Source organism: Pagrus major, chromosome 19, assembly GCF_040436345.1.
Source record: "Pagrus major chromosome 19, Pma_NU_1.0".
In the NCBI taxonomy this organism is placed as follows: domain Eukaryota; kingdom Metazoa; phylum Chordata; class Actinopteri; order Spariformes; family Sparidae; genus Pagrus; species Pagrus major.
The window spans coordinates 17,801,744-18,045,536 of record NC_133233.1 but is presented as its reverse complement, the minus strand read 5'-3'; the positions used below and the strand labels follow the sequence as shown (position 1 = coordinate 18,045,536).

At 41.8% G+C, this 243,793-nt stretch overlaps 13 protein-coding genes and 2 non-coding genes across 19 annotated transcripts; 9 read left to right on the top strand and 6 right to left on the bottom strand.

Moving 5' to 3' along the window:
- The first annotated feature begins 4,609 nt into the window (after nucleotides 1-4,609).
- LOC141014641 (C-C chemokine receptor type 9-like) lies at nucleotides 4,610-7,148 on the top strand. Its single transcript, XM_073488520.1, has 3 exons — nucleotides 4,610-4,656; nucleotides 4,816-4,874; nucleotides 5,658-7,148. The coding sequence occupies exons 2-3, from the start codon at nucleotides 4,821-4,823 to the stop codon at nucleotides 6,705-6,707; spliced, it is 1,104 nt and encodes a 367-aa protein (XP_073344621.1). The 5' UTR covers nucleotides 4,610-4,656; nucleotides 4,816-4,820; the 3' UTR covers nucleotides 6,708-7,148.
- Nucleotides 7,149-15,091: 7,943 nt separating this feature from the next.
- On the bottom strand, nucleotides 15,092-55,451 carry map3k22 (mitogen-activated protein kinase kinase kinase 22). The gene is made up of 18 exons (XM_073488364.1): nucleotides 55,044-55,451; nucleotides 44,639-44,722; nucleotides 43,889-43,933; nucleotides 38,870-38,979; nucleotides 36,847-36,884; nucleotides 32,579-32,678; nucleotides 31,809-31,925; nucleotides 31,011-31,125; nucleotides 29,140-29,273; nucleotides 28,301-28,374; nucleotides 27,207-27,268; nucleotides 25,356-25,427; nucleotides 24,658-24,822; nucleotides 22,871-23,019; nucleotides 22,621-22,752; nucleotides 21,075-21,204; nucleotides 19,762-19,939; nucleotides 15,092-17,581 (listed from the first exon to the last, which is right to left on the bottom strand). Exons 2-18 carry the CDS (start codon nucleotides 44,655-44,657, stop codon nucleotides 17,353-17,355), a joined length of 1,869 nt encoding a protein of 622 aa, XP_073344465.1. The 5' UTR covers nucleotides 44,658-44,722; nucleotides 55,044-55,451; the 3' UTR covers nucleotides 15,092-17,352.
- A 6,630-nt stretch (nucleotides 55,452-62,081) lies between these two features.
- On the bottom strand, nucleotides 62,082-75,401 carry dlec1 (DLEC1 cilia and flagella associated protein). Its single transcript, XM_073487817.1, has 38 exons — nucleotides 74,850-75,401; nucleotides 74,601-74,741; nucleotides 74,359-74,515; nucleotides 74,118-74,231; nucleotides 73,847-74,031; nucleotides 73,424-73,647; nucleotides 72,379-72,463; nucleotides 72,191-72,278; nucleotides 71,747-71,917; nucleotides 71,531-71,667; nucleotides 71,341-71,433; nucleotides 71,006-71,096; nucleotides 70,729-70,891; nucleotides 69,590-69,782; nucleotides 69,354-69,430; nucleotides 69,028-69,190; nucleotides 68,833-68,929; nucleotides 68,558-68,688; nucleotides 68,328-68,477; nucleotides 68,089-68,219; nucleotides 67,585-67,735; nucleotides 67,289-67,405; nucleotides 66,926-67,047; nucleotides 66,651-66,836; nucleotides 66,491-66,558; nucleotides 66,258-66,409; nucleotides 66,022-66,137; nucleotides 65,839-65,909; nucleotides 64,920-65,134; nucleotides 64,612-64,770; nucleotides 64,387-64,509; nucleotides 64,201-64,295; nucleotides 63,968-64,055; nucleotides 63,660-63,857; nucleotides 63,132-63,293; nucleotides 62,884-63,034; nucleotides 62,388-62,505; nucleotides 62,082-62,281 (listed from the first exon to the last, which is right to left on the bottom strand). The coding sequence occupies exons 1-38, from the start codon at nucleotides 74,931-74,933 to the stop codon at nucleotides 62,155-62,157; spliced, it is 5,094 nt and encodes a 1,697-aa protein (XP_073343918.1). The 5' UTR covers nucleotides 74,934-75,401; the 3' UTR covers nucleotides 62,082-62,154.
- A 1,728-nt stretch (nucleotides 75,402-77,129) lies between these two features.
- plcd1a (phospholipase C, delta 1a) lies at nucleotides 77,130-95,474 on the top strand. 2 transcript variants are annotated; one of them, XM_073488200.1, is made up of 15 exons: nucleotides 77,130-77,308; nucleotides 82,021-82,179; nucleotides 87,372-87,600; nucleotides 87,731-87,860; nucleotides 87,963-88,191; nucleotides 88,344-88,545; nucleotides 89,098-89,242; nucleotides 89,328-89,480; nucleotides 91,157-91,306; nucleotides 91,710-91,866; nucleotides 91,959-92,075; nucleotides 92,179-92,357; nucleotides 92,756-92,891; nucleotides 93,038-93,187; nucleotides 93,959-95,474. In XM_073488200.1, exons 1-15 carry the CDS (start codon nucleotides 77,278-77,280, stop codon nucleotides 94,048-94,050), a joined length of 2,259 nt encoding a protein of 752 aa, XP_073344301.1. In that variant the 5' UTR covers nucleotides 77,130-77,277; the 3' UTR covers nucleotides 94,051-95,474. The 2 variants fall into 2 exon arrangements, with proteins under 2 accessions (XP_073344301.1, XP_073344300.1); XM_073488199.1 differs by lacking the exon at nucleotides 77,130-77,308 and adding an exon at nucleotides 78,756-78,960.
- A 21-nt stretch (nucleotides 95,475-95,495) lies between these two features.
- Nucleotides 95,496-109,632, bottom strand: vill (villin-like). 2 transcript variants are annotated; one of them, XM_073488198.1, is made up of 21 exons: nucleotides 109,621-109,632; nucleotides 108,126-108,164; nucleotides 104,264-104,347; nucleotides 104,097-104,171; nucleotides 103,774-103,973; nucleotides 103,304-103,412; nucleotides 102,865-102,975; nucleotides 101,583-101,788; nucleotides 101,411-101,489; nucleotides 101,213-101,311; nucleotides 100,924-101,077; nucleotides 100,204-100,304; nucleotides 99,921-100,058; nucleotides 99,666-99,824; nucleotides 99,247-99,426; nucleotides 98,955-99,100; nucleotides 98,404-98,548; nucleotides 97,626-97,814; nucleotides 97,311-97,379; nucleotides 96,854-97,171; nucleotides 95,496-95,992 (listed from the first exon to the last, which is right to left on the bottom strand). In XM_073488198.1, exons 3-21 carry the CDS (start codon nucleotides 104,336-104,338, stop codon nucleotides 95,879-95,881), a joined length of 2,667 nt encoding a protein of 888 aa, XP_073344299.1. In that variant the 5' UTR covers nucleotides 104,339-104,347; nucleotides 108,126-108,164; nucleotides 109,621-109,632; the 3' UTR covers nucleotides 95,496-95,878. The 2 variants fall into 2 exon arrangements, with proteins under 2 accessions (XP_073344299.1, XP_073344298.1); XM_073488197.1 differs by lacking the exons at nucleotides 97,311-97,379; nucleotides 108,126-108,164; nucleotides 109,621-109,632 and having other exon boundaries at nucleotides 96,854-96,969; nucleotides 97,042-97,171; nucleotides 104,264-104,335.
- A 1,471-nt stretch (nucleotides 109,633-111,103) lies between these two features.
- Nucleotides 111,104-145,262, bottom strand: ctdspla (CTD (carboxy-terminal domain, RNA polymerase II, polypeptide A) small phosphatase-like a). Of its 2 annotated transcripts, XM_073488767.1 has the most exons (8): nucleotides 144,702-145,262; nucleotides 125,152-125,318; nucleotides 123,845-123,877; nucleotides 119,651-119,752; nucleotides 114,437-114,493; nucleotides 113,455-113,547; nucleotides 113,178-113,363; nucleotides 111,104-112,286 (listed from the first exon to the last, which is right to left on the bottom strand). In XM_073488767.1, the coding sequence occupies exons 1-8, from the start codon at nucleotides 144,775-144,777 to the stop codon at nucleotides 112,161-112,163; spliced, it is 840 nt and encodes a 279-aa protein (XP_073344868.1). In that variant the 5' UTR covers nucleotides 144,778-145,262; the 3' UTR covers nucleotides 111,104-112,160. The 2 variants fall into 2 exon arrangements, with proteins under 2 accessions (XP_073344868.1, XP_073344869.1); XM_073488768.1 differs by lacking the exon at nucleotides 123,845-123,877.
- Nucleotides 145,263-151,170: 5,908 nt separating this feature from the next.
- LOC141014773 (glycine--tRNA ligase-like) lies at nucleotides 151,171-159,919 on the top strand. Its single transcript, XM_073488684.1, has 17 exons — nucleotides 151,171-151,445; nucleotides 151,882-151,983; nucleotides 152,533-152,635; nucleotides 152,999-153,140; nucleotides 153,495-153,583; nucleotides 155,708-155,784; nucleotides 155,871-156,016; nucleotides 156,109-156,258; nucleotides 156,346-156,508; nucleotides 156,814-156,978; nucleotides 157,066-157,173; nucleotides 157,291-157,436; nucleotides 157,525-157,610; nucleotides 157,859-157,968; nucleotides 158,466-158,559; nucleotides 158,674-158,864; nucleotides 159,411-159,919. Exons 1-17 carry the CDS (start codon nucleotides 151,197-151,199, stop codon nucleotides 159,534-159,536), a joined length of 2,247 nt encoding a protein of 748 aa, XP_073344785.1. The 5' UTR covers nucleotides 151,171-151,196; the 3' UTR covers nucleotides 159,537-159,919.
- LOC141014981 (small nucleolar RNA SNORA84) lies at nucleotides 153,273-153,407 on the top strand. Its single transcript, XR_012180532.1, has one exon. It is a non-coding gene; the product is annotated as a small nucleolar RNA SNORA84 (small nucleolar RNA).
- LOC141014975 (small nucleolar RNA SNORA84) lies at nucleotides 154,779-154,913 on the top strand. Its single transcript, XR_012180527.1, has one exon. It is a non-coding gene; the product is annotated as a small nucleolar RNA SNORA84 (small nucleolar RNA).
- A 1,618-nt stretch (nucleotides 159,920-161,537) lies between the features above and the next one.
- On the top strand, nucleotides 161,538-169,370 carry LOC141014564 (glycine--tRNA ligase). The gene is made up of 17 exons (XM_073488409.1): nucleotides 161,538-161,712; nucleotides 162,832-162,933; nucleotides 163,062-163,164; nucleotides 163,255-163,396; nucleotides 163,761-163,849; nucleotides 165,094-165,170; nucleotides 165,262-165,407; nucleotides 165,500-165,649; nucleotides 165,734-165,896; nucleotides 166,085-166,249; nucleotides 166,341-166,448; nucleotides 167,297-167,442; nucleotides 167,529-167,614; nucleotides 167,705-167,814; nucleotides 167,899-167,992; nucleotides 168,651-168,841; nucleotides 168,923-169,370. The coding sequence occupies exons 1-17, from the start codon at nucleotides 161,668-161,670 to the stop codon at nucleotides 169,034-169,036; spliced, it is 2,031 nt and encodes a 676-aa protein (XP_073344510.1). The 5' UTR covers nucleotides 161,538-161,667; the 3' UTR covers nucleotides 169,037-169,370.
- Nucleotides 169,371-173,861: 4,491 nt separating this feature from the next.
- On the top strand, nucleotides 173,862-179,405 carry hhatlb (hedgehog acyltransferase like, b). The gene is made up of 11 exons (XM_073488735.1): nucleotides 173,862-173,993; nucleotides 175,017-175,084; nucleotides 175,173-175,286; nucleotides 176,788-176,982; nucleotides 177,074-177,283; nucleotides 177,546-177,717; nucleotides 177,858-178,002; nucleotides 178,086-178,121; nucleotides 178,206-178,407; nucleotides 178,693-178,834; nucleotides 178,917-179,405. Exons 1-11 carry the CDS (start codon nucleotides 173,888-173,890, stop codon nucleotides 179,117-179,119), a joined length of 1,593 nt encoding a protein of 530 aa, XP_073344836.1. The 5' UTR covers nucleotides 173,862-173,887; the 3' UTR covers nucleotides 179,120-179,405.
- A 1,936-nt stretch (nucleotides 179,406-181,341) lies between these two features.
- klhl40b (kelch-like family member 40b) lies at nucleotides 181,342-185,688 on the top strand. Its single transcript, XM_073488131.1, has 6 exons — nucleotides 181,342-182,753; nucleotides 183,708-183,868; nucleotides 183,966-184,073; nucleotides 184,166-184,351; nucleotides 185,089-185,238; nucleotides 185,329-185,688. Exons 1-6 carry the CDS (start codon nucleotides 181,620-181,622, stop codon nucleotides 185,438-185,440), a joined length of 1,851 nt encoding a protein of 616 aa, XP_073344232.1. The 5' UTR covers nucleotides 181,342-181,619; the 3' UTR covers nucleotides 185,441-185,688.
- Nucleotides 185,689-185,869: 181 nt separating this feature from the next.
- On the bottom strand, nucleotides 185,870-213,138 carry zbtb47b (zinc finger and BTB domain containing 47b). The gene is made up of 6 exons (XM_073488129.1): nucleotides 213,000-213,138; nucleotides 195,436-196,818; nucleotides 194,505-194,652; nucleotides 193,878-193,993; nucleotides 192,573-192,717; nucleotides 185,870-192,398 (listed from the first exon to the last, which is right to left on the bottom strand). The coding sequence occupies exons 1-6, from the start codon at nucleotides 213,000-213,002 to the stop codon at nucleotides 191,953-191,955; spliced, it is 2,241 nt and encodes a 746-aa protein (XP_073344230.1). The 5' UTR covers nucleotides 213,003-213,138; the 3' UTR covers nucleotides 185,870-191,952.
- Nucleotides 213,139-217,293: 4,155 nt separating this feature from the next.
- nktr (natural killer cell triggering receptor) lies at nucleotides 217,294-233,111 on the bottom strand. 2 transcript variants are annotated; one of them, XM_073488792.1, is made up of 17 exons: nucleotides 233,026-233,111; nucleotides 230,556-230,634; nucleotides 229,495-229,569; nucleotides 228,256-228,363; nucleotides 227,552-227,596; nucleotides 226,333-226,420; nucleotides 225,439-225,468; nucleotides 224,759-224,904; nucleotides 223,746-223,962; nucleotides 223,378-223,545; nucleotides 223,172-223,259; nucleotides 222,503-222,651; nucleotides 219,744-222,419; nucleotides 219,490-219,573; nucleotides 219,244-219,303; nucleotides 218,112-218,213; nucleotides 217,294-217,975 (listed from the first exon to the last, which is right to left on the bottom strand). In XM_073488792.1, the coding sequence occupies exons 2-17, from the start codon at nucleotides 230,611-230,613 to the stop codon at nucleotides 217,906-217,908; spliced, it is 4,164 nt and encodes a 1,387-aa protein (XP_073344893.1). In that variant the 5' UTR covers nucleotides 230,614-230,634; nucleotides 233,026-233,111; the 3' UTR covers nucleotides 217,294-217,905. The 2 variants fall into 2 exon arrangements, with proteins under 2 accessions (XP_073344893.1, XP_073344895.1); XM_073488794.1 differs by lacking the exons at nucleotides 227,552-227,596; nucleotides 228,256-228,363; nucleotides 229,495-229,569; nucleotides 230,556-230,634; nucleotides 233,026-233,111 and adding an exon at nucleotides 226,023-226,048 and having other exon boundaries at nucleotides 226,333-226,750.
- Nucleotides 233,112-233,165: 54 nt separating this feature from the next.
- Nucleotides 233,166-240,094, top strand: sec22c (SEC22 homolog C, vesicle trafficking protein). The gene is made up of 7 exons (XM_073488909.1): nucleotides 233,166-233,427; nucleotides 234,661-234,872; nucleotides 235,017-235,180; nucleotides 235,475-235,651; nucleotides 235,822-235,940; nucleotides 236,915-236,980; nucleotides 237,059-240,094. The coding sequence occupies exons 2-7, from the start codon at nucleotides 234,691-234,693 to the stop codon at nucleotides 237,257-237,259; spliced, it is 909 nt and encodes a 302-aa protein (XP_073345010.1). The 5' UTR covers nucleotides 233,166-233,427; nucleotides 234,661-234,690; the 3' UTR covers nucleotides 237,260-240,094.
- Nucleotides 240,095-243,793: the final 3,699 nt, after the last annotated feature.

Genomic DNA, 243,793 nt, shown 5'->3' with positions numbered 1-243,793 from the left:
AACCTTCTTCTCCTTGCAAATGTTTTCGTTTAAATTGATGAGCAATGAAACATTCCCTTCCTCAATTCACTACACTCAATAATTTTGCTGCTACTGTTCAGCTTTACCTGGTCTGGTATGACCAGTAGCTAGCTCACGGCAGATACATTAAGCTGGACTTGATGACTCCTCTTTGCCTGTGCCATGGTTACACAGTCGACTGAGCCCACCGTGGCTGCTGTTCATCAAGGCTAAGTTTATTAGGCTAATATAGGCCAATATCACATGCATGTCTCAAAGGCTTAGGAGGCTCACATTCACAATGGTTCTCCCACCTCAACCCAAAACTCCCCAAAATCTTAATGATGGTAAAGCACAAATGGATAAATTATCTGTGGCGTACTTACTTATATTATATCTGTGACACGCCGTTTGACTCCTCAGCTTTACCTCCTGCTCTTGATCAGTAGGCCTTGGCTGTGTCAGTGTGGGTTGTGACACACCCATGCCAGTCTTGAGATAGTCATCAAGGTCATAAAAGGTTACGTGCCTTAGCTGATCTCACCTGTCAGGGGCCGTTCAATATCAGTGTACACAATCTACCAAGGTGTCACAGATCAAGATTAACAGGCATCTGATTCATACTGTACCTCACTTCAGGGAATGATTGCTCAGTGTGTTAGTTTTCGTCTTGTTGATACTGTTTCCTGTGAAATAACATCTGTTGAACGTACACTATGTGATTACAGCAAATGATGCAACACTCAAGCTGGCATCTTTGTCCTCTCAGCATTTCTGGCTATGATGCAGAACAAGTGTATGATTTTCATTTGAAATCCGATTAAGCGCTGCAGTCTGTTGTTTTGACGTGGCCGTGACGGGTAGATTAGTCTAGAACGACGTCATTATTATCAAAATTATTAGTCACGTTATTGTATGAGCTATATCTCAAGTGAGCAGCGTACAATGTGAACATTTCAGAGTGTCATTCTCATCAGTTTCAGCTTTGAGTCAGCATATTCGGTGCTCAGTAAACCTCACACGTACTATCCAATGTGTTACTATTTAAGGCCAAAGTTAAAACCACTGTATTTTCTATCTCACGCCTGAGCACTGCATCTCATTTGATGTGTTTTCTCAAGGTCAAAAGATGTAACAGTTGAGGTCACTGCAGCTGCATTATTTGATCACACTGAAGGTTATTATTAGTGAATCTCACTGATGGCCCTTTCAGTGAGATCACGCCATCGCTGAAAATATAAATATGTGGTATGCTGTACTAGTTAGATCGACACAGTTTTTCCCCTTTTGTCATCACACGCTACAGTTGTCATGTAGCCTGCCTCATCCTATACTGATGACTAATTCATGGCTTCTCCATCCATGTTTCACCTGCTAACCCATTTCAGGCCTCAAACGTTTCACTTCTTAGCAGTTAGAGAGCGTTCAGGTCATTTGTCGGGTGAATTTGACTATTCTCATGTCAGCGTGGAGGAAGCTCAATGTTTACTGAAATGATCGTATGTTTCACGATCACAGTATGTTTCAAAATTAAAGTTACATATAGTGAAGACTATAAACCATAACATATTAGTGGTAGACTAAAGGAAAAGAAAGGGACAAGCTAATGAAGGTTTGGCATCGTTTTCTGTCATGTGTGTTGTTTTTTGACCACGTCATTGTGCCTCTCTGTTGCAGAGGACTGTAACAAAGGTCTCTGTATCTTTCATACGTGACTGTCAGATCACAAGTGTGATAAAACAGAGGTGTCTTAACACAGTGACTTGATTTGCAGGAGAGATTGAAAAATGTGTTTTTTGGGGGGCAAAGTTTTTCTGGTATCCCTGCCCACTTTATCCAATCAGGACAGAGAACTCAATAAAGAGGCGGTCCTGTCTGCTTGTGAACACGTAGAGAGCTGGCTCCTCGAGGTGATTTCCGCTGCACTTTCATGTGGTGGTGTAGAGAGGAAGGAGGGGGTTGCGAACAGCAAAACAGACAGGAAGTTAGCTAAAATGACGACAACGCTTACAGCAGCTTTAAGCTCACCTAGGTTCTTAACTGAGTGAAAGAACACGGAAGTGGCGGCCATTAGAGCTGGTCGAAGTTAGCGCTTCGGTGCTTCTTCTCTCGTCTCCTTTAGCATAGGGTAGGAGCATCCTTTACGAAAGGAAAGGAGATAATGCTGCCACAAAACAGTAGATGCGGCCCTAGTGTTGGTGCAGTCAGATTCGATACCTTATTGTTCATTCGTTCAGACTCCGTACTTGTCACATCCCCTAAACAAGATGGTGACAAAAGCAACAATGACCAACAACATACAATGTCTATATACTGTACAAGTGTTTCTGTGAAGTGTAACCAATACAAATAGTGTAAAGAAATAAATACTGAATGGATATACGTACATGAAGTGGGGGATAATGTATGAAGGAGCAAACGTACCAAAGTCAAAAATAAATTAATAAATGATAAATAACTCACAAAAAATACTAATATGTATGCATTGCAAAGCATTACTGAATCAACTGTGGGCATGACACAATATACACAATATACAATGTCTCAGTTGGAACAGGTTTTCATATTGGCACAACCCAGTTAAAACCAGTAGTTCCCCTCAACAAACACTGTCTCTTCATGTTCCTCATTTTGTTTATTGATAATTTTAGGACCAGTTGTGACATTATTGTCTAATTTTGTCTACATATGAATTTCATTTCAACTTGCTGCAGGACGTCATGCTCTCTTCTCTGCACACAAAGTGTTTCATATGCCCACAGATAAAAAATAATACAGTCAATTCACCGAACTTCGATGCTTCGTGATGCCGTGGGAGTGAAACCTCTCGGTTCACCACTTTCTTCAACAGCTTGTTCCCAGAAGGAAATCACCGGCCGACACTGACACGGCCGTTTCACTGTGCCTCACTGTGATCAAAACCGAGAAATGCAACTAGCATATTCTGACAAGCCTGGTGGCCCCAAACGCTCTATGTTGAACAAGTCTTCACTACATTTTAGGACGGAAAAGGTTACATCAGTCCGGAAGGTGAAACTGTGAGAAGATAGCACCTCACTTTGTCTTGCAGGGAGCCTTCACAGTGGCCAAACATTCACACAAGAGTCAGACACACAGACAGCAGAATGAGAAAACACATTAAAACACTTCAGCTTTTAGTTTCAGTAATAAAGATGTTTAATCATGTCATCATTGATTTTGAATCACTTCCAGTCAAGTGGTATTATATAGTGTCAGCTTTCTTTTGGCTTGAGGTGAAGTACTTGGTATGACAGGGACTTTCTTCTTTGCAGTGACTTGAATCACTGTGGTAAACCCTGTGACTATTTGTCATTTTATTCATTTCCCTTTAATCTTGACAATACCAGTGAACTCATCCCCATCTTTAGATTCATGTGATGTTTTCTGAAAAAATATCACATGCCTTTTAACCTGACAACAATTGACAAATCCAGTTAAAGGCAGAGCTTGACAGTGAGGGAAATATGCATATTCACTTTCTTGGTGAGAGTTAGACGAGAAGATTGATACCTCACTTACTGTATATTTGTATGCTAAAGCTAAGCCAGTAGCCAGTTATCTTAGTTTAGCTTAGCATAAATACTGAAAACGGGTAAACAACGAGCCCCTTCCAACAGCTGTAGAGCTGATTCATCACCTCATCATATCTTGTTTGTTTAATCTTTATAACAACCAAAGGTAACTTCATAGAGTCGTCTGTCATTATGCTAAGCTAAGCTAACCGCCCCTTTGTAAGCGAATTGTAACATGACGTGAAAAATGAGACCCTCCCCATTTCTCTGGGTTTCCTACACAAGCCTGGAGATGATTTGTTTTATGCTTTATGTACGTTTGAGTGCCTCCTCGCTGTGCCTCTCTTTGCTCCACTAACAGAGAGCAACATTAGCGCAGGTTAGCTTTGAAATGGAGTCCGCCAACATAAACTAACGGCCGGCTCCTAGCACAACACAGAAGTTCCACAGAGCCCCTTTAAATAAACTTTTACATTAACATAACTTAATCATAAAAATGGGAAGTTGTTTTTATCCAAGAAGTCACCTCTTACTTGAAAGTGAAATTCCCCCCAAAATTGAGACCTCACACAGATTTCTTTCACGCTCATTTATTCAGCACGCTGTCTGAGCTACGAAACAATGAGGCACTCAACATCAAACAAAAACTCCCACCTCCAGTTTTGCTCTTTAATCGCACCTCACGGTTCTCAGTTTCATGCATCACTCATCTGTGGTGTTAAGTGCTCCACCTGTGTACACAAAGTGCCTCAAAAATGGGCTTCAGCGTGATCAAACTTGGTCAACTGTGGAAGGAACGTGGGTGTTTTGTTTTGGTTCCAGCCTGATGACCACGGGTGGGTTACGTCTAAAAGTTGTAGCTTCCCTGTGAAACTACAGTGTTGTCAATCTCATGATTGTTTTTTTTAAAATAGCTGTAGTTAAGGAAAGAAATATGTAGCCTACAGCACCATGGATCGTGTGCTCTGCTTTGTCTTCAGACAGAGACAAAGTGATATACATCAGCACGTGATCCTGTGGTTAAAGGGAAACCATATAAGCAAGCGAAGATGAGTGTGTTTGTTCCAAGTTACCAGACAAACACAACAGAACTGTCACTGAGAGGCTTATCATCACTGAGCAGGTGAGGGATTTGTTACACTGCTATAAATTTGTACAGAGCATTTTCTTAACCTTTAAATTTGATTTTCCACATCAGTTTTATTTTTCGTTTTTCTGTTTTTGACAAAGTTACTAGAATATGGCATGTTTTCTTACATTAATATCCTCTTGTTCTTTGTAGATATCATGGATGAGACATTTCCAACGTTAATGACCACAGAAAGTGACTATTATCCAACTGTAAGTATCAATTTTGTCTTATTTGTCTAATTTTATCTGAAGCAATGACAATAGTGAAAAATTAACAGGTAATGTAGAAAATACTGATTATTGAGTAGATTAGAAATGCTGGAGTAGCAAAACAGTCTACACACTTTTTAGTGCATGTGTGTAATGTTGCAGTATTTTAAGTATGATTTTAAAGAATACACATGATAAAACTTAAAACTCTGTGTGCTGTGTGAACAAAACCATGTCAGTGCTCTTTATTAAATATATTTTGTGCACTTGCACTATGAGTATGCTTTTGATGTCATGCTCCGGGTACAGTAGATTTATCTGAAACAGACATCTGTCGCCAACTCAAATGTGACATTTGTGTCAGCATCAAATTTTCCATTGTTTATCTTTGCTCTAAATCTAAACTCAGTGCTTCTGGGGTACTGGGTTCTGTTGCGGGCCCCCTCTCTGTAGCCCCTAAGGATCATTTTACCCCCTCAGGGCTTGGATTGCAGCAGGAAGTTGTGCAGTGGTGTGGTTTTCTCCTTCGCAGACACAACACCTGCACCTGACAGCAGTTTTTTGCGCGCTCTGGTTAGTTTGTACGTCACAGACAGCGTTTGATGTAATGTAGCTGTTCTCCCCACTAGAACCAAGCTATACTATGAAACCCTGACAGCAGTTAGAGAGTTGGGTAACAAGGACAGAAAGAAAAAAAAACTGACAGGAAATGAAAAGAGAGACAAAAAAGGACAGTGCATGTTACACGTTAACCTCATCAGATGATCTGTGTTTTGATTGCAGGACAGTACCGACTTCACAGAAGACTATGACATAGGGCCAACTGATGGCCTGTGCAGCAGAAGCTGGGTGAGGGAGTTTCGCGGGCAGTACGAACCCCCTCTCTTCTGGATCATCTTCATCCTTGGCGCCATGGGCAACCTGCTGGTGGTTTGGATCTACACCACTGTGCGGAACCGCCTGAAAACAATGACCGATGTGTACCTTCTAAACCTGGCTGTGGCTGACCTCCTCTTCCTGTGCATGTTGCCCTTCTGGGCCGTCGATGCTATTAAAGGCTGGAACTTCGGCACTGGTCTCTGCAAAGTGGTGTCCGCTATCTATAAAATCAACTTCTTCAGCAGCATGTTTCTGCTCACTTGCATCAGCGTGGACCGCTACATTGCTATTGTACAAGTCACCAAAGCCCAGAACCTGAAGAAAAAGCGGCTGTTCTATAGCAAACTTGCCTGCCTGGGTGTCTGGTTGCTCTCCACTCTCCTGGCCCTCCCTGAGTTCATCTTCGCCCAAGTGAAGACAGTCGACAAAGGGCCATCTTTCTGCACTCTGGTCTACTGGAACAACATAAACAACCGGACTAAGATCCTGGTGCTGTCCCTGCAGATCTGCATGGGCTTCTGCCTTCCTCTAATAGTCATGTTCTTCTGCTACTCTGTCATCATCCGCACACTTCTGCAGGCCAGGAGCTTCGAAAAGCACAAGGCCCTACGTGTCATCTTCGCTGTGGTGTTTGTGTTTGTTGTCTCTCAGCTGCCTTTTAATAGTCTGCTCATAGTGGAGGCCACGCAGGCGGCTAATACCACCATCACCGACTGTAAAACTGTGACTGGTTTTGACATAGCTGGACAGGTTGCCAAGAGCCTGGCATTCACTCACGCCTGCCTGAACCCGCTCCTGTACGTCTTCATTGGTGTCCGGTTCAGACAAGACCTACTGAAGATTGTGAGGTGTGCTGGTGGTCTGGGCAAAGCAGGGCTCATTAAAACACAGTCAGTTCCCAAACGTCCCTCTGTCATGTCAGACACTGAGACGACCCCTGCCCTTTCCATATAAACGTATGTTTCCTTAAAGGTCCACTTTGAAAGAAAGTTGATTTTTTGAGTCGAACTTCGGAAACCCAAAGCGTCACATCAACTTTCTTCAAAAGTGGACCTTTAAAATCCTGAACCTGAGAACTGAGCCTCGATCACCATGATCATATCTTACATATGGTTCTCCAAGCATTACCTGCTACTAGCATAGCAACAAATCACATTTTCAACTTGCAAGCAAAAAAGTCTTTACAGTCTATATTCATTACATTCATATTATGACAGTAAAAAACACAGTTTTTCTGGAATAACTATACACTGTACATTACTGTAAATACTGTTTTTTTTTAGTGTTTTTACATTTGTTCCATCATGTAGTTCTCGTGTGCTGCTGTAACTAGAAAGAAAAACTGTAATTTTGATTTTTCTGATACAAAAAATAAAAAATGGGAAAAAACCTAAAGCATTCTGCAGGCTTCTTTACTGCTATTCTGTCCCCATAGCAGACAAACATGAGGGAAGGGAGGGAAGTGCAACAGTAATTGCAAGTACATATACTTTAAATGATGATAAAAGTGCTGAGATCAACAGTTTTATATCTTGGGGAAAGTATTTGTGTGTTTTCACTGGTCTAACGTACGACGTGTGGTGGGAAATCCGCTTAAATGTGGCCAACTCAATCTCGATCTGACGAGACATCCCCCTGTCTGTGCCATCGTCTCTTGACTGTTGAACCAGGTCTACGTTTGGCTATGACTTGGCAGTTTCACAGTGGATGCCAACGGATATTTGTTTAAAATGGCAAGTTTCTCACACTGGTCTCACAGCGGCTGCAGCTCAGACAGGTGGCAGACAGACAGATAAGTGTCACAGCCTCGATAACTTTCGATGGGCAGCCACAACTTTCAAAGCACAAGCTTTCAGTTGTATTGCAAAAAGCAACACATCGAATCCACTTCTGATTGCAACGTAGTCTGCACGAAATCCAATGCAAGCTCCTGCAGGAGAGTTGTCTTCACTTGTGTGGCCCGTGAACTTAAAAGCTGAGAACATCAAAGCCATGCTAGTCTAAATGGCGCCCTCGTCTGCTTTCCATTCCTCTCATATGGGTGAGCTGTGGGCGATGAATCTGTGTCGAATAATCGCAGCATCATAACACCTCTGCACAGAAACAACTTCAATCAATCTGACATAAATCTGAAATAAGGAAATTCAAAGATTCAAAGCTGAGGTTTGAGGTTGGCATCATGAGTTGTTCTGTCTGTGTTATCTCCACAAAGCAAAATCAACTCCATGTTTACACATTAAAAGGTCAAAAAGAACCAAATGTGTTGGGTTTAGATGTTCAGTTAGGCTGTGAAGTTGGTTTAGAGCGTGACAACTACAAGATGTTATCAAATGTTATTGCATATCTACTGACACATCGAAGGACAAGGGGGAAGAAACAGATGGAGGAAGAAAACAAGAGAAACGAAGTACATGTTAGCTACAGCCTGGCACATTTACTGTACAAAAAACACAACCTGGGATGTTATTGTGGCCACTGAGGTTGGCACCAGACATCTGCAGTGTACCTGCTGAGCTCAGGTGAGACCACATTGTATTTTTCTCTCGCACAACAGGAAACCGTCAACCAGGTGAAAAGAACAACATGAGCAACAGAGCTGAGGCCTCGTGATGGATGTCCTTGGGGACCCAGACAAATCTGACTTTGTCTTAACTGGAGAGCACTAATGGCAATATTATCACTCAGTACATCTTTATCATACATAGGTTATAATATAATCTAGCTTTATGAATCTTTGTGAATGTACCGTGCGGCCTACATAGGGAAGATCCCTCAGTTAACCCTCTAGGCGCCAGAGTTTATTTAGGAAAATATTCCGTTTGGATTGTAAGATTTCAAAAGGCTGTAGCTTGGAAGTGATGAGAGATAAATTCATAGTGTAAATGAGAAAAATATTCATAATGACCTAAAGTTTGTGATGGGAGTAAATTTAATCATCTAATTTGCATATTGTGACGTCACCAGGTGACTGAAAGTAACTTTCAGTAAAACTGATTTTTGAACATATTTACACAGAAAAAACATATTTATATTGTCATCTCATCCTCAAAATAAAGGAACAGGAGTTTGATTGGAGTAAATTTACTAATCTAATTTGTATGTCACCAGGTAAAATTCAGTAAAACGGAATTCTGAACATATTTACACAGTAGATTTTTTTTTTTTCATCCTCTCATCCTCAGAGTAAATGAACAGGAATCTGATAGGAGTAAATGTCCTAATCTAACTTGTAAAAAGAAAAGAAAACTCTCGCCGTGATCAGCGTGTGTTGCTTGTGTGACAGTGTGCGCAGCTGCAGCATCGTCAGTCACTCGTCTCTGACGAGCGATCGTCATCAGAGGGCAAATCGTCCCCTTCTGAATCGAGATCAGCAAAGATCTGTGCAAGCACCTCATCCGCACTGTAAAGTCTTTTGGGCATTTTGTTTTTTATTACAAAAATCGCTATCTGTCTCTCGATCTGTCCAGCACACTTCCACCACCGCTCCGCGGCTCTCTCCTCTCCACTCTGCCCGCTTAGCCGCTGCTGCTCCGACAGCCGGTGTCGGGTTTCAAACTTTTTTTTCTCAGGTATTTTGCATAGAAACACACCCCCAAATGACGTCAGGATTGAAGCTGAATCTATTGGCTATCTAGTGGTAGCAAGCAGTAACAGCACAAGGCAGTAGATTTAAAGATACGGGCTGTTTTAATGAGCAATGTTGCCTGTCGCAATAATGCGACTTTGGCGCCTAGAGGGTTAATGCGCTGCGGAGATGTGCTCCTCATGCTCCTTTAAAAAGGAGGAACTGCAAAGAAATGAGTCATATTCTATTGCAAAATGCAAATCATCTTCTTGTTTTTTTAACTGATGTAAGTAAAAAGATTATTTGCGGTCTGTATTGGGTGAGAATTTGGTGTGTGAGAAAACCTGACCGAAACTAAACTAGTTTGACACCTAAATAAAATCAGTATAAAAACAAGGTTGACAAAATAACATTGACACCTTACAATATGATACAATTAAGAAAAAAAATTCAAAAGCTATAGCCTCACTTTGTTCTCATCAGAAATTCAACATTAAAGCTTCACCAAGGCAGTGATGTTTCCTGAAAGACTGACATATACATGGCTTGGAAAAATAATGTGTGTCTAATGTGTTTTTTGTGCAAAAAAAAGTATATTCACCAAATTAAAATCCTGAAGAAGGCTTTTCTACTTCTTTAAAATTCCATAATCTATGAATATACATTTTCTATTACATATTTGTTCATTTCTAAAGTCCTGTCTTAGTCTGCGTTCACTGGAGGCCTTCGGTTTCCATACCACACTTGTGTATGCTGAATACTCTACCATGCTCGTAGGCCCACCTCTGAAAATTAGATTTCAGTGAGAATGACAATGATTTCTGTACAACAACAACAACAAAACAGCTTCTTGTGTAAAACTGTGCATTTACGTCAGTCTACACAGTGAAGTTCAAACATTCATCTGTAGGAACAACAAGAAAAAACACATTTTTGACAGGAGGGGGATTTATATCATTAGATTTCCTTCTATCTTTTTAGTTTGATGTATCTCACCAGTCCTATCAGATGGACATGAGAACCTCTTGTTTTAATCTAATCTGGCTATATTGAATAGGCCTAGACTTGATTCTACAGTTTATAAGACATAGATTGTGTTGATGTTTAAGCTTGGTGTCCTTTTTCTTTTTCTTTACAAGACTCCCCTTATACTAGCACCATTTTGAGTGAAAACAACCGGATGACTTGAACATTTATCTTTTACTTTTGAGGGTTTTGGTACTGGCACACTCAATCGTAACTCTCCATTAGTGGAGTTAGTTAAAAGTGAGGTGTGTTGGTGGTTGGGTACTGTAAAAATAAACCTACGAAACGTGGGAAACATTGCCATAAAGTCCCAATGCCACAAAAAAAAAACCCCAAAAAACAAAAACCAAAACTGTGAACTGTAAAACAACAACAACAACAAAAAAAACCCTTCCCTACAAGTAAAATAACAGAAGTATCATCAGCAAAAGTAATAGCTGTGAAGTAAAATGTCCCCAGTGACTGATAAACAACTCTCCATGTTGTCATTATTTTGTTGATAACTACATCTGGATTTTTAGAGAAAATGCCGACACGATCACCGTTATCTTCCCCGATTGAGATCACAGAAACTCCTTCATGGCACACACAGTTCACATCTGTGCCGCTCTTGTCAACACAGGAAGCTGAGATCAGTGTCAGATGGATAAAAAGGACTTTTTCTTTACAAGAGTGAATATCTCTCAAAAATTGAAGAGACAAACTTTTGAGCAAACTAAATAAGGGATCATTTGCTCAAAAATGAGAGTTGTAGAAAATCTTGGTGTGGCTGTGCCTCAGGGGTAGAGCCAGCGTCTTGTTATCGGAAGGTCGCTGGTTCAATTCCCGTGGTCTGCATGTCAAAGTGTCCTTGGGCAAGATACTGAACCCCAAACTGCTCCAGATGTGTTGGTTGGCACCTTGCATGGCAGCCACCGCCATCAGTGTATGAATTTATGAATTACTGTAAGTTGCTTTGGACAAAAGCGTCTGCTAAAATGTCTTCACTTTCAATGTAAATCATTGGAAGTGAAGACTGCCCCATGATACACATTTTCTTTACAAGTGTATGTACAGTGGTGCTTGAACGTTTGTGAACCCTTTTGAATTTTCTATATTTCTGCATAAATATGACCTAAAACATCATCAGATTTTCACACAAGTCCTAAAAGTAGATAAAGAGAACCCAATTAAACAAGTGAGACAAAAATATTATACTTGGCCATTTATGTATTGAGGAAAATGATCCAATATTACATATATGTGAGTGGCAAAAGTATGTGAACCTCTAGGATCGGCAGTTCATTTGAATCGCGTGAAAATCTGATGTTGTTTTAGGACATATTTATGCAGAAATATAGAAAATTCAAAAGGGTTCACAAACTTTCAAGCACCACTGTAAATACTTGACCACGACTGTACTTGCTTACATCTGTCAACAGAGATTTAATACCTTCTGTGTGGCAGATGATTTCGCCCAGAACGACATTTTATCTGCCCTCCAACTTCCGCCATGTAAACTTAAGCTTTGAAATCCCAGGGAAAGAAGAAAATGTTTCTAGTCCAACAGTGTTTTACTACTCCAACTCTGTGTGCGGTGGAGGAGAGGCTGCCGGAGAAGGCAGTCGACCAGCCAATTTACAGGTGTAATACCTCCATCTACTGGACTACAACGATGGTGGTGAAATAAAATGGAATAAAACTGATCACACCTGTAAAGATTTCTAGCAATACTATATTTTGATCTATCATGATGCTGCTTGTTTCTCCATGGCCATTATTATATACAGTGAATGTCAACCATCTTGCCCCTAAAGAGTTATTCCACTCGAAGCAAAATCTAATTTACCTCCAATGGTATCTAGCCTTTTACTCAACTATTCCACTTCACTGTTGGAGGGGACAATAAACTGTTATACTATATGTATACTGAGGAAAAACTGATTACCAGGCCTACAATTAAACAGTTTAACGAAAGATAAGTAACTTCAGGGCTGTATCAGCATGTTAAAAGTATCAATAATTTGGCTTGGATTCAACTGTAAGTTAACAGGCAGAACAAAATGCAGTCATGGTCTTAATGTCAGACACATCTTTCAGTCCAGTCGCCAGGATAACATTTTAGCAATTATATTTTCTGCACGTCATACACAACATTTGTAAACGTGACACCTGTGAATATCTTTAATATTGACTATATAATATATATATTGACGATATAATATATATAATATAATATAATAATAAAAAATTCTATCTTTAAGAAAGAATTTAAACAATGTAAACACAGTGTTTCTTTTGATAATAATAAACGTGAAGTCAATATATATACATATATATGTACACATCACCTTTCTTTCAATACAATATACACACAGATCACCACAATACTCTAGTACTGAACCAGGCTAAGGAGTACACAGTGACACCTGTTGGCTTTAAACAGGCACCACAGATAAGCACCGACCATGCAGGCCTTAATAACACTACTACAGACTGAACATGAGCTGAACGCATGACATAATGTGTTTAGCCACTTTTAAATGGTGGACGGTGCCATAACTCACATATAACAACATGCTATATTCAATCTAATGTCAGTGCACACAAACAAAGGTTAGGGGGGAAGTAATATCAGTCAAACAGCTTGGATGGGAAGACCTTGACAGTTTTTACATAGAAACCAAAGAACAACAAGAACTACTTCCTGTTGGTCGTGATCAGGGCCGTAGCCAGGATTTTAGAAATTCTGAGGTCCTGCCCCCCACCCATACATCCAGAGGACTATAGTGTAAATCTGGGTATTTCTCTGCATTTTGCCAGGACCAATAATCACTTAGGAAATAATATCAGTGCCAGCACATAGATGAAAATTGGACTCACATTCTGACAGAAGAAGAAGGTTAGTGACACATTTTGACTTAAATACATACATACACCTACCATACTGCAGGATTAAAAAAGGACAAATAGGATAAATAGAATAAAATTTGAATATTAATCTAAAATGTACCAAATAGTCATTTATAAAGCATTTCACTGCTTGTTAATGGTGAAATAACTATTAAAGTTTAATTAACTATAAATTAGCCGTTTTTGATTATATATAATTGTTTATTTTAATGATATGATAAATATTATAAAGTTTTACTATTTAAATGCTCACACTATGTATTAAGAATCAAAGACCCAGAGGAAAATACAGAGGACATGACTTCTGTGGCCTCAATGGCAGCTGCGGGCCTGGTCATGAACGCACGACACCACCTGGATGAGCTCCCCAACACCCCCAGCCACACAGCTGCTGAGCCTCAGCCAGCCAGTAGGTGGCGCATTGACCCTGCACTAAATACACATCGAGCAGTGGGAATCAGGTAATACAACTAAAATACAGTGAGAACTACTATACAGCAATAAACTCTGAAACTTCCCACTATCAAAGTCCCATTACAGTCAAGGCCTTTCTAACAGTATGTATTAAATACATTAAAAAATGTGTTCAGTGAATTACTTTTAAACTTGGATAACTGAAGATGAAGTATGAAGTCTGCAAACCTCAGTTTGTTCCCAAGCCTTTCAAAATTGTTTTAAAAGATAAAAATAGAAATCTGCAGTTAAAAGTCTTGTAATCATCACATGAAATTTACTCGTCTCAGTTCTTGATGAAACACCATCATGGAAAGAAAGCTTCACACATTAATCCTCCATTTATGCAGTTTCTCAGCTCTCTCGTGTAAAACGTTGCACATACATCAGTCTACACAGTGAAATTCAAACAACTGTATGAACAAGAAAAAGAAACACACTTTTGACTTTATATTATTAGATTCTAGATCTATCAGTGGTTCCAAATCTTTTTAGTTTGATGTATCTCACCAGTCCCACTGTAAAAAGTCACTACAGAATTTAGAGGAATCAGCTTACCTTTTCTAATTAACTGACCATACATATACAAGTTTTATTTGTTTCAGGTTGATCAAACTAGTTTTTTATTTTCAGACCACTTTTCACTTATATTATAGGAGTTCTTTTAATTTGAAGTGTTTTGACTTTAAATGATGAGTTGGATGAATGTAATGTAAAGAGTTTATTGGTAAGATTAAAGTTTTTAAAGGCTATGGCGGCTATGTGTTCGGTTAAAATGAGCTTGATCTTACAAAACGACCCCACTGACAGACAAGTTGGTATTAGCCTACTGTTTAATGCATATTGAGGCGTTTTACAAGTTTCCATTCCAAACCAACTTGACGTTCAGAGACACGTACTACGGTGCTGAAGTTAGTGGGCTATGCTACGTCCTTTAGAGTCTGTAAGCCTCTGTATTTAAATGAGGCTATGTATGAATATATCCAAAAAATGTAAAGATCTTATTGACAAATTCTGCAGGATTGTCTAAATGGCCCTAAAGTCACATTTCTTTTTCACATTCATTCCTGTAAATGTAACAACAAAAATATACTAATAATTGTAATAATAAATTGTGGTTCTGCATTAAATGTTGTATGTTGTAGATCTATATTGAGTACCTCTGTAGTCTGATCATGCTTCTTCAGTACATACAGAGACAAACAACCATTCACACTCACATTCGCACCCATGGGCAATTTAGAGTGACCGATTTTCTTAACCTGCATGTCGTTGGACGGTGGAAGGAAGGGGAGAACATGCAAACTCAAAACAACTATAGAAGAAAGAATTAGACAAGTGGACAACCTAACTCTAGAGGCAATGTCGTCACATAACAACACAATAAAATCACACAGGAAAATAGTCTTAGACCTTGGATTTATTAAGTTAAATGTACAAAAGATCAATGACTCGATACATTTCATGTTTCAAGGCTTTGTCATTAAGACAAAACGAACTCTGTCCCAATCGAAAGCCTCCCAGCCTTTTCATACTGCCTGCCAGCTCTCAGAGACAATCATACATACTGCTGTCTAAATCACAGTACAGTCTACTGTATAACGTAGCTATTTCATCAAATAGATTTGTATATAATGTAAAGAAATTTCATACAAAAGTGCGGAACAATATGTATTTACAGTATAATCTTTTATTTTTCCGTATAAAAGAACTTCAGCAAATCCTGTTGTGTGCTCTCTACTGAACAGCTGCTCACCTTTATTAAGAAGCTTTTCCGCTTTGGCAGTGAACATTTGTGTTTACAAGCAGATTCAGATAAGGCACTGACAAGGGTCAAAAAGAAGATTTGATCATTCCTTAAGTGCCACTGTATCACAGCTAGCCACTACACCTCCGAACATCAATCTCCCCAGTTTAAGTTTCATCTCATCACTTTAAAGAATACAGCATTCAGCTCAGTCTTTTTCCAACTTGACCCTTTTTTTGGCGACTTGTAATATTTTCTCTCATGACGCGTGCCGTCAAGTGGTCATTAAATGGGAACTCCAGTCATTTTAAACCTGTGCCCCTATATTTACATGTGTTGGTGTGTAAATAATTCATACTTGACAAAAGTTTTGGAATCGGTCCAGTAGATCGCCTCAGCTGCATTGTAGTCCTTTGCGGCAGCTCAGACCGTCAAAGTTACATCCGAAGTTACGAAGAAACCTCAAACAAACTCTTTTAATGGACGTGACTTGAAGGTCGCAGTTGCTCCAAGGCATTACATTGCAGTTGTGTTGCGGCTGCCAGCTAAGGCGATCTACTGGACCGAATCTAACTTAAGCTAAGTATGAATCATTTACACACCAAAACGTAGATATAAGGCCCGGGTTTCAAAATAAATACCAGAATCTCCCTTTAAGTGACCCATTCATATAGTAGTGTGGGAAGCAAAGTAAAGGCAAGAGGGGACTAGATTCATACAACAAAAATGTAGATGAGACTTCAATCTAATTTCATAATGCTTTTCATAATAACACAATGAAACGTCAATGCATCTGATTTGGTCTGTGCCGTCTACCGTGCACGAAGCTGCCATAACATAGAAAAAGGCTATAAGGGCTCTGAGGTGACACAACAATCCAACATGACTAATACTGCACATTAACTTTAGCCTTACGTCGTTGAAAGATTCAACTTTTTTCTTTGGCCACGTGTTTTTTTCTGTGGACCCAAGGCTCGCTGCATGGGACGCTGGAATGGATGTCACAGACTCCAACAGTAGTGTTGGTATTGCTTTATCGACATTGCACACTAATGCAAAAAAGTTTGGTTCTTTTCCTTTACATCGGAAACAAACAAACACAATTCTCCGTATGAAATTATATAAAAAGATGCTTCAAATAGAAAAATATCTCCTCAGTTGATAACCTGCATGTTGGAAAACGTTTCAATGCATGATATCAAAAGTGCAACGTTGACAATCCTTCTAAATGGGCTTCTGAGTGCTATGAAAGTAGGGTAACGCAACCCTCCAAGATGTTTTTTAAAAAAGACATTCTTACTTACAAATTCTTATTGTAAGGCGTTGATGAAAATACATTTACATTTTCTAGGTGACAATAGAAAACTCATTTGCTAAGATGACTTTGTACGTTGTATAAAAATATTCTACCATCTTAATATCCCCTCACGGCTAACTTAGGCCGATGAGTGACTTACAGTACTGCCACATTTGGTCAACGTCACCAGTCGGTCATGATTACGTAGCATCCGGACATACCAAGACTATGTTCTGCGGCAGTAAATGACAGATAGACCCAGAAGGCGCTCTAACTTGGGTCACTTGTCCTGCTCTTGTTAAAAGGACAGCAGTCTGTAGCTTGTGAGACTGCTAAGTGCTTTTCTCATCAGTTCCATCCCGGGGGAACAACACTGCGACGCCTCGGAGGACTCTGGAGGTCTGACGCCATCAGCCTGGCCTCTCCGTGAGAAATCCCAGTTGAGCTACTTGTTGGGATATGCAGGGGTCCTGACAAGGCAGAGACTGGTGATAGATGACAGGGCAGGAAGTTGGAGTGATGCTGGGCCCTGGGGACGGGGCTGGGCTGGAGAGGAGGGGGGGCGCCGGGGCCTGTTGAGGCCTCGCAGGCAGGGGAAGGGAGATGGGGTCTGCCGGCCTCAGAAGCTGCCCTGGACGAACGGGTGGCTGAGAAGACCGTCTGCGGTGGGTCGCCACTTCTCCTCCACGAACACCTGCCGCAGGAAGTCCCTGCACGCGTCGGACACGCCTTCAGGGAGCATGGGCTTCGTAGGCTGGGTGGCAATCTTAAAAATGGCTGCCATGGCCTCGTACTCGGCCCACGGAGGTTTCTGGGTCAACATTTCCACAACGGTGCAGGCGACACTCCTGAGGACAAACAAGAACCAGGAGATTAATGGGTTGATATGTTTCTATGTATTTATGTTTATATTATCAGTGATGGAATGCAACTAAGTACATTTACTCAAGTACTGTCCTAAAGTAGAGTTTTTAGGTACTTGTACTTAAGCATTTCCATTTTCTGCTACTTTACACTTTTTGTAGACAAATATTTAACTTTAGTTACTAGTTACTTTGCAGATTACATGCTACATCAGGTCCAAAGTACAGCAGCACATTTTTTAAATGATTTTATTTGCAATCCAATCGTATAATCAGTTGACCCATAGTATACAGTATATAGATGCATGTAAATATATGTGTAATATACTTTTTCTTGTACTTCTGATACTTAAGTATATTTAATATCAGATACTACAAGTACTATTTGTATGGGTGACTTTAACTTTTTCCAAAGTAATATTTTAATACTCAAGTATAACTCATGGATACTTAATACAACACTGTATATCATACTTAAAGGGGCATTATGCAGCTTTTTTTTTACAGTCCTACAAACAGACAGAGCTCTTGATACAAGAAGTAACAGTTCGCAAGAGCTAACATGAGCTTTAGATATGATGTTTAAATCCATATATTTACATTTTGTTGATAAACATTAGAGCAAAACAGGCTTGTATTTTGAGTTATGGTGGGGTGAGAAGAAAAAGTCCTACAGTTCAGGAATTTGGGGCAATATAACCAAAACTGTTACAAGAAAGAGTTACATAGTGCACCTTTAATGTACAAACTATGTTGGACACATCAACATTAAAACCTTAAAACAAATATTGCAATCCAGTGCACCAACTTTGGTCTCAAAAATAAGAGTTCACATTCTAAATCAGAATAATTTGACTCTTTTTTTCTTTCTAAATTCATTACGTTGTTAGACTGCTACAGTGCTTCCAATGTAGGGAGCCGTCAAGACACCATTTTTTTTCTGTTTCAGATGTAAACTCTGTCCTATATTACCTAATAGTACCCAATTTATCTAATACCTAAAACAGCAGCAGTGGTCTGTTATGATTTAACATGGAGTAGCATCCCACAGGTGGAACAGTTAGTGGCAGGAAGTCAAACACTGCTTTAAGCCTTAAGTTAAGATTACTTTTCCATCATTCCCAAGGTCAGGTAAGAACTTTACTGCTCTTTTTCATGTTCTTTGACACGGTCCAATCTCACCAAGCTTCCAGTGAAAACCATGTTTGTCTCAGCACTGTGTCAAAGAACTTGAGCATGAAAGTAATTTGGGAATTCTTCAGGTCTTCAGATGAACTAAAGGATTTTATGCTCCTTAGTGGGTTTAAACAAATCTGCCGTGTCTTAGGCTAAAATAAATCCCTAAAAAATAATTAAATTGGGTAAAAAAAAGAGGTTTTTTCTCTCTCTTTTTCATGAAAAGGTGACGGCTTTTTTTTTTAATCGGACTGCAGCAAAATGTAATATTTACTGCAGGGCTATTGCTGTGGATTGCATATATTTTACAGGTGTGCATGCTGATTTATTCTCCCCAGCATTTGTATTACATGTCAGTATTTCTGCTTTGTAATCCAAACTTAAAATACAATTTATGTCCTGGTGGCTGGTATGTATTTGACAGCTTCAACTGGTTTCATTTCGTAGTAATACCGTTGACTTGTTGAATTAAACATTGTTGCTGGCAGCGTTTTCACATCAGGGACACATGAACTGACACAAATAAGACCCAGATGAATTTGGTCCAGGGGTCGCCCACCTGATACAAAATTTTGCTTTTGGATGTTTCAGGACAGAAGGTGTATGAAAGCCCTGACCGAAGTAATCATACATTCTGTCACTGTGTTGCTTAAGGACCCCACGACAGCACAACGGAAATTGAATCTCACTGAAATGTAAAGTAAAGTCAATATTTCTGAGTTTGTTGAGTTTAAATGTCTTCTCCAAAACTACATACAGTAGTACCCCTTTAATATTCATTATGTTTTGTTAGCCTTTATGTCTTGGTGACAGTTTAAAGTGTCACAAACAAAACTGTTTCAAGAATGTGTTGCTTTACCACCCATTTATTGAGCTACCTTCATTGCTTTCACTGTGAAAGTGCCTGTAATATTTTTTTTTATGTGCTGCATCAGTCTGTTATCCCCTTTGGGCCTCATTACAGTTCCATCTGATCTTATTCTTCTTACCACACATCAGCTTTGCGGCCGTAGCCCTCCCCGTTGATGACCTCCGGGCTCATCCAGTAGGGGGTGCCAGTGACGGACTTGATTCCAGTACCAGACATGCAGATGGTCTGGATACGTTTGCTGGCTCCAAAGTCTCCCAGCTTCACGTTCCCTGATGAGTCTCTCAGGATGTTCGCACCTGGTGGAACGAAAACAAAATGAGCTCAGAGTTATTCAAGAGTCTCCCGAGGACTGTCGACATCCTTGAAGGGATATACTTTTGATAGTGTGGCGGTGCGGTTAATGCACTCGGCTGTTGCAAAGAGCGCGCGCCAGAACTTAAACTGACCGAACAACCTGAGGGGGAAGGTAAAACTTTTCCAATGAGATGATGGAACACTGGCAGACATATTTATAAAATGTCAAAGCATACTTTTTACTCTAAAATGAAACACTGAATCAACCATCTCCTCCACGTGGATCAAACACCCTTCTTTCCTCCTCCTCCTCCTCCTTTAGTAATTTTCCGACTTGTAGCTGTGTCTATCCCATTTCCTCCAGGCGCTCCTCTTGTTTGATCAGTGACTAATGTACACCACTCGCCACTCACTCTCCACACCCACTGGAGGATGGAGGCCTCGCAGAGAGGAGACTAAAACTGCGACCTTTACTCTCAACTTCTCACTTCTTTAATTGGTTTCCACTGCCTGTATGTGTGTTGTGAGACCTCTCCAATAAATCAGCTCCATGTATTTGACTCCTTAAATTCACCAGAAACTTTACAGGCTGTGATGCCAAGCTCGATCCAAAAACCACACGTGCTGACAGCTCGTTTCACTACATATAGAGGAGCTCTTGTGTAGTGGGATGAGCACATACCGTATATTACACACAAAGAGCATTTTCTAAGTGGAAAATCCCACCCACACACACTCTCCTGTGAAACCTACTATCTTTTTTCCCCCAGCAGACGGTACATTTTCCTCTTCTTGGCTGCCACTGGACGAAGCAGTGACTCCCAAAGCTGCGGGCAGCCAAACTAAAAGCCTTTCCATCCGGTGTTGAACATTTTTAGCCTGGCCGATTTCACCAGCACGGAGCCTAATATATCTCACAGGGGAGTTCAAAATAGCGAATTTTTTCCAGGCTCCTTTCTGTAGACAGTGAATAACCAAATGAGGAAATGTCAACTAGAATAAAATGAATGGATCTGTCATATTCTCAGTCTGTAACAGTTGCCGCATGATGAACCACAAAGATGAAGGAGTGTTCACTGGACATAAATCCAATTAAAAATCCTATCCTGACCTTTGCCAGCTTGCTGTTTCTCTTACCTTTGATGTCTCTGTGTACAATCATGTTGCTGTGCAGGTAGGAGACTCCTTGGAGGATCTGCCTGGTGTATCTCCTCGTCACCTTCTCTGTCAGGGCGCCATAGGCTTTCAGCTGGTCCTTTATTGAGCCCTGGTGAGAAGAAAATGAGAAAGTGAGTGAGAGAAGTAGAGGAACAGCTTGAGAAATACATTTATGATCTTCATATTGGCTGCAGTGTGAACTAATATTATTGCCACAGCTGTTGAATATGAAACAACACAGTTTTAAAGGTGCGGTATGTATGAATTGTACAAACAAAAAATAAAAAATTGGGGTTGTCACTTGAAATAATATTAAAGTAGATCTGCTTTGGAAGTATGTGTAGAGTAGATATAGAATGGTTCAGCGTCTGATATAACAAGGATTTGTAAATAAATCACTAATGAACGAAATGAAGGATCTACATTTCCAGCTGAAAAAATGATTTATTTTCACTTTTTTTGTGAAAGCAGCCTCTGAGCCAATCTTCAAGCGCAAAAATCAAATATTACCCATACAACGTGTTAAAAGAAACTTGCTGGATTTGGAGTCCAAACGCCTTCAATGTCCTGCATTTCCTTTCATTTCCTGTTTTCAGTTCCTCAAGAGGAAAACCACAGGAGTATAGACTTGATCCAGAAACACCTGTGACGCAGTTTTGGGCTCGACCAGTTAAAACAAACTCTCCCTCTTCGCTTTCAGCTGTCAACAAGACACCTCAACAGCTCTCTGGCTCTCAGAGGGACACTTGCCCCCCCCTCACCGTGGGCGACTTTAAGTGTTATCGGTCAGCCGCAGCGGTGCCGAGCAGTCACACACACACAAACTTGGCTTCTTGTCACCTCCTCCCTTGCCTCTGCCAACGAACTCCAGCGAAACATAAACATTTCCAAGTTCCAGACAATATGTGACTAAGACGCTCAATGCCATTCACGGAAAAAAATAGCCCAGGAAATATTAAAAACAGGCGCAGGGACAAGGTCCACAGGCGACAGCAGCTCATTAAGACGCTCATTTAGTGAGAAAATGATCTCATAAACTGAGCAGTTCTGCTGACATCAACCACTGAGGACATGTTTGTTGACAGCTGGTGACATTTCAAAATTGGTTTCTAGCAGATGTGGCCGGTATGGGTTTGATTTGATGTTAAAATGTCTGCGTACCTATCGCTACAGCCAAAACGACTCAAAATATGACATTCATTCTTTATTGTGTCTCAGTCAAACTTTAAGGGTTGTGGCGTCTCTGATATGCTACTTGTGACTTATTAAAGGCATATTTGGCAGGATTTGTCCTTTGCCTTTTTGTTGACAAGTTGGGTTGGTGGCCTGCCAACCCAAAACGTCGGTATTTGACGACCTGGGAACGTGACTCAACAATGCTATGTGTCTCCAGAATCACTGTCGCCCAGAAACATCATGAACACCATGAAATATTAAGAAAATATTTTGTTTTAGTCTGCACGTTATACCATTTTTAGAAAAGTCCTGTATGTCCTGAAATTAAAATGCCCTGCAGAATACGCACCCCGGGCATAAACTCGACAAAAATGGTGAGTTTCTTCTGTTCGAGGTCCCGCAGGCAGCCGTAGTACTGAACAATCCTCTCGTGACGCAGATTCTTCAGCAGCTGAATCTCACACTCCAAAGCGTTCACCTCCTACAGAAAAAAGAAAAGCACATTCAAATATTAAGCATCTGTAGTCTTGAATTATGAAATCACTCAGTCTTGCGTCCTAAAATACATGCAGCCAGTGACTTATTTTGTTCTCTCTCACCTTGCTGGTTTCCTGACAGTCTGGGTCAAAGGGCACCTGCTTGGCGGCCAGCTCGCGGCCTGTGTCGGCGTCATAGCAGAGGTAGACCTCCCCGAACGCCCCGCGCCCCAGGAGCTTTCCCTGTCGCCAGTTGACTGGCGCCCGTGGCGCTGCAGAAACACAACACCAGATGATGAAAACCCGCCAGTAATTCATTCTGTTACTAAGCCCCCAGAGGCAGACAGAGCCACTGTGATATACTGATTGGCGCACTAGCGCTAACACTGAAGCATGCATCCAAATCCACCGCAAAACTCGACTGCAACTCACACACTAATTTCACCGAGACCAGACGTCAAAACCCACCACAGGGTTTTTTAATGGCTCCCACCGCAGACCCTCAGACGGGGGAAACCCGCTGATATCTGAGTCAAACCACGTTCAGCCGTCGACAGAAAGTCGTCGAAACCTAGTGAGAGCATCTATACAACTCTCATCTTCACAGACCCAGACTCCGAGACTTTGTTTTGGTATTAACAAGCTTCTTTGTGGCTGAGTTAGACAGCGTGGTCGTGTGTGGGTGAGGAGGACACCAGAGGCTGACACGTCGACCACAGACTGCTGAGCTGAAATTTCGCTTCATGACAAAGACAATTTCTGGGCAACGTGTACCGTGAATTGAATGAGGACAGATGTGAGCCTGACATGGATGATGGAGGGGAATTACAGTATCACTGTACATTAGCTCTATTCCCTCTTACTAGGATTCAAACATGTTTGACAGCCATAGAATATTTACTAGAAAATATCCTCCATAAATGCAGAAAACATTTAAAATTCTTGTCACTCCTCAATGTTTGACTTTTTCTGCTTGAACGATCGAGACACACTGTTAACGTATCCATTCCATTGTTTTCTATGTGTCATTTTTTATTTTGTGATGCACCAAGGATACCTACTGACAAGGGCTGGGTGTCTATTAAAGGTTGCATATTATAGAAAGTGAGATTTTTATGTCTTTTGATTATAAAGCAGGTCTGTCTACGTGCTATATATGTACTGTAAAGTATCACAACGATCAATCTAAGAGGAAATGCATGCAGCCCGTATTCAGGAACTGTGCCTTTAAACAAGCTGTCATGGCTTCCGTATGTTTGTGATGAATAGAGGTCCTGCAGTAACAGATGGTATAAGTCAAATAATGTGGTTTTGCACTTTGTAGTTTTGGGGAAGGAATTTTAATCAGAAGACAAAGATCTTTATCGACTGATATTTGTATGCCTAAACAAACTAAACAAAAAAAACGTCTTTGCATTTTTTTTGTGCCCGACTTCTCTGCATGTTGCTTTATTTTCAGAGTGATCATATCATTTAATCAAAAAACAAAGCGTCTGTACAAAAACTTTACCTTAATAAAATACTAACATTTGTATTTCAAATCTGAAATTATCTAATGAAAGTATAAGCAAAATGTCATGTTTCATGTCAAAAACAAACAGATGCACGCAGTGAATACTTTTGTGCATACGCCTGTGTGTTCTGCGGTTCAAAGTACTGAGATTTGAAACCAGACCTGCTCTTGACAAACAGAAGAAAACAAATCTGAACTTTAATTCATTAATTTCTGGGTTATCAGTGAGGCTTTATTTCTCTCATTATCCACAGGAAACAGACCGATACAACACCAATCAACAACAAAAGCCAAGAATTCTGTTTATCTAAGACTGTATGTTTGGGGTCAAATACTCATTTGGGGCTTCCCAGTCCCTTCATTTTGAAAAGTTTTAAGATTTAAGGACTCTACTTACACTTGGCTGTACCACGCTGGCAGCTCTTGTCAGCGGTGCGGCCCAGCGAGCGCAGGTCGCTGTACTGCAGCGTGCTGTCTCCATTATAACTGCGTGTGCGACTGGAGGGAACCAGCTGAAACAGGTTCTCCTGCGGCATGAAGCTGCGCGGAAGTGTCCTGCGACCTGAAAACACACATTTTGAAAAAACATAAATAGGCACATTAAAAGACACTAGATCGTTTGTTTACGCTGTGAATGATTTTCACACAGTTACTTTACAGGTGTTGTGCAAAAAGTGAGCTCTCGGCCAAGACTTTAGGGCCAGCCGGAGCAGAGTGCCTCTCGCCACTCCGTCCCGCTTCCCCTCAGACAGGAAGCAGGGCGCTGTGTTTTTATACAAGTTCGGGTTCACCGCAGGGAAACGTAAATCATTGCTAGCCAAGGTTAGCCTCTGAGTAAGCAATTACTAGCAGCTGCCTGGAAGAGCAAGCCAGCATTTCATGTACCAAATCCAACCAGAGAGCGAAAAAATGCAGAGGCAGTCTACAATATTTAGAAATATATCTATTTGTCTGGAAATGTGGCAGAAATGTTAAGAGGAGGCGATGTCTGGTGTCGGTGTGTGAATGTGTCTATTGTCTTGTACACATAGCAGCATTTAATCCGTGCAATAATAGTGGGTGTTGTTAGTGCTCCAGAAAAGATGGTTTTCTTACGGTCTCCGTAATCCTTGCTGCGATTGGGCAACTGGAACTGGCGAGGGAAAGTCCCCCCTTTCCCGTGGCGACCTGAGGAGAGAGCAGTGAGGCAGAGCTGTCAGTTAGGAAGTCAGTGAAGCCTCAGCAACCATCACAACTGACTCTTTTACAGTACCAGTTTTGTGTTTTTGTTGTTCACAAGTGTAGGTTTAATTGCACGGAGCTGATCAGAAACACATATTAGAGCCTAATAAAGAAGACGGCACTTTAAAGGGGCACTATGTAGTTTTGCAGAAGAATTTCAAACTCAGAATTTTAATATTTACAACACTTATTTTTTCCAAAACTGAATAAACAAGCTGTTCTCAGAGAAAAAATAAGGTCCCCAGAAGACCGGTTGCAGCTAGAAATTGTACAAAGTACAACAGTATAAACTTGTGTTGTCCTTTAAGGTGAGTTTGTTTGTTCAGTTTATTTAGTCATGAGAACGAAGAGAGTTTGTTTATTTAGTTTGTTCAGGCATAAAAAAAATCAGTCAATGACGATCTTTCTCGTCTTCCTGGAAACTACATAGTGCCCCTTTAACATTTCAACAGATCACATCTGACAGACACTACACTGCTGTTGCCTGTATCAGCGTGTCAAATCAAAGCCTTTTTTTTCTTCACACCGAACAGAGCCGTGGTGTCGCCTCGCTGCAGCCAAGAGAGAAACTGAAAACAGCTCATGTGTGCTAGCTTAGCCTTAGCTCTGAACCCAGCGGAGCAGTAACTGAAGGCAGGTGGGGAGCACTGCTGACGCAGGCGAGCACTGACACTCTCTCTCTCTCTCTCACACACACACACACACACGTGCGCGCTGAAGGGAGAGCAGCGGAGCCACTTGCAATTGAAAGCAGCTGTTCTGTCAGATGACTGCCTCCCCTCGCGCTGTTTTTGTGGCCGTATCCCATGGAGACGGGAGTTATTTTTTGTGTTTGGCAGCGCGGGATGGAGAGGAAAAATCTACTCACAGGGAATGGTAAACAAATACTGTAGCCCTCAGCAGGAAGGGCCACACAGCCTCACATCTGGGAGGGGGGGGGAGGGGGTCGGGGCGTGCACGTGCATGCAATGCGTGCCCCAAGTCTTCAAGTGCTGCTGCAGCTATATGAAGCTCCCACTCTCCCGGTCTGTGTACACAGCACTCCCCTTTTCTTAATTTACAGCACAGGGGGTGGTGGTGCTGGAGAAAGAGAAAATGACCAGATTGGGAGAGCTGCTGCGGCTCTTCTGTTCGTGAGGATTAGTGAGGCGTTATCTGTCATCCTGCTCCATTTGATCTGAGTTCTGAAGGAAGAGGGGACAGACAGGGAGCCGAGGGACGAGGACTAGACGAGTTAAAGGGGGGTGGGAGGGCGTCGAGGGGCGAGGGGACAGAGAGGGGAAGTGATCATGAAAAGACAGGAAGGCAGCGATGTCTAGCAAAAAAAAAAAAAAGGCAGACGAGGAGAAAAGGCGATGGACACAGAGGAGAGCGTGTGGAAGATGAAGCAGGAAGAGTTACGATGCTATCACGCTCTTCATCTCCTCCTGAGACACAAGAAATACAACCAAGATATTAAATATCTTCCCAATAAGCCATTCCTCATTTTAAGTATTTACTCCACATAAAACCATCAAATAACATCATCCCCATCCTCATTAGTAGTCTCAAGAGGGTGTTTTCAAGGGGGGGAATTTTTAGGTAATCAGGAGCTGCACGAACAGAGCTTCAGCTCTCTTTATGTGTGCCACAGAAACCAAAAAACTTTCTAATAACGAACAGCGCTCTTTATCTTTCTGTAGCGTTTGAGCTGAGAGCAAAGAAGCCCTTTTCTCCTCTCCTTACCTTTGTATTCATAGTTGAGGTTCAGGTAATTATTGTCACGGTTGTTCTGTGAGAAAGGAGGACTGAAATGACAAGAGAACAGGAGGGGGGAAAAGTTGAAAAAAGGTTTTGCTATTTCAGTCAGTAATTTCCCCTTATCTTCAAACAGAGTCTGCTCTGCTCTACAGCTGCTGGTCTGAAACAGCCCCCGATTCTAAAGCAGCGCAAAATGCCTCAAAATGACTTCTGCGTTCAAACTACTTTGATCCACAATTGATTTTTAAACAACAATGTGCTGAATTAGAAAAGATAAGCATGCATGTTCTCTGCATTAACAATAAGAAAGCGAAAGTGAAGTTTGTGCTGAGCTTTTCTATCGTTTAAAGTGTCGATCTGCACCCCCTACCCTCCCTGGCCCGTCTGTAACCAGCCCCGACGACCCTGCAGAGAGTGACGTCTCTGCTGACCGCAGGGCGGCGCGGGGCCACGAGACCCTGGATAAGGGGCACGCATGCCCGCTCGCAGGGAAAAGTTCCATGCACTCGTTTCCTGCCATTGTTCTGCAGCCTGGAGCCCAGATAAGCCTCGTGCAGGTAGAGCTGTTTCCGTCCTACGCTCGCTCGCTCTCCCTCTTGCTCACTTTTCTTTCCCCTTTGATTCACAGTCAGCCTTCTCGCTCCTCTCTCTCTCTCTCTCTCTTCCACTTCACTCTCAGTCTTTCACCACTTTTCATTTTCTGGCTCAGATTTTCCTCTCATCCAGCATGTTCTTGCTTTACACTTTTCTACGTCTCCCACTCAGTCTCTCTGTTGCTCTCCCTCTCTGTCATGATAACGCAGGAATGCAGGCGTCCAGATAAGAGTTTTGTCGCCATGGCAACAGCAAAGTGACCCGATTCCTCTTAATTTTCTTTCCACGGAGGCAGCTCCGGCAGGGTCAGGGAGCTCTGCTGGCCCTCGACGCCTTTTACAAACTTTCCTCTGTGTTAACATTTCTTGAACACCGTGATGCAAACCACATCTCATTATCTCTGTTAATAACGCTGGTCTGCAACATCATAAACATAAATCCACACAGACGAGGGGTCACAGATCACACGGTGCATCATGACTCACCTGTCCAGTGCTTGATCTATTGATTGGCAGCTGCTCGACAGTGAGTTGTCCGCGCTCCCAAAGGGATCCAGCATCTGACAGATATAATAACACAGGGGAATGGAGGGTCAGAGGGCAAGCAATCATGTGGGAGAGACTATAAAGCACGGAGGTAGAGTATCACCGCAGAGCAACATAAGAATGTGGAGGGGCCACGAGTAATCGACAGAAGTTGATGTTATTGAAGGTTATGAAGTCATGACATTCACATTAACTAGGACTTCTTAAGTTATAGCATGTTCATACAGCCACCCGCTGTGGGTAGTTTATCGTGTTTCCGCTCAGTATATGAAGTTATAACACTGATTACATGAAAATTTGACATAGAATTAGACAATAACCCAGACTACCTATGGAGGACCGAAACAGCCAAAATAAAAATTTAAAAAATGACTCAATAAACCAAAAACCAAAAAGTTGACCTCATGACACACCTTGGATGACAGCCGAGAAATACAAAAATTAATGTGAAAAGAATAAAGTCAATACAGAAATAAATAAGTCTGTGGAAATAAATACAAGACAAAATGCAAAGGGAATGAATACCAAAGTACTTGGATAAACAAATACGTACGTAATACGTATTTTATAAATTAAATAATGCCAACATTAATTATCAATATTGTTTTTTGGTGCATTTTGCATTTTAATCTATCGAGTCATTTATTTTATTTCTTTATTTGTATTTGATTTAGGCAGTTTTAGTCCTCCATATCTCCAGCTTATCATAATGCACTGTTTAATCCAGAACCAAAAGCTTTTTAATCATCCTCGTCTTTTCCGTCTAGACATGCTCTTACATTCTGGTCGTGGGTCTCTGGGATGAACTCCCCTTCACTGTGGATGCTGGTGTAGGAGCCCTGGCGGGCGATCTGCTGCTGCTCCTCGGGGACGCTGCCAGGAGGCGGGGACGTCCGACCGGTGTGCAGGGAACCTGTGCACAGTTTGAAAGGGTGGAGCAAGGAGAAAGAGAAGGGAGGATGGAAGAATTAAGAGCAAAGAATGAGGAGAAATGTAAAATCAGATAATAAGAGGAGAAATTAAGCGGTGACAAGGAGAAGGAAAGGCGGGAAGGATGATGAAGAGATGAAAGCGAGGGGGCAGAGGGGAGAAAACGGCGTCATGGTGTTATTCATGGGTACAAGTTCAACAGTGCCACGACTACGAGAAATGATTTACTAAACCACATTGCTGCCACCTCTAACCTCAATTACTGTGACAAACGCTCCCCTGGATGAGCTGCAGCGGAGACTCAGCACTCGTCCTTGACACAGTAAGAAGACCTACTGGAACTGTCGCCGGCTGAGCTGACAGGAATACTGAAAGAGCCGCTGAGATGTGCCAAGATGTTTAGGAACGGTCAAAATAAACTGACTGACAAACTAAAATCACAGCTCCCTTTTCTCCACAGTTTAGTTTCTTTCTGCTTCTTTGCCTCAGTCTCCGTCCTCTCCTCTCCCCCCTGCTGCTATACGTCATCGAGGTATCCGGGCTCTCATCACATCTTCACTCAACCATCCACTGTGACCGCTCTCCTGTCACCTCTCATCTGCCACCACTCCCTCCACTCCCATCCCTCAGCCGCTCTGACTTGTGGCCAACTGAGAGAGAGCGGGTAATTCTATACACTTTATATGACTCGGGATGGTGACAGCGCTGATGTTATTGGCGCTACGTGAGAAAGATTGGCGCTGACAGCGATCATAAAGGTTTTTTTTGTTTTTTCAGCTCCTCTGCTGCAAAAATGCAAATGTGACGCAGAAGTGCACGCTGGTCGTTTGTGCATGCGTCTGAGCACTGAGATATGACTCTAACGCTGACCTTTCTGGATAGACCTGATATAAGGGAGGTGAAAGGATTCAGACGTGGGAGACGGGGGAGAAAGTATTTCACGGAGCAAAATAAACCTTCACGCTGTGTTAGCAAACAAGCCAGGAGGGACAACAGAACCGGAGTGTTGCACCGTGTTATCTGGAGTGTGACGTGACAAGAAAAAGACCTTTGTCTGTCTTAAAGGAATAGTTTGACTGATTTTTGGCTCATTTACTTTGCCAGGAGTTAGATGGGAAGATAGATACGACTTTAACATCTTTTAAATAGAAGTAGGCCTTTCCCAGATAATTATGTTGATGTTGATGTTGATGTTTATCCAAGTAATGATAACTTTGGATATGCCAACAATAACTGGCACAAACTGGATTAGCAGTATGTACCCCGTTAATGTCTGATTATTAAGAATTAAAGGTTCATGGCTCTTTCAAAGGGTGTACTTGCATTATTATGCAATTAAGTCATTATATCAGTAGCATAAAACGGTCTTAAAATGACAATAATGTGGTTTATTATTATGACTTGCCCTTCCTTTGACCTGACATCAGCTGTCACGTTCACCTCCGATTTGCATTTTCCCCTCTGACAAAGCACGTCCCTCATCTCGCCATTAACATTCCTATGACTATGGCATCACTCTGTGTTGTAAATTGACACTGACAAGCCACCCTTGAGGCCCCTTAGCAGGTGGACCAGAAATCTTGGCAGCGGCAGGATTTGGCTGCTCACTCTTGAGAAATTAGGTCTTAACAACTCCTGATAGAGCCGTAATGCCATTTCTCGTCGGTCCGATTTGCCAGTGACTTTGCATTTCTGTGTGAGTTTCTACGTTGCGGCTCACCTGTCGAATGTTTGCGCACCCTCTCCGAGCCCTTGAGCAGGGAGCCTTTCAGATCTCCCAGTGACCGCGATGACCTCATCTCGCTCTGTTTGTCCCTGCTGTTCACTTGTAGGTACTACAAAGAGAAAATGGACAGGAAGCAAGACTTGGAGTGAGTGGAAGAGGAGTGCAAGATCAGGAAAGGAAGTGAGGACTGCATTACATCATTGCCAGTTACATCATCATATCAGGGGGGGAAGTTCCTCCGAATTCAGCTAACAGTAGCTCTCATTTAAACGTCATGTGGTTTTAAAAAGAAAGAATGACTTCACTTAGATAAATTCCCAATTACTGTCAGCAAGTGACAAACCTGCAGCTGTTCCCAACACCGTTACTATGGCTACTATCAACACATTGAGACATCTCTGCACAACAGCATGATATGATCATTGTGAAGAAATGCTGCTGTGCAAATTACAGACTGCAGAGATCTCTGAGAAGCTTTTATGCCTTAAAGGTGCACTATTTAAGAATTGTAGTTGACAATATAAAAAAATTCAATTAACAGCTAACGAACTACCTCAAACCCGTCACAGTCAAAAGCTACTTTACAAGCCTCGTAAGTACCAACAGTCCCCCACTGCTCCGAGCCTAGTCTGTAGCTGCACAGCTAGAAGCAGTTAGCGGTTGCTCTTGTGATATGCTGCCCCCTGTTTGTTTGGAGCACGAATTCAGCATGTAGCCAATTCGTACATATTGCACCTTTAAAGTCGCTCCAATGATAAGCTTCACGTCTTCAAGACCTCGTTATGAACTCACATGGTTGTTTTTAGGGGTCTTGAGCAGTATCCTGAGCAGCCCGTTGGACCCCGTGCTGCAGCCCAACGTCAGCACCGCCTGATCCAGGTCCTCCTGGGTCTTCAGGGGCAGCAGCAACTGAAAGGACAAGAAAACAGGCAGCACATGACCTTTCATTCACCATTGTTCCATAATGGCCGCATGTAAAAGCATCAGTACATGCATGACGTACTGTAGATGTTGTCATGTTAAAGCCTTGATATCTGCGTTGATTTTCAAGGGGAATATAAAAAAGAATACAAAAATGCTGCAAAGGAAACCGGATGAAGTTGCTTTCTGACATTCTCGATCTGATTCATAACAGCAGCCAAGGTTCTTAAAGGGGACATTTCTAAAAGTGCTTGTTTTTCTAAGTGTCTGGCAACGTTATGGAAATGTTTCCTACGGAGATAGACCTTTTTGTTAAATAATAAGATCCTTTTAGTAACCACAAACACAAGTCTCGTTCAAGGAGAAGTCGCACTCTTACAGTTTTTGCCTCATCTCGATTCAAAATCAGTTATATAGCCTTTGGAAATAAATTCTTCTAGGCTAACTCCAAACTCCTCTCTCCGACCCCGACCAACGTTTCCACCATCGTCTTCCTGTAACATCTCAGATCTCGCGAGATTTCAGAGCGGACCTACTGGACCAATTCCAAAGCTTTTGCTAAGTATGAATCATTTACACACCGACACATGTAAATATAGAGCCCAGATTTAAAGAAATATGTCCGAATTTTCCCTTTGTACCTCTTTCTCCATGAAGAACATGTCCATCTGCTGGCCGAAGGCCTCTGTCACTTTCTGCAGCAGCTCCTTGATCTTCAGCGGCCTCTGGAACGGGATGATCCTGGGAAGCAGAGAACGACAGCAGGGTCAGAGGTCTGAGGTAGGTTCTAGTGTTGTGTCTAGCCCCACGAGCCCAGACGCTGAATATACCTGCTCATAGTTCACAAGTTCGTGCCAGGTTTTTCAAGACAATACGACACAGAAAAGAAAAATGGAAGGGTGTAAAGAAGGGGAAATTTAGCTTAAGTTGCAAAGAAGTCATGTATTTCCTATTCTTTGTAGCTTTACTAGTTTTTATACATATGTGTGGACTGGATGACCGTTTCTCAGCCATTTTATGACCATGTGAGAGGAAAAAGAGGCAGGTCAGCTGGGTCAAGGAGAGGAGCGAGCAGATGCTAAAGGGGCATTAATCAATGCAATGAAAACAGACAGTGCCAGAGCACCACCACCCCCACCCCCCGACATATATGAATGTTTTATCTGCTGTATGCCTACGTGTATGACCGAGTGTGCACACTATCTGTCTGCCCGAGTGGGAGCTTATCAGCCAGTGTTTGCAGCGAGTGTATATATGGATGCGTGCGTGTTTGTAAAACTCTACATGCATGAGTGTGCTTCCCAATCAGTGTGTGCATCGGCCACTGTTTCAACACCACTGGGCCTCTCTACTAAGCCAGCACAAAGGCAGATGGGAAACTTCCTGAGAGGAAAGGGGGGGGGGGGGATCTGGAGCAGCAGCAAAAGCAGCAGGATGTTTCCCTCCTCTTTTAAAGAGTGACAGAGTGAAAGATACAGAGTTGTGGAGATATTTACAGACTGCGAGAGGGAAAATAAAGGAGACAGCCTGACAAAGTAAAAGCAGGAGGAAGACATTCTCTCTGGTATTTCTTCTCCTCTCTCTGCCCTCAGCCTCTGCTTTTGAAGAATCCGCAGCCCACTATCTCTTTATAGTATCCTGATAAAAGGACTTGTTTTCATCCCATCATTTCCTCATCAGAGGCCAAAGCTCTGCCTATCTTAATGACTGCTCATTGGTTCCCTCATTTGCGGAGAGGATTCTGGGAATAGGGAGGCTTGCAGATCAGAGGCGAGCAGCAGCACAGCTAAACGCTCCCCATCTCTGTTTATACTCGTCGATGATGTGTCTGATAAAGAGCTGGAGGGATGTGGAGGAGGAGGGGGGGGGGGAGTCGGGGGTATGAGGATGCTGCTCCGAAAGATATGGCTTTCCTTCCTCTGTGCGAGCATGTGGACACACAGATTTGCTGAATGCTTTCACACATCCCAGCACACTCTCTCTTTCTCTTTCCCTTTCTCTCACGGACACAATCACAATCACATACACACAGAGAAAAAAAAAATAAAGGTCTGGCTCTGTTCCTTCACTCTCTGGCAGGAGACCCTGAGGCAGAGCCAGGGGGAAGAGAGACACAGCTCCTATTTCCTGCCCCAAAACCTTCAGCGCTTGCCAATGAAAAGAGAGACTGTCCAATTAGATTCCATTGTGGACGGACAACACGGTTATCCTGACTCAGGGACTCCTTGGACCACAAGTGCTGTGGACGCTGCTCAGATGTAACATGTAATTCACCCCCAGTGCCCAACTTGGATTGTAATTGTACAGTTTTTTTGTGTTTTCAACAGGAACTAATGATTATTTTAACTGCTGATTAGTCAATGAGTTGTTTGGGCTATAAGATATAAGAAAATGGTGGAAAAAATGGAAAATATTCACATTTTCGGAGCTGAATTAGAGAATTTTGACTTATTTATCTTAAAAATGACTCAAACTGATTAATCAATTACCATAAAAGTTAGCAGCTAATTTAATAATTGACAACTGTAATGCCATCATACAGTAATCAGGTTCAAGAGGTTCCTGCTCAGTAACTAAAGGTGTACCCTTTTTTTACGAGGGGTCAGAAATGTGGCTCAGTTGTTTTTCATTAGGTTTTTAATGGCTTTTTGTTGCATGACTGCTGGGTTTTTGTTTTCTGTACCTGTTTTCTGTGGGCATTTGCATGAAGGCCCGACTAAAAACAGGAAGTTGCTAACCAGCTTAAAATAGAAATGCTCTGCCATGCTGCTCTGGTCAGTGCTATGTTTTTGTCGTTATAAACATTAAACCTGCATGAGCTACATTTTTGGCTACTTTATGGCAGTAAACACAACACTGTCAGATTTCAGATGATATGGCTAAATTAAAGGTTTGTTGGTGTTTACATTGCTAGTTTATGAGTTTTGGACCCTGATGGACCAGGGCTAGCTAGTTAGCATGCTATCTTTGATAGATAATCACTGCAAGATTATATAGATATCAGAACATCAAAAAATATTACTTCTTCAAGTTCTTTTGATCATTTTAATTAACTTTTGAATGTTTTCGACAAAAATCCTTACATATTGCACCTTTAGCTAGCAAACAGTTGCCTATTTAGACATCAGGGAAATGCAAAGCAACATTAGCATTGATCTGGAGTCATGTTTCTCAATATTCACTCTCCTTTTAGCTGTTTTTGTTGTCCACCAACTGCTAAATGCTCCACTATGCTATCCGGCCAAATGCTAACTTTTTTTGTCGGCCGTTTGGTGCTGGGAAGGTGGTGTACGGTGGATTTTTAATGCTTTTGTTTGCTGAAAACAGCTGCTTGCTGGTAAGTAATGTAAGGTTAGCGATGAGTGAAAAAAAACAGTAAAGTTGCGGCGCAGAGAACCAAAGTGAGCTGAAAGACGCTAAAACACTCTGTAGAGCTGTAAAGTCCAGTGACAAGTCTTTGTGGGTCCGTCACTATGAGCAAGCCCTTTAACATAAACAGACTAATAACGTGACCCATTGTTAATATTACAATGTTGATTAGAGCAGCGTTAAATAAATAAGTATGTTAGTCATGCTAATGCTACAATGTGATATTATTATCTTACTCCTTGAGGTAACAAACCCAGGATATCCTATCCTTTCCAACACAGTCCCAGAACAGAAAACGGTCAGAGCTCGGAGAAGCATGTCACAGAAATAGCTAAATAACAACATGACAAAAAGAAAAAGTGTGAATTTAAAAAAAGCATGAAAGAGAGCTGCTTTTGAAATCAGTGAATGGTGTCTCCCAGAGGTGTTGTTCTGGGAGAGAGGAGCGATGTGAGACGGGAGCTTGTGAGAAAGAGACTGCGAGACCGAGAAACAGAGGGAGGCAAAGACGCGAAGAGACAGGAACATGAAAAACTCGTCTCTTCCTCAGCAGCAGCCAATTAGGGCTGTGAAAAAGCGAGCGAGGCCCAATGTGAAGCCGTATTCTGCTGGAGGAGCGTGCCGTTTCCCTTCTCTTTCCCACTCCTCCGAGCCTGTGGCTTTCTAATCAAAGCCTCGCTCAACCAGTTCCTGCTCTGCTGGTCTATATTCTGATGAATCAAAGCGATTATTCTAGGAGGTTCTGGTCAGTCTCAGTATGATGTTTTTTTTCCGCTGTAACAGTACACTCTGTGTTTGTCATTTCCCCCCCCTTGAGGAGTGTTTTGGACAACTTCCGACTCTGCGGGTTGTTGAATAAAGGTTTCATGGGGACAAAGTATGTCTGCGAACTTGGACCTCATACAATGCTTTGACGAGGACCTGAGACTCGCATAGCATCCATACATGGAAGGAACGAGCTGCGTAGCCTAAAATGAAGCTCCAAATAAAGCCTTTCCCGTCCATTTATAATGGGGCGCCTTAGCTTTCAAAGTGCTCCGATGCCGTAAACATACTGTAAGTCACCTGGGTGGAAAAACTGCTCGTCTCCAGACAGAATGAGTGAAACCATGCTTTGCCTCTTGAGAAAGGCTGGTGGTGTGAGGGAGGACAGATGGCTGCAGGGTGAAGGATGTCGAGGACGGAGGGAAACGCACAAGAAGCACAGAAGATGAAGTATTAATTTGGGGTGTGCCTGGAAGACTGGACACTGAACTGACACTCTTGGCACTCTTGTCTTTCTGCTCGCTACCTCTCTCGGGCCCTTTCTCTGTGTTTTTCTCTCTCTCAAGCGGCCCCGTCTGAGTCTGAAACACAAGGCCGCGGCTAAATGTCAAAGCAGGAATTTTTTCCCCTCTCTTTATGCTACTCTGGCATGTAACTGTGATTTCCCCTAGACACAAAATCCCAGGCATGGCAAAGCATAACAAAAAAGATCCGCAGCGAAGAGTTAAGGCTTGGACAGAGGAGTAGAAAAAACAATACGGAGGTTCCAACATACCGTTTTTCTCTCTCATGCTCCAGCTTGACTCTTAAATCCTGTTGAGAGGAAAAATAACAACAGAGGGGAGTTATGGAAGTGGAAAGTTAAAATGATTCATGGTTGTATGTGGGATTCGAGGCTGTTGAATAAATGAAAGCGATAAGCAGGACAAGGAATTTAAAGAGGCACTATATAGTTCGGGGAAGAAATTTTAATCAGAAGAGAAAGGATTTTTTTTTTACGCCTGAACAAACTATATAAACAAACTGGCCTTAAAGGACAAATGCAATAATTTGGCGGACCCTGCCACCTTTCTAGCTTCAAACAGTGTTCAGGGGACCTTAACTTCCTCTGAAAACAGCTTGTTCATTCAGTTATGGAAAAAAATCATATTTATGAGTTTGTATTATTACCTCGTTAATATTGTAAATATTACAATTCTGACTTTGAATTTCTTCTCTAAAACTACACAGTGCCCTTTAAGTGACAAAAAGCATTATAACGATACTGCATTTTTGTGCCCCAATACAAAGACAACATTATCCTTTCACTCGAGTCAAAAAGATGGCATGACACAAGCTATTTATAAAAACAACAACAAAAAAAAAAAGCAGGAATCCGGAGGAGCCTGCAAGTCTGCATGAGGTCATGGTGATAAACGAACACTGACATCATAATCAGTGCTAGCGATTGGCTGAAAAAGTAGGGATTTACCCCGACTCGGAGCGGAAACTCTCTGCCGCTCTCTGTTTGTTTATGTCTCATCATAAACATTGGTGCTTCAAGAGGATTTGCCAATTATCATTCCACAGAGGGAACGAGGAAACGGCTTCAGAAAGAGGCACAAGGTGATGGAGAGAAATTAAATCCTGCGGGCAGCGAAGGTTTTCAGTGTACAAAACCCATGAAGGAGAATGATGAGCTGGCTGAAATGTGAGCATTTATTGTTTAAAATGATTTCTAAAGTGATCTACTGTGGCTATAAACAGGTGACAGGCTATAACCCCTATCATAATCTTCGCTAGTGATGTGGCACTTTTCTAAATGGCACATTTTGTTTTGTTCCGACGCTCCTAATTTGCTTTGTTTGTGAGCACCTGCAGCAAGCAGCGACACACATACAAGCTGTCAAACCTGCTTTCCTTGAGTTTACAACTCCCATGCCAATACATGTTTTGTGACTGCAGCTCACTTTCACGTTCGCGTCTGCACACTGTGTTAGCGCTAGACTGAGAATAAGCTCCTTTCAGTCGCAGCACAACCTTCACCTGACTTTGGCAGCCAGCAGCTGTCAGTCCAGCAAAAAATCAAAAAAGAATAAGTGGTGCTGGTGGAGGTTTTTTTATGCGTGTAAACCCAGACTGACAGTAAAGGTTAAAGCTGGCACTGCTGTGGTGTGTGTGTGTGTGTGTGTGTGTGTTTATGGTTAATAAACTGTAATTGAGCAGAAAGTGTGACAGCTTTGATGCGATATTCAAACCAGAAATCTACACCCCTGTAGGCATTAAAAGGTGGCTGTCAGAAGTTTATAGTTTATACTCTGTCATGAGTAATAGCAGCTGTGATCAGACTTAATTCATGTCCTTAGGTTAGGGTTAGGCTTTACTGGCACTACATTTTATTTACGTTGCCAAATCTCGATGGTATAAAGGCTTTACAGCAGGTTTTAAAATGAGACTACTCATGCAACATAATCTATACTCAGCTTTCTATACTTTAAGGGTCGGGCTTTTTTGGCATTACATTTTATAGGTATTTAATTTGGTATGAAGGTTTTAAAAGAGTATTACAAGAGTATACGCCGACATAATCTATATTCGGCTTTTCCCAATCAAAATATAGCTAAAATCAATTCCTTACATGCTTCAAAGACTCCACTGCTGCTCATGAGAATCTAAACAGTCATCAGAATCCAATTTTACTGACATGATTTGACCTCAGCTGCACTACAAATCTTTTACAGCCACCATTACAGCCTACAGGAGGTGGTCAGAGGTTGATATTGGTACTCAGGAGAAAGATTTCGATTCGTGATGTGTACCTGTTTGTAGAGTAAGGTTCTGTTCTTGGGCTTGTGGCTGTTGTGCTGGGTGTAGCAGCGACCCAAGGCTGCTAGGTCCTTCATGATGGAGTTGAGCGCCTCCTCGTCGTCTAGACAGAAAATAACTCACAGTTATTGGCAATCCCACTTCTGTACAGTTAAGTAAAGGAACTGAATCTTTACATGGTGAGACAAGCTACCCACGCGACCATTCTTTGACATTCAGCGTGTCACGGAAGAGTGATGAAAGCCAAAGAAGGTAACGCTAGTCTGGTTTCGAACATTTGTCATGTCATCATTTCGGCTTGTGTTGGCTCAGACCAGGCAATGATTCAACACCTGGTGTACCGCTTCCTCTTCTGATAACACCTCTGGACTTTCCATTGATGGAAAGATAAGAATGTTGACATGAGATATTTTCTCTGTGCCACACTGGTATGAGAGAAATCTTTGTCTGCCCTGATTTAGGTGCAAGTAACTTGAGGAATTTTGATGCTGAGGATAATCCTTACAGTGCTGATCGCTCTCAAAAAATGTGGTCGCAAGTGTGTAGCCTGGAGCTTATCAAGAACGTCTCTGTAATCAGACAAAGATTTGATGTTTTTCTTTTGTCAAGCGCTGATTGAGAATCAGAGTAGCTGCAGGCTTAAACATAACTGACTTTGATGGAGAAATTGGAGGCGAAACAAGAGCAAGTCAAGTGTGTTTAAAATTCATAATTCGCTCGTCACAGGGGACAGGCCTATAGTGTTCATTAAACCCTCGAAATTCATTGAGCAAACCTGCGAGTGCAAGAGGCCGACGCTCAGCATCTCGCCTGTTTTCCATTTCCCACTTCACGCTTTCTCCCGTACACACCGGCAACACACTCTCATGTGTAAAGGGGGCAATCATGCAGATGAGCATGTCAGACATTAACATATCAAGAGACTTTAATAGAACCAATTATCTGAGTGCTGTGATTACAATATAAGGGAGAGGTCGTTGACCTCGGCTCCTGCCTGCCTCTCAGATAGGTCCTGGGCGCATTCATTATAGACACACACACACACACACACATACATACATACACATACGCACACACACGACTCGCTCACAGGGAAACCAGGACAGGTGCGTGCTATGCAACACAACCAGCACCTGCAGGATGGACCGCATTCTTCAAACTAGAAGGGATCTGTGTAGTGTGATAGTAGCACACCGGGCAGATGGGGTCTGAGGCGACATTTGATCTTGTTCCCACTGTACGGCGGTTGTGGCCAGCTGTTCTCCGACAGTAGGCCAGTCCGTTGGGTTCACCCAGGGGACATAGCACACTTACTCACAAACACTGGAGTTACACACCCAGATTAGGGATGCAGCGCTCTGAATTGGGCCTTAGCTACCTCAGGATAAAGGACGAAATTCATCCTACTGAGGAAAACAAGGATCCAGCGGTGGGAAATTAAAGCACGCTATTCATTCGACTATGGTGGTAACTTACAGTAGCAGCCCACTGGATTACCGACTGGCACAACGTTCACCTTTGACTGGCCTCATCGGCGAGCTAACATAACCCGAGGTCGAACCACACCAGCAGCTCACCGCAGAGGTGGACGTCTTGTTTGATGATCCTAATATAGCAGCAGGAGTGGAAGTGAGGGACAGCTCTCTTCCCGGCTGACTGACCGGCACACTCCCTCCACATGCAGAGGAATAAGCGATAAGAAAAGTTACACCCACAAAATCTCAGCCCACTGTGCAAACAGGCTAAACAAAGAGAGCACATGGGGAAGGACTTCTATTCTTGATATTAATACTGATAACATATTGGTGCGCTTTATTATGCCAAAGCACCAAATAAAGGATTAGGATTCAGTATATTTAGAGACAGCAGAGTAAGCACTGTTCTTATCAAATGGCATGCGCTGATTGTGCCTCATTAGCACATTCCTCTCTGTGGTTTATGACAACATGAGTGGGTTGTTAGGTTGTGATAAGACAAGGTAATTGCACAGACAGGTGAGCTACTTCCGGTGTCCTCCTCTCTTGGACATTATATGAGATAAGACAGAGGGAAGAAGAGAGAAAAGAATGAACTCACGCCTAGGTATGTTAACAAGCCACATACCAGCACAGGCCTATTTCTTCATCGCACATACTGTATCGACCCGAGGCACCATGTTGGGTCTCACGCAGAGGAGGACGGCTGGTTAAAATATAAGCTGTCAGGAGTGGTGGTGGATGACTAACAGCTCGACCAGGCATGTCCTCCCCGAACAGGAAGGAACTGAGTCACCGTCTCTGTTCGGAGTACGGAGCTGGGTTAACCGCGTTATTCCACATCAGGAAATTAATGGACTTGTGATTGAATCAGTCAGAGATGGACACGAGGGTAAAGAGCGTTTGTCCAAGGCCAATCTGTGACCACATATAAATCAATCAACACGGTGCAAGTGTGCTTTAATGTGCAGTATATGCACAAGAGGAAAGGTGAGCAGGACTGTGTGTTTGGTTTTGTACAGACGGGAGTAGGACAGCAATGAATGATTGTATGTTTGTTTTAATAAATCTTTCTAATTCTTTGATTATTTCTTAATTTTGACACAAAGATTCTCATGTCTCTTGATTACCAATAATCAGTATCGGTTGATCGCTATCAAAAGTAGTTAATACTTCACCAAAATTCCCCGGAGCGAAGGGTAACATCTTATCCTTGCTTCATTTATCCAAAAAACAAAGATATTCAATTTCCAATTATGTAAAAATAAAGAAAAACAAATGTGCATTTTTACATTCACTCAATTAAATGATTCCCACGTTTCTCCTGCACCACTTGAGAGAAAATAAAATCTTTTCTCCTACATTAAAATCTTACAATCAAACCAAACACTACCTCCATCTTTATTTTCCTCATTATTGCTGCCTCTCTCTGTACAAGTGTTTCATCCCAGAGCTCCAGACCAGCCTGTGCACCGGCAGTCAAGGATACAAAACAAACAACAGTGGCCTGAGTGTGTGTATCTATGTGTTTCTCTTCGTGTGTGTGTGGGGCCTGTGCCGTGACCTGTGGATAATAGTGGAGAGGGAAGAGTTGGAGGGTCAGTTGGCTTCGGGTGGCGGTGAGAGTGTGAGAACTGCGTGGTGGTGCCATACAGATCCGGCTGTGACAGCCATCTATAAATGAAGTTATTACATCACTGAGGCCTGGTCCGCGACCGCTGCCAGGCCGAGGCCAGCCAAGGCTAACCACCAACACAGTGGAAAGCAACCAGCACACACATCAGTGCCAGGAGCGGCCTCATAACCAGGGAACTTGAGGAACCTCGTGTGGCCGAGGAATGGTTGAGTTCTGGTGGATGTGGATGGTTTGGGATACCTGCAGTTCATTTCCTGAGCTTCTTCTTGTGTCTCGGGTAAAATGTGACCAGCATGAGAAAAAGGGGGGAATTCCAGGAAGCTGAGCAGAGCGAGCAGCATTACACAATGGTGGCTGATTGCTGCGCATTGCATCATCACTCTGCCTCTTTCTTTTTTTCTCCGGCTAAAAGCTGAGAGCTGTGAAAGTGGCAGCGGCTGAAATGAAGTTGGAATTCCAGTCCGAGAGAGTTTACATAAAAAGGAGTTACTGCTCGGGCGGATAGTCGCGACTTCTCCGAAGCCAGAACAGCAAAGAGAGTTCTGAGCTTAAGAGTGTTTAAAGAACGACTTTAAGAGGCCAGCGCTGCGACTTGCAAAGCTAACAAAGTGTGTGCAGCGACTGTGAGTGTGAGGCAGGCTGCCTGAATGAAGACATTGAGGGGATTTCCTGGTGCCGAGAGACACATCATGGCAAAGGCATCCGGCTGGATTAGCAGCTGGAGCCAAATGTGTCCTCACTCACTGCAGCAAGCAGCAAGCAGCACGGGCCGAGCTCTGACGCACAACACAAAACACACACACACACACACACTGAGATACACACGCCAGCTATTACAGGCAACGCACACTCTAAACTTTCTACACACCTTTCTGTTTGTCGAAACTGCGATACAGCTAATTGAGCAGCTAATGGGTGTAACATTTAAACCCCTGAAGTTAATCTTTCACTCAGAATAATGACTCTGACGTAATGTGGGGTATTGTGGGTGTGTGAATAGTTGCACAATTAATGTTTGTACAAGGTCTATGCTGAAAGTCTTTTCATTGGTGAATGTCTGCAAACACTATCTACAGGCTGAGACGTTCCCTCTCTCGGCCTGTGTACGCTGGCATTTCCACTATAGTGTAATGGAAATGTAACGAGCTCTTAAAGAGGGCTTTGTGTATGCTGAATTACATTAAAGAAAGTAACACATTTTGCGTAATATGTCATCCCCCCCCCCCCCCCCCCAATTGTTATTTACACTGCTGTAATGTTTGAGCATGAAGCATGGAGCTAGAGCCAGGAGGCAATTAGCTTAGCTTAGCCAAAAGACTGGAGGCTAGAGAAAAACAGCCTGTCTGGGTTTCTCCACAGCCTACAGCTCACTGACAGACCGAGTCCCACCAGAAGAAGGAAACACACACATGTTTTTCTAACCTGCCTCCACAAAATAGACAGCACTCGAGGCTTGGTGACGTAGATACCGCTGTCTTAACAAGCAAGCAAAACACGAACATGCTCGCGCTAGTCAGTCACAAAAGCTCCCGAGCTTCTTTCTTTTTTCCTCCATAAGCCTTTTGCTCATTTTGCTCTCAGCACTGTACATCATTTCACTGAATAAAGAGCCACTGAAGAGGGAAGAAAGCTAGCTACACTGCTAATTGTCATATAGTGTGATGCTAGGCTACGGTCAGCTGTTGGTATTTATGCTGAGCGTTGCTAAGCTAGCTTAATAATGTACAGACCGTGGACGTATGACCTATGATATCTATGAAAGCGTGCGCTCCAGACTTCTGCCAGCCGAGCCGCTAATTTCCTGTTGACCCTTGGCTAACTTGAATATCAGGATAAAATGCTTTAAAATTCCTACAATGCTTATTTTTTTTTAATATGAGACAATTATTATTATGGTTTACCTTGTGAGTTTCTGTGCTGTCCCGGTCCATTTTGGAGACCGTCATCTGTGGACACAAAAGCAGCACGCACAGTGCAAACAGGTCAATAAGGGGTGAACAGCTGCACTGTCGCTACGATGCATTGTGTTTAGTTTTGAATGAATAGACAACAGTTATCGATTCAGTATTTTGAGCTCTGTTTACAGAGGTCAGTAAGCAACAGGCAGAGACTACAGCTACTCTCGGCCGACATGTCCTGTCATGTGCACATGCAAATATGCTACGAGAGAGTCTATTGTTTGAGTCGTAGTGCATGGAGGAACTAATGTCTGTGTGTGTGTGTGTGTGTGTGTGTGTGTGTGTGTGGGTGACTGGTTTTGCATAGAGGTAGGAGTGCATATGTGTGTTCACTGGCTTGGTAGGTGTGAATATAAATATATGTGCATCACTGGAATCTTGTATACTTGGAGAATTGTTTGCACCCAGAACCTTCCTATGTGCAAAAACAAAAAGAGTCCCTATAAAATTGGAAAAAAAAACATTTTTACTAACAACAATGTAAAAAAATGAGCAAGTGTGTATAAAACAAGCCATCTGGGGCTGTTAACAGCCTCCTCGCACCTTTCCGCTCTCGTACATGTGTTATTTTTCTCCGCACTGTTCCTGCCAGAGGATGTGTGAGAGGTGTGCGAGTTTATGTGTTTCCCTGTAACCGTGCGGGTTTCTGTATGTATGTACTGTACAGCAACCCACTTTCGTAATACTACTCACCCATGTTTACTGTCATCATCAGGAAGTGGCACTGTTGAACTCGAGCACGGAGCTCAAATTCTCTCTGCAAGCGAAGATTTCATCCTGAGAACAAAAAACAAAAACAACGCCATTTCAACATCCAAGAACTGTGCCACTTTCCTTCAGCGCGGTGCACATAATATTTCTGTAATTGCACAAAAACAATGACAAAACAGGACGCAGGTGCTAGTTTCAACACAAAGCGTTTTTTTTCCCCCAGTAATGTCACCGCTTCTGTTATTTATTTAATCTTTATTTAACCAGGATGGTCTCCTGAGATTGACGTATCCTTTTCGTGAAAAACTCCTGGCAGACAAATAACAACATGACAGCCAAGAGCTGCATTTGATGATGGTAACTCAAGCCATTTACAACCCGTCAATGCCCCGATGTCTCTTTATTGCCACTCTGAGGAACGCAGGCCACCAGCAGCGGAGGAATTCCTTAGTGTTTGATGATGGAGGAGCCTCGAGCCCTTGAGATCCCATGGTGCAGCAGCAAGGCAGGCGTGGGTGTTTGCTTAACCGCCTGCCTCAGGTGAGGACCATGAGCACTTCAAAGACAAAGCCTTCTTCATGCATTAGGGTGGTGAGTGCCGAGCAGAAAAGCAGTTGTCACATCCCATAATGAGGTAACACAGAAGACTCTCTTACCTCTGACAGCTGTGGTTTTTTTGTTCCACTGGTGATAGTAAGTAAAGAAAAGAGGAGAAAATGCAGCTGATTTATTGAGTAAACAGCTTCCCAAAAATCCTTCTCACAAACCATAATTTCATACCGCATGCCGGTTGTTTTTGTCTTTGAATGCATTCACTGCGAAAAGGAGAAGAGGAACTCGAGAAACAGCTGCAGTACGATATGTTGTCATGTTAAAATGTGATCTCACAGCATTGATCGCAAAGCCATGTAAGGCTAAAGCAGGTTTCAGAAAGCCAAAAAAGGATTTTCATTTTCAACCTATATTTTGCAGAACAGCAACTGAGACTACTGTCACTATTAGCTCAAATGTATTATAAACAGGAACAGAAAAGTCAACACTTCAGGATTACGTCTTGTTTACTTCTTGCTAACTTTAGCTAACATTAGCCACCCTATGGAACATACAGAAATAGGCCTATCTATCCAAAATTTGATAACTTTAGCTACAATTAGCCACCATAAGCTACGTAACATACACAAATATCTATCATTTAGTTAATATTCTTCTTTACTCTACATCATTGTAAATGAGGGCCAGCCATCAATGATTTTCAGGTTTAAATAAAGACAAATTAGCCAACATAAGCTATAGGATATACAGAAATATGTATCCAAAATGTGCTAACTTTAGCTAATATTACACACCATAAGCTACTGGTCATACCAGACCAGTAGGCCTAAGGTTGCATCAGAAAAACTGAATTTAGTAAGATTGCTGGTACAATGAATTGAACTATATCTGTAGGAGGAACAATGACTTTTCATAGGGTTACCTTAAGATGCAGAATAAAGAAACAAAACCTGTAAAAAAAACTATTTGTATCTGAACATAGCTCCCAAAAGAGGAAGTTTGAGAAAACCAAAAACAGGAAACAAGTCAAATTAAGTATTTCAATAAGCTTTTTCTGCATGAATGAAGACACACAACACTGAGAAACAACCCAACACAACACTAAAATCTATAGTGAGGGTTATACGGTTATGGTTATACGTTCTCAATCCCTATGTTCTGATTAAGAACAGGCATTTTAAAAGGTATCATGTGACCATTATTAAAAAGGGTTAACAGGTTGTCATGGCTGGGTGATCTGAGAACTAGCTGCTGATGACTGCTTGTTGCTACACACAGATAACACAGACTCACAGCTACTGTTGTCAGTGGCTACAGTCTCACAGCCTCGCTGAATGAGCCAACATTTGGTATGAGGATTGCAGTTTGACTACAGTGCTCCAGCTCTGTCGTTGGATTCAATTGTGCAGTAAACTAAACACTCCATCACATGATTAATTGCATCGATTTTAATGTCAGTGAGTATTAATGTCACATATTAGTGTTAAGGAGAGATAATATGCTGGGGAAGCAATATGCATCCACATAAGGCTTGCGTGGAAAAATGTAATAAAGAGAAAAAATTGTTGCACTGTATTAATAAAAGGGGTATATGAAGTTGTGCAGCCCAAAAATCAACACAAAAATCTTTGGAACAAGACAAGAGGCTCCAGAGAGATTGACAACAGCAACACTCCCAAGGTCTTTTATTCTTAAAGCATCACTGCCTTCTTGTTTCACTATCTCTCGTGTCCATGCTGCATGTCTTCTTGTGCTTTTGAAGCCTGCACCACTGTGTGCACATGTGTCCCAACCATTCAGCCCAGACAAACGCTCCAGCCTGTCTGCAGAGAGACCAAGGCTTTCTTTTTGTGTCAGCCAGAAAACTTTTCATAAAGGCAATAAAGACGGCCACTAGAGCAATTTACAGCCTGAGGGGCAGAGTCACAGGGTGCCAGTTTCTAACATGGGGAACAGGCAGTACACTGCTGTCAGTTGTACCAAGTGTAACAGCTGATGGATCGGAGAGCTAAAACGTTTCAAGGGTGAGCGCTACCTGACAAAAGTTTGTCCAAATTCATCGCAATAAGAGCACAAAAGGTAGGTGAACTTATAATAATCACCAAAACACGCTGTCTTTTTAGTACAGCTGACATACCTTTGATATAAAGCAGCAAAGAGTGCATTTACGAGGGGTATGATATGTCCAAGCAAAGCTCTGTGTCAGGCTGTGCTGACCATACATGAAAGAGATGAAGAGCGGCGACGAGACAGGTGGTCTCCTAAAACCACGTGGCCCAGTCTGTTGATGCTACACACACACACACACACACACACACACACACACACGTACGCCCAGGAACAGAACAGCCCCGGTCTTGTGCCAGCGAGTCACCAGATGGCCCATCTGCTTCGCCCCTCAGCCCAGCGGGATGCCAGGCTAGTGGTGCCCACAGATCGCCAGCCCAATTCTCCACACGCTCCTTGGCAGGCGGGCGCTGTGACAGCCCCGCTTGTTGAAGATCAAATGCTAATCGCCGCTCGCTCTCGCTGCTCTGCCGCCACACATCCTCCAAGAAAAGACTGTCTGTCTCTGCACTCGATCATGATACGAACCTACAAACTCACATCCAGAAGTGCTTTGAACACTGTGACGCACTTCGGTGTCAAAATATGGATAACATCACCGCGCAGGCCAATGTTTCACTGGCAGAGGCCTCTCCTTTGTCACAGCGTGAGGACTGTGCTGAAATGACGGAGAAAGTTAATTAAAAAAAGGACAGCAGAGGATGGGATTTCAGACGAGGGTTGTGGGGAATTGTCTGCGCCAGACAAAGCAGAACTGTGCTCCTCAAACTTCACAGTGCAATTTTATTTTTATTGGACTGATTGAGCAGGAATCGCAGCCAAGGCCATCCAGGCAAGCATGTATATGCGCACATAACCTCTTTCAGCTCTGTTACATCACTCTCTAACCAAGTAAACAATGTGATGTTGGCTGTAGGTCTCGAAGGGGAACTCCCCCCTCTTTGCAGTAGAGAAGTGGAGGGTCGCCTCTCCAGCTGCCTGGTGGCCTGAGCAGCAGTATGACCTCATGTCTGACATCACTCCAGCGGAGTCCCAAGGAAATCGCCATTTCAGAGGTCAACTTCTAAACTTTGAAAACATGCCTGCTGGGCTCAGTGGGTTTCCATTCTCCAGCACAGCCTGTCTGTAACAGCCTTCACATGCCAAAAAAGACAGTCCATGAAGAGAATCACAGAGATCAGTAGGTGGAGAGGACAAGACATCTGGGAGAGTTTGATCACTGAGGACAAGCACTGAGGTCAAAGCACAATACCGATGGATGATAGAAAGGATCAGAGCACCTTGAGTCTCATGCACATCAAAAAGGTGCCTGTGAAACTCACTGGTTTTGACAGTTAGCTTTTTATCTGATTTGTCAGAAGGAAAACCTGCATATTCATGGGCATCAGAGATGGCACGACATGGTTGCTTAAACTCCTGGGGACTGGCTGCAAGTTTTAAAGGAGCGTAGCAGTGAGTTTGCACATTTTAGCCCCATAAAAGAGTGGTTAGACAATTTGAGAATACTCCCTTTATTGCTGAGAGTTAGATGATACGATTTATGCCCCCCTTGTATATTGGCAGTAGATGTAAAGCTACAGCCATTAACAAACAGTGGGAAATAGGTAGCCTGGCTTTGCCTGCTTCAACAAATCTGCCCTGCAATACCTCCAAAGCTCACCAATTAACACATTATATCTTGTTCGTTTAATCCATACAAATGTTAAAAGGACCACTGCATTATTTCCCGACAAATTGTAGTTTTTAATTCTCTGGTATTACACGTGTCAAAAAAAGGAAATATAACATGTTAGTTTGTGAATTTAGGAGGTACTGGTGGGTAGATTTTGTTACCTTTGGACAAAGCTAGGCCAGCCATTTCCCCATTTCCAGTCTTTATGCTAAGCTAAGCTATGCTAACTGGCTGTTAGATTAACTGGCCGCTTCAAATGACCCATACAGACATTTGAGTGTTAATCTTCTAGTCTAACTAACAAAGAAACTGACTGTGCTTCCAAAAAAGTCCAACTTTTCCTCTAACTATGAATCATGTTTATGTAGAATTTTTAAAACCACTGATACGGTCCTTTAACAATTACAAGTCATGTCCCGTTGACTGGACAACACTGGCTTTTAAATGCTGTATCCAAAATAAAAACAAACAAACGCAGACACACATAATGCATCACCGGCCTGATATCATGAGGAGACGGTGAGCTTGTCACAATGCCCGGCCGGCCGTCTGAATTGCACCATGGGCAGGAAGTGAAGGGTGATTAGTGAGCCGTGGATATTTAGGTGACTTACTCTTTTTAAAAAGGTCAGTGGCGGGGGTGTCCTGTCCGCTGAACTCTTGCCAAGACTGTGCTGTGGCCAAATGAGTCAGAACCATTATTCAGGCTGATTCTGGGAAGTTAGACAATACAGCATGTCCTAGTGCATACTGAGCGAGTCCAGGGTTTTTCTACGCAGGGACGCACTTGAGGACTTCTGGGTGGTGTTAGGAGAGTGCGTAGGCGGGAGAACGTCACTCCGTGTGGGGCCTCATTTATCATAACCTTGGCTCTTCTTGCCTTGTCTCACAGGAGTTATTACCGAGATGAGATCCAAGATTTTCAAATGGGACACAAGGCTTAACGACTCTTTCCTACAACACAACAAGGGGATTCTTCCCGTCATCTGGCACTAAATCTATGTTTTATTTCAAATAAAGGAATTTCCGTTTTGATTTGACACCATTATTTTGGCATTTGTATCTCTTGTTTCGACTGTAAATGCAGGCTCAATCAAAGGAACTGCACTTGAGTGCCAATGTTTCCAGGCAGCTCTACCTCTTTGTTCTGTAGGGTACCACTGAGTTCCTTTTAGGGTTGCGATTTAGAGTTAGGGTTGCTCCGATACCAATATCAGTGCAGGGTTAGGGTTAGGGTCATGCTGGAATCATATTGGTGAGTACGTGGATCCGATACCACGTAGTTATTTTTTTAGAAACAGGACACTGCTACTCCCCCAGCAGTGTATCTGATTGTTACTCGGTATTGGCCAATAGACAAAGTTCAGGTATCCTTTACAATCCATTAAGTCTCTAAAGAATCACCTCAGTTTTGAAGCAATGAAATTCAAAGGCGATAATAGTAGTCACTGGAGAAAGTCGTCGGTAGGGGTGGACGATCTGATGCGAGATACCGACCCAAAACGTCAGTATTTGACAACCAGGGAATGAGACTTAACAATCAACTAACTTTCTCCAGAACCGCTTTTCATACCGTTAATGTTCTCTTACTTCTTTTTCCAAACTTCACATAAGCTCATTGACTACTAAATGTTCGCTACGTGAACAAACGTAGTAGCCATGTAATGTAGCCAACTAAATGGCTATGCTGATTGGACAAATAACTTGACGTGGCTATTCCTTGGGTGAGTTACGGTACAGCTAACACCCAAGAGGATCTTGTATCCAAAAAAAGACCTTTCTTTAATGCAATATTGGGTTTTAATGGTGCAAATGTAGAAATTCATGGCTATTTCAAAACTGAGAAAAAAAAAAGATCGCAATTTCGTGATATAGTTTTTTGCCCAGATTGTCCAAATCCTACTGATCCGTATAATCAAAGCCCAAAGGGGTACATAAATAGTGGAGCTGGATGTACTATGTTAACTTAATCCACTGATACCAATCGGACTCCGGTGAAAGAAGATCCTCCTCAGTGAAAGTGATGGCTCTATTAGCTCAGAGATAAGTAGATCTGTCCGCCATTATCATCAACCACACAACACTGGCTAAAAATAGCCGAATGAAGGAGTGATTCTCCTGCCATCCACAATATATCCACTCCCTGGATCACTACTAGAACCGTACTCTTCCCCCTCCTCCCGAGAGGAATCTAAGCACAATCTGTAAAGTAAGCTGTCTTTTCCATTATGCGGTGACATGCTATTACAAGCACATTCATTCATTGTGTTTCTCCACCCAAATGCAGCCATGCAGAGACAGCTCATAGACTTAAACCCATTTCACGAGACAGAATGTCAAACAGCTGTGGTTCAGGAACAGGCACGAAAGTATTTCTGCCTCGCCACCAAATCCATGAAGCGTCTCGGTTCTGGTCTTTTGATACTCAGGAGGCTGAGTGAGTGTGACGAGGAAAAATCCAAAAGCAATTTCATGATTTAATTTGGAGAACATGCCTCGTCAATTTCATTTAACATCTATGCAACAAACTACAAACAGGCCTCGCTTCTTTAATTATACACTCATATTGGAATGCAATCGAAAGCAAGTAACGGCATTTTGCACAACACTTTACACAAACTTATCCCCAGTGTTGTTGCATGAGTCCGGTCTGGCAGTGTGTTGCCGTCTTTCCGGCTGTCCCTGCAGGCTCAGGCTCTGCTGCTGCTGATGGCATTGTCCTTACGGTCAGACAAGCCGTGCAGACAAAGCTCAATCAGGACAACTTCCTCTCGGTTTCTGGAGAGGAGGGGGTGGACTTTACTGCACTCTCAAAGATAAAGAAAGGCGACCCAGACTGACTTCGGAAAGCAGTCAGATGCCTTTGCTTTCTCTACATTTTGTTGTGCTGTGGGCTTCATTTGAAAATGATAAAAGTTGTATTTTCTTCAATTAGCCTAACTCACAATGAATGAAAGTTCCCCCTAAAATTCTACATGCAACAACACTCTTCAGTCAGTGTTACCATACAGAAGCACCGCTGTCAGCAGTTAGTGATTTACGTCATCTTGGGTGTGCCGCAACCAGCTTTGCACACCTGTATTTGTGCAGTGTCAGTCTTCCTTCATTGCACATGAGCTCAAGCTTGGTCACATCGTTGAGATTGTTGAAAAAGTGTTTGAACAATGAAATCTTTTTGTAGGGTTACAGATCGCTTTCCTTGTCGATTTATGTCTCGATTTTTTTCTCTCGATTAATCGATCAGCTGTTTGGTCTATAAAAAGTCAGAAAATGGGGAAAAATGATGATCAGTGATTCCCAAAGCCCAAGATGTTGTTTTTAATTGTCTTGTTTTGTCCATAACTTCAAGGTGTTACGTTTACTTGTCCAAGCTTGTACTTCTCTCTGTCTCTCAGTCTCTGCAGCTGAGAAGAACGATGCTGCTACAACTACCTTGCTTCACCGTAGGGATGGGATAATCCAGGTGGCTGGTATTTGGCTTGTGCCAGACACAGTGCTTGGCAATCAGGCCAAAGAGCTCAATTTCTTGTCTTGTCAGACTAGACAATCTTTTTCCTCTCATGCTCAGAGTCCTGTGTGCCATCTGGCGAGGTATGAGAGGGCTTTCATTGGTGTTTTACTAAAGAGTGGCTTCGTTCTAGCGTTCGATCTACCCACAAAGCTGTGATTGATGTGATGAGTGCTACAGAGATGGCTGCCCCTTCTGCCTGGTTCTCCCGTCTCTGCACAGGATTGAAGCGCTCTTACAATGGTTAGTTGTTTTTCTTCTTACCTCTGGGCCTTTCTTCACCAGTTCTTGAGATTGGTCAGACTGAGATTGGCCCAGTGATTAAACTTTAAATGGTTTTTGTCCCGGACGCTGGTTCTATGCCTCAACACCAATGCTATCTAATAGGTCTAGAGAGAATTCCTTGGACTTTATAGCTTGGTTTTGACAGGTGGTGGGCCTTTATTTATTAGGTCCAATGAACTGAATCTGGTCCACATGGTGGGGAAGTTAAGTTCTACAGATTTAGCAATAAAGAAATAAGGAAACCAGGACGGTCCAAGCTCACTTTGGAGCATTAGAGCAATGGCTTTGATTAGGGTTAGGGTTAGCGGGAATTTCTACATTTACGGTTCAACTGATTTCAAACCTTTGAAAACGTGTTTTCTCTGTCATTATGGAAAAAAATCAACTAACTTTAAAAGGGTAGTCCAGCAATTTAGTCTTGCTCTTACACAAATGTACTGGACTCACAGCAGACAGATGGGGATATAAAGATGTACACTTTACTGTCAGAGTAAAGAAACCAGAAAATATTCACATTTAAGAAGGTGGAATTAGAGAATTTAAGCCAATTTATTGATTGTCAAGATAGTTGAAATCTACGTGATTAATCAGTTGTTCGATGCAAGGCCAAGATATCCTGACTTTTAGTCCTGTGAGTGGGTCAAGCTTTACAAATGCTGACTCCCACATTTCAGGCTTTCTGTCAACTGCAAGACAACAAAACCTGTACAAAGTGAAAATTTTGAATAGTTTCTAAAGCAGCTGTTCATTGAGCACAACTTCTCTGCTGACTGCACAGTTTTCTACTGTCTAATAATCCTGCGTCATGCTACTCAAGAAGGCATGACACTTTCTCACACCTAATGACAAACTTGTTTTGCTCTCTAGCGTAGCCAGGCAACGTCCAAAACGGGCCATCCAGGGAAGATAATAAGCCTTCTTCTGTGAGTCACAGTGACCTCTGACCTCCAGCCCCTCTGGTCAGTGGGCGTCTGGCAGAAGTGGTCAGGCTTCTGTGAGTTTGGCGAATGATAGCATGACTTCACAGTCCTCAGTGGAAGGACAACGTGAGGGAGGAGAGGCTCACTCTGATTAAGACACTCAGCTAATGACTCGCGGAGAGGAGCCGGCGTGAAATTGTCCTGAGAGTTGACAGCAGGATGCTAAATAGGGTTAACAGATGAGCACAGTCTTCTCATATGCGGGCTGTTGAGAAATAGAACCCGCATGAGGGTGACATACTTTATAACGCCCCTTTCAACAATAACAGCAAAGGCCTGAATGCTTTCTCTAAACCTTGAAACTCTCCTAAACAACATCTACCTTGCGATGGGCTCTGTTTCAGACCCTTTCTTCATTAATGCCATCAAAACACAATTAGTAACCCACCACTTAGGTCTCTGGCTGGCACTTCTTACTGTGGGATCCATTCCCCTTATCAGCCAAATGGATTGTTTTGCTTGCGGGCACACCAACCGTATCTGTGGGCGGTTTCCACTTGACAGTTTGACTCTCACTTTAAGGCTATTTCGGAGCCTCCGGGGCACGCCAATGTGCTGATAAACTCATCCGTCAGTTTGCTTGCTCCTCACACTCCTGCGAGTGCAGCTCATATGGATCTGATTTGATGAACGCGGTGGCCTCATTAAAATCTAATTTGGCGGATCGTCTCAGAGGTCTCTGCCAATCGCAGGAGGACGTGGCGAGCTGTGGACGGTGCTCATCAGCGTCCTCATCACTTCTGACGCCGCAGCGGCCTCGGCGCGGACGCGAGGCACTGTGAAATGCTCGGACAGGAAGCAGGAAGACTGTGAGAGACTTTTCAGGACAAGAGCTGAGGATTTCAAGGAAAACATGAGTTTGACTGACCACTGAGGATACAGGACGGGGTGACAAAGACTTTCCAGAAATCACTCGCACCTCCAGACATGCAATATGCCCTTTACTAAAAGTGAACACAGCACAAGCAATCGCTTAAAAACATGTGAAAAGAGTGTTTGGCGCTGGAATTAAGCACTGATAATGAAGAAAACCTTTACTCTTGCACCAACATGCACATTTATCTTAGAAAAGCAAACATTTGGCTGATTTTAATTTAAATTTACTGAAGAAAGTCTCCAAGAAACAGCTTCCACTTGCAAGGAGGGCTACCCAGTGTCAGTAAACAACTACTGCACATGCTTATATCTGATGATAAAAGCCATTTAAACTACAGATTAGCACATTAATCACAGCTGCAAGTCTTTTTTTCAAAGTCCTGGCGTTTCATTTGGAGTAAACAGAGAATAACAGTGTTGAAGGAATAAACAAGACTGGACTCTCACCTTGTTATCTAAATGTCTCCATGTTCTCGTTGTGGCTGCAGGATTTTTGAAGATGAGTTCAAGTTCTGAGAGATAATCGGCAGGAAGAAGAAAAAAAAAAAAAATCCCAACAGATGCAGAGCAAAAAAATCTTCCAACAACACTGAGCTTGATATCCGGAAACTGCGCTCTGTGCTGAAGCGCAGAAATCACAAACACGAGAAGCTGTGTTCAGGCAGGAAGGTCTCCTCTTCTCCCGAGTGCATAATCCAAGAGAAGCGCTTCTACAACACGGGGACGAGCCGCGGCGGTCGGTGTGCCTCAGAGAAAAGTTTTTCCAGCCTGCTCTCCGCTTGTCTCCACACACACTACAGCGAGGGGGAGCTGACTTTCTCCCCGGAGCTGCGCCTCTGATGTCAGCAGCAACGTGAGCTCCAGGAAGTGGTGACGCTCTCTCCGGCGGTGCGTTTCCAAGGCAGCGGCAGGGCAAAGTGGAGGCAGTACCGCCCCCACGTGGACACCTGGAGCAAGTACAACATGTGCTGCAAAGGCAAAACTCCTTATTCTGTGCTGTTAAAACCAGATTGCTGTGAGGTAGCAGCGTGCTGTCCTACAGTCACATCATGAACTGTACATTTACACTAAAATGATGCCATAAACACAACTTACATTTTTATTTTATTCAGTGGTGGAATGTAGCTAAGTAGGCTATATTTACTCAGGTGCTGTACTTAAAGGTGCAATATGTAAGAATTATTGTTAAATTAAAAAAAATGAAAAATAACTATAATTAACAACAGATTGCGAAGAAGAGTCTTTACGTCATGTCAAAGACGTCCATGCACTGTGTTGCGGACGTGTCCCCTGAAGTTAGCATGCTAACCAGTTATTCTGGACTCTAGCTGCACGGCTAACTAGGCTAACTACCGAATGGCCACCAAAGTTAGCAGCAGTTAGCAGTTACTCACAAGCCCCCAGGAAGAGCGCCATGCTTTGAAGTCAACTTTCGTAGTGGTCCAACTGTGTAATTACACCGTCATGTGACGCACCGGGGCCCAAAAATACTTTTTCCATAAGATAACATTGTGAAAAAAGTGGCTGCAAAACGGTGGATGATTTTTTTTTTGGGCGTCACAACCCCTGTGAAATGACTCGTTTGACTATCATAAGTCAAAGCAAATTCTTCGTTTGGGTAAAAGTTTTTGTTAGTAATTTGATCATGTAACCAATCTGCAACCACATGTTGCCAAGTATCCTTGAGGTTTCTTGGACAAATTTCAACCCAATCCCATGAAAAATAAATTATTCAAAAGCCCTCTTGGATTAGCTGGAAAATACATTGTCACAAAGCTGAAAACAGGCTGTTTTTGAGCTCATGAGAAGTTGACTTTTTAGAGATTTGTGGTTCCCGCAGGATGATGCTCCAAGCATATGATGATATATACTGCATATAATGCACTGCTGTAGATTATATTACACAACAGTGTATAAAGTGGTTCAAATTAGCTCAGCTTAAACATCTGAAGCAGTAAAATGCAACATACACATGTTAAATAAATCCAAAACATCGTATATAATAAAACACTGACAGGGAACATGTTACTGTATAATGAGTACATACATTTAAATGAGCCCAAGCTAAAATACTGCACCTTTTAAATTTAGAAAATGTACATATATAATTTTTTTTAAGTTGAAACATACATGCAACTCCTCCGGATGCAGGGACACACGTACTGCGGCTGACAGGTGTCACTTCCTGTCTTTCTTGTCTGTTTGTTTAAATGCAGTCAATCTGCATCATGTGTTCACCCACAGTATGTGTAGGTGACAGAGTAGCAGAATGTAGTCATTATATTTTAAATGCTTCACACAGTGATGTCATCCTCATTAGTGCAGCCACAGTGTTTCTCGCTGCTCTGTCTCGATCCCAGTAGGTTTCCGCTAACTGTGGCTGTCTACTGTAAACAGACAGAGAATCTCTTGGCTCAGATTAATCTGGTATAAAAAAACATTCACCAAAATGTCCTCCCTTATTATTCCATTCCATTAGGAACTTGGACTGTGTTGTGACAGCTGCAAACATCTGTAATCTGTATCTACAAATCATAAATAATATATTCTGTTTGTTTAAATGTTTTTTTTAACCTGTAGGCCCACACACTGTCTCTTTACCCTTGCACGATTGTATTCATGTGTATAATCTACAGTACAGTATATATGCATTCATCTTTCCACCTGCTTTGTACAGTCCAAAATACATCTGTCTCTATTCTGGCCTGTCTTTGTTCAGCTGTCTTGTCCTCATTTGTAGCTGTCTTTTTCTATTTTCCTGTTCTTGGAGCTGTGTATCACATCAAGAGCAGGCGCGGAGTCCAATTTCTTGACACAAACTTGGCCAATAAAGCAGATTCTGCCTCTGAAACATCTGTCACATTTGGACACAATTGAGACCCCGGTCGTGTTGAACATGTTGTGTTCAGTCAGCGAGGGCTCCGGACTAATGGACAGTGACAGTGAAACAGACCAGACAAATGCAGCAGCGTGTTGTCACGGTTGGGCCAGATTGCGTTGAACTGTGGTCAGTTTCTGTCACTGAATATAAATTACATGGAAATTCTTGTAATTAGTATGTAATCAATTGGATTAGTAAAGAAATGTAATCTAATCTCAATACTTTTGGATCACTTTAAAAACAAACATTGAAAATATTGCACATTATACAAATAAATGGATGCAGCTACAAAAGTTCTTTAAATATTCTGTGTTGTCTTTAAACATCTGAAAACATTTTTAATGCAAATAAAGTGCATTTTAAATCTTCAGCATTTACAGTTGATCAAATCAACCTTTCAATCAACCCTTATAAAAACAGTGCCGACACAAACCCTATCTCTGTCTGATACAAACTTCCTATCTCACAATGTAAAAGAAAGGGAGAAAAAAATCCTGGATCCGTCCCTTTATCCAGATCAGCACAAACAATTAATGGGGTCTATTCTGGGCCGGGGCCCATCCTCCATCTGAGTTTTGAGGAAATCAGTTGAGTAGTTTTTGTGTAATCCTTTTTACAAACCAACAAAAACACGGACACAGGTGAAAACATAACCTTGTTGGCAGAGGTAATAAACATTTGTCAAGTCAACGTTCACAAAATTAACAGTAGTATACAGTGATTATTTTACAATAATCACAGTAATGTATTGTGTTTCTACACTAACCAGACACAATTATACTGTGAAAACGCAGTATTTTGATGGAAAAATACAGTATGATATTGAAACAGTCATCTTTAAATATTCAAAATTCATACTGTCTTGTAAATACAGTAATATTACAGCCATTAACGTGTTTTCACAGTAACCCAACCACATTATTGTAAAACTACAATATTTTATTGTTATATTACTGTATGGTGCTGTACTCTTATCACAGTATTTTCTTATAATTTACCCTTTTTACTGTATTATCAATAGTAAAGTCCTGTAAATCAGGATGTATACTACTTGTACTGTGAAAATACAATATTTTGATGTAAAAATATGATATTGTAACAACCATCTTTGATTATTATAACTTCACAACAATTTACAGTAATGTTACAGCAATTTGCAGAGTTTTCACAGTAACCCAACCACAACATTACTGTAGAACTACAATATTTTATTGCTATATTACTGCATGGTGCTGTACCCTTATCACAGTATTTACTTGTGATTTATCATATTTAACTGTACTCTTACTGCAACTCATTAGCCAGTAAATTCCAGGATCATACCATATTTAAGTGCTGTGATTTTACAGCTACATTTCTGTACATTTAAAGAATAATGTGAATATTGTTAAGTAATCATCTATATTGTCAATTCACAATAAATTCAATACATTTGAAGATAATATCCTCGGCACTGACTGAACACATCTTAACAGTACATTGTTCTCCTGTCAGACTGTTGAAGAGGCTACCTGTTTACCAAAATTATTTATAATGAGCACAAAAATGTAACCGCGGGCAGTCCTGTCTCCTCTTCTTGGCATATTAGACAACAACTACTGGTCGACTGACCTTGGCTCCGGCATCGCTCTCTTCACATTAGTTCCACACAGCTCCTGTTTTATTGTGATCAGACATGCCCTTGCTCTGTGTAAGACTGCTCGAGTGCAATGAATAACAATTGGACATTTGCATCTCTCTGTGGATTTGTACCGCTGAACTGTGCTGTAGATGAACACCACAGGCAGCTGTTATGAACAATAACAGGCTGTGTGTGTGTGTGTGTGTGTGTGTGTGTGTGTGTGTGTGTGTGTGTGTGTGTGTGTTTCTTGTGGTTTTTGCAGCATCACTTCAGAGAGTGTTTCAGAGGAGATCTGGGGTCTCTGGAGAACATGAGGATGTCTTTGCAGTCGGCTTTATGAAAAGTAATCAAACTGCTTTTTCACATTGTGTGAATGGGTGTTTAGACCACAGAGTAAATGCTAATGGGTATTTTTTTTTATTTAACATCCGTCTGTTTGGCTGTGAATCAACCTGTTACTGACAACAATGTAACAGGAGAACAATTCATCATGTAAATTTCATGCTAACAACAAAGCGTCTTGTCACATCAATCTGTATGCAGAAATCCTAATTAGTTTTTTGGAGCTGCATGAATTTGCACATTTACAGGGAAGAGCATGGCGCCCCGAAGCTCAAAACACAATGAAATTCAAGGAATGAAATGTTTTTTGTAAAATGTTGTGCTTCTGAAATGTTGTGTTTTCTGCAATGTTGTGTTTTCTAAAATGTGTTTTCTGAAATGTTGTGTTTGGACCTTCAGGGCCACCGTATAAGCAGCTTTAGTCGAAAAAAATCCTTCAAACTCCTTTAAATAATGGAGTTTTTATTTATTCCAAACATATTCATGTTAATTCAAGAATGCTGAAGTCATCATCATCATCATCATGAAAATTTCCAGTGTTGTACAAAGTACCCAAAATGAATAACTTGAATAAAAATAAAGATATCATGGTTAAATATTAAAAGTGAGTCACCCGTATGAAAAGTGCTTGAGCAAAAGTCTTAAACTATCTGATATCAAATGTTGTACAAATAATTAATAAAGTACAAGTCAAAGTATTTACATGTATATTTATACTATGTGCTACGGGTCGATCGATTATCAGATTCAATATTCAGCGGAATCAGTGAGGTCTTTAATCTGATTGCTGATCAAATAAAATAGTTTTAAAATACCTTACATTGGTTCTGATGCAGCATGTAATCTACAAACTCTAACACACTCACACACACACACGTACACACACACACACACACACACACACACCCCTTCTGTCACAGTGATGGAGCAGCACCTGTGGCGGCTGCTCGTGGCTCAGAGCTTTTGTTCTCTCGTGTTCTGTCTATTGAAGCAGTCTTTACCTTCCCTGCAGCACCGGAACAAGCTCGTAAGATGTGTGTGTGTGGACGCACTACCAGTGTTTATCCTTGTGGCGGTCTGTTTTTGATCTTCATGCTTTGCTAAAAGGGTCTGAGAGAAAAATCCATTTTCCCCTCAGGGTGAACCGTGGCTCGTATCGACTTGTTGGAAATCAATGAGGCCTTTGGCAGTCGGGTTCAAACCTAAAAATAGCAAGAAGTGATTTCTTTTTACAGATCAAACTTTAGAGTAAGTGAAGGATTTCCTGTGGGCAGAGCTGAGGTTTCCCAGAGGTCATTCCATACTCTGGGTCAACAAGCACAAACACAGAAGTACTGATAGAATGTAACTAAGTACATTTATTCAAGTACTGTACTTAAGTGCAATTTTGAGATACTTTAACTCAAGTTTTTCAATTATCTGCTACTTTATTCCTCCACTCCACTACATTTTGGAGGCAAATGTTGCACTTTGTACTCTACTACTTTTATCTGATAACTGCAGTCACTAGTTATTTTGCAGATTGCATGCTGCTTCAGAACCACAGTAGCGCAATTCTAATTTTTAAAACAAAAAACAGCAATAGGAAAAAAAAACCCCATTGATTCTGATAATCAGAAAAATACTGCACATTGGATCTGATAATCAACCAGGCCAATAATTGGCTTAAACTTGGTATATAGTTTTTACATACTTTTACATTACTTTTACTTGTACTTTTGATACTTAAGTACATTTATTGCCAAAAAAATATTATAAGTACATTCAACATCACATACCTTAAGACATTTAGTCAAGTACTGTTCGTATGGGTGACTTATAATATTTTAACACAATATCTTTTACCTTTACTCAAGTATTACTTTTGGTTTCTTTTTCTAACACTGCACAGCAGAGGCAGGAAGCTTTTCCTCACAGCTACAGAACTGCCGTTCACTTGTCTTTGAAATACAGAAGTCTCATCTGATGCAAACACACAACAAAAATGCATCCAGGATCAAAGATCAAACAGGCTTTCCTTTGAAAATGATGCATTGCACATTGTTCATTGGGACTAGTAATATAGTGTCATATCAACAGTTATATTTAAACTGGGAACAGACAACTTTCCCTCCCGAGCACTTCCAAGTAGTATTAATGTTGGTGCCTCTGTCTAAAAGACAACCATCTGTTTTCCTCAGAGTAGCAACTAACAACAACAGGACCAAACACGAGTTCATTCATTTAGTTTATAATCGAGACATGAAAGCTGATAGAAATGGTGCCAGCCCGCCAGCCTGGCCCGATGGCTGGCCAGCTTTCATTAGAGATATTGTGCCTGGTGGCGGACAAAACTGCATACTAAAAGTGAGGTTTATAGGGAACCAATCTGCACGCTGATGGTGTCGTTATTCTTTTACATTGTGTAGTCAACATTACTTCATAATGGTAAGTTAAAGCCAAAAAATTGTGTGTTTACAGTTTAAGTAAGCTGCATAAACTATTAATTAATTCCCAACATATCTTTAGGTCATATCTTTACATTATTAACTGTCTTGCCAGAAAACCAGTAACAAGTTTATAATTTACTGATCATTAAATAAGCTTTGGTACTGTTATATGTAATACAATGACAGAGACCTGACATGTTGTTTCTTTATATCAAAAAAGACAATAAATAAGTTGTTTTAAGGAGAGCAGGTTAAATAGCAGGTGGTGACTGTGTGACTGTGATGTTATGAAGACATCAAGTCGGACCTGTACGTTTCATCAAAGGATCCTGTTCCCTTTAACTGAAGAGTGAGGGGGGTCTTCACCAGGGGAGACCGGATCACCAGAGTGGCCTTGAACTCTCTGTCCTCACTACAACACATAAAACATATGAACATTAAGCATTTTAATATTAATTTAACCGTTATAAGATTAACATAATCACTGTGTCACATTGTCACAGTGTTTTCTTTTGTACCTGGGAGTGAAGCTGATCTGAAGACACTGGCTGCATCTGGTGACGTGGAGCTCCTTGGACCTGAGAAGCCCAAAGTCTGGAGTCACTCTGAACACAGGAGAGTCTCCTTCATCCGACTCTACACACACACACACACACACGCACAACACACATACACGCACACGCGCACACACACGTAGGTTAATTATAGGAAACATTAATCATAATTGACACTATGGTCATAGAGATAATTCTTGGCAGTATAATTCTTACCACCTAACACAAGGCAATTATTTGATGTTAAACTCTCTCATTATATTTAACAGACTTTGTAAATGCTCCAAACTGGTTATAATAAGGAGGAAGAGTCAGACATCTTCCTACTGCTGCAGAAGATAATGGGATAGACCAGATATATATATAATAACTGCCATTCCAGAGTGCTGTATGTGTAAAAACATTCATAAGAGACCAAAACAAATCCCACAGAGAATGTATACAGAAGACGGCTCAGTACCTAGAAGTGATGTCCAGTGTGTGTGGGCTCCATGGCTGTAGAGGTTGACTTCTTTTCTGTGTGTCTGGCCCACGTAGCAGAACCCAAAGTTGACGCTGTCGGTTGACAGGCGCATTGTAGCGAGATGCAAATGAGCGCAGAGAGGCACCGTCTGCACCGAGCAGAGAGGAAATTAAATTGATCAAATGATCATACTGTATTATTCATTTTTCTGCTTTCTCCCTTTATTTCAGACTCCAGTCTCTGACCTGCAGGCTGTTGTTGCTGTAGTGAATCAGGAGGTTTTGCTGGAACCTCAGCTTCCTCTGACCAGCTGCACTGTGGATCAGCGTCACCCCAGGAGGGACCTCCTCATCCGACTGGTCTGCATGGTCCAGAAGGGACAGGGAGCAGTGGAAGGCCACGGTCACCTGGTAGTGAAAGGAAAGAGTCAACAAGAGAACAGATAGATGTGCACTGATCAACTTTTTGTCAGTTCTGATCTGTTTACCTTTATTTGGGTATGTGCTGATACCGATGCTTTTCTGTGTTTCAGGACTTAAGGTGGTTTATGGTTGTGTCAATCATGTTTACATACTCACTCCATAACTTGTGTTTTGGTGTGCATGTGTGTGCATGTGTGTGAATGTCCCTACCTACACACTGCCAGCTGCAGTTCAGGATCAACTGGTTTCTTTTTAATATCTAAATGGAACATCCTTTCGATTGAAAATCTTTCTGCTGCAGTGAATATCACGTAGAACATGGCATAACGTGGCCGCCTCTCCTCGTCTCACCTGCATGCTGTGTTGAGGCTGCAGCACCAGAGGCTGACTGTCACCAGTCGGCGGGTTGCTGGAGTTACTGGTCCGGGCTCGAGGCTGTGGCTTGAACACTAAAAACGGAGGCTGAGTCCCCAGGGTGAAGTGTAGGAGCATCTCTGAGTTGTTTTTCAGTTGAAGGGTCTGCGTGATGTCAAATTCACGTAGTACTGGCTACAGAGCAAAAAAACAAACAAACAGAAAAACATTCAAAGACGAATTGGGATCAATACCACAGAATGTCAGAGCACTGTTGATTAGTGTTGTAGATTTCTCAGACCGACCTCCTTAGCTGATTCTCCCCCCAGTAAATCACCGGCTGAGGCACGAAACTCCAGCACTCCCTCGTCCTCCTCCATCTGCACCAACAGCCTGCAGGGAGAAGAAGATTTGCAACTTAATCAGACCACCTCTGAGCTGCTTTTGCCTAACCTCAGCTAATTTTAACTCAGGAAACATAAATTGGGTTGGATGCATTGGATTTAGAGACATAAATAGTATGATTGTAATTGCTTACACTCCAGGCTTTACGACTGCAAGTAGATCCATTCTGACAGGCTCCAAATCCAAACCCTGAGCTCTGCCAACTTTACCCCGGACACAGGCAGCCATCTGTAAACACACAAGACAAGTCATTTAATGTTTGCCTGTTTTCAGAATTTAAAAATGTAAAATCCACTGTCTAGGGTATTGAGTATGTTACCTCGCAGTCTAGACTCATGAAGCCCAAAGCCAACCCAACACATCTGGACTCACAAACTGACCCGGAAAGAGTCAAAGGAGTGAAAGACACGTGGATTGTGCTGCTTCCTTTTGCTGGAATCACCTTGAGGTAAACGCCAGTAAGAAAGAACATCATTATTCACTTGGCTAAGGCAGCGTTTAAGTGATAAAATGGTTGTATCTGGCTAAAATCTAATCAACATACTATCTGCTGAGGTGTGATGCAGTATGGGTAATCCGAAGGGTTGCCCACATGAGGTCTGATGTGGACAGAGAAGAGTTTTTTCTTTGCAGGAAAGGGGTAAAGACGGGTTTCCTCTTCCTCACAGACATCCTCAGATATATTTTCCTCCCCTTCCTCATCCTGGAATCAATATATTTTAAGCTTTGTGCCAATAAAAGAGCAAAATAACTTACTGGCATCGTAACCGTAAGAATTTCCCAGAGGCAACGCTGTAAAAGTCGTTACAGTTTATGTTTGTTTATCTGTTGAAAATTAAAAGTCGCACTCACACTTTGGAGGGAGGAGCTCGTGCCCTCAGAGACCAGGCTCTCATTTCTCTCCCAGACTGTTTGACTGCTCCCATCAGGAATCCTTAACGCTCCGCTCAACACCTCGTTGCCATCGGCATCTTTAAGTGGAAAGGCGTCTCCGTATGCGACCACAAGATCCACCAGTTTAGGGTCGTTCGGATCTACGTTATATGTTTCCCAGTCCATGCGAATATCTGGCAGCATACAAAGATTTAGATTACATATCTTTATTGGCCCTCAGAGGGTAAACTAGTCTTCTTTCTGTCTTTTTTTGTTCTTTTTGGTTTGTTTTTTTTTGTTGAAAATCTTCCTGGGGTCTTTATAACAAAAACTCCTATTAACATCTCAGTGTCAGTGTCTTCTTTGTCTCATGCACAGTGACAAATAAGAAAAAAAGACATGAATCAGATACATGCTGCTATCACAATAACACTGTTTTGATAACCTCTGTACATGCATTGTTTAAGTTATCTGATATTTTATGTACTGACTTTTAATGATGAAATTTCTTGCTACTTAGACGGCTGTCACTCGATGTTTTAGGTGTTTGTAATATCATGTGGACTGTATTACAGCAGTGGTGGTTCAATGGTAATTTTGAAAAATATATCCCCTCTATAGTGTATTTTAGCTGTTTTGTCAATATCTGGAGATTAAAAGGAATTATTGAACATTTTTTGTCAATGTTTGTAATCCCTCTTTTTAGACATTAAATTATTCAAAGTTTCAACAAGTTTTTGGGAGAGCATTCTGAAAACCACCACAGACTGGCAACCATTCACAGCATCATTCATTTTTGGATGCCGTGACAACGTCTCTAATGAAATCTTGGGTCCAAATATCTGTGAAATCAGCCTTTTTAATAAGGTTCAACCTATTTTCTCATGATTATACTCACCAAACATGGTGGGATTGTTGATGCGGAGAGAACGAGACACTGTGTCACCTCCAGATACACAGGTGCCAAACCTAATGATGCAAACAGGAAATGTCAAACCAACAGACATAATCATCATTTTTTAAAAAGAAAATACACCAGTGACGATGGATTCAAATTGAAGAAATGGACAGTGGAACAGACTGTATGGACGGTCCCTGGTTCTGGCCATCTGGACGTGGGCCTGTCATTTGGAAGTAGAGCGGGCAGCCTCTTACTGTCATCTGCATGGGAATGAGCGTGGGCTCAAGGTCCCCAACCTGCCGGAGGAAAATTACATATTAACATTATTCAGGAGTCGCTGACAAAATGAAGTGAATACATGTTATTTTCTGAAATAACCTGAAATATCTGTTACATCCTATTGTATGGCATCATACTTTGCATACGAGGTGATCTCTGTATTCCCCCCACATGTCAGTGTAGGCAGTGACATCCACAGTCTGCGTCTCAAAAGGTCCCAGCATCCCAGTGTCTGGTGAAACAAAGAAAGCGGCTCCTTTTCCATGAGCCAGCAGGCTGCTAACAAAATCTGCACACAGACACAGAGATACAGTCAGAATCTGCAGTTTGTGTACTCAATCTGCTTACTTTTATAAGAGTGTACACTAACCCTTGTGTGCTTTTTCTTCTACTTTCTTGGCTTGAAACGAGTGAAGCGGCTTCTTTATGTATGTGATTCTGCGAGTTTAAAATGCAGCCTGTGTCACATCTGCAGAACAGTAAAGTCATTCTTTGATCCATTATTCATGTCAGTGAGTGAGCTGCCTTACCTTTTCACAGATGGGATGTTTGGCATTGAGGCATGGCAGATGAAGTACTCCGCCTCTATGGTGAAAGGAGCAGGGATAGCAGTCTGATTTGTTATCGATAACTGCTTCGTAACAGCTCTCTTTAAAATGACATCATCTCCAAAGTCAAGTAACAGTGTTGAGGGGCCCTCATCATCTGGCGCAGATCTAAAAACAAAGAACGAGTGGTAATACGTCCGTCTTATGCGTCACAGTAGCTCCAATGCAGTTACAAGATTTTAATCCAAGGTTACTACCTGACACTGGGCAGGGAGTAGGACACGCTGAGTTTCTTGGTTTTGGAGGCCACGATGCTGAGAACAAGAGGAGAGCTCATTCCCTGGACCTCACAGAGAGCAGCCACCTCAGTCAGCTCCAGCTGGATAAAAGACAAACAACATTTAAACACAATTATCATAAAAGGAGTCATATTTAACCTTAATTTTTTCCCTTTCCTTCAGTGTGTTATATAGATCCTCGAGCATGTAAAAGATCTTGAAAGTAAAAAAGCCCAAAGTTCGCGTCAATGCGAGCTCCTCTCTCCCACAGAAAACACTGCTCCTGAAAAGACTCGTCAGTAGTCGTGTAGTAGTTGTGGTGTGTTAATAACTGGTACTTACATCTGCGTGAGAGACAAAGTTAACTGTGATATCCACGCTGGTGTTAGGCCCCAGTCTACCAGAGGAGGGGTCAAAACTGGCTGCACACAGTTCAGCGTGTTTCCCCTGAAGCCGAGCCTGGCAGGGGAAATGTATTAATTTAGACTTTTTATCTCTCTAAAGGACAAAAACTAAGAACCATTCTCTTATTAATAATATATAATAGATTATGGACTGCAATACATGTTTTTAGTGCAATATTCATTACAGTAAATTAAGTGGTGATAAAATGTAAAACAGTTGTGATGCCAACGTACCATCCAGCTGAAGTGTGACGGCAGCAGGGTCTGATTGTAGAGAGTGACAGTTGATATGGCAGGAACTCCGATGTAGAGTTCAGACAGGAGCAGCTCGCAGCTCAGCAGACACACCTGAGGAGACTGCACATCTGCTCGCACCGACAGGTGACTGCAACCGACACACAGCTGGTGTTACTTGTTATCAGCAGGGCGCTGTCATCGAGGAACATCGTTTTTGTTGCCCTTACAAAGCTCCAGCTGCTCCTAAATGCCATGCTTGTTTAAGGTGAGGTTTACACCTTAAAGGGACAGCTCAGCCCAAAATCAAACATAGATTTTTTTCCTCTAACATGTAGGGCTATTACTCTATCTCTATTGTTTTGGTGTGAGTTGCCAAGTTTTGGAGAAGAGAGATGTCTGCCTTCTCTTGATCATAATGTAAATTATAATTGATTTTTTTGTGAACTGTCCCTTTAAGGTAAAGCTTAAAGAGAGGAACAGTGAAGTTTTATGCATCTTTACCATCCCGTTCCATCCTCAACTGTCAACTCCAGCTCTGTTTCATATTGCTGGCAGAAACATGGCATAAACAGCACATCCACACTGCAAGACGCCAACGGGGGCAGCACACCTCTGTGTGGCTCGATTAAGATCTGAGCAACAGAGATCCACAAAGATATTTAAAAAAGAAATGTATAAACATATATCTTCTGTGTTATTCTATCACAGATGTGTTGCTATGTTGTTGTACTGTATAGTACCTGTGTGTCTTGATGGTCTGGCCTCTCTGTCAGCATCCAGGAGGCCTCCAGTGGGGAGATGTTGGTGAGGAGCAGCGTGGTCTGTGTCTGCTCCCCAAGCTTCATGAGCCCAAAGTCCACATCGGGGACACCGAGGGTCACTATGGGACCCTATATACAAAATCACATGATGAGCATAGAGGTAACAGACTGCACTCAAAGAATGTCACAGCAACACCTTTCTTTCTTACTTTAAAGGAGACTTCCACAGCCAAAGTGACCGGCTCATGATGGTGCTCTACATGGCAGACCAGATTGGTCACTACCCTCTCAGGTTTCCCTCCGGTCACAACGAGGTTGAAATCAAAACACTCGTTCTCCTCTAGAATCAAACCCACAAAGGACAAAACAATTACTAATGAGCCAATAAATTACCTCTAGTTACAATCTATAACGTACAAATTCAAGTGAATCTACTTGAAGGAGGATTTTCCTGTATTATCCTACATCATACTGTGTGACGCACCTATTCTACCAGAAGGGGGCTCCACTTCCATTATGTGTCTGCTGCTGTTCATTCTCTCCCATTGGAAAAAGATGTAGGTTTTGCTGTAGTTCCACATCTGATACACACAAGACAGAAGAATAACCATGAACGACTGTATTTGTAGTAATTGTAATAGAAGTGAGCTTAGCATAAAGAAAAGATGGCTTAAATAACCTTGAATTGTCTGCGGGTGGTGGTGCAGATAAAGATCTCTCCAGGGATCACAACAGCATAGGGCTCCAGTAGGACCTGGTACGGCTCGGTTGACCCCTTGACCTCTATCTCCATGACGATGACATCGCTCACTCTGGAGCCAGTGCGCACAGGCTGAAGGACACTTGATTTACAAACAAGCCGAGACACGAACCAGCACTTTGTTAGATGAAAGGAGCTTCTGTTTCGTAAACTTGATGCAAATTCCATGTATGTGATGATATTTTTACAGATTAATATTTACAGAACACACTTGAACTGTTCATACAAAGTAACAGGGACTTTACCCATCATCACTGGGCTCTGGTGGCAGGTAGGGGACGTCCCTCAAGACTAGGTGACAGACACTGTGGTAATCCTTCAACTTCAGAAATGAATAGGCGATGAGATAAGTATCAGTAAGAGATGCTTCTTTCTGGTACGTGCTGTATTATAAATACAGCTTTTAAACAGAAGACTCAAAATGTAAGAAATGCAACATTCTTAAAGGATGACTAGTGCTATAATAGTGTTTTCAGTCTACCTCTTTAGGACAGAAGGTGAACAGAAACTCCTCTTCCTGGCAGGGTGCCAGAACCCCCGTTGGTGGGCTGACATGGAAAACATTATCTGTGGCCAGGTGAAACTGGATATGAGAGGGCTCTGGGGTTTCCCCTGGAAGCAGAGGGTGCAGGTTGGGCTTCATGATCTGCCAGTGGAAAGGCAGCTCCAAGTGTCTTCAGCCCCAGAGAGGGAGAGAGAATGACAGAGTTATGTAATGTGATATTTAATGATCCCTGAAGGGAAAATCTTTTTCTACGTGTGCACAGCATGGGGTCAGCGACAGAGCAGCAGCCCTCGGTGCTGGAGTTAATCAGTGTTTAGATTCTCACTCAAGGACACTTGGGCTCGAATCCCTGTGCACTGGTTTAGAGGGAAAGTAGTGCTACTTATCCATCTAGATTGTACTGGTGCGAGTTGCTGAGTGATGGAGATATCGGCTGTAGAGATGTGTGCATACTCTCAAATATAATGGAACTAGATGGCACTCGGCTTGTGATGCTCAAAGTGCCACGAAAATAAAATACACTTGAAAAACTCAGAAGCTAAGTGTCTTTCCATAACTCATGACCCAGTCACTTAAGATAATCCACAGAACTTGTTGAGAGCAGTTTCATGTGGGAACTGTTTTCTTTCTAACGAACTACTACCCACCAACTATACCCCGGCGCAGAAGGAAGCCTGCATCTACTAATAGACAAGAAGCTTGTGCTTGTGTCAGTATGGGATGTAAACACTGATGGTTTCCTCCTCTGCTGAGTTGTAACCTTAGTTAGTTTAGTTAGCTAGGTTCTTGTCCATGAGTAAAAGCATGTTTCCCTTCACACAGTGATACTGTAGAAAGTATACAGTAACTACAGTACAGCAAACTGCAAGCCGAGTGCCATTTAGTTCCATTATATTGAAGAGTAGGCAGACATCTCTATGCCCCCCCTCCTTAAAGGGGGGTGTCCCTTTAAGAGGGGTCTCCCTAGTCACTATGCTATCTTCTGCTACACAGAGCACAGATGATGTGTTGGATGACTTAGTAGAGAGGGACTTGATTATAAAAATGTAAAAAACATGATACTATTCTGTCGTTTTGTGCCTCATAGTGATGATATATGAAGGTGTGATGCTTACATGTTGTTTCTAATGAGGATTTTCTTCTGTTGCACAGCGTGAGGGTTACACGGGCTGAAACGGACAAAGTGCTCTGCAGTGAGGTCGTGCGCCTCTCCCACCACAGGAGGCTCCTTCTCCCCAGACACAGACACAAGCTCGAGCGCAATCAGCTGACCCTCACCTGGAAAACACACGTCATGCAGGAGACATCAAACATCAAAAGAAGTTTATTAAAGCATCATTTTTCTTAAGAGACTACGCTTTTAGGAAGTTATCTGATCACTGAGAGATTCACCTTCAATGGAAATGTGTTTCACCTGGCAGTTGTCGCACACAACAGTGAAAACCTGACAGCTCTTCCCAGCAGTGGTGGGAAAGAAAACCACCTGAAAACACACACATACTTGAAAACACAGAGAATTTATAGGATTGAATTGCTACACATGCACACACACACTAATTTAAATGCATGGAAGTGAAACCTAAAAACGTGGGAAGTATGCCCAGTAGCCTTTAAATCATTTTAACAGGTCACACTGTAGTTTACGTTTAAGTCTTACTTAACTACGGTTTAAATACAGTTCCAGCTACATATTTCTGTTCCCACTTCATGTTCCATATCAGACTCACCTCTACTACAGTGGCCTCTCCTGGCTGTAGCACAAAAAGAGATGGGCTCACTGCAAAGGGTGGCTGCTCAGAAAAGTAGGTTCTTGCCACAGACTATATAAAAAGAAGAAAAGCAGAGGACCTGTCAAGCACATGAAGGATAACTATATGTCTTATCTATCTTATGAGTCACATATATATATATTTTTACCCTGAGGTTCGAGGCTGGCCACTGATTCTTGGGGATGATGCAGAAGGTCCCAGCGCTGAGACCAACATTCTGGCACAGGAACTCAACAAACTTTACTCCTCCGATCAGACAACAACCACAGTCCAGAACTCTTGGTACTGCACAATAATTAGAGGGAAACATATCAACAATGAGCATAACAACAACATAAGGTTGGTAGATTGCGGTGACACTCACATGTGAGTACTGGAGGGGGTCGTGTGGCCGCGATGGGCACCAGCATGTGGTCAGCCTGGGTCTCCACCACGAGGAAGTCCTCGAAGTCTCCCAGAGAGTCTGGAGCAAAGTGGACTGTGTACTTACAGCTCATCCCTGGGGCGACAACACCACCCTCACCTGGGAATCTCCCTGCCAAAACATATAAGATCAATCCCTTCCTTTTGAAATTCTCTACATTCTTTTGTGCGCAATTTAACTTCCAGTAGGTGGTGCTGGTGTTCACACACTGGATTGCAGCAGCACCACAAGGAACGCCAGAAACCACCAAATGCATTCCAGAGACGTACGACTTTATTTTGGCATTCCTTTTTGATAAGGTCACTGACTATTGACATACTCAATTTCCTCACTATCAACAGGCGGAGGCTATACAAGCCAATCAGAACAAAGGGAAGAGCTCACCCAGGCCAATAGAGAAGTAGGGAGTGGTAGGAGGGATGACACGGACATGGCGGCTTGCAGATGTCAAGTTTTTCAGCTCAAGTGTAGTCTAGAACAGGATGAACATGTTGCTATCCTTTCATTGACAAACAGTTAGCAGTTTTGGATGATGTAAAGTTTCCGTGTATTATGAAACTTTTGGAGCATACCTCATAAAGATGTCCCACACTGTAGTCAGTGAAAACCACCACTGAAGGTTTTGCTAGGAAGACTGGGACAAGTTCATCGGTAGAGCTTTAAGGGAGAAAGAGCACAAACACAACACCTGACTGTTCTGTCTGTTCCGAGTAAGGACAGTTTCACAGGAAGTGGTGAGCCGCGTAGCGTGCTGACACTGCAGGCATTAAGCTCTACATCTACAAAACCACAAAACAAACATTTTTGATTTCACTTTCTACATCTGCTGAAAGAGAAATGGTATTTTGCCACCTGGTTGGATCAGAACTTGAGCTGCACTGATGTGAGTGAAGGAGGAATGGGTTCTTTAAACAAAAAACAAGCTAACTGTAATGAAAATGGATTCATGCATATATACACAAACGTACTTCTGCCCTGAGAGGTCAACACACTGCAACCTTTTTCACTTTGATAATGTTTTCTTAATTTGCTTGTCTGTTTCCTTAAGCTGCAGTGCTTTGAGCTCTGACAGCCACCGTACAAACATGCACCTAATATCCCATGTCTTTAAACATACAGAAAAACAAAATGTTAAAAACACATATCATGCATATCAACATATTCGATGCTATCTTATTTCAAATCATTTATACTCATAATAATGTGGTGATCATGACAATTTTAAAGGCTTTTAGGTTTTCTTTTTTGTAATAACTTCACAGCTGGTGTAATTATTACACCATTATAATTGAAACACTGTTAATACAATCAAGACACACAGCCTGACAGATGTCCTATATAAGGTATTACATAATGCCAGGAGTATCAAGTTACAGGTTGCTTTGGCACAAAAGCTGCACTGCTTTTGGCACCGAGGTAAAGAGTACTCATGTTTGCATTAACAATAAAAGAGAGATTGTCTGACCTGAGCCTATTGTATTTCATCAACTATAACCCATTGAAGACTTTCCCATGTGACCATCTATGTCAATATCCTGCCATTTTAAATTTGCTGCCCTTTAAGCATTGGAAGTAAAATGATGAAAGGAACCCTCACACTCAACAGATTCCAGTTACCTGTTCTCCTCCATCCCTTTCCTCACATGCTCCGTCTTCCCTACTTTTCCCCTGGGCCGGATGAGGGATGTGCCACCCTGCTGTGCGTTTGGAGGATGGAAGCGAGGGTTGTGTAGGAAGCTGTGTCGATCTTTCAGCTTCTGGAGTTTTTCCCATCCCTCCGCCCGGTCCTGTGCGCTCGGCTCATCCTTCCACTTTGGTCTGGGTTTGGTCTGTTTCCGCTTCTGAAACACATGGACAGGTTTTAAAACACAGAAGAATGCCTTTTCAAAATGCTCTTTTAGTAATGTTCTCTCTATCTCCTGTTTTATCCCTGTTGTCTCCTCTCTTTTTCAATTAGTCGTTTGTTTCGGTTTACTATCTAGTAGTGATTGCTATTTTAGATTCTATTTGGAAAAGCGACGTATAAACTGGACTCCTCACCTCCTTAGGAGTTTTCGTCTTCTTTGAGATGACTGCGCTGGATTCAAAGGTCAGACTGAGATCTGACTCATTCATTTCTCGCACTGTCCTCTCGGGACTGGGAATTAGAGTGTAACCATCATCCTGGGGCTCCCTGGACACATGCATGGTGTAGGCGATGGTGGGTTTGGCGGGATTTGAATTTACTGACGGGAAAAGGATGAGTGAGATATAGAGCAAAAGCACAACGGTCATTAATAATTTAAGATGAGTCCCAAAGAGGATTACGTACTCGGTGCTGGTGGTTGCACCTGTGGTTTTTGTGTTGGCAAGTAGTCCTTGGGGGAAATCAGGTTGTTCATTTTGAGAAGATCATTGTCCACACACCAGGAAAAGGCTGATTTGACTGCAAATAGACATAAGAGATAAGAACATAATAAAATCCCTGGTGTATTCAAAGTAGATATACCTGTACTATAGTAAGACAGCAGTATAACACATTATATGAATTCATGGCAATGTTTCCATCTCACCTGTGGGGAGGCCCTGGTGATCGTTAACATCTCCCATCTGCTCTTTCATATTCTCATATGCCTGTTTTTCTGTGGCAGCAGCCCGAGCTCTGGCCTGAATAATATGAGTCTCCAGCATGTCGGCCTCTTTCATACACCGGCTGTATTCAGAGTGAGCCTGCATGATTAAAAAAGAAATCACATCAGAATGATACAGATTTATGAGTGTCATATTTGAATGATGTACAGTGTTTTTAGGTCACCTGTTGAAGCTCTTCAACATATCTGTCATGGTAGCTGCTTCGTCCACTCTTTGTCTTGATGAGGTTGGACACAGTGTCTTTCCCTATGATGTCTTTAGTGTAAAGGTCCTTGAAAACGCTTGCTAACACATGAGAAATGTCCTAATGTACAAAGGAGAGAATGTTTTAAAGTGTGAAGTCATTTTGCTTGACATTAAGAGGGAATTTAATGAGTTATAGTAATGTGTTTCACGCCCAGGTGTTTATTACCTGTGACTTTCCTGATGCTGGTCTGTGACTGTCCACACACGGCTCACACCGCCGTGTTTCCCTCGTTTCCGGTTCGTCCAGCATTGCACACAAACATGAAGCTAACACGAGCTAACGTTACATGTTTCACCTGCTAAACAGCTAAGCTAAGGTTAGCAGGGTAAATTTACAGGAACTCCACGTCAACGTCAAAACAATAGACAACAAACAAACAAAAGACTTGAAGCGAGACGAGTTTCACGAATCATTTAGAGACATACGTGTAATTTATCTGAAGCTGTGGTGGCTTAAAAGTTTTCACTCATTTTGTTGACGTCCCTCAGCGCCATATTTGTGTAGTGCGGTTGCCATAGCGACAGCCTAACAGTACATTTCCGGTCTTCTACTCCAGGAAGGAAATTATCAAGAACATGCAGGGTGTCCCCCCAAACAAGCAACAAACAAACACATTTATCTCCATTAAACAGCCTTTATTTTTGTACATTTTGACTCTGTGTAGTGTTGTTGGTTAAGCAATTGACCTTCTATTGTAAATTTGAGTTGTCTCCACTTCTAACTGGTGAAAGTAACTGCCTGAAGGTAGCCTACACCACACACATGGCTTACTAAAAACAATATAATAGGCTAATAATAATAATAATAATAATAATAATAATGATACTATACATACGTTTATATATAATTGGGTTATACACAGATAAAAAAAAATCAACTAAAGAACACAAGTTTTCTTGCTGTCTTAAAGGGTAACTCCACCAATTTTGCATATTAAAGTGTGTTAACAGGTCTTGGTGAGTACTACTGCACATGTGGAAAAGTAGAAGCATCAAAAAGCCTCTTGTGGCTCCAAAAGAGGAGGCATGTCGTTTGATAAATCGCCTCCTGTGATAGAGAGTCGAGTCAGGCCCCTTCCGGTTTGCCCCATGGGACCTTATTTCAGAAAAACTTTGTATGGTCGTGAACGGAGTCGAAACTGACGAAGATGAATTCCACCACAAAATGAGGATCATCTTCATTTATTAAGGATTCCCTGATTTTGTGCAGCATTTTCTAACTCTCACCTGACACACTGAACCATTCGAACCTTCCCACCTCCTGAAACCAGATTCAGCGCGTTTATCAAACAGTCACACCCGCATACAGTGCCGTCACATGAGGTGTGGCATCGTCTATGTTGTGATTCCTTTTCCATGAAGCTACCTAGAAAGTGCAGCTGGATGTCCTTGAACCACGCACAAATACAAATAAACACTGTGGCATGCAAAGTGTGGTAGAGAGACTCATGCAAAAACGCTGGTTTCTGCTTTTGAAACACACACTGAATGTGAATGTTTTTGTTCAGGAGGCCAAAATTCCTAAAATCTAGACACCCAAAACAACATCATTCACTGTGCTGCTGATCAGCTCATGCGTCGCTCAAGTGGGCTTCTCAAAGAGGCGATTGTTGAGCTCACTTTGTAGCGCCTCGTGGTTTGCCAGACAGAGCCCTTTTTTTTTTCCACAAGACTTGCCCCAGCAGAGTGAGAGTTCATAGGACAGAACAAGCTGGCAGACACTGATAATAGAGAGGCACAAAGAGGGATCTGTCTAAGCCTTCATATATTAATACATTCTAACAATGAACAGGAGCTTGTGCGTCCAATACTCAAACTACCTCAAAGTTTCCTGCCATATTAGTGACACTGACGACGACAAAATAAATCCCAAGACTCCTTTAAAAAATCCACCAGTGGCGAGAAAAAGCATGTTTGTGTTCACAAGATATGGACTAGGCATGCATGACAACCAACGCCTGCTCAATTAGCTTGGAATTGTTGCTTTAGCACATATTTCTGCCCACGATTGACGCCTGTAGCTGCCGTCGGTAGGCCCAGATAGAGTAAAGACCTCAGGTATTACAATAATGATAGTGCACATTAAGTGTGCGGTGTTAAAAGGAAGAGGGGAGAGGCGCGAACACACCTCAGACTATAAATGGCAGGTCTGTACTGAGACTGGGCCAACACCCTGAATAAATCAAATCACTCTCAAAGTGCAAGAATGCTTCAAAAACTTTTAACTAAGGTAAAGCCTCTACAGAAAAGGCTCCATAAGACATTATCTTATCAGGGTTTACATTGGACCTTGTGCAAGTGTTTATTTATCAGTCTATGTTGGTGGAATTTCCTCTGACAGGGAGCTGAATGGAGCGAACACAGTGTTGTACTTGTCAGACCGGTGTTGCAGTGGGTGTGGACTGACTGAGGGCGCATAAGAGGCTGATGTGCTGGCATTGAAGCGCACTGCGTGTGTCGGCTCAGAGGGGGACACAGATTGGATTTTTCCCTACACGGGACACGCAGATAAGTTTTAATGGTTGTGTATAGACTCTGGGGGAGAGAGAGGACTTTAACCTGGCACGTGGGGATTTATTTTGACTGAACTCACAATGGCGCTAAACGGTACAGCTGGGAATCACGGTGAGTGACGCACAGATTTATTATTCTGTTCTGCTGCTGTATCCAAAAGCTCACCTTGAAGTGAAGTGTTTGCTATCTAGGGAGGTCCGGGGAATATTCAGTAATAAGTGAATATTAAGCAGTAGTATTAGAGAAAACTATTTTTTTTACTCAATCACATTTATCTGGTACCTATAGTTACTAATTACTTTACAGATTGAATGCTGCATCAGAGCAAAAGTAGCACATTTTAAAGGGGGCACTATGTAGTTTTGGAGAAGAAACTTATTTTTTCTATAAGTGAATAAACAAGCTGTTCTCAGAGGAAAATAAGGTCCCCAGAGCACTGTTTGAAGCTAGAAAGGTGGCAGGGTCCGCCAAATATAAACAAAGTAAAACAGGATGAAATTGTGTTGTCCTTTAAGGTCAGTTTGTTTATTCAGTCGTGAGAACAAAGAGAGTTTGTTTATTTGGTTTGTTTGGACATAAAAAATCAGTCAATGAAGATCTTTGTCTTCTGAGTAAAATGTCTACAGAGTGCACCTTTAAAATGAATTAAAGCAACAGTACGCACTTTGAAACTGTGGGGGGCGCCAAATCACACAAAATGCCGATTTCTACATAATGTTGCTTTAATGTTTACCTCAACACCGGTACGCTTTTTGTGACATTATTTTATAGGTCTGTATCAAGTAGCAGAGTAGTTCAATTGTTTTGTTTATATTTGTGAGTGAGCATCATATAAATCCGTCCCAGCATGCTCCCTGTTGGCTGCTGTTGACACAACACCGGGTTGCTTGGTTTCTTTGCTTTACATCCTGCACACACTCAGGGTGGGGGCAGTGTTTGGTTTGGTGACATGTCTCTGTTTCCAGGACGATATCACATTTCACACAGGGCACGCAGGTGTGTCATGTCTAACCACCGACCACAGCTTATTTTGTTTGGCGGTGACACAACTGATTTTTAAAGGGTGACGTTTAGTCATCAACCTCTGAAAACATTTTAATAAAACTCCAGGTGTCTGGAGAACTGACAACCAAGAAGTTTCAAACAGGGCCAATGAAATTTCATTTTCATACACATTCACCATGAGGGGGCGCTATTTCACAGCTCATTGACTCAACAGCAGGAAAAAAGTCCACACTCAAAAAAAACCTGCTTTTTAATACAATGCAATGTACATTTAAAGTAAAAAATACAGCTTATGATGTCATTTTATTTTCTTAAAGCATTGGGAAGTCATCCAAGGACTCCTTATAGCTACAAACAACTAAGATTGACATGATTTATCTAAAATCAAGTGTCCCAACCTTCTGGTATAAAGCTGAGGCTAAATCACCATACAGACCTTGTCCCCTAAAGTGTTTGAAGTCCTCTCCATACAGCTGTGGACTGTGACCGCTGCAGGGAATCTAACAGAGCGGTAGATGAGTTTAGACCCGCCCCATGAGGAGTGGGGGAGACTACGTGGTGCCTGCTCCTCCTGCGCACCGAGCAGCACTCACAAAACAGCGACTGGATTTATTGTTTTTTAAAAAAAACTTTAAAAAAAAGAAAAGTTACTCCAGAAATGTCTTGTTTACATAAACGTCCGAAAAGGACAAAATCCCAGGAGCTGGCTTTCCAGGAGCAGGTGAGAAGAGTTGCGCAGGAGAATGGAAAACGCCTAGGTGAGTCCCCCCCGCGCCAAAGAGGTGCCTGATGAGCGGAATGCGCGCGCATGGGTTATTTTGGCAACACACACACACACACACACACACACATCACACAGAGCTAATGTTTTGATAACCCGGATTTAGGAAAGATGTTAATCTCTCCAACATAAATCACTGATCATATGTGACCTTGTCTGCGCTGCTGGGAGGAAACATATGTGCAGCGCATTAAAGAGGCTTCCTCATCGCCTGGAGCGGTGGATTCTTTCTTTTCTGCCACGATGACAACCCAGAGGAGACAGCTGAGAGTGACATGTCCTGCTGTGTGACTTTTAAAAAAGACAAGGGGCAAAGACAGGGAGGCGTTCATGGGCAGAGGGAAAGTCTTCTGTGGTGTATCTCCATGTCATTCTGTGCCAGTGCCACCCTGTCTCTCATTTTGGCTCATTTAACTCAATTTAAAATGGTTTCATGAGTCATTTTGAGAGAGAGGACAGCACAGCAACACAAAGGACACTCTGTGAAAGCTCTACAGAGAAGGGCTGGGCAATGCATCGGTGTTTTGTATTGTGATATGAGACTTTATATCGTCTTAGATGTTGGATGTTGTTGGTTTGGGAATCACAGAGTAACCTACGATACGCTGCCCATGATAATGATAGTATCACGATACAGCGATACTGCGTTAACCGATATATCGCAGGTTGTCTAATGATACATCAAAATATCTGTCTTTTAAAACAGTACAGGGATCATGTATTTATTCACTGTATTTTGGTGCCAGTTCTAGGTTTATTTTTGAATGTTTGAGATTAGCAGAATGTCTCGGCACAGACATTATTTACAGTAACAACCTGTTGCACATCTTGATTGTCTTGGTCAAACTTTTTCATTTAACGTTCATGGACGGGACATCTGGAGCGTCTGTCTCTGTGGAAAGTGTCCTCAAATCTCAAATCACCACAGTTATTTCAGGTTTTATTTAACACATCGTGGTACAAACATAAAACAAAGCAGAAGTGCAATGGTAAACAACCACACTAGATTTTTAGCACAAGCTGAATCATTTAATCATCCGTCTGCGACTATAGTATGAGTTTATACATAGACGGATGGTTTACCAAGTATTTTGGTCAGTTTGGTTGGTGTTTGTGTTTTTACATTCAAACAAAACATGACATTCATCCCTCAGGCAGTCATCATTACATAGATTAAAGGTGCACTATGTAAGAATGTTGGTTGAAATATCAAATATTGTGAATAATAGCAGGTTTGACATTATGATGTCTGTTTTCTTTGTTGCAGTAATGCTAAACACTAACTTATTTTTAAAAGTCCTCTTTTAATTTAGAATATTAAATAAAATCACACGATGACATATTCTGGGGCTCATAATGCCATTTCTGCATTAAACTGATCTTTGACCTCATTTCCATTGGAAAACATTTTGAACATTTTGTTCTGCACCCTGAAACATGCCACCGACTCCCACTCAGACTGTGTGAACCTTTGTCATTACCTACTGCCCTGGAGCTATCGCTCCCTGTCATTTCACCTTAATTCTTGCCATCATCTTGCCCTAGCTTGCCTCGCAGGGTGTAGGCAGTGTTACTGTGGGTCCAAGATCATTTCTTATCCAGCCTCGCATCTGAAACTTATTACTCTGCAAAAAAAAACAGGGAAAAGAAAACTCTCATAAAATGCACAGTATGACTCAATCCCATGACTTGTGGAAGGTTTATATGAATCAGAGACGCGTTTGTGGCTGTTCTCTTTACAAAACACAAAGCCGGCACCTCTTTTCCACGGTAAAGTAAATTACATGAAAAAGGGGGTGACAAACAAGCAGAAGCTGAAGGAGTTGAGGCTGACGGAGCAGAGGCGGTGTTGAAGCTGTCGAGCTGCTTCCCTCCCTGCAGAGAGGCCAGAAGCTCATAAACAGCCTCTGTGAGTCTGTGGTGCGATCTGGGGAAAAAATGTCTGTAATGTTGTGTTCCTGCCCACGACCCTGACACACAACATAGTTAGCCTCAGATGCCCCTGTTCACTGCTCAGAGGACGTGAGTTGATACACATTTTTACACGACTCTTCTGTTTGACATTTAAGAACAGTTTTAGTCCTGTGTGATGCAGAAAGCTGCAATCAAAGTTCAGCCCCACCCTCGTACACTGGCAAACACCAGTATTGCCTCACATCTGCACAGATGGAAAACAAATAAACTGAATATTGGCCTGTGAGCTTGTTGCAGATCAGTGTCGTACATGAATCATTCGGCAGATGTCACACACCCTTCCGACAAAGCCATAATCAGCAAATTACCTCACCTGGATGATAAGTCACTGATCTTCAGAATCAGGTTATTGTCAAGTAGACTTTCACATACGTGGAAATTGCAATATGGCCAAGTGCCATCTCCAAAATGCTGGAGCTGTAATTTTTTCCTAAAAGTAAAATGTGTTACAACATAAAGGTTAAAAAATGAAGCATGGCATCATGGGTTGGGTTTTTTGGTTTGTTGATTTCCTGTTTTATTTTGTATTTATATCCTCTTGTCACTTTCTACTTCCTGCTCACCTGTGTTCCCAGTGTTCTCTTACCCTCCTGTGTTTCCTGTGCTCCTCCCCGACCTGATTTCCTCTCACATCAGCATCCATAGCACTGCCCTGTTCCCAGTGTCCCCACCTGCACCAATGTAATACAATGTATTTAAGCCTGTGTTGTTCCCTTACTCTTTGTTGGTTTGTCTGTTTTCGTCCTCGTTACAGTCTTGTGTCTCTTGCCTCTCCTGTGCTCCTGTGCTTGTTCCCCGGTTCCCTGTGTTTTTCTTGGTGCTCCTATCTGGATCTCTGGAGGAGATCTTGCTTTGATTTTGATTGTTCTTTATTTAATCTGTTTCTTGTCAGTCACCCAACTTTATGGAAGTGCAATACTAACTCAGTGGAGAATCCCTTAAAGGAAAATAGAAACCTGTGTAACAATGTCATAAAATCCATTCCTCCTGCATCTAAAATTACGGGTTATCTAAATGTATAAGATTCCTGTGTGACCTCTCTCCACCCTTGCCACTCCTGCAGGTTTGGAGGGAGATGCAGATCTACAGTTCCTGCTGATCGGCGGCGAGCTGGTCAAGATCCGCTCGAGCTCCTGGAAGAAGAGCCGCTTCTTCAAACTGCAGGAAGACTGCAAAACCTTTTGGCATGAGTCCCAAAAAGTATTCAAGCGGAACCAGACCTGTGAGTGTTATCTTTTACTGGGTTACATGTGTGTTTGCAAACTTATTTTTTTTATGTGTGAGCGGGGAATTCATTCACATAACGCACAGAAGGGGAGAAACCTCGACAAAACTTCCCTTCCGTTTTAAGTTCCTGAGTTATTTTGCTTGGGCTGCTTCATCCCACTGTCTTTCTGACCCTGACATCCTTCTGCTGTTATTCTGTCAGCTCAACAATAACTTGTTGCTTAACTGTGCACACACAAACACACCCTCAAATCCCCAAAGTGCTCCAGAATGTGTTAGAAGTGTTGGTGAGATGGAAACAACCCACACAGATACTGCAGCCAAAGACAGTCTGGAAAATACTAGTGTGAATCCTGACTGTATGTTAGTCCGTGTGTGTGTCAGAGAGATTATCTTCCTCTGATTTCTTGCTCAGCGGCCCACTGTCAAGGGTGTGAATGAGCTTCTGCTAGCTCTGATATATCTCCCATGCTGTTGTGGCTGCTGCTACCAGGCCTGATAACCTCTGTCCTGAGCCTGAGCCTTGAACAAACACTGAGAGACAGAGCAGTGTGACTTATATCCCCCATACAGACACAGCAGACACACACACAGAGCTGATATCGAAAGACACGGTCGTGTGAACGGTCATGAGTCAAAGCTGTCTTTTAACATGACCGAACTCGCTTAAATATGGTCCTTTCGTTCAAAGGCATTTCCTTGTTTACGGAACTAAGCATGCATGTTTTATTGCTTTCCTGTGGGCTTTAGAAAGCCACAATTACCAATCAAGCTCCAAAATGCTTTGGCATGAGGTAAAGGAGAGTGGGAGGATGGCACGTATTGTTTTAAACTACTTTGTGTGTGCGATTCATTAGGTGCTATAGGTTTAACTTTTAGTCGGTAGTCCTCTTACTGTATAAATGGTCATTGTGTTTCTGCAGATCTGTTGCTCTTGCTGAGCATTCTTCCTTTCTTTCCTGTATGTATAAAAAAAAGGCTGTTCAGTTATTCATGTTTTAAAGACTCTAAGACAAATGTACAGTGTAATTATTATAAATAAAATTAGCTTGTCTTGACATGATTTTTAGACATGCATGTAATGCTAGCCACAGTCTGATCACCTGGCTGCCATCTGGCAAGAGATACAGAAGTATCCACTTTAAAGGCTGCATTGCAGGTGATGTAATTTTGTGTTCATATTTTGTGAAAGTAGTGATGCCATCACTACAATATTGTACTTACATCGAGGTATTTGGTACAAAATTCCGTGATATTGATTTTGTTGCCCAGTCCTAGTCGCCATATAGCCTGAAGAGCTACTTCAGAGCTTGATATTTATCTCAGCAGCTGGTGGAGAACAAAAACAGAGCTAAAAGAAGAATAAATACTGGACTTACATTCACCAGGAAGTCAGAAACACGACTCCAAATAAATACTAATAATTATTTCTGTCATACTGTCAACAGGAAATCTGAAAAGAATATCATTTGTCAGTGTTGCATTTGCTTCTTGTAGTTAATGCCAGCCAGCAAATATTAACGTTATGCTGGCCGCATACTGTAGAGCTCAATACCAAGACTGTTGATCGCTGATGAAACACAGATCTCACGTGTTACCAACGGCATTATGATAATATCTGTCAAATCTTGTTAGGAGCTGGAACTGAGCATCATAAAATGTCTACATAAAAACGTTATCAATATGACCGTTAACTGCTCAGTGTGTACTTGTTTAATATAAAGCTTTATAATTAGAATAAACTACTGTATTGTCTAAAAATAGAAGCTTCCTGATTTGGGTCAGGAAACATCGAATTTGAATATTTGATGCCAACTTTTTAAAAGTCGACGCTATTCAATGCTACAGACACATTTTGGGTGACACTCCAACAGTAGCAGCTAACAGTAGTCCCTGTAAATCATCAACAAAAATGTCCCTTCCCAATCTTCTCATCAGTCCCTATAGACAGCTCTGTTTTATCGCTCTGTCTTTTTCCCACGCTCTGTCGCTGTCATTTGCCTCGATAACATTCACAGAGACACATGCAGATACACATGCAGATACACACTGTCAGGGTCGTTTGAGGTAGATATTGGAAGCTTTACATTCCTCTATAAAGGTGAAGCACATATTTCATGAGCCACTTCTCTCATGTTACTGTCAGTCTGCTATTTGTCACAGAGATAAAGATGACGATTACTGACGAATCTGATCCAGGAGTAGTGATAATATTTGCAGCCTTATCAAATCAGAATTTGACTAAACGATATTTAGGTCTAACAGATAGGGTAAGTAGGCGGTTATTGTTTTGCATGCCGTTCCACGTAATTTATTTTGCCTATCCTTTCCGTTCCCATCTCAACCCCAAGCTGAATAGTAACCTTAAGGTCCGGTTTATTAATAGCTAACATGGTTAACTAACACTCCACCTCCTAACGATGGGTGAAGTGTTAGTAGTTGAGTTTTAGAAACAGCTTCATGAACTTTGTCTGTGCCGCCACAATAATCTCATTGTGCCAAATTTCCTCTGGTATTTAAGCAATGCCAGCTTGACACGGATGACATGACTTGGACATTGTGGCTCGGCTCTCCAGATGGGATTCTCTGAAAACGGTCCAAATTCGCAACCCTACAGACGTCTGTTTTGCTGGGGATAACGTGCATACGCAGATTAAACAAACACTCCTCTTCTGGTGAGTGACTCCAAGGTATTCGGTTGATCCAGCAGTCAGCTGAGTGTACACCACCAAGCCTTGGGTGTGTTTCACCATACCACCCCCTCACTATTGTGTTCTTCTCTTCAAGTAGCCTGACCTTTATATCCATCCCGCCAGTAGATAGTCTCTTATTCTCAGAGAAACAATGGCTGCTCTTCATTACTCCCCAACCCCAGGGTTGTAAAGGGTAGAAACACTGCGACTGTAGCTACAACATATGGCCTCTTAGCTAAGCCTGTGGTCTTTGCTGTTTTGTTACAAGAGGCGGTTGTTGCCATTTAGCGTGATTACATCATGCAAGCTCTTCCGTACATTAAGCTCCTCGACAACAGAGCTGGCCCCAAAATGTATGGTCGCTGTGTGTGCCCAGAGACTTTCAGTATATGTGGCCGAACATAATTTTAGTCCTAGAAACGTCGAGTCTTGCATTTAATGTGAGGCGAGGAGATCAAGGGAGGCCAGATTGCATCAAGCTGCTGTTAAGCGCAGTAATCAAATCTCATCGGAATGTGTTTTGGGTTGTTCAGCAGACACCAACAACATCTCTGAGAGTCTCAGAGGGACTTAAACTAAAACTGTTTAGTTGAAGTTGCTCAAGGCAGTTTTTTGGTAAACAAGATTCAGGATCCATCAGCTGTTGTTATGTAACGTGTTTGGTATCTGTGTGGTGGATATTCAGTGAGACAGAAATCTGCTGTACAAGTTCATATCTCACCAGACAACAGTTCTCGAGAAGGGAATTTTTAGTGTCTTCTTTCGGATCGTCTCTGTCATCCTTAATCTGGAAGAGAAATAGACTGTATAAAGCCTTTATACTATTAAAGCTGCACTGATCAATAGTTCTATATTAATAATGGATCAAATGACTACATGTAACGGTAACATGTCAGTCACACTTTATATTAAGGTAGACATATTATCCATTAACATCTTGTTCATAAGCATCCATATTAGTAGCATACAGATTCTGTATTAGTTGTTATCAATAAAGCACTTAGTAGTACCAATAACCTTTTTCTGAGTTAGAAAGACTTAATTTAGTTATTTTGACACAATCAACACGTACATTTTTTATGCATACATTTAGTAGGGACGATGCAGTTTAACATAGTTACAATACAGATCCGCAGCAGTTTGAAGTTGTTTATTGCAACTCTTGTCCCTATTTGGGCTTTTACACGTACAGCATAATTAAAATATCATATATCATAAAAACACAGTACACAATAGATATACATATGCCACAACACACATACCACACTACATCAATACACATAAAACCTAGTTATCTTTATTTAGTGTTATTAAGGAGGAATGAATACTCTTGTGGTACTGCCACCGGATAAAGCGCATACTGAGCACAGCAGAGGGATCAAAAGATGGTAATCTATGTACAACAACTTCCTCACTTACTATCAATAAGCAGTTATTAGGAGGTTATTGAGAGCAAAACTCTTAGCTAATGGAAAAGTAGTTGTAGAATATGGTCGTGCAGATTAAGGCATTATAATGAATAATACATGCTACAAATATGTATGCTAATAAGCAACTAGTTAATGGTTAACATGTGTATCCTGATGTAAAAGGTTACCAAGGGATTGCGACTTGCTAGCAGTGGCAAACACCCAATCTGCTGTTCCCCTCATCTCTACTGAGAGTTTAGTGTCTTTGAGCTCTTTGTTTTGGTTTTACAGCCAACAGCTTTACTGTTTTGGTTTACTCTCCTCGCTCTTATGTACTTTATTTTCAGCAGAAGGTAGCGAATGTAGTGGTGCATTTAGAAGCTAAAGACTCAGATATTTCCCTAACGACCTGTTGTAGACAAAAACAAAGCAAGAAGGACTGCGAATATTGGGCTCACAGACATCAGGTGGCCAAAAACAGCAATTCAAATGAATTATTTGAGGTCATACGCCAAGCTTAGACTGTACCATCCTCCAAACATTCAGTGTGCTTGAAGGCCGTGGCTGAAGAGTTATATGTTTTTATCTGTCGTCTGGTGCCTCGTGAGTGAAGGCCACAGAAGGGAGCCACCACACAGAAACAAAATCCTTCCTGTAGATAAGATGTAGAAACACTTTCTGACAGTCAGCGTTGTCGTGCCTATCAGGAAAAAAAAGTCTGCAGCCCCAAGATACTGACTTGTCTACGGGATTATCAAGTTTCAAGGGGCCAACTGTGACAGTAAACTACATAGTTGTGCCCAAATATCACACTCTATATAACTATATATGGAACGGATATCAGCGTAGAATTTTATGCTGTAGCTTTTGTTTTGCATTAAAAACTTTAAGAGAGACTTAACTCCAAACCCTAAGGGGATGTTACGTGTAAAGCTCAGTTCAGCTTGACATTTAAATGATCTGCTTGTCTTGTACTGTTTAGACTTGTTCACGCTTCTTTCTGAGTACATATTAATGTTTTGAGGGCTTACACCTGCACACCAACCCTTAGAGTCTCTAACCAACACCTTCCTCTCTCTGAACAGTCTCCATCGATGACATTGACTCAGTGCGCAAGGGCCGCCAGTCCGAGGGGCTCAATAAACACACCGACTCCAGAGTTGAAGAGCAGTGCTTCTCCATCATCTTCAAGGGCCGCAAGAAAAATCTCGACCTGATGGCGGCCAGCGGGGGGGAAGCAAAACAATGGGTCAACGGCATCGAGAAGATCATCACCAATATGAGCAATCTCAGCCGCCAGCAGAAGAGCGAGCAGTATCCTTGACAAAGTCTTGCAAAAAGTGTTTACATCCATGTTTCTCAAAGGTTTTTCTATTGAGAGAAGACACAGCTATGTGCTTTTAGCAGTCCCAGATGTCTTGTTTTTCTTACATCTAAATGTCAGCTGGATCATCAACTGCATGCGAAAAGCAGACAAGAATGAGGACAACCAGATGACCCTGAAGGAGCTGAAGCACTTCCTGCGACAGATCAACGTAGAAGTGGACGACACCTACGCAGAGGAAATTTTCAAGGTGAGTCTGTCAGATGACCGTTGTGTCCCACACATCTACTGTATGTTTTAATATCAGTGCATTCACATCCGTTAAATTGTTTCATGTTTCTTTGGTGCATAGAAATGCGACAAGTCCAATTCAGGTGCCTTGGAGGGCTCGGAGATCAAGCACTTCTACGACCTGCTGACACATCGGGAGGAGATAGATGTCATTTATGGGAAGTATGCTGAAACCGAGGGTCAGATGAGCGCCACAGATCTGCTGAACTTCCTGTTGAATGAGCAGAGGGAGCAGGTGTCCACGGAGTATGCTGAACAGCTGATTGAAAAATACGAAGTGGATGGGACAGGTAGGGTTGGAAACAGAATCATTAGCCTTCTTGTCTTTAATACAACACCACACACAGTATTGAGAGACACACGGTTTGCTAGAAGGTGCTCTCAACAATCAAGTGAAAACTTTGTATCACATTCGTGGTGTTGTTTGTCTTCCGTCCACCAGCGAAGCAGAAGAAGCGCATGACCAAAGATGGCTTCCTGATGTACCTGCACCAGGAGGAGGGCTCCATTTTCAACCCGGCTCACAAACACGTGTATCAGGACATGCACCAGCCCCTCAACCATTACTACATCTCCTCCTCACACAACACATACCTGATGGAGGACCAACTCAAGGGACCCAGCAGCATAGAAGCCTACATCAAGTAACTACTTTTACCAACGTATAACATGATGGCACATGGTTTATGGTTCTTGAGGCAGGTAACAAGTTAATTTGAAAAACTCAACATCAATGTCTCTTTCCAGAAATCATGACCTGGTTACCATTAAGATAATCCACAGACCTTGTTGTAATTGATTTTCTTTCAACTTTATCGCTGTGCACAAGGAAATGTGCATCTACTCATGGATGAGTGGCTACTGTAGCTAACGAGAGACTCGTGCTCGCGACAAGGTGGATGCCATCCTCTTCAGCTCAGCCATAATATTAAGTAGCCTAGTTAGCTTGGTTAGCTAGCCTCTCATCCATGAGTAGATGCACTCTTCCTTCAGCGCAGTGATATAGAAAGAAAATAGTTCCTACATGAAACTGCTCACAACAAGGTCTGTGGATGTCTGGAAAAAGACATTGCAGTTGAGTTTTGAGCACCTCAAGTCGAGTGCCATGTAATTCCATTATATTCAGGAGAAGACACATTGCTGCTGAGTGATCCCAGTGGTGTGCAGGTGTCGATGAAGGTTTTCTTACCTTGCAGAGCACTGATGAAGAGCTGTCGCTGTGTGGAACTGGACTGTTGGGACGGGGCTAACGGCGAGCCTGTCATTTACCACGGCTACACGCTTACATCAAGAGTTCTCTTCAGAGACGTCATCAAAGCCATCAAAGACTACGCCTTCAGAGTATGTCTACGTTTTAGTTTAACACTTAATCAAAACATTCTGCACCTTCACCTTGACTGAATGATTGTTCCCTTTGTTTTTTCAGACGTCAGAGTACCCAGTGGTCCTGTCCCTGGAGAACCACTGCAGCGTGGACCAACAGAAGCTCATGGCCCATCACTTGATCGCCATCCTGGGTGAAGCTTTGGTCACAAAGCCTCTGGGCGACACAATGCCCGCTAACTTCCCGTCACCTGAGGTGTGTGGCCTCAAACCTCAGCTGACTTATTCATATTACGTAACATTGAGTGTTTAAAGCAGGAGTGCCAAAACTTTTCCATTGGCGGGCCAAAACTGAAACGTAATGGTGGGCCACGGACCAAATTAAATATACAGAAGCCGGTAAAAGAAAAGAAATTGATGAAAAATTGATGCTTAGTCCTAATTATGAGTTAATGTTGACTTTTTTTATCTTATACACATTATTTCTATCTCAATTTTGACTTTTTATTATCTCATAATTATGACTTTATGTGTAACAATTTATTTTTAATGTCATAATTTTGACTTTGTCTCCTTATTTTAAGTTTTTATCACATAATTAGGACTTTTTATCTTATAAATATGACTTTTATCTCCATATTGAATTTTTATTACCTCATAATTATAACTTTAAATGTAACAATTGATTTTTAATCTCATAATTCTGATTTAAAAATATGACTTATATCTCAATTTTGGCTTTTTTTATTTAATAATTATGATATTATCATGGGATTATTTTACTTTTACAGAATTTTTTTCATCAAGCTTAGTTTTCATCTTTTTCTTATGTTTAAATGGGCTTCTATACAACATACTTATTGTGTTATAAGATACAAAATGATCCTAGGATCCAAAGTTCCCTTAAATTATGAAAAAATTATTAATAATTAGGGGTCCTTCATATTTAAAGAGCATTTTAACTCATACAAAGCATAATCACGATTATAATTTTTGTATTATATATTTTTTTTTTCGCTCAAAACATCTGGTGGTAGAACTGGCAAATACAACCTTGTGTCGGCCCTGCTTCAATGCCTTGCTGTGCATACCCTCCGAAAATACATACCAAAGGAAGATCACACCTTAAAATTCCAAGTTTAACCTCTCCGCTAGATCTTTTCTCTTTCCTGTTGACTTTAACCTGACAATTAGATTTGTCTGGGAAAGGAAAGGAAGCTGATGAGATTAAAGTAACACCCTTCTCATTATATGAGCACTTAATAAACCACATAATCACATTCAAGCCTCTGCTCCTCCTCCACGTGTTGATAATGCTGGTACACAAGAGTTTCGCATTTTATTAGCTCGTCTTAGTGAGTGCTTAGAGAGCAGCTGTTTATTAACTAATAAGTCAAACAACATGTGAGTGTGAGGTCAGGCGGTGCGAGAGAACACCTAGTTTGATAAGTGAGGTTGTTGCCGGGTGGAATTTTATTTGTTTGTGAGCAGAGGTTTTCCCACATCTTTCCTCTTTTAAAACCTAAAATATATTTGAAAGTAAGGACTCCCATAGGAAGTGAAAAATGTTCTCATTGTGTCTCAGGAGAGACACACAAAGAGGGGAAATACGAGCATGTCAAATCATCTTTCAGTGACATTCCCGAGCCCTTGTGGGCAACCCTGTTCCGATGTAGCACCCATGGGATGAATGCCTGTGGTGCTGTCAGCCTCAAATGAAATTATAATTATGCATTACACAACATTTTCCTTTCTGTCATTGGCTGTTGAGAGGGCGTGATGAGCAGTCACCATCAACACATGCTTCCCTCTATTTAGCAATTACAGCATGTATCTCGAGTTTTATGTTTATGAATCACATAACGGTACATCATAACACATTTTAATTCATTTTAGAAATTCATTAGATGATAAACCCGTGTTTCTGTGCAGGATCTGAAAGGCAAGTTCCTCATCAAGGGGAAGAGATTGAACAAACTGGACGCTGCCTTCAACAACAACAACACCGTAGAGGACGAGACGGTGTCTGAGGAGGATGAGGCTGCAGACTGTAAGGAGAACGGCCAAAAACCCAAACCAAAGGTGTGTCAAGTGCTTATTACTCATTCGAAATAGATTTTAAAAAAATGTTTATGTATTAGAGATGCACAGATCGACTGGCCAGGGTCCGCAATTGGGTGGTTTTAGGAGGGTTAGCGTCAGAGCAGCGATCTTTTAACTGCAGCACTTTAAAGACAGACTCCTTCGAGCTTTACATTTCACAATCATAGATCTGACACGGTTCACAATAAGAGTCCAGGATACCGGTATACACTGCGTAACTGTTGATGCCCTGAATCATAGTTCTTAGAAAGAAAATCTGAATCGGCATGTCAGACTCAAAAAATTGGAAATTTTATTGACCAAGAAAATAGCAATCGCTGCATCTTTAGTATATTTATATTCTTCAAATGTCATCTTGACCCATTATCCCGTCTCCTTTCAGAAATCAAAAATCAAACTTGCCAAACAGCTCTCAGACATCGTCATCTACTGCAAGAGTGTCCATTTTAACGGCTTCGAACACGCCAAGGACAACCAGGCCTTCTATGAGATGTCGTCTTTCAAGGAGAGCAAAGCTTTCACCCTGGCCGATACTTCAGGTAAACATCCTACTAACCATACTGACGGACAATATTATGAGCAGAGTATGAAGGGTGTGTTGAAGCATTGGTGTATTAATGTGTTCTCGTAGGTACCGCCTACATCCATCACAACATGGACAAACTCAGTCGAATCTACCCAGCCGGCTCCAGAACCGACTCCTCCAACTACAACCCAGTGCCCATGTGGAACGTCGGCTGCCAGATAGGTCCGTTAGTGCACACAGGAATCCAGCCATCGTTATATGTGTGGTGGTATTGTTATGTCAAGACTAATGGTTTCATTCTCTTCTCTTTCTGATTTGCTTTTAGTGGCGTTAAACTTCCAGACTCCCTCCAAGGAGATGCACCTAAACCAGGGACGGTTTCTGCCAAACGGTGTCAGTGGCTACATCCTGAAACCGGAATTTCTGAGGAGCCTGTCCTCTCAGTTTGATCCCACCACACTAACCAAAGGGCCCTGGCTACAGAGGAAAACCTTTCATGTCATGGTGAGATTTGTTTGAGGTTTAACTAAGGACTCAAATGTAAAGGTGCCCCATAGAGCTTCAACTTCTAAAATCCCCGAGGCCTCACAAACATTTTGAATCGCAAAGCCAATTCTTTGAAAAAATATCACCTACATTCTTTACATCCATGTTTTCGAGCCAGCATTCTCCTTGTCTGCATTCTGAGGTATTAAATCAAATGAGAAGTAGGGTAATTTTCTCATAGGCTTGCATACAATTGGACTTCAATTGGAATTGGCTTCACTTCTCAGACCTCAGCTCCAGCTACATTTACTGATAACTAATATTTTCATGCTATGGTTCTAATTTGTTTATTTTTTCATACTTTACATACGTATTTACATTTTCGTGTGTTTGTGTTTCGTATCACAATTCAAAAGGTGATCTCAGCTCAGCAGTTGCCTAAAATCAACAAGGACAAACACAGATCCATCGTCGACCCTCTGGTGAGAGTGGAGCTTTACGGTGTCCCGGCAGACAACGCCAGCAAGGAGACGCACTACATTGACAACAATGGTGAGCACAACACACACACACACACACTGAATTTTTTCCATACATTCATTTTCAGTTTTCCTCAGAGCAACTGTCAAACACACAGAGATTATATATACGGTGCATTGGTGAGTAGTATGAGCTGAACAATAAGTCTAACCCTGCAGGATTCAACCCAATGTGGAACGAGAGATTCCAGTTTAACATCCAAGTCCCCGAGCTGGCCATGGTGCGATTTGTGGTGGAGGACTATGACTCAACATCCCAGAATGATCTCATTGGGCAGTACTGTCTACCACTCACCAGTGTGCAGAACGGTAAGAACGCCAAGCTCAAACAACATGAAGCACGAAACGTCTAAAATTCCAGATGTTAGCCAGAATTTCTATCCTAAAGTGTCAGGAACACTGAGCTAAAGGGTAACTCCACCAATTTTACACATTAAAGGGTGTTTACAGGTCTTGGGGAGAACTACTGCATATGTGAAAAAGTAGTATAAAGCCTTTTGTGATCCCAGAGGAAGTAATCTGATAGACTGCCTCCAGTGATGTCACTCCGTAGCTAAGTGGGTTGCATTGTGGGTAATGTAGGCCAGATTTTGAAACACTGTTGGACTCAGTATGAACAGTTTACAAACAAATGATCAAAATCGATACAGCAGAACCAGAAATATCACCTTTTTTATTCCACACATTCTTCTTTCTTTCAAAACCTGACGCCTACATCGCCCACAATGCACCTTAGCCAGTGAGTGACTTCATTGGAGGTAATTTATCAGATTACATGCAGCTTTCTCGGGAGCCACAAAAGGCTTTATACTACTTTTTTCATATATTCAGTTGAACTCCCCAAGACCAGTAAACACACCTTAATGTGTAAAATTGGTGGCCCTACCCTTTAAATATCAAGGTGTTTGGTAGATGATAATACGCAGTTGGAACAGAATAACAAGCACTCTCTGGTTTTAATATCCACTCACAAAAATCATATGACTTCAGTTGTTGTGGTCCATCTGTTACCATGTAATATATGAAATCATTTTGACCCTAATTTGCTGACAAAGCTAAACCCACTTCCCCTTTTTCCAGGATACCGCCACGTCCCGCTGCTCACCAAGAGAGGAGACGTCATCTGCTCAGCCGGACTGTTTGTGCATCTCATGCTCATCGACGCCCCGTAGTTTTGAAAACCTTCGCGCCAGCAGCAGCATTTTAAAAACAAAAACAAACTCTAAAGGATTTTGTCCAGTTTTAAAGCTCAGTAACACAACTCTGATCAAGTATTTTTAACGGAAAAAAACCCCATTTGTCATCTACAGTGCTGCTGTCGCTGACTCACCGTTGTCTGTGTAACACTTTCCTGTCATTGTTTTTTTAAAAGCAGTTCGGTGGAAAGCTCCTGTGTGGCAACAAAGCAAGAGTGAATGAAAATGTGAATGAAAGAGCAGTGTGGTCATTAAACTGTATGTGCCATACTGGGGAGAAGTACTGTACTTGGAAGAGTAAGGTGTGAATTCTTGCAGAAGATAACTTCTGAATAGTATTTTTATATATTTCTTGAGGCTTTATGTTTCCCTTCAGGTTTCCTACAAATCATGCCTTTACTCATGGAAACAATGTATTTATCAAACAACACAAGCACTTAACTGTTTTAGTGTCTTATGACTCGTCTGACTAGAACAAGCCTTGTTTTTTTCTTTATTTTTTCACAGTTTTTTATGATGTTGGTCACTGGAGTCTTTAGCAACAGTATGATATCAAAAGGCAAATATTTTGCCACGTGTGTCTGTGTGCTTGCATATAGGTGTCCATCCGTTTTGAACGCAGACTGTCCTACAGAGATGATTCCTTCACCGTGTTATTCAAAGGCGGCCATTTTCCTCCAACTTCACTCTCAGGGTGGGAAACTTGAATGCTGGGATAATGTTAAACTGCTGTGTTTCAGTCATTTAAACATTGGTAATCTGACAAATTGTTGACATTTTGTTTTCCCGATTGAATGGTACCTGATGGATAGTGAAAGTCTGGAGGCACATTCAGCCATATTTTAAGATTAAACAACATATTTGATATCCTGTTAGCTGATGTTAGCAACTTCCTAGCTAATATTACCATTTGATTACACCCTGTGTAATGCTAGCATGTTGTTTTACCTTGAAATATGGTCTGATGTCCCTCCCATTAAACTATCTGTTGGCTTTACAGCTGCTAATCAATCAGGAAACTGGAAAATGTGTCATCAGATTACCTACGTTTATATGACTTGCACACCATATCACAGCAGTATGACATTTGGGCTTCCCACCCCGAATGTGATGTCAGAGGAAAATGGCCGCCATGTGACTATATTCTATGTTTTTTCATGTTTTTAAAGACTTAAAATGCTTTTTGACTTCCTTTTGACTATTGATTTGATGAACATATCAATAAATTAACTGTATGATATGAATCTGCTCTAAAAATACTGAACCATAACTCATTTAGCAAGTATTTAATTCATTCAGTGTACTTTCATGACATACTTATGACTGTCAGTGCTCTGAGTACGACATGTCATTTACCTGCATTTGCACTAGCTCGTAAATAAAACCAGCAGAGTCCCTGATTGACGGTTTTGTCTGTTTATTCATAGTATAAGTGATTCAGTCGTGGTGAATGACAATAATTTCCTGAGAAAACTCGATCATCAGCATAACACATTGACAAATAAAGATAAATATAAAGCATAACCATCGGAAATAATATTAGTTTAAAATGCCCTTGAATTTTTTTGTCTTTTTTATCACAATCATGTTAATAAGCCAAATTTAGTCAACATATTTAATCACTTAAACTTTGTTGATGGTTGAAAATATTCCAGTGAAATGATTAAGGCCTCTTCCACTCCTGTCTTTCTCAAAAACAGCTAAAATGTCGCAGCTGCCTTAACATGTTTTACAAATAAGATTTTCTGCATTACAGTGAGACAGGTTTGACAACATTTCTGCGTAATCCAACAGTGAATGTTCCTCAGAAAAGTCCTGCCTTTTTCTTCAAGTCAGTCTGCCTCCACATCGGCAGGCGCAGGAAGTCTGAGCGACTCGAGCCGAGCAGGTTCTGAAAATCCACATCTGACAAGTGGGCCTGAAATCAGAGCACAGAACACAGTTAGGCTGACCTCTACTGTCCACTTTATGTTATTAGCTCAGGATACACATAATAATTACAAGATGTTTAGCACGTCCCACTGAGTCACAGTCATCCTTGAAGCCAAGGAGGGATAATGAGTCAGGCACAGTCATGTGAAAAAAAACCCAAATACAACAGCAGAGGGAAACCATGTCTCTTTGCACCTGTTTTTTTGGATGTGTTGATTATTTTGCATCTCTTTGTAGTTTTTTTGTCTCACTTTATAGTAATTTTGTGTGTGTTTTGTGTAGTTGTTTTTTGTCTCTTTGTGGCCATTTAGCATCTCTTTGTAGTGATTTTGTGTCTTAGTAGTTACTTGTGTCTCTCTGTAGTTGTTTTGTTTCCCCTTGTTGTTGTTTTTGGTCTGTCCTTTTGTAGTTATTTTGTGCCTGTGTCTTTGTAGTCATTTTGTGTGTCTTTGTAGTCATTTTTTGTCTCTTTGTAGTTGTTTTGCATCTGTCCTTTTGAAGTTGTTTTGCATCTCTTTTTAGTCATTTTTAAAAAAAATGTTTGTTCAAAGCTTCCTGCTGCAGCAAATCCACAATGACACTCCACAGCACAGATAATACACTAAATACTAAACAAAAGCTTTCTCTGCTGTCAATGTTAAAGTAGTTTTAGCTTACATCTATAATACTAATGGAGACTAATCAGGATCAGTAGCAGAAAACACGAGGTCTACAGTATGACTTTCCAACAAGGCGGTCAGTTCACTTATTCATCCATGCTTGCAGCATTCACACAATTATTAACATCTTGCGCATAATGACTTCCATGTTTTTGTGCGGTGCACCAGATCCATAATACTGCACCCACCTCTCTCTGGCTGGGGTCCACTCCCTGCGGCAGCTCACTAGGAGACTTGTTGATGAGCAGCTCTGGGTCCAGAAACTTCCCAGAGTGTCCAGCAGAGGGGGACTTAGTGCCACCATCTGTGACTGTTTGATTGAAGCGATAGGAGGGGGACAGGTTCATGAGCGTAGGGGACTGGGCTCTCAGGGTGGACGGGCTGGTGGGAGTAGCGGATCTAGGGGAGAATTCACCTCCGTGGGTCCTGTAGACTGGAGGGGAGGTCATGGGGCTTCCTGGAGCCTGGTAACTACCCCCAGGGCTCTTATTGAGATTAGAGAAATCCTGATGACACAGGACATGGGTGAGTGAAATCATATCTTTTGAGGATTTGTACATCAAAATTGTAAACACATTAGCGACATTTGTGATGTTAGTAGAGTTAGTCAATTAATGTTAGGATTAGTGTCAGTCAATCACTTACTACAGTGATCTGTGAGAGAGATGTTGCATCACTCAGCTTTTTTTTCATCTCCTCATAGGAGTTCTCTCCCTGTTGAGAAGATCAAGTGAGCGGGGATTGAAAATTAGTGAGCATGCAGGGTCGTCTTCATCTTCAAACAGTCCATGAAATCACCCACATCGCACAAAATTATTCATAGTGTTCATGTGATATTTGCGTCTCCTCTACAGTTATAGAATACCATACTGATTTGTGAGGCCTTAATCATGCTGCATTCTTGTGTTAAACACACTCGAGTGCCTCGCACTGAGATCAAAGAGGCTGTAACAAACTCACACTCCACTTATGAGGATCCCAGGCATTGAACCAGCCGGTGAAGGTGGGCGGTTCGTAGCCCTCTTTGACAAAGACGATGGGTGTGTCGAGGTCGCGGCTTGCTGGATGGGTCCTCAGGTATTCCTGCGCACTGTTCCACGCCTCCTTGGTCTCGTACTGGTTGGCTAAGTTTCCAACCCATAAGAAAATCTGAGGTGAAAGAAAAAGAAAGAAATCTGTTTCAGAGCTTTATGAAGTTATTGTTGACATGACGACTGACATTCCAGTCACAGCCAAGGACGGTACTTAAATACACTTTTGAGGTACTTTTTTCTGAAAGTGAGTCCATAAGCATTTATTGTCTTAGAAAAGGTGAAATAATAAATCTGCCAGTGTAGCAGGAATATTTCAACCAGTTTTTAATAATTGTAGTGTCACAACCTGACATTTTCTTTCTGGTTTCAACATAGCGTGGATCTTCATTTCCGGACAACATGTTGGTTTATATTAAAAACAAGATGAAATATTATCACTGCACTAGAAATTACTCAATTATTGACAGAAATATCTTATAAAGATTGAGGTTTTTGCAGATTAAACAGCCCAACACTTTGTGGGAGGCTGTTAGCGTAGCTTAGCTTAGTATACAGAATGAGAACGTGGGAAAACAGCAAGCCTGGCTCAGGCCAACGGTTAAATATAACGTCATCAAGCAGCTTCTGGCAAGTGGAGTAATATTTGCATCTTTCCACGCATCAACCTAAAGCTCGGCTGATTTCCCCCGCCTTTGACCTCTCACCTCCTCCCAGGTGTCCAGCAGCATGACATCCTCCTCGTCCAGGTCGCTCTGGGTGAAGTCGTCCACCTCCGTCATCTTAAACTGGCCCGTCTGATTGGAGCATTCAAACAGCCGGGGACTGTGAAGAGGCTCCTCCCTCTGCATTCTGCAAACAACACAGAGCTCGCTGACATTAAAGCTGTGTAATCTGCTCGGTGTGTGTGTGTGCGTGTGTGTGTGTGTGTGTGTGTGTGTTGGTGGGTGGGGATGTGCAGACCATATTTCATTGGCTCCAGACAACATTGGGCATATTCCACTGACCTCGATATAAAAATAATCCTTGCAGATTTAAATGTAAGCTTATTAATGTTTCAAAATATGATTAAACAGCTTTTTGGACGACTTTTGGAGAAAAGTCTGTGTTTATAGGTTATTTTAATTGTTTGATTTTTTTCTTTTTTGAACTATAATAGTCAGTAAAAACAAAATATGTCGAGAACAACAAGACCTGGGTTGAATATGAGTCAAAAAGCCTGATTCAAAGGCATGGTGTTGCTGCTTTCTGTGTTTACCTCTTGTCGCTGGCATAGGGAGCCTTTCCTCCCAGAGCTACCCAGAATTCAGCTGGCTCCTGGCCCTCCATCACCACCTGCTTGTCCTGCTTGGACAGCACATCAGACATCGCTCTCCCCATCACCCTCTCATCCCCGCTGCAGCCCTGGAGACGGATCGAGGAGGAGGAGGACATCAAACAAATGCGGATTTGTGTGAGAACAACACACGTTCTTACATTTCTATTCCTCAAAAGGGAGTTCATGTCCGGCTTGTGCAACGTTTCATAGTGTTCCATAACGACGCACGTACCTTTCCGTACCACAGGTAGCTTACGTGGTCCGTCTTCAGCAGGAAAACATCATTGGAGTTCAGAGACGCGGACCTCGCCTGCACCTCAGTGGCCTTAGTGTTCAGCTCATCGGTTCCTCTCACCTGGAAGAGCCTGGCACCTTTGTCCGGGTTCACCACACCAGGTCGGCCTGTACCACCCTAAAGACGCACACAAACACAAACACATATATTACATGCATGCAGAGATTTGTACACATACACAAATATGCAAAATATAGAGTGTTTTGTACATTTTTGGAGAGAATTAATGGAGGAGTGCTTTCCCCCTGAGAAGTAAAACATTTTTCTTATTGTATTGCAGGAGTAATTTCTCCAGCCTTCTGAATTTGAGCATTTGTAATTCAGCAAAAAGTAGACCTTAGTGTGAAAAGTCGCACCTCGAAAATGATGAGTTTGCCTTTGAAAATAGACAGGAAGTGGCGAGGCTCCTTTCCCATGACCACCCTGACCTGGACCGGGGCTCCATTGTACTTGTTATCAATGTTGACAGCCTGGTAGGCGCAAGCTGTTATCTCATCTGTAGTGGCATGACGGCCCTGGTGTGAGACAAACAAAAAGTCAAGTTAATACAGAGCTGTAACTGTTCTTTTTTAATTCATCAGAACAAAATAGAGTTAAAAATATCCACTGACCTGCCACATGTAGAGGATGTACTGCTGCTTGCCTGCTCTTTGATATGTGTACAGCACCAAATAGCAGTCTCCTCCATAAAACTGTCCATATGTACGTGGATTTACTTCAGCCAGCTCCAAGTTCTCAATACGCCACACCTGAAAAAAACACATGAAAAAAAAATGAAAATAAGAAATCTTTCAGCATTTTCCTCTCACGATACAGATATTACAAGATGAAGCCTGTCTACTCTTTGTGTGTATTTTGGCGTAAGACAATTGTTCTGCATTTTTTCCTCCTCACCGTCACATCTCCAGAGCCGTCATCCACCATGCGGTGCTGTGCTGCCAGTTCAGGACGTGCGTGGAGCTGCAGCACATCAAACTTTGTTTGGTCTACCTTTGCTGCATGGACAAAGTGTTCAGAATTAGAAATGAAAAACCATTTGATTATTTTTAATGGGCACTGGGGCAACAAAACCGACAGCTGCCAAGTGAGAAACCAGCGTTCATGACCATGTTTCACATGTGTAAGCTCGAAACCACCAGATGTTTTGGACGGGAAGTTGGGACATTATCCAGCCGTGTTTGTGTCGACAGAACCATGTTGCCAAAACATGATCTTTTCCGAACTGTAACCTTGTGGTTTTTATGCCTAAACCTAACCAGACCATAAGCGTTGGTTGGCAGAAACGGACCTTGCTGAAACGTATTCGGTTGATGCGGTTGGATAAAACCTGCTGAAACTAAATAAAAAGGATCTTCAATGAGCTCTTTTATTGTGAAAAGAAGAAAACACTTTCACTGTATTATTTCACAATTTCATGGTCACGTTATACCTTTTTTCCAGCATACAGTCATGATTATTGATTTCCCAGCGTATTTAATCTTGTACTCTTAGGTCTCCATATATCTGGAGCAACCATGATAATATCCATAAATAAGTGTCAGAAGGTCTTCAGTGTGTTTCTTTTCCAGCTTTCTGACTCAGATGTGAATAAATTAAAGGTCGTGTAGAGGTTACCTATCTTTCCGACGTTGTAGGTGGTACCGAGACCCTGAGTTTGCCCTTTATCTCTCCAGGACTTGAACAAGTGCTTGAACATCGCAGACTCCCCCCCCTCGCTCATCACCTTCACACTGGTGCTGGATGGGTAGTTCTTGGCTTTGATATAGCCCTGGTAGGAAAGAGGAGAGGAGTATTTTTCATGCCTTTGATATATAATGACTATTTAACTTGGTGACCCTGGCCAAAGACAGCCATAATATTGAATAATTAGAGAGTATAAAGAAGATTTATTTCGTGAACTCACCACTGCCCTGTTGAGAGCTTCTCGCCGCTCCACCTTGGAGGCCAGCTTGCCTTTCCACACCATCACACTGGAGCCTCTCTGGTCCGCAATGTAACAGTCCTGAGAGTGAGAGAAGAAGATATAATAAACAATGAGACCCATCTTCTAAGGGTAATAACAGTATCTGAGAAATATGTTTGAAGGTTAAAAGACAGTTACAGAGGAGCGCAGCAGGTCTTGCGTTAGAGGCTCTGTGGCCACTTCCTGAACCACCAGATTTCCGCCGTTTTCAAACACACTGAGGAGAAACAGTGTTGGATTTTATTAAATCAGTCAAAATATTCCCAAGATGTTGCACAAATGATGAAGCAGATGAAGAAAAAGTCCTTACTGGTAGAGTCTGACGTTGGTGTTCTGCACCTTGTCTGATTTGTCATCAGGAGTGGCCTCCCTCAGAGGCCCATTTCTCTGGCCGAGCACAGCCGTCATGATCTTCATCAGCTCCGGGGAGTCCTTCTCGTCTCCTCCCTCCACGACACCAATCTGAGCTCGACCTCCTCTCTCCCTGTCCCGGATGTCCTGAGCCAACAAGACTGCCTGCAAACAAGGGAGGAGAGGAGCTGAAGATCTAGTGTAATGTTTTCTACCGTGAAGGAAATACAGAATATGGTACCAAATTATTTTTGTTTTGTTTTTTGCATTTGAGAACAGATACTAAAGGTCGCCACAGAATATTTGATTGAAGTTATTAAAGACATCCACAACGTACAAAAAAACCTGATTTATTGCCATCACTGAGAAATAATCTGTAACAGGAGCTCCACAGCTTTTTCCTTTGGATAGCTGAAACTGAAACTTACTGCTGAGCATGTAGATTATAGATAATTACATAATGTCATCAGTCTAATTACCAAACTTATTTCCTTTTAGCTGTTAAGCTTCACCACTTATTGACAATAATAACATTACTATCTTCGAGCTACATTATTATTCATTTAAATTCAATGCAGCTTTATTTAGACCTGAGAGGGAAATTACAGCATATTTCTCTTTCTGCTTTTTAACGACTGTAATGTGAATGTGACGTTGCCCAGCATCAATGTTCTGCTTTTGTTTTGTTTTCAAGTTTTCCCTGATTTAATTTGAAAGGAATTGTTCTTTGAATTAGTTACTTAGTTGGTTAGTTAGTTAGTTAGTAGAAATATCTTAAAATTAAAATACCAAAAAAGGAAAGAACTGCACAATATCTTTTATGTTCATGCAAAGTCTCCAGACCTCCTGGTGGAAATGTAATTGTCATTTTTGAACTGTGGCTTTTCCTGTAAAATAAAAGTAAGATCAAGTACTGTGCCTGCACCGTTTTTAAGGTACTTCCACTTTTCTTTTTCATGGTACTTCACTACATTCACAATATTTCACTTTTTACAATAATAATCTGACAATTATTAGTCCTAGCTACCTCAGATTGTACATGCAAATCATGATTAGGTTCTAAAATATGATGATTTTTGCCAGATAATGATATATTCTCCTTCTTCAACCAGCTTTGACTGTTAAACCCTGGATACTTTTGTATCTTTAAGTTTTTTTTTATTGGTGATTATTTTTCCCTTTACTTATTTGTAATAGAATATTTTTACAGTGCTTTACTACCAATCAGAGGGGAGGATTACCTTGAGCTTCTCTCTCCTGTTGCTCTGGGGGCCGTTCCACTGCACGATGGCTTTCCCAATATCCAGCAGGAATATATCTCCATTGTTAAAGCTGTTCCATGACACCTCCACCTGCGCGTGGAGTGATGGAGACTTATCAGACAGTTTCTCTTTATTCAAATGAACAGTACAAGCTATCATAAGACATAAAACGTTCTGAGAAACAAACAGTTTTTAACATAGGGAAGTACTACCTAATCACCACACAGTCATAGCACTCCTCGGGGCAATTAACACCTACTTTGACAGCTATGACAACAAGCACGCTGTAATTTGTCTAAGAGGGAGTGCCAGCACCCCTTGTAGCGTAGCTGTGTGAAGCCTGTGATAGCTCCAGTGGGAGGCACTGGGCAGCCAGCATTAATCCCCGACACAGCCCTTTATATTCCACTCTACATACCTCGGTCGCTGTGACGTGTTTCCTCCCTTTGACGTGCAGCAGTCGCAGGATGTTGTAGACATTCGTGTCCACGTGGTGAAAACCTGAGGCCACCCCGCCCTTCTTGTAGCTGAGGAGAGATCGGTGTACAATACCAAAGGTCAAGTGTAATAAAAACAGCACAGTGGAGGCAGGATGAATGGAGGAGCAGACGAGAGTGTTTATAGTTTTGCTCATTTACCTCAATGTTACATAAAACACAATGAAAAGTCAGAGGTTAATGAACTGGGCGAGAGAAAACTGTGTTTTTCTTTTCTAAGCCTCAACAAAACAACTGTAATTTGTGTCATAATGATTTCACGCAGAGGGATTACTGTTGTAAGCCATGTCTCAGGAAGATTACAGCATAAGAGTGTGTGTGTGAGTGTGTGACTCTTTATTCAGTCACCACCCCCTTCTAGTTCACACAGCAGGCCCTTTCTTTGACTCACATGAGGCCGTGTTTGAAGTAGCCCCTGAAGCGTGGAGACTCATAGCCCTGCACCTCCCTGTGCTGCACCGGACTCCCGCCCAGGTACTCGTCCAGCTGGGTGACGTAGATGGCAGCTGCACCTTGTTCATCCTGGGAGGAGGTGTTCCCTATCCAGTAGTGGATGTCGATGGATTGGCGCGAGCCCCTGTTGTCACAGATCTTGCAAAAAAAAAAAAAAAACACAGATCGAAGACTCACATTTGCACAGATACTATCGAGGCATGCTGTAATCATATCATTAATGTTGTGGTCTGTTGGGAAGTCAGCCAGTGTTGAACTCACATAAAGAACAATGTAACAGTCTCCCTCGAAGAAGTTACCAAAACCTCTGGCTGAGACAGGCGCCATCTTCATGTTCTGAATGAGAAAACAACAAAGTCAGTAAGAAAAAAAAAAGCAAGATTTCAGTTTGTCACACATAAAATCTGTTTAAGTAAGTCTTGACTTACATTGATGGTCCATATCTGCAGGCCTGGCTTTCGACTGACATTTCTGAATGCGTCGAGACTTTCATCGGTCATCATCTTGCTGAACTGAAACAAACACACACATGTAAGTTGTCAGTGATTTAAACACACAAATGTAATTTCTGCCTCTAGGCTACTCTAAATCAAAAATGAGAGTAGTATGGGATCATGGGAGTTGTTGTCTTCATTGTCAAACAACCACGATTGCTGATGAATATCTATATGGTGTGACCCGTTTAGTCATGTTCATCAACTTGCTTCCTCTCTGTGAACACAACAAAAAAGTATTATAACTTTTTGGTTGAAATGGCTTAACAGACAACTGAACAAATGTCTTGTTTGCACATTAGCATTTATTTGGTTTCATATTTCTGGTCACCAGATAAATCTAATGCCAATATTCACTAACTTTTAGCTCTGTTTTTGGTCTCCACCAACTCTGCGGGTCTTTAGCTGCTGAGTGCTCCACTATAACTTCGTAACACAACTTTGCCTGTTGTTTGGTGGTGGGCGCATAGTTGGTTTTTAGCCAGTGCTGGGAAAAAATTGCCATGAGAGCAGTAAGCGTGAACCAAAACAATAAAGTTTGGAACGAGGAAAACCCAAAAATTAGCTGGAAAGCACTGAATGTTTCAATAGAGCTGAGAGGAACTGCAGAGTTGAGGACTTCTCCCACTACTGCTCATAGTCTAACAATATAAAGTATATGTTAGAACCTTTAAATCCCACATAAGAAAACACATCCTCATTTGTAACGTCTCCAAAGTACTTCAACAGAGAAACACTGCATTCCTGAAGCCTCCTCCTCATCATCATCCCTGTCTTTTCACTTGAAACAGATGTCTCCAACATGACAAGTGAACCATTTCAAAAGATTGGATCTCTGACAGCGAAACACCTCTAATCCCCCCTAATGAGTGTCAGCTTGGCGCCATAGCAACATACAAGTTCTGCAATCAGCGGTGCTTAAACTGCCTCTTGACTCAGATATCAGAAACAACAGCACTGATAAGCAAACACAGTGTAGCACCAGCTGAGCCAAGAATATAGGCTTATGGTGACACGCTGTATGAAAACAGGCTCTGTGGGATGTCACGCTGCAGGCAACATATCATGAATGCAAATACAGGATCTATGCTTACAAGTTATGATTGACAAATAGCTGGAGTAACTGTGGTTGCAGCTATTCTCCAGAGAAATAAGTCAGCTATAATTTATGGCTCATGTGCTGCACTTTGCCTCAGAGTCCAATCTTTCCTCTGTGGATAATATCTTACTGGTCAGTGATTGATGGAGTGGGTGGTGTAAGGTGAGGTCAGGTCACCTTTACTCTACCAGGATCTTAACCACACCTTTTTATTAATATTAACAGCTCTGGTATTCAGGGGATCAGATAAAGAGGTGACACATGCAGAACAAACAGGGCTGGGATTCAAGTAACATGATAGGACTTAGGCTGAAGTTGCAAAATTAATTTGACTTCAGTGTTTGGAGCTGAGGAGGAGTGAGAGACAAAGACTTTGTTATACTGGGATAATTTCACAATATACTAAATATAGTACATAAAAACATTCCAGCTCTATCAGTAGCTTTGCAGGGAGATTTTGTGACTTTAAATGAAAAGCAGCCACTTTGGTCAAAAATATCAAAAAATCCTGGATTCAGACCAAAAGTTAATGGGGTCTATTCTGGGCTGAGACCCATCCTCCATCCAAGTTTTGTGGAAACCCCTTCAGTAGTTTTTGTGCAATCGTGGTCACAAACCAACAAACCAACCAGCAACCAATAAATGGACATGAGTCCATAACCTTCTTAGTGAAGTTAATTATGGGATAAAGTAAACATATTCGATAAGTAGAGAAGAGTCATAAACACAGCCTACTAATTCAACTGACAGTAGTATCTATCAGTTTGATAACATTAGCCACCATAAGCTAATGGTCATACAGACCAGGTGTGGCTTAGCAGCTTAATTACTGACTGCATTTATGTTATCTTTACACAAATGGCCAAGGCTGGACAGCTACATTGTTGCCAAATCGCTGTTGGAAGCTAAGGCTAGTTGAACTTTGATTTGTAGCGTGTCCCGTCCGTCAATCAGGCGTCAGTTTGTAGCTTCAAATCGCTGTTGGAAACTAAGGCTAGGCTAATCGCTGGCTGTAAAATTGGCATACATTGAACAATGGAGGGTTTTATTGCTTATGAATTTTAATTTGTAAAAGGAAAGTTATATGGTCAGTCGCCACTTTATCATTGCTATCAAATGCTCCTACATCAGATAAGATAACACAATCCTTTATTGATTCCAAGAGGGTGAATCAAGGACAGAATAAAGATAAACAGAGAATCCTAAAGCAGCATTATGCAACTTTATAATCTTAAAATAACAGCTTCAAAATCATGTTGATGGTACAGTGGCTTGTGTCAGTGTCTTCAATGGTGTCTCTGTCTCAGCCACTCCGCCCAAATCACACAAAATGCCAATTTCTACATAATGTTGCTTTAAAGACAGCGTAAATACATGCACTGTTATAAAAATATATTATGTATAGATGTGTATTACGTAGGCTGTCTTGTTTGTTTAGTGTTGTTTATTCACTAAGCTAGCTCTGCATTCATCTTTAATAATGTACAGGGTCCCATTGAAATGAATAAAATACATATTCCAATAATAACAGCAACCACAGACAAGATGTTACATTTAAAAATAAAAAAATATGTATTTGCAACAAGAAATGTTGATGTTGATGAAACGTTTAAAAATGTTTTTTTCATCTGAGCCTTTACAGTATGTGACATCCTCGAGTATTGGGCTTGGTTACAGCATATGCGAAGATCTATATGAACCAATGGCCCATAATTTTAAATCAGTTTGCCTTGAAAAGTGCTTGAAAGTCCTTGAATTGTATAATTTCCAACTTTGCTTATATCAAGACATAACTTGTGACACGTTTTCTATACTGTAGGCTGTCAGTGACATTACCTAAACCCTTATGACCCCAGCACAAAGTGACGCCCTTCTATTTGACAATCTGTATTGTTATCTGGTCAAAGGACGGCCACACCCATGTTTAATCCACATATCAAACTATAGTTAAAATGACGGCTTCCCTCGACTGTGCAGGATAGACTATGTATGAAAGACTAGGCGGCTGATCAATCTGTGAAACAAACCAAAAAAATCAGAGCATACGTATATATATAAATTTAAAGAGCAGGGTCACATTCTCAACTGATGTATGTGTAATTAAACCACTTAAAGGAGTTTATTTTGTAAATCAATTTCCTGCATGAACTTTGAAAAATCTGGGTGAAAAGGGGAATGCGTACCTCTCTCCTCCACTTAACTTCAATTGATTAGCTGCATTTAACTGATTATTAAGTCACCAGTTACAGAAGACTTCCGACTTCACCTCCCTGTCGTGATTGAGAAACAACTACTGCACTTTGCAACCTGATCCCGATGTAAATGAATGAAAAACTAAAACAAACAATATTTGAAAAGATGAATTGAAAATGACCAGCGTTGCTTCCATTACTGTGACAGGAAAGACTGGTTCCACTTCAATTAACCTGCGCTGTCCATTGACTCAGCGCACACAATGAGCTTTGTTAATGCTCTCATTGCATCCTAATGTGGTCATCTCTTTAACACGATATGATAAAGGCTCAAAACACCACATAAAGTCTGTTTTAAGAATCTTTTTCAGCATGTATGACAATGAAGATGTTGTTTTGAGCAAACCACAGTGATTTAGTAAGAAGGAAAGGACAGAGGGATGTTCAAAAGGCTGAAAATGATAAAGTGAAATACTTTAAATAAAGTTTGTAGAATGGATCTCACCTTGTCTTGTGTCTCGCGGAGTGAAGGCCACGGTGTCTCCTACAAGATGTGGAGGCAGATTAGTGATGTGATGTCTTTAAGCGATAAAAAGGATCGCTTGGCTTTTCCTCCTGTGTGCAAGCTAGAGTGAGTGTGGCAGCAGCGAGGGCTGGCTGTATTTGTCTCCACGCCCAGGCTTGAGCACACCTGCAATTTCCTGTCTTGATATTTACAGTACAACAACCTTAAAGGGGCACTATGTAGTTTTGGAGAAGAAATTCAAAACCAGAATTTTAACATTAACAATATTCAGAAACAGAATTCAGAAATACGTATTTTTTCCATAACTGAATAAACAAGCTGTTCTCAGAGGAAAAAAAGGTCCCCAGGACACAGTTTGAAGCTAGAAAGGTGGCAGGGTCCGCCACATATAAACAAAGTAAAACAGTATGAAATTGTGTTGTCCTTTAAGGTCAGTTTGTTTATTCAGTTTATTCAGTAATTAAAACAAAGAGTTTATTTAGTTTATTAAGTTAATTAAGATCTTTCTGGTAAAGATTTCTACCCCAAAACTACATAGCGCACCTTTAAATACGCCTCTTCTTGCATTGTTTCCAGTTCCCCCTCACAACAAAAAAGTGTTTCCATGTGGAGATTCTGCCTTGAATGAACGGAGCCAGACTTGCAGAACGCACCGGAAAGTCAGGATCCTTGAGAAAATCATCTACAGTACCTGGAAAGAGATGGACTCAAGCCTCACTTGAGCTCCTGATTGTACTTTAAGTAGCCAGCCTGAGTCGTGTTTATGTTCGCCCGAGCCCTCAGCAGCACAGCGGGCATTACAGGGGCCACTTGACACCAATTATTCATTTCACAACTGTTACAACTAGCAGATGGGGGAATTGGACTCAAGGAGCTCCGAGTGGTTATTGGAAAGGAATCAGAGGCTTTCTGTGGCTAAATCTCTCATTCTGTGCCTACTCACACAGCAGACACTCGAGGAGGAACGCTTGACGTTACTGGAGGTTTACAGCTCCGGGCTTTGATCTCCCTGCAGAGACGGCACTGGCAGCTTGTGTTTACATTTGTTTGCTAAATGTGGGGATGTATTAACACGCTGCATCCTAAGTGATTTTGAGACAAAAGAGAAAGGACGAGGCTTTTGTTGATCCTTAGTCAAACACTGACTTGTATGTTAAGATACACGAGGAATGAATTGTGGCTGAGGATAACCTTGAGATTTAGAAAAAAAGCATGAAACTGCTCTCCTGTCACGCCAATCATTCCCAAACTGTGTGAAAAATCTGCAAACTTCTTCTGTTGCACGGCGCAGTTGGCGCATGAATCATGGATGAGGCTCCCCGCTGATGTTTTCTGCTCAGGGATACATTTATTACACTTGTCTTTGTCTTATATAGTTCACACAATCCCTGCCAGGGAATCTGGGAAACAGATTGTTACGTAACTAACCTGGTTTTCTTAATGAGTCAACACACTTATAGCAAGTTTCTCTTACCTTTGACCACAGCTTTCCATTTTTAGAATCCATCATGAAAATATGATCATGTCAACAGCGTGCTGGACTTCAGTCCTCACATATCTGAGGGACAAGTGGAAAAAAAAAATCCACAAGAGTTCTTCGGGCTTGAACAAAAGGCTCTGTAATGCCTAATCCACAGCTGCAGTTAAAGTGGCTGCTACGTAAGCGGAAGCCAGAAGTTCACATCAAGATATCACATGAAGCTAAGCACTCCTCGGTTGCACATTAACCAGTTTATATCCATGTAATTAATGCACCCGCAGATCACTTAACCCTGCAGACAATACAAGCACGAGCCTCTGTCGAAGAAGTCAGTGGTGTCCTCTTATAATAAAGCATGTTGTAGGTGTAGATTCATTTTAGGAAGACACTTAGGACTTTTCTGAGCACTTTAAGGACTGTTGTCACACGACACACAAATCCACGTAAAGTGTTGAAACTCCATCTGCTGATGGAGATCATGTGTAATGATTGAAAGCTCCAGAACAACTGCTTCCAGTATAAGAGGGAAAAAAAACAAAACATTCTGGCTTTTAATATCTCTTTAAACAAATCATAATTGTCTTGGGCGGCACTAAACCCAGAATGCAGCGAGGGTGCCCCTTCAAAATAGTGGTCGGGTGTTGTTTTGGTGGAACATTTGCATAAGAGGAAGCAGCCCGGGCATTACAATTGCTAAATCCTTGCAAAACAAAAGGGTAATAGCTACTGCAGCTTGTTAAGGTTTATAACGTTAGCAACCAGGTTAAGCTAAGGGTAACTTGCCATTTTCAGCGTTTATGTTGCTAGCGTTGTTGTTTTTGTTTCCCGTAAAGAAAGGGCTTTTACAAACGCTAACACGCAGATATCGGAAGGAGGGAGAATGCTGACTGAAACAGTCGGCCAGTCTACATCCAGTGAGTCAGACTAGCTTCAAAATGGACCTCATGAGCGAGACTGTTTTCTCAAGGTCAGGAACAGCATGCATCTGATGTTCTAGCCACTAGGGGCAGCAGAAACATGCTGTGAATACCAATTTGGCATATCATTTCCTTTAAAGGAGACCTATTATGCTTTTTTCAGTTATTTCCTCTCCCTCAGTGTTTTATATAGACTGTGGTGCATGTAAAAGATCTTGAAAGTTAACAAGGTCAAAGTCCACACCTACAGAAGCTCCTCTCTCCCACAGAAAACTCCGCTCCTAAAACGCCTCGTCAGTAGTCCCGCCTTTAATTCTGTGACGAGCAGCTAGTTTGGAGCGTAAGAATTGATTTAGCACAGCTGCTCCGTTGTTGTAAGCGGTGCTGGCTCAGGCGTGTGTGAGCTGACCAATCAGAGGAGACTGGGTATTCAGGAGGGGGGCCTTTAAGTGAGTGGTGAGAGCTGGGTGGTAATTGTCTGTGGGACCTCTTTCACAGTAGACGTAGTCATTTGATTCAATGGTAACATGTTGTTAAAGTCAGTAAACCATGAAACAATCTGACAGTGTGCAAACCTGCAACTTTAATAATGTTGTACAGTACGATTTCAACAGCAGTCTTTACAATGCACCCAAACCCCTTTTCCCCAATAAATAGAATTTCATATAATCTAAGCTAATTATTATATTTTCCTCAAAAGTTTTACATTTATTGGTGGACGGTGATGTCATCACAACGGTTTCTTCTTCATCTTTTTTTTTTTTTCAATAATAAAGCGGGGTTTCAATGTCTTCAAGGATTATCAATTTACAGTCAAGGATCAAATGTCGTCATTCAGCCACAAATCACATTGAATTGTAAAAATCTTTGGTAAATTTAACAATTCAATGTTGCTCAACTCAAAAGTAAAGAATCATTCAGGTCTAATATTCTAGCTGGATACATTTCTAGAAATCATTCTTTTGTTTTCGCAGATTAAACAACAATTACCAAAGACTCATTTCCAACTTCGGATTTAAGGATTTAGTTAATACTCTTTGTTTTTTTTTGTGGGAGATTTGAGTAAATATGCAGCATAAAAATGTGCACCCCATAAACCCGACACAACAAAATCAGCACAGTAATGAAGGCACTTCATTCTGTAAGAGAAGATAAATCACAGTTGTTTGAACGAAAAGGTCAGACGACAACAGCCTGCATAGCACAGCTCAACACAAAAGAAAAAAAGAACAAAAGGTCACTCATTTCTCGAAAAAGAAACAAAAAAACTCTTCGTTCTGTCTATTTTGATTATTTTTGGTAACTAAAATATTACTTGATAGAATAGTAAAACCTCCTCTCTCTGATAGAAAAATTACTTTATGTATGTGTTGCTCTTAGAAACATATAGTATGTACATACAGTAATATAATCATTTGTCAGTAGGAGTCCTGTACAAAGGGTCCAAGAGAATCCATACAGTTGTTGTCTCTAGATGTGATTATGTCCGGAGCGATTGCCTGAAGTCCTCACGCCGGGAGTCACGCCGGGACTTCCAGCGCCGGTTGGAGGACGGGAGCTGCAGCGAGGTGAGGCCTCTGTGCAGAGACAGGAAGAGCCAGGTGAAGCCGCCGCCTGCTACCTGTTCCTCAGGCTCTGTAACAGACTGTAAACGTCCTCCTCCTTACTGAGGCCCTCGAACAGAGGAATCAGGTCCAGCAGCTCCGTGTCCGTCATGTCGTCAAACCAGGACTGCACCGGGACCTGTGGAGAGATGAGACACAGTGTTGAGCGGGAGAGGACAGGTTGAATTTATTTGATCAATTGAGAAAACTCAGCTGGCAGTTCATGCTAAAGTGTTGCATTATAGGTGAGGAGATGGTGCCAGTCTTGTGTAAATAATTAATGGGGGAAATGCATCAAAGGCATGAAGAGTGGCAGCAGCTCCACTGAGTACCTTCTGCACAGAGGAGAGAAATCTCATAAAATTGGGAACACTGCCTCTGGGCTCGACGCCGTATCTCAAACGACAGCGCAGATTAAAACTGACAATGTCGTGCAGATATCATCATTTACCCTCATTATTGTTTTCATTACCAACTTGTTCCTGTTGTACCGCTGTATTTGATCCTATTTTTAGTCGGGAGTTTGTGGGATGTAAAACCACACCGCAATATGTTAACTTTCATTGTAGCGAACATTTATATACACAGACTTACCTTTTTGTATGTAGCCTACATGCTGTTATAAATGTTATTATTACTGGCTGGCTACTCAGCACAACATATATTATGTGCATATATTCCCCCCCCCCCCATGATAATGCTGCATTATGAACTACAGATCTGTGTTGAAATTGGCAGAAGAAGAGTTAGTTAGCTGTTAGCTTTTAGCAGCCAGCGTGCAGCTGAAGTCCTGCTTGGCTAACAGAGCTAACAGCTAATGGAGCTAACAGCTAGCAGAACTAATAGCTAATGGAGCTAACAGCTAGTTAGTTTAAAGTCCTGGGTCAAACACTTTTTTTTTTTGAATAACATCAGGCAAAAGGAGCTCACCATTTGCTAATTTCTGCCAACAGCTAACAAGGTTTTATCCAGTACCTAAACACAACATGCCACTAGTCCAGGATAATGGTGGACTGACTGACTGACTTACTGCATTCTCGGGGTGGAAGATGTAGGAGGCAGGTGAGTTGTCTATGATGATGACTTTACTGAGCTCTCGGCCCAGCCGGCTGAGGTCTTTGACGTAGTTTCCTCTGTGGAAAACACAGGATTCCCTGAAGAGCCGGGTACGAAACACCCCCCACTGGTCCAGCAGGTCTGCCACAGGGTCAGCATACTGAACAGACCAACAAAAAGCACATCGGGTTAGCAAAGTCTGTGCGAAGCGGCTTTACTTGCTGTTTTAGTGCTACAATGCGTGAACAAACCTTGGCTAAGCTCGCTGTGAAGAGGACGCACTCGAAGAGCTCCCCCATCTTCTGGAGGAACTCGTCTACGTGAGGCCTCTTCAGCACGTACACCTGAAACAAACATCACAAAAATAAACACACCTTTAAAGTGAGCTTTTCACACCGACGCACGAGTGAGGCGCTTTTTTCTAAAAGAACCTCAAGTCTATGTTTACATTATTCAACATAAATCTTGAAAAATCAATCAACCAATCGGCTTTTTGCTGAGGGAACCAGGGCGATGCTAACGTCCAGCTTAGCCTACAAAAACACGTCATCTCTGCAGCACACTATTTTTTTTGGCAATGTTCTCCTGCCACTTTTGTTTAGACAATATTTAACTTAGGCTTCCTTTGTTAAATCAACCTTTGGACCCAGCCAGTCGCAACAACAGACATTACCCTGTGATCATATTTTCCATGTCTGCTTGTCTTCGTTCTCTTCAGTCGGTCCCCGAGGGTTAGCTGCTGCCCCCAAGTGCAAGTAATCAAGCATAGGCCAAAACAGATAGAGAAAGCCTATCCTGGATTACTTGAACCCGGTTGCAGCTACAGTGCGGCTGCTTCTGCTTCAAACAGGACAAACCTTTAACATCGATGCACCGTACGAACAAAGGCACGACATGTTTCATCCTCTCTGTTGCCGTTTCTCTCTCTCACACATATTTCTTATCAGTGAAGCATCTCTCCGACGCGCTTTGTGACATTTGTTTACCTGGTGACACGGCCGCGTCACGGCCCATCTATCTTTAGAGCGAGCAAAGACACGGGGAATAAAAGAGAAAGCACCAAATTCGGGGAGGAGTGTGTGTGCTGTCCCACTTTGACGTAGCTGTGTGAGATCACAGAGAATAATAAAATACTGAAAGAAAAGAAAATGGAGCCACGGCTTCCGAGGGAAACCTTATAATTAATACATATTATTTCACTTCGGGAAGGCCTCGGTGTCAGTGCAACAGTACCTGATGAACAGTCCCATCGATCTCCACTGGAACAATGAAGTCTGCATTGCTGATGGGCTGCAAGAAGACAAGAAAACAGAGAAAACATTCAAAACTTGAGGTGATTTTTGCTCAAAACAGCACAATCTCACGGGGTTGCTGCTAAACCACATACCCATATTTTGGGTTTAAAAAATAAAGGGGTGGTAAAATATTCCGATAAGGTGCCCCGGGCAAACTAGGAAGGCTTTAAGCATTATGTGGTTCCCTCTGCTCCAGCGCGGTGTATCTCAGTGTTAAATAAAAACCAGAAGTGAGACTCCGAGGAGAAACCTGGGAGCTGAACTAGATGATAGACGTGAACGCGGACAGGAAGGGCGCCGCCGGTTTTTCGCAGCGTGACTTGTGTCATCTTTAAAAGCAAGCGGAGGAGAGAGGAGAGGTGCAGGAGGAAGAGGAAGATAGATGCCGGAGGGGTGTGGGCGGAAGACAAGTGGAGGGCGTAAAGACGAGGATGAAAGGATTAGGTGGGAGGCACGGCGGTGTCATTTCAGACAGGGAGAGAAAGAAACGCAGGTGACAGAGAAAGATGATTTTAAAATCAGAGGGAAAAGCTTTTCCTGTGTGAGCTCGGCTGTCGCCTGCATGGATATTTGTTGTAGGGACGAGAAAGAAGAGTGAATTATTTGGAAGTACGATTTCATTTTCAAGTTTACTTGACTGTACGTAGGCAGGTAAATCTGCAACAGCACCAGGCTGCTGTGTGGTTTAATGCGTCAGATGACTATCGATCCAAGACTGCACTTTTTTTAATCATCTATAATTAATTTAAATGTCTGCGGTACAAAGTCACACGGCAGTAGGCTATCGACAGAAACAGTGGACTCAGAGAAACCTAAAGACCTTAACTTTATGTCTATTTATCATGATCTTCTCCGAAAAGAATAAAGGAACTTGTTAAATAAAATCATTAGATATCCTAAATGTTTAAAGCGTTCAAATCTAGGCTACAAACCTTTAGCAGGACTCGTGTTAGGCCTACTTTTTCCTCAGCTAAATGCCTGAAATAAAATCTGAGGGCAACACAAGTTAAAGAGATTTCCCCTTTTTGTTCTACGACATAAAATACGGCAGTAAATACCCAACGTTTGAATTTTACAGCGTTTATTTGTCTTAAAAAGGCAGTTGCTAACAAGTGGCTAAATTAGATGCTAACTTCTGGGCTAGCCTACAAAAATAGGCCTACATCATCCCTGCAGCACTGTATTGTGTTTACTTTAAGCTATTGCATTTTTTATGTGGTATAACAAACAATATTTAGGAAACAGGTTGGAAAAAATCTGCTTTAAACTAAAGCTAGCTGTGACTTCACGCTAGCTAGCTGCTAGCCTTAACTAGCTAGAGTCTATTTAAGCTACAGATTTATTTTTTACACGTGTTTTTTTTTATTAACACATTTCTATGGTATAATAATTTTATAAAACATTCAAAAATGCTGGTCACTTGTCACCAAATAGGATATGTTGCTAGCTAGACTATTGAATTTTGGCCACACTTTACTTTCAATCCTCCTGTTTTGCATTTATATTCAGTATTGGCTGCTTCAAACAGATTGGTTAATAGTAGACACAGTTGTAGACTAATAGAAATATGTGGTGAAGTTATAACTGTTGCAAATTACTGCACGTTAAAGAACTTGAGAATGTATTTAGCTGTGTTTAACTCCTGTTTCTATAATGAAACCTTTTTGACGTGTTTCTAATAAACTCTGAACCTTGAATATAAACCTTCCCACATCCCTAAATATTGAACTGTATGTGTGAATTCATTGCTGCTGGCCTTCAGGCATAAAGCTACAGTGAGCAGGCACAGTTCAGTGCCATCCAACAGAGGGAGTGATTGCTGTAGGAATACTAAACACGGCACTTTGACCTTCCACTTGTCACCTGTGTAATCTGTCTAATACAACCATTATAGTGGCAACAGTGGAACAATAGAGCCTCTGTTCTGGAGATGTTTGGTTTCTCTATGTGATGTAAGACTGAGTCAATGCAACAATCAAAGCCTCCAGATCCCCCCCCCCCCCAAAAGACAGATGTGAGGGCTTATATATGGATCCGATTTGTTATATATTCAGCTCTGGTTAATGTTTACACCAGTAAAAAGTCTGTAGCCTTGACTGTCTAAAAACAGAACCAGCAACGAGCCAAACCAGTGACATGCAGCAAGGAGAACAAACAGGCAGCATTTGGTCCACAAAGAGGAGAGAAAGAGGAGAGAGAGTCGCAGATGGAGGAAGAGATGCAGAGACAGACTTGGCCGCTGCCTATTGCTCTTCTGCTGAATCACTCCATCATCTGAAGAGTGAACACACAACAGCTGCTCGTCGCTCTGCTCTGTGATGGGCCAGGATCCGAGACGGCCAGAGATATGGAGCAGGAGGAGGAGGAGGAGGAGGGCGGGAGGGGAGGGGGATGTATGTTAGAGAGAAATGGAGGGAGAGGGATGAAGGAGAAGGAGACTGGTTTGTAGATTGGTGCTGAACGGACGTCACAGAGGGAACTTCTTCTGGGTTGTTTCAACAGACTGGCTGTGGTCCAGGGTTTCTTTTACACTCATATATATTGCAACACTTCACATCATTTGGTATTACTGTCCGAACCTGCCTCTGATAACACTCCCACGTCTCATTACAGACGGTTCGTCCATATGCATGCACACTAAATGTTCTGCATGAGGAGCTCATTCTTACTAGATCATCCGATGCTCTTGCGGCTGAACGGGATCGACTCTCTGCAGCCTCTGCAGAAAAGTGGAGGCTGTTTGCAACAGATTAAAGCCCATGATTCTGACATGAGATGCGCAGCGATCCCATATGTCCACATACTTTTGGCCATGTGAGTTTTGAGTTAATTTTTCAATCTTGTTTCTGTTTCAAGCGTCGGTTTTCTGTGAGGCACTTTGTTGGTTTTACAGAAATAAACTTGACTATTATTATTATTGTTGTTGCTGTTGTTATAAACAGTTTATCCTCTAAGCCACTTTTACACATCCACCACGCACTGGATCTAATCTTAGAGCCGTCAGAGGAATTATCTTCTCATCCGTAACATACAGGATAGAGCATACAGTATGTGATGTGTTACGCAACGCTTCTTTTTTAGTCTATGTCCATCTGTGCTCTATGCGAAATGTCCACCGTCCGTTCCGTTCGTCTTCTGCACTAATTGTTCGACGGTTACTTGCACATTCGGATCCAAAATTACCTCCTAACCTCGACTCCAGACAAAAAAATGATCCACAGGAAATCCTGCAGGCTTCTGGATGGAACTGAAAATGCTGCTCGTGTGTCACTTTCTGTTTCACTCTCCCGGCGGAGTCTCATTTATTGCACTGCCTGAATTCATTTCGTACTGCATACTGATCTCTGAACTAAATGCATTTTGATGGACTGAATATACGCTGCGTAACTGGAGTTTAATCAGAGGGACCAAAAAAAAAAAAAAAAAAAAAAAGAGTTCCTGTGGGAGTTTTCGTCAGGAGAGAAAATAAAACCCATCAGACTATTAGAACAGATCCAGGATTTCTGCGAAATTCATCCCGCAGTTATTCAAGGCAACAGTACACTGTATTGGACACACCCTTGTGTGTGGGTGAGCATGGACGTGTGTGTGGCCCCGTACTGCTGGCATGTGACTCCTATGGGTGGGTCCGCTACAAGTGTGCGCTTTTTCTAAACCCTTTGACTTTCCACAGAGGATTAATTCCTCGTGAAATGAAATGATAAATGCGCCGAAAGTGTTTCATTTCGCCGCTGAATGAAGCTCGAGCAAACACAAAGGAGTCTCCGGCTTCACCTTGAGCTATTTTGTTGGACACCTCTCTGGCTTTGAGCTGCACTCACGCTCAGGACAAAAGGCACAGATACTGTACACACACACACACACACACACACACACACACACACACACACACACACACACACACACACACACACACAGACAGATAACCAGATCAGCTGGGGCCAAGCCAGAGCTGTGCTGAAGTGGGTGTGCCAGGTATGTCAGTGAATAACCTTTGATGGTGACATACACTATATATGGTGTCATTTAACGCCATCAGATTCTACCATCTTGGTTTTTATAGTTTTCACTTCATTTTAGATATTTACCAAACATAAAACACAATCATGCTCAGTCAGATGGGAGTTATGGTGCATTGTGTGAGAAATAATGCAAATTACAACACAGCAAAATGTATTTTTAGAACCAATCTCAGTGTTTGTTTATAATAACTTCTGGGAAAAAACCTGCAGCACTTGCATACAATTAAATGGCGCAGAGCAAATGTTAGCAAGGAAGAGCTGAGATTAAAGCTCAATCCTATTTCCAATACTTACCCCTAACCCTCATTTTCGAGTGCCCGCTTGCCCCTCAGAATGGAGTTATAAGGGGTAGGGGTTGAAATCTCCCTCTATGAAATGGGACGACCCTTCAAGACCCTAATTCGTCTCAGTTGTCGTCACTGGCGTTGTAAACAGACGCAACCGGACATTTCCGTGTGGCTCTTCAGAAAAGGAATTGGTCCACTAATTAATAAAACCATTTAACTCTTCAGAGTCTCACCTTTTAGGTTACTGTGGTCAGAAGTAAACAATGCGACTTATTATTTAGGCAGCTTTAGACTCTTAGATGGGGAGCTGGTGTTCAAGGGTTTAAGGCTGAGCTCATTACAAGCTGACATTTTGGAGATCCGGCACACAGTTTTCACAGGACGGAGATGATACTCTGAGGACCTCCTGTCAAAAATAACTGCGTTGGCTGAAGATAAATCCCGGACGTGCTGATGAATACGATGCACAGCTACCAAATAAGTATCAGTTGCCATGCAAACACCTTTTTTTTTTTTAATCACAGCAGTTAGGCCTCCTTTTTGCCTTTTCCTGTTCTAACTGGTGTATAAAAACCATAATACCCTCAGGGACACACTTTCCTGTGATTATGTGTACTTCACTGACGCTGACTGAGCTCAGCGGCACCTCATGCTATTTGTCATTATACCATCATACCCGTATTCACAGCAAAGAAAGGCATCTTCAGGATTTATTTCTGTATAATCCTATTATCCCTCTAAGGCTGCGGAGTAAAAGCGGGACACAACTGAAACGATAAAAAAAGGGAACACGAGTGTCTGTTTGATGCAGAGTGTGCAGAGAGAGGCGGCGTGGTGAAGTACCTTGAAGGAGCTGTGTACGAGGGTTTCGTCCAGGTCGATCACCACGCAGTTCTTGCCGTAGTCTTCTATACTGACCTCTGGCAGGAGGAACTTGGCTGGTGGCTGCAGAGACAACACACATCCTTTATAAAAGAGGTTCAGTGGAGGGAACACACACGCACACACACTCATACTGAGGGTGTGATGATGAGTGTGTGGGACGATCACTTGGCTGCTTTGGATGACACTAAAGACACATTTAACAGCATGAACGACCTGAAGGAGGGTGTCACATAGCTTCTGTGGAGACTTGACTGAAAGATACGATATCAATACACTGGTGAGGTGATGTGATGTGATACGATACTTGTCCTGGATGTTTGTCATTGAAAATATAAAGTATAGCAGGCCAATTAATCACTAGAGTGCAAAAAACCCCAAAATAATTGAGCATCATTGCACTTCTGGTTCCCTTGCGTTGAAGTCGATGGGTTTTTGAACAGGTTTTTTCTGTTAAATGCCTGAAATAAGGTCTGTGGTCAACAAAAGCTTAAGAGAAATTCACATATTGTTCTACGTCATCAAGTACATCAGTAAATACTCTAGTAGTGTAGCAAGGAGCTTAGTGGTGGTGACGTTTAAGTCATGCAACTTCAATGTAGTTCATTAGCCTAACGTTAGCTTTTTACTTCTGGCGATTTAATTTACACTTAAGAAATCAGTGGCGTTTATCTGTTAGTGTGTCATAAACGTGTTTTCCACAGGGCTTATTTTCTGCAATAATCCAAATCCGATGAACGAGGGAACCAGGGCGATGCTAACTTCTGGGTTAGCCTCCAAAAAGACGTCATCCCTTCAGCACTCTATGGGTCAACTGACAGAAAACGAAATGGCATCAATGAATCAGTTATGTTATTTTTACAATCAAAAGGGCTGAAGCATGTCTACTAAAAGCTACAATTAGCTAAAAGTGAACTGTTTTCCATTGTTGCGCATTACATGTGATATTCAACGTGTTTCATTACAATTAGCTTGGAATTATCAACAGAAATTTGCAAAAGCGTAGCATGACGTCATCATATTGTTACAAAATGATTCCAATGAATTATTAAGTTATTGCTGTCAACAACGTCTGTCTACTAGCAAAAGCATTATAAATGACATCATGAAGACAGAAAACAGCAGCATCTCATCTAATGCCAGGTCACTGTGCCATCACATCTCAACACTACCTCTTCCAGCTGGTGATAAATAATTTGCCTGTTGTTGTGGTTGTGTGTGCGGTTGGACTGTATGAGTCCCTGCTGATATTTCCTGTTATGACCTCATGTTGACTGAGCTCTGTGACTGTGCTGCCTTCAGGGTCAGGGGGGAAAAAGGAGAAACACTTGTGTCCTCTGCCAAGCAGGCCTGGGGCTACAGACAGGCACGGGGCAGATGGCAGGGGCCATAGGGGGCACGCACACACACACACACTCATACGCGTACATCCATGCATCCATGCACACACACATATATATATAAACACACAAATCTACATAGAGGAGAGGAGCAAGGACTCCATCAATCTTATACACACACACATTTGTGCTGCTGCTCAGTATGCCAGCCATTTCCTGCATGAATCTGTGTGTTTTAGTGTGTTTTCCGGCCCGGCTCACTGTATTTATCATGTGTTATCGCAGGACTGCATGCTGGTGTATCACAGGAAGGATTCCCTGGGAGCAAGGACACCGAATGACATCCTGTCAGGCCATGATGAATGTGATTTACACATGCAGGTTGAGCAAATAAAGAAGGACTGAGGGAGACCTTGACATTTTTCACCAGGGAGCAGCACCGCGACAATAAAACTCTTCACCTGAAGCCACAGCCAGGGGGCGCCGGCCCAAAGTGACAGCTCTAAACCACAGTGGATCATGCTTATGGAGAGGAAATCATTTTACTTGCTCACCGTGAGGCAGAGAAAAAAGCTAACAAACAGATGGTGAGAAACATGTTTGTCTGTTGGAAAGAAACATGATAAATTCTGTAACAACGGCTGACGGAATATTTCTACATAATTAAAACATTACTTTGTTTGAAGAATCCAGCTTTTTCGTTTCTTTTCCTTTCTTAAGTGTTTTATATATGTTCTTGTGCATGTAAAAGGGCTTGAAACGTTAAAAAGCCTGAAGTCTGCACCAACAGGAGCTCCTCTTTCCCACATAAAACACTGGTCCTGAAGCGTAGTCACGCCTCGTCAGTAGTCCTGGATCAGGCGTTAGCGTGATGTTTGGCTAACGTGGCTTCTCCCAGTCCGGGACAATGTTGGACTAATGTTGATATATCGAGAGAAACAGTGCGAACGTTAACTAAATAATGAGTGGTAGGTTTGATGCTGGTAACTGTTTTTTGTGTTGCTTTTTTATGTTTGTATCATTACTGTAGCGCCACCTCAGTTAGCATTAGCTTTGTTTTTTATAGGAAATTTTGCTCTGGTGTGTGTGTGTTGCTGCTGTGTGTAAATGTACTCGACAGAGATGCCCTGAAGATAACGATATAGCTACGTATGTGTCAAAAAGTCACGGTCAATCTGCAGGAATTTATTTGCTTGGAAACTGTGTATGAATTTGTTTAGCACCCAGCAGCTAGCTTGCTAACATACAGCAGTACAGACTGTTACAAAGCAACGTTGCTAGGGCTATCATATTCTTCCTCTAACATGTGCGGTTGTTAAGTTTTTGTTAAATAGTTATTCTTGTTGTGATATTAAGGGAAGTGTAGCTAATTGGGAGTGTGTGTTAACTGACCAATCAGAGCAGACTGGGTTTTTTTTTTTTGGGGGGGGGGGGGGGGGGGGGGGGGGGGGGGGGGGCTTAAAGAGACAGGAGCTACAATCGAGTGTCATAGGACAGTATGAGAAAACTGATGTGTTGAGCATGTAAACCTATTCTAGTAGTAACCCAAAATAAAACCATGAACATAATATGTCTCCTTTAATATTAATATTTTTACTTTTTTTTCGAGAACAATGAAGGCAATAAGTGCATTTCGATGCCAGTTTGTGTTTCATGATTTTTTTAGGGCTCAAAATTGGAATTAAAGGAATTAATTAGAGCCCTCTTTAAATATCTGCTGGGGATTATATGGGCAGAATAATAGGAATATGGAGTAATCAAAAGCATAATCAAGGGCTTAATGGCTGTAACACTTTATGCTTAATATATTTCATTTATAACAAAACACTTACCATAACTATATTCATTAATAATGTATTCATGTATCAGTACATGCTTCTTATTCAATCTCATGACAGGCGACCACACGCCATCCACTGATAACTCAATGTTATGTAGTACTGGTGTATCTTTATATGTTTGTGATGAGCTTTTGGTTCCTTTGACGTGGTGTTGTGACGGTCATACAGTCAAGAGTGACGCAGACGTCACCTGCCCAGGTCAGCTCGAGTTATTTAAGTTATCCTCGCCCCAGTCCTGGCCAACATTACAACATGCAAGAGCAGACCTCATCGCCACATGCACTTCCTGCCATTGAAGGGAGGTGTCTGCTGCGTGGTGTAGTTTAAAGCTTGGCTGCGATTGTGGGAAGCTGTGAGTGTGAATATCCTAAATTACAGAGAACCACAGGACCACATAGATTCCAAAATAGCTAAATGAAATGCAGTTTCAGCACAAACAAAGAAGGGATCAGATAAATTCCCCTGTCTGGTGAACGTCTGAGGACTACAGATCATTGAAACCGAGCCCCCCTCCTAATGGACTAACAGAAGTCCATTGAACACTGAGTGCAGAATCACAATGTAATCTTTCTCAATACAGACAAATACCTAATTTAATCGAGTGTTTAAAGGGCGGATTGTCCGTTTGTTGATCCAGACTGCAGCTGTAAAGGTCTAAGATTCAATACATTTGATCTAATAAGAAAATCAATCTCATGTTCTGTTCCAGTGATTAGAAAAACACATGAGAGATGGACAACAGGACGAATAAATCATATGATAATAAGTGGAGGGTAGGCAGCACAAAACAAGGCACTGAGAGCTCGACGATCAAAATTGGAGACTGCAAAAAAAAATTTCATCTGAGAGCAAAGAAAAATCAACCTTTGTGTCAACATCCACATGCAGCCAGAGTGATGAAGCACAGCAAGCGGAGGGGGGGAGGTGACGGTGACGGAGCGAGATGAAGAAAAATGAAAGATAATAATACATACACTGGGGATGGGGATGACCTGGACCTGGTCACACTGGAGAAAACAAACAGAGAGAGAAGAAGAGAGAGAGATTTAAAGAGAGACAGGGTGGATAAAAACAAGAAGAAGAAGCAGAAAGCAAAAGAAAAAAAACTCTTTGGCGAGAGAGAAATCGACAGCGTCAATAATCTAATCAACGAATGCAGAGGGAGAGGGACAGAGAAAGAGAAAGAGAAAGAGAAAGAGAAAGAGGGACGTATAGTACACACACCGTGATAGAAAGTGAGAACAACTCGCTGAAAAACAAACAGAGCTGCCATAGTAACAAATACAACTGGCCAGAAATCCAGCAACAGTACACTGCTGGGAGGGACTGTGGCGCGGACCCAGCTTCGAAAAAATCAGCCCCGCACTATAACAAGGCTTTTTATGGCAAGGTTCGCCAGGTTCACTCGAAATTAATGGGAACTCGTTTGTTGAAGAAGGGGGTCCGGAGCGGGTCAGCGCTGACCACATGTATGGTGTCTGTAACGGGCCACACATTCCTCCCCTGAACGAGAGACATTTACAGGTAAACAGGAGTGGAAATGTGATACGGTCCTGCTCCATTTATAGCGCCCGTGTACCTGCCTTGGCAGCCGAGCGCCGTGTTTGCGGAGGAGCTCGGGGGTTTTGGCGCCTTTTTCCGGGGCCAGAACGTTCGCTTCACACATCCTCACTACACTGGTCAGAGTGTGTGTGAGGAGAGGGGGAGGCGTGGGTGCCAGGCAATCCATCACACCGGACACACACAAGGCCCACTTTATGAGGATTAAAGAAGCAGCGAGTACGTGCGCGCGTGTGCGTGTGTGCGCACATGGGTTGCCATGGACTTGTGCAAGCTTGTGCGAGCATGCGCCAGAAAGAGCGTGTGTGTGTGTGTGTGTGTGCCTTTTGAGCCTCTCAGCGCGCCCTGTGTGTTATTTTGTGCGTGCGGTTGTGTGCGTAGGCAGCTATCGAAGAATGCAAGATGGGAAGCGAGCCCGTATTTTCAAGCAGTGGATGGTAAACAACCTCTGGGTTCAGCGGGTTTGAAGCAGCTGGAAAAATTTGTGGAGGGAGCTCAGCGAGGCTGCACAGCGCCTCGGCCTCAGCTCTCTGCAGGAAAAGGCAAACCCTAACAAGCTCTCCGTAGCAAAAACCAAACAAATGTTACTCGTTACTGCGTCTCTCGAGTCAAACCAGGATTTCTGTCTCGTATTAACTCATTCCCAGCGGGTCATGTGGATGCAAATGGTATGTAATTTGGACTCTGGCCAAGTATGATGTGGGAGAAAAATAAGCTTCACCTTGGGAGGACTGCCATTCTCCTCTGGCGGCGGGGGCAGAGAAAGTGTCTTGTTGTTGGCAGGTGGTGTCTCCACGTGGTAGTCATTGTAGTTGCGGAAGCAGCAGAAGAAGGGGCTGAAAATGCTCCGGCTCCGGTGCTTCTTTAGGCTGCTGTTGGACTGGGAGACTGGAAGAGATAATGAAAGAAAGAAAACGAGGTTAGACTGCATGTGTCAGCCAGCGGTGGAGGAAGTAGCCGATTGAGATATTTTACTGAAGTAGCAAAACCACACTGTCTAAAAAGTCCTGCACTGACAATGCTACGGATCGTTGAAATTTTAGGAATTGTGCTTTTTTTTTTTGCTTCTCGTGCGTGTGAAGTATTTTAAGAAGATCAATACCATTCTCGTTTTTGTGTTAAAAAAGTACAGCTACGGGGCGACCAGCAGCTCAGTTGGTAGAGCGTGCGTCCCCTGTACAGAGGCCTTGTCCTCGCTGCAGCAGCCCAGGGTTCGAGTTTGACCTGTGTCCACCCTGTTTCCTGTCATCTCCTCAGCTGTCCTATCAATAAAGCCAAGAAAGGCCCCAAAAAATATGGGAAAAAAATAAAAGTACAGCTAGTAGACAGTTAGACAGGAGCTTAGACTGGAAACGGGGGAAACAGCTAGCTCGGATCTGTCCTAATTATCTAAATCTCAGTTTTCGTAAGTTATGTACTGTTTTATGTACTGTCACCTGTTGAGAGTTGGTATAATATGTAAAGCATCCTCTGGAAGAAAAAAGGCAGAAGTTGATGCTCAGAGTTGCAGACAGACTGTGTCCCACATGAATCATCGCATTATCGTGACAAAAGTCGCTGAGATGTATGTTGTACAACACAGTGAGGCATCGGTTCATGCAATAGGGAGCACGGGGACAAAAATAGCCATCATCGGAGTGCCCTCTGGGAAGGTAGTCCACTTAATTAACATCAAGAAATAAAGAGAGCACGAGATAGACGTATTCATATCAAATATGAGATATGTGGCAGAAACAGAAGGAAAATCTAAGCATTTCACATTAAAAAGACCCTGAAAACCACCGTCTACGTAAAGTAGAGTCTATATTTTAAACAGCCATCTTAAACCATTTCTATTATTTGACTTTATTTGACAGTAATGAAAACTAGATTCATATGCTTGGCGAGATGGGCTGATCAGTGGCCGAGTGCTGCAGAGCTCCAGGGAGAAAACAACATACACATATAGGTCCCTGGTTACATCATCCCTCCTTCACTGTCTCTGAAGCCAATGGCCTACTTTCACACTGACAGAGGAGAAACGAGCAGACTCCAGTGGTCTGTAGGCCTCGATTAATGCTCCATCGCGGATTATGATTTTTATATTTTCTGTCTGTGAGGACGAGTGGATAAAAATAGAAATTTGGGCAGGACCGGCACAAAGGCTGAAATCTGACATTGCAATTATCCCGAGGTCCTCCGAAGGTAGAAATTCTGCCAGCTTAATTGCTTTAAAGGTAATTTTCAGGCATGGAAAATCCGAAATCTGTGCAGGACTTTGAAGTGTCCACGGGCTGACTTCAGAATCATCATTTTGGTGCCTCGGAGCAGCCATCACATAGTGTCCCTGTTTGCTGCTGTCTTGTTAACGTGTTCATACAGCCGTGTGACACAGGCAGCCCAGTTAGCCATGCATGCTGAGGCTGTTTGCAGCCCGCTCCTGCGCTGAGAGGCTTCAGATTGATGCCTGGAACTATCCTCGGGTTGCTCCGACTGGATCTGACAGGCTGCGGGCAGTTCGTCTTCTTTGTTCTCTCCGCCTTTGTAGTCCGAAGCTCGCTGTGGATCTTCCTCTTCCCTGATAGAAGTTCCCGAGCAGCAACACTTCGGTAAACAAACACGGCTATACGGTGGGAACAGGAAGGCAACATGCTGTGTTACTATAACCTGCGTGGTGATGGAAGGATATGTTCTGCCCACGTAGACTTGATGTACTCAGCGCTGGTATGAAAAACTGATAACAGTGCTCTGACTAGTATATTTCTCTCCGTCTGCGGACATGCTGAGCAAACCTGAATGTTTACTGTTAATTGTTGAAGCATGATAGGAATTCATCTAATTAGAAAAAAAGAAAAGCACCACAGGCTGAAAGCATTAACCCCATGTCACCTATTACACAGACACACACACTCACAGTTGAGAAAGTCTTTATATCGAGGCGATATCGTTTGTGGTGCTCACAGCTTTGGATGCATAAATGGCACCATTTTCTTTTGTGAGGGTTTATAATCCGAGGCGTGTGGCTTTATTAATGGTTAATAAATAATTTACAAATGCTTTGTAGATTAATTATGAGCCTTCATCCTCCTGCAGCAGGAGGAGCTGTAAAAAAATCAATCCCTTTAACCACCGACAGAAAATCAATCAGCTATAATTCTGATAGTAAATTAATCGCCAGTCATCGAGCAAATTAAAGATTTGCAGCTTTTCTTTCTGTAAAGTAAATATCTTTATATCAAAACGTAAACTGTGATACCCCTTTACAGCGCTTGCATCGGCTGTGATGGGCACAATAATTTTCGCCCCTTGTCAGGCGCGATGTTATGACCTGGGTTGAAGTTAAGGCAGCTGGCTCGATAAAACTTTTGTCTCTGTTCAAGCAGCGTGCAAACATCGTACAGTCAGCGCTGAGTTTGAAAAAGAGATTGCAGTAAAAGATATTTAAAGTAGCCACTGCCACACTGTCAGCGACCTGCGTGTCCCTACACGAACCTTAGCTCGTTAGCTACCTTTTATGTCTCACTCCTTCGTAACTTCCACCGTTAGCTCCAGAAAAAACGATGTGTCTATTTCAGAATTTTATTGATTGATTTGTAAATGATTTATAAATAATCATGACATTAAAAATTTAACTGCAAAACTGTCCAGAAACAATGTCACATTGCTGCAGCTCATTTCTAAAATGTCATTTTAACTCTTTGAACTCCACAAACAAACTTCATCCACTTCACTGGGAGTGGCAGCAATCTCGCGAAACATGAAGTCAAAACCAAAGAAAAGTGTTGTAATGTAAACGGCTGGACCCTTGAACACAGTAAGTTTCCAGTTCGGAGGGACCCGGAGGCCTCGCTCACTCTCCCCGAAGTTGGCCTCAAACACTTTGATGTCATTCTTCCTCCATTTTGAGGCCTGTCTACATTTTCCCGCCCTGGTCGGCTGCCCCGAACGACCGCCCCCGAAAAAAAGCAGGTGGGAGCGCACGAGAGGGGGAGAGAGAGAGAGAGAGAAAGGAGAGGGAGCTTGGACGGGGGAGAGAAGGGCGTAGAATGGGTGGGGAGAGTTACTGTGGCGAGACAGCCTATACTTGGGTCTGATTCTTACTCCACCCCCTCCTGCACCACCACCCTACACAAACAGAGCTTTCCTTTCTCCCTTTGACACAAACAACATAGCTGAGAGTTGACTGCTGCCGGATACCGAGCACACACACACACACACACACAGACACACACACACACCCACGCACCCACGCACACGGCATATGTTCACATGTTTAGGCAAAGGGCCACGTGTACTGTAATCAACAAACGGACCGACACAGAAACTTTTTAGCTTTCAGTGTCCTTGCTCAGGTATGCGACTGGAGTCAGCTCGCCCTGCATAGTAACGCCACTGTCGTCAGGCCTGAGAATAACAGCAGAAGGTCAAAGTGCAACATTAGTCATCGGGAGCACGGGAGACGTCATGTGAAGTAACCACAAACTGAACAACAAGAAGGTAAAATCAGTCAAATGAGACACAAAAGCACCCAGAGAAGAAGGGATACGCCTCGGTTTAATCTAGGTAAAGGGTGGTGCACCCAGGTGGTTTTATCTAACAAAAGCAGGGCGAGATATACTGTATGAGCCTCCTCAGAGCAGGTGCACATTATTTACCCACTGAATACACTTCATTCGATCAGCATATTCCCTTGATGTGAGAGCAGCCCTTTAAGGCAGCGCCTGTGTCAATGCTTCTGCTGAACGTTAGGTAACAGATACTGTAGAAGGCTCAGTAGTCAATCAGAGCCAGCCAGGCTCTCTGTCACATGTTCAGGCGCAACCACTAACAAGGCCGGAAGAGGGAGAAAACGCAGGAAATTCTCAGCATTCCTGACAGGAAGAGATAATCACCCCGTGACCCACAGCGTGGAATAATGCCAAGCTCTGAGAGGGAATATGATCCCCGGCTTAGCTCGATACTTTCGAGGTGGCCTCCTTCACTGTAGCTTTAAAAGCACATAAAGTCTGCGAGCAGCCAAAACAAAAACATGCCACATTTTTAAAATATGACTGGAGGTTTAAGTTTAGCTGCTGGTTCTCTCTTTACAGGGGATGAAGTCTCAAAGGTTTATGTCAGGACATTCATCACTCTTGAGCCAAACGCTCCCCAGCGAAAAAGGCAATTAAAGGTTAATTCAGGTTTATTACAACTTGGGTCTAATTTTTATTCTTTTGGCCGTTATTTCTATTAGTTATGAACATTGTGCTCACCACTTTAATTGCTGAGATCTGGGAAGATAACAACATAGCTACAATGAAGTCGGATAAATGGGCAATAAACACAAAATGTTCACACTGGTTTTAAACACGGCAACGGTTTAGACAGATTAACTAAACCAGAAGTTCCAAACCCCCAGGCCATGAACCTCATAACATTCACTACCAAATCATATGATTTGGCAGAAAAAGCCGATTAATAATCGTATAACTTTACAGGCTATCGTAGGGTGTTTCTGCAATAAATAACTTGAACTTTGTGCTGCAGTTCTCCTCATCACTCACGCCAGGTTGGCTGGTCTGAAACTAAATCGTCAGTATAAAAATGGTCTGCTGTGCAAAAATGGTGGGAAACTTTTGACCTAAACCACTTTATTTGGTCAGAGTTTAATAATCTCTTTATGCACGCACAAATACAGAAAGTACATGAGGCAAACTACCACAAATCTCCACAAAATTATCCTTCAATTCATCTCTTGCCCGGTCAAACTTCTTTTCAGCAATGTCTGAGCGTTTCCAAAGCTCAGCAGACTCATTGAAAAAAAATAATTACTGAATACCAAACAGAAAAAGCCATTTGTTTCTTTACGTTTGCCAAAAAAGCCTTTAAACAACTTAAGATCCTCCACAGCCTCACAGCAATTCTTCAGTATCAAACACGTAGAACAAGAAAATGAGACAATGTTGTTTCACAAGAACCTTTAAGGAAGTATTTACTGCTACCATCAACAGCTAACGTTAGCTTAGCGTGAACTTAAAAAAATACTTTAACATTATAACGTGTGCAGGGTAGTGGCAAGATTCAAAAATAAACAGAAGTCAAGCACTCTGTTGTGTTTCAGCTCAAAGCCATCACGTCACGTCAACGTTAGCTTAGCCTGGCTGACTGAAAGTAACTGACGCAGCGCTCCAGAGAAGCTAACGGCAGCTAGCTAGCACTGTGTGTATTAAGACAACTTTTAACTTTTAAAAGTAACTTTTACTGGGAGTCCTCTTTCTTCTCTTTTGGGAGAGGCTAACTGGTCGGACTGTTCGCTAACATCTCCCTCAGTCCTCCGAACACGCTCTCAAAAGAGTCTTTAAACAACTTTGAATCCTCGACATCATCCACGTGTCAATTCTTCTGCATTGAACACATGAAGAACAAGAAAATGAGACAATGTTGTTTCACAAGAACCCAGTCGACGATAAGGAAGTATTTACTGACCGACAACAGCTAACGCTAGCATAGGGACAATGAAAAAATAGCAGCTCGCACATAATCACCATCTATTTTGATAGTTTTTTGATAGTCTTTCAAGTAAATTGTCAAATATTTGCTGGTTCAACAAAGGCTGTTTGCGATAGTACAGTAGGAGTTTGGGGGTTTTGGGCTGTTAAAGAGCATTTAAGCATTTAAAGACATCACTTTAGGCTTTAAGAAACAGTGATGACCTTTTTTCCTCATTCCGGCCGTTTGCTCATTTGTTAGTAGGCTAATTAGCCCATTCATTAGTTATGTCCGTCAATAAGCACAAAAATATGGAAGCCCTATACGGTCATGGGTCAAACATATAATTTCCACCATTTTCCTGTGACAACGAGTTAAGTTTTATTTGTTGTTCTAAAAAGTAGCTGAATAGGCCCGTTCTAAACTAAAGGATTGATCGAATTATTAGTGAAAATAATCATCAGCCCTACTTAACTGCAAAAAACTACAAACATAAGACAGGAGGTGTATGAAACTGAAATCATCCTGGTATATATTAGTAGTGCCTGTGTGACAGACCTTGAACTCCTCTCCGGCAGCAGTTAGTTGCCCAGCCAGGCAGGTAAAGTGTACAGTACCTGGGGGGCATGAAGGTAAAATGTGAGAACGGCCCTTGTGAAGGAGTAGCTTAAATAATTCAGATGGAAAACAGGCTGGTTTTAAATGGCGCAGCCGGGTACTTAACATACACTAAAATAAAACAGCCAGGAGCCAGAGGGATTTCCACGCTATCTCTGCTGCACAAAGCTACTGTATAACTAAAAAACATGACACAGTGAGAACTTGACATCATGGCAAGGAGACACCAACGGCCAAAAATGACATGCTAAAACTCTCATGGCCTCAGGCAGTGGGCATGATATCACAGATTATTCTTCCTCCTCCTTGCACGGAGAGTTTGAGTGCGGGGCGTTTGCATTAAAAGTTGGACCAGCTGTCCAGGGCTTATATAACACCATGTGAGATAAAATACTTATTCGCCTGCAGCCAGACAGAAGAACGGGACTCTACACACACACATAGACCAACAGGTTATCCGCTGTTAGCCTGCAGCCTGGGATCCATAACGTCTTGAGTTGACAACACATGGAGGCAGAGTGAGCACCTGAAGAAGAAGCCGTTATAACTATATGACTATAACTAAAAGCAACAGACAGCAGTGAGAGGGAAGTCCTTGCTGTGCACTGTGTCAGCAAAATAACGGTGTGGAAGGAGTCCCTGCAGAAACACACTATATCTCTGAATGGGATGACGCTAAGAAAGAAAACACTTTCATCTTATTTACACTAAAGCTAAGACAAGATTAATAATTCCATTTTTAAATGAGCCATCCTTCTTAAAATGTCTTGTCCTGGTTGATTTACAGTCTAAAACAAAAACAAGATATTCAAATTACAACTACAGACAGTGAAATAAAGAGCAGCAGTAAATTCTCACCTAGCTGAAAGCTAACGGCACGTCTTTGGGGGATAGAAATGCCCGTCTGTAGGTCCACCACTGTTGAATGGTCGGCCATTGAACCTGGACTTTCATGTTGCCCTCAGGATGAAGTTAAAAAACACCGGTGGTCCCTACTTTTCATCTAGCATTTTCATCAGCTTCATTGTTCTCTTTGTTCAGTGCTGAGTAGCAAAATTAGCATGCTGACATGCTTAACTAAGATGGTGAACATGGTCCACCTGCAATGTGAAAGGTGAGTGTGGAGCCCTGCATTTAAATTCCTACCAAATGTTGTAATGTTTCACAGATGCTTTTGTCCAAAGTGACTTCCGCTGTTTCATTCACACACATCAGGAGCCAGTTCAGCCATTCGGTATCTAACTCGAGCGCACAACTAGGAAGCCAGCCCTTTACACCGACTGCGCTACAGTGAGTCACTCTATTGTCACTCTGTCCGTCAACTCATCGATTAGTCAAGTAATTGTTAAAGCACCGAGTTTTAAATACGCTGAGTTCTGTCCTCGTTCATCAAAAACAGATTATTGATCGTTTCCACAGAGAGAGAGAGAGAGAGAAAATCCAACCAAGAGAGGTGATGATAATTACAACAGATCGGCTTCCAAAACAATATTTACACCAAAGAGCATCTGCTTTGCGAAACACTTGAACATGTGTCTGCTTAAACACACACACACACACACATACACAAAGTAAATCCAAACAGCTGAGTGGAGTTAGGTAGCGCTCGCTGAGCTGAGCCTGACAGTTCAGCCTGTGTGTGTTCACTGTGTCCAGGCCCTTGGTGGGTTATGTGTGAGGCCATTAAGGCAATAATAGCACAGTATGATAAAATAAACTCCCACTAAGCCTCCTTACTTCCCAGCACAGACAGCTGAGACCCGGGTGAAAATTACTGGCTTGGAGGTACACTCGGTACTAGCAGATGCCTTTAGTCACACTCACTGACCCTCAGCTGCCCTTCTGGTTTTATTTCCCTACTTACCCGGGAGGATTTATATACACATATGCATCCTACGTGACCTTATGTAACTGACATTCACTCGCTTGAATACGTGAAAACACGGCCTTGCTGAGATTTATGCATAAAATACTCGGTTGGCACCCCTGTTGTGCAAGGTACTAATTCTCCACGGTGCTTCCGTGAACCCTGACACAGAGACGTGGGTGGGTCTGCCCCTGCCTTCCTGCCTTCCTGCCTCAGCTGTATAGCAGCGTTGGCGCTGTGGTGGCGGTGCCAGCCTGCCTGCAGCCCCCGGGGGACGAGGGCTGCTGCTGCTGCTTCTCGAAATGAAGGAGATGACAAGCGCGGGGGAATTAACCCACTGAGAGCTCAGGGAGAAATAATGAGGGAGATCTGACTATTCTGCCGGAGTTACGCAACCGGCAGCAACACAGCCCACGTTGTTTGGGGCTGCGGCAGTTCATTATTTATATATCTTTTTTTATATTCTCATCCACAACTGTGCGCTCGGTGCCAGGGGCTCAGTGACTGATGGGAAATCCTCCTCGCCTGTCTGTTGGCTGCAAAAAAAAAAAATCACGTTAAAAGAATTCATGTCAGATGAAATTAAAGACTTGTCTCCAGGCTCGTACACTTGCTGACCCCAGAGATGGTGCCCGTGCAGCTGTAAAATTGATCCAGAAAGTTGATCCAGTGAGCAGCTAGAGTGGAATTTTAAGGGGTACTCCAGCAATTTGGTATTGATCTTCCATAAAATTTAGGGAACAGATAAAAAAAACAAATGGTCAAAGCCCCAAAAACCCTGGATCCTCTATTATCTTTTCCTTAAGGGTGCAATGTGTAAAGATTAGCCACCTGTCGAAGGTTGCTCTTTACAAACAGGGGGCAGCATATCATCAGAGTAACCGCCAACTGCTGCTCACTATAGCCTACTCCTTCTTGTAGCTATTTTTGGTCATAGCGACTAGCTGCCGTTAGCAAGTCGGCTCTGTTAGCTGTGAAGCTAGTGGCCCTGTAATCTGACTTGAGACTAATAGGAGCTGGTTCAGCGGCCTACCATTGAACATGGCCAGTAAGGCTGATTCCAAATTTGACTGACTCTGTGCTGCGACTCTGCTGCTGGCCTCGCTGTTACATGAAGCCTGCAGTGGTTTATAGTGTTCACTGTTGCAAAATGACAGTGGGGGCGGTGTGCAAGTAATGTGATGGGTGTTTGCCCGACCACCCTGTAACACTGGGAACACCGACAACGACTTGGGATACAGTAACGATTTAGAGCAGCTCCTGGGACGACAAAGACTGCAGGCGGGGAAAGGAGAAGCATGAGGTGGCAGAAGAGTCAGAATATTTCCACATCTTTCTCTGAATTGAGGATTTATTTCAGCCAAACCAGAGGTGATGTGGAAAGACAAACCATGACTGTTTTGGTGAGTTTTATTCTGTTTATGTTTTGTTTGAATGAACTGTGTTCTGAGCTGAAACTACAGGGGGCTAAACTATCAGACGATCACCTCTCGAGTTACAAGCTGGTATCATGAGTCAGGACAAGTCAGGGCTAGCTGGTTAGCACAATACATAGACTTCTTTGACATTCTCACATATCTCACCCTCCCTGTCTGGTAAATGACCACGTCTTTAAAACAAAATTAACTCATGGTCTGATGTCATCAAAATGACATCATCGGGGTTATTTTCTTCAGACTCCACAGAGCCACAGAAGACTTTAAAGAGCCGTTTTCTCATGCTGAGCGGTACGCTCTGACCGTAATGTGTAAAATTGGTGGAATGCCCCTTTAAGTCGTTCTTATGCATGAACGTTAACAAATTGCGTGTTTTTCAGTAAATCAGATTCATTAAAATGCTGCATGCTATGAATGGAAAGGAAGTAAACAAGTAGGTCAGGTATTTGTGTGTGTGTGTGTGTGTTGGTGCGAGCATGTGTGTGCCCTGCTTGTGCATTGCTGCTACAGTTCCTCATGCCTCTGCTCTCTGAGAGGCGTTCATCTCTTCATTTCCACACACAGCATGTCCTACTTAGTGCCCCTTGAGAGTCACAGTTAAACAGTATTCACCTTTTACCTCTGGAGAGGCAGAAACATTCCTCATGTGTCTTTTACAGCCTGTGTATTTGCTTACCCCTATTTAAAAATGCATAAACCTTTTATGCTCTTCTGTCAAACATCTTGAAACTGGCAGGACACATACTTCAGGAAGGGTGACAGAAAATCATTACGGACAAAACATGATCTCCCTTTCAGATAGCCAATTACTGATGATGAATGCCAGCCAGAGGAGGGCAAAAATATGCAGAAAGGCCATCGCCTTGTCAGAGCCAGGCTGGGTACCTGCCTGCAACCCAAGAGACACACAGCTGCTGTGAGCACTTTCTCCTTCACCTCCACTCTTTCTTCCTTGACCCCTACCTTCCTCCGACTGTATTGATCTGTTTTGACAACGTGTGTTTGCCTGAACAGATGCTCGATTCATCCTAGCTCGCGGCGCGTTCGAGTCCATGCTCAACAGTCCCGTCAGAAACGGGCTTCAGAGCAGCAGCGACCAGGCGGCTGCGGCCGTGCGGCAGGCGGTCCTTTTTTTTCTCACTCCGAAGGGATTGCGGCTTTTGGAGCATTAATAATGGTCTCCACTCATTCGCAGACATTGAATGCCGATGTGTCAAGATATACAGGAAAGGCAGAGTGATGTAATCCTGCAACAATGCTGCGTGTTTGAATCGAAGAGCGACAAGACAAGCGTGCACCAGAAGAACCAGAGTGCCAGTCGTTTGTCTTCTGAACTCAATTAGGAGAAGTTTGACGAGTTGGTAGTCGCTGACAGCTGCAGTCAATTAAGGCAAAAGTTGAGAATGGACACAAGACTGTGCAGCCACTTAGACAAATGGAGTTCTTCTGCTATCTTGCTCTATTTTCTCACTCAAATCAATACAAACTTCATTATGAAAGAGCAATCACAACCGACCAGGCAGAATATCATTTTATAAAGAATTTACTCGAAATCCTTCTGTAACAGTCTCTTCAAAGCCCACGGCGGACATTTTGAAGCAGCGTTCGCTCCAAAACAAGCAACCGCAGCATATGAGCTACACTTGAGACAACATTCAAACATAAAACTTCCCCACAATGCCGTCAAACATATGGTCCAAAGCACACAGACATAAAAAGAGCCCAGAAAAAAACCCAAACCAGGCTGTGCAGCAGAACCAACGAACGGGCTCACAAAATACTTCACCGAGGGCAGAGAGATGTCGAGTTTTGATGTAATCACCTCAATTAAAATGTGCATGTATCTATAGTAACCCAGTACAGACACAAACCATTACCAACACAAGCATCTTCTATGAAACCTTTCACCTCAAACACACTGACCAGTGATCAACACGGGAATGAAACTGGTATGAAGAGGAACAGAAACAGGAACATGTCCGCATGTGACTTTGAGGACCAACACGTACTAACTCGAGCAAAAACACAATAAAAGTAACTGATGCAAATACAGTTTTTTAGGTATAATATGCTGCTTCAGTCTCAAACTTAAATATTATACTTCTTTCTTCCAAGGACAAGACGACCAATATTCTGCATTTTTCTTCCTCACAAATCCCGTTGAGTAATATTTAATAAAGGCAAAGTTAAATCCTTAAACAGCTGTGCACTGGAGTAAACATCACTACAAACAGAAGTAAACAGTGCACTAGTTTGGAGAGTCACAATGCACGCGGAGTTGACTCAAAATCAACTACAGTGATGTTAATTGCGGTGAAGTGTGCCTCGTTGATGCTGATGGCAAAGACACAAATATAAGACAGGGGAATAAGCTGGCTTTGGCAAGACAGCACTTCTGTTTATAATGGGATTTGCTGGCAGGAAGTAAAGCCTAAAACACAATCAGACTGTAAACGCACAGGATGTCATTTCTGTCTCTCAATCTGACAATAACAACTAGAGTCTCAGTAGAGTGTATACCTCTGCCAAGGCCCAACAGTCTAATATAATTTATAATAATAAGATATCAAATAAAACATATTTAAAGCTACTAGATTCAGATCTTATTTTGCGCTGCATCAAATTATATTTACTCATAGATACCAGCCACCTAAATACACCTGATTTTTTTCATCAAGATCCATGCATCATTCCCTGAGGGGGATTGCAGCCTGGCTTCACGCTCCATGTTGTTTTGTCCAAAACAGGCTTTTCAAGACGTTAACATCGTATCATACGCAACGCAACGTAAAGTAATGTAACGTGAATGCATCTTCCACCACATAATGCTGTTAACTGATCTCAGGTAAAGGTGAAGCTAATCTGGTGCCTTTTGAACAATCTGTCCTCAGGTCAGACCCAGGCCCATACGTCCAGATTGTAGCAGGATCTGTGGATCTAAGGTATCTATATATACTGGCAGTATATCCACAATACAAGATTTATAAAAAAAAAGTAAAAGGATGTTGAAGCTCAGTGTAGGGACTTCAAAACTGATGTGTGATGAAGTTTTTTCTCTCTTTTCCAGTTAAAACTGAATTCTGACTGAAGGTTTAAGTATTCACAGTCAGCCAGCCAGTGTAGGAGTGAAGAAAGAGTCAACCCACACTATTTTCCCCTGTGGCCTCTCCGAGGATGGATTGCGGTGCGATTGCATCTCCTTCTCTGTGTCTCACAGTCCACAGATCTACAGGCTGCATCCTAATTAAGGGCCACTTTGCTGATTTTTAACTTGAATTTCTATTGTGAGTGGATCTGAGAATCTGACATAAAGCTTCCTAATACATTCAGTGTCAGACGAGATAACCCTCATAGGCTCTGGGAAAAAAACAACCTGCCAGCCATTATAACACTTAATTAGAAAAATTGATGTTTTTATAATGTTTGGTGAGGATCAAAGTCCAGAACTGAGGACCAAAAGAAGCTTTCAGGGCTGCTGGGCTATCCGGCTGGCTCCCAGATATCCCAACTGTGGGCAGCCTTTATTTTGAAGATAGGCAGATTGGCCTTACATAGTCCGTCAAGTTCTAATTTAATCATTTTTATTCAAAAATACTTCCTGTATTGTGTTTCATATGACATCTCTGAGCAGAAGGCTAGCTCAGGTTAGCATAAATACAAAGTAGGGGGAACAGCTAGCTTTCCTCTGTTGGCTGTTTTTACACTTCAGTTTAAGCACAGATTAAACAAACAGCTATTACATCACTTAATTGGAAAAATCTATGTTTTTATAATAGGCTATGTTGTCAAGATCAAAGTCCACCACTGAGGAAATAAAGAGACGCAGAGGCGGCTACTGTAGGCTACTCAGCTAGCTTCCAGATATCCCAATTGTGCGTAATCTGAAGATATTTTGATTCTTCACAATCAATCAACACAAAGATTGACCTGGCTTAGTAGGCTGAGGTCTCATTTTGTCATTTTTATCCAAATATATTTCGTTTAAACAAAGAAATATCTGCATTTGGGTGAAGTGTGTCAAAGCAGAAGGTTAGCTTAGTTTAGCATAAACACAAAAAAGGGGGAAGAGTTAGCTTAGCTCTGTTAGTTGTTATATATACTTGAGTTTCTGTACGGGTTAAACAACACTACATGTTATTAAGTGAGCTTCAGAGATGGTCGATAGACTTTTTACACCCTTGGCCAGAGCCAGGCTAGCTTTCAACCTGCTTCAAGTCTTTGGCTAAGCTAAACAGAGCCGCAACAGATCGCCAACTGTTTTGACAAACATTGCGGTTTGAGAAAGAAATTGTAAATATTCTCTAATTCCAGATTCTAAAATATGAATCTTATTTAAATTTCTTTGCTTCTTTATGAAAGAAAACTGAATATGGACAAAACAAGACATTTGAGGTTGTCATCTTGGGCTTTGGGAAAGAGTGATCTGCATTTTTTACCAACAATAGCCTCTCTGATATATCCGTTGATTTCATGGCTTTTTCTTTTTACAATACTTCAAAGTATTTCCTGAAAATTGAACTACTGGCACAAAAACAACACAATCAGGGAGATATGAACATGAGCTAATGGGAGATTGACGCATAAACCGACACCTGGGGAACTGCTATCGACTTGTATATGTGCTCATACAGAAAATGAAATTCAGTGCTGCTGAGTCCTTTGTGGTTAATTACAATGCAAGGCTTACAAAGAGCAACAATACAAAGTTACCTCTACAATACGTCTGTCTGCTACTTGCAGCTGTAAAAACATTACATTTCTTCTTGTTGTGCTACCTAATTAATGAAATAGACATAAAAATGAATACAATCCCCCAACTTCCACTTCAGGAAGTGTTCATCCCGCACATACAGTTAACAAGCTTATCAGTCAAGGAGCTTAGGCTTGGAAGAAAAACGTTCAACTCTTCCCAATCAGCTGCCCAGTATGGTATTGGACTAAAGTAATGAAGATGTGTCTGACATCCCCAAACTTCCCTGGAGGTGCAGATAATCAGCTTTTCTGAGCAGCATTGGCTGAAAAAGGCTCATAAATCTGTAATAAGGACCGACGCTTCCGAGCTCAGCTTTTCTCTCAGTCAAAATGGTGCACTGAATATTGACGTACAGAGCTGTCGTGATTCTCAAGAGAGGCGGAAGCCTTCAGAGTGACAGACTGCATCCCCAAAATACATCTGAGAAATCTACACCACCTTTGAACCAGGTAAAAGCTTGTAACCGTCCTCGACCCAACGCTCCAGTCCGGTCATGACAGCAAAGTGCTGCACACAGCAGAGTGGCAGTTTGGTGCCAGGGAGTCCGGGGCAGCCAAAACTCACAGTAGCTCCCCTCGCTGACTGTGCTGCAAACACCCCTGCAGGTGTGGTCCACACATCATAAACACTTTATTAATGTACAGCGGAGCGTTCCAGGAATAACCTCAAAAGCCAAGTGTGCATGAAATCACAGGCTTTTCTCCAGATTTTCATATATAATTACAGCTTCAGTATTCTCTTCTCATGTTCTTCCTGGCAATGCAAAGATTTTCTAACCACCAAGCCACAGAGGGAATCGTGACATTTTAACGTGGCATCAATATACATAAATCCCCAACATCTGCTGCTGCTCTTCCGCTATGCTTCTACTGGAATTATACATCGTATCACAGTCAGAAAACATTCCCGTGTACAGACAGAGTACCTTGACCACAGAGGTTGAAGGATAAGAGGCTCTGTTTAGTGTCTTGTGCAGCCATTGGAATAATGAGACAGGAGAATGACATTATGTCTCTGTCGGAGAGAGTGCCTATTACTCAGCCTCAGTCAGGAAAACCACACATCAAAAAATATTATAATTTGTGTTTGTTGTTTGACTCCAGTAAATGATTTTTAAAAAGCAAACACTTTTTTCCAAGGACTCCAGGGTAAATTATACAGAGTGGTTAATCAGTATGAAAGAAGCAACACTGACAAACACACATCTTACTTTAGAAGGAGAATAATAATAAACTAAAGATGAAAGAAACAGGGCAAATGCCGAATGAAACCATGATACCACAATATTGGTGGTGGAGACCAAAAACAGAGCTAAAAGAGAGCGAATGATGGACTTGGAGTTTTTCTGGAGATTCACAGTAAATCAGAGTATCAACAATCTCCAAAACAACTGAAGTTGATGGGGAGTTGTTGTAAAATGTAAAGAAACAACTGAAAGAAAAAACATAAAATGACTCCATACAGCTCTTCCGGCGTAACTGAAGTCTCTAGAAGCCCTGAGTTCCCAAAGTGATTTGAAAAGACAATATTTACACCCTCGACATGCGGTCGAACTCATGCACGGGGTGCGCGCTAACGCTTTTATCTTAGCAGCTACAATTGCGTGTATAGTTTGGGGTCTCGGTGCTTCCGGCTACTTGGATTACGCCAGGAGAGCTGTATGGAGCCAATTTATGATTTTCTTCAGTTGTTTCTTTACGTTTTACAACAACTCCCCATCTACTTAAGTTGTTTTGCTGTGAAGCTCCAGAAAGGTTTTGTGGATCAAGAAAATTCATCCAACTTTTCAGTAGATAATGACTTAATTTGTATTTTTGGGTGAACCTTTCCTTTAATGTCTTCCTTAATGAAGATGAGTGATCTAGTGAAGAGCAAAGAAATGTCTTTTTGTACTTTTGGCAATATGCTACGGTCCGAGTTTGCTGGGAAAACTTACAAATGTGTGGCAATATCACTGCTGTTACCAACTGTGTTTTAACAGTTTGTGTGTGCGGGTGAATTATTTTGAAATTAATTAGGTGTCAACAAGGAACTCAAGCAACTAAACCGTTAATCTGTTTCTCTCGATGACAGTTGAAAGTGTAACAGTGTGTGAAAGCGGAACAGAAAGGTTTCCAAGTGAGAAAGACTATTAATATAATAATCTCTGTTACACTCAACACTTGTTAAACTGCTCTGGGCGTCTGTCACCGCTCACACTGCAGCATTGAGGAGCTAAACTCAGATTTTGACCTAATCTGATTAAGGTAAACAGCTCGTCCATTGATACCTGTCGGACTGTGAAGTTATCGGAGCAGAGCCTCGTTGATCTGTGGAGTGAGATGGAGGCTGGCCGGCCCGTGACTCCCTGCACGTTAGTCCAGTCATTACATTTCATTGCATCAGATCCTGACAAGTAAACGGCTGCCAAATGAAAAGCCTCACTTGGGTTTGGAGAGAAGAAAACGCTGTTTTTCTCAGCCTCTTATGGTTTTTCTACGCTGGCGTCTGGCTTTAAATTAGTACAATGTCGCTGTTTTATCTAAGAAAAAACTACATTATGATACAACAAACAGCCAACACAGGCTTCTTAATGCCTTGTACCACTACATGTGCTCCGTCTGAAGAAAGAAAACCACCCACATTATGATTCCAACCCTCACCTCATTTAACATAATCCATAATGCATAAAGATATAATCTCCACCTGACCAAATGTCTAAAAAAATGTGGCTCTAATGAGTTACTACGTCTTTACTTGGAATGAAACTGATAGGACTCTGAAAATAGCCTGGCCGTGCTCTGAAATATTCAGCATGCGAGAGTGTGTGTGCGTGTGTGTGTGTGTGTGTGTGTGTGTGTGTAGCCCAAGCAGGTCAGAGAGTATCTGTCCTGGAATACAAGTGCTGTTTGTTGTCTGCTTTGACAAAGGAAGTAGTGAAGGGCAGGAAGCTCCCTGGTGATGTGTGTGTGTGTGTGTGTGTGTTGAGCCGTTTGAGGAGCCTCACTATATGTGTGTATGTGCGTGTGTGTGTGTGTGTGTGTGTGTCCTCTCTGGTCAGCGCCTGACCCTGGATTTTATCCTGCCAGATTAATTGTCGGATTCGGCATGTCATCTGGGATTTACTGTTCAAGACGAGCAGGAAGTTTGTGGGAATTCTGTGCGAGTGTGTCAGAATGTGCTAAAAAAAGGCGGTTTTTAATTTCATCCCACAAAATTTCCCGGATGATGAGACTCCTTCCCGCTGAGTGTTTTCGCAGTCGGTGGGTGTTTTCATTGATTTGTTTATGATGGGTTTTAATTATGAAGGCGGCACCGCAAGATTAGAATAAGCTGATGAGGAAACAACGTGCGGTGGAACGTAAACCATAATTGATCCAGTTGCCTCGATAATGCAGATCAGTCTCACTTCTGCTCTTGGATTATTTTTGCGTCCAAGTGTTTGTCAAAGCGAACAAGTCCAGGTCTTCATTTCAGGAGGTCAGTGAGTCAGGGAGTTGATGTATGTCAGTGTTGCTCAGCAGGAAGGTGACCTTTTCTCCAACAGAGCACTGGGTGTAGCAGGAAGTCGTGGTCCCTCCGGCCTCCAGGCACCCCGCGGCTCAGCGGGATGGGTGCTGGAGCTGCAAACAACCACGACCTCCCGCTGTGATCTACCATGGCCTCATTTTCTTCACGCGATGGGAACGCATGTCAGAATCAAAAAAATTGTCACCGGCTTGCACGGACTGGTGAAGAAAAAAAAACCCCTCACTGAAAAAAAAGTTAATGAAAACTGAAAAGGTCCTGACTCACGAGGGGGGATTTGTAGTTGATGTCGTCGGCACATGGCGAAGTGGCGACTCTTGTGCAAAACAACAAGAGAGGAAATGTGTTTTCGTTCAGCCTCTACTGTAATCTGTAGTGCAGCTGTTGGACTGTTGTTTTCAGGCACTCTTTTACACATCTGGAAGTGGCTGCTTTTGATAGTATAAACATACGCTGTTGGTTATATAATGATAATTTTATTATCATCAAGGGAGTGAAGACAATACATGTGTTTTTTTTTCACAGTTATAAAGCTACAATGAGGTAGTTTTACAAGGTGAACCCTTATAAATGATCCAACTTAAAGGTGCTCTATGTAGTTTTGGAAAAGAAATTCAAAAACTCAAAAAAAAGGTCATATTTACAATATTGATTTGGTATTTCTATAACTGAATAAATAAGCCTTCCTCAGAGAAGCTAGAAAGGTGGCAGGGTCCGCCAAAATGTGTTGTCTTTTAAGGTCTGTTTGTTTATTTAGTTTGTTTAAGGGGGCACTGTGTAGTTTTGGGGAGGAATTTCCAATGTTTCCAATATAAATGAGGTAATAACACAAACTCAGAGATATACATTTTTTCCATAAGTGAATAAACAAGCTGTTCTCAGAGGAAAATAAGGTCCCCAGAACACTGTTTGAAGCTAGAAGGGTGGCAGGGTCTGCCAAATATTAGCAAAGTAAAACAGAATGAAATTGCGTTGTCCTTTAAGGTCAGTTTGTTTACTCAGTTTATACCAGTTTGTTTAAGCATGAAGATCAATCAATTCAGATTTTTTCATTCTGAATAAAATATATTCCCAAAAACTACATGCAGCACCTTTAAAAGCTTTTTTGAAATGGTGCTTCTTCTCCCCCTGTTGTTTCTGCCCCCTGATCATTGGTGCTACTTGTTATTGTGAGTACACACCAGGCATTTTACAGTGTCAGTGATGCATTCAGGGATGTCGCCAGTGCAGGAGGAAAGGATTAGAGTACCCGCCCCCTGTAGTAAACCCAGCTCGCTCCACACAGATTTTTTTTTTTTTATGTTTAAATCACCATTTTTACATTACAGAATATGAAATTTAAAAATAAGCTGCTGTTTTTAAATAATACATAAATAAGTTCCAGCGCACTGCTGATGTTAAATACTGTATATTGACAGGCTGGCTGAGAGCTCTGGCTCTTAATGCTCCTCTGCTTCAGCTAAACAATGGAGGTTTTCCGTCGATACTCTCTCTCTCTCTCAGGCTTTTGCTGTTGCAGCCCAGATTCCTCTCTGCGTGCACAACACAGCCGAGCAACGCAAATAAAACACCATTAGAAATAATAAAATAAATAAATAAAATCAAAAATAAACATGCAAATAACATGTGTGTGCGCGCCTTACCTTTATCTTGACTTGAAGAAATGCTCTCCTCCTCTTTCGGATTTGCAACCTGTGTTATTATGGACGTGTTGTCCATGGAAACGAGATGTTAATGCACCTTCGGCTACACCGTTTTTTTTTTTTTTTTTATTCCCTGGCAAACATTACCAAAGCGCACTACAGTCAGTCCCCCCGGCTGTGCACACAGGCTACAGAGCAGCGTCCGCCGTGCGCACCATTAAAATCCCATTTTATTCGAAGCATGCAGTCCCGATCCCCTTCACGAACACAGGCGAAATGTCAGCGAGAAGCAGGAGGAGGAGAAGGAGAAGACGCGGCCACAACATCTGAGGTGACAGTCCGATGTGCGGGAGGCAAACAAAGCGTCAGTCCTGCGTTCAAGTCGTGTGCGTCCGCTGTGGTTGTTGCAAGGCAGCATAGCAGTCAGTCAGTCAGTCAGTCAGTCACCCCGCCTGCTGCTGCTGCTGCTGCTGCTGCTACTGTACGCTCCGGCTCCAGTCCACACACTACAATATCAACTGCGTGATACGGTTACAGTGTTTACCCAGAGATGGCGACCGTCCTCCTGCCACAGGGCCATGCAGGCTCAACTACAACAACACGCCTTCAACATTTCTATTATCCTCCTCAGTCCAGTGCTGGGGAAGCTCTCAGTCCGCCCACCGCTCACTGGTTGTTGGGGTGGGGTGGTGGGGGGTGGTGGTGGTGGTGGTGGTGATGAGGGGGGACGCTTTTATAAAAGGCTCACTACAGAGAATAATTTCATATTTACTTGAGGATATGTTTCCAGATGGTTCCACTTGTGCAAAACATGTGTAGGAAGTTGATGTTTTCAGACAGCAAGATTTTGAAAATAATACAGAGGTCAGGAGTCCAACAACCCCACCCACCTTCAAGAAAACAAGTGTAAAAATGTTTGTAGATTTTCTATATTAACTGATAAAATTCTGTCTTTGGCTAATTCATCTGTACAATGTCAGGAATATAATACTGGAAGAGACACAGCCTACTTTCTGTAATTAAAACACTGTAATTGTATGATTTTTACTTTAAAAATACAAAATTCTCTGAAAAAAATACAGAGGGCATGACCTTGGTGTCCTCAGTGGTGGCTGCGACACATCCAAATACAGCTCTATAGGTGTGATCTTCATCTATTTTATATTTTGGTTCTATAAGTTGTGTCATTTCTGTGCTTGCTTGTGTTTGCTTGTTGTTCTTGCTCTATCATCTGCTCCGCTTTTTGTTGGGCATGTCTATGTCCTGCTTTTACTGTAATTGGCATGCCTTATGTCGGGAGTCCGTGAAAAATTTCCTTATAGAGGGACAACAAAGTATATTGTATCGTATATTGTATCGTATATCTCATCCTATCAAATATCATATATCATATCGTATCATGTATCGTATTGTATCATATATCGTATCGTATCATATAGCGTATTGTATAATATATCATATCATATCGTACATCGTATCGTATCATATATCATATCGTATCATGTATCATATCGCATCATGTATCGTATTGTATCATATATCGTATTGTATATCGTATCGTATCATATATCTTATTGTACCATATATTTTATCGTATATCTTATCGTATCGTATATCGTATCATATCTGAAATCATATGGAATAACCTACGAAGTAAGATCAGTTATCTGATTTTGTGCTGACTGCGAGCTCAGAGCAGATGTGGTTTGTTGGTGTTGTTTAAGGTACAAAATGGCTAGGGGCTAGCTGGTTTGCAGGCTAACTTCAATTGATATTTCTGCAACACAATACTCACACATCAAAACTTTTATTTCTGCACATTTTGTTGCTAATTTAAGTTAATATTTTAATGTTTTAAACTCAAATTCGTACATGTTGCACCTTTAAAAATAAATGCTCTCCAAGCCTAAGCGGAGATTGCCACTATGACGTCACTATGACATCATCAGGGTTATTTTCTCAGACGTGACAAAGCTGCTCAAGAGCCACAGAAAACTTTACAGAGCTGTTTTTCACAGGCTGAGAAGTTGAAAAATCCCCCTTTACAGCTTGTGTAAAATCAGTGAATTGCCCCTTTAATCTGTTGTTTACACCATGTAGCCAATTCCCCATCTCTTGAAGTGATATCCACCTGTGCACCAGAGACCTACACCCTCCGCATGCACTGATAAACAACATTATTCATGCCATTTCAGCCTCAGTGGACCGTAGAATAACAACAAGGGAGATAAAGTGGTTTTCTGGTCGGTTGCCAGCAGTGACGTGTCGGGGCGTTCGTCCCTCTTCACCTTCGCTGTCACTTTAATGGTCCCGAGGCTCACACAGCCCTGAATGACCCCACCTGAGAGACAAGTGTATGATGGCATATGGACAGCAGGAAAACAGCAGTAAGTGCAGGCTGTCATCTGTTGATGCTGCTCATAATTAGTATGTAATCTCCCAGCCGACATGATGCTCTCAATGTGGGTCACCGGCTCTCTCCTGATGCTTACAGTAATGTATGTGTACAATTGACACCGCAACACAGGTCCCTGAGCCACTTTGTACAATCGCAATCACTTCTCAACACTTGACAGTCAGTCTCAGGTTACTGCCCTGACATACACATGTAACCACATCTTGATTGCTGAACATAGATAAGATGAATAATTCCTCAAGGGACAACGGGAAGGAGGGAAAATAAACTCAGTTTTGCAGCAAAGATTTCTGTGTCAGAACTTGTTGATTACTTGCTGAAGGGAGGTTTGATCAGGTTAAGCTTCGATAATGACAATAATCAGATTGTAATTAGACTGTAGGGACTTACAGAAAACATTAGGGTGCTAGTTTTTGTCGAGTCAGCCTTGTTGTAACTAAAGGCTTTATCAATGCTTAATAAATAATTTACTGGTGCTTTATAGATCAGTTATAAGCCATCAATTAGAACAACTGCAGGATGATTGTCCTATCTAGTATTTCATAATGTTTTATAGTAAGCCTGTACTGTAGTTACCTGTCATGAAGTTTCGGTTTACATTCTCTGACATTTTTTCCAGAAGGTAAGTCATCTTCCTGATGAATAAATTTATAAATTGTATATTGAACAAAATGATAAAAAAAAAAAGAAAAGACTGCATAAAAAGAACGGTAAATTCAAATAAACAAAGACCAAACTTGGACCAAAACCCACCTGCTATCCAGGGTTGCGCTTCAAAAATCATTTCAGTGGTGTTCATTTGTGAACATTATCTTGCTGAACAAAATATGTAACTATCATAAACTCAGAGCTTATTTTCTGCAATACTACAAAGGCAGAAATATGATACCAAACAACACCATCTGACGGTGACTAAGGTCAAGTTTAGTCACGTTTGCCGACGTTCCTTTCTCAATCTCTGACGTATCATCAGACGTTTCTTTGGAAGCCATAGAAACAAGCGACCAAATTAAATGCACCTCTACCTTGAATAAATTACAGATTTCTTTGGGTTTGAGCATTGTTGAAGACGTTTATGATAATGTGATAACACAACTCAAAACAACACACATGTACTAAGGTCGGGTCGTTTTTACACGTTGCAGACATGTTACACATTATATCTTTAAAAGGTGATATGTTAGTTGTGTGTTCATAGCTTGTTTTAGCTGCTCCCTAGTGGCTTAAAAGCAGTTACTGCAGCTCAAATCCTTTTTACAACATGGCAACCCAAAAGTTGCTCTCATTAGTGGCTTACAACTGATCTATTAAGCTCAGGTAAATGCATTGATGGAGTCATTAGTTGCAACTCTTTGTAAAACATAACTTTTTGTCAAGTGTTACCAACAGTGACTCGAGTTTAAAAAGTTTTTTTCTGGTTCATTGTATAAATATTAGATGTAGTTGTTCACCCTTTCAGTTGGCTGTTCTCTTGCGTACAACATGTTTTATCAAAGTTTGGTCACATATTAAAAAAACATTCACTTTCACCCTGAAGTTGCAGATAACAACAAGCAGAATGGATAGTTGTACGCTTGTCATCTGGATGTGAGACGGAGCACTTAACAGCTTACTGGGGACACAGATAATCGCTCTTTGAAAAAAAAATCACAGCTGCAGGGCACAAACATTTCCTCACCCACTTGTTGGTGAGCGTCGGAGGGATAAAGAAAGACCCACACATATTGTAACAGACCAACATTACCTTCACGCATGAGGCTAAACACTGGAGGATTCACTTCTTGATCAGTGACATCAAACATCGCTGGCCTGACATTTATCTCTCAGAGGGAACTGAGAGCTACGGCCCTCGAGCAACGCGTTTCTGTTGATGAATAATTAAAATAACCACGGTCTTGATATTACCTTTGATAAGACACAGATGATCTTTTTCGCCATCTTCAAATACATCTGGTGTGCTGTCAGACTGCGGGGCCCTTGAATGTTTTATGAACGTGGGTGTAGTTCAGTAAGGAATTGGAATCACATAATCTTCTCTCTGCATGGGGCTCACATTGTTTCCTCAACATGTCGAGCCTTCGAGGGCCACACCACATAAACAAGGACATGGTGAGGCCTGTACAGGGACACGTGAAGCCATGTACTTGTAATTTAAACCTTTTTTTGTGTTTTTTTGGCAGAAAAATCCTCTTTTAGTATCACACAGCATTTAGCGTTTAGCTGTGTATTATACTGTATAACCTTCGTATTATAGACTATCTCAAAACTAGGAAATGTAGCGTGATTACACTGTTTTAGTATCTGGAAGCTCAGTTTCGAAAAGCTTGGTCACAAAATAAAGAACAGAATCAGTAAAGGAAAGAGAAAAACATTAAAATGTGCTCACTTTCCTCCTGAATAATCTGATATCTGGATTGCAGGCTCATAATTCAGTCTGTTATAGCTCAAAACCATGTGCTCAGCTTTTCTTTTACTGTCAAAATGTGTTTAAAATGTAAAGACAAAATACTCTCAGATCCCTCCTTGCACAAAATGATCAATAAACACTAAAATTGTGCTTTTGTGGCTGTGGCATTTGCTTTTAAAAATCATTAATGTGCCTATGATGCCACCTTGTGGAGAAGAACTTGCTAGAAGCTTTTTTCAAAGAATCTTACTTGGACTTTGGACACATTTAGTTTTCTGATCAGCTTCATGTTGAAGTTGTCTGCTGAAATCAACAAACAGCATTCTGATTAAACTGTTCTCATTCTCCAGGTGTGTGAAGTCAGAGTGGAGGGCAGTGGACACGGCATCCTCTGTGCATCTGTTGGTTCTGAAAGCATACTGAAGAGGGTCCAAGCTGGCAGGGCCGGGGATGGGGACTTGAAAATGTAAAAAATAACTGAAAGTAATCTGTTCTGCTTGCACAAATGGATGCTGAGGTGTTCGCTTTGACGGGCAAGAACTGACCTTGAAAAACCAGCCATCATCAGCCAAATGTCAGGAAATCTTTCCATCGGTAAGGTTCATTAAAATGATTGAAACAGTAACTGCCACATTGTGTCGTTCACCTGCAAAATAAGGACAGGTTTCAATAAGACTAAAATGATGAGATTGGAGCCCTGGGGATATGTGAAGTGGCATTTATCTTGTGGGAGGAATTATCGACTCGTCTTTACAAAAAGGCAATTCTGGTAAGGGAGCAGGTATCACAGGATTGATAATTGTTGGGGATTCAATGATTATCTGAGGATTTTATGTGAGATGCTTGTTAAATCTGCTTTCCTGTTCTCTTCAACTCCACAGGAACAAAGATGATCTGAACGCTCCTCATCTTTTACTTCTCGCCTCTTCTGGGGAATCTACAAATGTTCGTGGAGCTTTGACCATTGACCTTTAATAAATATTGAAATGCAAGCAAGATCCATTGTGTCCTGGTTTTTGTGACTGTAAACCTTTCAACACTGAGCACTTTTGGATTCAACCCCAGAAAAGAAACGAAAAATGCATTGCTGTATGTTAAGACTAGGTTTTAAAATAAAATTAAATATAGCTAAATTAAATACAGAGCTGTCAGCATTTCCACATTCAAACAAGTGAATATACGCTTTGTAAATAAAATGGATAAACATCAGGTTAAGGTACATTTATTAAGCAAAAGCTTGCCTGCAGCAACAATAAACACTTCTCAACAGAAAGTTACACCACAACATATGATAATCCAAAGAATAGATGCATTTCACAACAACAAAAACAGGAAAAGTTATGAATGATGAAAATAGAAAAATGCATTTAATTAAATTTAATGTAATATTTTTTATTGTATTTTTGTTACAACAATTGTTTGACAAATCTTAAATCTTTAAAGGACCACAGAAATAAAAATGCAATATCTACATGAAAGTTTAGTTAAATCATTTTTATTTTTATTTTATATGGGATTTATATTTTATTTATTTTATCTATTTGTTTGACGAATCTGCCGACACGTCGCTCGGTGCCGGTGCCGGTCGTATCGAAAGTGCTTGCCGGGACCGGAAGTAGCATTTACTTGATTCCAGAGATTTCATCATTCTCTTCTCGCATTACGGCGGTCCATGCTTCGTAGCGCAGCATCAGCACTGCTGAGGACCAGCACTGAGATTTCCTCCTTCTGTCCGGTGTCCACGGTCCGGTTCGTTCGGCAGTCGCTCCGCTACCCGCCTCGGAACAGGCCGTTTTCGACGTCGGTCTGCTTGTGTAAGAAGAAGAAGCAAAGCTTGTGGCTGCACCTGGCGGAAGGACGAACCATGGACGGCAACATTGAAGAGATTCTCGCCCCTCTGAGGCTCGCAGTCAAAGAGCAGGTAACACTTACTGTCTCACAGTCTTCACTGATACGGACTAAGTCACTCTGTGTTGAATTAGATAACGTTTTAGTGCCTCAGACTCAGTCACAGTCATGGGAGCTCGCCGGGCTAACCGGCTAACCTGACCGGCTTCTTGCGAAGCTGTCAATGAATGAGGACAGCCATTGCTAGCTAGCTAGCTGCTAATGCTAGCTGGCAGTCATGTCTGCGCCCTTTGCCACGTTTCAGTGTGCTGCTGCTGCTGCTGCTGCTGCAGACATCTGTGAGCAGGGTGGGGTTCAGAGAAGAGGCCAAGTTTAAGCTGCTACTAAAATAATAAAAAAAACAAATCAGCTGATTGTTTAGTTAACATGCCCAGCCTCGGGTTGAATCGTTGTTGTAGCCGGGTCAGGGGTTTCCTGTGCGCCTGTTTAAAGCCACCTCTCTGGTTTAGGGGGAGCTTGTTCGCCAGATGAAGCAGGATGGAGCTCCTGATGTGGATGTCGCTAAAGCTGTGGCTGAACTGAAAGCAAGGAAGAGAACCCTGGAGGCCAAGGTGAGCGTGATTTAACTGTGAATTTGAATTAATTAAATCTAAGTCTGGATTTAAAAAAAAACTGTATGAATTCCCTGCCAAGTCTTGCATAATGTGTTTTGCAAGTGCTTTGTCATCACCACACTTGTCAGCTCTCCCGTGAAGAAGCAGCGGATACTGATGTAGTTTCATTCAAATTTGGGGAGCGTTCCCACAATTTCATTCACTTGCACCAGTCCTTCATGCTGACAAGCAGACAGGGAAATGGGACGAGATCATGGTGGATCTGATCACAGGAAAAACTCAACACATTACAAATCTGTTAATTTGCAAACATGGCACCCATTCTGAAATTAGATGTAACATAATAATCAGAACCCAAAGGTCCATTCGATATCATTCAGAGCTTTCAACCACATCTCAGTCTTCAGAGATGGGAAATCTCACCAACCTGAACCACGTGACCAAAGCTCCAAACATAGGCCACATAATGACACCGGAGCATGCTCCATATGCTAAATGAAAGCCTTGAGATGAGACTGAAAGAAGAAAATATAATTCTCGTTGCAGGAACTGTCATTACAACCCAAAGATGACATTGTTGACAGAACCAAGATGGAGGATACCCTCAAGAGGCGATTCTTTTATGACCAGGCCTTTGCCATCTATGGAGGTAAACTATTATTGTTCAGTTACAGTGACCCTTAAAGGTGCACTATGTAGATTTTAGGGCAGAAATTTCAATCAAGAGAAAGATCTTTATTTACTGATTTTTTTTTTATGGCTAAACAAACTAAATAGACTAACTATTTTGTTTTCATTACTGAATAAACAAACCTTTTGTTTCATATTGTAAATATTGAAATGGAATTTTTACCCGAGTTTGAATTTCTTCTCCAAAAACGACATAGTGCCCCTTTTTTAAAGGAATTAACACACTACAGTCCTACAGCTAACGCTTGGGAAATCCATAGGCGTGTACATCTTAAAAACATAGCGTTTAAGCGTTCTGTTACCATGCAGTAATGCTCCTCAGGTGTGAGCGGCCTGTACGACTTCGGCCCTGTGGGCTGTGCCCTGAAGAACAACATCCTGCAGGCCTGGAGGCAGCACTTCATCCAGGAGGAGCAGATCCTGGAGATCGACTGCACCATGCTCACCCCCGAGCCGGTCCTCAAGTAGGTGCTCTGTGATGCATTCATACACTGATACAAATGTGTTTTTATCACCATAAGTTGTGTAAAGGCACCAAGTCGTCTGAGTGTTCAACAGTTTTTGGTCATTGTTTTATGCGTGTTTTAATCGTCGAAGCCTGGTGGTTCCTAGAGTCAGCTACAAAGTGCTGAACTGTGGGTTTTTGTAAACAGGCGCATATTGATTCTGCGATTTTATGCATGGAAGCTGCCACTATAGCAGCCTTCCATAGCCCGGTTGCAGATACATTATTTGGATGGAATTAAAAATGAACACTTCTTCACTTCTTACAAGTTCTTAACTCAGATGCTTTGTTTGTTCGCTCATTTTTTTCCCAGGACATCAGGACATGTGGACAAATTCGCCGACTACATGGTGAAAGATGTCAAGAATGGTGAATGCTTCAGGGCTGACCACCTCCTCAAAGGTAAGCCTCTCGTACGTCTGCCCGAGTGTATTTAGAGACTTGGCTTCCGCCGCTGTGCAAACTAAAGATTAGTCATCCCAAAAGCACCTCCTGCAGAGGTCTTTGTAAGTTTTTCATCTGTATTATTCATGGGAATCTGCAGTCGGAGGGGATGGACGAGGTCCAAACTTGTGTTGTCAGTGGCTGCTGCTGGTTGGCCAGGCTCTGAGTATCACTGTTGTGCCTGAGGGAGAATGGAAGTGGCTGGACCAGCAGAAATCACACAGGGCTCTCATAGAAATACAAGCTGCTGCTGCGAGTGTAGTTGTGCCAAAGAGCTGTGGGGGAATCTGAGATATAAGGAGAACATGTCAGTTCCTGAAACACTTGGAGACTAATTGGCAGAGATGCCGAAAAGAAATTACCTGATGGAACTTGAAAATGTTATGTAATAACTGAAAAATGCCAAGTCATGTTATGTAACATCTGAGACAAGTCTAGTGACACTTCTCAAAACGGACTTTAAAATGACGTGCATTAGAGATGAGCCAAGTGTTAACGTTTTTCAGCGTCATCTTCAACCCCAACAAATGTCGATCATGTGTGTGCAGCATGCACAGGAGGATTCAACACACTCTTAGCGCTTTTTCATCATTTCTGGCCACACTGATTTGCGTTTCCATCCCCAGTTTAACTGCACAGAGTTGTGCTGCCCTGTTTCCAAGCGGGCTGCAGTGACGTTGCATGCCCTCAGCCAACCGGTGGCGTGTGTCGAGAGGCTCAACTCACATCTGTGCAGGAAACCAGAGAGAAAGATGTTTTTAAAAGTTTCCGTGTTCAGCTCTTAGTACTTAGTACTTCATCATGTTCGCTTTCAGCTGTTTCAGTCTTAGTCTAATAAATAAACAAAGTAAAGTCACAAATTATCAAATAAGGAAATGATCTTCCACCACTTCCACTTCCTTATTTAACAGACACAACACAACACAACCTTACACCTTCTGAATTCATGTTTCTCTTTCACAGAACAAAGACGAGCTTAAATCCCTTGTAAATTTAAAAAAAAGTTGCCCTGTGATGCTTTTGTTTACTCACACAAATGTGCTTTTGTCTCCCTAAAATGTATAAAAAAAGTCGTCATGAGTTTTAAACAGTTTTTGGTTGTCCTTTCATGTGTATTTACTTAATGGTGATGTTAGAAGCTGCTGTAGCGAGTGCCTGGTGGTTCCTAGAGTCAGCTACAAAGTGCTGAACTGTGGGTTTTTGTAAACAGGCGCATATTGATTCTGCGATTTTATGCATGGAAGCTGCCACTATAGCAGCCTTCCATAGCCCGGTTGCAGATACATTTTTTGGACAAGAACATTGTTGGTTAAAAACAAACCGTTAAGCAGGTAGTCCTGTTGCAACGGAAATGCAAGGCCCTTACTCGCTGGACTGACTCGTGTCAGACTAGCAAACGTGTAGGGAAAAGCCCAGCTTAGCATTTTTTAGTCTCAATAAAGTTGCAAATTGTCGAGAGTAGTAGTCTTCCACCTGTTTTCCTGATTTAATGCAAGAAGGCAACTTGAATTCAGAAGGTGAGAGGTTGTGTTTCTCTGAGTTAAGCCTTGTTAACTCATAAAACACACTTCATTCAAACTCAGTAGAAGCAAAGTAAAACCCCCCAAAACTGTCTTGGTTTGTCTTTCCTCTGCAACAATCAGAAACTCTGGTTTTGTTGAGCTAAACCCCCAATTTATCAAGTTATGTTAGAATATTCTGGCTGTTTTTCTCAGCTGCCTCTCTGTACGGCTGCTGGCGTCTTTGTGACACTGGGTTAACACGCTGAACGAGTGTCAGTCACTGAGCAGTTCATTCGGAGGCAAACCATTAAATAAATAAAATATAATGGCAAAAATTTCTAAAAAAAAAAAAAAAACCCCAAAACTGACCAGTAATGGACTCCGTTCACAGATAGTGAATATATTTGTCCGGTCGCCCATCCCTAATGGGCATGACACCCAGATGATGAGATTCAAGCTAATTTAAGAACCGTTAGTAGACTAAAATCAATGTTAATTTCTGTCATTTTATTCTTTTGTCTGTCAAATATTCTCACAGCTGTTAGTGAAAGCATTGTCTTCATGTTTCTGTGTCCTGCAGCTCATCTCCAGAAGCTGATGTCAGATAAGAAGTGTACAGCAGAGAAGAAGGCCGAGATGGAGGAAGTCATCACTCAGGTCAGTGTTGACTCAGACAAAATGTTCTTCTGAGGGATTATGTGGAAAAGCTTGTTTCTTACAACAGCTTTTTATGTTCTGTTCAGATGGACAACTACACCCAGCAGGAGCTGACTGATCTCTTTGTGAAGTACAACGTCAAGTCTCCCACCACAGGAAACGACCTCTCACCTCCAGTTACCTTCAACCTGATGTTCCAGACGTCCATTGGACCAGGGGGGAATATGCCAGGGTAAAATGAAGCACAATATGGTGAATAATTGAACCTTGATGTTCTCGCATTTGTGTCATTGTTGAGTGATTTTATTTGATCTGAATTTGCAGCTATCTGAGGCCTGAAACAGCTCAGGGAATCTTCCTCAACTTCAAGCGTCTGTTGGAGTTCAACCAGGGAAAACTGCCCTTCGCTGCCGCTCAGATAGGAAACTCCTTCAGGAACGAAATCTCTCCTCGCTCTGGACTCATTCGCGTCAGGTGAGAGATCCACTGCGTCAACTTTTTATAAGTACCTTGTGTCTGTATTTACTTGCAGAGATATAATTGCTCTACATGTCCTCACAGAGAGTTCACCATGGCTGAGATCGAGCACTTTGTGGACCCGAATGAGAAGGTCCATCCTAAATTCTCCAGTCTAGCCGACCTGGATATCACATTATACTCCGCCAAGGCTCAGACCAGCGGCCAGTCTGCACAAATCTGGAAGCTGGGGGATGCTGTGGAGCAGGTGGGAATCACTACGACAACCTCTGTATTTACACTAAGTAAATTTGTGTCCGCTAGTTGAGATGTTAACACATTTCAGAGATGATTATTGGTCCTTTCAGAAGGTACTTACACAGGAAGCCTTTGATAAGTGTCATCTTGATTAATGTGGACAGTTAACCAAGCTTGTAGAGGTATTGACTGTTTATTTCACTCAGTTACATGAACGCAGAAAATGCAGATGTACACCGCATTGCGAAGTGAAATATAATGGATGTAGAGCTGTAATACTATGATTCTATGAGCCTTCTCTTCTCCTTCATTTAGGGAGTGATCAATAACTCCGTCCTGGGATATTTCATCGGGAGGATCTACCTCTACCTTACTAAAGTTGGTGTCGCCAAAGACAAGCTGCGTTTCCGACAGCACATGGACAACGAGATGGCTCACTACGCCTGCGACTGCTGGGACGCTGAAACCAAAACCTCCTACGTATGTTCTCCTCCAGTTTTTCCTCATGGCTTATCAGGTCGTCCACATACTGAAGTTTTGCTTAAAGTAGATGTTTGTCCCTCGCAGGGCTGGATCGAGATTGTTGGGTGTGCCGACCGGTCTTGCTACGATCTGAAATGCCACGCACGGGCTACAAAGGTCCCTCTGGTTGCTGAAAAGCCTCTTAAAGAACCCATATCCTTTAGCTGTGACGCTGCCAAAGAAAATTGTAATCCCATCAAACAAAAGAGAACATTTTAAGCACCCGGATGCCTTGTTGTTCCTCAGTTGTTCTCCTTAACTCCTCCACACAAAGTTGTAAATGTCGTCCAGTTCGAGGCCAACAAAGGAGCCATCGGGAAGGCGTATAAGAAGGATGCTAAGATAGCCATGGAGTATCTGTCTGTGTGTGACGAATGCTTCATCACAGAACAGGAGCAGCTGCTCAACGAGGCTGGGTGAGTGCTGTTAGCTGCAGACAAACGGTATGAAAGGTTGTGGTTTTGTGACTTCCAGCCCAGTCAGTGTCTTATTTTGACTCCACAGAGAGTTCACCATCGAGACAGAGGGCAAGTCGTTCAAACTCACAAAGGACATGGTCAGTGTGAAGCGATTCCAGAAGACTCTGCACGGTGAGACTTTTATGTCCTGCGCCTCTTAAACTTTTGGGACCGTATTGGAAATGTCAGGGTGTCTGCAGGTCTTTTTAAGAAGTCTTCAAATGTCTTAAATTCAATTTCATGAAGCCTCAAAAGTCATTAAATTACCACTTTGTCAAACTTTGACTTTGTGAGGTCGTAATTGCCAATTTCATTTACAAATCTGACTGTATAAAGATGTCTTCTATAACGCACATTTTCTGTCTGTTTGTCGCCCACAGTGGAGGAAGTCGTCCCCAATGTAATCGAGCCGTCGTTCGGCATCGGCAGGATCATGTACAGCATCTTTGAGCACACGTTCCATGTTAGAGAAGGCGACGAACAAAGAACAGTAAGTGGATTGTGGAGTTTTCTTACTTTTCATCTAACCAGTCCTGCACTGTAATATTTGATAGCTGTGATGACAGAATTTTGGAAGAGGGACTCATTTCACACATAGCTGCTGCTGAAAATTATTATTATTTTAGTTGGTTCTTTAATTGACTTTAATTTAAAAGGTTGTTCGCTTCATTGCTACAATATCAAAGAGAATTTAATTCCTTATTGGCTCAATAAAGGTTCAGCTTTAAGGAACATTGAGCTAAGAAGAGCTAATCTGTGCTTTGTGTTTCACTATGAGGCTTAATGCTCCTACAGATAACAACGTTTCTTGTGGCTGTTGACTCTGACAGTATTACAGTTTTGATGTGTTCATGGTTCTTAAATTGAAACGGTAAACAACTGCTGCATAGTCTTGAAGCTTAGAAATATTGACATAATCAAAATTGTCCTCCTCATGTACACTGTTGTTGTTTGTTTGCTGTAATGATTTGTTTTCCTCCTCTACAGTACTTTAGCTTCCCTGCTACCGTAGCTCCATACAAATGCTCCGTCCTGCCTCTGAGTCAAAACCAGGAATTCATGCCCTTCGTGAGGGAATTATGTAAGAGCCCACATAATGATAATGTTCATACATGTTCTATTTCTGTCTGTGAGGACAGAAAACATCATGTGCTGCCGCTGCAGTTGTTTAACTCTTCTCTTCTCTCCCTCTTAGCCGAGGCGATGACCAAAAACGGTGTGTCTCACAAGGTGGACGACTCTTCAGGATCCATCGGCAGGCGCTACGCCAGGACGGACGAGATCGGAGTGGCCTTTGGCATCACCATCGACTTCGACACAGTGAACAAGACGCCTCACACGGCCACTCTGAGAGACCGTGACTCCATGAGGCAAATCAGGGCTGAGGTACAGCACAAGTTCCCTGTTTGTTGTTTTGGTTTATTTGTTAGTTTACGTTAGCGGACTTTGACCAAAATGAAAAATTTAGCATTTGAACACATAAGGAACACTACTGGAGAAGCTACAGAACCTTATAAAAACCTCAGAAACACAAAAAATAAGAGAGAAAGTAAGTAAATCCTTAAATTCGAAGTTTTAGAAGGTGTGGAAACACTGACAGAAGCCATCTTTGGGAAAATGCATTTGATGCATCATGTCCAAACTACTAATACAGAGGGGTGGGATTTAAGACCTGTACTGCAGCAGGCCACCAGGGGGCGATCCAAATTTTTGGTTTCACTTGGGGTGCTGTCATGTCATCCATCTTAATATACAATCAATGGTATATAGCTGCAAACCAAAGTAATATTGGGGAGAATGTTGCAAAGATTTTCTCCTCACAATAACAAACATGACACTCCTTTGTAAGGAGCGTGACACTGCAGCAGGTCAGCTGTGATCACACACACCATTTAACACAATCAAGTAAACATGTTTTTTTTCTCTCCTCAGGTCAGTGAGTTGCCTGTGATCATTCGGGATTTGGCCAACGGCACGTTGAGCTGGGCGGAGGTGGAGAGCAAGTACCCCATCTTTGAAGGACAGGAGACCAGCAAGAAGGACACGGTGGAAGAGTAACCGCTCACTCGTCCTCCGGTCACTCCATGAAAAATCCACAGACTCGTTGCACACGCACCACCAGGAAGAATAATGCAACTGTAATGTGATAAGCTAAAGTGGTGCACCGAGCCCCTTCGTCGTGTTCCACGCCACTGCAATCACTAAAATGTCATGTATTCATCATATCTAACAGTTGTGGAAAGCTTGCACAGGACTGTTGTTTCTTCGATGAGCAACTTTTCATCCGTGTTATGACCATGTCGATATGTTTTAAAGGGAGAAAATTGTAATCAGGTTGTCGTCAGTGGAAGGAGGCTTCCACCATTCCAGTTTTCAGGCAGATTGGATTGAGATATTTAACGATTTCAATAAAAACAGCCAGCACTTACTGGACACGCGCATATGACTGTCATGTTTTCTGTCTGAACCAACAGCGAGATCAGCTTAAGAAATCCACTGCTGCTCAAAAACAAACTTGCCAGCCTTACCTGCCTTTCAGCGCCTCCCCCAGTCACACAATCCTCTTTGTCTGCTAGTTTATGACAAACGTTCACACCTTTTTCCCCCTTTTGTCATCACTGCCTGTTTCTGGCACTGTACATGTGGTCTACTATGTGCCAATGAATGAGAAACAAACTACTCCAGCAAATTTCAGACATCCTGGAAAGAGGAATGCATTAGGAAAATGTGCCACATTAGTATTTCTGATGATTACCATCGAGAGGCTGACAAACACAGGGAAGTGTCATGCACACACTCTGTAAGGGCATGAATGAATGAAACCAGAAGAAAAAATTGATGCCAGAGGAGTGAATCATTCTCTGATAATTAAAGGTGAAAATAAAAGTATTCAACAGAAACATGCTGTTGCAGTTATTTTATTTTAATCCTGTAAATGTCACCAGGAAACAACAAAAGTCTAAAGTTTGGCAAGTGTGATCAAAAGGCAAACTGTTGAGACAAAATGGTTCTTACTTAAAACCTACTGTTTTGATAATATTTTTATCATTTCAGTCGATTTTCAAGCAAAAATGTCAAACATTTGCCAGTTCCAGCTTCTTTACTGTGAGGATTTGGTGCTTTTCTTTCTCATTCATGACAGGAAATGAAGAGTCTTTTGGTTCTCGACTGTTGCTTTGACAAATGAAGCAATTTGCAGACGTTTCTTTGGTCTCTGGAAATTGTGATGAACAAGTTTTACACTTTTTTTTTACATTTTAAGGACTAAATAATGAATCGTGAAAGTAAGTGTTAGATTAATCTACAGTGAAAAAAAAAGTCTTGGTTGCAGTCGTAGTTGTGACAAAACAGACCACTGTCAGTCTTCAGGTGGAGAATATTCAGATAAAAAAACACGTTTCTCTTGTGGAAACATCCAGCACCATGTGAATGCTTGATATTGTTAAAAAAATGTATTAGTAGGCAGGTTCGGTAACACTCAGCAAGGTCACTGAATAAAATGAGTTGATATTTTGCACATTTCTGTGAAAAATGTGTAAATTCTGACTTACTGAGCAACACAACAGCTGGACTGACATGATGGCTCCGGGGCTGCAAGGGCAAATGTGCAAACTTGTCCAGGTAGTCAAGTGTGTTGGAGGCATTTCTTTATTTTATTACAGACCATGCAAACAGGAAATGAGGGACCTGACCACAACATATTGAAAGTCACGGTTATGCTCTGGAAGGGGCCGACTTAAATCGACTTTTACTTTATTAATATTGTTCAAAATCTAGTTTTAATACATTTATTTGTTTCAGTTTACATGTTGCATGTTATTCCTGCATTCATTCATGTTTAAACCAAAAGTAGGACTGGGGGGTACAGGGGGGTACAGGGGGGTCAGGGGGTGCTCTGGGCCCACCCATAGGGTTAATACAGCCATGCCCTTCACATGTAATAAATAGGAATGTTGCTAATAAAGGTTGTTCAGGTTTTTTCTGCACATTTTCTCTTCATGGCAGAATAAAACGTTTTGTCTGAGCTTCCTGGATGATGCAACTAAAAGCCCTGATTTCAGACAGCAGTCAGCTTTGACAGAAGCGCACCTCCCCTTCTCTTCCCTCGACTTAAAGGAAGCCTGAGGGAAAGTGAGAACATCTGAGTCCAGAGCGGATCCTCGGCTGGTTGCAGGAGCTTTTTGTGAACATGGAGGAAGTGTTGGCACCGTTCAGAGAGGCTGTGAGGGAACAGGTGAGTTATCCGACAGGTGACACACACCTGCACAAACTACTGCACGGTCCAGTTTCACAGCATGTGTTACAGAGACTTCAAGAAGTGTTGTTTAAAAGCGTCAATCTTAATGCCTGTGTTTGAATCCCGATGAAATTATGTGTTAACACACAAAATTATCACAGCCGATTTTAATATGAGCATCTAATAAGCATTAACAGATGACATGTAGTGTTGGAGTCGATGTCTGTGAGGATGAAAACAGATTTAAAACTATTTTAATGCAAAATGTGCACGTTGTTTGGTTTTATTTTTGGTTTGACATTGAATGTTCCTCAATGACTAGAAATTGTACAGAGCCACATGGCGTGAAAACTGAAGTGAAACCAAGCAGGTATTTGTCACTTTGACTGCATAGATACATAAAATAGATGGATTATAAACTAGATAATAAAACAAAACAAACAAAAAGTACACCTGTCTCATTAAACAACGTTTATTTCCAGAAATATAAAAGCTGTGTGTGTTTGTAGGAAGTCTGCAGGTCCTTAAAGAATATTAAAATCATCTTAAAGTCATTAGGTGGTGTTAAATTTGAATTTGTTGGGTCTTAATTGCCCCAACTTTTTAAATTTTATTTAATTTATCCATGTTTTAATTTCTTTTTGTCAAAATGAGTCAAGCTTTTCAGAATCAGAGTCCACATTTCTGATGCTACAAATCTTTAAACCTATCACTAAACCTAATATTGTATTTTAACTTCACAAAAAGATTTAACCTGTTGGCAAAATGTTAAAAATGTACAAACTAACTCAAATAATCATATTCCTACATAAAACCATCCCCTGCACAGGACCACATATTTACTACTCACCTTTCTAATTAATTGTAACGCTTTAAAAAAAGGGGGATTCGTCCAAAAATCGGTTTGAATTTTGTTTAAAAAATATCTTGAAAAGGTCTTTAAAAGACGAGATGTACGTGTCCGATTTGTGTTGACACCCTGATGAGTATGAATCAAAGATTAGAGGATTTTAATAACTTTAATTACACAAAGAAGAATTTGAAATATAAAACAAAGGTCGACATGGTGAATATGTCAGCAGTTCTCTGAGGTGAAAGCCTGGTCTTTCTCTGCAGGGTGACCTCGTGCATCAGTTGAAGGAAAAAGGCGCCAAAGAGCAGGAGCTGAGCAGAGCCGTCGCAGAGCTCAAAGCCCGGAAGAAGACTCTGGAAGCAAAGGTTAAAGTCTCACAACTGCTGGTTAATCTTTTCCCGCACACTCTCCGCTTCCACTTTCAGTTTGTGTCATAGGATGTTTGCTTTACGTGTAGTTTTCTGTTTCGATCTAAACTGATGTGCACTCGTAGGAGCTGTCCCTGCAGCCCAAAGATGACACGGTGGACAGAGTGAAGATGGAGGACACCTTGAAGAGGAGGTTCTTCTACGATCAGGCTTTTGCCATTTATGGAGGTAAAATAGTGGAAAAAAAACCCCACAGAGGAAGTACAGTTTGAGGAAGATACTTCAATTCACACACTAACCGCTGTTTTTTTTTTTCAGGTGTGAGCGGCCTGTACGACTTCGGCCCTGTGGGCTGTGCTCTGAAGAACAACATCCTGCAGGCCTGGAGGCAGCACTTCATCCAGGAGGAGCAGATCCTGGAGATCGACTGCACCATGCTCACCCCCGAGCCGGTCCTCAAGTAGGTGCCGACAAACTCCAACGAAACGTGTCAGATACTATCAAGCTATAACACTATTAGTTTAATCTGAAGAACATTCATTAATTGCCAACTATTTTTGACTTTTTCATGCAAAAATGTCCGATATTTTCTGTTTGCAGCTTCTTAAATGTAAGAATTTGCAGTGTTTTGGACTGTTGGCTGGACAAAAGAAGCTATTTGAAGACTACTGTCACCTTTTTCATGTTTCTAAGGCTAAGCAATTAATTAAATAACAAAAACAGTCATTAGTTGCAGCCCTGAAACATGTACAACATTTTCTATTCCTGACTGAGAAAGTCAGACGTGCATGAGCTTCATCCTAATAGCTGTCGTCTCCTCTCAGGACGTCAGGTCATGTGGATAAATTCGCTGACTACATGGTGAAAGATGCCAAGACAGGAGAGTGCTATCGCGCCGATCACCTCCTCAAAGGTGACTTTGTGCTTCCATCATTACGTCATTCAGAGGTTTAAAGCGGGCCCCACCTCGTCCTGCACCTCCCCTGAGCTTTCAAGCTTTTGTCTCCTTGCTTTGCTAACAAGGTGTCGGGTTTCTTTTCTGAAGAGAACAACGACCTGATGATCTGCAGGCCAAACACTTTCTAAAGAGCAGAGCTGAAATCACCCTGCAGCTTGTTTCTTTGGTGGCCCTTTCCCTCTTTTTTCTTCTCCGCAGAGCAAGTTTTAAAGAATGTTTCAGATAATCTAAAATGACAAGTTTTTACCTGTCTGACTGGGTTAAATCACCTCAGGGGAGGCAGGAGCTGAAGTGTCAGGACTGGAGTCTATCTGCACATCTGTCAAATGATTTATTTTGAGCCACTCATAGTGGCATAACTTTATTTATACGTCATGTGGTGACAAGCAGAGGTCGCCAGTTTAAAACCAGCTGACACAGTCTTTTATATATTTCTATATGCCATATTACATATATATTTTTATTGATTTACAGTTTAATGCACAGACTACCAATGAAAAAAGCACACAAATGAGTTGAGACAAAATCTTATGAAGCAGACTCAAGTTATAGTTTAGTCTGTATTAAAAGTGAAATTATACGTATTTACAATCGTGAACTGCTCTAGTAGTTATAATTATTTGTGAATTTTTGTAGGTATCTGGGTCATTTGTCTTAGATTTGGGGGTTTCTGGCAGCTTTATGCTTTGTTAAATTGACAAATAGAGCTTGTGTTTGCTTAAAAGGTGGACAGAGGAGGACAGTTTAAAAGATATTAAGACAATAGAAGTTAATTGCTTGCAAAAAATAGCATTTTTATTGAAGATTCTTCAGCTTCAAATGTGAAAAGATGGCTAAATAATTTATATTTTTGCAAGCAGTGAGCTTCTTATTGTCTTCATGGGCCTTGTTGGAACCATATTTGCATTAAACGATATGAAATCAAGGAAGAATTTAATTTTAATTTACAACATAAGTGCTGAGATATCAGATTGATTCAGCATCTTATTAAAAACTTTACATACTAGGCCCAGTCCCCTCACAAGTGCCATATACATTATATGCTTCTCAGTAATGAGTACTGTACTAGCTGATATTTTACATTAAGTAGTATTAATTTAGCCAAAATCATTAGCACCCAACAAGGATGTTGGGCAATATCAGTGTCTTTGATCGATTCACTGTAGCAGCTGCTAAATGAGCCGTTTGCTTCCTCACAGCTCACTTAAAGAAACTGATGTCTGATGAGAAATGTTCTGCAGAGAAGGTGGCTGAGATGGAGGATGTGATCACTCAGGTGAGCGCTGGACAAACACACGAGCAGAGTCACATCTGAAGCTGCCGAATATTCTGAGAAATAATCCCCTAATGGTTTGCTCTCTGCTCAGATGGACAACTACAGCCAGCAGGAGCTGACTGATCTCTTTGTGAAATACAACGTCAAGTCTCCCTCGACAGGAAACGACCTCACACCTCCCGTCTCCTTCAACCTGATGTTCCAGACGTCCATCGGACCAGGCGGGAACATGCCCGGGTACCGATCTGTAACAACACATCATCTGTCTTTTCATACATGATAAACCATTTGCTGTGTTAAAACTGCGTGAACTTACTGTGACTCTGCAGCTACCTGAGGCCTGAAACAGCTCAGGGGATGTTCCTCAACTTCAAACGCCTGCTGGAGTTCAACCAGGGAAAACTTCCCTTCGGAGCCGCTCAGATTGGAAACTCCTTCAGGAACGAGATCTCTCCTCGCTCTGGACTCATCCGTGTCAGGTAGTCAGAAACTTCAGACCCTTACCTCCTCAACCACACAATACAATGACTTTAAACTGAGATATTAACTTGTCCTGCTTACAGAGAGTTCACCATGGCTGAGATCGAGCACTTTGTGGACCCGAATGAGAAGGTCCACCCTAAATTCTCCAACTTAGCTGACCTGGAGATCATGTTATACTCCTCCAAGGCTCAGACCAGCGGCCAGTCTGCACAGATCATGAGGCTGGGGGACGCTGTGGAGCAGGTGGGAGTCATTTCTCTGACTTATTATTATATAATGTGAGTGTGCGCTTGTTTTTAGCTCTGAAAACATGCCTGGTCTAACACTGCTTCTTCCACCAACGAATAAATGTAACAAAAATGACCATTAATGTTCAGATTTGTTGGCTTATGGACTATCACCATGATAACATCTTTAAATCTCCTCCACAGGGAGTGATCAACAACTCCGTGTTGGGTTACTTCATCGGAAGAATCTACCTCTATCTGATTAAAGTGGGACTGTCCAAAGATAAAGTGCGCTTCCGTCAGCACATGGAGAACGAGATGGCTCACTACGCCTGCGACTGCTGGGACGCCGAGTCCAAAACCTCCTATGTAAATCCTTTTCTCTTTTATTCACACACATGCACACGCAAATTTTGAATTGTTGACACGAGCCAAGACAGGTTTGTTTTCTCTCCCACAGGGCTGGATTGAGATCGTGGGCTGTGCTGACCGCGCCTGCTATGACCTCTCGTGTCACTCCAGAGCCACTAAGGTCCCTCTAGTGGCTGAAAAACCCCTGAAAGAGCCCATATCCTTCTGTTCTGCCAGTCCAACAACCTCAAACTATCATTATTTTAAGCATATAATTGATCTACATCAGCAGCTTGTCTACCAGTGTGTTTTTACATACAGCCAGCAGGAGTCACCAAAGTCAGCAGTGGTGAAATCTGGATCTCAATAGTCGCCCTTCACTCAAAAATGTGTCCTGCTCACTATCACGGCAATTTGGATGTTTGAGCTTCACTGTGCAGGAAAATGAACGTGCAGGATATTTTTACACTGGGAGGCTGTTTTCACATTCACCTGCTTGAGAGGAGAAGTTCCTCTGTGATCACTTAACTATGAGTTTAATGCGTGTCGCCACTAGTATTACTTTGACTTTAGTTTGGAAGTGTGGAAACTTGAAACACTGAAAATTGACTTTTCATCGAAGTTGGAAACATCTTGTGTCCAGTTTTGAAATGAAGATTTTTGGCATATTTATAGATGATAGTTGATGTGCATTTAATAATTTTTCATTAGTTTATTGATTTTTAAATTTTATGAGAAGCAGCAAGACATGTTTTAGCCATCTGAAACATCTATATCTCACAAGTGTTTGCTATGTTTTGATCTTTTTCAAAGCTTTACATTGCTGTCTCTTGTACTCTTGTTCAAAAAGGCTGATCTGCATGAAAAAGTGCACAGCTGTTTGTATGTAGGAATGCGAAAGTTGTACACTAACTAGGGATAAGTACCTTGTACAACCCTGCATCAAAAGATCCTATAAGTGTATACTTTATTTATATTTTATATATCAATATAAGATATAATATCTTGATTAGTTTGTTTCTTGCAAACTGGATGCCTCTGTTTGACCCCTTAACTTCTTCACACAAAGTAGTAAATGTCGTCCAGTTCGAGCCCAACAAAGGAGCCATAGGAACGGCCTTCAAGAAGGATTCCAAGCTGGTTCTGGACTACCTGGCTGCCTGTGACGAGTGCTACATCAGTGATCAGGAGAAGCTCCTCAGTGAAAACGGGTAATTTCTCACCGCGGTGATGAATGCTGAAGAGAAGCCCATTAATGAGTGAATTAATTTGCTTGTTTGTGTGTGTGCGTCTGTAGGGAGTTCAGCCTCGAGACGGCGGGTCGGACATTCAAACTGACCAAAGAGATGGTCGGCGTGAAGAGGTTCCAGAAAACTCTGCACGGTAAGAGGCGACACCGAGCCTGCCTCCGAACTCTGGGGTAGAACAGTGAGTTTTTCATGTGGGAAAACAACCGTCTCTATTTTCCCACAGTGGAGGAGATTGTTCCCAATGTAATCGAGCCGTCCTTTGGCATCGGCAGAATCATGTACTCTATCTTCGAGCACTCGTTCCACGTCCGGCAGGGGGATGAACAGAGGACGGTGAGAATGTCTCAAAACAAGGAATGAAATCTGAATTAACACAATATGACTGTTTTAATTTTTAATGACTTATTTCTTGTCCAGTATTTCAGCTTCCCTGCCACTGTAGCTCCATACAAATGTTCCATCCTTCCTTTGAGCCAAAACCAGGAGTTTACACCATTTGTCCAACAGTTGTGTGAGTATGATGCTAACTTTTAGATTTGTATTATTTAGCTGAAAGAGACAGGTTGACGTTTTGGGAAATATTCCTGTTTTGCTTGCTTGTAGAGGCTTAAATGTGAAGATTGACACCATTCTTAGTATGTGTCTGTTAAATATGAAGCTGACATCTGTTTGGAGTTAGCTTAGCTTAGCATAAAACTAAGCAATTGTAACAAAACACACAGACACTTGCATGGAAATGACAGCTAATCGTTTTAACTTGCAACTTTGACAAAGTAAAAAAAAACAAACAAACAAACAGGCACATTCAGTTAGCTTAGCTTAGCATTAAGACTGGAAACAGGGGCAAACCGTTAGCCTGACACCGAAGGTAACAAAATCTTCAGGAGTTAGCTTAGCATAGAGAGACGTAGATGAGAAGATTGACACCACTGTTAAATATGAAGCTGGAGTAGGAGCCAGCCTTGAGTTAGTTTAGCTCATTTTAGCTTAGCTTAACGTGAAGCTAAGCAATTTTAACCATTACTTCTGACACTTGCCTGCAAATTCTTTTAATTTACAGGTCCAAACAGGTTAAACTATTTCCTTAATCTTTTCTATATCCATATGAATATCCTTTTTGGTTATCTTTTCAATCTGATTACACATTTTTTTCTTCTTTCTCCTTATAGCCGAGGCGATGACTAAAAACGGTGTGTCTCACAAAGTGGACGACTCTTCAGGATCCATCGGCAGGCGTTACGCCCGCTCAGACGAGATCGGGGTGGCGTTCGGCATCACCATCGACTTCGACACGGTGAAAAAGACGCCTCACACGGCCACTCTGAGAGACCGCGACTCCATGAGGCAGATCAGGGCCGAGGTAGAACAACTATTGTACAATTGCTTGTACGGTATCACATTTGCAGACTATTTTGTTCTAAAATACAAAATCATATTGCAGGTCGATGAGTTGCCTGGTATGGTTCGAGATCTGGCTAACGGCGCCTTGACGTGGGCTGAGGTGGAGAGCAAGTACCCCATCTTTGAAGGACAGGAAACCAGCAAGAAGGATTAATCAAGCAGGGACTCCTTTAGTGTACGTGCAAGGACCACGTTGTCAAGATGTTTTTACATTTTTACCATAGTGATTTTTTGAAATAGAGTGCTTCTTAGCCTTATGAATTTTATATTTTACACACAGATAACCTGACGAAGGTCTAAGTACCGAAACGTTGTTGTCAATAAGCTTAATTGCAAGTGAAGTGGACAGTGCGGGAGTCTTTTTCCTGATTTTGTCGCCCTTCATTCTTCTCCTACGCACTGAAGGTGCGCAAAAGCTGCACTCTGACTTTTCAAAATAATGTATGTCTTGCTTGACTTTTTCAAATAAACTTCACACTGTTGGTTCATTTGTTTGTGTCACCATGTCTCACTGTACTCTCCAGCTGTAATGATACCACTGCATTGTATTTTGTGTTGCTGTCACTAGACGGCACTGCGTGTTGTTTCACAGGTCATTGCAGAATGTGAGGCATGAGTGTTTGGCTGCAGCTCAAAATTGCAAGAGGCTTAGACCCTCCCAAAACAGATCTGGCAACCTGGAATATGGAAAATATTCCATCCTTCCATTGAGCCCAAACCAGAAGTTTATGCCATTTGTCCACCAGGTCTGTGAGAGGGATGGTAAATTTTAGATTCTGGCACAGTATTACTTAGTTTAAAGAGACAGATTGACATTTTGGGAAAGACTCCTTTCTGACTTTGATGCTGAGACTTAAATGAGAAGATTGACACCACTCTTAATATGTGTCTGTTCAATATAAGTCTGGAGCCAGCTGGGAGTTAGCTTAGCATAAAGCTAAGCAATTTTAACAATTTATCCCACACAGACACTTGCATGGAAATGGAAGCTAATCTTTTTTTTTAATTAACAACTAAGACAAAGTAAAAAAAACAAAAACCCAAATTCTGTTAGCTTAGCTTAGCATAAAGACTGAAACCCAGGGGAAACAGCTAGCCTGACACTGTCTGAAGGTAACACAGTCTGAAGGAGTTAGCTTAACTTAGCATAAAGGTAAGTAACTGTAACAAGGAGTTCCAAGGCTGCACACACACACAGACGCTTGAATGGAGATAACAGCTAATCTTTTAAACTTTGCCTACAATTAAGACAAATTCTGTTAGCTTAGCGTATCTCAGCATAAAGACTGGAATTAAGGGGACACGGCTAGCCTGACACTGTCGGAAGGTAACAAAATCTACCTACCAGCATGCCTAATTCTCACACAGCAAAAAAAATATAACGCTGCAGTGTTACGAGGTGTTAAGTACTATTTCTTTACTGGGGCAGCAACTTCTCCAAGACTCCAGGTGAAATAGCAACTAGATTAAAGAGCCAGAAGGTCTTTTAAAGCACCAATATGTCAGAATACCAAGGTTTCTGTGGTGTCTCTTGCGCTGTTCCCAGTGATCTGTTTCCCTCCTGTTTTCTTGTGCTCCTCACCAGCCTGATTTTCCCTCCACACCTGTCATGCATTATTAGCCCTTCCCTCTTCAGTGTTTTTCCACTCATTCCCCTCACCTGTGTTTTAGTTCAGTCTTTGTCGAGACATCTGCTGAGTTTCCCTCATCCTGCTGTTGTGTTTCTCCGTGTTTGCTTGTTCCTTGTGTGCCATGCTCGAGAATAAAACTTCATCCATCGCACTTCCTCCCTGCTGTCTCGTGCATTCGGGTCCACCTTCTCTGCTCCTGCGTGACAAATATTGTCAGATGCAATGTCAGGTTAGCTAACTAGCTAACGGTAGCTATAGTTAGCAGCAGTTAGTGGTTACTTCAGCAACAATAAAGCTCTTTGTTCATTAGGAAACTCTGTAAATCACCTCTGTTGCAATAACAAAGTTATCATCTTTGGCATGTCCACACTAATACTGTTATCCTGTTGACCATTTTAGTGTTTTAAATTAATATTGCACCCTAATGGTTACACGGTGTTGCTTTAATTTGAAATTGTATGATAAAGTGTTAAACAAGGATGAGCCTCTAGCATCCACAAGCTAATGCAACATTTCTGTCTGTTCATTCATCCTGTTTTTGCTCTGATGCTGAATGTGATTTACTGTAAAAAGACACACAACATTCTAATAAACCTGCTTCGGAGCCGCTGCAGGAAGTGGGTTGGTGTCAGTAAACCGTCTGCTGCATAGGAACCGGCTGTAAGTTAAAGCATGCACAGATAGCTGTGACTCCTGATGCTGTGAGGCTCACAGTGTTGTGTCCGCCCCCTCTGTGTCAGTGGTCGAAGTATAAATACATCAAGTCACCTTTAACAGGCGGCAGCTCCCTCTCAGGGAGTCAGAGGGACCCGCAGCCCACCCTGCACTCTCTACATGCACAGCAGATGCAAAAGTTTACATTTTCTCACTTTTTTTGTTTTGTTTTTGTAATATAACATTTTAATCTGCTTTTTTTTCTTCCACTTTTGAGCGAGTCAAAAAGTTTTTACAGCAACTTTCTGCGCAGCTGCTGCGTTCAAGGTCAGTATCACAACAGGTGCTGCTGGAGGACGAAGGGAAGTGCATGACCGTGTGGCATTTACACAGCAGGCATCAGACATTGTAGAGAGAACAGGCAGAGATTTTGATACAGCTGAGGAATATGTTGTTATATCTGCCAACTTTTTAATGTCTTTTTGCATTGCAATTCAATACAGAGCTGTTTTGATGCAGTGACCAGTGAGTAACATCAATGGTTTGGTCAAAAATAGCAGGCAGCTGTACTTTGTTGTCATCAGTTGTTGCCCATTTGTCCTCCACTGTTCTTTCTACTTGATAATCACAAGAAAGTCAGCAAGATAACACTTTCAACTGATGGGGGAGTTAATACAATCATTTGACAGACACAAGTGAATCACATGATTTTGCATTATTCTCTGATTTGATCTTTATTTTCAGTGCAGAAGATAAGAGAAAAAGCTTGTTATGTAACAGAAGCTGTTCTTTACAGGCTAACTGCTGATACAGATAAAGTTACCTTTGAACTTTACCAGACTATTTCCATTTCATGAAACTGTATTCTTCTGCTACACTGCAATGCACAGTGGAAATATTGTACTTTTTATATTTATTTAAAAAAATATATGCAGTTAAAGGTTTTATCTGTTTAAACCTGTGATGAGCTGCACCTCAACCAACTACATGAAATTGGTGCTTACACACTAATGCATGCAAATAAAATAATAAAACACTGTTCTGATACTTTAAATACATTTACTGCTAAATAGATTTGTACTTCTACATGAGTAAACATTTGAACGTAGGATCTTTACATGTAACAGAATGTTTACATTAAGTTATTTTGACTTTTAAGTAAACTTCAGTATCTTTTTCACCACGAAAAGCAATACTTCAAACTAAAACTATCTTTAGTAAAATAGTAAGCAAAACTAATAAAATGGTTGCTGTGTTGATGTTTAGGTTGTACAATAATGTGGCAGATGGTCCAGGTTCAGAATTCAGAGTTCAGTTAATAATTAGTAATCAAGGAGACTGATAAGTGATAAGTAATAAACATTTGCAGTAAAATAGAAAAGCTTGTGTCACATTTCAGAATAACCAGTGATCCAATGTAACTGAGTACAATTACTCAAATACTGTTGTATAAATTTGAGGTTCTATAATTGAGTATTTCCATTATCTGATACTTGATACTTCCACTCCACAACATTTATTAGGTACATTTAGTTTCTAGCTACTTTGCAGATTTAGATTATTCAGGCTGCTACTTGTGACATGTAACCAATCAGATGTGTTGTGGGCGGGACATTGGGTGACACCACAGAGTGGTGACGACAGAGGGAGAAATGACGCCACACTGGAGCCAAAGTAGTGCATTTTTTTAACAAAATATTTTATTTGCAATCAGACACAAAAAACACTGAATACTGCTGAACATTGACCCTGATAATCAGCCAGGCAGATAATCATAGTATAGTACAAGCCAGTGGTTTGAAGTTACTAAGTACATTTCTTTAAGTAGCTTACTTGTACTGTAGAAGTTCTTGAGTACTTCATTTTTTGTCCAACTTTACACTTTTTGCGCTTTTTTCCCACCAAGTCTTCAACAGCTACGGTTATAACTTACTTTTACATACAAAATATCAGTGACACTGACAAGGGTCATGCTGCGTAACGACTACTTTTACTTTTGATACTTTGTCAGTAATCCTTCTGTACCTTTACTTTTAAAGGGTTATTTTTTACATTGTGGTGTTGCAACTTTTACTCAAGTAATGCATCTGAATAGTCTGAATACTAGGTCCAATCACTTCACATGCAGTTTAAAGGATTGCATCATAATTTATGACCTTATCTCATTACGACCATCAGATACAGTACAGTAAAAGTGGTTAATCTCCCTCTGAAGTGTAGTAGAGTGAAAGTATAAGGTGTCACAGAAAGGAAAGTGCAGTGCTTACAATACCACAGGAAGTGAGTATCTTTTGTTACCTTCCACCTTTAATATAATGTCAGGGTGTTGTACAGTGCTTCACACGTGACGGTGGCCTAAATCAAGAACGATTGACAGGCTGAGACGTCTATTTTTAGGCGTGGTTTGAATAGATGCCTCCCATGCAAGCATTCAAGTTGCATTGTTGCACTTTCCTTTTTAGTTTTATGCTTCCTGCTGCTGGTTCAGGCCTGAGCAGCATGTTGATAACGTGAGATACGATCAGGGTGAGGAGGTGGAGACCACTGTGAGAACCATCAGGATTCTTATTTGAAGGCGAGATAAGGAAGCTCCAATGAGCTTAAACGCCGTGAGCTTTCGTTTCAGAAGTTAAACCTGTTTCAGTTGTTCAAATAAAAATGTGGACTGGTTTGTGTCTGTGTGCACAGGAGCTGTCAGAGCTCCTTCTGTCTGTGTCACGATGGGGATCAAAGCTGCTCTTCCCAAATATGAGATCTACTTCTACAACACGGTGCTGTGTCTCGCCATGTTCTGGGCCGCCAGTTGGGTCTTTGAGGCGTCCAGCTGTGAGTATGAGCGCGCGCACACACACACACACACACACACACACCTGGTTTATAAAGGCTCAGGCAACACCAATCCCTCAACGAGGTGGGTGGGGCCATACCAGGGAGAACCTGAAAAGAGGAGCACAGGCAGGAAGGGACAACAGATACTGGCTTAAGGCCTATGGCTGCACAAGTGACATCACTGGAGGATATTTATCAGATTACATGCAGCTTCCTCTGGAGCCACAAAAGGCGTTATACTACTTTTTTTCGCGCATGCAGTCGTGCTCCCCAACAGCTGTAAACACACTCTAATGTGTGAAATTGGTGGAGTAAGCCTTTAATGCAGGCTCCCAAGCTCACAGATCATGTAACAGAAAAATAAAGCAGACTTAAATGAACTATCTTACAGAAGATGACAACTGTAGGCGACTCTAATTTTGTTTTCCCAGCGTAGATTCATCAAATATTTCATCAACTGTCTGTGTGTAAAAGCAAATTTAATCACATACAATTAGAAACGCTGCGCAAATAAAACCTCTAATTACTTTCTTTCCACAATTGCAAGTGCAAACACAGGATCAGATCATGAACTGAACTCCTCAAATCTTAGATTTTTAAAGAAATAAGTGCACATTTACCCCCAAAATGAGGCTGGACTGTGAGCCTGATGTTGAGGCATGAGCTGTAACTTTAGACACAAACAGACAAAACAATGTGCAGTATACATGTAGGGGCAGTGTCACTGTGTGAGGGTGAAGACTCGGAGCTATGCCGGCCAGTCAGAGGAGATCAGGTGTCAGTATTAATACCACAGAGCAACAAGAAGAAAATAGGCCCTGTGTTGGCTGCTTTTAGCTTCCCTGTCAGCTGTAACAAAAGTCTCACATCTGCATCCAAGGACAAGAAGAAAGGAAAAGAAAATATTATATCAAGAGGCAGAAAATGTAAATGTACGTGTCCTGATATGATTTTCTTGTTTGTGTACAGTTTTGCATCAAATTTCTTTGAATTTCTTCTCATCTTTTTTCCCGTTTCCAGCCAATGTGAACAGAAAGACGTTCAAAACCAGCGTCAAGCCAGGATGGTACTACTTCGGGAGGAAAATGGTGACAGAACATTCATAGCTCATAAAGATATTTGTCAATGATGTAAAAAAATGTTTCTAATTTTCATTTTCTGCTCACTGGTCTTCAGGATACGGCTGATTTCGAGTGGATGATGTGGTTCTCCACCTTCAGAGAGCACATCCTGTTTGCTCTCTCCGGTCACGTGCTGTTCGCCAAGATCTGCTCCATGCTCGCTCCACAGGTGCTTCTGCTGACAGACTCATTGATTAAGTGACTTGAAGTGCTGCAGGAAGAGGAGCGGAGTAAAGGATGTGATGAAGGGCTCGAGTTTAATGATCTGAGTTAAAACGCCGAGCTGCTGTGAAATGAGGTGGAAGAAACACTCGGGGTCGCCTCCCTCTCCGTGTTGTGTTATTGTGAATACTTGGTGACATTTGAAAATCCTCTTTGTCACGACTTATTTTTACATCGTTGCACGGTAGCTTTTTATATCATTAGCCAAACAGCAGATGACGAATGGGACCAGGTGGAAGGAAAAAGAGAGTGAGAGTCAGAGGGAGGGACGACTGTGGATGAAGAATTGAAGAGAGAACAAATAGATGTGTAGCTCTATTTATAGCAAGATCCTTTCTGTCAGTTTGGTTTGGTTAACAGCGCCGGACCACATGTCATGTGTCAGCAGAGTCTCATGGTCATGAAGTGCAGATCGTCGCTTTGTGTGAATGTAATTAGTTTGGCGGAGACGTAATAATCTGCAGCTTCGTGCAGAAATTCATATTTACAATGTACAAATCTAAACCTGCATCATTTGATTGACTCTGAGAGAAAATACCAACACTTTTATTTTGTTGGCCATCTTTTGAAAAGGTGGCCTTACTGCAGTGGTGGAAGAAGAACTCAGATCAGATGTAATCAGGATTATGTAATCAGATTACAACTGTAAATAACTAAATTCAGAGGAGATTACAAAAATATGTCATTGAGATTGTGGTTGCATAGACAAGGATTACTTTTTTAAAACGTTTTTCATTACGTCTTCACAATATGGCGATTTTAAAATGATTAAACTTTGCCACAGTTCTCGGACAAGCGCTCCACTTTTTGGTGGTTGAGTTAAGATGAAAGGTTCAGGCAGCAGCAGCTATGGATGATATTATTTTTAATCCTCTGTATTAACATTGAAAGTGGAAGATGAACATTTGGAGTAAGTGCTCGTCTTTGTGTTACAACTGTAAAATCCTCCATGTGGCCCTTTATTAAAAACAGCAGCAACAAACACACACGCAGTCACTTACTAAGAAACAGCACCCACATGCTGTAGAGTACACACAGTACACCTGAAGCATGTGCCAGTGCTGTTTTTGTCAGGGTTGATGGTCAGGTTAATGTGACCATCTGTAAGAAAATGTTGTGGCTGCGTCCAATTATAGTATAAGGCACAAACATTGAACTGTTTGATTTTTAAATAATCCAAAAGTATTCAGGCTATTTTTTGTCGTAATTCAATGGATTACGTTACTAATTACCAAAAAAAAAACATGTAAACTGTATTCAATAAGAGACTAAATTGTAATAATAATAAGTAATCTGACTCTAATATTTCCCTCTGAACTGTAGTTACCTACAGGTGTAAAGAAGCAGAAAAATGCAAATCCTTAATTGAAGTACCTCACACACTACTTAACTCAAGTGTACTGAGATGGAGCTTGTTCGTGTGCTGACCCTTCATGTCTCTCCCACAGTACAGGTCTCTGGTGTACCTGGTGTACGGGCTGCTGGCGGTGTGGACCAGTATGGGCTGGACCTACGTCACCCTCATCCTGTCCCACTGTATCCTCCTCTACAGCATCTCCTTAGTCAAAATACGCTGGCTTTGCTTCGTCACTGGTCTGTGCACCCTCGCCACGTTCAAGTGTGAGCCCTTCGTGTCCTGGCAGGTAAACAGAAGTCACATTAGAAAAGTTGTGAATTTAACTGATTGTTTACTGACCTTCCTTATTCCTCCTTCATGCTTTACTGTCCCTGCAGGCTGGTTTTGTGGAGGGCGACTTTGAGCTGCGTCACATTCTCTTCTATGGAGGCTGTGGCTTCACTATAATGCGCTGTATGAGCTTTGCTCTGGAGAACTGCGACAGGAAAGATGGAAACTACAACATCCTTGAGCTGCTCAAGTACAACTTCTACCTCCCCTTCTTCTATTTCGGGCCCATCATGACCTTTGATAAGTTTTATGTTCAAGTGAGTCGAATTAGGTTTTTATTCAGTCTTAATCCAGCAGCTCAGGGATTGTTGCACTCTAATGTACTTAGTTACATTAGAGACATCATTTTAGAAGATAAAAAAAATAAAAAATGCCAACTGCTGTGTTCATGACTCTGTAGCCTGAAAACATCCACACATGTATTTCTGCATCAACAACTAACTCAGCTTGCTCTCTGTGAGCTGCAGCAGAGAAATGTGGAGGCTTTTCTAAATGAAGTGTGTCTGCTGCCCCCTGCAGGCCAACAAGTCAGACCTGACCAGGAAGGAGAGGGAGATGTGGAACATCAATGTGCAGGGCGCGGCTTACCTGGGAGTCATCCTCATGGTGGACGTCCTCTTCCATTTCATGTACATCCTCACCATCCCCAACGACATGAAGCTGCTCAAGCACCTCTCGGACTGGGCTCTAGGTCTGTGCCACCTCCCTGAAATACCTACCTTAGTGTTTTGACTTGTTTTAATTGTTGCATGTTAATCAGATTAGTTAACAGGGAAACTGTTAACTAACAATACACTGACTGCATAAATAACGTGACTGCATTATTTCCAGTGGGCCTGGCTTACTTCAACCTGGTGTATGACTGGGTTAAAGCAGCTGTCATGTTTGGAGTCATCAACACAGTGTCCAGACTGGATCACCTGGATCCTCCCAAGCCACCAAAATGCATCACCATGCTCTATGTGTTTGCTGAAACGTGAGTCAGAACACAGTTGGCTCTTTATACTCTGTGTACAAATGTGTCAAACTAACCCTCTTCTTGTTTTTTCTCCTTTTTAGTCATTTTGACAGAGGGATCCACGAGTGGCTGTGCAAGTGAGTGTCTCAGAGAGATCAGTAAATTAAAGCCTTATTAATCCGGACACATTTAGAGCTTTGATGCTTCCTCGTCATGTGCAGGTATGTGTACGATCACCTGGGTGGAAAACATGAGAATGTGGTGGAGGAGCTGGTGGCAACGCTGTGCACCTTCGGCGTCACCATCCTCTGGCTGGGACCCTGCGAGGTGGTGCTGGTCTGGGCTTTCTTTAACTGTTTCGGCCTCAACTTTGAGCTGTGGATGGCCAAGTTCTTCTCCATGGAGCCGTTTTCTTCTTTTGAGGTTTGTTAGAGGAGGTTTTATACGGAAGCCTTGAGGGGACAAGTGAGGACATTTTTTCTTTCTGGTGATCCATTTTTCTCCTAATTTTTTAAATTTGTTTTCACAGATGACAAATAAAATAAGGACCTTAGAAAGATTATCCTGGCAAAACCCATTTTTTCCACCACTCCACACTTGGCTCACCACAAAAAAAAAACATTTCCTATTTGCCCCTCAGGGCTTCCATAGATGCCTTTACGTTTTTCACAAAATGCTTTATGTGTATTAATAATATATTATTTACAGACGGCGATGTCAGAAGCAACATCCCGCAGGATCAGAGGCATCTTTAATGCTTTCAACTTCTGGTGCATTGTGTTGTACAACATCCTGGCTCTGAACAGTTTGGACTTTGCCAAGCTGGTCGCCAAACGGCTGCTTCTCAAAGGTGATTTTGTGTTTTCCATTTAAAGATTGTTTTTTTGAGTTTGTCAAACATTTTAACAATCAACTTTTCTGTACCTTCCCAGGCTTCCCTATAACCACCATCATCGTCATGTTTGTGACCTACTGCCTCATTCAAGTGATTAAGGAGCGAGAGAGGAGGCAGGCGCTTATCGATGATCCCGACCCTCTTCCTCCTGTTCCACCTCCAACCGCCGCCAGCCCGACCGACGCTGCTGCTGCTGCTGCTCAACCAGTCGTAGACCCCAGCAAGGAAAAATCAGAATAGATATTTGATGCTTAGTGAAGGATGTATGCAGCCAACAGTGTCCAGATTTTATAACATGACTTGAATGCAGCATTAACTGTAAATAAGTTAACAGTCATAAAATGTATTTATAGCTAAAACAGAAAAAAATAGAGCTTAATTAAAGACATTTACTCAAATAACATACAGTACACCTGAGTACTGTCCAGTAGCCACTGAAAGTATTCTGTGCAATAACACTGTAGGGATGTCAAAACTTCTGAAACCTTTGTCCTGAATGCAGAAAATAAACTGCAAAGATTTGTTCAAAGCGTAACGTTTTCCTTCCTGATGGAGCTGAATATGATGAGGGGTTATTTTTACAGCCCATGAGTCAGTGATGAGTCCTGTCATTAGGGTTGGGAGATATTTCTGTCACGTTACAGCAGCAGCCAGCAGCTGAATTCCGGTTTGATGCGTCCACAGTGGAAACTCTTTAGTCAGTGACCAGTGGAACAGCTCCGGTCACACCTGTGGTGAATCACTACCTGGACCTGAACAGGGTCATAGAAATAGTCGGACAGCTGTATGTCTATGAAGCACATTAGTGTTTGAAGCCCCACAAATGTCTACTGAAAAAGGCTTTTTAAGGGTTCATAAATGTAATGATAGCATGTTTTATGTTCCACCATTGCTGCCATGCCTCCTCCACTGACATACCATGCGCCACACCATAAAGACAGTCCACATGTAACTATTTACACATTTAAACACCCACAGCTTCTGAAACATCAAATTCAATGGCTTTCAAGGGCTTTCCGTGCCCAATTCCCTCCAATTTAATGAGCCAGCATGGCACAGTTTGAGACATTGATAAAGTTAAATGTTAAAAGGTGCAATATGTGTTTTTGGAAAACAATGAAGGTCTATGGGACAAAAGGAATGAGACATTGTTAGTAGCGACAATTCATTTTTAAACATACTACTAGGAACTTTTAACTGGTTTAAAAGTCTCAATTAATGCTGATCCCTCTGTATGACTTACATAAGTAAACACGACCATCAGCAAGAAGATTGGCCATTTTTCTATAATTATTATAGTTATTTCTAACGTCACTGGGCCACCAGACACTAAAACAAACATTACTTTGTTTCACTCCAAACAGAAAAAAAAAAATCAAAATAGTTTTAAAAATTCACTTGCTTTTAAAACAAATGCACGCATAGGCCAGATAATGAGCTTTATAAAAGGAAACGGTGGTGCTCATACTGCTTTTGTCCACAGGGGGTGCCAGAATCAACACAAATAAAAGCACCTCGCAGTTGCTTTAATTTTGGGGACTGGGATTTATTGAAAACAAGAAAAATATGGAACACACCAGACTTAACCTTTAACTCAGACCATTAATTAATTATGAATATGATGTTCATTATTATTGTCTTCTTTATTATGTATCGACTGTTTTTATCTGGATTGTAAAGTGTCATTGGGAGACTTGCTTATAAATAACATTCATTATTATTATTATTATCATCATTATTATCTTTTTAATGCCTCCGCACTGGCGAAAGCAGTGGCCTGAGGACATTATATTTTTAAGTTGTTTGTTCGCCATCCCATTGTTATGGGAGCCATATTTCAAGAACGTCTTGAGGGAATTTCTTCACATTTGGCCCAAACGTCCACTTTAGGTCACTGTTGCAACACACATTTTTGGTAATTTCTCAACAATTCACATGATCATTTTACAAATTTTTTTTTGCACAAATGTCTAAGAGGATAAAATAACAAAGGTATGACATTTTATATCTAAAAGGTCAAAGGACAACTTTACTGTGACACCATAATGTTCAACGAAAAATGTTCCAGCACTATATACCTACAGTTCATTTACTATTTACATTCCCCTGAAGGTCATTTTATATTCACTGTTTGAAATATGCAATTTAATCAAAATGTTGAAGAACAATTGCCCCTGTTGACGAGAATAATCTGAACAGGTGGTGTGTACCTAGGAAGAAAACATTCTGTACTGAGGTCGTGTGTGTTCAATAATACCGTGTGAATATCAAGTAAAAGGAGGTAGTGACACTGCTACTATAATGACTCAGTCACAGAGACCCCAGGGGGCAGCCTCCTCTTACACCATCTACTCCAGATCCCTCCCATGACTCAGGACGGACATATTTCCCATGAAGCAAAGTGTCAGCTGTCTGTGAGTGGGTGGATGCTCCTGCGGAGTGGGCAGGGTTGGGTTTGAAGCTTAGATATTGCATTTCGTGTTCCAGAATGAAGCCCATAGCTCCACACCGAGCACCCACACTATAAATAACCTGCCAGTTGGAGCTCAGTTGAAGGGTCAGGACAGCTGAGGAAGTGGGCCATCCCGGGGTTCAGCTGGTGTGGGCTGACAGCAGACTGACTGTGCCTCTGAATCCTCTTTCCAGGCTGGAAACTAGAACTACTCAGCTTAAAAGAAGATCCTCTTTTGTTTGATTTGAAGCCCCTGAAAGGCTCTTCAAACTCCCCCTGCCAGGAACGATGGCTCTACCGATAAATCCCATGGACGAACCCAGGATGTACCAGCAGACGTTGCTGCAGGACGGCCTGTACGACCTGCTAGAGAATGACAAGCTGGTAGACTGTGTGTTGAAGATCAAAGACAAGGAGTTCCCCTGCCACCGGCTGGTCCTGTGCGCCTGCAGCTCGTACTTCCGTGCCATCTTTCTGTCTGACTTGGACGAGAGCAAAAAGAAAGAGATCATCTTGGAGGATGTGGAGCCGGGTGTCATGGGACTGATCCTCAAGTACCTCTACACCTCCAAAATCAATGTGACAGAACAGAATGTCCAGGACATCTTCGCAGTGGCTAACATGTACCAGATCCCTTCGATTTTCACTGTTTGTGTGTCTTTCCTACAAAAGCGCCTGAGCCTCAGCAACTGCCTGGCTATCTTCAGGCTCGGCTTGATGCTGGACTGTCCCAGGTTGGCTGTCTCCGCTCGAAACTACGCCTGCGAGCGCTTCCAGCTCATCTCCAGAGATGAGGACTTCCTCCAGCTGCAACCCAGTGAGTTGGCAGCCATTTTAACAAACGACAATCTGAACGTGGAGTCAGAGGAGGCAGTGTTTGAGTCTCTGATGAGCTGGGTGTCCCGGGACGCAGAGAACAGAGAGAAAGAGCTGCCGGATCTGCTCGATTGCATCCGTTTGCGTCTGGTCAACGAGGATTACCTGAAGGAGAAAGTGGAGAAACACAAACTGATCTCTTTTAATCCCGAGTTGCAGCAGAAACTCCAGCTGGTCAGGGATGCTCGCGCCGGGAAAATGCCGGAGGCTAAAATAACTAAAAGCAAGAAGGAAGAGGGTGGAGCCGAGAAAGATGGAGATGGAGAGAACGAGGATAAAGAGGAAGAAGAAGCCCTTCTCCCAGGAATCCTGAATGACAACCTGCGATTTGGCATGTTTGTCAGGAACTTGATACTGATGGTGAACGACACAGGCGCCGTGGCTTACGATCCGACAGGGAACGACTGCTTCGCAGCATCACTTTCCACGCAGGTTCCCAAGAACCACGTCAGTCTGGTCACCAGGGAGAACCAGATCTTTGTGGCTGGAGGATTATTCCTAGATGAACAGAACAAAGAAGATCCACTGTGCTCTTATTTCCTACAGGTATGAAGTTTTGATAGAACATGACAAACTTGCTATAACAGTAACTGATCTCAGGTCTTTTCTTAGATACTGTAATTCTGACTGGGGAGATAACTTTTTTCAGGGTGCGGGTAGAGTGTCTCGCTTTCATCTGCCGCTAAGGTGCCCTCTTGGATTCCTCTATGGTAGATAAACATGATAAAATGCCCTTGAGGGTGTACTTTCGGTGGACAAAGCATGGTTGCGAGGATGCCCTTCCAGTGCCCTTTCTGCATGCTGGTTGCTCCACCACATACAACTGGTGCCCTTTTTTTAATTTTTTAGCCCCTGTCCCTCAAACATCCCCAGTCCACCACTGAACAGGAGTCACACATTGTGATAGTAGCTAGATAAGTTACTGCTCTTCTCCTTCTTTTGACCGATTTATGGAAGGTGGTAACCAGCACTGAGGTGCATTAGTGCCACCTATCATCAATATCAGTATCGCATCGTATTGTGTAACACCTATATTAGACCTATATTATAGAATAATTCACTCAGTGTGCACTGCAGCTTCAATGAGGAGCATTGGAACAAGGTGAGACCAAATACATGTATATATAAATATATAGTACGGTCAAAATGTCTGAGACCACGCTGAAAATTTCTAATATTGTCGTGTGAACCTGGAAATAAGTTTGGGGATTTTTAGAAGGTAAGTGAAAGTGCTATTCTAGACAAAGAGGGGCTCTCTCACTGTCAAACCACGGCTGGACTACAGGTTTCTAAGCGGGCAGTGTGTGTAACTCTAAAGCACTTTACTGAAACTGAATCAGCTGTATCCGAAGCACGATCAGGACGACCCAAAGTGACCACAACATCAGAAGATCAATACATCAAGCTCAGCTCCCTGGATGTTGTGTTCGTGTCGGTCTGCATGTGCTGCAGTGTGTAAACCTCAGGTGTAACCTATTCGCAAATCTCCTGTGACCTCAGTATGACCCGGTCAGTGCTGATTGGCTGGGGATGCCTCCCGTCCCGTCACCTCGCTTCCTGTTTGGGCTGGCCGAGGCTGAGAACTCCATCTTTGTGTTGGGAGGGAGGGAGCTGAAGGAGCAGGAGCCCACGCTGGACTCTGTTCTGGTCTATGACAGACAGTGAGTACATGTTAAAGTTCATGTAAATGACTAAACGGACTGCTGATTACACGACTGCATCCTAATTAACTTAAACCTTTCATGTGGCCATTCACAGATCTTTCAAATGGGGCGAATCAGACCCAATTCCTTATCCCGTCTATGGACATGCAACAGTATCCCACAATGATGTTGTTTATGTGATTGGAGGAAAGGGAGACAGCAAGTGAGCATTGGGATCAAAATATATAATATTAATATCCAGCTTTAATCAAGCATATAAAAGGAACCAAGCACTATGTTCTCTCTTGTAAAAAGGAGCTGTCTGAGGCAGATGTGCGCATATGACGCCAGGAGATTTGAATGGAAGGACCTCGCACCCATGAAGACGGCACGATCTCTATGTGGAGCCACCGTTCACAAGGGCAAAATATACGTGGCCGCAGGAGTCACCGACACCGGGCTGACAGACACCATGGAGGTGTACGACATCGCAACCAACAAGTGAGTTCTTTGAAATCAGTGAATGTTGTTGCCACGTGTAGTTGATGGCCTGAGGCATGTGCAAATTAAGTGGCTGCTCGGGGCGTGAAGTCACCAGGAGACCCACATATTACCATTAAAAATGTGATTTATTTTACTGATTTGTATGCAGAGGAGATATTGTTTGGTTTACTTTTATTGGATTTTCCCATCTCTTTCAGTGAGTTACAGCTGTTCAGTCGTTGGTCTTCACATTTTCAAATTAATAACTTAATTTTAAAGGTCCCATATTGTAGAAAGGGAAACTTCTAAGTCTTTTTTGATTACAAAGTAGGTCTAGGTGCTGAAAAAGTATTCGCAGATAAATGCACACTGTCTGTATTGAGAAACTATACAGTCGACGCCCCCCAGCACGGCGATGGTTGTAAAAACAGTATCAAAACTGATGCAGAAATATAGGGGGCGGTGCCTGCTCAGGCCTGTGAGAGCTGACCAATTAGAGCAAACTGGCCTTTCTGGCAGTGAGGTCTTAAAGAGACAGGCGTTAAAAAAGCGCATCAGACAGAGGGTGAATAGAGGTGCTGCAGCAATGGACAGTATGATGAAAACAATGTGTTTATTTGACATCAAAGCATGTAAACACTTTCAAGAAGACGCCCAGAGTAAAAGTTTGAACCTGAAAATGAACATGTCAAAGTTTATTTCACCTTCCTGATCTGTTCCTCCTTCCTGTGTTTGTGTGCGTTTACATTTCTCAGGTGGTCAGATCATGCAGTATTTCCACAGGAGCGTAGCTCTCTGAACCTGGTGTCTTTAGCCGGCTCGCTGTACGCTATTGGAGGTTTTGCCATGATGCCTTTGGAGGACAGCGACGAGATTGTTCCCAAAGAGATGAACGACATCTGGAGGTGGGTCATAATAACATAAGCTTCAAAAACATTTTCAGTGCGTGTCTGAGTTTTACCTTTTTGACGACCAAAGTTTTTTAACCTCCTCAGGTTTGATGAGAAAGAGCAGAAGTGGATCGGGATCCTCAGAGAGATCCAGTACGCGTCAGGGGCAACCATCCTGGGGGTCCGCCTCAACACCCTGCGGCTCACCAAGATGTAAAGCCCACCTCACTCACTGCTTGATAAGAGACTACAAGAATCAATTTAATATGTTTGGTGTTTGTTTTATTTGACAGTTTTTCTCCAATTTGTAACTCTGGCTTAACATCATGGACATTTTTTTGAATGAATACATTTTTATATATGTGTATTACAGTTATTTTTATCTGGTTGAGATTGTAAAAGTGTGAACAATCTGTAGCCTGTTAACATTTTTGCACTATATGGAATAAAATATACTGACCACCCAAAGCCATCTTAATCTATAATCATGGAAATTGTGTTGACGAGAGGTTGTGCATCTCCCAACAGATGGCAGCAAAGTCATAATGAAGGGAGGTGGCTTTAGAGAGCATGACTAGATCATGATACAGCGTAAAAACAACTTCAGTTTCTCACTGCAGAGACAAAAACACATCACACATCTCCATTTGCAATAATATATCTATATTGTTTAATATTGAAATGGTTTCATTACGCTCTGCTGTGTTACAGACAGTAAACACTAGTCAATAATACAATAAAAGACAGAAAATACAGTCTAATGTTATTAGCACCTCTAGACACTATCGTCCTTGTACGGTTTTTAGTATTTTAATATAGCTGAACTTGACAACTACTGCCTACACGTGGTCTTTGTACACCAGAGTTAACTAAGACATAGTGTTTACATGATAAAGTATAGAATCAGCAAATAACAGTACACATTATGATTTCTTTAACACAACTGCAGTATGAGTAAGTATGGGAAATGAAGAGGGTCTGTGGATAATACATCTTTTGAATTGACTATGGCATTTGTGCCTATCGTTATTATCACATACAGCATATCTTTGCCCTAAAAAGGGGAGAGTCACCCTAGAACAAATGTATTATTATAGCCTAATAGCTAACCAAACTTTCACATGCAAAATAACCAACAATATTTGTTTTTCCAATTGTATGTTCCAGATTTTATAAAGCCCAGAAACTGAACGTAGTAAAAGATTATCAGATGAGCCAAAAAGAAAAATACACGTTATTTAAAGGCGCAATATGTAAAAACTATCCACCTGTTGTATTCATACTCATTGGGGACAATACATCACCAGAGTAACTGCTAACTTCTGCCGGACGTAGCTGCCATTAGCTAGTTAGCTCCGTTAAACGTGCAGCTAGCAGCTCGGAGCACAGGAGGAGTATTGGTGTTCAACCACAGGAGCTTTCGACCAGGACAGGCCGGGGCTAGCTGGTTAGCATGCTAACTTCAGTAGACATCTATCAACACGTTAGCTTACATAGACATTATAGTGTTAAACTGTTGTTCCTTCACATTCTGTTGGTTATTTTGATTATTTTTTTCATGTTTTCAAAATTCTTACATATTGCACCTTTAAAGTTAATGTACAGTATTATTTACTGTAGTCTGGAAAGAAAATCTTAATCCTCAAATCAGCTAAGCTAAATTCTTTATTTTCCTTTACCAACAATACTAATAAACTCCATTTTTAATCATTAATTGAGTACGTCAATTTTTCATTGACGTACTCTGTTATAGGCTATTTTTGACTTGTCTGATAACCTTTTGTCAGTTTTGCGGCGCCATACATTTTCACCCACAATATGGGTAGATAAGAAAACAAAAAACAAAGAACTGCTCCTCCATTCTTAAAAAAGAGACTTTTCCGCTTCAGAAGACTAACACATTTCTTTTAAATTCTTAACATACATACAATGCTTTCGCTCCAATATCCTAACACTTCTCAAAGCTGAAGGCCACACAACTTAAATCCTTTTGGATGCGCACTTATGCCTCTAACAGCTAAACCCCAAACTGGAAGTCCCAGCAGAGACCCAACTTGGCAATCCCATGAGCAACTGCCACGCTCAATGCTTCATTATGTGACAAACATTTCCTTGGGTGCAATGCAGATGCACAGTCACTGTGGTGTCTGGGCACCCACTTAATCACTGACAAACCCTCATTTAAGGACAAGGGCAGGTCCACCTTTGCCTAATCTAATACAAGCCTTTGGCTGCTAGCCTTAATAAAGGAGAGTTTGGCTAATTGAAACACAAAAAGCCTACTTGCCTCGAAGAATATAGGACTCCCAAACACTGTGCAAAATGTCCCTTCTCAGTTTCTAGAATCTTAGATTTATACTGCCACTTAACTTTGTAACATTACGTTAGAAAAAATTACCCTAAAAAAATTGTTTTTAAATATTTGTGAGGGCTCATAGATGTCTGCCTTCATGTTAAATGTACAGTGTTGCTTCGTCGCAGATGGGTTTTGTCTTGTTTGCAGCTGGATTTACGAGAGCCTCCCTCACTAAATAATCCAAGACAAAGGATTAACATTTAAATTCTGCTTTCTAGGTTTGATTTAGACGTCTGTAGCCCAAATCAATCTCTATACTTTATCTGTAAAGCTGTGTCATGAACTATTTTGGCTGTTCTTTTCCTTTAAAAATGACGTCCCTTTGGTCTGAATCAAAACAAATGTTGTTTCAGAGGACTGAACACCTGCCAAGGACACAATTCTGGCAGAGGCTGCATTTTTGCAATTTCCTATAATTGTATGCCATGGAAACATATGAAAAAACACACCTGCCATCAGCAAATAGTTGTCTCTGCCTTCAAACCCTGCTCGCTGAACTGGACTATAAAGTGCTTACAATAATTAATATCTTTCTCTTTACACAATTTGGCAACTTCCACTACATTTCCTCATGGCCTATAACAGTCACATAATAACCCTTCCATAGGAGCCTAAACCTTATTTCTCTTGATTAGTGATCAGAGACCAAACCATGTAGAAAAAGATAAAGCTGCATTGTACGCACCCATGAATACTTATTAAAGATCAGCACAGTGCAAAAACAGGCAGACTGAAAGACAGAAACACCAGTTTAGGTGCACCGACTCCTCACAGCCGAGTTAACCTCAGTGTGCGGGACGCCAAACCACAGCCAGAGAGTTGTTCTAGGAAACAAAGCAAAACACTTCTGCAACTTACTAACCACAGACTCCGATTAAATTTTAACAAATACATTGACTCTAATTTGTATTTTTTGTTAATAATTTATGAATATCCACACGGTACATTTAAACGTTAAATGTATGCCTTTGGATGTAGATTAGAGAGTGGAAATCGTTTTTTTCAGTACATCTCTGCTACCTATTTTTTCCACCTTGTATCATATGATACCCATTATGGGTTTGTGTGGCAATCAAATTCAAAGTGCATAAATCAGTAGTATTAACTACTATCCCTCCTCCTTTACCATCAGCTTCTATCAGCATCCATAACACAGAAACATTCAAATCCCTCCAAGTATAAGGCGCAAATACGAACTATAACCACAGTATCTCGTCTCTTGGGCTAGTGCTTCTCAAAACAGCAAAGTGGGAAAATACTGAAGGGAGGCTTTTCTCTTTCTTTAGTGTAGGACTGCTATCAGAGTGCAGTTTTCTAAGATGCCACAAGAGAGCAACAAGTCCTTAGTTTGTGTCGACAGGCTGCCTCGAGTCTCTCTCCAGGCCCCATCTACCAATGACCGGATCAAACCTTAGATGGGTATAAAATGTTGGCAGTTACCTCATCAAACTGCTCAAAATGTCTCAATCATAGCTCATATCTGACTCTGGAGTCTGAAGTGTCGAGTAAGGCTAATTTGGATTTATCACAGCCAGGATGTATTCAACAATTTACAGCTCTAGACGTTTCATTTAAAGGGCAGTCTCAAACTGGACCCTGTACAAAAGCAGCAAATCAAAAGTACAAAACATGTGTTAGACACATGGAAAAAAAAGAAAGACAAAGTACCGTTATCAATTAACATCTGATGTGGCCCTAACCATTTCACCATGGCAGTTTAAGGAATACATGTAACTGGGGTGAGCTAAGACATAAGACAACACTAAGGTGCTTAATTTTTGTCTTTTAAATAAAACAATGAACAGCTTATTACATTTACAAAAGCTTATCCACAAATTCCAACTTTCGGTAGTACCAGCCAAGACACATGTGGGGGCACATTCAACTGACTCTCCAAATGTAAACATGAGGAATTAATCACAAGGAAGAAACACGTCTTAACAATATTTACAGATTAATGCTACACTACGAGTAGGCTATCTATAGATAAAGTGAGCGGGAGTGCATCGATAGTGCACAGAGACTCTTTTTGGATAATTCTTTGATTGAAATGTCAGATTTGAAGGAATATTTCGACAGTTTGGGAAGCACGCTTATTAGCTTTTGTGCAGAGAATTAGATGAGAAGATTTATAGCAAACAGTCAGTTATCTTAACTAGCTTTAGCTTAGCTTTGCCTAGTTTAGCATACAGAATAGAAACATGGGGACACAGCTAATTATTGAGCTTTAGAGGTGCTGGTAGGCAGATTATGTTACCTTTGAATGTGAGCCAAGCTAGCTGTTTCCCACCATTTCTAGATTTTATGCTAAGCTATCTGGTTTTAGCTCACTAAACAAAAAACAAAGTATTTTAAACCCCAGTAAAACATCAAATTGATGCTTTTACACTTCAGATTTGTTTGTTTTTTTGTTGCTTCAGACAGAGCTGAGCTAACTGTTTCCCTCCATTTCCAGTCTTTGTGCTAAGCTAAGCTACCTGGTTAGCTTACTAAACAAAAAAATCAAAGCATTTTAACCTCCAGTAAAACCACAAATTGACGTTTTAACACTGGTATTTGATTTTTTTTACCCTCACACAGAGCCAAGCTAACGGTTTCCCTCTCTTTCCGGTCTTTTTTCTAAACTAAGCTAACCAATTTTAGCTTACTACACCAAAACAAAGCATTTAAACCTCAGTAAAACCACAAATTGATGCTTTTACACTTGTATGTGATTTTTTTTATCTTAAGACAGAGCCAAGCAAACTGTTTCCCCCTGTTTCCAGTCTTTGTGCTAAGCTACGCAAGCTAACCAGCTGCTAGGTGTAGTAGCTAGCATTATATTTGACTTCATAAATGAGAGTGGAATCAATCTTCTCATCTTACTCTCGACAAGAAAGCAAATAAGTGTATTGCCCAAAATGTCCAGATATTCCCTTTAAGAGTATAACTTTTTACTGACAAAGATTTGATTATATTCTTTTAATTCTACTCCGGTAGGTTTATGACAAACAATTGTCAAAAGTGCACACATATAGCCACACAATTTTTGAGCGGTATTATATACTGCATGTACTGACTGGTGATGTAATCATACGGAGCCCTTTTAGTGATGCGCTCTGTTGTGCCAAAAGTAATCACTATCAGTGCTCTTGGAGAGATTTAGGCATTGGAATATAATGTTTTATCATTTCACAATATACGTCATGATGAAATGTGCACATTTAATGAGCTACATAAGCAGGTTTTTGTGAATATTATTACATCCCTACACTGTTGGCAACTAATTACATAGATCGGGTTTAGTTGGGAAATGAGCTGTAAGTTAACATTAACATTAGATTTTAAAACCTACAAATATACTGTAGGTCTGAGTACATTAGCTTTTAACTAACAAGTCACAGAAAAGTGCGATATCGTCTCAAAGCCAGATCTACAGGAGAGGAGAGCACTTGCTTAATGTAAGCAACAGATGAGAGTCAGCAAATTACTCCGTCTCCTGACTCGGGGAAGCTCGAGCGTCGATTAGCTTAACGTAGATCTGAAGATCCTCATCACCTCTCTCTCTCTCACGCACACACACACAGTCACAAACACCACACACTGCATTGCACTGCCGACTCTCCACGCATCACAACTTCTCTTACGTCCCGACAGATTGACGTAACGTGCCACGAATTACACACTACCACAATTATAAAATGAAGACAATTAGGAGTACATTTTAAATATCACTAGAGTTAAATGTAAGGTGCAGGATCGATTATAAATGCTGTATAACATCTTCTAACTATAGCGGGTGAGCTAACAGGATTTGGTTATTGGCAACGCCATATACATGTATATGCTCAAAGACAAATCAGCATTTGGTTATTGCTGGGTCAGACCAGAACCACTCGCTACATCTTGGCGGAGAACGACCAAAAATAAAACTTTTTTTTTCCTCATCAGGTTGTGGTTCTCACTCTGATGACCTACGTGTGAGGGAAGATTAGGGGAAACTCTTCTTCCTCCCACTTTGTAAAAGATGCTACAATCAATGCATTGTGCAAGGCTCTGGAGAGGTGTGTGTGGTAGTGGAAAATCCCAAATGAAACTAGAACAGAGTTGTGAGATTTATGAGGAGAAAGCGTAGTGAGAACATGTCCTACTGTTCTCTGAGGTTATCTATTGTGTTTAACAGAGTAAAAAATAACTATTTCTTATTGTGGTAGGTGTGTGTATTTGTTTTTTCGTTTTTTTAGGAGGCCTCCATGTAGCCTTCAGTCTGTTTTTCCCCCTCGGTGTAAATGTCACCGAGGAGCATCACTCTCCCGCCGCAGGAGTCCTCTTAAAAGCTCTAAGAAAAACAAAACAAAGAGTAACAAAAGTGCTTTTGATGCTACAGAGATTTGTTAGTTGTTGGAGTTCATCCTACCGGCAGAGAACAGGGGAGGCGGTGGGGGTAAATGAGGGGTGGGAGGCAGCCCCCCCATGGAGTGCAGCAGGGGGAGAGACAGCTGGGTTCCATGGAGAGGGTGTGGGCTAGAGGCAGCAGCGGGTGTGGTCACAGACGTGGCGGGGAGCGCCGCCCCCAGCTGCACCTGACCGGAAGAGTCCACGGTGGGCGAAGCCAGAGGCTGGTCGAGGCCGAGGGGGTTGTTGGCGTCAGCGACCATGGGGTTGCTGACGCGGAAGCATTTCTCCCTGTGGGCCTTGAGCATGTTGGAGAAGCGGAAGCGCTGGCCGCACACCTCACAGGGGTAGGGCTTCTCCCCGGTGTGGGTGCGGCGGTGGCGCTTCATGTTGGGCCGGCTCGTGAAGCTCTTCCCACAGATCTCACAGATGTACGGCTTCTCTCCTGCAGAAGACGGACACAACTCAATGTTATGTTTAAAGTTTTTTCACTGCTGCCCCCAAGTGGCCAAAAAAAACCCACTCAATTCTGGTCTAAAACATGTTGCTCCTCTGTGATTCAATGTCAACACACCCTGGAAAATCCTCAGCTGTAGCGCAAGACGACTGAGTGACTCACCAGTGTGTGTCTTCATGTGTTCGTCAAAGTACTGCTTCATGTTGAAGTCCTTTCCGCACCACTGGCACATGAACTGCTTGTGTCCGATGTGGATGCTCATGTGGGAACGCAGCTGGTATTTGTACTGGAAGCGCTCACTACAGTTCTGAAACGGCACACGGTGAACATTTTAAGTCTTAACGATCATAAAAAGTCTCATAAAAGATAGTCACAAAAAAGGGTTTTTATTTAATTTATATTGATTAACGCTTGGTACACAAAAATTGAGACTTACAGAAAGAGTAACTAATGATTAAGTAATTAGTAACTAATGATTCTATTGGGTAACTACTCAGTATTATGTTTCACTTTACTTGGAAGTTAAACAAAAGAGTAACTAATGATTCATTAAGTAGTAATTAATGAGTCATCTCTAGTGCTGCTACTCAGCGACTGGTTGATAGTTAATCAGGAACAACTCATGAAGAAAGTGGATATTTAATATATATATATATATATATATATATATATATATATAAGAAGATATTTATGAACTAATCATTACCTAATGATTCATTAATGCATCATCTCCTAGTCTGTTCTCTTGTAACACATCATTACCTACTTTACAGTCCTTGAAGTCCACAGTTATTCAGGAATTAGTCATTAACGATTCGTTCCTGATTCATTCCTCACTCGCTCCTCAGTAACCACTCACATTTTTGTGTACCTTACAGTAAAAAGTTACCTGTGTGACAGATTTTAGTAACAAAATCTGTCACAAATATAAACTGGGTATTATCCACATTGAGCTATGTAACTTCAAATATGAGGGAGAGGTCCAATTTTACAAACAAACTGCTCCGAACATTTAAAAGTCTTTGCTTTGAAGGAACAGTTTGACATCTCAATAGCTGTTTTCCTCCTTTTTCCAGTCTTTATGCCAAGCTAAACTAACCCTCTCTTCTCTACGCCTGCGTATTTACTGTACCGACATGAGAACAGTATCAATCTTCTCGTCTAACTCTCGGCAAGAAAGCGAATACGTTTATTTTCCAAAATGTCAAACTATTCTATGAAGCACCTATGGGCCGTCAATGTTTATAATTTGGTAATTATAATAATTTTCCGTTTGGATCAGCACATCTGGATTCCTTGACCATAACACGAGCATTTTGCAAGCAAAGGCCATAAACACGCTCATTTAATCTGCATCCTAGACACCAGTAATTTAAGAAATTACAGGGTTTAAAGTGGTGGATATCTCAGTTCATGTGAGTGAAGTGGAGAGCAGCAGCAGCAGCAGTGTATAAAAAGAGCTCAAACCTCACACTTGAAGGGTTTCTCTCCTGAGTGCTGCAGAGAGTGAACCTTCAGGGACATGCTGCGCTTGAATGACTTCCCGCAAGTCTCACAGGTGAACGGCATGTCCTTCGTATGGGCTACACACACACAAACACACACACACACAAACACACACACAGAGTACAAGATACGTTAATGGTATTCAATACTGGGCCACTCTTGATCAAAAAGCAGCAGGAGGACAAATAAGCAAAGTGTTCCCCTCTTAAAATAGCACTTAAGGAACAACACAGTGTGTTTTCATTGGCTAATTACGATGCTAAGGACAATGAATCCATCACATCTAGTAAATAAACCATTTCCAAGGAAGTTTCCACACTGAAATCTCAAGTCACTCCTAAAGTAGGAAGGATAAATAGGACTCAATGACTTTATACAAACCCTTCTATTACCTCGAAACACATATGTACACTGAATGAGGTAAGCCCGTCTGGGAAATAAGATGCTTATCTCCCAAAATGTGGAAGAGGAAAGCAACACCCAAAACAAACCCTGCACAACAATCAGTGGGACGTAGAAAAGGAAGCCCAAAGTAACAAACGGGAACCAAGTGACCAACCAGGATCGTTAATTTCCGCCGCCACTCACCGACCATGTGCTTCCTGACATGAGCCATGGTGTAGAACTTCTTCTCACAGATCTCGCAGGAGAACTTCTTCTCGGCGTAGCCATGGACGATCTTGTTATGCTCGTGTAGCGACCACAGCTTTTTGAAGGCCTTGCCACATGTAACACACTTGGAGGGGGTGAAAAAAAAAGAAAAGAAGGAAGGCAAAATATAGTTATAACCGGAGCTATTTTGGGTATGACATATTAAGAGGATCATTATCTGGAACAGTCTTTACAAATACAATCCAGGTGTGTGAGCTTACACAGACACTTGAGCGTGCACTGTACCAAAAAAGCAATTAGAGTCAGTAGATTAAAGCAGCAAATGATCTTCAAAACCACAGCAGGAGTCCAGCTGCTCGCTGCAGAGTGGGTAATAGCGGAGGAACAGAGACATATCAGAATTTATTATTAGTGACTGCAAGTTGACTGAGATATTGACTCCGATCAGAGTTAATATATTTACATGACTGCAACAGTGCACCTCCTAATTACTCGCTAGATGACACTTTAAAAATGGAAACTACTGCAACGGGACACAGGTTTGTGTTTGATGTGAGGAATGAAATATGACAAAATTGGTCACTGTGCCATAATAATGACAGTCTGGCAGAACAATTAGACAAGCGTTAATTCCTGTATTATTATTAATACAATAACTCAACTAAAAATCAGATTTAGTTTCACTGATATAGACTTTAGTCTTGACAATAGATAATGCGGCAGCCTGTATGCACGTGTTAACAGTAAAAGGTGACCCAGATGACTGTGTCAGCATTTTTATGAGCTTCCTTCATCCAGCCAACGACAGCTCAAATTGTTACTGTAAAGGTCTGCTCACACCAGAAAATGAAACACTGACAATCGTCACGTTCAACTCATGTTGAGTAAGGAGGATGTCAGATCTTACCTGGATGCTCTTCTCACAGTCGGTCTGTTGGTGCAGCAGCAGCTCGCTCTCCAGCAGAAAGCGCTTCCCGCAGTTATTGCAGATCTGCATGCGGTTGTGAGTGACGTTCATGTGTTTCTCCAGGTACCAGCGGTTGTTGAAGACGCGAGGGCATTTCTTACATGAGAAATGTTGCTTCTCCTCCAGCCTCACTTTCTGGCCCAGGCCCTCTGTGTCCAGCGTCCTCTTCCCACCCTGCCGCTGGTTGGCCAGCGTGGCCTCCGTGAGCGTCTGCCGCATGGAGGCAGTTGTACCCGCCATGGCAAAGGCTCTGGTGCCCCGACGAGGTCGATCCATCATGGCCGGCTGCTCCAAGCCTGGAATGTTCAGGGTGTTCTCCTCCTCTTCCTCGTCTTCCTCTTCATCTTCCTCGTCACTGCTCTGTCCCAGTATGTCCCCCCTCCTCAGGTCATCATCATCCTCTTCTCCAACTGTGTCGTCATTCTCCGCCTCGTTCTCCTCATCGTCTTCTGAATCCCTCTCATTGTCATGGCAGTGACCAAAGATGGTGGCTGTCTCTGTGGCGGTCACAGATTTGCCCTCTGATCCCTTTGACACATTAAGGGTCTGGTTGTTGAGGTTGACTTCAACAATGATCTGGTCTCTGTTGAAGGAGGTGTGACCATCCGTGGTCTTTGACTCCTCTCCATTGCTCTCAACTTTGCACAAAGCAGCCACACCTGTGCTTGCCCCGAGCGCTGACCCATCCTCCTTCTGGTAATACTGCTTCTGCTGGGAAGTCGTCTTGCCGGCCTCCTCCACCCTAACAGAGAACGGGCTGCTGCCCTCCCTCTTGTACACCCGCCCCAGCTCTGACTCCTGTTTGATCTCCGGATACAGCTGGCTGGTTGGCATCGCTACTGCAGCTGAGTCACCGCCACCAAGGCCTTCCTGGTTGGCCATATCGCTGCAGGTGGTTCTCAGCGAGTGGCTGCTGATGAGGTCCCGACACGAGGCTGCAATGTCGCTCATCTGAAGCAGGGTAGCGGCGTTGAGCACGTCGCGGACAGTGCGGCTGCTCACCAGCAGTTTGGAGGTGTAGATGAAGTTGAGGATCTGCTGCAGGCCCTGTGAGGTGAGGGCGTCCAGCGACAGGTCCACCCGCCGCAGCTGTTTGCTTTGGGCGAAAAGAGAGTGGAAGAAAGGGCTGTAGGCCGCCAGCACGCCCTTGTGGGCCGGGAAGGTGCTGTGCTGACGCACCAGAACGATGTCGACGTCACACAGGTCAGGCTGGAAGAGGCGCTGCTCGTTCAGCCTGTCCATCAAACAGGTGAAGTGCAGAGCCACATCCTCCACCAGAGAGAACTCAGCAGAGGGGAAGTCTGTGGTCTTCTCCACTATGAGCTGGAGGGAGAAGGACAGAGAAAAGGTTTAAGATAGAAGAAAAGCAAGAAAATATTCCTGTTCAACAAACCTGATGATCTCGACATGTGGCAGGGTGTTTTTATGTATTAAGGCTGTGGACTGTTTACATTTTGTATGTGCGCTTAATTATATTGTGTGTATTTGGCATCAGTGAATGTCAGTGAGCAGGCTACGACTCGTTCCGGTCAGTGCAGTGTTGGCATACCGGACCACAGATGTTAAAGTATCTGACAAGAATCTCCTACCTTCCCACCACCACCTCCTGACACCATGAGCAACAGATACAGGAACTGACATGAGGGATGACGGGGTGCTTAAATGTGCATTCGGTTCAGCGCCTCTCTCTCATCAGCACCAGTGCACACCCACCCTCTGCCTTTGACTTGTTTATCCTTTCTCACCACATACTGTACCTCATGGGGGCACGAGAACCACGTACCCACCATCTGCCCTCCTCCTCCACCGAGGCACGTGACTGAACACTGCTCGGTTTGTTCCATTTACGACCACAAGTTTGTAAGATGGACAAAAATATATTTACTGAGTAACCCTTCTACATGTTGCCTGTAGATGTGGCGTAGATGCTCCAGCTCTCCTGCTACCCTGCACATGATAAGCTGTATAGATACAACACTGGATGTCACTTCAAATCAGCTGAACCGAAGCATCAAATAAAACCAAATTCAAATCTGCTCTTCCAGTTTTCTCTAACCAATACAGGCCACAATCCCTCGATCTTCTTGATGTAATAATAATAATAATAATATTAATTATTAATTAATAATTTGGTTTCTAATAATAACGATATAAAATGTCAGATATCATCAAAAATATCTTCTTACAACATGAATATGATGATGATGATGTCGATGACGTCTCAAGTGGTCAGAAAAAAATACAGATATTAGAACCTCTACAATTCAATATCAAGTGGGAAAACTCCATCTGCTTAAGAAGATCATGTGAGAGGATCAAAAGCTCAGCTAAATTTAAGCTTAACTCATCCACAAATACCAAATATAACCAGACTGTGAAGGTGCTCAGTGACATGGTGAAACGGCTCAGGGTCTCAGTAACTCACTTGTAGCATTAATGGGGAATTAAGAAATGAAATTTCATAATTCCTCCCTTGGACAGACATATTCTCTTACAAGTGCAAGTCCTCACCGAAAGTACTTAAAATGGATCATGAATGGAGTCAAATGAAACTCCAGGTGAAGCAGTGAGTGTTTGAGGAGGGATCAGAGAAGGAGCTGTGGGCCACTGCGTAAAAGCCCATCCAGGGAGGTGCATTTATAGCCTGTGGCTGTGGTGTTTGGCACTGGTAGATGCTGTTTATTCATTTAAAAACAAAACTTTAAAATAAATTATAATTTGACCAAAAACAATCTTAACAAGTTTGTTTAAAAAAAAGCTTTGAACTACATCTTTATTCATGCCTTTTTGGTTTGTTTGCTTCTGGCCAAACGCTCGTGTTCATAATATAAAGTGCTTTAACAACAGCTTATTTCAATCCTATAACATTTGTCGTGTAATGCACCCATTAGATTGTGTTCTTAAGACTGCACAAAGTCACAGACTTGCATGCAGGCTGCCCGATACAAGTCAGTGAAAAATCAAAAGGTGTAACACTCAGCGCTCTGTGCAAGGTCCTCAACTTCCCAAGGTGGGTTTATTTTAGCACAGGAAGGGCAGGGTTTCGATCCAGACGGGATGTGAGTGGGGACAGAGCAGCAAACAGAGCAAACACACACACACACACACACACACACACACACACACACACACACACACACACACTCACACGCATATGTGATGTGCAACCATGCACAGAAAAACCCACACACATTCACACACACACACACACACACACACACACACACGCACACACACACACACACACACACACGCACACACACACACACAACAAACACAAACACTGTGTCTGGTCTCTGCGAGGACCGACTGGTCGGAGAGCATTGGTATTCAGTGCCATCTCCCTCCCATTAGCCGGCTCTCTCAGCACACCCACTCACTACACCGTCCCCGAGGAACGGGGAATTATGCACAAGACAAAACATGTCGGGAGAAATAATTAGGGAAACCATGCCGAATAAATACTAACTACCCCTCCAAACAATTAATGGAATTTATCATTCAAGCCATCTCTTGATGGCAGAATAGGACAAGTATTGATACAAGCTTTGTTTTGGCTCACAAGCTGCTGGAGATGATGTAGCTGTGAGTTGTAATTACATTTCTACATCTCTTAGTTTTCGCTATTTACAGATGAGAGTGCAGGACAAGAGACAGGAAATACAATAAAGAAAGAGAGAGAGAAAAAAGGCAAGTGATTAAATTATTCATTCAATTCGGGACAACATCCTTTATGGTATTTATGTAAAGCTCTGTAGTGAATTAGTATGAATCACGCTATAAAGACTGTTCATTCTTCTTTACATTGAAAATAGTTCTTTGCTTTTTCTCTGCTGCCCAATACTTTCCCTGTAAGATCAATGAAAATGACTTTTCATTGTTCAGACTGGAAAATGGATTTGCATTTAGGCCTAACCTTGAAAATGTGGCCCGTTTGAAGAATTCAATTATGGAGTGTTAGATTTATTCATAGTTTTGAGCTACTAAATTAGACTCCAAGCCAGAGAGGAGTGGAGATCGGGTTATCTCTCTCCGTGCAAGGCTACAGACATCGCCCAAGGGCAAAACGCTGCAGCCTTAATCAGATCAAGTATAAGTTGCAGACTGGAAGTTATGCTCCTTTAGCGATAACGATCGGCATCATCTTCTGGGATTCAAATAGGACAACGCAGTCGTGGATTAAATCCTACAGGATGAATATACACGGATTCAATCCATCAATAGCCTGTGGTTAAAAATGAAGGGAGCAACAGTAACTTTAAAGGTTCAATGTAGTATTCTCATGATATTTTACTTTACTATTTTACTAATGTTTGGGAAATCATTAGTGGAAATGAAAATGTTCCTGATTAATTTGAAATGCAAAAAATTGATTTTACCATTTTCACAGGTGAAGCAGGACTCCAAATGAGCTCCCAAATGATTTCACTGCTGTTTCACTGTAGCAAGTGGCTAAAGGGGGGGCTAACTGATACTACCAAGGTGGCTTATCTGGCAAAAGTTAGCTCGCTGCCAACCAAAAGGGCTAGGTTGTAAGCTAATAAAGTTGAGAGTAACTTTTATACGTGTAAATGATGCCGACTTATCCTCCTGAAAGTGAAAACTGCACCAAATATAGTTTTTATTTCATGTTCTCGACAGAAAAGTAAATGATCTTTCCCCAATCGTTCCCAGAATCAAGATCCTCATTCGTATCTTTCTGCAGCAAATGCATTCAAATGCGGATGCTGTAAAAGTTTATCAGTACACTGCTGCACTGGATAAGAGAGGGCTTTCAATCAGCGAATGATTGCTTTATTTTCACCCAAACAGATGGTTTAAAAGCTTTAATCCAATCGCAAAAACTTGTATTTACCATGCAGCTGCTGTGTCTGTCACAATATGCAATAAAGATGAAGCCGTCTTGTCACATTTCATCACACACTGTCGCCAAACAAATTGAGTGAGTACTTTGCATTTGCAAACCGCATCCAACTCCCTCCATCTTTCTCTGTCATTATCTCTCACCCCTTCTCGCTCCGCCTCCCCCCTTTTCTTGGAAATGTCAGGGAGAGAGCTTGTTTGCCGTCATTAGAGGGAGTGCCACCTTTAACCAGCCTCTCAGTCAGATGTCTCCCAATACATTATTCATATCTGGCCTGACCTGTGACAAACACGCAGCGGGGGGGATTACTGACGCACCCAACAAGAGGTGTCATTTAAACAGGCTTCAATCGAAGCTCCGTGCACCCTTTATACACTCATCTGCTGAAACGCAACACGTGAAGGGATCCTTTCCTGTTTCACAAGGCAGGGTGCATGTGTTTTAATCCTATAACAATGTTATTTATTTGTATTTTTTGTGTACTGTGTGTTACAGAAAAGGAGAATTCTGCTTATAGATCAGCATCATCAGATCTCACAAATACAGCAGCCTCGTCAGTGGCCCAACGCTACTAAGTTTGACGCTGTAGTTACCCCTCTAGTGCAGTAGTGTGTAGAGCGAGCAAAGTCCGAGTCCAGGAGGGGTGGGTGGGGTGTTAGGCTGGGTCATACCGACTGTTTTCCCTGCGAGGACCGGAGTTTGTGTGTCGACTGCGACCGAGAGTCAAGAGTGATTTTTTATTTATTTATTTTTTTTAAGTTTACCGCACTGACCAAGCAGGGAGTGAGAAAAGTGTCCTTATCATTACGTGACAAACAGTATTTATACGCTTTACTGTGTTCACACTTAAGTGAGGTTAAGTGGGCGAATTTTTTTATCACTTGCTGAGAAACCACAAGGTCCATTTAGTTGATGTTTCAGAGCTTTTGACGCAATCCTCATCTGTTTAGAGTTTGCCCAGTTCTCACGGAACTGCAGATATTCATGTTTCCATTTTTATGAGCACTTAAAAAGCAGATATTTGACCTCGGAACGAACTGAGCAAAAGGTCTTTTCAGCAGCCGTTCTGGAGCTTTCGATCAAGTAACATGGTCTTCAACAGCAGCTTTCACCACTGATCCAACCTGATCGCATTTAGAGGGATGATGCATATTTTTCATTGCTTTTTTTCCATTTAAATTGACAATAATTGGCCTGATGGATGCACTCTAATTAAACGTTAAAAGGTCACGATTGACAAAAAAACTAAACAAATCTAGCTTTCCCATTGTTGAACTGGTCTAATGGGGTTTTTCAGTAAGTATGTGTCTGACATCAACTTTGTACAAGTTTAGAAAGTTGATGCATTTTGGGGAGATAATCAGACATTTAAAGAACATCAGCCTGATGGAAATGTTTTCATTAGAAGTCTAAGTTTTAACTTTGAAACTACTTTACCACTAATGCACTTTTGATGAAGCTGTGATGGATGATGCGCAGGATTACTGCCCGGCCCGAGAGGAGCCTGCATCATTCATGAGAAAAAGAAATAATTAACTGTTTGTTGCTTAAGTTATCTTCAGTGATGCTCAGACTATCTGTGTCAATCAAAGCTTGTGATGAAAAAAATGTGGATTTTGTGAGTAACCGGTGAGTCCTGCACTTGGCAGGGGCCCGACTACTGGACCGGAGCCAGACGGAGCCCGAGAATGAAATCTCTCTTTCTAAATTGACTTTACTGGTGAGAATGACCTTTCTCTCCCACACCTTTGCACTGGACGGCCCATGTAGATTTATTACTCTGTAAAGTCTAAATCTCCATCACTGTGCAGCTCAGCTACTGACCGACGATGTGCCATGACCTCCACAGAGCTGCCGTTTTAAAAGTTCCCTCGTCTGTTAACCGTAATTGTTGAGACCGATCTGTAAAACTGGCCACCTGTCACGGCAGCATGTGCAAATATCAGATAGTCACCTGAATAAAACTGATCATCCTAAATGTTCATCCTTTTCCCCTTAAAATGTTATTGTGTCTGCACACAGCATGTCGGCAGCAGATTTATGAGCAGGGAACTAAACCACATCAACCTTGACTGTCTTGTTTGCTTGCCGACCAGTGAGCAGACTGAGCCATTAGCGGGGGCCAGTGTCAGAGCACAGCACAGAGTCATGGACACATCAATAGTGCGAGGGAGGGCAGGTTGTATTCAGACAGGAGGGAGTCCCAGGGGGGAAACACTGCGGGGGTTAAAGCTTTCTCTGTCTGCACACAGGCGGCTCAGACTGAACTCCTCTTACATCACCTCCTTTATCTTTTTAAACCGGCTTCAGTTCGTCCAAGGCATATAGTTTATTATTGTACAATACTTATACCTTTTAAATTATTTGAGCTGTCTTGATTACTCCCCATTTACACCCACCTGTTCTCACATGACCAAAAGTGTGATAACAAATTATCCCTCATCAAGACTACTGAGAAAACGCTAACATGTAATGACAACATACAGCGTAATCGTCGGTGTAATCCAAGTCTGGAGAAGCCACAAGATCACAAATTGATTTGAGGTTATTTACACCCTTGATTTGTGGTCAAGCTTGTGCAGGAGGGCTTCAGAAGACTTGGGTTACATGGGACGATCTGTATGGAGCCATTTTTGGTTTTCTTTCTCGTTAACATTTGACCTCATCTGTTAGTATAGCTTAATATATTTCAGAGTTTATTTTCTGATGTAAGTTTGTCTTTCCTCGTCTCACATTCTAATAAACCGAATATTTTAGGGTTTTTAGGCAAACCAGAGCTGCCCTAATTTAGACAACAGAGTTACAGTATGTTTGATCACAAGACTTTAGCTTAATCATATAACTAGCTTAGCATAAAAGATCAGACGCAGGGTGAAATGGGCTTGGTTTGGTTACAATAATTGAATTTCCCACACTGTATCGCAAAGCAGTTCTCTCAACACAATCTGACATCTATGAATCTCACCACAAACTGCTCATTAAATGAACTCATAAATAAGTGCTACCAGCCAAATGTCAAACTGTCCATATGCACGATGCTGCTTGGAAAATGACCGCCGGGAACAAAAAGAGATCACCCGTCATGAAGACAGCAATCCCATGATCTCATGCCTCGGCCCCCTTGTCACCCAGTGGGGAGGTGGGGGCACTGCCACTTCCACCCACGGACAACTTCAACCTACAGTAAAGAGCACACTCAGCAGCCCTCCTCACAACAAGGCCTCCTGCTGAGGGGCCCGGCGCAGGGCCTCGATGTGACTGACACCCGGAGGAAGGCGAGTGGGCACTGTGTCAGGCCTCATCTCACTCACTGGCATGGAGATGGTAGGAGAGCAGCGCCCTCCCCTCCACACACATACACTCAGATCCCTGAGTCATCATCGGTGCATACGAGAGTAAAGCGTGACAGGCCTGAATACAAACTCTCCGCAAAGAGATCAGCCGGATACAGCAGCAAGTTTGGCCTCAGAGTAACGTCAGAGTGCTTTTTACGTGGTGGGAAATGTGTCAGGTGACGCGTAAACACAACCAAACGGAACGGGACAAGGGCATGTCATTTCTGGCGGAGTCCAATCAGACAGCCATTAAAAAGTCATCAGGGTAATGACTGACGCGGTGTCCTCTGTGTGCTCACCAGACCTTCCCTGCTGCTGACGCTGAAAACGACAGATAGGTTTAGTCCCAGAGAAGCTGAGGCAGACAAGTGAATTCTGATTCTCTGGGTGAGAATCATGGCATGGCTTAATCCTCGGGGTGTTATCTGTCGGTCTCGGATTCAGACTCTGCATAACTGGCATGGACGGAAAGCAGTCTGCCAAGTTGTCTCCCTGCTTTCAGTGTTTGTGTCTCCTCATGGATGGATTAGTGAGACTACTGGGTACAAGCCGAGGGGGCCCAAGGCTTCATGGGGCCCCTGGGCCAAAGCCCCCGTTTACTAAAGCAAGTTTCAACAACATGTGATTAAGATACAAATGAAATGACTGCAACAGAGAGATACAAAATGACATAAAAGTGACGCAAAATACTACAAAGAGACGCAAAACATCCACAAACACAACTACAAAGAACCACAGACGTGCAAATCGACTACAAAAGAGGTTTTAAAAAAAAAAAAGACGACAATGAAGCACAAAGCAACCACGAAGAGACGCAAGGTGACCACAAAGACACACAAAACAACAACAAAGAAACACAAAACCACAAAAGAGGTGAAAAAGACACCAATGAAAACAAAGCGACCACAAAAAAGTCACAAAATAAATGGGACACGAAATGACCACAGAGATGCAAAATGACCACAAAAGAGGTGAAAAAACAACAACAACGAAACACAAAGCAATCACTAAAGGATGCACAACAACCACAATACAGACAAAACAAACACAAAGAGACACAAAACAACCCAAGTGACCATGAAAGGAGATTAAAAAAAAACCCTGACACAATGTAACGCAAAACATAACAACCACAAAGAGACAAAACAACCAAAGAGAGATGCTAAATAAGAACAGAAGTGAAAAACAAACAGCAAAACAACTCAGCCTTGATGTCGTGCACCTATCTAGGGGGAACGGGGGCCTTTTACATGTCTGTGCCTACGGGCCACTTGTCTCATAATCCGTCCATGTGTCTAGTGGAAGATTTCTCCTCTGTCTGCAGTCTGCTCGCCCTCCTCTCCTCTCTAAATCCAATCAGCACAGAGACCCAGCGCTGACCTTGAGGTAGAAAGAGCATTTACAGTAGCAGATGCACAAGCACACCCACCCACACGTCTGCAACCTCGGACACCTATGCATGCATACCTGCATCATAATCCTGCATTTGTGCCCACGTCAGTAAACAGAAGATAACGAAATTTGGCATATGTGATGACACTGCTGAAGCGTGCAAAGAGTTGAAAAAGAGGAGGATGTAACTGTGCTGGACTCACATTATCCTGTTATCAAACACGGTGCTCCTGCAACAGACGAGGCAGATTGGTAATAGCACAAGTGACAAGGTCTCACTTTTAACAAGCCCCGCGGTGATCATTACAGCACTATGATAAAAAATGCTAATAAAAATCAATGTTCAATGACTGGGGGAGGGAGGGGGGGGTTTACTGGGAGGGCACAGCGGCGGATGGCAGCGTGCTCACTGCTGAGGTCACACACGGCACGATCACACGCACCAACATATTAAAGTGGAGTTTAATACTCACCGGGATGGGACTGTTTATCGGATAATAATGGTATTAAGGCTGATAGTTACACCTTTTGGTATTAGGCTATGGGACTATATAATCCAGTAAATGGTGGCGCATGTGATGCAGATTGGTGGAAAATCAAGAATTCATCGAAAAGCTGTCTTATGAGAGACTCTGGGAAATCTGAATTTAAACTATGTTAACAGACATTAATGCTCACAAAGTCCTGGTTAAGTGATTATTTGATCAACAGGAAATAAATCAGAGACTACTTATGATTTAAGTAATTTCTCAAACAAATAAAACCCTCAAACTTTCTCTGATTCCAGCTTTTCTAATGTGAGGATGTGCTGCATTTCTCCAATCTATGTGACTGTAAATTGAATATATTTGGGTTTTAGACAGTTGGTCAGACAAAACAAGATGTCCACGAGCTCCTAAAAAAAACATTTTACGAAATTAACATTCAAAACAATCAATAACGGTCCAGTGTTTACTTTCCTTATGGCTCTGTTTTGGTCTCCACCGACCCCTGAGCTGCAAAGATCTTCATTATATTCACGAGGTAGTCATTAATTGGACCATCTGCAGGTTGGCGCTTGGCAAAAATAATTTAGAAAATTGGTATTTGGTATTTCTGCCTTAATTTGCCTCTGTATTTATTCAAAAAAATATGTATTTATTTATTAATTAAATGCATTTATTCCTGTATTATTCTTCCATTCCCCTTCCCCCCCATATAGTTCCAAAACATATTTTTATATTTTCCTTCTACATTTATTCTGAGCTGAAACAAATATACTGGTCGACTGATATGCCGATATGAAAACTTATAGAACATTATGCAGAGATGCTTTGGTTTATTTAAATTAGAAAATTCCCAGTGAAGTTTACAGTTGCAGTGCTCAGATGTCATTTGGACGAAGTTTATTGTTTAACTTTAAATATCCCGCCTCAATTACGTTTGTAAGTGTTTGAGGGATCATTGCAAAAAATGTGTATTCATGTATATAATCTGTTTATAAGAATGTCAGTTGTTATATCGATGACATCATTTCTTGTACTCGCAAATATTGGTATTGGCATCAGCCCCAAAAATCTAGTCTTGGTCGGGCTCTACATTTATGAATCCATTTCTGCAGGTGGTGTACAGTGGGGTTTTAAAAATGAAAAGAACATTTTATGTGAATTGTACAGTGGGGAATTGCTCAATATGAACATAATTCCCAGGATACTGAGATAAGTTGGAATAATTGGACTTCTGTCCCATTGATTTTGACAATTGTTTTGAAATATGTCTTTCATAAGTCCCAAGTTCCCTGCTGAATCATCATAGTGGGACAATGTGATATTTTATCACGGCTCAGGATAAAAAACACTTCGGACAAGTTGATTATGGTGAATTTCCCTTATCAGGATAACCGAGAATATGGGAACTTGAACCACTGCTCGCGGACCGTCCAGGTTTGTTTTCATTAAAATTATCTGTGATGTAAAATATTTGATTCTTAACCAAATTTAAGGTGAAGTGACTCCATGTTTTTGTGCCACTTTAAGAGTTTTAAGCATATTCTGATGATTATCTAGATGATATTGTGAATCGAAATTATTTTGGCCAGGATAATCGTGACATGAGGCTATCATATCGTCCCATCCCTCGTCCCTTTAATGAGGAAAATAACCTCTAAGTTATTTATGAATATTTAACAGTGTAAAGGAAGAAAAAGTCAAACAAACTACACGATGTGAACCGGCTGAGCACATGAACACTGAACGATGTTTGAGGTGAACTGTACAGCAGACCCATTTCAGATATTGCAAAAGGCAAATCCTAAATTACTTCAGAAATGTGCTGCTGGTTATTCAGTTTTCTCTTTCCACTACTTTAGCTAATTATTTTATTCCCTCCAGCCCATTAAAACATTTAACTTTCTTAACCACAGCATTCACTGCTGGCTGCAATTAATAAAGACAATATTATCAGCGTTAGTGCTGCTCTAATCCGAGACATCCAATCTCCCCTCCACACTGTAGGCTTTTCCCTGTCCTAATCTAACAGTTCGGACTGGCCCCGGCCCTGCCCTGGTGGAGCTCCACCAGCTTTCACCATAAGATTTAAATACATTTCCATCTATATGTTAATGCAACCACAGGTGACAAGCCAATCTACAACTGATACGCGTTTACCCGAGCATGAAATTGGGATGCACAAACAAAAATAAGGATGAGAACAGCATGAGCAGCATCTTGGTGACGTACAGTATATTAAAATTTGACAGCGTGAGCAGGATTGCCTCAGCTGCATGATTTGCAAAAGTCCTTGTGCTTTGAACAAACCAGACAACAGCGTTTTATCAGTTTTGTAAAACCGCGGACAGTGTGTGTGTGTGTGTGTGTGTGTGTGTGTGTGTGTGTGTGTGTGTGTGTGTGCCGCCCAATCAGAAGTGATGTTGAAAGAAGACATCAACCGGCGGTCGTCTGGAGTTGAGATGACTCTGACGAGCGGTTGGATAATCAAAGGAGCTGCCTGGAGGCGGGTGCAAGGGGGTGGCGGCGATGAGGTTAGAGCGTCCGCACTGAAGCTCTGCCAGGAAGTTTGTGTCTGGGCCAATGAGCTCGGAGAGGAAGCGCTGAGTCAGGAAGCCTGGCCAAGAGAGAGGCCCGTGGTGCTGGCATCTCCTCCTCACACACACGTTACAACGCTTCACACACCACCGCTCTGCTGGAGTCATAACACACTGTTCCCAGGCCAGCGCCCTACACGCATGTGCACAACGTCCGGGCGCACACACTCGCCCTGCTGTGCGTGCATTCATCAGTAAACACAGGGATGTGTCGCCAAATACCTGTGGCCCAACAAAGTGCGGAGGGTTGTACAAACGGGAGATATTTCTATTTGTGAGACGCAAACAACAGCATCGCGTCAAGTCAGCGACTAAATCTCATCCAAAATGTGACACAAAGAGTAAAAGATGCACCTTTGAAGAGGAATATTAGAGACGAAAGATCACTGATGTGCAGCAGCGAGCAGGTGCAGACGTACCCGAGGGCTATTACACGGGATGAAACTGTGATATCTTCATTATCTCTTTCATAGCATGACACACAGAGAGAAGAGGCTAACACAAGACTCTAAAGAGCTGCTTATCAGAGGAATCTCTCTAGTGTGGCAAGACTCTGTGTGTGTGTGTCTGTGTGTCTGTGTGTGTGTGTGGAGGCAGTTGATATGTTTGATGAGAAGGTCAGAGAGGACGGAGAGGAAAAAGAGGTAGAGGAGGAGCATCGGCTTTCTATGGCCACAACCAATCAATTGACGACAGAGGAACGGTGAATATGAGCTTAAAGGGACAGTTCACCCCCAAAATCATAAATACATATTCTCCCTCTCACCTGTCGTGCTATCTATCCATCTAGATTGTTTTGGCGTGAGCTGCCGAGCTTTGGAGATATTGGCCGTAGACGTGTCTGCCTGCTCTTCTCTGAGAATATAATGGGACTAGATGGCACTCGGCTTGTGGTGCTCGAAGCAGCAAGAAAATACTTTATAAAAAAATCAACAGCAATGTCTCCACGGACCTTGTTGTGAGATCACGTAGGAACTATTTTCCTTCGACTACACCGTATCACTGCATAGAAGGAACACTGCAGGATGTAAACATTACTGACGTCCTGCCTCCTCTGTGGATTATCTTGAGTAACTGGGTCATGATTGGGTGCCGAGTGCCACCAAAACAATCCAGATGGATAAATAGCGCTACACGAAAGAGGCCTTTTGACTTTGATTTTGTGGTGAAATGTCACTTTACAAAGGAACGGTGACAGTTTCGGGGAATGTGTTGACTCGCTTTCTGGAGGAGAGTCAGATAAGAAGATTGGTTTTACTCTCGTGACTGTACATTAAATATGCAGCTACAGACAGTTAGCATAGCTTAGCACAAAAACTCCTCAATGTCCATTTCTTGACTTGGAGCTGTAACTCTCTGAAGAACTACAAGAAATTGTCCGACACGTAGCCCCCATAAACTAGCAAACCGTTGTTTTTACTCATTCTTCATTAAATATGCTGAACATAAAGTGCTAAATTAGTGAGCTGTGGTAGGCATGTTGTCACCTTCAAACTAAGCTAGCTAGCTTATTCCCCCTGATTCCAGTCATTATGCAATGCTAAGCTAACCAGCTGCTAGCTGTAGCTTCTTATTTAATGTACAGTGATGAGAGCGGTGTCTATCTTCTTATGCAACGTCCTGCAAGAAATCAAATAACAAACTAAAATGGAACCGATACTGGAAGCGTTTAGTTCAAGGTGAAATCATTTTTTGAAATCATGATTTTCCAAGCTGTGCATATTTTCTTGTAACATTCATTCAACTCTAACACAGATTTAAAAAAAAGAACAACTAAAAATAGATGCCCTTCCTGTATAAAACACAAGACATTAATCTGTGTCTGACTTAACGTGAAACAAATGTTTGTGATGACTATCAGATCGAGGATCCCCACTTTCCTGCTTGGCAAATCTCTGCTTTAAAGCTCCTCCTAAGTCTCTCTCTCTGGCCTGAATTCAGCTAAAAGCTATAAGAACACTTTAGACGGAGCCCTTTCTGCAAAAACTCTTAATATCTTTAAATGCCCGACAATGAGCGGCTAATAGAAATCCTCATATCAAGCCGTACGAAAAGAAAAAGCTGTTTGGTCTTTTTGATAACGAGGTTCAAAGTCTTTTTTTTTTTTTTAAATAGTGCCACAGGGGTTAAATAACTGTTTTCCTCCAGATGAAAAGACGGCGAGGCTGGCTGGCACTGCTGGGAGACAATAAAAAACCGAGGATTTATTCAAAGAGTAAAAAACAACCATACTTACCTCAAACAAACTTGTGCCATTCTAACCATCAAGAACAAAAGAAACCTTACATAAGCCGGGGGAGGTTGACCTTGCTCTCTGCAGCCTTGTCCACTGCTCTTAATCTCAGGGGCATAAATTAGCAGCACCTACAGTACGCTCTGAGTTTCCAAGGAGAGCGGCCTCCTACCAGGGGCCAAAGATGTCTGCTGGAGTTTGTTGCCCGGGCTCGGGAATGGCTGCACTTGTCACAAGGACTAAAGACAGTTTCCTCGCTCAGCACCCAGAGACAGTGAAGCCTCAAAGTCAAGGGTGGGCAGGAATGCCCTGAATAGGCGGTTACGTAAAACTCACAGCACCCTGCGAGGATGGAGAAGGAGCTACTCAAGACCTGACAATGCTCGCTGAAATTAAACAGTGTCAGACGGCGCAAAGTGCACAGCATGAACACACGTGCACGGAACTGAGGGAGATTCACAAATCCACAATTCAGAGAGAAACAAAAATAGTCTTTTATTAATCATTTGAACAAGGGCACGGAGACAATGGACCTCTGGGCACAGACATGTAGAAGGCCCCTAAACCATCCTGCATGGGAGCAAGAGACACAGATACGGCTACAGACAATGCAATTGTGTCATTTTTAGTTGTTTTTGTCTACAAAGAGACAAAACGAATGCATGTTTTGTCTCTTTGTTGTTTGTTTGTGTAGATGTCTTGTGTCTCTTTGTGGTCGGGGTGCATCCCTTTCTAGTCATTTTGTGTCCACTTGTTCCTGATTCTTGGTGTCTATGGAGACGCTTTGTGTTTTGCTGTGGTCGTTTTGCATCGATTGTTTCTGATTTTGTGTCTCTTTTTAGTTGCTTTTGTTTACTTTTAATTATTTAGCATCTCTTTGTTATTATCTTTTTGTGGTCATTTTGTATTTGTCTCTTCTCTTTGTGGTCGTTTTGCATCTCTTTGTAATTTTTTGTCTCTTTGCAGTCGTACCTGTTGTTTTTGTGTCTCCTTGTGTTTGTTTTGCATCGATTGTTATTAATATTGTAGTTGTTTTGTGTCCATCTTGACTTATTTAGCATCCCTTTTCTATTATTTTGTGTCTCTTTGTAGTTGTGTTGCGTCTGTGATAGTTGGTTATTTCTTTGTAGTTGAAATGCATCGATTTTGAGTCATTTCAAATGGCCTTTGCAGTTGTTCTGCCTGGTCTTGTCTCTTTGTAGTTGTTTTATTGGCTGCCCAACAAGAAACGTTAACTTCTTGTAAATAGTCACTTCATAATGAGGCTTTGATCCAAGGGCCCTTTGACCCCTTGAGCCACTGGACTTGTGCCCGGTACGCCTGCCCATCCATGAATAAGCGAGTTTAGGTGAGGCTATTGATAAAAAACAAAATTGGCAGGGACTAATCCTCTTTTGATGTCAACAAAGTAATTGCAGAACCGATCTGGGGCATGTTTACCAAAAACAGTCTAAAAGATACAGTATCTCTGATCGTGCGCACAGAGCATCCGCCAAGGACACTTTGCAATTTGTTTATCGCAGCTTATTCTCATACACGCACGAAAAAAGGAAGGAAAACAGCAATATAAAAAAAAAACCAAACAAAAAACCCGTCTCCCTCCCTCTCTGCTCCCACCAGAAGCCACCCAGCGAGCACCAGGGCTAACCCTGCTGACCTGACCCAGATATTAACCCAAGCCTCCAGATGTGAACGCGCGCTGGGATTACTCCACCACTGCATCAAGCTCCACATGCTTTCCTAATGAGGCATCCTAAAATGACCCTGGAGACAGAGCCGCCTGTCTGCCTCACTATCTGCCTCTATTCCCATAACTTATGAAATCATCTTCATATCTGCTCATAAGTGAGGAGGGGGGGAGATAAACACATCATGGCTGGAAATGTAAGTTATGCACGGCAGAGAGGGTCACAGAGAGGGTAAGAAAGTGACCCCGTGCACGCAGCAGACAAAACACACACTAAAAACCAAACACTATCCAATAAAATATGACAGCTGAGCATCTTCTGATTTCTGTCACAAGCACAAAGTGAACAAAGTGAAGTTATCAACACATGCTGAGTGACATCTCCTCCTCTCCACCACACTGAGGAGGACTCTCCAATGCATGCATGAATGTCAAAGCCTGGCAAACTTGTCCTGCACTGGCTGCAGGAGGAGAAGAAGAAGAAGAAGAAGAAGAAGAAGAAGAAGAAGAAGAAGAAGAGCCAGCTTGGTTTATTCTCACTCATCCTGTCCACATTTGCACCCGTCGCGACCTGGAAGCCTTTTTTTTTTTTTTTTTTTTTGCAGAAGCGCCCCTGACACGAAAGAATTTAACTCCTTCTCCGCATCAATGTAGCTATTGTAGCCATTGCATTCTTTCAGGCGGCTTCAATTTCCAACTTGTGCAATGTCGGCAAGTTACAAACTTCACCGCGGAGGAAACAAAGCACCAAACCTCCGTGTGACAGCCGGTGGCCCGGGCACATAACGAGGCGCAAGTGTGGCAAGTTTGATCGGCCTGCTAAGTAGCTCAAATTTGCAAGAGAGATCAAACAGGGACAGAGAGAAAAAAAAAAAAAATAAACAAAAATGCAGCGCTCCTCTGTAGCCTACCATTTTGATCCAGCGTTTCGAGGCTCAAAGGAGTCCCAGAATAACTCCTTTCGCACCAGTTTTCCCTTCGCCATGAAAAAGACCGTCGGATTGTCACATTTCTTCAGTTTTTGCCTTATCCTCAATCTTTTTTCCCCCCGTGCTGCTGTAGCATTCAGACAGACAAAAAATGCAGAGGCTGCTTTTGCAGAAGGAATTGGTGATTGGAGCTCGGGGATCATATGGGCTTTTTGTCAGACGTTTTTAAAGGGACACGGTACTGTTTAACGTGGAGTTGCGAGACAGGCGCATTTCTTTGGATTTTTTTTTTCTTTCTTTTTTTTTCTCTCCTCTTGTCTTTATCCTGGCGTGCGCACGAGGGACTGGGAAGGACATCCAGCCATATGGCGCAAAAAAAAACCTGGCTGCGCTTCCTCTCGCTGTGCGCTCCTTGCAGCCGTGTGACGTCACGCGGCCAGACAGATGCAAAGGTCGGGGAGTTCGTTGATTTCCCAGGTTGCAGAAGTCATCGTAACTCCGTTCTTACGTGAGATATGACCAATTCAAGCACCACATGTCGGACTTTAATTACTTCTTATGCCGTGTGCCAAAACTCAAGGTTGCGCGTGCACAAACAGAGCGAATATATTCACATTATCGTCTCACAGTCGAATAAAAAACTAAACTAAAATACAAACCCCGTCTTACCAGGGCCACACTGACCTGCTGTGGGGCCCTGGGGCTGAAATCAAATGTGGGCCCCCTGTTGACCCACCCCGGAGTCTTCCATTCTGTGTCTATTCATTGGTTGTTATTATTAGTTTTGTGGTGTTTTGAATGACCACATTCACAGGAACTAACAGATAATAACCACACCAGAAGCTGAAATGACTAGAATGGCACTTAGTAGAGTGCATACCTCCGCCAAGGCCCAACGGTCCCGTTTAATCTGAATCCGATATCAAACTTGTCACATTTTAAACCATCTGTAACTCGTGACCCATATCTACCATCTGCACCAAACTGTACTCGCTCATAGATACCAGAGAAGAGAAATGAAAATGTCCAATGCTAAATTCCTGGATCCGTCCCTTTATCTGGATCACCCGAAGTACAAAGGGCCTAACCTGTCCTCCATCTAAGTTTTGTGGAACTCAGTGTAGTTGTTTTTGTGTAATCCTGCTGACAAACAAACAAACAGACAGACACAGGTGAAAACATAAGCTCCTTGGCAGAGGTAATAAAGATGTTGAAACTAGACATCACTCGGGGTCCTTTCTCATTAGGTAATAATGTGGGAGTCACCATAAGGGTCCTATAATTTCATTTTTTTATTGTTCTTTTGTGGTGCATACAGTGCTTACAAAACAAATTAATGGGTCACAAATAACGTAATTGCATTCTTCCAGAGTCCAAAGTTAAATCTTCAAATGTCTTGTCTGAACACCAGTCGGAAACTCAGAGACATTCAGTTTATGTAACAGAAAACAGAGAAAATTGCTCACACGGAAATGTCACATGTGAAATGTTTTCCATGTTAAAAGAAATTTAACACCACATTTAAAAAATACTTTTTCCACATGTGGAAATTTTGCTTAATAAATAACTTGGATTGATTGATTTATCAGTAAAGTTGCATATTCATTTTCATATTAAAGTTCGATCAATTGCTTCAGCTCTAATTGCCACAGAAGAACATCACCGTCATACCTCCTGAGGGTCTGGGGGCCTCGGGGCAGTTGCCCACTTCCCCCCAGTTGGTTAATTCAGCCTGGTCTTTAACCACCCTGAAGGATCCCTGGACCTCATTGCCATTGCTCACTCCTGCAGACTGTATGGAGCAGAAGTCAATACGCTCATAACAAGGTAGGGAAAAAATTGATCACGACCTGGAGCAGAACCCATTCATCACTTGATGTCGAGGCCACATTATCAGTGTGGGTGCAGTCACTCAGACAAGCTGCCAACCCAGAGTGACACAAATCTTAGCATGGAGAGGTCTTTAATTTCAGCTACAGTACGTGAAAGCATAAACAAAGTGATCATGTAGTTTGGATTGGACCAGCAACGAAAAAAAGTGTTCAATATTTCATATCTTGTGCTGTTGAACATTTCAGACAAGGAGAAATTAAAGAGGAGAAATTCGCTGAAAAGTGAACCATCTATTACCCCAAAAAGTGACAGGAGGCTAATGATTTTTTCCTCATGAAACCTCAGGCATTGAACTGAAGTAAAGCCTCCACATTCTGAAAGGAAATACAAAAAAGATCTCATTTTGAGCCGCGTTAAGCACCTGCATGTTAACAAAGAGGGCACTACAGGACAGAAATCTTATTCGTTTCCTGAGGTAACATGAAGTAACATGACGTCATCTGGTGCATCAAGTGTTTGCCTGTAAGGTTGACGTAAAGGGGAAATATGTAAGAACATTAGTTGAAAACATAAAAAAAGTAGAATTATTGTATTAGAGATATCTACTGAAATTAGCACGCTAACCAGCTAGCTCCATCCCGGTCTAAAGCTCCTGCTAGCGGTGTAAACACCAACACCCTTCTGGTCTGCAAGCTACCAGTCTGGATTGCTGGCTGCATGGCTAACTGAGCTAATAAGCTAACGACAGCTACAGTTGGCAGCAGTTAGCGGTTACTCTGGTGCTAATTCTTACATATTGCGCCTTTAAAAAGAAGAATAGGTAAATACTTTAGGCCAGTGGTTTTCAAGCTTTTTGGCTTAGGTCACACATTATTACCTCAGTGTGGATGTGAATTGTTATTGGTATTTTTATCATAAAAGATATATGGACACAAAGATTCAGACACACACCTACATGAAATCACATAAACATTAATTCAAAATAAACAAAAGCTCATGCAGGAGAGGAAACACACATCTTATACAAAGAAGTGTCCAAAAACCTCAAGGCTCACAATAAATAAAAGGAATGGATTTTTAACTAAAAAGTGGTGTTTTCTAAGATTGTTTAATTTAATGGCTTTTGAGGTGAACACATTTCTAAAAGTAACAAATATAGACAAAAGTAAGAGAAAATGTACATTTTAGGAGAAATATATTTTCTTTCTTAAGTCTTTGCTTTAGGCTTTTCTGTTATTTTAAACGTTAAAGGAGACATATTATGCTGATTTTCAGGTTCAACATTTTATTTTGGGTTACTACTAGAATACGTTTACATGCTTTAGTACTAAAAAAAACAAAAAACGACATCAGTTGTCTCGTTCTGTCCAGTGTAGCAGCACTGTATTCCCCCTCTGTCTGGGATGCTCTTTAGCTCCCGTCTCTTTAAGGTCCCCCCTCTCCTCTGATTGGTCAGTTAACGCATGTCTGAGCCAGCAACGCTTACAACAACAGAGCAGCTTCACTAAATCAATCCCTACGTGCCAAGCTAACAACTAGGCATAAATAATACAAATGTGTGACATAGTGAGGTTGTGTGATGTCACAAAGTCACAGAATTAAAGGCGGGACTACTGTCGAGGCGTTTCAGGAGCAGTGTTTTCTGTGGGAGAGAGGAGCTTCTGTTGGTGCAAGCTTTGACCTTTTTAACTGTCAGGATCTTTTACATGCATAAGAACCCAAATAAAACACTGAAGGAAAGAAAAGGAACATAATAGGTCTCCTTTAAATACACACTTTACCATTATTATGCCTTCCTAAAAAACACCCACAACTGCATGCTAGTTGCGACTCTTGCGTGCTGGTTATGATTGAGCATTGTACACCCAGATTTGATTTGTACTGAGAGCCATCCATACAAAGCAGGCCTGAACAGTAGATGTATTCACTGCCTGCACTCCTGCACTCGCAGATAAAAACTGGACAGGCACTGTAGCAACTCAATAGGGTCTGCGTGTAATGGACAATTCTTAGTTTTCTTGCAAAGCAGCTTACAAAAGCTCCCACAAGAGAGAGGCAGGAGCTTTAAGTGTATGCAAATATTAGCAAGGAGGAAGCAAATTTTCAATTAGTTAATTAGTTCTGAGTATAATTAATAATTTAATAGTTTTCTTTCCTTTTTTTTGTGCTGTGACCAGGGAGTGAAATTATAAATGTGTATTAATCTGATTCTTGTAATTGCATGACACCTAATACAGTGGATTCTATAATAAGAAAACTGCACTGACTGACATAAAGTATAAATCTGCCAGAATAGACATTACTATGCAGCACACACACGTTGCAGTTCTCAATTGAAAGGCAGATGGCGCCGTTGTATTCATTTGAGGACATAAAGTGACACCTCTGCAGGATTATCTACTGAAAAATAAGGAAAAAACTGGAAAAACCAGACACGATGAGATAAGATGTGATGGTTTTACTGAGTGTAAACATTCATAACTGTTTGAGTAACATAAGAACCACATTGAGTACAGTTGTAACATTCATTGTACAGTATTAAAACAAAGGGAAATAAAATGAGCTTGAAACTGCTACAAAAAGTTATTTCTTCCATTTAAGAATCCGATCATGCCGACCCTGAATTTAAGGCAAACCCTCAACCCATCACACGCATCACAACTGAGAGGACTCACAGTATGTGTAACTGTTTGTTTCAGTGTATAAAAAACAGATGTAGAAAAGGGTTAAACAAATATACAATATTTTGAAATATATACAGCTTATCTTTCATTATTTACCGTGGCTGCCAGAGTGGCCATGTTGATAAGATTCGGCCCAGTTGTTCTCGCTGTTAAAGTCCCTAAAAGATCCTTCTTTATATAAGCCTGTAATGCGATTTATTTATTTACATTCAATAACATCATGTCAGCTTATACGAGGAACATACAGCGCAGTAACAAGATGAAGATTTTTCTTCTTTGAGCTTTCTGATCTGAGATGATAACAGTAATTGCTCTTCAGCGTTTCAGGTCCAGACTTTGTGGTTTTGTTCCCTCTCCGCAGACTCCAGAGCTCAACTGTAGCGACTGCTGCGACTGTGACTTCTGCGCCTGGAAGAACTGCGACTGGAGGAGCGGTACGACCTGCAGGAGATAGATATCACGATGAAATATTAGGACTCGGATTCGTACACTGAGTCTGAGTGATTGATTTGTCTCTGTGTCAAACCGCAGGAAGGAAAAGAGGTGCTGACGTCTGTCAGAAGGCAGAGCGCCTTACCGGGAGCGGCGGTCCGAGCTCCTGTAGCTGTCACTTCGGCGGCGACCTCGTCTCCTGCTCACGCTCCGACTCCTGCTGGAGTAGCTGTCGTAGGAGTCTGACCTGCATTCACAGACAGACGGTTGACAACAAAGATATTATTTTTGGAATATCACCAGAAGAAAAGACTTGCTTAGTAGAGGCTAATTATACAAAGGAAAGCAAAGCCTGACATGATGATAAAGACTACAGTTATTTGAATGTTGTCATCTTTATCAGAATAATGTCTGCGTGTGCTTAGTGGAAAAGATTAATTGGTTATTCCTGCATTGTGTGATTGCAGACACAACAATTAATGGCTAAAGATAAGACTTATCTATTCTGGGGCTGAAAAAAACTGGTCATTTTAATTATTGATTAATCTGCTGGTTATTTTCTTGAAAAATAGATTCAAAATAAATTATATATTTATATATTCTACAGTCCAAGGTGACGTCAGACCTGACAAACCTGAAGAAAGTGACTTTCATTATCACATCAGACAATGAAAAGCAGCAAATCTTCACTTTGGCTGAAACATTATGAATCAAAGTCGTCACTTTTCTGTCAATAGAATAATTTAATATCACTTGCTTCCTGTAGCTCTAACATCCTGACACTTATCTGCTCTGTTTCAGTTGTTCCCTGTGCTATCATATGAACTATACTGCTTCAAACTTCATATTAGTTGAAAACATTTTAAAAAAGTATAATTGTATAATGTATAATTATTGTATTACAGCGATATCTCCTGAAGTAAACCTCTCACATTACCAGATAATCTGGGCTGAACAATGGTACCAACCGTGGTCCCAGACCAGACTTTCCCTCCAGTGGGAGAGAATTAGGATTAAATTGGCCTTTAACTCCTGTAGTCTGGGTCTGGCTTTAGCTCTCGCAAACTCCCATTCGCTGTATCAAGATCTCTGTCTCTGTTTGTTTATAGGACTGTAAAAAAGCTGCATAGTGCACCTTTAATTTTAATTAAGATCAAATTAGATAAAGCGGTGTTTTAATCTGGAAAAAGTGTTTGTATCTGATCTCAGGGTACTCAGTGACCCATCACATAAACCATTAAATACTTCTTCTTCTTAGTGTCTGTTAGAATATTGACCTGGATCTCCGGTGGCGAGTATACGAGCGACTCCTGGAATGACTTCTACTGTACGTCCGACTGAAAAAACAAAAGACACAAGTTTGAAGGTTTGTGTATACAATGACAACATTTGTTACTAAGTCTAATGTCACTGAAATGTAAAATTAAGAGCATGATACTGAAAGTTCAGAGTTTCCACTGCTTTTCCCACCGGGATCAATTAGGTGCCACAATAGATCATTAAATAGGTGCTTCAGGTTCTACCTGTGACTCCTGTAACTTCTGTACGTGCTGCTACGAGAGCGTGACCTTCCTCTTCCACGCCTCCTCCGGCTCCTGCTGCGGCTCCTAAAAGAATTACTTTGTGTTATAAATCAGATTTTACCCGATCTGGAATAAAAGCTTCACATCCATCAAGTTTATCACTTTGACGCTCTTGATCTGCGTCAAAAGCATTTAGAAAGAATAACTGATGCTGCCCTCATGCTTGTCATTAATCAGCGTGCTTTTCGTCTCACCTGGAGGAGTAGCTGGAGCTGCGGGATCTACTCCTGGACCTGCTGTAGGAGTGGGACCAGCCTCTGGAGCGGGACCGGTGAGTGGAAATGGAGCGAGACTTCCTGGACACGGACCTGGATTTCTTTGGCGAGCGTGTTCCACTCGTCTTTCCGACAGACGGGGAACTTTCCTCACTGGAGCTCTCCTGGTTCCTCGGCCTCTGGTTGAGCCGTGCAGTCTTCCGAACCTCATCGAACAGAGATCCCGGTCGGACCCGGCTTTTGCTTTTTATCTCCATTCTTACTGCCTGCTTGCTGGAGGTCTGGTTGTCTTGAAGTTGGACGTTTCTTGAAGTAACAGGTGGCACGTTGATATTTTGTAGAGCCGACATTCCTTTCAAAGGCTTCCATTTAAAATTAATTGCAGAGCCAGAAGTTTTGCCGGTGGTTCCTTCATCTTGCTGTCCACCGGCGGTTGTTGTGGAGGTAACAGAAGGCTGATCTTTGCTATGAGGTAAAGCTCTGTCTTTACTTGCTGTATCTGAAGACTTTGAGGTAGATTTTAGGGTTGACTCAGGTGCATTATTGTGAGAATCCTTTGTAGCTGTAGTTTCTACAATTTCCGCATCGTGCTCTGGGGTACAAATGTCCATATCATCTAATGACTGCTGCTCTTTGATGCTGGGTAAATTAGCACCATTCTTGTTGGATGACTGAAGATGTTCTGTGTGTTTTGTTCTCTGATGCCCCTTATCTTCTTCTTTAATAGGATTCTTGTTCAAAGAGGTTAAATGTCTGTCCTTTTCATTCATACTGTCCACTCCAGGCCTTTCCTTGCCAACCCTACCTGGACTACGTTTCTCTCGTTTCGATTCATCCTCTTCCTCCTCCTCTTCGAACTCTAAAGGTGGCTGCCAGTGAAATGTCTCTTTGAGCTTCTGATGCTTCCTCTTAGATCTCTTCCCTTTGCCTTTACTGTGATGGGAACCACTTTTGTGCTCAGTTCTTTTCTTGCGTTTGTGCTTACGTTTGGCCTTCTTCTTGCTCTTGGGCTTCTCAGGCTCTGGGGCCTTTTCAGGACTTCCCACCGACGGACTAGAAGCAGCAGCAGCAATCTTTTGTGCCAGAGCGTCCACCGCCGCGGACATCTTTCTGCATGCCTCGTATTCCGATTCTGAGCTCGCCTCCCCTTCCTCTTTTTCAGATATGGCCAAAGTCCTGGCTGTTATATTTTCAGATTCACTTTCTGAATTCCATCCGGTGAGTGTGGACAACTTCTTGTCAGGAACTTCACTGGACTGAACTGCTTGTTGCTGCTTTTTTGACAGGGTGTTACTGTTGCTTTGGCTCACTTTATCACTGTCACTATCCCATTCAGTCTTGCTATTTAAGCTCTCCAACGGTACCGAGCTGTGGTGCTTCGTCTCTCGATCCTGTGAGCTGCATTTCTCTTTTATTTTCTCCACAGAGCCACTGATATCCGGACTTTGCTCACAGCCTGCCCTGTTCTCCGATCCAGACTGAGCTTGATCTTGACTACTCTCAAGTGAAATTAACTTGTCTAAATTTTTTATCCTCTTCAGGGAGCTGTAATACTCCTTCCATTCCTTGTCTAGTGCATTCTTCTTGTTGCTACCTGCTTTCTGGGAGTGTTCAGAGTCTGATCTGCTGTAGGAGGATGACCTGCTATTCTGCCGATGAGGGGATCTGGACCTGGACCTACTGTAACTTCTGCTCCCTGAGCGACTGTATGATCGGCTGTAGGACTTGCTCCTGGAGGACCTGCTGTGTGAGCACCCTGCAGGTTTGTGAGCTTTGTCGCTTTCAGGATCACCTGGCAGACTCTTGGGTGCAACTGAAGTCTGAGCCTTTTCTGTAACGCTATCAGCTGCCTGTCCCGCACCGGAAATGTTAGCAGCTACTTTAGCTTTAATTTCCTGAATGTGGATGTAGGAGGGCTTCCATGGCTTTTGGCCAGGTTTCCAACGAGAGGGTGGAGGACTGTCACTGAGTGGGATCACAGGGACACTTTCAGGAGCAGGGACATCAGGGAGTCTGGCGACTGGTGGGACTTTGCTGTCTGGAAGCTTATCGGGGACGTGGATCATGGCGTCCGGTTTGGGCTTACTAGCTTTTCTCTTTCTTGGGGATCTGGATGAACTTCTCTTTCTGGATGGAGACCTCGATCTGTACCTGGATCTTGATCTTGATCTGGATCTAGACCGTGATCGAGAATAGGACAGAGATCTGGATCTAGACAAAGACCGACTTCTAGACCTAGAGAAGCTTCTTGATCTTGAATAAGACCTGGACCTGCCTCTTGATCTGGACTGACTGGATGTGTAGGATCTAGAGTAGGACAGCGAGGACCGCCGTCTCCTCCGAGTTGACGAATGATGCTGATTTGAGGAGGAGCGGGATGTAGAACGGGATCTTCTGGGCTTTCTTTCTGAAGGCACTGACTTTTCACCCTCCGACAGGTGAGGCTCTTGAGGTTTGCTCTTGGAGCTCTTCTTCTTGCCCTGTTTACGTTTTTTTGTCTTCTTCTTTCGTTTGGATTTCTTCTTCTCTTTCTTCTCCTGGCGGCGCTGGCTGGACCTCTTAGAGCTGCGGTCTGAGGAGTGTTCTGCAGACCGGGACCGGGACCACGCAGAGTCACTCCTGTCGTCCCATCTGCTTGAGGAATGGTCAGTCAATCTGTTAAGTCAAAAGACACATGAAGCAGGAAAAAAAGAACAAATCTGACATTCTAAGTAACAAAGTAATATATTAGGACATACTTGTCTCCTTTGCTCCATCGCTCGATGCTCGGCGGCTGATAAACTTTGGTTCTCTTCATCTCTTCTTTCCAGTGAGGCGGAGTATCACTGCTGCCGCGCTCCTCCACAGAGGCTGAGCGCGATTTAGATCTTGTGGGGGTGTGATATCTCTGCAAAAAAGTTAAAATGTATTGATACTTCAAAGTACATTCATAAGAAAACATCAAAACTCTTTAAAGAGATCGCTGAGGCTGTGTGTGAAGATTATTTGCCTTTCATATGATTTATGATTTTCATAAAAAAGTTATGCAGGCAGGAATGAGCATGGAGAAAAAAAGTATTATTCTTGGCTGTAGAAGTATATTTTTTCTGCTTTCCTCTCCTGTGAGGCCTCTTGCAAGAGAAAAACTGCAGAAAAATGTTTTCAGCCTCTCAATTATGAAGATATCTTTGGGTTTTGGACTGACAAAACAAGACATTAAAGGCATTGCCTTGGACTTTGAGATACTGAGATGGACATTTTTCACCATTTTCTGACAGTTAATAGACCTACATAATTTTTGGCAGGTTAATCAATAATGAAAATAATCATTAGTTGCAGCCCTAGTTGACAACTAATCTCTTGGAATCAAAGTGGATCCATAAACACCAAATCTGGCAAGTGTCTGATCTGAGTTGAGATAAACATACCATCGTTCCTCTGCCTCTGATCTTCCGTCCAGACTTCGAGACTGCTGGTTTCTGCTCAGTTGAAAGAAACGTTTCTTCTTTCTCAACTCTGAAAAGATGAAATTTCAAAAGGCAACACCTTTTGTAATTATATAGGTATACACTGGCCAATGTGTAAGATAAAATGTAGTCCAAAAAAACACCATATAAATGTACTTAAAACTGACATCTCTGTTTTATTTTCCTGAGAGGGCATGTCCCGTCGCAGCAGGAAGCGGTTCTCGGGCACCGGTGGGATTTCCTCCGGTCGGACAACAGGCTTCTCTCTCTTCCCACTCTGCTCCTTCTCTCCCTCAACTTCATTATCCATGTCCTGCATCTCTTTTTCCACAGGACTGTGAGATGCAAAACAATGATTTGTTATGCAAAGAACCAACCTGTCTCGTCTCTGTGAAAACTGACAGTGAAACTTGTAAGTACTTCGTTTTACCTGAGCAGACAGGAACAAAACTGTGGTTATGTTCATTTGAGACACATGTAAGTAATTAAATAAGCTTTGAAAGATGTGATCATGAACCAAGATAAAAAAAGATACCTTTGCTTTGAGGGTATAATGTTTTTCTCCTTCTTTGATTCCCTTCTTTTCTTTTTTGACTGTTTAGTCTTCACATGTTTCTTTTGCTTCCGTTGTTTGTGTTTTTTATCCATTTCACTTTCAGATTCCCCTGAAGAGAAGAACTGAGAGGACGACTCATGGGAACTGAAGGACGAGTCAGCAGAATGGGAAGTTCGTTTCCTCTTGCCTTCGAGTACTGGAGTCAGAAACATAACAGAATGTGCCATTTAATTACAAATGACTTTTATTTTTAAGAATGTGACAGTGGGAATTAAAGTTCAAAAGCCATGAGTCATTTTCAGGGTGGTCTAACACGATAACAACAAAGGCTTTGTTTGATTCTTCTCAGTATGTCGGAGGCCTGGCAGAGTCGGGTGGGCAGATGCCAACTGAAGTCCACAGAGATCACCTTGCTGATCCTCATTAAACAGAAGATCAGGTTACACGCCCCGCACGAATGCCAGTGGGGGAAAAAGCTGGCATCAAAATGCCAACCTCTAACAGAATGGGCACGAAATATGACCCAGTTACAATCACAGGCAGGCAGCACACATTATTCCCCACAAGAGACAATAACAGAAGAGAGAATTCAAATGGTAAAATATTTATTTAAAACAACGGATAACATCTATTTAAGCTTTGATGAAGAACTAACATAAGTTGTGATGAACACCAGACATTAAACCTTTACTACACTGACTGGGCGGCAATATGTCAAATGTACAAAGACTGGAGGGGTTTTCATACAGCAATAGTTAAAAGTCTGATGATATTCTATATTTTTCTTATTTTGAACAAATCCTATATTGCAACAAATATTGCTTGTGTATCCAAAGTGTCATGTAGCTTATTCCTCTGCGGTAAAAAGCTCCATTCTTGTCCAACACCCCCCCCCCCCCCCCCCCCCCCCACACACACACACACACACACCCCCACACCCAAAAAAAACAAACAAGATTTTCCAACAATAAAATAAATCAGTCTGAACTTACCATCATTAGCGGACTTGGTGATAAGTTGTCCGCAGTCCATCACTCTCACATCAGCGTAGGGTCTGCTGGCTGAATCAGTCTTCAGCCCCTCGATCTTCTTTATCACCTCAAAGCCGGAGATGGCGACACCAAAGACGACGTGGACTCTGTGCGGGGTTACAACAGATTGATACCCATTATAACTGCACAGTTACTTGCCTCAAAAATATATTTTTCTCAATCAGCTTCTTACTATGAGTGGAGGTATCTCACACAAATTACTTTTCTGACAAAATGAGAACAACTTGGGGTATTTCATATGAGAGATTTCTGTATTTCTCATTGGTTTGAGGTGGGTGGGGCTCAGTAGGAAAAAAGTTCATGTCAATCTAATTACATTTGGTGGGTTGTTGCTTACAGTCAATCAAATCAGATCAAACCACACCCATGTGGTCATAATGAGGCTGATTAGCTGAGTTTCAGGCTCTTAATCTCCTAGCAAAGAAGATAAAATTTGATTCTATTAACCTTTAATATTTCTTATATTTTGTCATGACTATTGAATGTTAGAAATAAATACAATATTTTAGGGACTTCAAGAGGATTTCCAGAGTGAGATGCTGGACATATCAATTCAGAAATTAAGGTTCACTAATAACTGTAAATATATATTTAATGGCAAAGAGAAATTAAGATTTTACCCGTCAAGATGCGGGGCCATCTTCGTTGTGCTGTTTGTGGAGAATCCAGCAAAGAAGCCGGGGAAGGTCGACCAACCGCAATGTCGGGGTCATGAAAAAGGAGAAAACGTAGGAAAAGAATGAGAATAAACAAGTAACTTCAACAAAGTGCGGGTGCTACTGTACCATGGGAAAAAATCTCAAAAGAAAGTACAGAATTTTTTTTAATAATATTTGACTGCAAATCAATTTAGAAACACTTTCTATTATTCTTATTCACTTTAATTTTGGCTGTTGAATTAAAAACAGCCATGAACAGGCAGAGTGGGGCCTATCAATTTGGATTATATAAAGAGATACTGATTACATTTCCTCCTTTATGTTTGAAGAGTTTTTACTCTTGGAGGATATTTGTAACTTATTATGAAAACCTGTTCCAGTGTTAAAGGGAGTCTACAAAGCCAAATAACCTCAAGCCATTTGTGAATATTCTTCAAACATCCAAAATAAACACTTAACTCTGCAGAATACTTGCAAATACAAACTACTAAATGATAAATAGAGTCAGGAGAAGAGAGAGAAACACAGCCTTGGAGACACATTACCTTGGAAGAGCAGGATGCTAGAGTTTCTGTAAATTTTACACAAAAAATGGCAAGAGAAAAAATGTAACACATTTGTAGGTAAAAAAAGAATGAATCTATGTTTCTCTGCACTTAGATATCTAACTGCACACTGAGAGGGGATTGTTGACGTTCACACTCAATCACAAACTCTACTCTACAGTTTCAAGACAGAAAAAAGGGACAGAACGCAAAAAACATTAAAAAAAAGCAAATAAATAATGCAAGTGCTCTGTCAGTTAAAAAAGTTATTAAAGGTGCAGAGTGATTTCATTTACTTCAGGTTACTCACATGAAAAACTGTGAGCCGTTGGTGTTCTTCCCACGATTGGCCATCGACAACAGGAAGGCTCTGTCGTGTTTGAGAATGAAGTTCTCATCTGTTGGGAGCAGAGAAAGAGGGATCGAAGTGTCAGAGTGTGCTCTCTGATACGTTATAACAGAGAAATATTCAGGGAAGAACAGAACAAAAGGAAGAAATACTTTTATCCATCAAACCTTATCATTGCCTCACCAACTGGTCCTTCCTTGTTTCTTCTAGTCCTTTTCTAACGGACCAAACCGGTTTTCTATGTTTTAGACTATTAACTACACATACTGATTTACATTCATTTTAACTTGATTGAGATAGATTTCCTTTCTCTAAATTAAGGTTAGATTATCATCAAGTGGCGAAACATTTTTTGAGCAGAGATCATGTGGAAAACATACTACAGTAAATCTGAATAATATTCAGATTTACTGTAGTATGTTTTCTGTCTTACATTTAAAGTTAGACAAACATTTCATACATGCAAAAAGCATACATGCTATTCATGATTGTTAAACCCTTCTTCTATATTATAGAAGAAAGGTTTAACAATCATAAATATCATCAAGCTATTTGCATACATAAATGTTTGTCTAGCTTGGAAAACACAAACCAGAACAGAGAGCCCTGCAGCCTGCGTCGGACTACAAGTCACGGTAGTCGTGTGGCTATAAATACCACATATGTGGCATAAATGCAATTTGAGCAGCCTGAGGCTTTGGGGGGTCTTACAGGGCGGCTTTTCGAACAGAAAACCCTTTTAATATCCTTTCAGTACAAATTTGCATCTGCACCACTGCAAACATTTGCACCGGTTTAACTGAGAGAGGAAGGTGGTGGGGACAATGTTGACATGGTGTTACTGAGCTGTGTACATCTCTTACCTTCTCATTTTGCAATAGACCACTCTATAAATAAAAGAATATGTTGAAAATTTTAGGCAGGAAGATTGTAGCTTTCAATAAAGAGAATGCCTACTCTCCATGCTGATTTGATAAAGCCCACTACTGTAACTAAATAGAAGACAACACTATACATTGGAAAAGTGAAGGTCAACGGAGTCATACACAGGAAAATTCATTATTAACACAACAGGAACGTGCAACATTGTGCTCATGCAAAAGTTACAAAGTCAGAGGCTCAGGAGTATTCAGATAAACATTTGTGGACTGTTTATTAGATAATCTGACATTCCCATTACCTTCAAAGTAGCCACCATAAATGGACTCTCCACCTCGTCCATTTCCTGCAGAGATTAACAGTAGAAATTCAACAAACGCAATACAAAAGTCCCATAGAAAAACTGCTTATTGAACGGTAACTAGCATCAGCTGTTAAACTGTGTAATTGACTTTATTAAACTTGTACAGAAAGTTGATATGTGCCTTTTAGTTGGCTGTGATTGTATAAATATTGCTGTTTGTGAAACAGAAATTGTTTTGTTTCTGTATAGCCTTTGATAAAAGGTGTATAAGCTTTGATTTGAAAATTGTGATTTTCACAAATGAGATTCTGTTGATGAAATTTAAATGTTGTACAATGAAAGAGAACATAGACATTGAAAATGTCTGCAACGCTGTGGTAGGACAAAAACTAAACTGAACTGAACCAGTTCTCTCTTCCCACATGGAAGTATTGGACTTTGCCAGACTTTGTTTTGTGTTTGCTTTTTTTTTTTTTTTTACCTTGGGCTTGCAGACAAACCTGCTGCTAGTCCACTACACTAAACTGAACTAATCTAAATTCAGCTAAGACAATCTCCCCTTGGCTACACTTTCATTGGGTTTTATGTCAAAATGGAGCCAGCAGTTACCAGCAACAGGGCTGGCTTACTTAATTCGCAAAATTTGACTAAACACACAGTAATCACAAAGTAAACGAGGTGATACGTAAAAACATTATTACCTTCGGTGAAGTCGCCTCCCTGGATCATAAAGTTCTTTACAACTCTGTGAAATGTGGAGCCTTTGAAGCACAGCTTTTTCCCTGTGATTTTGCCAATTCCCTTTTCACCTGCAATTAGATGTCCAGTATATTAATCGAGCTGACATCCAACACAAAACATTCAACAGAGCTGCTACTGTGTGAAGTGCTTTCGTGTGTACCAGATGGCTTGAGGTGTTAAGAAATGTTAGTCTTGAATGTTGCCACATGGGGTTTGTTATAAACAAGGGAAAGAAACCACAGTTTCAATTAACTGAATGACTTTGTTTAGGCATCCTGCTGTTAATACTGGGCAGGAATTCATTAAGAAATCCTTGAGTGTAGTGATACTGGCAAGGGACAGAATACTGGCCCAAAGCTATTACCCCCCGGGATTTCCCTTCCCCTAGGGTGAAAGGAGACGTGAAGGCAGAGATTTCATTAGATGTGTTGATGTGTTTAAGGGTGCTTTCAGAGGACAGAGGGCTGGCTGTTCACATGGGCAGCTTAGGTTGCTAATCTTCCAGTATTTTGCTTCACTGGCTTCAGCATTGTTCCTAGAGTTTGATTTCTAATGGTGTGAGCTGATCCCCTCCTAAAAAGGACACACCACACACTTCGAAAAAAAAAAAAGCCACGGCTGAACGGTGTATATTACAGAGTTATGTTGTTTCTTTATGTGCAAGAAAAGGAACAGTCTAACCAGCCGTCTCACATGTCTGCCCCTGCCAGCATCACATTCCCTTCAGCCAGGTGGGGAGAAAAATGAGAGGGAGGATCGATCCGCAGTCTGTTTGCAGATTTATGGCTATCTCTAGGCAGACCACTGCTACTACAGTACACTGTGTCCTACACAGTTTGGTGAAATATCTAGGGAGACAGACCAGGACCCTTCGCCTCCATCTGTCACTGGACACTTCACACCACAGTCATAGGTCCTTTCCTCTACATATCAGATGACCAAAGTCTTACAATCCATAAGTAATTTACTTAACGATTCATCTACTCATTATGGTTATTTTATGGTAGAGACAGGGAGATTTTTTTCAAATTGTGGAAATGAGTACTATAAAGCTATGTCTTACAGTTGTACTTCTGTAAAACCAAACACACCAGTTTCATGTTAAGCTCTCAAACAGGTTTCAAAACTATATGTTTAAACAACAGCGTAAAGAACATATATATATGACATACAGTCAAACGTGACGGGACATTACTCACCTGTGCACAGACAGAGAAAGTTTTTGCATGTCTTGGGACAAACATCCGAAAACAGCTGAAAGACTATACGCCCAACTGTGAAACAAAAAAAGAGAAACATATTAGCACAATTCAACTTGAAGCTTATAAAAACATGGGAATGTTTAATGATGATACGAGGCATCGGCAATCTAAACTTTGTGTTACCAAAAACAAGTAACAATGGGGGGAAACATTAATAGGCCAAGGGTACAATTAAGATGTTACTACGCTGCACATTTTAAATTGGTTTCCAACAATTAGAAGAATCCTGTGGTGAAACTCAGAGTGATACAAACTTTTCCATAGCTAGGAGCAAATCTGAAACTGTTTTTATGAGTATGATGGGGGATTCTTTGGTCCCTCCATGTCCAAATATAAGAAAAACCAAAAAACATATTAGCTCCGCGAAGGAGGTTATGTTTTCACCCATGTCCCTTTGTTGGTTGGTTGGTTTGTCAGCAGGATTACACAATTCACTACTGAATGGATTTCAGCGAAACTTGCATTGAGGATGGGTCTCAGCCCAGAACAGACCCCATAAACTTATGTTGTGGATCCAGATGAAGGGTGGAGTTTTTGTTAATTGCTCAGGCAATAGCGCATGGATCTTGATGAAAAAAATATGTGATTGGCTGGTATTTATGAGTGAGTACAATTTGATGTGGTTAAAGGGGACTACGCTCTACTAACTTTGTAGTTAAACCTGACACCACTAAACTGTTTGTGCCATCTTCACATTCAACTGCACGAAGTTCCGGTTCAAGAAGTACACAATGCTCTAATGGCTTCACTTTAATACAACCATTCAGTACAGGCACAGTTGGTAACACCAAACCAGTCTATCAAACCAACGCATGACTCAGAGTTCCACTTTCATTTCGAACAACCACTGAGTGTCAATCAAAACTACATACACAGACTTCTTACAAACATTTTAATTGAGGATGTCAGTTCAAAGTAATCGTCTATGAAAGTGAGCTGAGGCTGTTTACATCTATAACTCATTCTCATACCCGTAAACTGATTTGAAATTCTCTTACCTGGCTCCCGGTTGAGCTCCACATCAAAGTAACACTGTGGGCGGTCTTTCACCCCCATTGTGATCAAAGTCCGAGCGACCTAAAATGTAGAAAGAGTGCAAAAAGCTAAGCAGTGAAAAATAACAAGGCTGCTTTCTCCCAAAGAAGCAGTAAACACCTCATTCGGGTTCTCTTTTTATCTCCCATCAGTGTGCACTGACAGGGTAAAGCATATTTAGGAGAGAGAAGAGAGACTATAAGACAGCGAGGGAGGATAGAAACAGAAAGGGGAGGAGAGACAACGATGGGAGGGGAGTGTGACAAGAGAGGTCTATGGAGAAATGTACTGGCTATGCAAATCCGAGCAGAGCACAGCACAGCTTCCTCACATGTATCTTTGAGATTTGTCAGCGGCTCGTTGGTTTGAAAATGTTTGATTTCATTTATGTGAGCAAGAAGCCACAACAGCAGCGTACCAAAATGCCAAAGACAGCATCTTACCTCAGAGTGTTTACCTTTGATTAAAATGATTAGGAAATCATGGCGCAATGTTTCCAAAACCCTGTCTCGACTTGTCAAATGCCAGTACTCCTCTACTGTCGCACAGAAAGTCAATTAACTTATGTGAATTACAGTGTGTCCTCTGGAGTTGTTATGTAGCAGCAGTAGCAGCGGGTCGTTTTTGTTATTTTTTCCACGTCCATCCTTGTTTATCTGTTTGGTTCTAGTGCGCTAGTGTTCATATTTGGTGACTTGATCATGATTAAAGGGCTACTTCTGCAAACATGTTAAATTTCCTACTTTTTCTAACTGTGGTGGTTCTTAAAATATAAAATACATTTTCAAATGTATCAATAGTCTAGCCCCAGTCTTCTGGAAATATCCAAAGACAAGACAGCAACAGAGTAACAAGAAACATGGTGAGTGGCAACTGAAAATTACCACATTGTAGATCTAAATATATATTAAAATAATATAAAATCTTTTACAACAAAGGATAAGTGCTGGCTTAATGCAAACCAAAGCTGTACCAATTTTTGCCGCATTGTTCTTTGATGTAGGTTATATGTGTGTTGATGTAGTGTGGTATGTGTGTTTTAGTGTATTGTGATTGTATGATACTGACCATTAAAAGCTCTATGTTTTATGTCTTACATGTAAAAGCACAACCTAATATTTCAAGTGTGTTTACAGACTTAATGTTAATTAGGGGTTGACTTATATCACTTTTTTAGGGCCAATTATTAAAAATCAAGGAGACTGAAAACCGATATTTGGGACTGATTTTCATTTGCAGTAATAGTGAAAATCTTCATTCATCACAAGCAGTGATGAATAAACATAAGTACAATATACTCAAGTACTGTTTGTATGTACAATTTTAACGTACATTACTTGACTATTTCCATTTTCGGGGACTTTATACTTCCTCTCCCCCCATTTATTTGATAAAATAAGTTACTAGTTACTTTGCAGATTCAGATTACTCAGTGTTTATAGGCTATTAACTGTGACGTGTTACTAATCAGATGTCATTGTGGTCAGCATGTTGCATCAGAGCCGCAGTACCAAATTTTCAAATTAGATTATTTTATAGGCAATATGACAGAATAATCACAGATACCATTAATCATAAAATGCTGGATATCTACCCCTAATTTTAAGCAATGTATCTGCTTAGGTTAAGCTAATCATAAAAAACAGACCAGAACATTGCAGCTGCAGTACTGTGTTCAAAAGTCATACCTATTTCAATTGTGTATTGAAATAGGTTTGCAAGCCATTGCTTAACCTACCCCAGGAGTACATTGTATTTATAGCCAAATGTCATGTTACAAACCTCGCCTGTGATTGATGTACTGGAAATATTGCATTTGTCAGATGGTTAAACTGGTTAAAATTCTCTGCTATATAAAGAAAGCAATAATCGACTTTAACTTCAAGACAAGTCGCCACTGTAAAGAGCATTTTCAAGCCTATTTAGAAATGTATGTAATGTGAGCTTCATGTCATGTAGACATAAGAAAGATACATTAAACACACTAAAATAACAGATGTAATGATCCCCACATAGCCTGATATTAATGTCACATCAAAACAAGGACCTGCTGATCATCACACAGTCGATTAGCTGTAACATCATGAGTGTCCAATAAACACGACCCGTATAATGTCAGCTACCTGTCAATACGGTACAGAGCTGTTGGTTTTGGGTGAAACCGAACAAGGACAAGTTCAAGCCATGTGTAAAACAATAACAGAGCAGCACTCATGTGCTAGCGTCGGCTCAATTGCTAACAACAGCTAACGCAACATTAGCACAAACGCTAGCGCTTGCAACACGGGTTAAGTAACAGCTAGGTTAGCGGCTAGCTAAAGTTAGCTCGGTTGCGATAGATTTATCTCAGCCGAAATGACTACACATTTAACGTAACGATAGAAAAAAAATCAGATTAAAGGTTTTCTTTGAGACACAAATGACAGAACTAACCTCTGTGCAGTAGCTGGCCAGGTAATCAGCTAGTCACTAAGGGCGGACATTAGCAAGTTCACTTTTTAGTGCAAAGGATGGTGCGCTGCAAGAAAACTCCGACTCGAGTTCTATTTTTGTCCCTCACGCGTTTCCGTAGCAGATTTGTTGTGGTTCTGTTGTACCAGGAAGAAGACTCCAAGTTAGCTCGTTGGCTTATTTAAATGCAACTTAATACGTATATGTTATAACAGGTTTGTCCGGTTTTCCCGTATTAAATCGCTGGTAATAGAAAGTATGCGATTGTTCTCGTAACGCGCTTTTGAAGCTGGTGCTGGCTACCTGCTCTTTGATATGATGCTGTAGTGAGCTAAGCTACAGTAGCTAAGTGAGAAGGTGCAGCATGAAACCCATGATAATGAGGTAAGGAGGTGTCACTACACGTTTATAATTATATATATAGTCGACTGAAGTATCAGTATTTACTAAGTGAAGTTTAACCGAGAAAAAGACAACACAGTTTTAAGAACTGCGCAGTTAATAATACAAATATAGCTTTCCATGTGTGGCGTTACACCTGCTAAAACTAATGCAGCCCTGCTGGAAAATCTTTCATGAAGATTATAAAATTCAATTGTAGGTAAAACTGTTAGTAACATGTAAGTTTCAGTGTGGTCAGTTCACATCGTGGTCTTTTTGGATGCTCTGGTTTGTGGTGCCTCTGGTTTTTATTGTATAAGCCTCGCAATAGATGTTAATAGTTAGGCTAACCTCGCTGATACAAATGGGGAGGACTCCTCTCAAAATAAGTCAATTACAACAAGTTATTCTTCATACTTCAAAATGACTACAGGGATGAATCACACTCGGCTACAACAGTTAAAGTTTCCAATTCAATCCTTCATGAAGGTGTAGGATGTAATATTAGACTGTAATTGTGTTATCATCATAGTGTACCTAATAAACTGACACTCAGTAGTCAGAAGAAAGCGAATTGTTTTTGCAACTATTAGTAATAATAATCAAATAATCACTGAAGTTGTTTTCAAGCAACAAAAAGCCAAAAAAAGTAAAACACTAGTTGTTAATATTTGTTGTTTCACGTCTTTTTTCTAATAGAAAACATAATGTTGTTGAGTTCTAACAAAACAAGACATTTAAAGCAATGTAATGTAGAAATTTTGTGCAATCTGGCGCCCCCCACAGTTTCTGAGCGCAACACCACCGTCGTAAACACAAATCCCAAGTATGTAACAATTTATCAGATGTGATGTAGGTGCTAACTACATACAAATCTCATTACGTCATAACAATGTTATGTGATACAACTTGTATGTTGAAGTAAACGTGTGTAACACTGTGATCCTACCCTCCTACTCAAGTTACATAGTGCAGAAACAAGTGATGGGGGGCAGAGTGGCTGAGACAGAGACACCATCAACATGATTTTGTTGTTTTAGTTTAAAGTAAAAAAGTTACATAATGGTGCTTTAACGGTTGGGCTTTGTGGACTTGTGACAAGCATTTTTGACTAATTTCTGACATTTTAAAGACCAAAATTAATGGATTATTTCAGGAAATGGCTGTCAAATTATAACAATAATGTAGTGGCAGCCCTAAAATTGTAATACTAATGATCTGATCTTCCTTTTGTAGGCTGTGTGTTCTTCATGGACCAAGTAGATCATGTCTCTGATCCTGTTTGCCTTCGTGGTCCGAGTCAGGGATGGACTCCCCCTGTCAGCCTCCACAGACTTTGAACACAACCGAGAGCTCCAGGAGAGGAAGCAGCAGCTCCGGACTATCAGCAAGGCACTGGCCTGTTTCCCTGACAGAGGGACCGTCAAGGGCCGTGAGCTCAATATATAGTAAGGATTCAGGAACCAAAGCAGACTGTCTCAGTTGTGTGCTCTCCGTTACTTGCAAAAACAGAATGTTGTCATGGGGCATTCATGTCATGCTGCGTCAGGCTGTTTGTTTACTAAACACCTTTTCTCCTCTCACCTGTTCAGCTTCGTCTCGTCAGAGGGTGTATCCTACATGACCGTGTGCCACTGCAGCCTCCCTGTTGCTAAGGCCTTCTGCTTCCTGGAAGATCTGCGCTGGGAGTTCACGGCATGCTTCAATAGCACTGTTGTTGGCTTGGCAAACAGACCGTATCCATTTTTGGAATTTGGTGAGTGGGAGGAGGAATTTTGTCATCGAGATTAGCTGTTGATATTTTTTGCTTTGAATTAAAATCTGATGTTTTTCATGATAAACATAGCTCATGGCTTTAGATGCTTTAAAACAAAAAAAATACCCTAATTTAGTTTATTACTTTTAGTTATGTCAGGGAACATGCACAAAATGTAATAATCGGAAAAATGAGAAAAGATGCTTTGTACCAGATTTACTTTACTTACCATCTGTATTCCCTGGGCAGCTGAAAGGAAACAATAATAATGTTACCCTTGCTGCCAATTGACAGACAGCACCATTCAGAAGCTGAAGCAGCAGTACAACCAGAGCGGTGGTCCGGCCCTGGAAGTGACACTGGCAGAGGTCCAGGAGGATCTGAGGATCCACCCTCCTCAAGTCATTCACTTGGAGGACATGGAGCTCAACGGCATTGCTAATGGGCATATGGAGCAAGGTGCTGGAACTGGTAAGACTGTTGACCATATGACTTTTACAGCACAACATAAAACATACAGTAGAGTTTCTGTAATGTTTGATTCTGTAATGCAGAAATGAGAAAAAGTTCTCAAAGTTCTTTCTGTGTTTTATCATTTTACACATTTCTCTTTTTTACAATCATGTTCTTTTGTTTGACAGGTCAGAATGTAAGACTCGAACCAGTGACAGCGCCAGGCATCCTCTCGCTGGTCCTAAATATCATGTGTGCATCTTTGAACATAATCCGTGGTGTTCACCTCATAGAGTACACCTTCCAGGTATGTGCCACCGCCAGAAACACTCTTGGCAAAGGTCCAGAGTAAACTTTGGTAGTGTTAATAAATATGTTTAGTGCAAGAGCAGTGTGTGGGATCTTCTTTTTTAAAGAATGACATGATACCTTCTCACGCACCTGCATCTGAGTTAGTTGGATGTGTGAATATTTGATAAAATGGTCAATAAAATAAATTAATTTAAAAAAGGGCTATGTTGGCTCTGATGCCATATGATAATAAAGTATTAATAATCTAAATGGGAAAGTAACTAGTAAGTCTTAAGTAACCGTATTGAAGTTATTTGCCTCCAAAATGTAGTTTGCCGGAATTATAAAATAGCAGAAAATGGTAATACTCATTAATGTATACTGTAAGCACCTCAATATACAGTATTTGAAATGTACTCTCTAAATTTTGACACACAGATTTTAATTTTAATATATATTGATTCCAAATATCAGTTACTGGTCCCCTGGATTACCAGTTTCATTATCAGTATCGGCCCTGACAAAAACATCGGTCGATCCCTATTATCAATACATCTAGAAGGGCGTCCAGCATGTATGCTATGTTTTAATATTCAATATCAAATGTTAAATTCAATATAAACTTATATTTTACATTTCATAAATGTTGTATATTCAAAAGAATGCCACACTGTGGCCTTCTCACTTTTAGAAAAAAGCCATTTGTTGTGTCTAGTTGGAGACTGTATTCAGAAACAGTCTGATGTATAAGCTTACATTCATTATAGATATGTTGAGCTGGCTTAACTGTCTGCTGTACATTACCATTTTGCTGTGAAAGCAGAGGTTTCAGAATGATGAGGTCTGCACAAACCTGCAAAATTGTCGCTCTTGTGAGAATTACCTACACATTCAATCTGAAATGAATGTGATACATTTTAAATTACGTGGACTCTCACCTGAATGATAACTCAGCAGTTTGTTCAATGTTATTCATTTTCCTACGTGCAGGACGATCATGACGGTGTGTGGAACGTCGTGGCATTTCTCCTGGCGTTTGTCTGCTGTGTGTTTCAGGTAAAAATAGTTCACTTTTTCAAAACCTACTCACCTGACGCTCTTCTTCACAGTGAACGAGCTCTCTTGTGTCCACAGTGCCACCTCTACCTGTTCCATTCGTCTCTGAAGAAACACAAGTCCTTCGCTCTGCTGAGTGTCATCGTCCTATGCAACCTCTACCTGCTCGGCCTGAGGAACGTGTGGCAGCTGATCTTCCACATTTCGGTCGCCTCGCTCTCCACCCTCCTCATCAACACCCGCAAACTCCAAGACAGAACCAATGACTGCGGGGTCTGAGGAGCGGAGGACAGTTTGTTGCGTTGTACCTCTCACAGCTCCAGGTGAGGACAGTGAGGAGTGAAGATGTTGTGTGGATTTTTAACAAAAGACATTCATAGATTTTGCGTCATCATGGAAAATTATAATTACAGGTTAATATTTTCTTGTATACAGTATGTACTTGCACTTTGTGTACATTGTTTCCAAGACTGTAAAGGGTATACAGTGAAATGCAGTTTTTTTTCTGGATTCTTTAAAGTATCCGGTTAACCTTAAAAATACGACCGCAAACTAGGGATGCACCGATTTATCGGCCGTACATCGATGGACCGATACTCACTTGTTGACTGCAAATAAGATGACATTCGCTAAAAGCAGTGGCTGATGGTATATCTGTTGTAATGGCACATTCATGAGCTACTGGCTCGTGACATCCCTGCCATCAGTTTGTAAGGCTAGGTAAGTATGTGAAGGGATATAATAATACAGACTATTTCATATTTTTTGATGATTTGAACTCTTTCAAAGATAGTGTACAGAAGTGCTGACAGACGTTAAAACAGTTCAATTATTTTATTTATAATGAAGATTTGTTGACTTTTTTCCCCCTAGCACAAAAGGGGGAACAAATAGCAACAAAACTAAATAAACTGGACAACAACAACAACAAAATATGGTAATGGCCCAGAATTTCACAATCGGTGCATCCCTACTGAAAACCCATACTAACAGAAGAGCTTAAAGCAGGTGTCTGTTCTAGAAACTAAACTGTTGATCGATCTCAGTCAGTGCCATCCTGTTCCAAAATGTTTTCGAGGGAAGTGTAGTGACGTTTTTCTGTCAGAGTCGCTGACCAAAGTTTTCCATGTAGAAACAATAATTCTTATCACACAGAAGCTGCTCATGCTTTCGATTTTTATGAATTTTTACTCATGTTAAGTTCAGTATTATTTCTGCTGCCACAGGCCACTGACTATCTTTGCAGTGTACAACTCAAGGTGACAGTTTTGTGACTGTATCAGACATGAGATTTATCTTATTTCAAATAGTTACACATGGCCGATCTGCAGACAAGTGGGGTCGTCCATCCTGCACCAGTAGCAGTGTGATACGTAAATTATTTAGTGTAGTTTGATTTAAAAATCGATGACGGAGAAGAAAAGTGGACTGGTTTATCTCTGTTGCTCATTAAGCTAGAGTAACAACCTGATGTGGGTTGTTTTATGCCTTACTGTGTGGACTTAAGTATATGTAGATATACCGGCAAGTGCTCAGCTAGTTTTTGCAAAGGTTCAAATGTAAGGGCTCCGTTATGTAATTACATTCTGTACTGAGGGACAGTTAGTTTTATAGTCATGTCAGGCATTATGTTGTCAACACAGTGTGTGATCCAAGTAGAACCGTATCTCATCGACTCCAGTTTGAACTCATTTTTGTACGATCAAAGCAAATTTAGATATTTTAGTTTCTTGTCTTTTTCTACTGATCTCCTTATTGTCAAAATGTAAACTGCAGGTAGGAAAATGAAGGCACTGATTTTATGGGTAAAATGGTTTTGAAATATTTTGACTGCACTATTGGTTTTAGATTTCTTTTGTGCCGGGTGTGGCAGTCGGTTTTGAATGTGTTGCATATCAGTTTCAGCTAAAATGATATTTATATCCAGGTTTATGTTTACTTGGTTGATTTTTTTTTTCTTTTTCCGGTCCTAACTGTAGTTCTTAGATTGTCATAAACATATAATCTATGTTTTAATATAGAACACATGACAGTAGCGCTGCTAAATAACAAGGCTAAGTATAAGTCTCTTTTTACATTTTGTGTTTAAGCTTCTTAGGCGTTCAGTTTTCGATAGCTAGACAGTTTCACTGATGTTCGTTAAGCGAGGGAAGTAAATTATTGTTTTTTTAGTGTTTGTCAAATTGGTAGCATCGCGTCTTTTTCATCAGATTTTTCTCTTTTATCGAGAAAGTTTGAGGGGAATTTTAAGGAAAACAAAAAGGTTGCATCTCATCTGACAATCCAAACGTCCTTCACTTTAAAGTACAAAGTTTACAAAGTGTGATAAAATTCAGATGTTTCCACTGGAAGGGTTAAATGTAGCTGCAGATAATCCAGTTGAACATCCATATATTTTGGCAAATTGCTGAGAATCAGACTGTCTCTCTTAAATTAAATGAGGTTTTTTTTTGGACAGGATCAACATAAATTCATGAAAATCTTTAAATATCATAAGTGAGTGACTCATTTGTTATCATGTGTGATGCCGCATGGTATTTTCTGTACAGGACGTTGGTGACGCTGTAATATTTTTGATACAAAGGAGGTTTTACTGACTCACCATTTCCACTGCAAGTCTCTGACCAAATGAATTGTAAAATAATGTTCTAAAGATGTCGAACCAAATAATGTGGAGGATATTTTAAGACTTGAAATTAAAGTGAAGGAATCGTGTTGATTATGAGAGTTTATAACACACAGTAAAGATACACTGTACAGCTCAAACATGTGGCAGCCTTTTCTTAATATATATGTTTTTCTTTTATTGACGTACTGGTGACGGTTGAAAATCATTCGGGTTCAGGAGGGCAATCTGAAGTATGTCTAATAGAACATTTTTCTTTATGTTGTTAAATACAAAAGCAGCAGAATGAAGTCATTTGTATCTAATTAGACTCACAAAAGGTTGATTCAGTGGGTTTTGTGGCTGCAACTTGTTTGTAATAATAGGAAGTAATGTAACAATGCCATTCATTGTAACTGCCAACTGGTGATTACATTACAGGGCTTTGTTTTTTTTCCTGCTGTGGTAAAACTGACATTTCATTAATAAATAGTGTCTTTTTTTTCAAATTGTGGATGTTTGATTTCTTTGTCCAGGAAATCAGAATTACTCAATGTTTAAACTGTATTACCCTGGTGATTTGGCTCAATGCTTACTGAATAATTAACAATTAAATACGTAAATGAAAACTATAAACAAATCATTCAATTAAATTACAACAACAAATTTAAACATGAAATGTAAAATGTACTGATGCATTTCTCCAATGTTACACCAGATGGAGCTCCTTTACAGTGTACTAATCCTCATTTAAAGTTTGTGTCAGAAGTTGTTTCTCTGGTGAGGTTTAGCATCTTTAAACTGGTTATTGCAGAGCTGCCTAAGACCATCAGACAAAACTCTTATATCAAGTCCAAAATCGCGCCTCACTGTGCTTTCACTGACAGAGCCCCCACACTATCGAATGCCTTGCCCCATTTTAAATCACTTCTTAAAACACGTTTATATAAAGCTGCTTTTAACACCTGATTCAGATGATTTTAACTTCGTTTTATCAATCCAGATTTTTACTTATTTTATTTCCCTGTGTTACACTGTCTGCTGTTTATATTTATATTTGTGATTACCACCGCAATTACTTGCTTTTTGTGATTTTTGTTGATATGTTGCATGTAAAGTACTATATAAACAACATTAATTTGTATTGTTATTATTATTATTATTGGTTGATTATATTTATCAATAGAAGTTTTACTACAGCCAGAGCCTACAGTACATTTATGTTGGGCTACAGGCCAAACAAATCTTATGGATGAAAGTGGTCCACACTCAGCTAATGTAGTTGAGATTATTCATTGTGAGACGGAGTCAAACCTGACAGGAAAGGTCGCTAAAGGTGGAAATAGACACTTCTTGTTTAGTTCTGTGGCAAATTTTAGCAATTTAGTCGAGTCCAACTGCTGCCCCTAAATTTACATAGGTCATATTAAAGTTTAAACAGCTGGAACAGTGACTTCAGGTAAAGTTTTTAAAGCTCACCACATCCTGAGTTGAGTCCAGACAAATATCTGCGTTCTCATTTGACCAGTCGTGTAAGAGTTTCATTTAGAGAAGCAATAATTCTATGTTTATTTAAAAGTACTGTTAAATTACTTTTATAGTGTCCACTCAGTGAATGGTGAAAGAAGCCTTGGCAAATTGAAAGAAAACTTTCTCCTCAGCCTGCTGTCACCGTAACGTGAGAAATTTTCCAAATGGCTTTTTCAAAAAGCGCGTATGAAAGGGAGTGTATTTTCACGTCTCTCTTTCAGGTTATTAAAAAACTTCCGTGCGTCAAAGGATTGACTTTGGCTTTGACAAAAAGTCACAATAAAGAAGGCAGCTTTGACATGTTGTGCCGTGTTTCTGGTGGTTTACAGTTTAATTAAAACTTCATTTGGTGATGGGTCTGCGTTCGAGGACCCAGCCTTGAGGAACTCTCGGTTTCAGTAAAATGAATAAAGTATTTTATGTCTATTCGTTTCTTTTTTCCAAGACTTTGCAGGTATCTACGTCACAACACTCACATCCTCATTCAGGCTTCACTACATGCAGCCCACTGATAAATATGTTCTCATATACTGTATATAATACAGTTTTAATCTTCCTCACGTCAACACAGTAGGTCTCATACTGAGATATGCAATGGCATTTCATGACATTTGACACGTGCAAACTCACTGCTGTTTCCCATAACGTCACAAATAAGCTTCTGTTTAATTTCCAGAGAAGGCCATAAAACCCTCCCATAAACATCTGGCTCATCTCTGTTGCCACTTTTATTTTATTTTCTGCCACCATAGTTTACAGACATTGACGTGGTTGTGTCATTAGCTGTAAAGCATGCAGAGTGTTTGTCAGCATTTTCATGCATATTAAGGAGGGTAATTTGAGGTTGCGACCCAGAAACAAATGGAACATGCCCCTCGGAGCTCTTAGCGGCATTATAAACCTACATCGCCATCAGTCATGCTAAAATGCGTCAGTATTGAACCGTCAGCCTCAGTGATCCCTAATTTGCGAGGATTAACCTCTTTTATCCTAATTGGCAGGAGCTGCTGCAGTCGAGAGGCTGCCGTCGATCCCTTAACAAATAGGTTTTACGAGCACGGGTGGTCCGACTGACGTGTTTATGGCTCACAGTGACTCATCTGCTCACATGTTCACAGGACAGCAGCAATGTTGTTTTTTTTACCTTATAAGTGTTTGCTTTATCAGCTCTGGGTGATGATGCTACCATTGCTATTTCTGCTGTATTGTAGAAGTGATATAATCTAATGTTTCTTAATCATCAAATGTGATGGTTATTACTAACACTCTAACACTGCACTGTTTCCTGTCTCAGTGCTATTTGTTGTCACTGACTGACAGTCGCTAACAGGCGTTAAATCTGAATAAATGTCAGTCAAACGTTAGACAATAAGCTGACCTTAAGTCTTGCAGAGTAAGAAAAATAAAACTATAGGTCTGACAGGCTATTGTATATTACATAAGAGGTCACGGCCTATCAGTGATTTCCCACCCAGCGGTAGGCCTACCTGTAGCATAGTCCTTCTGCAGTGACCAGGGTATGTGGAAAGATTATGGATTAGCACATCTACTTAAAGAAACAGTAAATCAGTAAGCCGGCAAGAATGAATTGATAAAATGTTAAAATAGGAAGCGTCAGATAATGAATTAACAAATAATTACACTGAACAAAAATATAAACGCATTGCATTTTCGCGAATGACATATGAAACGAGTGAAATGAACGATTCGCTGTTATTGGCTCTAGTGGGCGTTCCTGTAGTCAGCATGCCAAGTGCAAGCTGCCTTCTAAAAAGCAACATCTTTTTATTCTAACCAGCCCGAGGCACACCTTTAGCAAAGTGCTCGCTAACACAACAAATTTTTGTTTATAGTTTATATTTTTGTCTACTTCAGCTCAGTGTAGGCTGAAATAGGCTCGGGGTTGGGACAACCAGCCTATATGCATAAAAGGATGAAATGTTGGCTAACTAAAAAGTGATGGATAGCCTAAATGGGGTAAACGGGTAGCTAAAAGTAATGGATACATGGTCGAAGTAGTGAGCTAAGATGGCTAGTTAGCTAAAAGAAATGAAATGGTAATAGCCAAGCTTTTAACATGTTAGATAGCTAAACATTGGTTGAAATACATTGCTAAATTAATGGATTAGCAGTGGAAACAGTTTATTACAGTTAAAATGTAAATCAAACTGGTGAGGGTTATACATAGTTATAACTGTAACATTCAGTTTAATATCTGTTCAAAAGAACAAGTTTGGAACATAAAGTGCTGATGATTGCAGGCCTGAAGGGTCACTTGTATTTATCCGTAGGGCTGCTGGGCACTTGAGAACAGAAAAAGGAAGGGAACCAGCTCTGTGTCCTTAATGTGACGGTGGCGGCAGCGAAAGCCCACCTCAACAACCTTTTTCAGAAGGTCAAACCTCTTCTCTGATATTTCAACGTGATGGCAGGACGTCTTTTGGAAAACTCTCCACGACTCTGTGAAATTACTCCGAGCCATGGAAGATTTAATCAAGGTGAGTCACGATGGCACCCACTCATCTATTTAATCTTTGTCTCAATTCACTGCCCATGCCACATGCGGGCGGCCTACACTTTAGCCTTTTCCATTAAATTCGAACTCATCATTCATTGATCTCACCCGCTGTCATGAGTGAAGCAGTCTCTCTGCGGAGGTCTCCAATATCAAAAATATT

Coding starts and splice junctions, on each gene's coding strand:
- LOC141014641 (XM_073488520.1), top strand. CDS start 4,821: ATGGATGAGACATTTCCAACGTTAATGACCACAGAAAGTGACTATTAT. Junction 4,875..5,657: donor AAAGTGACTATTATCCAACT/GTAAGTATCAAT, acceptor TTTTGATTGCAG/GACAGTACCGACTTCACAGA.
- map3k22 (XM_073488364.1), bottom strand. Junction 36,885..38,869: donor GAACCTTACTCTACAAACAG/GTACACATCACG, acceptor TCCTCTCAACAG/GATTTAAGAGTCAAGCTGGA. Junction 29,274..31,010: donor GGTGCGCAAACATTCGACAG/GTGAGCCGCAAC, acceptor AACTGTGCACAG/GTTCCCTGCACACCGGTCGG.
- dlec1 (XM_073487817.1), bottom strand. CDS start 74,933: ATGCTGGACGAACCGGAAACGAGGGAAACACGGCGGTGTGAGCCGTGT. Junction 74,032..74,117: donor GGTGCAACCACCAGCACCGA/GTACGTAATCCT, acceptor TTTTCCCGTCAG/TAAATTCAAATCCCGCCAAA. Junction 73,648..73,846: donor AGACGAAAACTCCTAAGGAG/GTGAGGAGTCCA, acceptor CATGTGTTTCAG/AAGCGGAAACAGACCAAACC.
- plcd1a (XM_073488199.1), top strand. CDS start 78,861: ATGTCTTGTTTACATAAACGTCCGAAAAGGACAAAATCCCAGGAGCTG. Junction 78,961..82,020: donor GGAGAATGGAAAACGCCTAG/GTGAGTCCCCCC, acceptor CCACTCCTGCAG/GTTTGGAGGGAGATGCAGAT. Junction 88,192..88,343: donor ATACGAAGTGGATGGGACAG/GTAGGGTTGGAA, acceptor TCCGTCCACCAG/CGAAGCAGAAGAAGCGCATG.
- vill (XM_073488198.1), bottom strand. CDS start 104,338: ATGATGACCGATGAAAGTCTCGACGCATTCAGAAATGTCAGTCGAAAG. Junction 101,078..101,212: donor AAGCTCTCAACAGGGCAGTG/GTGAGTTCACGA, acceptor CTTTCCTACCAG/GGCTATATCAAAGCCAAGAA. Junction 97,172..97,310: donor CTCTCTCACAGATCACTGTA/GTAAGTGATTGA, acceptor CTGTGTCATCAG/GATTTCTCTAATCTCAATAA.
- ctdspla (XM_073488767.1), bottom strand. CDS start 144,777: ATGGACAACACGTCCATAATAACACAGGTTGCAAATCCGAAAGAGGAG. Junction 113,364..113,454: donor TCACAGCGAGCTTAGCCAAG/GTTTGTTCACGC, acceptor TGGTCTGTTCAG/TATGCTGACCCTGTGGCAGA. Junction 112,287..113,177: donor TCTTCCACCCCGAGAATGCA/GTAAGTCAGTCA, acceptor ATCTCTCCACAG/GTCCCGGTGCAGTCCTGGTT.
- LOC141014773 (XM_073488684.1), top strand. CDS start 151,197: ATGCTTCGTAGCGCAGCATCAGCACTGCTGAGGACCAGCACTGAGATT. Junction 156,259..156,345: donor TCTGGACTCATTCGCGTCAG/GTGAGAGATCCA, acceptor ATGTCCTCACAG/AGAGTTCACCATGGCTGAGA. Junction 157,611..157,858: donor ATTCCAGAAGACTCTGCACG/GTGAGACTTTTA, acceptor TGTCGCCCACAG/TGGAGGAAGTCGTCCCCAAT.
- LOC141014564 (XM_073488409.1), top strand. CDS start 161,668: ATGGAGGAAGTGTTGGCACCGTTCAGAGAGGCTGTGAGGGAACAG. Junction 162,934..163,061: donor AGAAGACTCTGGAAGCAAAG/GTTAAAGTCTCA, acceptor GTGCACTCGTAG/GAGCTGTCCCTGCAGCCCAA. Junction 166,449..167,296: donor AAAAACCCCTGAAAGAGCCC/ATATCCTTCTGT, acceptor ACTTCTTCACAC/AAAGTAGTAAATGTCGTCCA.
- hhatlb (XM_073488735.1), top strand. CDS start 173,888: ATGGGGATCAAAGCTGCTCTTCCCAAATATGAGATCTACTTCTACAAC. Junction 175,085..175,172: donor ACTACTTCGGGAGGAAAATG/GTGACAGAACAT, acceptor ACTGGTCTTCAG/GATACGGCTGATTTCGAGTG. Junction 178,408..178,692: donor AGCCGTTTTCTTCTTTTGAG/GTTTGTTAGAGG, acceptor TATTATTTACAG/ACGGCGATGTCAGAAGCAAC.
- klhl40b (XM_073488131.1), top strand. CDS start 181,620: ATGGCTCTACCGATAAATCCCATGGACGAACCCAGGATGTACCAGCAG. Junction 182,754..183,707: donor TGTGCTCTTATTTCCTACAG/GTATGAAGTTTT, acceptor CTGTGACCTCAG/TATGACCCGGTCAGTGCTGA. Junction 185,239..185,328: donor GAGATGAACGACATCTGGAG/GTGGGTCATAAT, acceptor TAACCTCCTCAG/GTTTGATGAGAAAGAGCAGA.
- zbtb47b (XM_073488129.1), bottom strand. Junction 193,994..194,504: donor TGTCAGGAAGCACATGGTCG/GTGAGTGGCGGC, acceptor GTGTGTGTGTAG/CCCATACGAAGGACATGCCG. Junction 192,399..192,572: donor ACACATGAAGACACACACTG/GTGAGTCACTCA, acceptor CGTCTTCTGCAG/GAGAGAAGCCGTACATCTGT.
- nktr (XM_073488792.1), bottom strand. CDS start 230,613: ATGGGGGTGAAAGACCGCCCACAGTGTTACTTTGATGTGGAGCTCAAC. Junction 222,420..222,502: donor CGATGGAGCAAAGGAGACAA/GTATGTCCTAAT, acceptor TTGACTTAACAG/ATTGACTGACCATTCCTCAA. Junction 217,976..218,111: donor AGCTCGGACCGCCGCTCCCG/GTAAGGCGCTCT, acceptor TATCTCCTGCAG/GTCGTACCGCTCCTCCAGTC.
- sec22c (XM_073488909.1), top strand. CDS start 234,691: ATGTCTCTGATCCTGTTTGCCTTCGTGGTCCGAGTCAGGGATGGACTC. Junction 234,873..235,016: donor GGCCGTGAGCTCAATATATA/GTAAGGATTCAG, acceptor TCACCTGTTCAG/CTTCGTCTCGTCAGAGGGTG. Junction 235,941..236,914: donor TCATAGAGTACACCTTCCAG/GTATGTGCCACC, acceptor TCCTACGTGCAG/GACGATCATGACGGTGTGTG.